The following is a 254,061-nucleotide window of genomic DNA, read 5'->3' as shown; positions in this document are numbered from 1 at the left end:
TCTCACGAAACCAGCGATCAGCTCAACAGACCCTCAGTTTACCTGCATGCATCCTCCTCCTCATCTGTCAGCTGTTTAACACCTGCTGCTAATTCAAGAAACACGCCTAGTTACCTGGTGATAGTCACAGTTTAACTGGGCAGCCGGTGCTCGATATAACGCAATGTCAGCGCATTTTTCTGCACAAGATAAGTAAATATAGTGTTTTCCCCGAGCGCAGAGCTGCTGGAGCTCGTTTCCTTACAGAGCACTTTATAGGCGAACAGCTTTATCAGCGGCTGATGTCCAATCACCGGCACACAGCTTTCAAACCTCAGCTGAGTTTTAGCTCTCAGTGGTTAAACGCTGGACTTCATTCACTCAGGTTCTGTCTGTCGGGTCACGTTTACTTCGCTGTTTTATTTACAACTGAGCAAATCGGTTTGGCTGAGGTTAAAGTTACGTTTCATAACTGCATAGTTTCACAGACGTTTAATGGTTCACTGGCACATGTGTTAGACTGAACTATCATCTAAATATCATCTGTTTTTTAATAGTTATTCAACTGTATTCTAAGCACCAGCTGTCTGTTAGAATGTGATTTTTTTTCTCTCTCTGTTGGCAGAGGTATAAAAATGCGCAGGAAAATCTGACATGCATGGCGAACTTCACCGACGATATTTAGGGAGGAATAAACACACATCAAACATAAATGAACCATTTGTCTGTCTCCATAATTGAGAGAATTTTCTCTTCTTATGTCAACACTCTCTCTCTTTTTTTTTTCTTTTTTTTTTCTTTTTCGGTCATGTTATGTTTACCTGTCAAAGGCTTGTTACAAACTATGAAACACATTGTGCAGACTTCTGGATGTTAGAAGAAAACTAATACTGCTCATGAATGAGACTAAAGGCAGGAAGGTGTCCTTTAAAACTAAACATGTTAATAGGACCTCCCTGTTTATATCATAGTTTATGATATAGCACGTGTATTTCAGTAATAGCCTGCTGAGGCCACTATACGTGCTGGCCTCATATCAAATGTGAAGGCAGACTGAGTCTATGTTTGACATTTGTTTATATCTAATCTTCCTTTTCAAACATTTAAACAGCAGCGAGTCTGCAGCTGAGGGAATACAAATTCAAATTGTCGGAACAGGTTTGCTCGTTTCTTGGATTCATTTGGTGATTTATTAAATGTATAACTGTTATTCTAATCTGCTGCTGAGTCTCTTACACTTTTCTTTATGCTGTATATTTTCACGTCTCTGGAATAGTTGGCAGTTAGATAGTCAGCTGGGAAACTTTGTGTTAACTCATGGAGCTGAGGATATCGTGGATATGCTGACCTCGCTGCGTGGTGTACAGAGCGAGGTCAGCATGATTAATATTCACAATAAAAATATTAGCCGAACATCATGAAGTCTGTATGTGTTTCATAGTGTCGAACAACCTTTGTACAGTTAAAGCCAGCAGTTACTACATGACGGAAACACCAACGTTATCTCTTTTATGCGTTTATACACAGGTCACGCTGATTACTGAACAAAAACCCAAAGATCAGATGTTAAACAGATTTATTTGCTCTCTCTCCTCCTTAAACATGTTTTTAATGTTAGTTATAATTCAGAATTGGCGACTGAAACACGTAGGACACATAAGAACATCAGGAAATAAAACATCGATAAATATAACCTCAGTACAAGAAGTCAGCGGGGGTTACTACAGCTGTGTACCGGGGCCTGCGCTTTGTCGGTGGGATTGCTTGCGAGGCGAGCGGGTCTATCCCACGCTTTGCCGTGAGACTGGGCAGACATCTCCGAAATCATCGAAACACTTTTGCAAAGAGGCTGTATCTTGACAAACTGACCAGACACAACCACTACATTCTCGGCTAAAAAAATATTAAAACGGTATTTGGTAACACACAAACAGGGTTTTTCAAAGCTCAGTTCTGTTAGCTTCCACATGCCGGTTGTTGTGTGCTAGAAACAATGGCCACCAGGCCAAAGCAATGGTTTTGACTCGATCAGCGTTAACCCCGCCCCCTGAGTTTGATGGGTGAGGCTGACAGATAAAATTATTTCATGATGAGAGATGCCAAAATGAAATAAATAAATATATCATTAAATAATTAATTAAATGTGTCAATAATTAATGAAATGTGTCAATAATTAATTAAAATGTGAAATACATAAATAATTAATTAAATGTGTCAATAATTAATTAATTACATGTGTCATAACTATTTATTTAATTAATTAATTCCAATTTTAATTAATTATTGCCACATTTAATTAATTATTTAATGGTGTATTTAATTAATTCATTATGGCAGTCCTGGCGTTCCATACACCCCCTCCCTCCTGTGCTGAATCAAAGAGCGAGCGAACGAATCACTCACTCACCCCCTCCCTCCTGGCGCACAGCTTCTTCTTCTTCTTCTTCTTGGTTGGCCACCAATGTTAAGGCGCATTACCGCCCCCTGCCTCACAGCGCAGTGGACATTTAGATGAGAAAATATATATTTGACACACTTAAGGAAAATACTAATAAAATACAAATAAACAAAATAAATGTTTATTAAGCAATTTTGATAGGAAGTTGCTTAATTTTAGAAATGTTTTTGCTCTTTTTTCTCTATAAAATCATTCATCTTAGCAGTGGGATTTACATGAAAAGGGAAACAAATTAAGTTTGAGTGAAAATGTAAAATTTTTGCACTCTCTGGTCAACTGACTCAGTGAATCAAATGACTAAAAAAATCAGATTCACTTTGGTGAGGGACTCATTAACACTCGATTCAGTAAAAAGAATCAAATTTACCATCACTAGAAAGAGCCGAATCTCTAAAAAGATCCGGAAATCCCATCACTACTACACAGTAGGGAAACCACAGAAGCAATCGCAGCAGCAGCAGCAATTATAATAATTTTTTTTTTACCAGTTTATGAAAGAATTTCCAAAACCAGATTTGTGGAAAGTGGCAAAATTTCCAGCTAACTCTGTCAAACGCTTTTTCTACATCTAGAGACAATATTGTGGTTTCAGTGCTTTTACTACATTAATAGTCTATTAAATTACGTAATCTACGTATTTTTGTTTATGAGTACCTCCCTTTCATGAAACCAGTTAGCTTAGGATGTATTATTTTTGTCTTCTCTTTGAGAGAACTTTGCGGATTATTTTGAAATCTACATTAATAATGAAATATAGGGTCTTTGCCTGGTCTTAGCAGGAGACTAATGTCAGCAAAATTCATATTTGGTGGTAGTTTGTCATTTTCTGCAACATTCTGTAGAATACTGGTGCCAGAATTGTCCTGAATTCTTTACAGAATTCTGCTGGAAATCCATCTGAACCTGGAGCCTTATAATTGGGCATACTTTTCAGCGCTTCCTGAAATCACTAGATGTTAGCGGTGAATCCAGTGCAATTGCTTGACTGTCTGGTAACTTTGGAAGGGTTACATTGTCAAGAAGTGGATCAGTTTCATTTTTAGATGTGTTTATGAATATAAAGGTGAATAGAACGTTTTATACACATCCCTAAAAATATTTTCTATTCTTTCAGGCTAATATACTGTGTGCCCGGATAAGTATTTAACATCACATAGAGTTCTTTCTTTATTTTTAACTGGTTAGGTAGAAGTCATTACCATGTTCAAAATTTTTTACTGAGAATTGTGTTGTTGTTTTTTTAATGAATAATTTCATTTAATTCTAGTTTTGTTTTATGTATTTTGCTACGTATTTCCTGTTCCTAGCCGGACACGTAGGCTTCTTCTAAGGATTTTGTGTTTTTTTCAAATTCCAGACTATTTTTGTGTTCTCCTTTCTTCTTATGGAATGAGAAATAAATTTTTTTATCTATCATCACAGCTTTCCCTGCTTACCAGAGAACAGATGCCGATGTTCGAAGCAGGTCATTATAGTCTAAATGTAAAGTCTACCCCTTTTTAAAAAAAAAAAAAAAAAAAATTAATAAATTCTTCGTCTTTGAGCAATGATGCATTAAATCTCCAGTTTTTACTTGGCGGAATGTTCTTCTTATGTATTAGTATTAAAGATACAGGAGCATGATAGCTGACAGCTGTAGGATGCATCTCAGTGTCTGAAATGTTATTCAACAGTGAGCTGCTGACTAGGAAATAAGTCCAAAGTTGAGGTCGCCCCCATGAACAAGTGAGCAATCTAGGTGTTCAGAGAGTGCAGTAAAAAAAAGTGTGGAAGAATGAGGGGTCATCAACATTATGGCCATATATACTTAAAATACATATTTTTTTTGTTAAGTATTGATAATTTAATGATTAGAAATTTACCCTCTGGATCTATAACTGTATTGAGTACTATTTACTATGTCTAGAGTTCTAGCAGGCTGAGAACACATTAGGAAATGTAGGTGTTTTAAGTTAATTTGTAGCTGTGACAGGTCTATGAGTCTCTTGTAATAAAATGGCATCTGCCTGTCGTTTTTTAAGCTGGTTAAATATTTTTAACCTCTTTTCTCTAGAGGCAGCTCTATGCCAGCTGATGTGCACCATATCAACCAGGATGACATCTCGGGAGCCTCCTTGGATGTGTAAACAAACTTATATCTTTAAAAGAACAATATGCTGTCCTCACTAAAGTTTGTTGCAGGCAACGTAATTTCAGCTAGCTTAACATTCTTTATTCCCAGCACTTCATCCTACAAGAACAAGAAACAGGCTGCTTGTTGTGTTTGGCAGGATTTAATGATGAAAATAAATTCTCTCTCTCTCTTTTTTGTAAAACTGTACAAAGAAAAGGAATATAAAATACACAATGAAGACATGTTCCATTACACTGGGAGACTATCATTGCTCTAGTGAAAGATACATGACCACAGATGAAGCATCTGCTGAAAAAATACAAGCATCTACCAGCCTTCATATGCTTTAACTCAAAATAGTGTCAAAACTTACTAATACACATTAAATGTATAGGAACTTATGGATGAAGTCGATATTGTGCCCATATGGAAAAGATATATATAAATCTTGTAAAGTTTGTATCTGTCTTGTGTGAAACTTGAAAAGCATATAAGAGTGAAAACAGATATAAGATCCCTTGAAAAATTATATAATGAAACTTGTATGTTTTGGATACTTACTAAAACAATGTATGAAAGTAATGAGAAAGTGGCCACTTTCATGAGTAAATCATGTAAGCCTTATATGATTTAGTAATCACATGTAAGTTTTTACTATTTCTTTTCCATATGGGTGGACTTTAACACCAGGATTGCAGAGATTGCCATCAGATTACAAATTTATGAAGGGGACGACTTGTGATGACAGTGGTGGCATAGCAACTGGTCACTGCGGATTTTATGTGAAAGCTGTAGATGTCCCAGTCATCCTGAGAAAAAACGACAGGCTTAACCAATCTCATTGACTGGTTTCAGTGGAATTTCATTGGTCTCACTGCAAAAACCTTCAAATTATTTTTCATCTAGTCTTCATGGCACACACGCAAAAGAGCATGACACTCACTTACATTTATTTGCTGAAGACCAACTTTTTATGCATCATAAGGGGAGTTATTAGAAACATCCAACACATGTTTCCATAGTTCAAACAACCAAACAAGCCAAATTTACTTTAACCAATCAACACCATCATCAAATAACAAGCCTGAACAATTAAAATGAGATCTGTGATTGTGGATGCACAGAAAGGATAATGAAGACATACAAACACATACAGTTAGAAATTCTTCACTTCATGGGACATTACATTATTTCATATTGCTTAGCAGAATACTTCATCTTACCCCAATCCTTCTTTTTATCTCCAAACTAATGCACAACTGCCAGTGTTAATGTGTCAGCTGACTTGTACACAAACACCACACATGAACAACATGATATAATCCTGAGAATAGTCATGAGAACCTTCAACCCCCACAGAGTTTGGTGTTGAACTGACAGAAAGATGCTGAGACGCAAAATATTCAATCACACACCTCAGATATCTCATTATTTGTGAAATATGAATTGCAGAGGTACATAAAAAGTTTGTTTTGTTTTCTTTTGTTTTTGGCTTTTAAACTATTTATTTAACTCTTTATATTTAATTTTTAATTATGGATCCTTAAAGTGGTGCTATGGCCATTTATGTATTTTGACCCTGTTTGGCAGTGTGGAAGCCAAAGCCAGCTGCAGCCCAATGAGAGTGAACTGCACCACAGTTCTCCCCATGATGCCTCCTAGCAGAGCACAAACACAGATGAAACTGTATTTTGAAGTCAAACAAGGACAAGATTATTGTGTACATAATTTTTTTTAACGGGCAAACTTTCTCTCCCTCTTCTTTCACCTCCCACCCACGCAAGATACTCCCCCAAAGCAGTTATTTACCAGAAATCCAGCAGTTTCGGTAAACTTTATTGTTGACACTGAGGGTCAAACCAGTGCACATCACAAGGACTTTGTTGCCACAAAGTCCTTGTGATGTGCACAGTTTTTTGTTGTTGTTGTTTTTTTTTCATAAAGAAAACATTTTCTTAAATAAAATAATTACAGTCCAATCTCAAACCAAATCAAATAATATCAAATAAGTAAATATATATATATATATATATATATATTGTGTTGTGACTATATATATCTTTGTTACGGTAAACTAGGGGACTCAAGCACGGGACTCCGTTGCTTAAAGAAAGAAAGAGGAATTCATTTACAAATGCCAGATGATATGTACAACAATGAATAAGGTGCTATGTACAATAGTGCAAGAGTTGGGTCTCCAGGGGATCCAAGGGACAGGAATGGGGAAAACACTCTCACTTCTGTTCTGTCACACACAACGTTTTGCGAGCCACTCTGCTCTCATTCACACTCAAGTATCCACAAGGAATAGGAACAGGTCCAGGGTGTCTAAACACAACGAGAAGGCAAATTAGAACAAATGCACAATCCAAGAGAGTGATGCAAGCAGTCTCAAAGCCGGGGTTTCACTGACACAAGTCAAACAATGATTCAGCAATGAGTAGCCTCGCTTCTTCCCTTTAAGTAGTGGCAGGTTAATGACACGCCGGTGTTTATCATCCTACAGGTGTGTAGGCCAAAGGCAGAAACCCATAATGAGTTCTGCCCAGGCGACAGTGGGAGAGAGAGAACGAAGGAGAGAGAACAAGAGAGAAAGCAAAACAACAACAAAGCCCATTTGCTGCTGAATATTCCTCAGGCTGGTCTGCCGGGCCGTGACAAGTATTCTGTCGAACATGATAAAGCCCAAATAGCAAAGAGAAATTAAAATGCATGCCACGAAAGAGTTCGGGTCTTAGGACATTAATTAACACAATATCTGAATTAATATGATCTGGTACACCCAGTGTCCTCCTTTAGACTCACCCCTGTTCCCTTCAGCAGTCTGGTATCAGACTAAGTTAACAGTTCATCTGAATATTTTAATACAACTTCTGGAGGCTTACTGAAGCTTTTTTGCTGTGTAAAAAAAACCAAAAAACAGCATTGGATGGAGTTCGCTTTCCATCATGTTGGAGTTTGTGGATCGGGTCCTTTGATGAAGAACTCCCAGCTTTAATGTGAATTTACATCAAAAAGTAAAAACCCATATTACAGGTGATATAGTCAAAACTTTCAAAGAGATAGTTGTAATTATAAGCCCAGTTAATAGTTTTACAACATTATATTGACTTTGACTGATGTATCATTTTATTCGAGTAAAAATGCATTACATGTACTTTTAGCACAAAATTAATAAAACCTAACAAACAACAATATTTTTCTGCAATTTTAAACCTCATTGTTTTAACTATTTACCGATACACTGTAAATAAAACACTGATTTACAGCAGTGTTTGACAATATTGATAGGTCATTTTACTGTTTTTATTCAGGTAAAGTCTGTCAAATCTGTTGTGTAATGTATCCTGTGGCTATAGAAATGGCTTTTAACGTTTGAAAAAAGTAACACTGATAATCTCAAAGATGATCATGCGTTGCATTATATGAAATGTAGGCATCTGTATTTCTTTCACATTTTAGAAATATATCATAAACTGAAGTTTGAAATACATGTCTTTATGTGTTTGACCCTGAAATCCTTTTAAAAATCCCTAAAGTGTATAAAGGACAAGTTTTAAAGAGTTTTGGTGAACTGACAAAAAAATCTTGTTAAACGTAAAGGTTTAACAAGATTTAAACTTTGGGAAATGAGGACACACAAACAGTATATAAATGCAACTGTTTGCTTAAGTTCACAAACTGCACTGATCAGTTTATTTAAGGGTGTTTTCTCAAGAAATATAAGTACTGTTTTGACTAAAACAGTCATACTTGTTGGACATCCTTGAATCAAGTATGCTTTAATATTTTGTATTTGCAGTATGAGGCAAACGATATGAGGCCAGCAGCTAATAAGTGTTGTAAGACGATTTCTCTGTTAATGATATTTAACCAAGATTTAAAATGATTTGAATTTGTGATTGATATGCAAACGTTCTACAGCAGAGGTGGGCAAACTACGGCCTGCAGGACACATCTGGCCTTTTGGTCTTTTTAGTCTGGCCTGCCAAAGATTGCTACAGAATTGCCCAAATCAAATAATATAATAATTATGACTACATTCATTTGACTGACATTCCACCAGGTGATGCATTAGGCAGAGTTGCAATTGGAACTGATTGATCTCCAATGTGACATTGCCTTAGGAGAAGTTCAACTTTCTTAAACTGGATGAGTTTTATACTTTATTAAGACCAACAAAATCTACAAAAATCCAGAAGCTGACACGGAGGATGCTGATGTTTTTGGCGCTACGTGTGTGTGTTTGTGAACAGTCTTTTAGTGTGATGAACACCAACAAAAGAACCCCACAGGTCCCATTTGAGTGATGAACACCTCCGATCTGTTCTGAGAATTGCCACAACAAAACTAACACCAGACTTTGATGCACTGGCAAAAAAGGTTGATCAACCACACTGTTACCACTAAAAGTAAATGTAAGTATTAACACTGAAATTCCTTTGTAAACAATGAATGGCGAACCCGACCACATTGTCATACTTTCCAGCACAGTGTAGCCCCTGAGTTTGCACAACCCTTTTCTACAGTATAACTCTCTTTCAGACAAATCACCCAGCAAAGCATATTTCATTTAACTAAAATAATCTAATTAGTTTTAACTTTCTGTTTAACAACAAAGTGTAGAATAAATGCCTAGTAATCTCTTAATAGTAATCTCTTAATCTCTAACCTCTTACTCTATCTATTGTCATTTAATAGATTTGGGTCAGATTAGAAACTTCACTGAAGTAACACAGTGGATTTTTTCTGTGTAATCGTTTCATTAGAATTCACATGGTTAGATGTATTATTTTGGCACCACAATCTCCAAATCCTTATTTCTTTATTTTCTTTCTTTCTTTAATAAAATTATGTAGTCATGAGCCATTTTGCAATCTGGGATACTTTATTTGTTCATTTGAACAGGTGGAAGGACATTTTCCACAGTAAGAAAATGTTTTCTCTACTTTTAAACCAAATATTTTCTAGTAATTCAGCATAGTTCACACTTAAAGTTGTGCCACGAAAAAACCTGCCAGTGGCCTCTGCAGGGCAGAATCAGCAGACATAAGCCAGCAGTTCTTTGTGACAGGAGGGTCGACGCTGTAGTCAGTAGCGTTGTCACTACAAAAGCAAAACAAGCTCATGTCTTGGTGGAATCTTAAACAGTTTTATGTTTTGAATGAATAAACTGTAAACATTACAAAAAATTTACCTTGTAACATCTATCTCTTGGTTTTTAATCTTTAGTTTTGTGACAGGAACTTGCTGCACCACCTCATACACTGCTGGCTTTACAGCTGGAAAAAGGGAGTAAAACAATGAAACAAGAACTGACACTGAAAACCAGATACTAAAACAGACACAGCAACAAGGTACTTTTACAGAAACCACTTATGCTCAGTGCAAACTTTGTTAATATTCTTAACATGACACTGACAAATTCATTTATTTCTTAAGCAATGAACAAAGTATGTGCATGCATGTCGTTTCACTCACCTAAAAGTCCTTCGATGTCGTTGGTTGAGGGTTGCTGTCTTAAAACAGGCCAAAGGAGTCTTTGGCCATTTTTCTCATGTTGTGAGATGACCAGGAGAATGTCATCAGATGCAATGTGAATTTCAGTGTCGCGCACAATCACTGTCACACTGGAAAAATATGGACTTTATATGAATATTTTAAAGCTCTTTGAAGATTTTAAAAACCTTCACAGATCATTTCACTAGTCTTGGCTGACTACTGTCCGACTGAGGGCTGTAATAGACATTTCACAATGTCACAACTCCATGTAATCCAACAAACTTGCTTCTACCTGGAAGGTACAACAAGGCAATGATACGGTAATAGAAACTTTTCTAAGCTTGACAAAAGCTAGTGTCATTGAAAATAAGTCAAGCCACTTTTTGTGGTTCACCATGAGTGTGCAGGGCCTTTGATTCAAGCATTGGTTGTAAAAAAAAAAATTCATGAAATTAATGAAAACTTTATAAATATTACAATCCCAAAATATCAGCACACACCTTTGGATTTCCTCCTACTCGATCGAAGATTGATAATCGTCACTTATGTATCTTCACTTGGGTGTTTCTGTATAGATCTGCATACATGCATGCATCCCTGACAGTGTTTTGATGATTGTCCTACAGGCCTGTCCTCCAAGCCTCTGGGAAATCTGCATGTGCATGTGCTCTAGTGCAGCTGCCAGGCATCTCGATACCTGGTGGTGTGTCAAGTTGTATCTTCTATGTGTCAGACTGGTATTACAAGCAATCAGTAGCTGTGTCCCAATACAGGGGCTGCATCCTTCGGAGGCCGCATTTGAAGGCCGATTATGTCCCAGCCAGGTGACGAAGGCTGTCCCAATTCGAGGGCTGCTCCAAATGCGGCCCACAAATGTGTCCTCCTATTCCCCCGATTTGAAGGATGGGTCAAGTGGTCAGGCCCAGCATATCCCAGGATTCATAGCACAGCGGTGGATAGTTTTTGTTTGTTTTTTTTGAAAAAAATGGCCAACGGCTGAAGGGGGGCAGCCGAAGAGTACATATTTAAAATTAAGTATTGAATTTTATATCACTTATTTATGTGGCAATGCAAATGTTTTAATTAGAGATGGCACGATACCACTTTTTTATGTCCGATACCGATACCGATATCATAAATTTGGATATCTGCCGATACCAATATGAATCCGATATAGTGTTTTTTAATCAACAAAACTGTTTTTTTAAATATCTTGCTGCATTTTGTATAAGTTCATACTCAAGTTTAAAACAACAACTACACTAAAGCTATTCTGTTATACCTGTATGCAAAAAAAAAATATTTCATAGTTCAGCAATACTGATCAATCTAATAAACTTAAACCTACACCATCCTCCCTATTCTGGCATTTTAAAGAGTACTTAGCGTAAATATTAAGCAACCTAACTAATAGGGTTCCAACTCCCAGCAACAACAAAAATAAATAAATAAAAAATGGGGAACCACCCCTCATGCTCCACCTCATGATGCTTAATCGACGTAATCAACCTTAATTTGATGCAGTGTGAAAAAAAATGCACAGAAATCAATTATTTTTCAAGAAATATTAAATAGATTCAGCATCTTTCTTCAACAGAATTGCAGACTGCACAGATGGTACCTTCCCAAAGGAAAAAGTACTATAGCTTACTAGGGTATATATATATATATATTAGACTTAATAGTTACTATATACAGTAATGGACTTCTATTCATTTTGCATCAAATTAAAACTTTGGGTGTCAGATAATTATTTATTAAAAGCTAGACATTTTAAATGAGAATAAGAAAGAAAAGTATGTCTTTGTGCCCCCTTTTCCCTGTTAATGCCCTATCGGCCCCCTGGCTAAACTTTGCTAGATCCGCCCCTGCACAGTTACCAGCCGTCAGCTACATAGAAAAAGATCCTCGAGTAGAAAGTAATATTAAATAAATTCTAACAACAGCTTATCAAGCTTAAACGTGCTGCTGTTGTTTATCCGCTGGTTTCCTCTTTCTGGTGCAAAGTGGGCCAAAAACAAACAAGAGAGACGGACTCACTCGCACAGAAAAGCCGATCAGCTGATCATTAAGCAGTTTCATGATTGAAGTAGCAGCAAGAAGAGGCAGTCGCTTGTTAAGCTTAACGCAGGAATGCTTTACATTCAGAGATGGACTTACACACTTTCTTTACTTCTCTCGGGGATAACTTTGTCGGAGATGAAATGCCGGGTTGCTAGCGAAGCTCCACATGCTATCCAGACCACCGACAGGTCCCGCATGCCACAGCCGCTCTATCACGTGATGCATACTGCTCCGACGTGCTAACGTTCTGAGGCGAGTTACGGCGTGTTGCAAGTTTTGTGAGGTGCTTTCGTGATATTTAATGGATCGGATTACATTTTTTATTTTTCTCCGATATCCGATCCAGTAATTTAGGTCAGTATCGGACCGATACCGATACGTAATATCGGATCGGTCCATCTCTAGTTTTAATAACAAAGAACATTAAAACATTACTGTTGGCCACATGGTGGCAACGTCACGTGACATTAGTGATGTTAGTGCCAACAGTTCACTTGTTAAGCTAAAAAAAAGGTGCTTTAATCATAGGAGCCAAACATGTGGCCAATGTACCGACTGGGCCGGCAGCCTTAACATGAAATTTCCCCTTGTGGGACTAATAAAGGTATCTTATCTTATTTAGTACTCCTTATATAACAAACAGAAAATACTCATTCTCTGTTGCTGTTTTTAGTAGTGTTTGCCACCTGAGACTTTCACCTTTCTGTCTGTCCTGCACTTTTCCCTTCTCTCTCTTTTTCTTTCTCTCTGATTGTTAAATAAAAGAATAAGCATAAGTTACAAGTGTGTTTGAATCCTACAGCTTATTGCACATTTGATTTCCATGTTTGAGAACTGCAAGTCGCCAGAGTGAGGACAGACTAAGGAACCCGCTGCTGCAGATCATCTGTGAGGTTTTGCACCCCTGATGACCCACCAGGACAAACTAAGCAGAGTCTGAGGAAGAGGTAAATGGTAAATGGCCTGTATTTGTATAGTTCTTTACTTAGTCCTTAAGGACCCCAAAGAGGAGGAGGAAGAGCCAGCACCAGCTGAGAGAGAGTGTTCCCTCTTTGTGAAGGACTGCTAGAAATGTTTAAAATAACCAATTGTCTGTCCTAATTATCAGTCTTATTAGGTAATGTTAAAATGAGTTTATCATTCAACTGTTTTTAGAGTCAGAAAAAGTATTCAAGGCCTTCAAGTTAAAAACTATGAAGGCAGTAAAACATGTTTATATTAGGGAATATTTAATATATTGGTCTACATTTTCATTTTTCATTTTATCACAAACAGACAGTTATCCCAGCTCATAGATTTTCTTTTTACCCATATATGTAAGCATTCAGACAAATTTAATAATGCCAACATATTTACAAAACAATATTTATCTCTCTTATATACAATACATCTATATTTACACTATAAAAGATGTACTGTGTTTGAGATGAAGATATAAAGTGATAGGAATAAATAAATGCAACTTGAATCTTTATTAAAGCTCAGTATTTGAAACACAGTTCAAGTTCAGTGCTGTATGTTTTTAATTTAATACAATAAATTTAATATTGACCATGTCATATTTACATGACCAAAATGAGATGGCACAAGTCTCATGAACAACATTAGTTGTTATTACTAATTGTTACTAATTGTTATTTATTACCTAATCTTAAAATTATTGTTTGGTATAGAAATGAAGCCCAACAATCATGTTTTTAAAGTCCTGTGGTCTCAGCCTCAGATACTTAACAAATAAAAAAAACCTCATGAAACAAGAAAAAGATGATTTTTTTTGCCTTCATTCTGTCAAACCATCCTCTATAAAACGTTTCTAGCGGCTAGAAGCATGGTTGCTGGGCAACCTGAGCAGTGCGACTAAGGCTAGACAATCCCATTTAACAGCCTCAGACTTCTGGCCTTCTCAGCCTTCGAAGGACTCGGCTTACGTAGACAGCGGAGGCTGAATCCTTCGAAAGATGCGATTCCTGAATTGGGACACAGCTAATACGTGCTTGAGACTGACTGGAACTGAACAGTGGGGACAGGATGGGACAGGTGATGGAAGGATATCATATGTTGTATGGCTAAAGAAGCTTATCCCATTTGTCTCCGCAGGCCATTTTAAGATGATGCTTCGATCAGTGGTTGTTGATCAATGGTCAGGACAATTTGCATATCAATGGCCAAGAAACTGACCTCACAGCCCATTGTTCATTCAGTGCTAGTTTCAGTCATTGTGCAAATGTACTGTTTATAAGGTTTGGGAAACTTGCAGTCAACTGAGACTGGAAAGGTCACTTGGATGAGTGACAAATTTCTGCCACTGAAAACGCTGATGATGAAAAGAATCTATTATTGCTGTATAAATTGAATTGAATTGGATGAACAGAATTAATTTTTTGGCCTTTCTGCAAGGTGTTCCTAGCTTTTCCCATCCAAAACCTTTTTTGTCCTGGTATATTTGCCTTACAATATTCCAATATTGAAGAGTTGCTGTTGCATCCAGAAATTATTTTGTTGGATTCTTTTTCTTTCATGTTACTAAAGAGTGAGACCTCTCACCACCATGTTCTTGGTTTCTCTGGGTATCTCAGCTTGAGAGCTTGTGTGTTGGATGGTTAAAGCAAATGACATAATTTGAGCCTTTTAAAAAATATAAAGTAAATATTGTGCTACGAAGCTTATACACTGCTACTGATGTGTTTGTAGTTGTGATAGAAATTAACCTTTTATTTTAATTTTATGGCAGACATGTTTAAATTAGTGAGATTTGGCCAAATCTCACAAAATACTCCGTACAAAAAAGTGTAGAATCAAAATAATAAACGGCCCAAACTGCCCTTTTAAGGTTTCATTTCCCAGCAAATGTTTTGTCATATATATAACTGACATCAGAGATGTATATACTGATTGCCTCATGTAAATCCTGGGAAAAGAACTGAATAAGGGCACACATCTGTAAACAATACTGTGAGAACATACGTTTTGACCATTACAGTGGGGCAAAAAAGTATTTAGTCAGCCACTGATTGTGCAAGTTCCCCCACCTAAAATGATGACAGAGGTCAGTAATTTGCACCAGAGGTACACTTCAACTGTGAGAGACAGAATGTGAAAAATAAATCCATGAATCCACATGGTAGGATTTGTAAAGAATTTATTCGTAAATCAGGGTGGAAAATAAGTATTTGGTCAATAACAAAAATACAACTCAATACTTTGTAACATAACCTTTGTTGGCAATAACAGAGGTCAAACGTTTACTATAGGTCTTTACCAGGTTTGCACACACAGTAGCTGGTATTTTGGCCCATTCCTCCATGCAGATCTTCTCGAGAGCAGTGATGTTTTGGGGCTGTCGCCGAGCAACACGGACTTTCAACTCCCGCCACAGATTTTCTATGGGGTTGAGGTCTGGAGACTGGCTAGGCCACTCCAGGACTTTCAAATGCTTCTTACGGAGCCACTCCTTTGTTGCCCGGGCGGTGTGTTTTGGATCATTGTCATGTTGGAAGACCCAGCCTCGTTTCATCTTCAAAGTTCTCACTGATGGAAGGAGGTTTTGGCTCAAAATCTCACGATACATGGCCCCATTCATTCTGTCCTTAACACGGATCAGTCGTCCTGTCCCCTTGGCAGAAAAACAGCCCCATAGCATGATGTTTCCACCCCCATGCTTCACAGTAGGTATGGTGTTCTTGGGATGCAACTCAGTATTCTTCGTCCTCCAAACACGACGAGTTGAGTTTATACCAAAAAGTTCTACTTTGGTTTCATCTGACCACATGACATTCTCCCAATCCTCTGCTGTATCATCCATGTGCTCTCTGGCAAACTTCAGACGGGCCTGGACATGCACTGGCTTCAGCAGCGGAACACGTCTGGCACTGCGGGATTTGATTCCCTGCCGTTGTAGTGTGTTACTGATGGTGACCTTTGTTACTTTGGTCCCAGCTCTCTGCAGGTCATTCACCAGGTCCCCCCGTGTGGTTCTGGGATCTTTGCTCACCGTTCTCATGATCATTTTGACCCCACGGGATGAGATCTTGCGTGGAGCCCCAGATCGAGGGAGATTATCAGTGGTCTTGTATGTCTTCCATTTTCTGATGATTGCTCCCACAGTTGATTTTTTCACACCAAGCTGCTTGCCTATTGTAGATTCACTCTTCTCAGTCTGGTGCAGGTCTACAATACTTTTCCTGGTGTCCTTCGAGAGCTCTTTGGTCTTGGCCATGGCGGAGTTTGGAGTCTGACTGTTTGAGGCTGTGGACAGGTGTCTTTTATACAGATGATGGGTTCAAACAGGTGCCATTCATACAGGTAACGAGTGGGGGACAGAAAAGCTTCTTACAGAAGACGTTACAGGTCTGTGAGAGCCAGAGATTTTCCTTGTTTGAGGTGACCAAATACTTATTTTCCACCCTGATTTACGGATAAATTCTTTACAAATCCTACCATGTGAATTCATGGATTTTTTTTTCACATTCTGTCTCTCACAGTTGAAGTGTACCTCTGGTGCAAATTACTGACCTCTGTCATCATTTTAAGTGGGGGAACTTGCACAATCGGTGGCTGACTAAATACTTTTTTGCCCCACTGTATACTGCAAAATCACCTGCCAACTGTTGAGGGATCCTGTCCAGCAGCTTGATATGTCACCGTCTGTCCATCTCGTACAGTGACTCTCTGTGATTCAGCATCAACCTCAACATGCTGATGAGTTTTGAGGTGTATAAAAATTTTGCTGAAACCTCCGGTTGCAATTGAATCTAGCTCACCATTAACAGACAGGTCTAGAACAAAAGAGAAATGCTGCTGTTTAACCACTAGGGGAGAAATATGAAAATACTCACGAGAAAGACTACTACTGACCTCTGCTGGGGTGGTGAAATAGTTTAAGGATTATAGCTCCACTGAAGTCAAAGCAAAGTGGAACAGTCTGATTCCCAGTTGAGTTGAGCAAAAACCTGTGGAGAAGAGGAGCTGGAGGTATAGAGACAAAAAGTTAGACTGGAATCTGAAAATAAAGACCTGTGCAATCAACACCTACTCAACTCTTTTAATGCATTGGGCATTTTTGAATTTTTTTTTCAGAGTTTTGGAAAAGTAAACATAAAACACTTCTTTAATTTTACATACTTTGTCTATTTCACAATTCTGAAAATGAATCAATTTTTATATTAAAAAAAAAAAAGTTTCCCATGCAGTCATAGAATGTTAGAAAACTTGCCTTAAGTTAAGAAAGTGTCATAGTGATATAGATTTTTTTAAATTTTCACCTATAAATACAAGTTTTCCAATAAAAGTGTAAGAGACTTTATCATGCATAGCACTAAAGACCATTTTATCCAAAAATTGTTTTTCCCCTTTTCTTTTTTTTTTGAGGATTTTTTTTTCCAAAGTCCCCTCTTTAAAGTCTTTGATTTTCTTAGAAAAAAAAAGTATTCCATCTATGCAATACAGTACCGTCAGTTACTTCAATTGGGACATGGGTAGCCTTTAAATAACCTGCAAATAATTTAAACAGCACTAGTTACATAGCAGAAAATTTCAGATCTCTGGTTGACATTGCATGACAATAAAAAATCTTTGACTGTCTTAGAACAAAAAAAGTATTCCATGTATGCAATACAGTACCTGCATCTTCATAGAGCACGTCATCGTAGGAGCTAAACCCATAATGTAAATCAGCAGCTGTAAAAAACATTTACACACATTACATAAAGTTAATATTGCTAGAGGCAATGCAGGGGACATAATAATAAATAAGGATAACTAATTCATTTATAATTGAGTTTAATTAATGCTTTTACTAACATCCATGCCCTGACACTAAAGTTCTTAACTAAATCTTTAAATAGCTCACTCACACACACACACACACACACACACACACACACACACACACACACACACACACACACACACCTTTAGTGGTGTCTCCCATGGGGATTTCTAATCCTATGCGGCAGGTGTTCCTGTACACTAACCTAGCCACTTGTACCACCCAATTTAAGCTGCCTCAGCTTGCATCTTACATCCTGCTTCTGTCTGACTCACATCTATTTGACTCAGTCTATTTCATACTCCCTTTCTTTCATTCACAGAACATCTCTGTACTGTAAGCAATCGTCTCCTCAGCTGAACTGATGAATGTTGTTGTATTGGTTTGATTTGCTCACCAGAATGAACCCACCCACTAGAACCCCCACTAGCAGGAGTAAAGTGTGCTAAATTGGGTTGACCTCCTGGCGACTGCCATCTCCGTGATGTTTCACCTTCCTTTGGTTTATGAAGCACATCTGTGTTTTCTCCTGGAGGCTTTGTGACCACCATGGATGTGAGAGGGGTCACAAAACTGTACTTCAGTGACAGCTCCATAGCTTCCTTCTTCACTTTCTCTTTCTCAGGTCCAGATAATTGAAGCCTGTGTGACAAAGTGTAAAATGGTTTTGTATGTAACTTCACACATTACAGGTTTTAAGCTGAATCCATGTCCTAAAATATGTATCTAAGAGATTTTCTTCACTGAAAGTCAATTCAGCAAAGTTCATAAAAAAACACACAATCTATTGTTTGTTACAGGCAAAATACAGTCTTGCCAAATCATAGAGATCCATTACCAGACCATAGACAGCTTTGCTGTCTATATTGTCCAAATCCTTAGCTTCTGAGAAACATACTTGTATGATTAAGTGTAAAAACTCTGCCTTTAAAAAGATGTGAAAAACGTTGTTTTTGAAATTTAAGGAGATGAGTGATGATGAACAAACATAATTGTACTAATATAATTTTATGTGGGAGATGTACATGACTATTTAATAGAAAGGTAAGAAATGGAGATGTTGATGTCAAACTATTCAACACTGAAGAGAACACAGTTTATTACTGCAGGCATATTATCTGATGTCCCTTTAACAGACTTCTACTTGGAATTTTGGGACTTAATTTCAACCTGCTGCCCTGATCTAACAAACTTAAAACATATTGTCTTACTGCAGTTCACCTGTCTTTCTGACACCTTGTATATTCAAATTTCATTCTATACATTCAAGTTTCAGTCTGTATGTTTACATTTAATTCTATATATTCAGACATCCATTCAATATATCCAGACTTTTCTTATAATGTATATATAATGTGATCCTAAACAGCATTCAATGATTATATATGCTTAAAATATCAGAAAAATAAACAAAGAAAAGTATAAAATAAATACAGTTTTATATATTTTTTTTATTTTATAGTGTTTTGAAGACACTGATGTAGAGGTAGAAATTTTAAAGACATAACAGCTGATAACACATTTCAGAGTCATACAAGGAAAGATGCTGTAAGTCAAACTCACTCTTTGTCCAGAAGCTGTTTAACTGTGAGGTACGCCCAAACCCTCTGGATACGGTCATCAGACACTGTTTGAGTGGATTCCACGGTTTCATTTGGATTAGAGAATATTATTCTTCTATTACTCTGTAATAATTTAAATGCAATGTAATGTCAGTCAACAGGGAAAACGGTTTAAGAAGAGTACTCCTGATGAGTCCTGTGGATTGATTCTTACCGAAATGGCCACAACTTGAGGGGTGAAGGTTTCAATATTATTATCTGTGATCTGTCCGGTCACCACAATCTCAGAACCATTATAATACTGACTGAACTTAGTCTGGGTTAGATTGGTCGCACCCACATAGATCATTGTCACATCTGTCAGTAGAGGTGTGGCCACCTCTTCATAGAAACCCTGTTGACATACAGTGTGGAAGTGATACAAATCATGCTCTTTTTTCTTTCAATTCTCAAGGGTTTCAAATCACATAAAAGAAGAGCATGCATAATTTAAATACCTTCAGCTGTAAATCAGCATCAGAGTCTTCATAAATCCGTCGTGCCACACCGTTATTTTGCAGCGACATTTTCTCAAGGAAATTGAAATTAACATCAAAACCGAAACCGAGACAGTACAGTGGGAATTTGCCTGCAATAGCCTGTCTTACATTTGACTGGATTTTCTCCAGATTTGTCACCCCTGAAAAGAGACGAGACATACCCAGTTCAGCTCAGAAACAATGTAGTCTCATAATTCATAATAAATCAGGACTTTTAACCACAATAAGCTCATAAAGATCTCGGTTTCATGAAATATTTGTGTACATTTGTTTACAGATGTGTTTTATTACAACCTGAGGTTGGGTCTCCATCTGTGAGAAGTATAAGGATAGATGCTGAACCTTCTCTGTTATGTGCATTCAGCATACGTGCTCCTTGCAGCACTGCTTCATTTATGTCTGTGGCTGAAATGCAACAACAACAAATGCTTTTTCAGTACTGCTATTCTCCTCCCAACTGTTGATATTCCAAAATGTGTATTTACTGCAACTTCTCACATCCTCTGTCTTGAATATTGCGTGCAAAGTTTTTGGCACTTTCCAGGTTTTTGCTGTTGGCCTGAACGAGTTCTCGCTTCCAGTAAGAAATTCTGTCATCAAAAGTGATCAGACCAAAGTGATCATCTTCTGCCAGATCATTCAGAATGTGGATTAATGCGGTCCTAGTCTGGTTAAGAAAACATAATTCATGGCTACATATTGTTTTTCTTTTCATTAAAAATGTAAAATAATATCAGAAACTGACCCTTCAAATACTTTACCTGCTCAATTTTTCTCCCCTCCATTGAGCCACTTTGATCAATAACAAAGACGACATTTTTTGGTATCCGTGGAAGATCAGATGGTGCAAAATGATGAACAAAGTACCCGTCAGATTTCTAAGGCGGCGTTATGAAAAAAAAACAAAAAACAAAACTTGATTGGTTATAGGATTATTCAAGAAGCTTTTTAGCCCAAGTCATACGGTTTGTGTTGCTAAAAGACCAGGGTTTACCTTGATGTGTCCCAGTCCATTATCCCTGTTAACGTCATAAACAATAACCAAATCTCCATTCATACCCTGATCTCCACAGCTGTCACACATTTTCTGTTGGTCGACTGTTGGATAGAAATACACCCACGCCTGGAAACAGAGTGAATCAGAGTTTAGGAACTTGGTAGAGAGAGATGTCAGTGATTTTATTTTCTGTTTTCCTTTTTGGGCTGATATTTGTATTGTTAAAAATCCTAAATGAAACATTGTCAGAATTACTAATTTGTCTCAAATTAACGCAACATGACTTTACATACAAAGAGTGTTGGAGAAGCCCAACCTTTAGAAGAAAATGGAATGAGAATGTATTCAAGGATCAAAACATTAAACCAGATGTCATTAACAGGTGGACCATGGTCCAGGTTTTGAAAAAGCATTGGATGTGAGTTTAGCCATCCCATTACTACTCAGCCAATCAACTCTGTGGATTCCAGGTGATAAACACTGGTCTCTACAGTGCCAATAGTTGAGATGTAGTAAGTTGAAAGGATAGTATAAGAAGAAAAGATACAACACATGCAGTTTTACCTGCGCTTTAGGCAATTATAAACTGCCTGAAAGAGCAGTTTGTAAGAACTGATCTTTCCACTCTCTGGATTCAAATGGTTCCTGGGACAACTTTTTCAGGTTTAAGGAAAGTAGCCTTATGTATCCTGACAATGTTTGGCTCCACACACAAAAGCAAGGCAGTTTTGTCCAAAGTGAACATAATCAAACTAATCATCAGTGTGCACCTCCACAGGTGTATGAGAATTTTAAGCAATGTTCAGTTCTATGCTGTGTGACCAATAATCATTTTGGAATTATTTTTCAAATTATTTGTCAAAAGGTTTTGCAATTGTACTGATTTCATTTGATTTGACAGTCTAAAATCGCAAACGAAATAATTTCACATTATGATAATCCGGATCTTTGCTTAAAGAAATGTTAGCTGAATACCCCTGCTTTCAACCCAATTCTTCTGTACAATGATGAGAAATGAGCTATAATTTTGGAAGAAATATCATCATTACCGTAATGGTTATTTGTGCATTTTGATCATTTTATAATCATACATTTTACACTCTGAGAATAAGCTGCGTCTTACTGCAAATTAATAATGATCTGTTAGTACCTCACACTGTCTATTAGAAAGCTGATAATTGTTTTACTGTTCTACAACAAAAAGATTTCAGTACCTGTTTATCTGCATGTGTTTTGGTGATGGCATTAGCGAGGGCGTTGGTGCTCAGGCCTCCTTTCACATCGATGAAACTGATGCCGGCTTCTTCGTGAATGTACACATCCACCTGGTAATAAATACAATAAAGTAAAATAAAAGATCTCATCATGTGTGCTGTTATCTCAGCATTTTCCACTAATAGATACCAAAAAGACAGTCACCTTGAAGTCTCTGACAGGCTGCATGGGTCGAGCATGAATTTGCAGCTCGTATTTGCCATGTGTGCGTTTCATCAGTTCCTCATATGTGAGTTCAAAAGTGACCTTTTTGTGAGCAGCCACAGTTACAGAGGTCTTAAATTCCTCCAGTGTCCTCCCTACAGAACTAAAGCAGAAACAATAATCATTTTACTAAATTGTAATTATGGCTGTAGTTTGAACTTGAAAAGGGAATAAGATTAACTCAAATTATGTTTTCCTATTCACAATTAACATTATTTTAGAAAAAGAAAGAAAGAAGAGAAACCAGAACAGAACAAGCTAATTTTGAATGACAGTTCCTTGATCATTAATATTAAATTGTCATGACCATTGATTAACAACCACTGATCAAAGTCCATGGATCAAAGACCACTGATCAATGGCCATGAGTACCATTCACAGAGAGTTGGGGAATGGCTGCAATTACACCATTGTAAGATGGCAAAAGATGTAACCTTAGCCCCCCAGGGAACTTGATCCTTGGGGTGGACCAATTTTTGGTGCAGCGTGCTTTGGGGTTTAAAAGCCACAAAGATGGGATGTTTAGAAAAAATGTGTTTTAACTATTCTGATACTCCTGACACACACGGGATCACCAACGGTTTTCACTTAGGCAGCAGTTGTCCTTCTCTCCTGGATCAGCTGGAGCTTTCTTTAGGCGCCTTCCCAGCTTTAGCAAATGTCCAGCTGGGATAGCCACATTTAATCAGGGCCTTCTTGATGTGATGCTCTTCTGCTTCCCTGGCTGCTGTATCTGTGGGGATAGTGTTTGCTCTGTGTTGTAGCATCCCGATAACACCCAGTTTGTGCTCCAGTGGATGATGAGAGTCAAACCTAGTGATTATAGTGTACACTGCTAAGTGCCATGAGGATTGCCATGATTTATACATCGGGGAAACTAAACAACTTCTGGCGAAGCGAATGGCACAAAGCAGAAGGTGAGGATGTAAAAATTCTGGACAAGGAGAAAAGCTGGTTTGAGCGAGGAGTCAAGGAGGCCATTCACGTGAAAAGGGAAAGACCATCTCTGAATTGAGGCGAGGGCCTAAGGGTACATCTTTCGCCATCTTACAATGCTGTGATTGCAGCCATTTCCCAACTCTCTGTGAATGGTACTCATGGGCCTTGATCAGTGGTTGTGGATCAATGGTCATGACAATTTGCATATTAATGATCAAGGAACTGACCTCACAGCCCATTGTTCATTCAGTGGGCTAGTTTTATTGTGCAAATGTACTGTTTATAAGATTGCGGATAAGTGACGAAATATTTCTCCCACTGAAAATGCTACGTCCAGATGAACAGAATCAACCTTTTGGGGGTATTTTGTGTCATGGTCCGGGTGTGTGCCACTGTGTCTCCCTCCGAGCCGGCATCTCCACCCCTGGGAGGGGCCTCAGTGTTCTGCTGATTGCTCACACCTGTGGGTAATTTAGCCGGGGACTTCTCAGCTAACCCTACCACACCAAGCTGCCAAACACTAATCTCTGCCGAAGAGCTCCAACCCAGACGCTGGACCACCTGACAGTCCCATGGGCTGTTCACCCGAACCACCTGCCTGCCTCCCTGCCTCTACACCAGGAATTTCGGACCACACACCCGGACCACTCACCCCTGCACGTCACCACCGACCACCCGCGGCAAGTACGCAGTACGAAGGAAGATTCAGAACGAACAGCTTATCCATATTTCTCCTGAACCATACCTGAACGTCTGTACTCTATTTACAGTGACTCTGACCCTTTCCCTGGACCCAGTGTGACTCTCCCTCCAGCCCAATCCCTGGAACGGCTGTTTCCACTGACCAAGACCAGATTGACCCCTTTGATTCAGTTGTGGCACTTCGCACTTGTTAACCTCACTTTCCAGTTTATGAACACTTACTGAGTAAATAAACGTCGTCTCTAAAACTACTTACGTGCTGTTCGGCGTCCAGCATTTGAGTCCTTTCACTTTTGAGGCAGCCTCGGCCGTGACAATTTTGCTTCTTTTTTATCCAAAAGAGCACTCAGTGTATTTGTACAATATGTATAATTTAATCATTTAGTTAATACCTGACAAGTCCAGCACTTTCACCACGGGACACAGCTTCAGTGTACTGCTGCTGAGCTTGCTCCTTAGCTTTCACAACACCATCATAAACCTGGCCATCAATAAACCTGAAGAGGACCAAGAAAAGATCTTGTGTGAATACACACTACTGAGTATCCTGTACTTTGTTCTTTAGTGTAGAATTCTTTATTTGCAAATGTCTCTGGATGGTTACAGATCCTTTTAACTTCACACACATTCGAAATTTACTGATGAAGGCATTCTTGGGAATCCGAACATGGAATTCAATTTCCTTTGACTCGTTCATACGATTGGCCACACGGCTTGTGATGACAGTGGTGGCATAACGACTGGTCACTGTGGAGTTGAAGTGAAAGCTGTAGATGTCCCAGTCATCCTGAGCAAACACAGGGGGCACATTTCACAGAAAACCTAACTCTCTCCAGGTCTTTCCAATGTCCAAATAACATGACAGTATTACAAGTTATAAAAAAAAACACATATATATGAATAAATCACTTAATCAAATAATCAGAAAGGCCAATTTATCCTTAACCTAGCACTGACCAACACCTTTATTAAATGCCAAGCTCTAAACATTAAAATAAATTAATAGACCACTTTTTACCCTGATCTCAGACAAAGGATAAAGTAAACGTGCACACAGTCAGTATTTCTTCACTTCAAAGGATATTACATTATCTTCTATTCTGTTCCCTTGAAGTGCTCTTTTGGTCCTTTGGGTCTACTGAACTTACCTTGTTTGGCAGCGTGGAAGCCAAAGCAAAAAGGAGTCCTATGAGTGTGATTTTCACCACAGTTCTCCCCATGATGCCTCTAACCAAAATACCAGCAAAGCAGCTGATACACTCTTTTAACCTTAAACAAGGACACTGTTATTATGCACAAAGTTTTTTTAAAGGGCAAACTCACTCGCTTACACAAACATCCCCTCACACAAACATTCCCCGTAAACAGTAATTTACTGCTTACCCAGCACTTTATTAGACCTTTAATGTTTACATTGAGGGTCAAACCTGTGCACTTGAGCCAAACGAGGCCAAACTTTGATCCCACAGCTGTCTTTTTCATTTGTGATAAGCAATAGCACTCTGACAAATCAAAGTGAAAGATATATAGTAACAATCTAGCTTTTCACTATTGGTGAATTTGAGTAATATTATTGTCTCAGAACAAAAAAAGTTTATTTGCAAGTATGAACAGTTTTTTTGAAACAGTATGAATGTGACAAGGACTGGAGTACGGAGCCACACAAGGGACAGAAAAAAAAATTAAGATGAACTTTTGCGAGTGCTCACAAAACTTCTGCAAGATCTCGCAAATGTTTTGGGCGCACCCTTCAGAGGCCACCGGCTCGTCGACCAGGAGGTCGAGGCACAATGTGCCGGGAGTGCGGTGTTCCCCCTGGTTGTAATGAGCCTAGCTTTTTTAAAATATGTGATGTCTTGATGAACCGAGCAGATTTTTTTTTTCTTTTGGGGGGGTATATATATATATATATATAAAAAAAAAACACCCAGCACGCCCCTGCGGGCGGTTTATCCTTCAAGCTCGGGTCCTCTACCAGAGGCCTGGGAGCTTGAGGGTCCTGCGCAGTATCTTAGCTGTTCCCAGGACTGCGCTCTTCTGGACAGAGATCTCCGATGTTATTCCCGGGATCTGCTGGAGCCACTCGCCTAGCTTGGGAGTCACCGCACCTAGTGCTCCGATTACCACGGGGACCACCGTTACCTTCACCCTCCACATCCTCTCGAGCTCTTCTCTGAGCCCTTGGTATTTCTCCAGCTTCTCGTGTTCCTTCTTCCTGATATTGCTGTCATTCGGAACCGCTACATCGATCACTACGGCCGTCTTCTTCTGTTTGTCTACCACCACTATGTCCGGTTGGTTAGCCACCACCATTTTGTCCGTCTGTATCTGGAAGTCCCACAGGATCTTAGCTCGGTCATTCTCCACCACCCTTGGGGGCATCTCCCATTTTGACCTCGGGACTTCCAGGTTATACTCGGCACAGATGTTCCTGTACACTATGCCGGCCACTTGGTTATGGCGTTCCATGTATGCCTTGCCTGCTAGCATCTTGCACCCTGCTGTTATGTGCTGGATTGTCTCTGGAGCATCTTTACACAGCCTGCACCTGGGGTCTTGCCTGGTGTGATAGACCCCAGCCTCTATGGATCTTGTGCTCAGAGCTTGTTCTTGTGCTGCCATGATTAGTGCCTCTGTGCTGTCTTTCAGTCCAGCTTTGTCCAGCCACTGGTAGGATTTCTGGATATCAGCCACCTCCTCTATCTGCCGGTGATACATACCGTGCAGGGGCCTGTCCTTCCATGATGGTTCCTCGTCTCCCTCCTCTTTCTTGGGTTTCTGCTGCCTGAGGTATTCACTGAGCACTCGGTCAGTTGGGGCCATCTTCCCAATGTATTCTTGGATGTTCGTTGTCTCATCCTGGACTGTGGTGCTGACACTCACCAGTCCCCGGCCCCCTTCCTTCCGCTTAGCGTACAGCCTCAGGGTGCTGGACTTTGGGTGAAACCCTCCATGCATGGTAAGGAGCTTTCTTGTCTTTATGTCAGTGGCTTCTATCTCCTCCTTTGGCCAGCCTATTACCCCAGCAGGGTACCTGATCACGGGCAGGGCGTAGGTGTTGATGGCCCGGATCTTGTTCTTACCATTCAGCTGACTCCTCAGGACTTGCCTGACCCTCTGCAGGTACTTGGTGGTTGCAGCTTTTCTAGCGGCCTCTTCATGGTTCCCATTCGCCTGCGGGATCCCCAGGTACTTGTAACTGTCCTCTATGTCTGCAATGTTGCCTTCTGGTAGTTCAATCCCCTCAGTTCTGACTACCTTCCCTCTCTTTGTTACCATCCGACTACACTTCTCCAGTCCGAATGACATTCCAATGTCATTGCTGTATAGCCTGGTAGTGTGGATCAGTGAATCGATGTCTCGTTCACTCTTGGCATACAGCTTGATGTCATCCATGTACAGGAGGTGGCTGACAACTGCTCCGTTCCGTAGTCGGTATCCGTAGCCAGTCTTGTTAATGATCTCACTGAGGGGGTTCAGGCCTATGCAGAACAGCAGTGGGGACAGAGCATCTCCTTGGTAGATCCCGCACTTGATGGTGACTTGTGCTATGGGCTTGGAGTTGGCCTCTAGTGTTGTACGCCACATCCCCATTGAGTTCCTGATGAAGGCTCTTAGGGTCCCATTGATCTTGTACAATTCTAGGCATTCCAGTATCCAGCTGTGGGGCATTGAGTCATAGGCCTTCTTGTAATCAATCCAGGCAGTGCACAGGTTGGTCAGTCTGGTCTTGCAGTCTCGGCTGCAAGACCAGACTGCACAGGTTGGTCAGTCTGGTCTTGCAGTCTCGGCTGATTGTTCTGTCTACCAGTAGCTGGTGTTTTGCGCCTCTGGTATTCTTGCCAATTCCTTTCTGTGTCCCGCTCATGTATTGACCCATGTGCCTGTTCATCTTAGCCGATATGATGCCTGACAGGAGCTTCCATGTAGAACTGAGGCAGGTTATTGGTCGGTAGTTGGAGGGGACCGGTCCCTTCTTGGGGTCCTTGGGGATCAGGACCGTCCGACCTTCGGTTAGCCATTCCGGGTGTCTCTCGTTAACTAGCAGCTGGTTCATTTGTGCTGCCAGACGCTCGTGGAGTGCAGTCAGCTTCTTTAGCCAGTAGGCGTGAACCATGTTGGGCCCTGGTGCTGTCCAACTCTTCATACTGGAGACCCTTTCTTGGATATCTGCCACTGTGATGGTTACTGGACCCTGTTCAGGGAGGTCGCTGTGGTCTGCCCTCAGATCCTCTAGCCACTGAGCATTGCCGTTATGGGTTGCGTCCTTCTCCCATATGCCCTTCCAGTATTGCTCCGTCTCCAGCCTTGGTGGTGCTGTTCTCTTATTGTTCCCTTGCCACTGAGAGTACACCTTTGCTGGTTCTGTGGAGAACAGCTGGTTTATTCTCCTGCCTTCTATCTCTCTGGTGTACCTCCTCAAGCGGCTGGCCAAGGCTGTGAGTCTTTGCTTGGCAGTTTCCAAGGCCTCAGGTATGGACAGCTTGCTGTATTTCTTATGCACCTTCTTTGTCGCACCTTTCTGCAACTCCGTTAGTTGGCTAACCTCCCTCCGTGCTACTTTGATCTTGTCCTCTAGCCTCCTTCTCCATGGAGGGTACTGCCCCTTGTGGCTGTTCAACTTGTAGCCAAGCATCTCACTGATCACTGCTGCCGTATATATATATATATATATATATATATATATATATATATATATATATACCCCCAAACTATTATGTCTCAACCAAGTGCTGTATGTTTTTTATATTTTCGGTAGTGTGTCACACAAACAGCAAATGTTGTCAAAAAAGTAAGAAATCTTTGGGGGTGCTTTGATTCATTTTGGGCTAAAGACGGCCCTGCCTGAAAATATAATAAAAGTTTATTTTGCGACCCAGAAAGAGTAATATTAAAACTAAGTAGCTGCCGCCATTGTTGGAAACTGGAACTGGCTGGGCCACGCTATGAATTCTGCGATATGGTTTTTCAATTTTGTTGTCCGGGTGGAAAATCGGGAGAAATTCGGGAGAATGGTGGCTCCGGGAGATTTTTGGGAGGAGCACTGAAATTCGGGATTCTCCCGGAAAAATCGGGAGGGCTGGCATGTATGTACTGGAGACGTCTGGGAAAGCATGAAAAAAAGAGAGATGTGATGTAAATTTTTGTCAAAAATGTCATTTATGACCGGCACCTACCAAGTGATTTGCTATGGGAGGTAATAAAATCTATTACAATTATAAATGTTATCACATTTAATTCAATTCAATCTTATTTATATAGCGCCAAATCACAACAACAGTTGCCTCAAGGCGCTTTATATTATACAGTAGATCCTACAATAATAGATACTGAGAAAACCCCAAAAATCATATGATAGGGGATCATAGTGGGAAGGAAAAACTCCCTTTTAACAGGAAGTTTTGGGCACACGTTATTTTCATAACTGCTTTTGTGTGTGTGTGTGTGTGTGTGTGTGTGTGTGTGTGTGTGTGTGTGTGTGTGTGTGTGTGTGTGTGTGTGTGTAAACAATATTTAACTTTTCACCATTGTGCCCATGAGGCCCTGCAACATTTTGCTGCTCAGCCAGACACCCAACACAAACAACAGGGCATTTACAATGGTACCAGTGCAGCTTTGGATATATGTTTGCAGAGTCCATAAAACAGCTGAAAAAACTCTGGAAGAACAATGGGCTTTAAATTCTGCCCCAGAACTGAAGCTCTACCGGTTAAAAGTCGTGAAGTTTCTAAACTGCTAACAACCAGAGTCACTTTGACAACCTCTGACTGGGCAGTATTGATTTTGACTGTCACCCCCAAGATTAATACGAGCCTGAGAGAGATGCATCAATAAGGAGCGGCCCAGACCAGAGATGAGCAGATAGATAAAAAAAAAAGACATCATCAAAAACTGTCAGTACCAGGCTCTAATCCAGAGTCCAAACTTTTTCTATCAGTGTCTTTGGAAAAAGTAATGGTTATTTCCTTGGTTTCTTTGGTTACTTTTCCTCGTAAAATAAAAAGACAAAGCTGCTTTTCAGGCAATATCCCCACTCTGGGCAGGTTGGTGTGAGGTCTATCAATAAATAGCCATGCGGTTCTTTGGTGGTGTCTTCAAAACTCTCCAAGAAGAAATGTTGGAGTCCAGGAAATATTTAACAAGCTAACGTATTAATCTGTTATTAAATGTGGAGGTTTTGAATAACAGTACGTAAGTACTGTTCATCCTGATGGTTTTGCTGTGTTTACCTTGCAAAAATACAAAACGACTGAGCATCATGACACTAATGTTTTTATGGTGTCTGTAATGTGTAAAAATACAGACCACCTTTGGTTGATTTAAGTTTGACAAATGACATTGCCCAAAAAACCAAAATGATCCTGGTGCGAGGGAAACAAACTTTCATCTTCAAACAAATTAGGCAAGCCTTTAATGAATTTAATCCTGGCCATCTTGGCCATGAAACGTGAACATGAAGAAACCATAGATGACCTGGACAGTGTTGGAGTCATCATCAAAGGTGTAAGTGCTTTACAACCTTGTTAGCATTGCACATGCCCTTACCATTTTATTTGGCCACATGTATTCATTGGACTTACCCAATGAATACATGTGGCCACAAATGTTTGTGGTTGAAGAAATTCTGGAACATTCCTGGATGGGATCTGGCCTTAACAAAGGCTCAAAACTAAACGAAAACAATTTGAGGGAATGTGTAGACAAGATATGGTAAGTAGACTGTGGAGGATTAAAGACCTTCTGTAAACCTTGTCATACAAACTCCCAGTCAGAATATCATGCAGGGACCACCAGAGTCCAGAATAAACCGGATAAGAGGTCAGTATCACCAAACCTTTATACAATTTTATGACTAAAAAGGATTTGCAATAAAATGTGACTATCACAGTGAAAGGCCACTAATGATTTACAGAGTACTTTTAATGGTGCAACCTGCCAGCAATGTAGCATCACCTAATAACTCAATCTAGCCAGCAGAAAAATTATGGGTGCTTTTCTTTAACCAAATCCACCCTAAATAAATGCGATCCCATGGGGACACTTATTACATCCACTAAGTGCTTTGCTAAGGAAATAATTGGTGGCACATTGCTGTGAGGTGTTTGGACATTTCTTAATTAATATTGCAGCAGGTCCAGTTTACATAAAGACAAAACCAAGGAAAAAAGAATCAGTTTTAAAATACGACCCTCACTCTAAAACAAACTAGAGAGAAGAAAAACAGTGGCACAATCACATGTGCAGCCCATCCTCCAACTGACTATGCTTGCTGCACAACATGATTAATGTCCTTTCACTCATTACTTGAATCATACTGAAGGGCAGTATTATCGCAAAGTGCTTGAATGACAACGCGATCTACTCAGCATGGACTTCAAAACATTGTAACATCCCAAAACCACAATTTTCAACGACTACACATCTAAACAGAAGAAGACACTTTCTGCTACTTCCTCTTTTATTACCTTCCTTTGATGCCCTGGGTCCTAAAGCCTTTCCCATTACATAGACATACATTCTGAGACCAACACTGAATAAGTTTCAAAATGCTCTTTTTTTAAACTGATACTTTTTATTTCTTCATGTTTGTAATTCAGCACAGTTCACACTTAATGTTGTGCCACGGAAAAATCTGCCAGTGGCCTCTGCAGGGCAGAGTCAGCAGACATAAGCCAGCAGTTCTTTGTGACAGGAGGGTCGATGCTGTAATCAGTAGCGTTGTCACTACAAAAGGAGAAAAAAAGATTATAGGTGGAATCTTAAACGGCTTTCTGTTTTGAATGAAGAAACTGAAAACATTACAAAAAACGTACCTTGTAACATCTATCTCTTGGTTTTTAATCTTTAGTTTTGTGACAGGAACTTGCTGCACCACCTCATACACTGCAGGCTTTACAGCTGGAAAAAGGGAGTAAAACAATAAAATAGGACCTGACATTTAGAATCAGATACTAAAACAGACCCAGCATCAAGATATTTTTACAGAAAACACCACTGCTGGTTGTAAACGGGTTTTTCTTAACTACTGTATATACACAATTTTCCAGCTCATGCAGTGAATATTCACACATACACAAAAACCTTCCACTCACCTAAAAGTCCTTCAGAGTCGTTGGCCGAGCGATGCTTTTTTAAAACTGGCCAAAGGAATTTGTTGCTATTCTTCTCATGAACTAAGATCACCAGGCGCATCTTTCCAGCTGTAACATGTATTTTCTTGTTGTGCACAACCACTGTCACACTGCAAGGATATGGAGTTTATTTGAACTTTTTAAAGCTCTGTAAAGTTTCTGAGCATTTCACATATTTTGGCAGATTTTTGTTCTGCACATAATACAATAATAATGAAACTTCTGTAATATGAGAGGGTGCACAGGCTGACTCTCATGCCTAAGAGCAAATTCATTTTGAAACTTGAAAGGTTTGCTAGTCTCACAAGATCCCTTTAGTTACACCAGTCAAGACATACTATAGGCCTATTTTTCCACAGGCAACACGTTCAAAGATGCACAGCATCCAACATCAGATGCTCTTTTGCGGGTAATGTGAAGTTGCTCTCCATTCATATTGGAATATCGTTGAATGAGGCAAGTTGTATAGTTTTGTGTGCTGCATTAGAGTAGAAAAGCGCTGTGTAAAAACTGGTCCATTTATCATTGGCTAATGAGTTATCAGTTAAAAGTAATTTGCCAGTAAGTGTGTGGTTTCCCAGTCAGGCCTACCCCTCCTTATCACATCTCATCTTTCCAACTAAATTCCAGGCTTTAAAACAAAATTTCAGAAATTAACAGGTGACATAATTTGATGCTATATCGCCAAAGAAAAAAATAGTTACTCTCAATCGTTTCATATTTATCATAACGTCCTAAATCATAATTTGCTTAGATAAGTAGTAATAGGAGTAATATATTTTTTAAAATTTACCATCTTTTTTAAATCTTTTTTTCTGCAATTAGCAGGCACTGCTGTGATGCCTGCCAAATGCTGCAGTGGGCTCCTGACAGCCTTGTGTTCAGATTACACTTCCAAAACTATTAAAGGCATTACAAAGGGCCACAATTTTATGGATTATAATGAAATGAAAGATTAAAATTGTTTCCCAAAACAAAGCTAAGGAGAAAGTGACCAAGATGTACAAACACGAACACCAACAAAGACGAATCTTGTAATTCTGAAGATGAGAAGAGTTTCTGTCACTGACAAAAAAAATTGTTCCACTTCTGTGGGTGTACAGAACCTTTAATGTAAGCATGAATTTTAAAAAGCATTATAAGAATAATGTTGTGCAGCCAATTTGCTCTGCATTTGTAAACTATTAACCTTGTTGAAGGGTCTGCTTACCAAACTAGATCTCACTAAAAACATTTCATATGTTTAATCGGTACAAATAAAAATCTGTGATAACTCCATTTGTTGCGTGTTTATTCTCTTGTTCAGTCTGAAACATGTAAGCTAATTTAGGATTCGTCATCTCCTATACTTCTTGGAAAAAGTGAAGTTACATATCTGTATACAATACTGAGAACATGAGTTTGTACCATTATATTGCAAGATTACCTCCCAGCTGTGATGGTATCCTGTCCAGTGTGATGTGCCACTGTCTGTCCTTGTACAGTCACGCCCCTGGAGTCAATCTCAACATGATGGTCAGTTTGGAAGTGTATAAAAATACTGTTGAAGCCTCCATTCACAACTGAATCAAGCTCACCATTCACAAACAGCTCTGGAACAAAAGAGAAATGCAGCTCTTAACACACTTCACAAATTGGGGATTATATTAAAATGCTAATGAGAAATTAGAATAGTAAGATTTTATTATGCATGAAAAGAAAAAATATATCAGGGTTCATTAAATTAGGAAAAGTTAACACTACTGACCCTCACTGGGATGGTGAAGTAGTTTAAGTTGTAGTGAGCCACTGACATCAAAGCACAATGGAACAGTCTGATTCTCAATGTTTATTAAAAACCTGTGAAGAAGAGGAACTAGATACACATAGACACACTGAGTCAGTATATAGAAACTCTGTTCCTCAAAATAAAAAGCTTAACATTCAACACCAACTTTACTGTTTTCACATATTAGTCACTTTACTTCTTTTGGGTAGTAAACATTGAAAAAACAAATTCAGGTTTTTTTAAACATGGAAATTAATTTTTATAAATCTATAAAAGAACAACACCTCATGCCACAGATACACAGTTTTAGAAAATAGACTAAATACAAATCATTTTCTTTGTTTAAGTAATCATGTGAGGAAGTATCTGGATGATATGTTTTTGTTTACATTTTAACCTGTAGATGCCATTTACAAAATCCTCTCTGAGGATCTATCTTTATACTATCAATAAAATACAATACCATCAGTTGCCTGTGGGACATTGGCAGCTATAGAGAAGAACGGGACCACATGGACACGGGGAGCAGGACCTACAAACAAATTTAGACAATAGTTACGCACAGTAATATTGCAAAGCTCTGATGGATATTGTATGACTTTGGACAAAACATGTATGTTCTTATATTAAACATCAAGCAATAAATACACACTTTGTTCTATGGCAAATATTTACATTAACAAAAACAATTTCCTTTGTTTAAGTCAGTGGTGTCCAAATCCAGGCCTCAAGGGCTGGTGTCTTGCAGGGTTTAGATGTGTCCTTGATCTGACACAGCTGATTTAAGTCCTCAACATGTCTTGAAGTTCAGGTGTGTAGACCCAGGGTGAGATCTAAAACCTGCAGGACACCGGCCCTCAAAGCCTGGAGTTGGCCAAGCCTGCTTTAAGTCATCAGTTGGGGAAGTATCATGAGTTTAACCTGGAGATGCCATGTATAAAATCCCCTGTAAAATCTTTAATTCTATCAAAAGAAAAAAGAAAGTATGCCATCCATGCAATACTATACCTTTAGGTGCCAGTGGAAAATGACTAGAAGTGTCTAGAAGTCCACTCCTGAGTGTAACTACAAAAAAATTCAGACAACATTAGTTACGCACAAGAATTTTGTAAAGCTCTGGTGAATTTTGTATAACTTCAGACATCACTGTTTTCATATTCAACCTCAAACAAAAAACACACTTAATGTGATTCTAATGATTTCTATTATTTGATAACATCTTGTAACTGCTCTATATAGCTGAAAATTAAGATGTGCACACACAAAAAAGAGAAATGAAAGAAGTAAGGAGTGGATTTTAATTGAAGGAGCCAGACATAGTTTGGACCTCTAAAACATAAAAAGGAAAAAAAGTCATACAAATCCTATTCATATGAAAGACACGTCTTGTATTTTCAGTATGTCATCCATGCAATACTATACCACGAGTGTTTTTCTTTAAAACACGAACAGGGGCCTGATGCCTGGGGGGTTTAACAGGAGCATGTTTGAACTTGACCATACCAGTACCTACAAAAAAATTCAGACAACATTAGTTACATACAAGAATATCACAAAAGTCTGGTGAATACTGTATGGCTTCAGACAATACATCACTAAAAGCTCAAAAGGAAAAATAATAATAATAAAAACCAAATCGTGTAAAAAAGAACAAAAAAAAAAACTTCTTGTATTTTCAATATACCATCCATGCAATACAATGTAAAAATACGCTTTATACCTTGAACAGGAACATGTTGGATCCTGGTCCTGCGGTTAACAGGAACTACAAAAAATTCAGACAAGAATATTGCAAAGTTCTGGCAAATATTGTATGATTTCAGGCAAGGCATCACTATTCTCATATTTAATCACCAACAAAACACTAAATAGAAACTTTACTTGTAATAATTTCTATTATTACAAGTAATAATAAAAATTAATAATTTATATTATTACATAACTGTTTAGTTTTCAATTTTTCTACATTTTCTAGTAGTTAAATTATAAATACTCAATGGTTCTCTTTTATGTGACAGAGAAACAACAAATAATTAAGTGAATTGATCCAAATTAAATACTTGAATTTTAATAATCTTTTAATAACCTCCAGTGAAATGCCTTCTCTGTGGTGTTTCACCTTCCTTGGGTTTATGAAGCACATCTGTGTTCTCTCCGGGAGGCTTTGTAACCACCATGGATGTGAGAGGGGTCACAAAACTGTACCTCAGTGACAGCTCCAAAGCCTCCTTCTTCACTTTCTCTTTCTCAGTTTCAGATAACTGAAGCCTGTGTCACAAAGGATTAAACGAATAAGGGGTTTGACACAGAAATCAAATGTAATTAAGTAATTAAAAAAAAATGTTTCCATGTCCAAAGATAATCCAGTGTTTTGAAAATATTGATATAGGGTTACAAACCTGAAAGGCTGTTTGAATTATGAACATGGATAAATTAATATACTACTTCCTTCAAGAAGGATTTGCAGCTGTATCGCAACAGCTGTGACACCCCAGAGTTAAAGAAATAAATTTACTTTGGAAACCAGCCTTTAGTCCAGAGTCAACCGGTTAAAAAGTACACAAATAAATTAAATAGAATATGGTGGTAAGATTGTTACCATCTCATATCACCATTAAAACTGGAAACTGTGCAGTATTTTCCTAACAAATATATAAAGGTGTGTAAAACAGAATCTTTTGGGCCTTGGACTGAACAAACCATTTCTTCTTCAGGCTCAGGTAAATTATGATGAGCCTTACCCGAAATCTCAGCTTTGCTGTGCCAATCAACAACTACCCTTTAAAATAAGCTCATCACCTGAAAAGAAAAAAAGTGGAAAGATGTTGTAAGTCAAACTCACTCTTTGTCCAGAAGCTGTTTAACTGTGAGGTACGCCCAAACCCTCTGGATACGGTCATCAGACACTGTTCCAGTGGATTCCACGGTTTCATTTGGGTTAGAGAACATTATTCTTCTATTACTCTGTAATAAATTAATTGTAACGTCAGTCTATCACAAAAAAGGTTTTGAGAAGAGTTCTGCTGATGAGTCCTGTGGATTGATTCTTACTGAAATAGCCACAACTTGAGGGGTGAAGGTTTCAATGTTATTATCTGTGATCTCACCGGCCACCACAATCTCAGAACCATTATAATACTGACTGAAGTTAGTCTGGGTTAGATTGGTCCCACCAACATAGATCATTGTCACATCTGTCAGTAGAGGTGTGGCCACCTCTTCATAGAAACCCTGTTGACATACAGTGTGGAAGTGATACAAATCATGCTCTTTTTTCTTTCAATTCTCAAGGGTTTCAAATCACATAAAAGAAGAGCATGCATAATTTAAATACCTTCAGCTGTAAATCAGCATCAGAGTCTTCATAAATCCGTCGTGCCACACCGTTATTTTGCAGCGACATTTTCTCAAGGAAATTAAAATCAACATCAAAACCGAAACCGAGACAGTACAGTGGGAATTTGCCTGCAATAGCCTGTCTTACATTTGACTGGATTTTCTCCAGATTTGTCACCCCTGAAAAAAGACAAGACATACCCAGTTCAGCTCAGAAACAATGTAGTCTCATAATTCATAATAAATCAGGACTTTTAACCACAATAAGCTCATAAAGATCTCGGTTTCATGAAATATTTGTGTACATTTGTTTACAGATGTGTTTTATTACAACCTGAGGTTGGGTCTCCATCTGTGAGAAGTATAAGGATAGATGCTGAACCTTCTCTGTTATGTGCATTCAGCATACGTGCTCCTTGCAGCACTGCTTCATTTATGTTTGTGGCTGAAATGCAACAACAACAAATGCATTTTCAGTACTGCTATTCTCCTCCCAACTGTTGATATTCCAAAATGTGTATTTACTGCAACTTCTCACATCCTCTAGCTTGTATATTGCTTGCAAAGTTTTTGGCACTTTCCAGGTTTTTGCTGTTGGCCTGAACGAGTTCTCGCTTCCAGTAAGAAATTCTGTCATCAAAAGTGATCAGACCAAAGTGATCATCTTCTGCCAGATCATTCAGAATGTGGATTAATGCGGTCCTAGTCTGGTTAAGAAAACATAATTCATGGCTACATATTGTTTTTCTTTTCATTAAAAATGTAAAAAAAAGAGAAAAATGTATAAAATCATATCAGAAACTGACCCTTCAAATACTTTACCTGCTCAATTTTTCTGCCCTCCATTGAGCCACTTTGATCAATAACAAAGACGACATTTTTTGGTATCCGTGGAAGATCAGATGGAGCAAAATGATGAACAAAGTACCCGTCAGATTTCTAAGGCGGCGTTATGAAAAAAAAACAAAAAACAAAACTTGATTGGTTATAGGATTATTCAAGAAGCTTTTTAGCCCAAGTCATACGGTTTGTGTTGCTAAAAGACCAGGGTTTACCTTGATGTGTCCCAGTCCATTATCCCTGTTAACGTCGTAAACTATAACCAGATCTCCATTCATACCCTGATCTCCACAGCTGTCACACATTTTCTGTTGGTCGACTGTTGGATAGAAATACACCCACGCCTGGAAACAGAGTGAATCACAGAGTTTAGGAACTTGAAAGAGAGAGATGTCAGTGATTTTATTTTCTGTATACATGGTCTGCTGAAAATGTAAATGCAAACAGAATTAAATGATTAGTAAACTACTGAAATTATGTTTTTGAATTGTGAATTTGTGAATTATAAGGACCCAAGATGCGGCAGCAGTGGTGCAAGTGACTTTATTTACCAACAGTGGATACAACAGAGATGGCGAGGGTGAAACATGAAACTAAGAAAACCTAAACTGGAAAAACTAACTGAAACTAACCGGAAAGAGATATGCAGGGAGGCACAGGAAAATACACAGGAAGACGGACGGAGAGAAGCAGACGACCCAGCAACGAGGACGAGGGAACACACACTTACACACACCAGTAATCAGGGGATGGGAAACAGGAGGGAAACACACTTGGGAGACATAACTGCTGACGAGGCAGGGGAAACGTAAACAGAACACACTGACATCAGACAGAGACCTTCTAAGTAAAACAGGAAACACACCGACTGAACACGACACACACCAACTAAACACAGACTGGAGGACACCGACATAGGAACATGAAATGTGAAACAGAAGAGTACAAAAACCCAAGATAACCAAAACCACAGAATAATAATAAACTTAACATAAACACGGAGTCACAGACTCTGGACCATGACAATATGTATTTGAACCACTGCATCGTGAATACTTCAGAAAACCAAAAACACTTCACTGCTGCAAAGACAAATGTGGGTTAAAACTTAGCCATGTACAGAAAAAAACATATTAAGAAGATTTAGAAACCAGCCTCTTTTCTAGTCTCTTTGGGCTGTTTTTTCTCTGCTTTGTGTTCATCTGTAAACACTAAAAGCAAGACTGTCTTCATCCGCAATATGATAGGGATCTGTGTTTGTGTGTGGGACTGTAGCCTCAGGTTTCTGTTGTTTTCTGGTAATTATGTAACTGTTTCAGGTCATTTTATGGAGTGATGATAACGTAATTTAACAAGTAATGTAACAAGTAATGTAACAAATTACCTTCTCCTGCAAGTAAGAAAGTAATGTTCTACATTACTGTTTTTTTGTTAAGTATTGTGTGATAGTTGATTTTTCTTGAGTAATGACCCAAACACTGGTGCTGACAGCATTTTTCTAGTCCAATCATTTTCTTCCAAACCTTTTATGAGCCAATCAGACTTTGTTTGGTGTGTTTTAAAATCTCAGTTCTCTTCTGCCATTCATTCATCCAGCCTGTCTCATCACCATGTCCACCTCCGACTGATCATTCAGAGGCGCATCCATGTCTCCATCTTCACCTTCACCTTCACTGGCATCTAGAATCCATGGGGATCCTGCCCTTATGCCTATCATTGCTGGGACCTCATTATACTATGATGGTTCATCAGAATCTAATCGCCAAATAATTATTAATCCAATTCTGTATCTCATGTAAATTCTGTAAATCATGTTCAGTTCTTCCAAGTGATCTCTAGTTAATAAACTGCTGTAGGATTTTTACGATTTGGAAGCACGATGTGCTGCCATCTACATTACGCCAGACATCAGAACTTTGCTAGCATTTGTGTTGTGTACAAGGATGAGAAATGAGCCATAATGTTGGAAGAAATATCATTGTTACCATAATGGTTATTTGTGCATTTTACTCATTTTATAGTCATTCATTTTACACTGAGATCAAGCTCCCTCTTACTGCAAATGAATAACAACCTGTTAGTACCTCAAACTGTCTCTTGTTAGAAAGCTCGTGTTTTTTTTACTGTTCTGCAACAAAAAAGATTTCAGTACCTGTTTATCTGCATGTGTTTTGGTGATGGCATTAGCGAGGGCATTGGTGCTCAGGCCTCCTTTCACATTGATGAAACTGATGCCAGCTTCCTCGTGAATGTACACATCCACCTGGTAATAAATACAATATAATAAAAATAAAAGATCTCATCATGTGTGATGTTATCTCAGCATTTTCCACTAATAGATACCAATAAGACAGTCACCTTGAAGTCACTGACAGGCTGTGTGGGTCGAGCATGAATTTGCAGCTCGTACTTGCCATGTGTTCGTTTCATTAATTCCTCATATGTGAGTTCAAAAGTGACCTTTTTGTGAGCAGCCACAGTTACAGAGGTCTTAAATTCCTCCAGTGTCCTCCCTACAGAACTAAAGCAGAAAAAAATGATCTCACTAAATTGCGATTATGGCTGTAGTTTGGACCTGAGCAGAGAATAAGATTAACTAAATATATTTTCCTATTCGCATTAACATTATTTTAGAGAAATGAAGAAAGAAGAGAAAACACAAGAACAGACCAAACTAATTTTGAATGACAGAAATATTTTCTTTTTCTTCTTCTTTATCCAAAGGAACACTCAGTGTATTTGTACAATACCTATCATTTAATCATTTAGTTAATACCTGACAAGTCCAGCACTTTCACCACGGGACACAGCTTCAGTGTACTGCTGCTGAGCTTGCTCCTTAGCTTTCACAACACCATCATAAACCTGGCCATCGATAAACCTGAAAAGGACCAAGAAAAGCCCTTGTGTAAATGCACATACTACTGAGTATCCTGTCATTTATTCTTCACTGTAGAATTCATTATTTGCAAATATCTCTGGATGGTTACACATTATTTTAACTTCACACACATTCGAAATTTACTGATGAAGGCATTCTTGGGAATCTGAACATGAAATTCAATTTCCTTTGACTCGTTCATACGATTGGCCACACGGCTTGTGATGACAGTGGTGGCATAACGACTGGTCACTGTGGAGTTGATGTGAAAGCTGTAGATGTCCCAGTCATCCTGAGCAAACACAGGGGGCACATTTCACCGAAAACATAATGGTTAACTGAGCTTAGCAGCTGACCAAAGGTCAAATTTAGCAGAAAAATAATTTGTTTTTGGATGATATCATCGCCATGAGGGAAATAGATACACATCCACACCATAAATGTGACTGGTTATGTGCTGAAAAACATCAACACATGGAAATAAATGAATTAATAGAATCACCAGCTGACACACTGCAGCTGCTGGGTGCAATAAATTATCAAATATTTATTGCAACCTGATAAATGCCAACAGTTCACCAGGATGCAGTAAATACATGGAAACAGAGTTTTACACTGTGCTATGTGTTGATTTTTGTTTTGTTTTGTTTTGTTTTGTTTTTGTGGATGATGATAAATCGCTTAATCTAGCACTAACCATCACTGTTATTAAATGTATATCTTTAAACATTAAAATGAGCTAATAGACTACTTTATACTCTGACTCTAGACAAAGGATACAGTAAACATGCACACATTCAGGATTTCTTCACTTCAGGTGATTACATTATCTTCTATCTGTTACTTAAAGGCTTAAGCTTATTCCAGTCCTTATGTTAAATTATTATCATGTAATAGGACCAACATGAAGTAACCCTGGAGGAAGAAGTCAAAAGGACCTTCACCCTGCAAAGTTCAGTGTATTTCACCTGACTGAAAGACGCCAAGAGAGATAAAAATCAATGTACCTCATAAATCTCTTGTTATCTGTGAAGTAGCACTTTTTAAGGATTTTGTTACATTGAAATACTGTTGCTGCCCTTTATGTGTACTGAACTTACCTTGTTTGGCTGTGTGGAAGCCAAAACCAGCAGGAATATGATGAAGGTGATTTGCACCACGGTTCTCCCCATGACGCCTCCAACCAAAATGCCAGCAAAACAGCCAAAACACTCTTTTGAACTCAAACAAGGACAGCGTTATTGTGTACCTATTTTTTTAAAGTTCAAACTCTGTTTTCCCTATCTCCAGTTTCAACAACTGTCTGTGACAAAAACACCCACTCGCATAAGTAAATCAGTAATTTACCAGAAGTCCAGCAGTTTCTGTGGGAGTTCATGTTTACATTGAGGGTCAAACCTTTGCACTTTACCAGGACTTTGGTCCCACGGCTGTCTTTTCATTAGTGACAGGAAATTCTGTTTCCTGTCTTGGCAATAATTTGTCTTTCCATTACTAGTGACTGTAACTAATAATGTTTTGTTTAGGGCAAAAAAAATATTTATGACTTAAAGTATGTAGTTGAGACTGTGCCATTCTGAAACCATCTGAAAGGTGCTGGGAAAAACAGCCTTGAAGGTTTCATTGCAAGCATTAGATAAAGCATTCATCACTGGCATGAATATCATGGTTATTTGGGGCTTTTAATGATTTACTTGAAAAGTTCTTTTTCCAAGGTTGAATACAGCATTCATCTTTAACGACTTTAAAAAGCATGAATTGGATTATTTTTTAAATTTATTTTAAATTTTATCTAATCCACACAGTGTCAAATCTATACATACACCATCATTAATATTTGGTTTAAAGTCGTTTCGCAAATTGAACCCAAGCCAAATGCTTTTGGTAGCAATTAACAAGCTTCTGGCATAATTTGGCTGGATATTTAACCACTCTTCTTGGCATAATTGGCATAACTGAGTTCATTTAAATTAGTTTCTTTGCATAGAGCCAGCTTTTAAGTGTTGTCCACATAGGATTAAGGCTGAAGCTTTGGCCATTGCAGATGTTTGCTTTCTTTATCCAAAACTGTAATTGGCGTGTGCTTCAGATTAGCATTCTGTTGGAACACCCAGCTGTGTCCAAATCACCTCCAAGTCAACATATGTGGAGTCCTCCTGCTCCTGCTTCATTATTTCATCCACCTTGTGCAGTGTTGCAGTACCACTAGCAACAAAACAGCTCCAGACCACGACACTACCACCACCATGCTTGACTGCGGGTACAGAGTTTTCAGGTTTCTTAGCCTCACCTTTACTCCTCCAAACATACCTCTTGTCATTGTGGCCAAGTAGCTCAATCTTTTCTCCATCTGTCCAAAACATTTTTTCTAGAAGCCAGTTTGCTTGCCCATGTGGGCAGCTGCAGGTTTCAATCAATATTAAATCTGTGGAATTTGGAGCAGGGGTTTCTTTCTTGGTCAACATGTCTTGGTCGATGATGAAACCAGTTTCCAGTTGGTAGCGTACTTGAACATTGGTAGATCCAGTGTTGTTCCTGAACATCACTAATTTCCTCACATCTGAGGGTGGCTGCTGGCCTTCTTTAAGACCTTGGCAATGTGGTGACACATCCAGATTGACTTGTGTATATACACAACTGTTTAAACTAGCAATCTTGGAATCTCCAGTTATTTAGAAATGCTTCCAAGACACCTTGACAATTTGTGTAATTCTGGAGTTCTACTTTTTAGATTTCCTTGGACAATAATAATAATAATGGATTGCATTTATATAGCGCTTTTTGGGGCCCTCAAAGCGCTTTACAATTCCATTATTCATTCACACACTGGTGGAGGCAAGCTACAGTTGTAGCCACAGCTGCCTTGGGGCAGACTGACAGAGGCGGTAGGTGAAGTGTCTTGCCCAAGGACACAACGACTGAGACTGTCCGAGCCGGGGCTCAAACCGGCAACCTTCCGGTTACAAGACGAACTGCCAACTCTTTGAGCCACAATCAAGATCAGGATGATCTTCAAACTGCAGTGTCAAGTGTATTATGCCTGACAGAAAGATACTAATACACAAAAACTTTAAGTAAACACCTCAGAAATCTCCTATTATCAGTGAAATACAAATACCAGTGGTGAAATGTGGATTTTAACATAGATTTTAGCCTCTGTTTGGTGAAATATAGAGTGATAACTTTCCCAGAACTGCATTTGCAAAACTGTCTTTTCATTTGTAATAAGCAATACTGTTTTGGCGAATCAGAGTGGAGAAGAGTAAAGATCCAGAGACAATTTGGCTTGTGACTACTAATGAAAGCAGTATGTGACTAATATTGTGTGGTGTCAAGCAAAAATGAATTTATTTATGTCTTCAAGTATGTACAGCTTTTTTTTGAGAAGGTATCAATCTGACAAGGTCAGGAAACTGCTGGGAAAACAGGTGATATAGCAGGCAAAAGCAATCATACATCTAGCTGTCATTGCAAGCATTAGATTTAAAGACAGAAGTTACAGTGGAAAGCACAAAGAAAACTACTGCATAGGAGATTAAAAAAAATATCTAGGTCATTATTAAAGATCTACCTTATAGACAAATAATCCATTTTCAATTACTCTCTAATGTGCAAAAGTGAAACAATTTTAAAGGGTCATGCCAATGATTTTACATTTAAGGTTCAGTTTATGATGTGTTATACTCAGTCTGCGTAATGTGTTTTGTGAATTTGAAATTATTTTTTTAAATGTTGAAAGATAACAACCCTGATGATGTAAAGATGCTAGCGTGTTGCATTATGGGAAATCTAGCGTCCTCTAATTCTGCAAATATAGAACATTTCTGTTTTGGTTCCCCAAAAGTGTTTATTGTGCCTTTACAGAACTGCTTGGCTTACCATACTGACTGTGTAGTTTTACACGGGGAAACAAGGGACCACATTTATAAAAGCAAGTGTTTTCTTAAGATGACTGTGCCATTTGTACTCAAAAAGACACAAAATGACTTATGCAACCCCAGAACTCTTGTAAGGGAGTAAATGATTTATGCAAGAGATGTATTAAAGTATTGTTTTTGACTAAAATAGTGAAAGCACTATATTTTTTGGAAATCCTTGAATCATTTTAGCCTTAATACGTATAAGCATGAGCTAAAAGGCCAGCATCTAATATACAATTTTGAAAACCTATGCCTATTACGCAAACATCAAACAGTTGTGGCTTTTCGGTAATTCACATTCATCATATGCCCCCCTAATATTATTACATCAACAGCATTTATCAAACGAAAACCATCCACGCAGTAATCTCTTAAAAACCACAAGGCAACAATATGTAAAGCTACAGATTGCATTAGTAGAGGTATGGGATGATTATGATTTTGACTCGTGTGTTGAGTCCTTCAGCCCTCCTTATGTATGATTTCAATCGCTTTCTCTGAACAACATCCACTCTAAACACAGAACACCACTCAGTGGGGATTCAGAGAACATCCGTGTGGTCATGCAGGCTGCTGTGCAGGTGCTAAAGCAATCCCACAAGAACATGACTTCAGTGAACAAGGAAACTTACACAAGTATATGCTAACCTAATGCAGCTTTGGATATTCATTAATCTTTTTACAATCTCTGATATTTAATGTACCGCAACACCGGATTGTAGTGTTTAGCTGTGTTTTGTTGCTAAATTAAACATGTTTTAATCCACATTCATTATTCAAATCACATAATTTACCTGTGAAGGTGAAAGCTTATATAGAATATATCTAGAGTATGCTTTGAATCTAAATTCTTTTCTTCAAAAAACAGAAACTGCATTTCAAGGCACTCTCACAGGTGTTTTTTTTTTCCACCTGAAGATAAAGTTCAAGTTCATTCAAATCTCTTAAGGATGTTTCAAGCGCTTGTGCTGGAAGCATTTCATCGATGAAGAATGAAACCTATCCTTGGACTGAGAGAGAGTAAAGCGACTGGCCTTAGTGACCAGGATGTCAAGTCTTCACAGTGATGGCATGATGGTGGCAAATAAGGTGTTGCATTAAGACACGTAACTGCAGCACCAACCTACAGATTATCTAATGGTAACTGTACAAACACAGGAGCTATTTACAGACTGACGATAATTCATATATACACTCGGCAGCTTATATATATATGAGTGAGATGAGCAACACAAACATCAGCTGTTTAACTGAAAACACAATATGAATGAGAAATACAGTATGTACATTCAATGCACATACAGAAAAAGAAATCTGCACTTTAATGCACGATTCAGCTAATTACAAGTGGACTGCACTCAAGGATTATGCATTGTAATACGGACATGAGGTATGTTGATGCAAAATGACACAAATAACAAAAAGACTAAGGATGAGTATGTACATATGATTACATACGTGCTGGTTATATATATTTACACTATTATGTACAGATTGACTAGAACTACAATGAGATATATTTTTGGTAACGGAGTTGGAAGACACAATGCTACAGAGATTAGAGAGTCCTCGCCTTGGGGTCAGTTGGCTGATATGATGGTGCTGGAATGGAGCTGTGGGTATCCTGAGCTGAGGCCACAGCAGGAAAGGCAAAGACTCCTGGAGGAAGGGGAAAGAAAAACCCAGGCCACTGGCTAATAGAGAGAGGTGAGGGCAAGGCCCTGAATGGAGCAGGAGAGTGATGCTGATAAGAGGGATGTGCCCCCGCCGGCGGGGTAGCGATCATTGTTGACCCAGGGGCATCAGGCCAGGACAGTGGCAGACTACAGGCCTCTGGTCCTGAAGCTGTCCATGGCGATAACTAAAAGGGTTACATAGTTAAAAGCAAATAGTAAACATAGCACTTTTGCATATTAAAACAATAATAGCTACACTAACATGTAGACATGCAGGATACAGTACTGCAATACTAGCATGGCAATAACCTCTAGTAATCTTAACGAATGCCCCAGCATGCATTAGGAAATGAAATACAATAATCAAGTCAGAGTGCAAGTCATGATAAAATGAAAGCGTATTACTGTATTCTGTAATGAACTCTTCTAATTAATGAGTCCCTACAACATTAAGGCATTTTGAAGTTATAGCCATTAGAGTAGTTTTATACACTTCAGGCCTCATGATCTAAACACTGTATATTTGCAATATCTCTTTTATAGAATAGATAATAACCATAGCACTCACATCTGAAGCCCTAGCAAGCTGTTCACTTGTTTGAAGTGGATCCTGATCCCAAAGCTGGGGTCGAGTTATACTCAAAGAGTTAGTGCGAGGCCGGTGGGTGACAATCAGAACCTCCTGGGCCCAGTCATCCATTAGTCGTTGTAAGTCTTCAGGCAGGTTGCTATCATGGGCACTCGCAGATGTGCTACTGTATGTGCCTGTTTTGTTGTTGCTGTTATTGGCTTGAGCTTGGGCCAATCCTATCACCGGCTGATGTGGAGGAGGTGTGACACCCCCAGGCAGCTGCTGTGACTGATTGGAAGCCCCTGCTGAAGCTCCAGACCCTAAAAAAGACACACACACATATAAACACCTGGTTTAATACCCTGATTACAACATGAAACAAACAACTTGACTTATAGAAAAACAAATTCTTAATGAGACTGTAATTTTACATACTGCTACCACGCTCTTTACCAAGACAAAGTCGCTTCAGTGTCGCCCCTACAGAACAAAAAAAGATTAATGCAAATCGCTGCTTTCATCAGCAGGTTATAATGGTCAATAACGGGGAACGGTGCAAAACAAAGCTACAGAGCACTGCAAAACAAGGGAATAAAGTCACACTAACAAATGGATAAACAAGGCAATCATTCCCCTTAAATGAGACAATCCGTATAGTTAGCAAATCATGCAGATGACCCATGTTTAAGGCATTACAAAGTGCAGGATATCAAAGTGACAGATAACAAACAGGTAATACAGGGTTAGAAAGAAGCATGACGAGAAAATCTATTGTAGTTTGGGATGCATGAGACATGCAAGAGTCTATTTCCTAGGAATACAAAGTTGATAAGTGCTTATTGCACACAGACAGAGAGCAGAAGAATTAGTGAGACACGTGAAACGTGAGGTAAAACTCAATACTTATAAAAATATGTTGAATAATAAATAAATAAAAACAGTTTTTAAACATGACTGATAGCTATTGGGTAAAATTCTCAGCTTCTCTTTCAGGGAATTTGTGTAAACTGCTGAATAAAATAAAATCATCTCTGAAATGAAATAATACAATAAAATACCAACTAATAACAATGAGGCAGGGAAAAAAATAGCACATAAAAAACCCTGTGAACTAAAAGGAGTTTTACTGAAAATATGGAAACCAGAAAATATGAAGCTATGCAGGAAGAGAAGAGATACAAACAGATAGATAAAGACACAGGCCCACTGAGAAATCTAGCTCGTGGCTTGCTACTCGATTTATAGGTCACTCTCTCAGATGGTTGAGGGTAATTAGACCAGCCTGTAGAGGAGCATAATCAAGGGGAAAAGACAACAGGGTAAGAAGAATAAACACTCCATTGCCAACATTATTAAACAAAGCAACAACACAAATAATGGTTTTATTAATACTCTTTTATTAATACTGTTGAATCAGGGTGTGTGGTACCTTGCCCCGGTGGCACTTGTGTGCCAGTTCCATCTCCGTGTAGTCCAGCATAAATATTATCAGAAGATAAAGAGCCTTTAAGGGAGCAGGGCTGCTGAGTCTGCACAGGCTCCGAGGTTGAGCTGGGAAGGTGGCTGGTGCATGACCGGGCCCTGCTGTGAGTGGGGAAAGACCCTTTAGCTGGAGACCCATTTAAACTAACTGTGTTGTCACCCGTACCTGCAGCAGCACCTAAAGACACACAAATGCAAGAGGATAACATCGATAAATAGTCTTTCAGTACATATTCTTAACTTTTAGTACTTGGATTTCTGCAAAGCCACTCACTGGATCTGCTAGAGTCACCAGTTTTGGTTGTGACATTTCTAAACTGTTGAACCAGAGGGCTGAGAAGTTTGCCTGGCTTCAGCCTGTGCTTGCTGGACCTCTTTCTACGGCTGGCATGTGGTGCAGCAACTCCCAGGCCAGGAGGAGGAACTTTACCAAGTCTTCGATACAGGAGCTCCACTTCCCCTCGCTGATGGGCCTGCAGCTCAGAGATTTCCTTCAGATGTCTGAGGAAACCCAGGAGAGAAAAATAATAATGACTTACAAGCTAAATGACAAAATATCTTCATATACAAACATGCTGCATGACAGAAAGCAAACCAAAAGCGATGCTTACTTCTCCCTGAGTCTTTGTAGTTCTCTCTTTATGTCTGAATCCTCCATCTCGGAGTCATTATCGCTGCTGCCATAGGCAGAGCCGTGCACCCCACCATGCCTGCTCGGTGAGTCAGAGCTCTGCACGCTGCTGCTGCGACCAGAACGACGGAGAAAGGCCACTGCCCTTTTCATGAGGTCACTTCCTCTGCGCTCAGAGCGGGAGTGTTGCAACGGGGTGGCAGGAGTCAGCTTTGCAGGGCTGCTCTCTGCCCCTGAATCTGAGGAGAGGAAGCGAGCGTGGACCGTGACATCCACAGGGACGGATGTCATTGCACGAGGTAAAGAGCCCCGCTTGGCGTTAGAAGGAGGCGTGTCCAGATAGAAATCAGGCGGTGCAGAGTAACGGCTACAACGTGTCCTCTGTGTAATGTCATCTTCAGTGCTCACCACAGAGAAACGGCCAATTGTGGTGGAGGTAGCCATGGCATCAAACTGACCATGGTCCCTAATGTATCCCACAGGGTGCGCCGGTGAGGCAGCGCTGCTCCAGCTCCTTTGCTTCACATCTCGTCTGTTGGCCACTTCAGGGGCAACAGGAGTGATCTGCCAAAAGCACAGAAGAAGAATTCGTATGACATCATGAATGGTGTGAAAGAAGAAAATGGTGCTGAATACACAGCTCTACCTTCACTTTAAATGTGTGAACATACTCTAGAACATACCTTAAATCGACCTCTTGCTCCAGAGCATGAAGCAGAGTGAGGAACGTGTCTTCTTGACAGGGATGCTGGAAGGAAAATATCCACAATACTAAAACTGTAGCACTGCAGGAATTAACTCGCATCTCATTTTACTTAGGAGATAATGATGCCGATTATGTTGCGATGTTTGACGTACCACACACAGCTGAATCACTCAGTGCGCTCAAACTGTCCATTCTCTCTGGAATTTGAGGCTTATAGAGGGCAGAGGATACAAACTATTACTCGTTGTCCTTTAAAATACTTGATGAGGAACAGCTAAATAATATTTGTCATTCTCTCTTAGATCAGTTTAGCTGTGCTCCTTTTCTTGAACTCCATTAAAACACTAAAATATATTAAACAGTTAAATTAATATTATTTGGATACAGTACAACACAGTACAAAACATACTTACCAGCTGTTCACCTCCTCTGTAGCGTCCCTCCCCTATTGGCCCTGGGGTGCTGTTTCCTGAGCCTCCTGTGGCGCTGTCTGGACCAGGAGGAGACTGGATGTACTCTGTGCCAGACCCTGGTGTCTCTGCAGCGCTGCCTGATGGATACATGGGAGCATACTCCTGGTAGAGCAAATTCCGTAGTTTCTCATCCAGGGTTTTAATGGTGCTGTCCACAAAGCCGCTACGAGCCAGTCTTCCTTCACCATCGGACTCACTGGGACCTGCACCATGCTGGGATGGTGCTGGACTCTGTGGTAGTGAGGACACTTTGGTCCCTCCAACAGTGGCAAAAGGCTGATGCAGCACCACAGGTTGCTGTGGTCGCTCGCTCCGTGCAGCAGGGGCGTAGGAGACAGCCGGTGCCTCTTTGACTGATCCTGGCTCCTGGAGCGGAAGAGTAAGCGGAGATCCAACCTGTGAAGTGCTCACATCGAGAGAGAGGGGCATGACCAGAGGGCAGCAGGGCACGTCGTCAGCAATAGAAACCGGGCATGTCATATCAGGCAACTTCTGAGATGCATGGATTGGTGAGATGGAGCCGAGAGGGGATCCCTGCGAATCTTCCACAGGGAAAGCAGCATGCGGGGATGATGTTTGTGTTCTGGCTGTCTGGGCTTGCATGCTGTGTTGCATTGAACTGCCTGCTGGCTCCACTGATGGCACTGACTGGAGAGTCGGAGGTGCAGACACAGGAGGTGACAGGGTGGCCAGGAGGAGCGGGTCTGTGTTGGACATTATTGGAGGACTGCAGAATCCGTACACGTCGTAAGAGAAACCTCCACTTCCCCCAGACATTGTGGAAGATGAACCCTCTTCTGCAAAAGGTTTTTAAAAAGGTAGAATCAAAATTACACAGAATTGTGATATTTATTTATTTATTTTAAAAAAAGGTCTACTTTATTTATTGTGAAATCAGTTTTTGCCCATCTGAGCTGCAGGATGCCTGTCATTGTACTGCCACAAGGTGGTGCTCTTGCTCCTTGAAGCTGCTGGATATTATTGGAAAATTTGCAGTCACCTCTGGAGGGCTTTGCAGTGGTGCTGTCAGCAGGGTGCATAGCGGCTGAGCTCCCAGGTGACTGCGTAGTTGTCCCGTCAGAGGGGGTCTCCTGACTGGATGTAGGTATCTCCTCTACAGGGCAGATTATGAACCATCTCTTTCCTGTATGAAGAACTGGGAAGAATTTAAAAAAAAAAAAAAAAAAAGTTATAGTGACGAGGAAAAAGGATTTACCAGACATGCATATGGGTAAATGTTTTTCTAAGAAAAGTGTTATACCATTTTGCTGATAGACTGGTTGAGATCCTCCAGGCTGCTGACTCTACAAAGAAATGTACAGATGAAAGCTAAGTCAGTCTGCTAATTGCTAATTTCAAGCAATGAGTGTATTTGTTTCTTACCTCTCCTACTAATGCTTCAAATGGCTGGACTTGTAAAGGACTGCAACTCAAAGCTGTGTCCCTTTCACCCTCCATGTCTTCATTCAGCATGTCTTCAGCTTTATCCACAATATCCTTCAGCTGGTCAATAAAGATTTCCTTCTCTAACATCAAGATGAAGCCATTCTCTACCTGTAGATATGCAGTTGTTAAGATGTTAAACAATAATGTAAATATTAAGAAATGATTAAACACAAAGTCTAGATTGTACAAGTCTGGATTAACCATGTAAGTAGCGATTTCCTCGGGAGCGTCTCCATCCAGATCAAATTTAAATGTCACCATTTTGTGGTTGTGAGTCTCCAGCTGGCATTCGACCATTTTATCACCAGTGTTGCAAACCTGTGGGAGCAGTGCTTACACTTTACAAACTGAAAAATAAAAGATTTCAAGAAACTGTACATTCTGACACCACGAATGTCACCAAGACTCACATTGAGCATGCTCAGCTTTGGTTTGCTGGTCTTTTCCTGCCTGGAACGGGTGCGGGCAGACTTGCGGTGATGTTTCCTCGGTTTCCCATCTCCCTTTCCCACACTAGCAAAGCTTTCATAGCCATCACTTGTTTCCTTACCAGATGGTATATCAGACTTGAGACTAAAACGAAAAAGAACATTTTAAGACAGTTTAGCAATTCACGGCCAAGTGGCACATTTTCCTCACACAAAATTGTAAAAACTACAGAATCTGAAAAGACATAAAATATATTTTTTTTAAAAAATAACAGATACACACCTGTCAAATTCATAACTGGGTAAAGATATTGGTTTTTCCTGAAGCACCTCCTGAAAATAGAAAAATGGGAGTGTAAGAGGACCTCGATGAAGGACCTATAATGGATCACTGGGGGACTAAGCCTTACTGTGGTTAATGTATAATGTAATATGGTTAATGTGTGTTGTTACTTCTCAGCATGTTAAACTAAGATTCAGAAGCTGGTGTCATGATGGGACTGATGTATAAAATTTATGTTAATGTAAATGGCATTGGCGCGGATGATGCCGTCATTCACCTCCTACATTGTTCCCTCGCTCACCTGGAGACCGCTGGAAGCACTGTGAGAATCATGTTCTTTGATTTCTCCAGTGCCTTCAACACTATTCTTCCCTCGGTTCTGAAGGACAAGCTGGAGAACTCTGGAGTGGACCATCACCTCACTACCTGGATTTTGGACTACCTCACCGACCGACCACAGTATGTGAGGACTCAGGGCTGTGTGTCGGACAGGGTCGTCTGCAGTACGGGGGCCCCACAGGGAACGGTTCTGGCTCCGTTCCTCTTCACCATCTACACTGCAGACTTCTCCCACAATTCCACCCAGTGCTTCCTGCAGAAGTTCTCTGATGACTCTGCAATAGTCGGCCTCATCACTGATGGGGACGACAAGGAGTACAGAGGACTGACTCAAGACTTTGTGGACTGGTGCCAGCTGAACTACCTCCAGATCAACGCCAGTAAAACCAAGGAGCTGGTGGTAGACTTCCGCAGGCACAAGCATTCTCCACTGCAACCACTGAACATCCAAGGTATGGACATTGAGGCTGTGGACAGCTACAGGTACCTTGGTGTTCATCTGAACAATAGACTGGACTGGACTCATAACTCAGACGCCCTCTACAGGAAAGGGCAGAGCAGGCTGTACCTGCTGCGGAGACTCAGGTCGTTTGGGGTGGAGGGCCCACTCCTGAAGACCTTCTATGACTCTGTGGTGGCTTCTGCTATCTTTTATGGTGTGGTCTGCTGGGGCGGCAGCATCTCTGCTGGGGACAGGAAGAGACTGAACAGGGTGATCCGAAGGGCCAGCTCTGTTCTAGGATGCCCTCTGGACCCAGTGGAGGTGGTGAGTGACAGGAGAACGGCGGCTAAGCTGTCATCCCTGTTGGACAACGTCTCCCACCCCATGCAGCAGACTGTGACAGCACTGAGCAGCTCCTTCAGTGGGAGACTGCGGCACCCACGGTGTGGGACGGAGAGATTTCGCAGGTCTTTCCTCCCCACTGCTGTCAGACTCCACAACAAAGACTTTAACTGAACAAACACACACATCCACACATGTGCAATAACACTAAGTGCAATAATCTTTTCTGGCATCGTTGTATTTTTACTCAGTTGTATATAGCATTCGTATTCTATTTTTATCTTATTGTATATTTTTATTCTATTTTATTCTACTGTATATAGTATATTATTTTATTCTATTCTGTACAGCTGTGTACTGTATTTATTCTTATTGTATTCTAATTTTTGCGTCATAACTTTTGCACTGTCCACTTCCTGCTGTGACAAAACAAATTTCCCACGTGTGGGACTAATAAAGGTTATCTTATCTTATCTTATTTGAAATGAATCCTGCAGTTTGAACGTTCTTTCTGACCAGCGGATACTTTAATACAGTCATGTGAAAAAGAAAGTTTTTACAGAGCTACAGTATGAGCCATCATTTGTGGAAGTAGTAATAATGTGAAGTAATTGGTTTCTGTATCCCTTGCTGAGGTTTGCTGGCATTCATTTATGCACGGCTCTCTTCAGGTCCTGCCACAGCATTTCAGTCAGGTTGAGGTCTGCACTTTGGACCAGTGACACATCTTGTCTCTTTCAGCCATTCTGTTGTAGAATTGCTGCTGCATTTGGGATCAATTTCAGCCAGTCTTGAGCTGTCAGGCATATGGCCTCAAATGTGACTCTAGATTACTTTAATATACAGTGGAGTCCGTGGTCAACTCAATGAATGCTCTGGTTTTGTAGCTGCAAAACAAGCACAAATAATCACCCTCCTCAACCATGCTTGACACAGCTGCTATGAATTGCACTGATGTGCTGGCGTATTGTAATCTAAACGAACCTAAGCTGTGGAGCCATGTTCTTTCATGAACTTTAACACCTGACATGGTTAATAAAGCCTCTGGAGTCTGAGAAGCGTTTTTTTCCCCCCCACAGTTTCTTGGAGCATCGTAAGGTCTGATCTTGGGCTGAATTTTCAGAGACGTTAAAAACTGGTAAGACTGTGGCGTTGAGTTACCCCCACACCTAACTGCCTAAACCTCTGCTTTCACAAGTGCTGATGATCAGTTAATCAAGTTTTCTTTAGAAGCACCTGGCTGGTGTACTTACTTTTTCATGGATCTCCAAAGAGTTCTGTGAAGAACTTTCTTTTTCACATGACTTTATTTGTCATTTGCAGAGACAATTTTAATCAAGCACAGGTAAAGCTTATAGAATTTACATAAGTGTATAAACTGGTATTGTTCTCAAATATTCACAGACATTGGATTCATCACTACCTCTGCACAGGGCTCTTGATGAGGGGTGCTGGATGCAGATGCCATGTCTGCAGTTTGCTGAGTTGCAGGCAGGCTGGAACACTCGGGTATTGAGACTGTTGTCTGGGTGCCAGGAGGCTGCAGAACTGGAGCTGGGACTGAAGTTGTGACAGAAGCTGGAGCGGGAACAGGAGCTGCAGACTGAACTGGTGCTGGCAGGGTGTTTGGGCCTGAAACCAAGCCTGGGACTGACATTTCGGGTTTGGATGAAAGTATGCTCACAGAGGAGACTTCTGTTTGCTCCAAAATGGGACCCGATGCTGATACTAGTGGTTGAGCTGGGGCTGAGACTGCAGCTTGAATTGCTGTTGGAACTTGTATTGGGATTGAAGTGGGAGATTTAAGAAGGGTTGTGGTTTGAGGCATAGCTGCGGCCTGAGCTGATACTGGGACTTGAAGTTGGTTTTGTGCTCCCACCACAGCCAGAATTTGTGCTGGAGGTTGAGTAACAACATTAGCTGGAATTGGGATTGACGCTGGGGCTGGGACTGGGGCTGAAATTGTAGAAGCTCCTGCTAAGTCAAGGCCAGCTCCACTAGTTTCTGAATCTGTTCCCCTTCCCCAGAGAGAAGTCTGAACAGTAGGCAAAACTGAGTGAACCGCACCCAAATGCTGAAAGTCTCCCAGAGTGCCATGCGGAGTGAGTGACTGTATCTGAAAGAAAACAAGCACATTTAAAGAATTGTTCATCAGTTAGTTCAAGTACTCTGTGTCTTCGAGTCGCTAAACCCATGCCCAGCAAGCATCACACCCATTCCACCTTAGCATTACAGATTTCCTATGATCCAACCAACCATTACAGTGAGAACTGAGTGAAATATTCACCTGGACAGGCTGCTCAGCCAGACCGTGCTCAGGATTGGGGGCAGGGTATGGGGTGGGTTGTACCTGAGAGAGAGGTAAGGGATGGGTGGAATGGAAACTTAGGTTTGGTTGAGATGTGGAGGGGCTGCCCTGCTGCTGTGGCACTGCTGAGGACACGGCCATGGCAAAAAATGGGAGGGGGAATGCCACACTGGCTACATGCTGAGGTGTGGACAGAGGAGTGCCAAGAGTAGACATAGATGGCATGGCAGAATGAGGAATCAGAGGCAGAGAGGGACGGTGGGGTGAACGTGAGTAATAGGTGCTAGACATAGTGGATTCACTGCTGCTGTAGACAGATGGCAGAGGAGCTGGCGAGACGGGGGAAGGCTTGTGGCCCCCTGTTTGAATAACTGCATATGGTGAGGAAAACTGGGAAAGAAAAAGGGAAAATGATATAAAATGAACAAAGATAACTAATAGAAATAACATTCACACAGGCCCCTTATTTATTACTCTACCCTGCCACCTATTATATCATTTTATAGGAAGATTTGTTGTTGTCTTCTCTAACACAACACACCTGCATGCTGATCTGCAGGGGTAGAAGTGGGGAAGGAGCACTGGAGACTAACTGTGGAAAACTGGTAGCGGTGTCAGGATGACTCAGGTGGGAAGCAGGCTGCTCTGCAGATAACAGCTAAGGAAGGAAATGACATGTTTGGGGTTTTGTCTTTCTTCTTTTCTTTTTTTACTTATTTAGTTTTTTTTACAGTATGAATCTGAAACTGAGAATTCAAACTAATAATTAAACAGTTTAACAGCTTCACTTTATTACAAGTGAGCTGCAGGGCGGGCAGACTTGTGATTCAGTTATTCTGCATGCTGCTCTACCTTTGGCAGGATAGCAGCTGGTTGGAGATGGTACTACAGTGAGGAGAGATAAATGTGAAGGAGACACAAACCACATGAACAGCTATTCACATCACACACATAAACACAGATATACAGTACAGTGCACATTGGCTATTAAAGGGAAAATCAGATACACTTTTCACCCACCTCACACACAGCACTAGACCTACTTGACTTAAAATGGCCAGCACCACTAAATCAAATGGCAGATTAACTTCCATTATATTGCATGTTTCAGTTTATGATTTAAAAGTTGAAATTGTATTTTTTATATTACATGTCAAATGACGAGACCCTGCGAGTCAAGCACGCTAGGACAGGCAGCTGGGTGGGCTCCAATGAGCGACTTTCAAACCGTCGCTTCATAATTCAGATTTTTGGGTCTCACTACAGATGTTGCCAGGGTATTTTAGAGTCAGATGTATGCAGTACCTGCTCCTGGTTGGGCTGGGCAGTGTTCTGTGTCTGTAGAGTTGGGCCTGCAGCTGGAAAGCACTGTCTGCTCTGGTTAGCAGCAGTGGCTGGCGTAGCTGGAGCAGGAGCTGTCTGTCAGAAACACATAATGGGAGACCTTCTTTAGGGATAGTAGAACTGTATAATATGTGCTTGTATTTAATACAACAAATGTGGCTCACACTTTAGTTTGTCAAAGCATTTGTGGTCACTTGCAAGAAAATGGAGAGGGGTGTTTTTTAGCAGCTGGAATTGTTCATCAAGGGCAGTTAAAATGGAAATGGGAAGCGGCAGCATTTATCTATCATTGCCCATCCAACATGTTAAGAGAAGCACTTTGAGCGAGTAATTCAGCACTTAATGTTGATTAAGCAGGAGCAAAAACAGGCTGCTAACATACTGGCCAGGGGAGAGAGGCAACTTGCAGGATCAGGAAAGATACAGCAGGCTGCTGCTATGGCATTTCAGGCTATGCAAAGTCTTCTTCTCTAACCCACCAGAGAATTGGCTCTGTCTTTGCTGTGATGTGATGATAACTGCAGGTTCCTAACCACATTTGGAGAACAGTAGAACGGAGCATCCAGGCTCTGGCTCTTGTCTTTATGCTCACGTACTGAAGAACAACAAACCCCAGTTTGGTTGTGTAGTGGATGATTAACACCTCTATCAGAGAGGGTGGGGGAGCTGGTCCTGCGACTGACAATGTGATGGAGACAGTAGTTGAGGAGCGTGAGATCTCCACCTTCATACAAACTCCGTGGGAACACATTTTGTGAAGGTGGAGAAAGATGTGAAGGAGAAGCTGCCACGACGGGCTGACAATTTGATGATGTGGTAGTGGGCAGAGAGGGAGGAGACCTTGGCTGATGAAGAGATGTGGGCGAGCTTGGCTTGGAGACTGGAGCAAACTGGGTGGATGTGGTGTCAGTGCGTTTGTGTGTGTATCCCAGTGATCCACCTCCTTTTGTCCTGTCCTTGCAGAGGAGAGACATGCAAGCTTTGCAGTGATGGTGAGGCCCTGGGCTGCGTGGGACACATGGAGGCAGCTCTGCAGGAGGTTGTAAATTAAGGGGAAGGTGAGGTGAATCGAAATGACTTGCTGAGTCATGATGAGAGTGTTGATGGGGGAGCAAGAAAGGCGATAACAATGACGGCTTCTGGGCAGAGTTAGCATACAGGCAGTTTGTATCGTGCACTCGACTCTCTGTGCTATTTGCCGGAGACACTTCCTGTAACGGACACAAGCAGGGGAGTGGAGTTGTCTTAGTTAGCGATTGCATCCTACACTGTACCATCTCAACCATTGAGGCACTGCCACGCCTAAGACACATAGTACTTTCAGTGATGAGCAGGTTCTCATGGCAAACAAAGGGATCACTGTAGTGACGCTGATGACGTATCATTCCGAAAAAGAAAATAACATTTTCGTTATTTCAGAAAAATATCATTAAGGATATCAGAAAGAGAAAATGAAAATAACATGAAATGCTTTTACTCACTGTTTGACACTGATAAGGCCCCTGGTGCAGTTGTGATGCAGGTTGTTGAAAGGTCCCAGGGTGCAGCTGGCCTGCGGTTTGCTGGTACGCTCCTTGGTGTAACTGCACGGACTGTGCAGTGGACTGCTGGTAAGGCCCCTGGTGCAGCTGAGGGTCAGTCTGTGCAGGAGGACTGTAGATAATCTGAGTTGTGGTAACAGGTTCTTGAAACGTTGGGTAGGGGCCATTCTGCTGATTGTTTTGCTCATCTAATTGCATGGTGGAGCTCACTCCACTGCCAGCTGTAATAAGAGAGCATGTAAAAGATTATGATTCACCGTGATGCTTTTTGTCCATATGCAGGAAGGACAGACACTCAAAAAGAGAGATGGGGTGTGGGAGACAGTGGAGTAGAATCTTAATAAAATTCAAATGCTAAATGATGTCACGTAATTTGGCATCACTCAGACACTGCAGCAGCCATATGTCTGATTCTCGCTTAGGTTCACTGAAACTATTTTAGCAACAGTCTGTGTCGTGTGTTTTAACCAGTGTTTGATTCTGTTGACCAAGATGATAACAAATGCACAAGGAGAAAAACTATCATGACATGTGTTGATACTTTTGTCAGCACATTTCATATGAGCGAGATGAAGACGTTCTGGAAATACGAGATCCAAACAGAGCTAATTACGTTGTGTAGATAGGTAGGATCCAATCAGAAGTAATCTCCTTGTGCAGTAAGGTTAGATACACACATTTAATCTGAAAAACACGCAGGGAGGGCAGGCTCAGCTATGCTTTCTCACGATAACACAACAAAATATCTCTTAGCAGGAAAAGCAGCAGCATTTCATATTTGATGTCATGGAAAATAAAATGCTTTGTAAACCACGTGGAGCAACTCTCACTGGTAAAAACATGACAAACTTTTACACTTTATATTTTAGTGAACTGAATCACTTCAGATTTAGTTTGTGATGCTCTTGCGATATTGAATCAACTAAAACTAAAAGAGCTTAGATGTTTAAATTCTTAATAAAATTAAAACTGGTCAAAATTGGCTCTTAAAATCAACACTGGTTTTAACTTCAGGTTTTGTGTTAATGCACACATTCACATAATATTCTAATTCCAGTTTCTTACATGTGGTAGATGTGGCAGCGGGGACGGTGCAGATCAGAGTCTGCTGCTCTGACTCTTGGTCTTCATAATCTGTAGTAGCTAATGCAGCTCCCTGTGGCATCCCTGTACTGGGAACCTGTAGGAGGTTCTGCTGAGTTTTCTTCACGGGTGTCTCGCTGTTTCCATTTGGTGAGACAGTCCGCTCCCTCCTCCATTTGATTAGAGCTACACGATCTCTGATGGACTTCCCAACGATCTTCACATCACAATCCAGAAAGAAACCTGAATCCACCTATGGAGGCACAGGCAAGATACTCACTGCAGCTCAGAACTACCCATCCTGCATTAACAGAAGTTTGCATGAAGAGCGAAAGGTCAAGTGATCAGTTGCCCTAGTTCAGGAGCGTCAAACTCACTTTTTACACCAAGTGCATGTAAAGACTTTTAACTAAACAATTAATAATTACTGTTATGTAATATAAATGCCCAGATGGAGCTCTTTACCAACAGGAAAAACTCTAAAATTGATTAAAATACAATTGAAAATCGAAAATATATGCCCTCCTTTTCCCAAAGCTCTCTAGTGGGCCCGACTGTCTTTGCCGAGCTGATTCTTTCCCCCGTGCCTTATGTTTGACACCCCTGCTCTAGTGTCTATGTAGACATAGTCCTGTGGTATCTGAAGCACTTCGCAGTACTGCAAACCAGTAACGCACTCCTTACATCAGACCTACATCAGAAGATGTGTTCCAATGTAATGACTTCCATAACATTATTAGACACTTTGTATATCATTATGCTGATAGCCCAACTACCTCATAACAGGAAATAACAGAAACTGAATTGAAATAGCAAACCACAAAAAAAACAAAAAAAACAAAACTACTTTTGTTATGGTTAGAGTTTAAATTCATTTCCCCTCTATCAGTCCATAAACCTAATCTCACTGACTGGCTGTAGGAAGAAGCCAGAGTACCCAGACACAGGGAGAACATACAAACTCTAGACAGAAAGGCTCCGGCCAGATGATGGATTCAAACCCAGGTGTTTGTTGCGAGGCAACATTTTAACAGACACCAATAAGAAACATGAACTGGCAAAGCACTGAGAAACAGTGCTTTTTGAAAAAAAATTTCCTTACCATTTCTTGGGCAACAACTTCTGGGACCTCATGCACCAAATCAAAGGTAAACTCAATGGCACCAGTGTCTTTGTATTTTCCCTTCAGTTTTTTAGGATCTTCGACCCACAGCTTTAGAGCGATGGATGCTTTTTTCCCATCATCTTCTTCATTGAGCTCCACCCTCACACCCGTGTCCTCTGCAAAGAAGGCGTGATTCAGGAGGTCCTTGATGGAGTACCTGCAAGAAATACACAAACACTACAGACCTGCACTACATGTCACTGGCACAGTAAAACACAGAGGAGCACAAACTATGTCAGAGTCAAATAGTGGTATTGACGTCTCTTTGCAGGAGGAGAAACAAAACAACGCAGTGCTAATATAAGAGTCAATCTCTACCCACACAACAATGCGTCATAAGCTAGAGATAGAGGTTCTGGTCCAATTACCTTTCTTCCCATCTGTGACAGATGCACTCCCCGATTATTTCCTTAATTTCTGGGTCGCGGACTTTGCTGTAGCTGGCAGGTTTCACCCCCTAAAAAAATGTAATCCATGTCTTAGCTTACCAAATGACAGGTTTTAAACAGAAGTACTTGGAGAAATAACAGAAGAAACTTCTGTCTGCATTGTATAAAATCATTAAATACAGAGTCTGTTAAACACATTGTCTTTCAGACATATGAGCCCTGGGAATAAAGGTTTTCAAAAGAAATAGGACAGTTCTCATCTGCCAAATTAAAAGTGTCAGCATTAGCTACATTAGGTAGATACTGTTGTCTGTTATAACAGTAATTTAACTAAATTAGTCCGAGGTTTGCCCATGCTCTCAGGGTCCTGTGTTCCAAGCGCTGCAGAACCAGCTAGATGCTTTATTTTTTTCTTCCAAGTTTGACCTGGAACACCACAAGAATACAACAGTGCATCTGTGCAGGCAAAAAAACTCCAACAAAATAAGCAAACCTACATGTAAATTTGACTGTCTTTTGATCACTGCAAATGTGCAGAACAAATCGGATATTGTGGCAGGCTTATAATGAACCCTTCATTCTAAATAAGAACCAAAAAATTGAGATATAGCTTGGCTTTGTTGTAATCATAGATTGAAAGTTATTATAGCAGTGGCAGGATTTGAACGTGAACTCACGCTGGTCACTTTGCGGTAGATCTGAGCAGCATTTTGACATTCAGAGTAGGGATATTCAGATGTTGCCATCTCCAGCATACACATCCCAAAGGCGTAGACATCCACGGCCTCGTCATAGTGCTCCTCATACATCTCTGGAGCCATGAACTCTGGAGTGCCTGGAAAATTAATGCAAGAGAAGATGATAAATTGCAAACTTACTGATGGTTTAATTGAACTCCAGTGGCATCAACAGCAGAAACTGATCAGGCCTGATAAATCATGAAGAATTTTCTAAACATGACAGTAAAATATAGCAACTTTAAGGTGGTCAAAAAGCTAATAATAAGCCCAAACAGTCTCGGTAACTCTACACCAAGTAGGGTTAATGTTTTTTTAAAAGTGGCCAATGATTCAAAACACTCATTGTGTCACAGCTGGTCGGATCCAGTGACACATAGATGTTGAGCTTTTAATGTAATTCTACACTTCACAGAATTTTTTGTTTTGTTACATAAAAAACATAACAGGCACAAAATCCCACACTTAGAAGGAACAAGTTCCCTTATTTTGGTTATGCAGTACACAGATTTACTGTTTTCGTTTACTCCCACAGTGATCGTCAGTGTCATTTTTGGTACTGAACACTACCTGCAGCAACAAATAACCCGCTGACACATTTTAGTGTGGGATTGGTGAGTGCAGTGAAATATTTTGCCAAAGATAAAAACAGAGCCAAGAATTAAAAGCAAAACTAGAGCGAATGTTTGACTTTGATGCATCAGGTAAAATAATCTCGACCTCTAACGGTGTCTAACAGTGTCTGCACTGCGTTTAGTTTCTTTCTGCACTGTGAAAATTCCCAAATCATTAAAACAGCATTTTTTCCAACTGCATGGTAACTAACCAATAACACTTTTAGCAAAAGAGGCTCTCTTTAGAGTCGCCAGGCCCAGGTCTCCGATTTTGACAGAGCCCGTAGGACCAGTGATGAAGATGTTGTCACACTTAAGGTCTCTGTGGATGATCGGAGGAGTTCTAGTGTGGAGGAAGTGGAGGCCTTTGAGAATTTGTCTGCACCAGCTTCTAAGAACTTTAGGCTTCATGACCTTAAAGCGCTTCAGATACCTGTTGGAAGATAAAGAATGTATATATTATTGTGGTGATAGAGAATTTCCAGTTGACAACAAGTAAAAACTGGCTTTTCAAACATGCTGAATGATAGTTGCTGAAATCACATTTAGAGATCTATCCCCAAGTAACCTCTGCATTTATAAAATATATCCAGTTAGCTGTTCTTCTCTTGCTAATTTTTATAGCCTTCTCTAATGATTATTCTTTTCTCAAACCAATTTCCTAATTGTGACTGCCTGAAAATCTTTTTCTATTCTGTCCTACCCTCTATTTGGTATTCATTTATTTTGCTAATTACTCTTTACGAAGAAAATCCACCCCCTTATTCACATAAATATATCTTTCAGCTTTTGGTTGGATTTCAGCCGTAGAATGACTAAAATTATGCCATTCAACAGCTTTGGGGAGCAAATTAAAATATAGCAAAAAAGACAAACAAAGGTTATGACAGGAAATATTTTTCTTTTGCCGCTCACGTTTTTAGTGTTCCTGAGGTCATCAGCTCTGTCACCAGAACAATACACTTTTTCCCTTTGACAGGTGATTCCCAGAAGTCATAAAATCGCACAATGTTGGGATGCTGGAGAGCCTTTAGCATTTCTGCTTCCTCTTTGAATCTCTGTCTCTCTGCTTTGGACAGTTTCCGTTCCTGGAAAAATGAAGAAAGAAAATGTTTTTTTGTTTTTTTTTACTATTATTTATGCATCTACTTCTATAGAGTATAAAGAAACAGTATTAGTCTCTCTGTGTTTCTCTACCCACCTCATTTCTTTATATTTTGCTTCCAACAAGCCAGACTTCTATCTTTTCAAAGTGGTCTCAAATAATAGTTCTCCACGTTTTCTGAGGGATTTTCAGCCCAGTCCTTTTTTCATAGGAATGTTTGCTTGTTTGTTTGTTAAGCCATGTAACACTGACCTATGAAGCATTTAATCATAAAAAGGCAACTCAGGGGACTAACTGGTAATGGGTCTACACATAGAAGACAACTTAGCAAAAAAACAATTTTAACTCGTGTCTTTAGGCACTTTACTAGCAGCCTGGGACTGAAATACCTATTTTGGGCCCATTTCTTTAGTCAAATCTACAAAATAAATAACTAAAAAGATTGCCAAAGGTAACACAGTTTGACAGACAAAAAATAGTATCTTTTCTATTAGGTGAAAACTTTGCGTATCTCAGCATGTTGTGCAGTGTTTTCTTTACTTTACTTCACTGACAAGTGGAGAATAAAAGAAGTTGCAGGTCTCAAAACCTATCTGCAACAGATGAACAATGTCTGAAAGTCCTGTCTTTAAGAAATGGGAAAAAAGGCAGCAAAGACCTGACACAGGCCCTGAGAGATGCATCTTCATTTGATTCATGGACTGTTCACAGATTCCTGAGCAAAAATGGCCTCAGTGGAAGGCCAGGAAATGGAGAGGAGAGGCCAGGAGAAAAGGCTGAGGTATGCCAAATTACACAAGAACTGATGAATGATGATGAAGAAGGAGAGCCATCTGTGAAACACAGTGGAGGCTCTGTTATGGTTTGGGGCTGCATTTCAGCCAGTGGGGTTGGCGATCCTGTCAAAACTGATGGAATTTCTGTACCATCAGATTTTCTCCATCATGCAATATCACCTGGAATGCATCTGATTAGAAACAGCTTTAGTTTCAACATGACAACTATTTCTTTGAAAGCAAACACATATATAGAAATGCATATATTGAAGCAGTGTGGGATCGTGTTGACAGAACAGAACAAAAGGCAGAAACATCCAAAGAAGAGCTTTGAATGTCCTTCAAGAAGCCTGGAGAGCTATACCTGAAGACTGCTTAAAGAAAATACAAGAACACTTGCCTAATATAGTTCAGACAGTGCTGCAGAATAAAGGTGAACATACCAAACACTGACTTTCAAGCTCATTAGTTTTGTACAGCCTCTGTGTTTGCCTTCTATAATGTATTTCCACTTCTGTTTGCAAATGTTTCAATAAGTCGCTGCACCTGTTTCTCATTTAGGACAGATATGCATTCTTCTCAGTTAGAGATGGTAATGGAACAAATATGATTCCTTTGAATATTCCCATTGCTTTATGATGGGACTCTGCTGCCTGTGGCTCATGTTTATAGTGAAAGCAGCTTTGGCATTTTGAGTGGGTATACATGGGGGTCTGAACCAATTACTCTCTTTATTACCACTGTGTAGAAAACACAAAGCACTACAGCATTCGTGAAATCACATTTTCAAAAGACAGATGAGTAGAAGTCTTGTTTAATCTGTTGCTGTGATACAGAGACAGACACATCTGTCATGGCAGATAAACGTGAGCTTTAATCACATTTTTAATCATAAATGTCAAACATGCCTCTGGTAAATAATGGAACAAAAAAAAATTCCATTAAGACTTTATAACAGCGAGCTAGGATTTCTTTTTATTTTCCTTTCAATCACAAAGCCACAAAGCATAATGAAAATCCTTGATTTAGGAATTAAATTGCACAAATTTTGAATTCTACATCTTTACTTATACAAGCCTGAGTGGGTTTGTGTATAATGGATCAATATTTTGTCCCCTTTCTTCCCTGAACTGTTGTATAAATAGTAAAACAGCTGACAGCAAACACCCTCCGCATTTCAGTTTCTCTCTTGTCAGCACAACACATCCAACTCAAAGACTATGACAACGCCAAAAACTGCATGACCTCCAGGGTTTCTTTAGAGCCGTCTCCATAGACACGTTTCAGCAGAAACCATTCGGGTGCAGTTGATGTTTCAAAGGCCAGGGAGTCCACAATAACCTGATGTACATTTCATGCTATTGATTATCGACAAATACCTGAGAATCAGATTTCCTGCAAAGCTCATAGTGATCTATACAGTGCTCAGTCTGAGGTGTCTTATATTACATGCAACACTGTGAAGGATACAGATCCGACTTTCTTTCATAACTCTGATTCTTATGGTGTACAAATATATTACAGTTTGCCTCATCCCCATATCTTCATTGTCCTTTTTTAAAAGCAATTTTCATACAAATTATTAGAAGACGCTTTGAGGGATAAGATCTCAGCAGGGTGTGGCACCAGGATTGTCTTTACTGAGACATAATTGTGCACAATGAAAAACTAAATAATAAATAATATTAGAAATAAAATAGAATGTTGTGGACACAAATCTGGAAATAATATAAACATACAGAACTCTTGGTTTACTGTGTATCAAATACTTCGTATACTATAAACTGTCCTTAGATGAACCCAGCCTTTCCCGTTTCTACTCTCATGGTGCAGAAGGCTGCATCAGCAAGACTCACTCTCCAGACACATCTGTGTGGTAACAGCACAAGGGTATAAATCGCTGTTTGATATTTATTACTAAGCCATCAGACAAAATGTACAACTGTGAGACACTTCTCAGTGTGGTAAAGTGCTTTGGCATTTTACTAAATTGTGTTAGGCGATTTGCTAATTTCGGGTAAACAACTCAGTCAGCAAACGTTTGATCGCATTTTTGCAGGCAAGTAAGTAGCAAAACTGGCAGCCTGGTTTGCTCAACACCAGGAAAAAAGCTCCACTTCAAATACAATTCATTTCTGATTTCTATGAGCATCTATGTTTTCTGCTGTCTCATTCTTAGTTCTACCTCCGTACGCACACAGTGTACAAACCACACAGGGCATCTGAGTTACAGCAGCTTTTTTTGTGAGTGAGTTACACAGACAAGAGACACTCCGAAGGGCAAGGCCTCATCTCGAGGGACAGAATGGTTGAATCATCACTAGATCTCCCCTAAGAACCTGCTCAGACACCACGCAGATGCAAACACACACGCATAATGCACAAATACACTTACTGTAGAGCTCATCAAACGTGACACACATTCAAAAAGCACACTCTGCTGTGAAATACAGTTAATTATGTGTTTAAGTGCTTAAAAATATGCCCAGTGGTTGGATTCTCTTCTAACAGACAAGAATGAGCACTGAAGATATGGATAGGTGTACTGATGAGGATCAGAAAACCAAATGCAATAAAGTAATAAAGTTAATCTTAAACAGTAGTGACGCATTGTGGTACAGCCTTGGACAATCGCCGTTCTCACTCTTCAAATGAGATGAAGACACGCTGAATGGGCTACATCAGAACTTCATTTTCATCTACTGAATGCAAATAGAAGCACAATGTAACTACCACTTAATTCTATGAACCTTACAGAGCTAGGCTGTGATTTTTTCATTAGGGAGAAATTCAGTGATTTGTTGGGCCAGACTTGCTGAGATGCCTTCCTACACTTTCTGCAAGAGTATGAGGTGAAATGTTTTTCATCTTATATGAAATAATTGTAATTATGATCAGTTAAAGCACACGAAAGGTTTCTAAGATTACGATGAGATGGTGACTCATCATTTTGTGCACTGGCCCCAACGTCTAAGTCCGCGTGTAACGTGAAAGCCAATTCAGTGACTAAGCATACACCAAGAAGTAGTAGCTATTTAAGTTTAATGAAAAAGATCTGCTGGGAAAAACAAAGACGCTTCTGCTTGTGTTTTGATGCAGAATGTCTTAATACTTAATTTTTTAAATTCTATTCTTATGCCTGCTCATAAATCTGCAGACTGAAAAAGCTTAGCACAATTTGAGCCCTTAAAGGGCAGCCACTGTCTACAGGTCTGTCTGCAGACTAATCTGTATATCACATGGGCAGCATCTAAACTAATCATTAGATTACCACATACACAGATTAGCGATACAGCAAGCTGTCACTCATATGAAACACTGCATCACCCCTTGCTAAAATATAGCCTATAAGCAAATCTGACTAATTAAAGTGCCATTTCAGTTCATCTGCTGACATGGCTGAGTAGGTACAGATGAAATTCAATTCACTTAAGAGTCAATAATGTGCGCAGGGGACAAGGAGGATGCAGATTTCCTTTAAATGACATCTTTGTAATCTACTGAATCAGAAATGTGCTGTTACTTCAACTTGGTTTGGAAATAGCAACATCTAGGCTAAGAATTATAAAAATAAAAGCTTGTAAACTGATTGCTGAATTTTAAAAAAAAGTGAAAAAGTGAAGTTTCTTGTAATACATATATATGTGTGCGTGTGTTCACACATAAATCCTGTCATATGTATTGTAAATGCTTGTAACTTCAGCTTGTTTAATCAATCCCAGCTATATACAGAACCATGGCTGTGACCTGGCTGAGCTAATGAGGGAAAGAACCAAAGGCAACAATGTAACACAGCATCCACTGACCCTGCCTGAGAGTTTGGTACATGACTGGCATGTATATGGGTATTTATGTGTAATATAAAGATCTTTATTATTGTCTTGCTTTTTATTTTTAACCTTCAAATGAGCGAATGAAAAACAATCAATGATGCTGTAGAGCTCTTGTAGTCAGCTAATTTGTGTTGGCTGATTGATGTTGGACCTCAGTGATTAGCGAACCCACCTGAAGCTCACACCAGGCCACTTCGACCCAGGTGTCGGTGTCGAGACCTTTATAGACAGTTTTGAAAGACCCTCTCCCCAGCTCGATGTCAAACTTGAGGAAGCGCCCTCCGGGCGAGGTGGCCACAGCCTTCATTCCGGGCTCCTCTTCGTTTTCGTCACTTCCTGCTTTACCTGTGACATCGGAGGGCACGACCTCTGCCTTGGGCTCGCTTTCGCTCCTGCCTCCCTTCTCCTCGTCCGCGTTCACGCTCTCTGTGGCCATGTCTTTCAGGCCCACCTGGCTCTCCGTGCTCGAGGTCTCCTGGAGGCGGGTCGCGTGCAGAACCCGCGCCCGACTCCTGTCAACGATGGTTCGCAGGTCGATGTTGAGTGCCGGGCTGCTGTTGGCGAACTCCGGTGTGTCCACCGGCGGCTCTTCGGAGTCTGACAACCACTGGCTCCGCCGAATAAACCTGTGGCGGACCGGCACCTGGTAGTCTGTGGAGGGGTATGAGCTGGGGTCACTTGCTCCACGCAGGGCTGTGTTTTGTATGTTGACATTGTGGTCTGTACCATTCTCATACACAGGCCTGCAAGCATTTGCATTAATGTCCGAGTCCAGATTAGGTGCTGAGGAAAACGTGGATCCCAGTGGCGGATCTTTGCTTGAATCCACCGAATCCATCCCGGTTACGCTGTTAAACACTCACCGGCGACATTGTTTCTGGAGGATGATGAGCCGCTCTCTCGTAGCGGTGGAAGAGTTCGCTGCTTACCTGCAACACTCCAACACGGTGACGCAGTTCGCCAGTTTAGGGTGTATGGCCTTGGGTTTTTTGTTTGTTCGGGACACAAAACATCCCCCAAAAAATGTCCAGCGGGGAGGATGCGTGCATTGCTCCTTGCCACCTCACGCCCCGGTGGTCCACCTTGCTGCAGTACAGCACAGAGCAAGGCGACCTAAGCCTGGTGTCGCTGTCAGTTTAACCTATGAGCTCACGAAATCCGTTTCGACCACATTGCATAAGATCCTGCGCCTACTATAAAACTGTGATTTGTTCCGCAGACAAATAGCTGTTCTATAGGCCTACAGTGGACAGGCGGGGATGTTTAGACCGTGGCACGCACCGGCTCCTCCAAAGACACATCACGGGACAAGCAAGTGCGCGTCAGTCATCGAGACGGACTCCGGTGGATGCAAATATACAGCAGGTGTTCCGGGTGAAAGTGTGAATCAGCTCCGAGAAGTGTGACCTCAGCATAATTCCATCTATCCTCACACTCCGCATATACTTTTTCCTCTCCTGCGTCGTCCTGAAGCCGAGTGCAGGATGGACACAAGCGCTTATCAGATTATGCTCACTGCGGCACAGCTTGCCCCACGTCGTCGGAGCACACAGCTCTCAGCGCATCTGTCGTTCCAGATGATAATGCTGTTTTCTTCTTCAATTTCATCTCTTTCAGGTTTGGGGAAACTAGAACATTTCACGGCACAACCCACGCCCCTAGCAACAACACGTATCCAATAACTCGGCACGCTTTTAGGCGGCACCTTTACCCTCCCCGGACACAGGCTGTGTGGTCCACACTAGTGATGGGTCGTTCGCGAACGAAATGGCTCTTAGAGCCGACTCTTTGACGTGAACGACGCGAGCCGGCGGGTTTTTTTTTTTTTCTTTCTCTCAGCCTCTCTCTCGCACTTTTTTTCCGCTTCACTCTGCACGCGAGCCTTGTGCTTTACGCTGGGCTGAGGGTGGAGGGGCGGTAGTTACACTCAGTAGCACAGGAACAGAGCCAGAGAGAGAGAAAGAGAGGCAGGGACAACAACATTAGAAAGGTATAGTAATCATCCACAACTATTTTCGGTTGCAGATGATAAAGGATTGAGAAAGTTTATTCATGCAGGTCCATATGACAGAGAATATGCATGTTCTTTTAGTTTTCATATTATAATTTATATTTAATTGTGTTGTGGTTTGCAGTGTTTTGTGTTCTTTTCACTTTAAATTTGTGAAAGGAAAAAGCTGAAAATTTAAATAGTTAAAACTTGAAATGTGAATAGTTGATTTTTGTATTATATGATTTATTTATTACATTTTATGTGGAGTGAATAAATAAAAGTATATTTACGGTGGCCCCTAGAGACAAAGCACATACAAACTTCAAATCACGTACGAACTCTGAAGCATGTACAAACTCCAAAACACGTAAAAACACGTACAAACTCCAAAACACGTAAAAACTCCAAAAACACGTAAAAACACGTACAAACTCCGAAGCACGTAAAAACTCAGAAGCATATAAAAACTCAGAAGCACATAAAAACTCAAAACACGTACAAAAGACAACAGAAGTGCTCCAGGATGCTGGGCGCAGTGTTGAGCCTTTGTTATCTTGTGGCTACACAAGCCAGCAAGTACCAACGACCGGATTTGGTGTGTGGTAATAACAGGTAAATGAACTTTTTTTTAAATTATTTGAATATATATATGAGTGCCTGTCAGTGGCGGCTCCTGAAAAAAATCTCAGGGGGGGCAATTTTTATGATATCGACTAAAATGACCCATTTAATGAGTACATCAAACAACACAATTTTAATTTAAATTTAAAATGAACAACCATATTCTGGCCATTTGTATAGATTTGTAAAAATGAACATGAACAGATTTTTTTTTTTTTTTTGAATGAATGAAAAATAACTATTGAAAACAACAACTGTACTCACAACTCACTTTTGAACAGTATGCACGGGAAACAAAAAAGTGCATTAGCTGTTCCACAGCCTGTCAGCCACGACTTGCGCTGGAACCAACTCCGACAAAAAGTCCTGTTGTATGCTTTTGACTTCTCCTTCGTTGCCTGGGTTAGTTGAATTTCGGGCTTGTCAGGTCCCAACTCTTTAACTTGCAGTTTTTCTGCCATTGTCCTTCTGGCAAAAGGGTAGGTTAGAAGCGATCTAACCGAATTTGGGGGAGGCTGTGCCTCAACCGTTAACAATACCGCTGCCATCGTCTCTCTCTGACCTTATAGCTCACTTAGGCTACTGACTGAGGTAAAATTCTAGAACAGCAAATCTTCGCGCGTTTTCTGCAGGGGCGCAATTTTAAGCGCCCCCAAACCATTTAATTCAGCGACGCTGATAGGTCAAATATTTATTATTTTCCCCTGGCAACCATTTAATGATAGGCTATTTCGCTGCATATCAAGGGCGCTTTGACGAGCGCCCCAGAAGAAGAAAAACACCGTTTGTTGGTTGAACTTTAATGAGTCAGCTGGTGAAAATGTTAAAATACGCCTGGCTGTATATGGGCACACACATAGTAAAACTATCATTGATGAATTTTTTAAAAATATATATTTTTACTCCTCCACATTTGGGGGGGCGGAGCCCGAGCGCCCCCTATGGGCCAGCCGCCACTGGTGCCTGTGTATAAATATACAAACAATACACACATGCTTTCAATTGTGTAATTTAAGTGATCTAGTAGCTCTGCTTTGGAAGTTCAGTTCATGCTAGAAATGTGTTTTGGAGTTTGTACGTGTTTTGTCTCTAGGGGCCACCGCATATATTTATATATAAACATATATAAATAAAACCACTTGTTTTTACGTTAGTAATTCCTTTTGTGCATAATTTTATATTATTGTTAATAATAAATTAATTAAAGCAACAAAACAACCTGAAGAGCCGGTTCGGAGCCGAAAGAGCCGGCTCTTTTTAGTGAGCCGAACCGAAAGAGCCGGATCTCTAAAAAGAGCCGGAAATCCCATCACTAGTCCACACCGCTGTCCGCCCTCATCGTGACGCGCTAAGCCTCCAATGGGAAGATGACTGAAAGCCTACCAACCAAGAGGCACGCTGTGGGTTACCGGATAACACGCACCGGACCCTGTCTTAACAGTAGACTCATCCGGATGGATGACGTGCAGACAGACCGACACATGAGAACATCTGGTGTATTTCTCGAAGAGCTATCATAGGTTTTAGTCCCCTTAGACATTTTATTTGTGCTTACAGGATTTATTAAACATTTATTAAACAGGGTTAAACGGGGTCTTTGTATCCATATCGTAAAACAAAAACAAACAAATTATAAAAATTAAGTTGGAATTAAGTCAGAAAGGTAGTATATATTAATACATATTTAACATATTTTCATATTATCTCTGTGACAAATATTATTTTCATTATATTAATAAACTACGAAGATCTGATAACAGTCTACATCACATATCTTTAAAGTATTTAAACACTTTTTATGGTGATCTGAAAGATGTACGAAATATGTTATTATCTTTATTTTAAAAATAATATAATATATTTATAATTTTAATCAGGGCATTTGGTATCAGCAAAATTAGTGGAAAAAATGTTGTCAGCACCTGGGGTACTGACTTTTTGTTTTATACTTTGTGAAGCACTTTGTGATCTTTTTATCTAGAAATGTGCTATATAAATAAAATTTTACTTACTTACTTACCAGAAGCTCAAAACAGAAGTCAGTATTGGATAAGCTGTTTGGCATTGGCAGGGAAGATTTGACAAGTTTATAAGGGCCCAGCCCACACACTCAACTCGCTGCTCAATCCACAAATGCATTTTCCTTACAAGTGTGGCACCATTTAAGGGGAAATAAACAGGCTTTCTAACACTATGAGATTTATTTCCAAAAAGCATTGTTACAACAAAGAAATAATTGACCAAAATAAAACAAGTGGAAGCTCAGAGGAGGACATAACCAGTTTTTGAGACACCTGATCTGGGGCAAAATGATGACCCCAATATCAATTATGGATACCAAGTATTGTGTAAGGCAGGGCTCTGAAGACGTGGAGCTCTGAGGTTTGGTTTCTCAACTGCTATCTTTTCCCCCTCATTTGTTTCTGTGATGGACTAATCTTGAAGAATCTGTCCTGATTTATTGGTTTGGCAATAACTAGGAACCACTAAATATGGATCTAATGTTATCCGAGTCATGCTGTGAACACAGATATGCTGATGAATGTTTGCAGTTTTAAGGCCATATTCGGAGATGAAGCACCTCCGTTTGGCTTGTGACATTTTTTCTACTCTAAAATCTGGTTTCCTATTTTCTGTGTGATGTAATCAGAGGACCAACTGTCTTGGTGTATGTGGGCAGCATTGTCATTTTTTCACCCAATTTCTGTATCATCTAAATTGAATTGATAAAGACAGGAAAGGTACGGTGTAATGCACTTTTAGAATAAATACTATAAATACTAATACTGTCAAACTTTAAGCTGATGCTTGTGCTTCTCATCTCCTGACAGCTCTAGGTCTGACTCCTTGTCCACGATTGTGAGGAAAATCGTTTCTGCCTCAGGCTGCCCTCTGCTTCCTATAATTTGAACACAAAATGCGAGGTCCCTACAAAGGACACTGATTAAAAGTAAAGAGGTAAAAAATAAATAAATAAATAAATAACTAAAAAGGTAAAATTGACATACATCTCTTAAATCCTAAAGCTAGGAGTCTCAAACTGAAGAAAACAATTTGATTTTAAGCAACAGAATCAAAATATTTGCAATATTATCACTTACCCTCCCTTTTGGCCATAAAATGTGGAAACTGCCATTCCCCTCATTTAGAGCCCAACAATCTAGCACACAGTATAGTATCAAGGTTTCTTTCTTTCTTTCTTTCTTTCTTTCTTTCTTTCTTTCTTTCTTTCTTTCTTTCTTTCTTTCTTTCTAAGACTATACTGTGAAAGTATTTTTACATTCTCCACACCTGTCAACAGGAAAGTTGAGTTTAACATTTTCTTTTTTTCTTTTCTTTTCTTTATATGTATATATATATATATATATATATATATATATATATATATATATATATATATATATCTTTTTCTTTTTTTTTAACTTTGGTCGACTACAGGTAAAGTTATATCTAAGACAGTGTAGCACATTCAAAAACCAAAAAATAAAAATAGTTCACATGTCAAACGCTAATTTTTTAAATAAATTCTTTGTCTCTTTTCCTTATATAATCATATGAATTCAACTTGTTGTGCTCCACATATACGACTGGTCTCTCACAGGTTCTGTGCCCCACAGACTGACAGCCCAGGTATACAATGCTCTCCAACACCTCAAACTATTGTACCAGATTACGTTATTTATCCTTACATTTTATTGGCAGTTTGCACATCATTTACACTTTTTTACTTTTGTTTTGGTTCAAAAGAGAGTGAGCTCCTCTCAGTGGACAGCCTTGGATATAAATACAATGTGAGTGCAAAAAAGAGTCAGTTCATTTATTCCAATTCTGGTTTTTGTTTTAAGGGCAATACAGTGTTACCACACTAGATGGCAGTAAAGTCATTCTTCAACCGTCTGTCAGCGAATAAGTGTGACAATTATCCAAATAAAATTCCATTTATGTGTATTTGTTACTATAAGTGTGTCGTACTAACCCCATATATATAGTATAGTGATACCCAGCCCTCCTCGCAGTTCTGCTATCAGTCCCCCGCTTTTCTGAGGACTCATGTTTTAGGGGCGGTAGTCTGAAGCTATTCGTCCTTCTTCCTCACATATTCATTGTACAAGCCTGTAAGGACCGACTACAGCCGCGGCTTCCCAGAGACCCACGGCGGAGCTACATGAACATCCTCTTCGACAAACATTGACAATAATGGCTACTGAAAACTTCGAACTGACCGGCGATGCGGACAAAAACGGCGAGGCAGAGGTAAGGACTGCCAACAAATTCTTGTTTAGCAATATTAAGCCCCCACTAACATCCTGCTCAGGCTCAGCCAAGCGCACATTCCCACAGAAATAATTCCCAGTTTGTGGCAGTGTGGGATATTCCCGGTTTACACGGGGTTTTTTCCCCCATTTCTCTCATCTGTTCACTCCTCCTCATAATGTCGCTTGATGTAGACCAGAGTGACTGAACTTGTGTCATTCAAAGTATTAGACATGTAGTGAGCTAACTGTAGCCAGTTAGCTGGGGTTTGCTTTAATTTGCCTCAAATTCCAAGGCTAATTTGAACATTTTCTGACATTTTCCACTTGGTTTTGTGGTGTGAGAGAGAGCTCATCTGCTGTTGTCCAAAGACTCAGTTTACTTCAGATGATACATGAGGACGGAGTTTAAGCATTGTTCTGTGGAGGATCAGGTGGAGCAGGTGGACCAGCTCACCCAAAATCAGTGATAACATGTAACTAAGTGGTTTGTTCAAATAGTACACCTTTGACATGCCTTTGTGTCCGTAGTCTGAGATCAGTAGGAGCTTTATTTATATGAGATGTTTAGAGTTATCTATGACATTAAAGTAACAATGACATTCTGTGTTTTATCAAAACGTCCAAGGTGTCACTTGCATGAGAATACACTGCATGCTGACCTTAGCAGATGAGTGCAGTGGAAAGCTACAATAAAGTGTTGTGGGGTACACTGCTTATTCTGCGATAGTAGTCCACAGGAAAGACTCTGAAGTATGCAATGGGTAATCCAAACCCAAGGCAGAGAAACCCAGTCATTAATGATTGACAGGCTCATTTGAGTTGTATCAAAATTATTAGGTTACTTGATTAAGTGAATCTTATAATCAGTTTGTTACTACCACTATTAAATAGCTATTAGTTATGAATTTGATTAGTCATAATTTGAGTCGCATTAGTTGCATTCCCGATATGTCAGTAATAATTAAAAGTAATAATGATCAAGTCAGTGTGAGAGACATACACCAAGTTCTCACCTCAGAGTTCCTGTGCTCCTTAGACTGCGTAGTACATTCAGCTTGATTTAATATTAACCACAGACATTATATAAAACAGGAATGGCAGCCAAAGGTCACTCATTCCCATAGTAGTTTGGGTTATGGTGGCCTTTGGTTAGCTACACAATGAAAACCACATCACACATGAGCAACAGTCAAAGACTAAACGCAGTATTACAAGCTGATCATCCAGATTGCCCCATTAATGTTAGTGTTATGATTTCTAATCTTTACTAGTAATAGGCTTTCTTTTGATATGTAAAATAAAATAATACTGCTGATAGATGATGTGATCACATAAATAATGCAGCCCTGAGTCCAAAAAATTGAAACAGAGGAATTTTTTTTGCTCATTCTGTTTACCACTGTGTTGTCATAGCTCTTGTTGCAGCACAGTTGTTGGTAGATGTTGATAGAAAACCAAAAGCCAATTCAGAAGTACCTCAAAAAATTCTATCTGAAGATGGTTAAAGCTGTGGTTGTAAAAACACTTCCTGTCCTATAGAAACAGCTCTCTCTCTCTTGACCTCTGTAAAGACTTCCCTGCTGAGTTTGTGAGGTCAGTCCCTCGAGTTGGGTCAGAATGAGTTAAAAAGGTTGCTCATTGGCTAATGAGTTGTTAATCAGAAGTCATCACTCACCAGCCAGCGAGCATATATTGGATTTTTACATCACTATATATCAGTATTGATCTTAAAAATTGTAAATTGGTGTGGCCTTACTCTCTGACAATGTTTGAATCGAGGAAATCAGTTGTTGCACTAGAAAGCAAAGTATGTTCCCATTGCCCTTTTTACCCAACAGTTTGTTGTTTGACTCTTTTTGTTTTTTTGAGTAATGTGGGGTCAGGACATAATTCCTTTACTATAAACCCACGCTGCTGGAATGTGTTTGAAATTAGCAAGAATGCTGCTAGTGCAGTTTCATCTGAAGATCAGGGCCATTCAACTGTTTGTCAGATAGTACTGCAAGTGTCAAACAGAGACTAAAATATGCAGATGCTTTGATGATATTAATAACAATAATGGATTGCATTTATATAGCGCTTTTCGAGACCCTCAAAGCGCTTTACAATTCCACTATTCATTCACACACTGGTGGAGGTAAGCTACAGTTGTAGCCACAGCTGCCTTGGGGCAGACTGACAGAAGTGAGGCTGCCAAATCACACCATCTGGCCAACACCAGTAGGTGAAGTGTCTTGCCCAAGGACACAACGACCAAGACAGACAGAGCAAGGGATCAAACCGGTAACCTTCCGGTTACAAGATGAGCTTCCCGACCCCCTGAACCACGGTCGGCCGTAACCGTGGTTTCATCCATTAATGATATTTAATGGATGGAATCCCCAAAAGTTCTTTGCAGTTTTATATTTACGATAGGTGTTCTAACCGTTTTGGAAATAGGACTGTAATTAGTTGCCAGCCTACTTGTATCCCTTGAAGGAAGATGATTATCACATGTGGTGAACTATCTAGAAAACTTCAGCTAAAAATAGCAAAGACTAAACAAAGAAAAAGTAGCTCAGAGAGAGAGAGCACCAGTTAGGAGTTTAAGTATATAGTGAGTGAAAGCTGGTGACTCTCAATTCTACCTCATAAGTATCTTTTTCTCCCTCTGTGGCCTGGCAGGCTTTCATGGCTGCAGTCAGAGTCAGACCTCAGCCTATAATGTTGCCAACCGGTGCACACGGTTGGTGTTGTTGGGCAATTAAACCTCCACCCAGCTGAAACTTTGAGCAATTTGTATGAGAATCTCAATAGGAGAAACTGGGGTTTCACCAGTGACCATAGTTTCCTGTGACGAAAAGTTTTAATTTTTTTTTTTTTTGTTAGTTCCAGTTAACTTGGAATAGAAACTGAAGATAACTACTACTTTTTTTTTCTCTTTTAGTGCTTTCTGTTCAGTATTGAATAAATAATCTTGAGTATGTCGCAGTAATCAAACATGTAACCCTGATAGTGGGATAAGTGTGGTGATTTCACCCTGTATGATGTCAAATGTATGCTCTAACAAATACTTATTCATGAGATGTTAATAAGCGTCTTCACTCACTTTCCCCTGTGTTTGGATAGAGATCATTTTGGGGGTTTTGTGACCTGGTCACTTGGGAAAAAAAAGAAATAAGAGGATGTGTGTTATTTATGACATTTGGCCCAAATCCAACTCCTTCTCCTTCTACTTGATGAGAGTTGCTGTTCAGTTTAAAAAAATACTTTCACTTCCATTAATATCGTCCACATCGCTTCTCAGGTTCAGCATGTGACATGTTGAAACAACACCCAGACATGGACAATGCACCATATTGCTAAAGACATTCAGTGAGATTTGAGAAGTCATGTGTTGACTAAAGCAGGCGATAAACAAACTCTGGGCTGTTTGTCTTACGTGAAGCTTAGTCAAAAAATATCCTGTTTCTGCTGCATTATTTTTGTCATTTATAGTTCGGAGCCGACGAAAGCTGAATACAAAAGAAAGTCATTCTTAATCATGACATGTTGTTCTAGGGAAACCAAAACTGTAAAGTGAGCCAGTTACATTTTGAAATAAATTCCATTATGATGGCAGCAGCAGAGGACTTCTCCCTCTTCTGTATATTAAAGTAACCTTGTAAATACCCCAGTTTATGCAACAGAACAAGATCGCTGTGCTTTTTAGTTAAATTGTGCAAAACAAGTACTACATTCAAGTGTGTTTATTGTGATTTAATTTAATAATTACTAAACCGGTAACTTACCTGAATGTATTAATGTTTTGAGCTTTATCGAGAGTAGAGCTGTTAAATGTGATTGTGTGTAATATTCACTGTCTTTGTTATACTTATGTTGGGGTTTGTGTTTGTGTTCAGACCCCGCGGTGGGGCCATGAGAGGCGGCTACAGAGATCCCTGAATATGAACCACTATGCCAATAAGAAGAGTGCAGCAGAAAGCATGTTGGATGTAGCTCTGCTCATGGCTAATGCCTCCCAGCTGAAGGCAGTGATGCAGCAAGGACCAAGCTTCACCTTTTACGTGCCCCTCATTATTCTCATTAGCATCTCTCTCACTCTGCAAATCCTAGTCGGAGTTCTGCTCATTTTCATAGGTAAGTCTGGAGGTTGTTGCCAGATTTCCATTTGCTTAACTTTGTTACAGTTTTCTTGGTATTTTTGGCTTGAAACCTTTAAAAAAATCAAAACATGAGCCTATAGAATTTTTTTTAATTCAGTGTAAACCATAATGTTATTATCTTTACTACTTTAATTTATAAAGTGATAAATAGGTATTATTCATAAATGTGTTCATAAATGCAATTTAAAAGTTGTTTTTTTCTAGTCGCTGTCTAGGGATGGGTATTGATAAGATTTTCACGATTCCGATTCCAGTTTCGATTCTGTTTAACGAGTCGATTCTTTATCGATTCTCTTATCGATTGCAAAAATGGCAAATATTCATTGTCAGCTATGTGAAGTCTAAGTTTAAAGCATGTACTATAACGTGAAGGAAGATTGTTAAGCCTTTTAACCAAAATTCTCAGCAAAATTCTCAACTTTAAAAGTAAGCAAAAGAATTTTAAAATTAATACGATATTTGACAGGAAGCCAGCGTAAATTTGCTAAAACTGGAGTGATGTGTTCATTCATTTTAACACCTGTTAAAAGACGGGCAGCAGCATTTTGGACTAACTGCAAGCGATGGAGAGATGAGTGTTGAAGACCCAAATAGAGAGAATTGCAGTAGTCTGTTGCGGACACTTGCTTCTCTAATTTAAAAGAGCTACCTGAAAACACTCCGAGATTCCTTACAGTTTGAGAAAGATGAGAAGCAAGAGGACCAAGGGTAGTTAGCTTAGTCAGTTAGCTTATCAAAAGGGACATGACTTCCAAAAACCATAACTTCAGTCTTATTTTCATTTAGTGTGAGAAAATTCTGAGTTAACCAGTCTTTAACATCATGTAGACAGTTTAGCAAAGCCTGCAGGGGGACAGAGACATCCAGATTCAAGGGAAAGTAAATTTGGATGTCATCAGCATAACAATGAAAGGAGATGTTGTATTTCCTAAAAATAGACCCCATGTATAGGGAGAACAGAATTGGACCCAAAACAGACCCCTGTGGCACACCACAACACAACGCAGAGGAAGAGGAGTATTGCCCAATAGTAACAGAAAAAGAACAACAACGTGTTCAAGTCTTGATAAAAGAATTTTATCATCAACTGTGTCAAAGGTGGCAGTCAAATCTAAAAGGACAAAAACAATAGAACAACCTGAGTCGACTGTTAAAAGATCATTAAAAACTCTTAAAAGCGCACTCTCAGTACAGTAATGTAAAAACAAAGAATTACCCGATTTTTTTTTTTTACCTGATTTTTGTTTCTAAGAAAAATGAGAGCCACATATGAGGATATTCGTTTAAAGAAGAATTTCGATAGAACAGTAGCAGTATAATGTCCTCGTAAGTGGATATCAGGCCCTTGTAGAGAAAAATTGAGTATTTTGGTCTAAATAACCCAAAATGTGATGTCCCCATATGTGGACGCCAGGTCCTAGGAGGCTAACGCAGAAAAATTCACTGGCTCAAACTGCTGAAAAACAGCTGAGCATTTAGAAAGTGAATCTAGGTCTAACACTGCCTGTGAATGCAGGGACCTTAAAGCAGAGATTTTTTCAGTGAAATGTTTCAAAAAGTTTTCACAGTGCAAAGGAAGCTACACTAGGAACAGTGGCACAGGGGTTAACCACAGAATAAAAATATTAAAAAGAAATCTGGGCTTGTGACTACTGGTAGAAATTACACTGGATAGGAAAGCAGATTTTGCAGCTTTATCAGTTTTCTGATATTTTGTTAAGCGGTCATGCAGGATGCTTTTTCCATTTTCTCTCTGCACGTCGTGTCTGAGAGCACGGGTGGTTTCATTCAGCCAAGGTTGACGTGAAGATTTGGTGCATTTAGATAGCATGTATCACTTGATTATAAACAGACCCATAAACATTGCCTTGTTATGTAGTGTCTCACTGAAGGAAAGAACTAATTATACATCTGAGGGCAGCAGCTGTCGGCTAATTCATATCTTATCTTTCAGTATTGATGTGACAGAAAACGGTATTGCCCCCATGTGAGGAAATGAGGTAGTTCCTAGTGACTGTGCACAAACAGTAATAATGACTAATGTTTCCATTCCTCTATACTCACGATTATGTTTTTCTTCTTCTGTTTAGTTAAGTGGAATCTAAATGATGAAAGAAATCACTACAGATTGGACATCTTGGAGAATGTGACCACAGCTTTCGTCTTTATCATAGTGGTTATCAACGTCTTCATTACGGCCTTCGGTGTCCAGCAGCCCAGCTCGAGCGGTTGATTGTGTTTTAAATAGTTTTCAATCCCTACTGATCAATTTAGTAAAGGCAGGACATCCAGACAGGGAGAGACAAGATATTTATTCACCAAACTGGCTGGCATGCAGGTGTATTTGCTTTTCTGTAATTCAACCTATCAGGTCTCAGGAGAACCAGTGAACTCAGAGAATCAAGTTACATTATATTGTCTCCTGTGTGTGTGTGTTTCTGAGTAAAAGGAGTTCCTCAGACCATGGCCAGTCATGTAGGGGAGACCGGGGACAGTTGTAACATTTTTGACATTTCTGTCTGTAAATTGGAGCTCGTTGAAGGTAGTGGATTCAAAATGTAATGCAAAGTATTTACATGTCTCTGCTATTAAATAGTGCAGCTATTTTCTCTGCAGCACAATTACCCATTGCATGGTATGGCTTCAAACACGAAGAGTGAAATGTTACAATTAACCCCATAGTCTGGGTTAGTTGTAACATATCCTGGGGTAAAATGTAACACAATGAAATAAGGGTACTAACAAAACATTAACATGTAATCTTTGTTTATTCAACACATGAATGCACTTAGAGCCATTTATGTAGCTGTGTGTGTGTGACAGAATGCAGAAATCTAGCTTTTGAACATATTCCAACCCCCCAAAAAAGACAAATTATGGAATTTTCTGCAACTGAATATTTCATTCATTTTGGTTGGTCTTCCTTGAGTTTGGCCTCATTGGCTCAGTGGGCATTATAACCTACAACTCTTGCACCAATTTTGAACATAACAATGAAGCTGAAAAAATGTAGTTGTTCACCAGCATCGCAATTCCATTACTTTTTATCATACCTTGGTGTGGTTTGCAAAGTGCTTCAGAAAGATGAGGAAATCTGTTTCTTGCACCCATCCTGACTTATTTCCACTACCAGTACTTCCTACTGGTCCATCTCTGACACAGAGGTCTGCATAATGTATGTGTTGGAACACAAACAGTGGAGGAATTGTGTTGCCAATGGCATTAACCGCATATACTAAAGCGACCAGTGAACCTCTCTCTGCTGATGTCGTTGCCCCAACTTGTTTAATATAAGTTAAAGTAATAGTGTGGTAAGTTGTAACATCTGCATTATTGTTACAACTAACCCAGACTGTTGCTGTTACAACTGACCCAGACTCCTATAGCCATGAACTAGCTAACATTACAGCCAATGGCTAAAACATTAGCACTAAAGACCTACACAGAATATATCCCCATAGACATACAAATAACATAATTTAAGTTTGATGAGTTTAACTGCAAAGCAGATAATGCTATTACAAATTGAAATAAAATAGAAAAACTTACTTTTTGGCATACAAATTACTTTTTTTCATGTTAAACTGTCTGTGTTTGACAAAATGTGCTGATTTTTCACATGTGATAGCAGAACTGAATTGGGCATGCACAGGATGTGTCATGGCTACTGAACGGACCCACGCGCAGACAGTTCTTTCAAGGAAACAAAAGGGGATTTATTTACAATAGGGATCACCTTAGTGCAAAATATATGTACAGTGAGTTGGGAGGGGGTCCAGGGCTCCAGGGAGAGAAGGGGGGGGGGAATCCACACACACGCTTCCTCTTCCACTCAGTCACCGCCACCGCTCCTCCGCACACACGCACTCCTCTTCAGCCGCACTTGCTCCAACACTCCACACACTGCCCCACTTGGACAGGTCCGGTGATTCGGTCCAGAATTCAGGTGGTTCGACGTTCCAGCGGTGAGCTGCTCTGTGCCACTGCCTTAAATAGCAGCTGGGGAAATCAGCCAGATCAGCCGCAGGTGGACACCATCCACAGGGGTGCGTGGGCCAAGAGTGAGAGCCCGTAATGAGCTCCACCCAGGCAGAGAGGAAGAGGAGAGACAAAAAACTAAAACTAACAACAACAAAACCTGTAGCCAGCGTGGGCCAACCAGAGAGACACGGGGACCGTGACAGGATGAGTCACATCATTTGAAACTTAGCCCTGATTGGAGAAATTGGAAGTGTTACAACTGACCCACATTACAACTATCCCCAGTCTCCCCTACATGTGTTGATCAGTTCTTATTTCATGTGGCTATTAACTAGTCTGTTACCTCAGATCTTATAATGCTCAGGTTACTGATGCAAATAAGTAATTGTCTGTATGCAGAAAACAAACATCAGGAGCAATAGTCACAATCACTGTGAAGGTTTCCCAAACAACAGCTAAAGAAGACCACCTGCTTTTATTTTGAAGTTCTGAAACAGGGTAGTATGCCACAGTTACTACCACAGAATCCAAAGAAAATTAACAATGGTGAGTGCATCATGATTCATTCTGTCTTGCTGCTGTAAGAGGTGTTATATGTGTAACAGCTTTACCATTCTAATAATGTTTACAGTGGGCCTTAACTGCTTTATTTTTTAAAGAGCTATGCAAAATCTGTCTAAAGAAAATTTCAACCTCCTAGCATACACCAGCTCATTGTTGACCCACCTATGGTTAAGAGTTTTTGGTTTGGTTAATGTCCACCACGTTTCTTGGTCGTGGCTCAAAAGTTGGGAGGTCGCCTTGCAATCGGAAGGTTGCTGGTTCGAGCCCCGGCTTGGACAGTCTCAGTCGTTGTGTCCTTGGGGACGACACTTCACCCGTTGCCTACTGGTGGTGGTCAGAGGGCCCGGTGGCGCCAGTGTCCGGCAGCCTCGCCTCTGTCAGTGCGCCCCAGTGGTGGCTGTGGCTACAATGTAGCTTGCCATCACCAGTGTGTGAATGGGTGGGTGACTGGATGTGTAAAGCGCTTTGGGGTCCTTAAGGACTAGTAAAGCGCTATACAAATACAGGCCATTTACCATTTTTATAGAATTTTCACCTGAATGGGAAACCCCAAATGAACCAAAAAGAAATGTATTACACCTCATCAACGGTGGTTGAAATAAAACCAAACCCTAACTCATGATGGATTACCGGTGACCTGGTGGATGTTAACAGGTTAAACTTTTTTCCTTGCTTTACGAATTAGTTTGTTTTTCTGTTTGTTTGTTGTGAATTATATGGTTACTTTTAGACTTTTTTAAATGCATTTTTAAGGATCACTGTCTTTATCCTTTAATAATCTCCTGTTACACACTGCCTATTTTTAAACAATTTGTTATACAAAATAAAACTACATAACCATCAAGTTGAGTGTTTTTTTGTTGTTACTGGTTTATTGTGCGAAGACAAGTCAGTTTTACAAAATAGCATCCCCACATGTAAGGCACAGGACACACAAATCATGACAAACTGGCTTTATGTTAACTAATTTTCACCACAAGTCAAATTTTTATGTTTAGAGGTTGTTGATTACAAGGCACAAACACAAAAATAATTTAAACTACAATTTGCCACAATATTAGCATCTGACATCCTGAGAATTAACCTTCAAACCATGAAGAAGGTTTAAGCACCATTACTAGTATATCTTGTGTGCGTTTTTACAGAAAATACTATGAAGTTGTATTTGTTTCAACATTTGGTGCAAGTTAATTTATTGCTAGACAGTATTTAAAATAGGCAGGAGAGGCACAGTATGAACAACAAGACAAAAATATCCATACTATATGATACAATATGGATTTATAACTGTAGCAAACTAAATGTAACTACTTCAGTGAGAAGTTTGACGCCGGGTTTTCAGTGCATTCAGTGGTAAGCCAAACGAGGACATTAACAAACATTAACGTCCTGCTCGAAACAGCGGAAGCAAAGAGTATGATAGATTTCCGTTCTTCAGCTGCTCGGTGGAAAAACAGGGCGCGGTAAGTGACACAGAGTCAGCTAAACAGTAACGGGGAAGGTCAAGGAACGGTTAAAAACAATTTAAAAAAAAAACATGGTTAGAGATGCCACGAAGTAGGTGGCAATGCCTTAACCGTATGTGTGTTGCAGGCCACTAGGGCCAATTCCATCCTTGTCAAGGGGAGTGCTAACCTTCTCTCCTTTCATACAACACAACCTCCCTAAAGCAGGACGTCGTCATATATACCCGCGAGGACACAGCTTGGTTTCACTCACGGTGTCACTTCCAAACTTTAGTCTAATTGAAAAGGTCGAATATTTGTGGTTTTCTTCAAACGAGTGGTTCACTATTTATGTCTTCTCTGTTTTCAGTTACATTCGATATTTATGTTTTCAATTGGTTGCAACTCTACCCACACTGCACTGCGGTAGGAAGCCGTCCCCGCATTGGTAGATGCAGTCACGTGATTGTAACATTCGCTATAAAGACATTTAAAGCATTACTTTTATGGATTTGGCTTGCCCCATGTGGCACTGGATTGTTCACACGTTTAATATCCTTTTTGTATTGTGAGAGGCGGAATTTGGGGAAGTTCTTATGAAACAGACGTAAATTTAGTGATGTAGCTCCTCTTTTAACCACAAGATGGCAGCCAGGGGCTGTTCTTGACCTAACTGAAGAGCTTAAAACTAGTTCTTAAAAAAAAAAAAAAAAAAAAAAATTGTTCTTAACAAATCATAGATTAAAGTCAAGAACCACCCCATTATTTAGTTTTCAAATTTCTCAGTTTGAAAAAAGTAATAAAGTTGGATGTTAGGGAAAAAAAGTTTTAAACTAGTTTTGTGGAAGCATTCCACAGCACAAATCCTCCATTTCATTTCCCTACACCAGTTTTAACCTCAACTGTATTAATCCCTCAAAACCATTTAAATGGGATACTTTCAATTGCGAAGTACCAAATGCAAACAAGCAAAATAAGCGTATATATCATTTGCACTGTGTACATGATTACCTTAAAACCCTTGAAAATATATAGTGTGTTGTGCTTTGGTAAAAGCAGCAAGAGCAGAACAACTGAAGAAGACTCCCTTTACTTTATGAGGCTTTCCTCAGTGTACCATATAAGAACTTCTTGAGCTTTTCTTTTCAGTCCAAGAGCAGCCATCCCAAGTGCCCGGCTTCCTCCAGTCACTTTAGCTTCTACACAATAAGAAAGAAATAAAAATTACCTCTGGAAAAGTGAAAATTGTTTTCACACTATTAAAATGAGCATTTATATAATCCTGACAATATAAAATGAAGTCATGTGAAAAATTTGGGAGAAAAAAGTTTACCACTGTAGTAATAGAAGAAAGCCATTCCCACTACAAAAGTGAAACAGCCCATAAAGAAGAGGGGACCTGCAAAACAGGAAGCACATAAAAAATTAGGCATCATGTCAGTGCTAAATAATTAGATACAAGTTTTGCCTTGAATAGTTTTGTCACAGTTTTGAAAGTTATTTTTTAAACATGTGTAAAGCCCTCATAGCTTAAAAGCAGCATCACTGTTTATGTTTTATAGTTTTGTTTCTTAGTTATATACATAAATAAATTACACTGTATATTACATGGCACACATGCTGGCACTAATTCTTTACTCTCCCTCCAAATCTTACCTCTGTCATTCAAAGCATGTCTCTGTTTGATGACCTGTGGAAGTTTGAGCGGATCCAAGGAATCTGGAAGCAGGATGGAATAAAATGTAAAATATGCCTACATATATAACCACAATTACTCCCCATAACCTCCAAAAAAACTGATATGTATGAAAGTGGTATGATATGAGTATAAGCCATTTCAGAGACGAACCTCTGAGGTGAAGCCTTGTAGGCAAACTGTAGTAGACCTCCTCAACATGCAAGTGAAGCGCCCTGTAAAATTCCCTGCATGCTTCCTCTCCTTTCCCTTGTAGGTGTGTCAAGAGCTCACCCAGTCGAACACTTGTGGGTACATCCAAGTTTCGGAACTGGACAACAGTTAACAACAGATATTATTTGTTAATCTTACACTGAAATCATTCACTATGGTGTTTTAACCTCAAGATTTTCAGAACCGTGAATGCTTTCCAGGTGTCTGTATAGGAATATTTTCACTTGAAGCGATGGGACATAAATAAATACATTTATTACTGGAATTTAAACTAGTTTATGTAAGCGTGCCTGCTGAAATACAATGTTAAAGGCACCTGACGATGCTTGAGCATTTTAATTTTATGCAGCTTCACGCTTTTCTTTCTTTACTCCTGCTATCCTGTTGACTATGGTTCCATTTTCAGAATGAGGTTCTGAAAATCTGCAATCACTACAATTATAACAACTCTCCAAACCCCCTTTCTTTCTTCTTCTTCTTCTTCTTTTTAAACCACAGACCTGACAACTTTTTTATAACTGAGCATGAACAAAAAACATCCGTTATTGTGATGTATTTCCAATCAGCGCACACTTTAATGATCTTTGAACACAGCAGCTTTAACCAGACATTAACACCTCCACGTATATATCACAGTAAGGAAAGATGAAACTGTGATACAGGTATGCAGATGTTTCAATAGTGGTTTTGGTCTGGGTTTCTAGATTGCTACACCCCTAGCAACCACTGCATAAACCATAGCAGCTACCATAAACAGCTATAGCGAAACCAAATGCTGCATGCAAGTGATCAAACTAGTAATAACAGCATAGTTTATACAGCTTGTGAGCTCATGGCCATTCTGTTGCTGTTTGACTGGTTTTATTATGCACTTGCAACTACACTAATAAACACCGCAGTGTATTTCTAGAGCAGTACAACTTCGATTTTTTTAACATTGTTTTACTTGAATGTTATTCCGTTGCACCACTGTCAGTATGCGACAGAGACAGTAAAAGGCTGCTGAGGAGGACTCACTTTGGTTGCCTCCTTGTCAGTGAGGATCTGCGGGTAGATTCTGTTGAGCTGCAGGATGAGTTTATCCACGACTTCTGTGTCCAGTCTCGGGTCATGTTTGAGGAAGGTGCTGTCCTCTGTGAGCTGCTCACAAAAACTGTCTGTCGGTGTAAACGGAGGCGTTAAACCCATTCGTTATATGGGCAGTTGTTTGTCAACAGGCTAGCATTTTTCTTTGGAAGGGTACGTAAGTAGGCAGTGGTTTACTCATAGAAAAGAAACGTTAAAGCCAGTTATTTTTTCTCTCTCGAAACTTTAGCAAGAGTGGAGTATGAGGCGTGGCGAAGTTAAGAAACTTCAAAGTCCCGAACATGACTTGGAATGAGACGTTACATTATCTTTGGCAAAGCGCAAACTTCAGCTTGCCACTGCTGTCGTAATATTGGTCACTCCAAGCTAATCGGGTCATATTATAGCAAAACTGAGGGCTAGATAATGTAGAATAAGCGTTATTTGTTATTTTAGGTAAAGAAATACACAAACCTCCCATTGCAGAGTCCCCCTGTGCCCTCTGTTGGACACGCCCGCTGACGTCATGCCGCCGGCAGGGATGGGCTTACGTCAACGTCTCCCATTAAGGAAAAAGAACCTTTTTCAGCGCAAAGACTTTATACAATGCAGCTTTTGCTGTAACTAATTAGAACTGTAACAACTTTATTTAGATCTATTTGTATCATAATTGATGTATATTTTTTATGTCTATACACATAAGTGCAAAATGAGAGCTCTATGTAAAACCACCTAGTTTCACTTAATGTTAATAGCGTAAATAATGTTGCTAATGTTAGATGTGATATAGTCCATCACTGACCAATGAGTCATTCAAGCATAAAATGGGTATCCGAACTCAAGGGAGGAAGCAGCATTGTGTTTACACTAACATGTCAAATAACCAATTTTAAATAGTATTTTCAGGTACTTTGCTACTAGCTGGAAAAACACGTTTTTTTTTCCATTTCTTTTAATAAATATAAGAAAAATGCAGAAGATAACATAGTTTGACAACCACAAAATACCATTTTGCACCAACATGTGATTCCCACAGAGCTATTAGCTTATTAAATCTGAGGAAGCTGGGCAAAGTGAGGAAAAACTATTTACAGCAGATGAACAGTATCTTGAAGTCATGTCCTTAGGAATTTGGGAAAAATCCAGCAGAGACCTGACACAGGACCTGAGAGCTACACCTGGCCCTTCAGTTTATTCTTCTGCTGTTCACTGAAGCCTCAATTGCATGAGAGCTCATTTTGCCTTATATACTTATATTTACATGTATGTTTGCAGATGTTTCCTTGAAAAATATAAAGACATGAGTTAAAAAGATAAAAATAAAAAACCATCAGAATTGTAAAAGTTAGATTTATTTCTTCACCAGACATACTGTAGCAGGAAGCAGTGACAGGATCTTACAATTAGGATTTTTGCTTGTGTTTTTTTTTTTTCCATTTCAGTACTTTTTTTAAGCCTCAACCTGCCAGCTAAATGCACACTCCCTTATGAAATAAAAAGGATTTCAAATCCTGTAGTCTGAATGAACTGAGACAAATAAATACAATTACAGTTATAGTAAAAACTGCAATCAATTAGGACCAATAATGTGAGCAACAAGATGTAAAATATTATTATATAGCACAAACACTTAGGGTTCTCTTTTGTTGTCATGTCTGAATGTGGCACTTGTATAAAGAAAAAAAAACACACAATGGCACTGCAGACTTATTTGAAAAGCTTTACAAAAAAAATTGTATTAAAACAGTAACTTTAAAAATTCTTTATCATGAATAGAGTTTATGAATACTATACATCTGACCTTAACTTATAAATCCTTAAATAAGATTTGCATTTTTATTCTTTTTCCAGACATAACGAGCATACTTTTAATTTGTAACCGCTCTGCTTTATCTGTTAGGAACATAGTGATACACAATGTAGTTAAGATCCCGTATTTGAAGCTTCATATTTCCAGGATCATAGAGTTATGACAATACAGCACGACAGAAGACACGGTTGTCAAGAATTCTGGCTGTCAGTATGTGTCAAATACTAAATCTAAGGCCAACAGACATCAAAATCAGAGACTTACTTCTGGCTTTAAAAGCAATCTGTGACTTTGTTGCTATGAAATAAATAAGGTTAAAGGTATGTTGGAAGACAAGCATGCACACAGAGTACAAACATTACACAATACTTGAAACAGTTAGCATCATTTTAGAAAGTGGAATAAGCTTGGAGCAAATACGTGAAACAGAAAAGTGCTAAGTCAGTCAGGCGTTAAGTAACCAACCAAACACCCATTGTGACTATTCCACCGGTTGAGTAATCATAGTGGTTCATATTTTGGAAGACTGATGGACTGCACCGGGTAGCTGGTGTGTTATTTTCTGCAGTTTTCATAGAATTTGATGCCATTTTAAATAGCTGTTCTGGCACTCTAAAACAAGGCTCTTGGCTAATACTGTTTGATATATTCTCGTCTTAGTAGTGACACGATATGGCGTGTGATTGAGAGTGGAGAAACCAGGAGAGCAGACAACTGGCCACCGACGTGCATAACCTGACGGAGCTCGTTAAGGACACTTGGCTTCATGAGTTTACTGCAAAGACAAAAGAGAAAAAAATGAAATTAATTTCAGTTTCTCCTGCATTAAGTGAGATGCACAACAAAGGTGTTGGGTGTGCTTTGCATGCAGGGTTCAGACATGAATCACCAATAGACTTTTAGGCTACTACAGGGGACAAGTTCTTCCTCTTTCCACATTACACCTGCCTATACTTCGTCAAAACAAACAAATAACTCAATGCTGAATATCGAGACCTACCAGTAAAAGAAAGAGTTATTCTGACCCAAATTATTATTTTTTTTACATTTTGAAAACATCTAGAAGAGCTGGCCTTCACTGAAATTTTGTGCCTTAGAGGTCGTTCTGCATTACAGCTCGTGACTTACACTGCGGCTGGAAGAGGCTCCCTTGCCCTTCGTTTTGGCCTTGCCTCCCACTGTTGTGGCGCTGTTGCGGCGTGCTTGTTCGTGGTCAAACTCCAAATCCTCTAGGCGCTGAGTTAATGCGAGTTTTTGCTGAATGGCCATACGTAACAAAGAGTTCAGCGTCTTCTTTTCATCCTCAGCAGCAGCCAGCTGCCTCTGCATGTCATCCAGCTGTGTAACATACTCATCACACCTGAGAGGAGAGGAGAGGAGAGGAGAGGAGAGGAGAAGAGAAGAGAAGAGAAGAGAAGAGAAGAGAAGAGAAGAGAAGAGAAGAGAAGAGAAGAGAAGAGAAGAGAAGAGAAGAGGGGGTAAACTTTACTGCCAGCAGGTGGAGCAATTTGCCTCAAACTACTGCGGCTGTCATGATTCCCCAGACTGCATTTTCCAGATGGGAGGATGATTACCACGCTAACTGACTGCACAAGTATTACATCAGACTGCTCCCACAATGCTTTGCATCTTTCTCAGAGAAATACACAGAAACGCAAAATATTTTCTCTCGAGTGAAAAAGCAGAAATATTACAAATCTATATCAATGTTCTTTTTAATGTCTCCTGTAACCGAGAAGGATTCGTTTGGTCTGAGCCACCTGATTTATTTATTTATTTTTAAATTATATTTGCCCAATTTATGTACATAATGGCTGATTTACATTGAAAGTATGTGTCGTACCTTGTAGCAAACATGGCCCGGAGAGATGAGAACGTAGCTGCGTCCTCTTTCAAAGCCTTGAGCTCATTACGGAGCTTCATCATAGTCTCGGTCACCATGGTCTTCTCACTGTCATACTTACTCTTGAGGTTGGCCAGAGCAACCTCAGCTGTCTGAAGGGAACAACATAAAAAGATTAATGTAAAGTTCTGCAGTTTTTAAATTCTGTGGTTTTTGCATCGCTATTCTATTCTATGTGTGCATTAATAAACATCGTTCCCCTGACACATACACAAACCATCCTCCCACCTGTTTGTTGGCCTTGAGAACAGCTCTGAGAGTGGCAATCTGCTCCCTTTTGGTACTAAGCAGGGATTTCAGTTTGAGAATCTCCTCCATGCACGCTTCTTTGTCTTTGTCAGCCACTGCGCTCAGCTCCAGGTTGGCAAGTCTCTGACGTGACAGCTCTGTGGTGCGGTCCACCGCTTGCTGCAGGTGGCGGATCTGGTCCCTGATAATAGCAACAAGGTTATAGATGTTCATGGGTTCCGGCCGGTGCTCGTGTGCTGGAGCTGCAGTAACTGCTGCGCTGCCGGAGTCTGACTTTCCAGATTCAGTCTCACCGATTAACCCGTTAGTGAGAAGTACTGACTGGTGATCCTTTGCTTCTTGCCCCTTTCTTACGATGGCCTTACCTTCCTTGTAATAGTCGAGCATGACGCGGTTAGGGGTTTCATTGTTGCACATGCACACGTGGTTGTAGAGATTGGCCAGCTCTTCACTGAAGGCTACGAGCTCATCCTGCGCCACATTAAGGCTGCCAAGCGACTCTCCTGCAGCTTCGCTGGCCAGACGGAGCTCCCTCTCCAGACGTGACATCGCTGCTTTATCTGCTTGGCTAATTTTCTCCAAGGACGACAGCTTTGACCTCAAGTCCTGGACGTCGCTCTCCAGCCGCGCTCGCTCATCTTCATATTGGGTTCGACACTCCTCGTATTGCGCCCTTAGTGTTTTCAGCTCTTGCCTCAGTTCTCCAGCTTCAGACACTGCAACGGTGTATTTACACTGCAGAATCTCAGGCCCGTTAATGTCCAGTTCATAGTAGTCTCCGTCGTCATGGCTGTCCCTGTCTTTCTCACTGTCGAGGGCAGACTGCCGCTCCTTACTGGCCTGAAGTTTCCTCATTGCACTTAGATTTTCAGTCAACCTGTTGACCGTTTCCTTTTGCTCGGACACAGTCCCATAGGCCTGTTCCAGCTGCTTCTGGCTCTCCTGCAGAGAGTTGATCAGGGCAACTTTTTCCCTCTCAACCTACAGAAATACAGACAAAGAGTTCATTAGTCAGCTAGGCAACTTTATAGAAAAAAAAAGAGAAAGAACAAAACAGGAACGGCCTTTTTGGCCAGGTGACAGAGTGCAATTAAAGTTTCTTAACAACCTTTCAGGAACTTTTGAGTGACTCAGTTAAAGGTGTACCCAATAATACCTATCTCAGTGTGACCTGCCAATCCTGATGATTACTAGTAATTTAGTATCACTACATTACAGATTTAGTTCAGCTACTTAGTTAGTTCTCTAATTTTCTAGTACATTTGTATAAACCCCACACAGTTTGTGGTGTTCTGTGGTATACAAACTGAGTTACTGCACACATGGGTGACATTTGTCCATGCTGGTTTAGCCCAGTTTCCCTTTTTACGCTCTAGATCCACAGAATACACAGCGACAGATAAAGTTAGGGATGCATTAGACTGACAGCATTTCCTGTTTTCTCAAAACTCCTGTGATAAGATCTTAAATTCTTTTGGCCACGATAATCATCTAGCGAAAATAGCATGGCAGCCTTTCTATGACATCTACAGTAGAACTTGAGCTTTTTACTGAATGTGAAATCATGGCATCAGGTATGCTGCAGTCAGATAATGATGGCTCTTGATCCAAGTGCATCTGATGGATCTCATACCTGCACCAGCTGTTGTTTCAGTTTCTGTATCTCTGATATGTTGAGCTCACTCAGCAGGTCGTCCACCAAGCTAGGGACTGGTTTGAAGCCCTCTCCTCTCTTGTTCACTGCAGTTCTATTGTCTTCATCACTTTCACTCAATTTAACCAAGCCGTTCTCAAAGCCTCTTATTAGATCATCATTGTCCGGTTCATTGATGGCCGAAGGATCCTCGTGGAGTTTGGGGTTATCGATGGAAATATTGAAAGAGCTACTGTACACAGAGCCGCCGATGGTCATATAGTGGGAAAGCTCTTTGCGCAGCGAGGCCTTCTGCTCACGCTCTGTCTTGATGGTCTCTAAAGCTTCCGTCAGCTGCCGCTCGGCAATTTCTCTCAGGCGCATTGCTTCCTCCAGCTGGCTGTGCAGACACTGGCTGTCTTCCTCCAGGCGGCGGATCTCATGCTTTAGACCTTCAAATTCCACCTGTAGAGACAGCCAAAAATATAAATAACACAGCTAATACTTTTACACCAGTAGGCAGCATTTGTTATAATTTGTGAAACAGGCATGAGTGCATCGTGGTTGGCCAAAATATTATACACAGACCCATTTTTTGAATGTAAAATTTGGTGCGTGCTCATATTTTTAAATTGTAAGGAAATGACATAATGACTGTGTAGTGATATTAGAACCAAAATGATAATATGGTTAGTCTGACTCATAAAAACATGAACAACACAGCTATTTCTGAATGATTTCCACCCACTACAAAACTTGAGTTTTATGGCCAGTCTCACCTGGTTCTGTTTCAACACAGACACTTGTTTCTGAAGTGAGATGTTCTCCTCCTCCAACTCACTGTAGTCCTGCAGCAGTCGAGCCTCCCGAACCTTGTACTCTCTGATGTCGTCTCGCAGCTGACTGCGCTGCAGCTCTGCCAGCTCTGAATTCTGCACACAAGAACGGGGACAACGGGAGAATAACTGGATGACCTTTCATTTAAACCTATGTTCACCATTAGCAAATGCAGTGTAAACCACAAACTACACGCTTGCAATAGTTCAGCAAATAAGTTAAAATAAGGGCAAGAGTGCTTCACATGCCACAAGTCTTTGGCAGCCATGTGCAATGACGGAAGGAGGACATGGTCCACTTACCAATTCATTCTACAGAGAGCCGCGGTGGAGGACATCCTTTGTGTCACTCACTGCGGACCATTACATCATCTTTCCTGCTGGGCTCAGTGCAAACTGGCCCTCCCGCATGATAAGAAGCAGCTCTCTCACAACCAACACTGGCAACTTTTCGTAGTCTACAAGTCAACTTCGGTTAGCATTACAAGCTTTCATTGATTTCCCGATCGTGCTGCAAATAGCAGATCTCCGATGATGACACATAAAAGACGCCGATTCAAACTTTGGCCGACCATATACTATGATAAGAAAATGCTCAACAGGAGTTAAAGTGAGCATTTGAGTGTAAATTGTGAGAAGAAATTCATATTGCAGCACTCTCAATACCTACCTCTCTCATTTCCAGGGCAATGGATGACAGGCGGTCATTTTCAGCTTGTGCACTGGCGAGGGAAGCTTTGGACTGTCGGAGCTCATTCTGTAACTCCAGGACCTTCTGCTGGTAGAGAGCCTCCTTACTGGCAGACTCCAGTATCAAAGACTCTTCCCTGCTCTCCCCATCTGCTGCCACCTTTCTGTGGGTTGAGTAAGCATGTCCAAAGGCCTAAAGACAGACAGAAAAAACAATAGAACAAACATGTTTGATTAAGGATTTGTTACAAACCTGCTTTAAGACACATGCACACAACCACGAGCATGGCCAACATAACTAGTTAGAGACTTCAGTTAAATAAAGATCTACCATTTCAGAAAATATCACAAATGTGTGTGTATGGGGTACTGGACAGCTCTTTCTAATAACAATGACCTAAGTAAAATTCTCCATCTCAAGAGAGGAAATGAAACCACAGATAAGGAAATATACACGAGTATCAGTTCTTAGTCATCACTCTAAATAAAATTGTAGTTAAATTGGCGATGCATTTTTACATGCTACATTCACTGCGTTTATTTCTTTGGTTTTTATGAAGAGTTTTGCTGCAAACACAGATTACATTTGAAACTTATTCATACAACAATTTTGGCCAAACTGATTTTTTAATGATAAAATGTTTCCTAACATGAATTTATTTCTCTATTTAATGACGATGATGTCAGCGCCTTTATGGATGTAGACATTCATTAGCACAAAAAACATCAAACATGATACTGAAACTAGCAGAGACAACAATTATACTGTAACAGAACAGTACAATCTGCATAATAATCACAAAGATAGACTAAAAAAAAGTGGATGTGACAATAATTAAAGCACATAGGCCATAAACAAAAAACTAACTGCCTTCAAGTATATTTGTAAATGCTTGAAGCCCAGTAATACATGAAACCATGACTAATAAAAATAGAGCACTGCAGCATATCTGTCATAAATAAATGATAGAATATTATTTTAAAATATAGAATCTTAAAAAAAGTATCCAGTATAAAATAAAATACTCTGGCTTCATACATGACTCCCACTTGGTAAAACAGTTCAGTCCCTTGAGGATTACAGAAGAACTCAAATGTAAATTTCAAAATGTGTCAGAAATTTTAATTTTATTGACATTTTGACAGGTCAGTGTTTTTCTGCAATTAAAAAAAAACACTGTTCAAATAATCATCAAACACAAATCTGTATAGATATTGCTTTGATATTATAAAATAAATATTTATCTACTTTAAAACAGATTGGATAAATGGCTAGCAATATTCCCAAAGCTGCAGCATGTGTTTTACTTTCAATGTTTAACCAGCTACTAGGAACAGTCTTTTTGCAAAATGTCAGTTGAATGGTTTTACTAAGCAGGTGAACTAATTTTCAGAATAGCAGTAAATTGATGAATAATTTGATGCCATATCTGCACAGTTACGAACTAAACAGCTAAACACACATTAAGTCAACAGTTACTAAGTGGGGATGTGAGAGCAAATGGACCTCACTGTAGAGCTAGATGTCTTTTTCTGGCCAATTCTCAGTCAGACAAACAGATCTGTGTAACTAGGATCATAGTCATGGTCAGTCATGATGATGTGAATCAATAGGAGGCTGATAGAGGACGAGGATGGATGATTCCTTTACCTTACATCACTCTCAGCGATGTACTGTAGTAAGGAGAAACTGTCACAATCATGAGATACTAAGTAAATGACCACAACAATTAGTCACTTCGTGATGCAACTATAATCTATAAACCAGAAAATTACTGGTAGTGGCAAAAATCTCACATCCTCCTTTTTAATTTACATTTCATGATATTAGACTAGATTTCCAGTATAAAGGTATTAATAAGACTGCGACCCATTTAAGCCCAGCCTACACACAATGACCTATCGCCATTTCATGTGAACACAACCACTGAAGGACACTAATAATAGAAATTGGACATTTAGACATACAGCTGACAGACAGCAATGTGGAAATGCTTTAGGATGCACTTCCTCTACTGACTGATAGACTGGATGTGACAACAGTCTTAAGACTGAACTGAAGGGAAGTTCCCGACCACCCCCAACACACACACACTTCTTTATTCTCTAATGAAATACAGACAGATTTTCCCACATGTTAGGATCTCAGTGGCTGGCGGTGCATCTCATGAGTTGCTGTGAAAAAGTGTTGCCAAGTTATCTTTGTTCAGCTTAATGTTTACTAGATTGATAGATGCCTTCACCTGTCATATTTAGCTGTAGAGGTTATTCCTCTACTGTGAGACTGAAGGGCCTTGGGGTTGGCTGACACTGTGGGTTAATAATGTCTCAACAGACAAGCTATTAGGAGATGAAAAGAAACACAGATATTCAGGGCTGTTAACTTTTTTTTTATGATTTCACCACTGGAAAAACTTATTTTTAAACAGGTTAACAGCAAATTGGCCAAACAGGCTTAAATGTGACATAAGCCACTGCAGCTACAGTCTGATTTCAAGGCCTCAGCCTTTGGAGCAAGTAATCAAAACTAATGACAGTTTTCATCCTTTAAGGCGAGGCAACATTAGGTAACACTGCAATATTTCTGCTTGGAGGTGGTTATGCATATTTCAAACTTCATATAATATTTGAGGAGGCAGGAGGGATATAAATAGACATGGCTGGGGCTCAGGGGAAGCAAACCCCACTACCGACTGCTTCTAGTTTGATCCCCGATGTCACTCTAAATTCCCACCGTGCTGCTATTATAACATGCACTAAGTTGCTCTCCTCGCCTTCACATACTGACTGATGCCAGGACTTATATCTGGCTGCGTGGCGGTGACCTCGGGTTACCTCCTTCAGCTGATCCAGTTCCTGTCGGACCGTCTCGTAGTCCGTCTCCAACTCATCAAATCGCTGCTTGAGCTGCTGTTTCTCCTCCAGCACCGCCAGCCCATACTCAGCCGCCTGGATCTTCTCCTGGGTCGTTTCGCGAAGCTCCCGGGTCAGACGCTCCACTTCGACTTGGAGCCACTGCGGCCCGGCTTCTGTCACCAGTACCGCCTCAGGATATTCCTGCTCCTCCATAGACATCTTGGCGAGCCGCCGACTCCCAACCGTAACGGGACCCAGCCCTAACTAGCGGGAGCAGCGGAGCAAACCACCAAGACCGCAAATCACTGCCTTCTTTGTTTGGGGCGCATTGTTGGGCTTAAACTGTGTTTAGCTTCCCGGCCTTTCACTCACTGCGGACCTCGACGGAGCTCAAACTGGACAACAGTTTGCTCATTCTCGATATTTTTCTGCCTCTTCTTGAAGCTGACAGAGGAAACTTCAGTTGAGCTCATCGATTAGAAAAAAACGCTCCCCCTACACGGCATTCAAATCAGCGTGACTACGAAGGGAAATGTAGTTTTCAGTGAGGCGCGCTACCTCAAGGACTCCTTGCTTCTGAAGCCGCGTTGACTTCAAGTACCAGAATGCATTGCGTCTGCCGAGACATGACCCCACAGTTTATTGAAACGCCATCTAGAGAATCAACTGTGAAACTGCAACTATAATTACATTGCATATTTATTAGGATCTTTATTAGAGTTTATGGGTATTTTTTGTTATAGTCACTTGTCGAATGAACACTAGATTAGTTAATTATAGAAATATGATCTTCAGTCACTTTATTTATTAGGTACACCTGTTCAACTGCTCGTAAGCGCAAATATCAAATCAGCCAATCACATGGCAGCAATTTAATGCATCCAGGCATGTAGACATGGCCAATATTATCTGCTGAAGTTCAAACTGAGCATCAGAATGTGGAAGAAAGGTGAGTTAGGTGACTTTCATTTAAGTTTTATGATTGATGGTGTCAGGCAGGCTGGTTTGAGTATTTTACTGCTGCTCGACTGAGATTATTGCAGACAACCATCTTTAGGATTTACAGAGAAAATATCCTGTGAGCATGGTTGATGTCTGCTTCAAGCTCATAGGAAGGCAACAGTAACTCAAATGGCAATTCACCACAACTAAGATGTGCAGAACAGCATCTCTAAATGCACAACTCGTGCAACGTTGAAGAACATTAGCTACAGTATCAGAAGACCACAGCGGGTTCCATACAAGTGGCAGCTAAGAACAGGAAATTGGACAATAGACGATTGTGGGGGAAAAAAACATTGCATGATCTGATAAGTCTTAATTTCTGCTGAAACATTCTGATGGTAGGGACAGAATTTGTTATAAGATGAAAGCATGGATCCATCTTGCCTTGTATCAGCTGCTCATGCTAATGCTGATGGCACAATGGTGTGAGAGATATTTTCTTTGGAACACTTTGGGGTTCTTAGTACTAACTGAGCATCATTTAAATGCCACAGTCTACCTGAATTCTGCTGTTAGCCATGTCCATCTGTTTACACTGTGGCTATCTTCTATTGACTGTTTCCAGCTGGATAACTGTCTTCAAATGATCTCAAACTGGTTTCTTGTACATGTTCACTGTACTCAAATGACCTCCACAGTCATCAGATATCAATCCAATAGAGCACCCTTGGGATGTGATACAATGGGAGATTTGGGTCATGGATGTGCAGCTGACAAATCTGCAACTATCTGTAACTAAAAAAGGGGGCTAATGAATATAAATATATTTTAAAAAATCACAAAAAATATTTAATATTTTGTTTATGTTCTTCTTTATTAGAGAATGGAAAACGTTTATTATAAAAGTAGCTGGCAATTAAGTACTTTTAGAAGTCTTGTTAAATGGTCAAAAGGTATCTGTCATAAATCTGCTCATGAACTACGTTGACTGACACCAAGTTGTGGTCATGTGATCAAAGAGTGCAAAGAGTGTCGGTTTTTTTGTGTAAAAATTTGAATGCCAAACAACTGAGGACCTGATTCAAATCTAGTACTTCACAAGGTGACAGAGCACTGTCTTATTGTTTTTAACCTTTGACACACGTGAATGTGAAAGAAAAACTGTGTCAGCGGGACTTCCATTCAGTGGTAATTCTTGGTACTGACAGTCCTTGGCAGCAGTTTGAGGAAGTTGTCTACTGAATGCTGTTTGTTTTGTTCAGCTACACCTGCCTGGGGACTTCAGGAGCAGCTGAGCTGAAATGGTGTGTACACCTGCGTTTCTGCCTTTCGCTGAGGTTTTCTATCTACGATTGTAGCTCTTGCTCTGTGTAGACACATTGTGTTATAAATATAACAATGTGTCTACACAGTGTGTCTATTGCTGCTTTCACTTTCTCTCACATGCTTTTTTTTCTTATTTCCTATCAAGCAGCAGTATGTTGTATTTTTTATCCATCAAGCTACTGATCATTTCTTTTTCAGGAGTACAAAAGGAATTTAATTTTTGACTTTTATCAACACTGTATGTATATCTATTATGTTTATTTATTATCAGCAGATTTGGCAGAAATGTTCCTTTATGTAGAATATTCATTTGAAACCTATTATTCTGAACATTTCAGATAAATATTACCATTTCTATTCAATCTGCTTTGGACTGGGATGTGGAATGGCTTTCTATAGGCCATTTCGAAGTAAGTTACACTTTTTAAGCCGCTGTTCAAAGTAATTAACCCCTGGCTGAGCCAAGATTGATTAACGACCCATTTATTATTTTTGCTTTCACTTTCAGCACTCTCAGTTCCAGTATGTCTTGGTATATTTTGCACCATAGCGTTTGAGATTCTGGGCATGTTTACTGGTAAGTAGAATTTTTTTATAAAATTCACAAAAAAATTTTAAGCGAAATTTTTTTTCCAAAAAGAAAAATGTAATTTTACATAATGCACTGCAGGTTTTGCTTGTCACAATGTCTGTGTTGACTTTTCTACCCTGCTCAGGCCTGCCTGCCCATACTAAAAGATGTAAAGGTGCGCCCTACAACAAAGGAGGTACTTCCTGCTGCTATATCAAAGTCAGAATCCTAATTTTACATCCATATTTAGGTTTTGTATAAAAGCTAAACATTACCATCAAACTCTCCTTAGATACCTACTGGGGATTTGCTGTTGCACTATTTGTTGCTTTGTTGCACCTCCACTCATATCATGGTAAGACCACAATACTTTAAATATAAGACTTTATAGAATACATGGAATATTCAGATACTCAGGGGATATACTGTTTTAACTGTGGTTAAATATTGTGTATTTCAGTTTACACACTATCGTATGGATGTGGAATCATAACGTTTGCTCTTAGAGGAGCAAAACGGAAATACAGCTCTCTGAGGTTTGTCCTCTTTACAAACTATTTTTGCACATTCCTGTAGAACACAGACTGTATAAAGAGCAGTGCTTATCAAAGTTTAGGGTGAAGAGTGTAGAAGGCCAGTGGGAAATATGGAGAGGAAATATGTTCAGGCAAAATGCTCGATCTACAAGCAAACACGGGTTTTCTTATATTATGGCACTGATCTTCATTTAACTAAACTTTAAACTCTTTTTCTTAATCGATTATGACTGATATGAATTGTGTGGTGGTGGATGTCATTATTTCTTTTTCTTTATTCGCTCCTGTAGGGGGCATGCTAGTACAAGTTTTAGGAGCACTTCTTCAGAATTCATTCAATGTTTTAAAATATTTCTGAAAGTTGGGATTTGTATGACCCAAAAAATGCATTTGTTTGTTTTGACAGTTGACAGGCTAACAAACCCTCCTGTGTCAGTGGCAGCTGAACTTCATTCGACCATGGCCTGCAATGACTTTGCCAAATTCTTCACTGAAAAAATCCAAAAAATTAGACAAGCAATTGGTACATCAACAGCAGATCCAGGATATGTACTGTGTCCACCAAAAAACTGTTTAAACACCATGAAACAGTTTCAACCTATTAACAGCAAAGACCTGGAGGACATCTTAGGTCAACTGAACTCCTCCTCCTGCTGTTTAGATGTCCTGCCAACAAGTTTTTTCAAAAAGGTCTCAAAGACTTTAGAGTCAGACCTGTTACAGATCGTCAACTTTTCTTTATTATCAGGTGTGTTTCCAGAATCACTAAAAACTGCTGTAATCAAACCTATACTGAAAAAGGACAATCTTGACAAGACACAAATGAACAACTACAGGCCGATCTCAAATCTCCCGTTTTTAAGTAAGATCATTGAAAAAGCAGTTTCCCAACAGCTCAGTTACTTCTTAAAACAGAATAATTGCTACGATGCCTTCCAGTCAGGTTTTAGACAGAACCACAGCACTGAAACCGCTCTGACCAAAGTGTTTAATGACATATGTCTGAATACAGACAGTGGAAAAATGTCAGTCCTAGTTTTACTGGATCTCAGTGCAGCATTTGATACAGTTGACCACAACATATTACTCAAATGACTGGAGAACTGGACAGGTCTTTCAGGAACTGTACTAAACTGGTTCAAAACATACGTAGAAAACAGGAAATACTTTGTATCAATAGGTAACTTCACATCTGAGCAGACAAGTATCACATGTGGAGTTCCCCAAGGTTCCATCTTGGGACCCCTTCTGTTTAACATCTACATGCTCCCACTGGCACAGATTATAAACAACAACAAAATAAACTATCACAGCTATGCAGATGACACACAAATATATATCACAATGTCACCAGGAGACCGAGGCCCTGTACAGGCTCTTGGTAAATGCATTGAGGAAATCAATGACTGGTTGTGCCACAATTTTCTCCAGCTAAACAAAAACAAAACTGAGGTAATAGTCTTTGGCGCCAAAGAAAAACGATTACAGGTCACCAGAGAACTTCAATCTATACATCTAAAAACCACAAACCAGGCGAGAAATTTGGGTGTAGTGATGGATGCAGACCTAAACTTAGAAAAACACATTAAGACAATAACAAAGTCAGCTTACTATCACCTCAAGAATATATCAAGGATAAAGGATCTGATGTCTCAACAGGACCTGGAAAAACTAGTCCATGCATTCATCTTTAGTAGGCTTGATTACTGTAACAGCATCTTTACAGGTCTACCTAAAAAATCAGTCAGACAACTACAGCTCATTCAGAACTCTGCTGCTCGAGTCCTCACTAAGACCAAAAAAGTGGACCACATCAGTCCAGCTCTGAGGTCCTTACACTGGCTGCCTGTCCGTCAGAGGATAGACTTTAAAGTTCTGATGCTGGCCTATAAAGCTCTGAATGGTTTAGGACCAAAATACATCAATGACCTCCTGACCCAGTATGAACCATCCAGATCCCTCAGGTCATCTGGATCCGGTCTTTTATCAGTTCCCAGAGTCAGAACCAGACACGGAGAAGCTGCATTCAGCTTTTATGCTCCTTATATCTGGAACAAACTCCCAGAAAGCCTCAGATCAGCTGAAACACTCAGTTTATTTAAATCCAGGTTGAAGACTCACCTGTTCTCAGCTGCATTTGAATAAAGCACCAAATCCACACTTTAAGCTTAAATTTCAAAACTTACATTTAACTACTGATTTTATCTACTGTTCTGATTTTATCTGTTTTGATTTTATATACTGTTGTTTGTTTGTTTGTTAATTAGTTAGTTAGTTTATTTGCTTGTTTTATTCAATTTTAAATCATGCTTTTTATTTGTTCTTGTTTCTAATGTCTCTGTAAAGCACTTTGAATCACCTTGTTGTTGAATTGTGCTATACAAATAAACTTGCCTTGCCTTGCCTTGCCTTGCCTTGAACAGGAAGCTGAGAGAGAGAACGAGAACCTGGTGGTAGTGATTTTAAAATTACAGTGGGGGGATTTACAGGAAGCTATTTAAGTGGTATTTAAGATGACGAGATGGCGACGTTTTATGTCACTGTAGAAACAAACACTGTAGTTTCCTCTTTTTTTCCACTATAAATGTCTCTGCAATCTTGTGAATGTATGTTATACCAATACACTGAAGTTCATCTGACTTTCATAAGATGGGCCTGTCTCATACCAATGCATGCTGAAGCTGATGGCTGTTCATAAATTTCATAGATACTTTCCCATTATAGTTGCAGATTGCTGTTTATGAGCAGTGCTTAAATAACACGTCAACACAGAGGCGAATAGAAACTATTGTAAATGGTCAAAGTCAAATGCAGAGGGCTTTATTACATGAAAGTATGGTACATACAAAATTTCAAGTAACAAAGAAAGTGTTCTTAGGCTGACACGCTGGACGTAACTAGCTATTCAACATCACAGCCCACTATACCCCCTATCAGCACCGGGTGGCTCTTCTTTGCTCGACGTTGTGTAAAGATTACACTGCTGTTGAGGTCCAAAAGCAGTGCTAGAGCACAAATGAACACTGAGGTGTGTTGGTTTACGGTAACTGAAATTTCAATAACAAAAGACAATGGTGAATAGAAATAAATTTAAGAACTACAAAAATGAAAGTGAAATCATCTGAATGTTTAAATTCTGGCTCTGCATGACTGCTCTTTATGACGTGTACACATTTCTTTCACTTTATTTCCTATTGTCTTTCACAACAACAACTCACTAAGTTTCTGTCTGACACACACACTCTATGATAAACACCGACTTGAAAACTATGCCCCACTCAGTATTACAAGCTATAGCAAAACAATATAAAACCACTGTCAGTTGAATGAATCCAAGAGCATTAAGAACACATTAGAGCATCACACAGCAGACATGTAATACCGGATTATTATTATTATTTTTTAATAGTGAGCATCCACCAATGAAAATGTCAGTTATGTCCACATCTCTGTCATTGAAATGGGTCTATAACAACGCTGGTATTATCAGTGAGGATATGCATGTTGCATGAATTTGTGTGTCTCAGTTTTTGGTGATAAATACACAAAAAGGAAGGCAAACGTGGAACTCTACTTTAATGTGTACAGCACAAAATCACATTACTTTAGTAGCCTACACACTTAGGGGTATTCACTGTGAACAAAATCAAAGAGTTGGGTGCCATGTGAATCGAAAACATACTTGACTACTAGCCTTATCTTCAGGGGTGTAATTGGATAGGTAGGTGGTTGCAGGGAGAAAGTTACTTGGCATTGGTAGAGCTGCTGACCATCTTGCGAATGGCCTGAGAAATAGCATCACGGTCGATACCGTAGATCTTCAGCAGCTCGTGGGGTTTTCCACTGCGAGGAATGTGGGACACAGCGAGACGGTGCAGACTGAAGCCAGACTCATTGACCATTGCTGAAGACACTGCTTCGCCAAGACCACCTGTGGAAAAACAGCAAAGGAATATATAAAAGACAAATGTGAAAGACAAATCCACTTAAATGCATTTTTAACTGTCTGGTTAATGTGATGTCTTAAGGATGGGACATTTCTAACATGGTCATCTCAGGCTGTGTGTGTAAAGTCCTAAATTCAGAAGTAAATAAAAAAATGAAATAAAGGTAGCTATATAGAAAAATTATGCCTTTGAATGATATTGTTTTACATTATTTCTTATAGATGTAATAATGTAGCAAGTACTGTATTTGTAATTTTGAAGTACTGCCCAATTGTGTCCAAGAATAAAAACATGGAGCGGGAAGTTCAAGCATATTTGGCTCCCATTACAGTATCCAAAAACACTGAGCCTCTGTGCACACATTACATAAAGGGATAACAAAAAAATCATTACAGCTAAGTGTAAAAATGATCCCCTTGAACGTTGCACCACAACTGTTCCAGATGTACAATGAATGAGATGCACAACATCAGACAAATTACAGTTGTTAGATTTCCTTTGTCCAGCCTCATCCATGCCATCACCCATCCCCTTTCTCTTAGTAGGCACAGGCCAGAGCTGTCTGTGTTATCTAGGTCACAGTCAGCCCCATGGGCACCCGCTTAGCTAAGGAAATCTGACAGCACTCTGCCTCCATGGCTGTCGCACTTACAAAATGCACCACAGTACCAATACCTTGCCTGCAATGAAGGCACGCGACAGGCGGTCTCAGCCCTCAGCCAATAAGCAATTGCCAGCACAACCCGTCTACATCAGTGAACCAATGGAAACATGCCACCACAACACTCCCAAGGATATGCGCCAATGACGAGGCGCAGCCGCATTATGCTACTGAGCTTGTTGCTGCTTGGTTGGCGATAGGCATGCAATATGCAAAATCCAAGCAACTTCTATATAAACCTACCTTCGTAGTAGTGGTCCTCGACAGTGAGGATCCTTCCCCTGGTAGCACGTGTGTGGTCGATGATCGTTTTGACATCCAAAGGTTTGAGTGTGAAGGGATCAATCACTCGGACAGAGATCCTCTCTGGAAGATGAAAAATACAATGCATAAAGATACATCATACGGTTAACCGAACCACAGCGATTGAATATAGGATAATATAGCAGTTCTGCCAACCTGATAAAGAAAGCATAGTTTGTGCAAGAAACACAAAAACTAAGATCAGGCTAACATTTAAATGACAAACTGAACACAGAACCATTCAAAACCTATTCTAAGGAACAGCAATGGTCTAACAGATACATTCTAAAAAAAAATAGAGATATAAATCTGACCAGCTAGCAGCGGATTACAATGTTTTTCTTGTAATTGTTCTGGATGTGTCAGCACATATCTTGCGGACCTTTCTTTAGATGTTCAGCTGCAGCAAGGGCCTCGTGCAAAGTCACTCCAGCTGCCACCACAGTGACCTGGTCGTCCTTGCTTTGGTACACCACCTGTCAAAGAGAAGGAAATGTACCCTCTATAAGCTGTAGTGTTTCGAGTGATTATTTTGGAACAATAATCTGCCATTTCTGCCTCATGTGTTTATCTCTCACTGTCTTAAGAGAAGCACAAATAGTGTCTCACCTTTGCCTGTCCAACATGGAAGTCCTCATTGCTGTTGTAGATGATAGCACAGTCTTGGCGGCTGGTTCGGATGTAGCAAACACCCTAAATGAAAAGGAAAATGAAAAGATCATTACTGCAATAGATGATCATGTAGGGGAGCTGTAACGCTGCCATTTTTGTTTAAGTACCTTTGTGGTTGCAGCCAGTTCCACAGCCTTCTCTGTAGACACACCATCACAGGGATAGAAAATGGTTGCTGTGGGAAGGGCCCTGAACATAGCTACGTCCTCCAGACCCATCAGGGCAGGGCCCTCCTCTCCTGCAACATACACATTTATAGTTGATTTTATGCATTCAACACTGAGGAAATCTTCAAAAGTTATCTACTTGTTAGGTGAGCTGAAGCATGCAGGTGCACAAGCATAAAGTTCGGCTGCATGCAGTGTACCTGCACTAACAGAGGGACACTTGGTTCCCTGTTGACAGCTTCCAGGGCAGACACGAAAGGAGAAAAGGGGGAAGTTTGAGTAATAGCTGTAAGGTCAAGGAGGGTAAATGGCAAGGAAAACACAGCATTAGAGGGGAAAAATAGAAAGGATTGAAACAACTCACAAACTGACACAGACTTCTTTGTATACACTTGTGCATTTATTAAGGAGGCTGTGGATATATTCTGAGGAACTGGGTGCTCTGAAGTGGTTGGATTCAGTGTAAGAGGGGATGAGGGTGAATTTGTGAAGGTGTGAGTTTGGTGACATGTATGAGAAGGGTTTTTATGTGAATTGCTCATTGGCAGCAGTCTACTGACCGGTGGACAGACCGCAGTGAGAGCCGCACAGATTGATGTTGCTTTCTGAGATCGCTGCCATACGAAGCTGGTCATAGGCGCGAGTGAAAAAGGAAGCAAGAGTGCTGGCAAATACCACATTCCTCTCTCGGGCAGCACATCCCATCGCAACGCTGACCTGGGAAATGAAATCATTATTTCTTAGTACCTTTGCGAGCGAGGAAACCTTCATGTGCCAAACTAAAGAGACACAGGCTGCAAGAACGTCACCACAAAAAGATCACCCAGAGGGTAAAATATCTGTAGTGCAAACCATATTTGAAAGCCTCTTTGAACTAAAGACCACAGTAAGCAGAAAGTTTTGCAAAAATCTCTGAAGCTTATTTTACCATATGGACAGGATCAGTGGCATACCTCCTCTTACAAATAATTTCCTTTGTCCTGTCTCCAAACCTTTCCACAGTCCCACATCTTCTCTTCTTTCTCAAAAGTAACATCTGACGCTACATAAATGAATTCAACGAAACTCCATTTGTTTTTGTTTGTAACTAATTAAGTTTTTGTACACTGAAAAACAGAACATGTTGGATTTACTTAATTCAATTGTGGACATTGGTTGCACACAATTGTTTTGCTTTGGCAGACAATTAAACAACTGAGTTAAAAGACGTAACAGTGCTAACCACCACACCACAAAGCTGTCCTTCCAGGCTTAACAAAAGTAGGAAAGCTATGATTACAAGGCTTGAAACAGAATTTTCTGTTTGTCCTTGACATGTCATCTCAACAAGAACAAATGAAGTTGTTGAATTTCAAACAGATCCAACATGTTTTAATTACATTCACCATAGAAACATGAAATTATTTTGCTCAAATTACAAGTTAGACTTTTGTAAATGCAACAACCAACCAATTTCCTTTTTTTCAGTGTAGGTGAGTCTTGCATATTTTTTTAATTTCATCTCGATTGTACCCTTGAACTTTTGACTTTTCTCATGCATTCAGCCAGATGGTCCCACCCTCTGTAGTGATTAATATTTTACTTCTGAATACACTTGTCATAACTGCTTATCATCATGGAAATGCCTGACCTACATTGAAGCAGGCTGCTGCTGGGGACATGAAAAGACAAGAAATTAGAATTCGATTGCCTCTCTTCAAATTAGGATCTGATAAAATGTTGACCGAAGCAAAATAAAGGGGTTTTCTAACCACTGGTGTCAGCAGCTGCCACATTGATGTAAAAGGAGGAACTTGAGTTTTTTATGTGACTATCCTTATATTACAGGGCAGGTACAGACAAGCCATCTATAATTTAATAACATAAGCTCAGCTCAGCAGCTATGGCAAGCTAGGTTGTGCAGACAGCAAACGAAGAGCAGTTTACGGAGAAGAATCGCTATTAAAAAGCAACTCTGTTACATCTAAAATGAAATGATAGCATTAAACTAAAAGTGACAGAATGATAGGATTCACATCTGTTTTTGAAGAAATATTTTTTATCAAGAAAAAGGCGTAAATTTGACCAAAGATCATACCATGTTTTGCTGAGCAATGTAGCACTCAACAAAACGGTTGGGATGCTCATTCTTAAAGATCTCTGAGTAGGTGAGGTTATTGGTATCTCCATCAAGGGCCACAACACGTTCATTGTAGCGTCCCAGCTTGGCCAGTGCCATTCCGTATGCCTTCCGTGTGGCAATCTGCAGAGAAAAGGAGGCCAAATTCATCAATCTTTTTACAACCTGCAAAGGTTGGATGCTGCAAAAGGAAAAACAGAACACAATGATTTACAAATCCTTTAAACGCCTGTGGTGATCAGGCCTAAACTCCTCTTTAGTTGTACTGAACTGTACTGTTGTACTGAATTCAATTAAAAGTATTCCGATCAACAATTTTTAATAACTGAATTCATGTTAATGTATTAACTGTGAAAATTGTGATAGTTAATTTGTGACAATTTGTTTTACTTGTTTTTTTTCCCTTTATTTTAATATATATCCCAAATTGGCTCTTTACTTCTGTGGAGTGTTTTGCATGCCTAAGTGATCCCAGGAGCTATGTTTTCGAGGCATTTTGCCCTGGTTGGGTCTTCCAAGGCAGTTTAGTTCTGGGTGATGGACCAGATCAAGAGCACCTCTGTGTAGAAAAATCTAGGCACAGATGAGCCCCGTTCCCCAAAAGCCAGGCTTGCCGAGCACCTGGTTCCCAGGCCTTAGTCCATGGGGCCTGGATCAGCCACATGGGTCCACCCTCCTGTGGGCAGACCACCTGCAGAAGGGGCTGCAGGAAACCTGTGCTTTGTATATTGGGAGGCAGTTGAAACCACAAGCTTTTGAAGGGGGTGTGAATAATATGGACTTTAGGCAACACTGTTTAAAACCAGGACTCTCAATGATGAACACAAACCACATTTTACTGTTCTTATATGAACAAAAGTTGGTTTGGTTAACATTGTCTATGCTTTCATTTTTAATGAATCAGGCTTTCGCTTTTGTGAAAAATCTATTGTGTTTGCTTTGAGTAAATGCAAATTCAAAACATTTGCTACAATCAAACATGATATATTTATATACCAATTGGTTTTAATTGCTACTTCATAGACGCACAAGTTCAAGTATGATTGCTTTTGAATTCTTGTCTTGATCATACATATCTTACACATATTTATTCTTTTATTTATACTTAAATTTATGCTCTAACATATCCTTTTGCTTATGTAGATTCCCACAGAGTGGTGATCATGTCTAACCTCCCCTTTTGTTGTCCCTGCACTGAATTAGTTTCCATAATTAAATGTTAAATGGACTGATTCTTATATAGTGCTTTACTACTCTCCCAGAGCCCTCAAAGCACTTTATAAGACATGCTTTAGTCACACCTATCATACAAGCACCTTTTTCTATGCTTAAGTGCTTTCCATCTAACATTCCTACTCTGATGGATGCATCGGTTAGTATCTTGCCCAAGGATATTTGGCATGCAGACTGGAGCATGCAGGGATCAAACCACCAATCTTCCGATTAGTAGATGGCCTGCTCTACTTCCTGAGCTACAGCCACCCCATACTTGGCTCAAACTTCACAGTTTCTGTGCATTTCTTTGTAATATTTTCAGTTAACCACAGAGTTTGTATGATTTGCAAATGTCTGATCTAAACTTATTTACATTTCATACAACATTCCAACTTTTTTGTAGACACGGTTGTTTGGGATTCATTCATTCATTCATTGCTACCTGGAGAATAAAGTATTTGTATTCATGTCCACTTTACAGACCTTTTCTCCAGCCTTGTAGCTGGGTGCGCTTGGCATCCTGATGTTTCTTAGGCTGACAGGTGGGGAGTCCTCAATAGGAGCAGGTGGGTACAGGTGCTTGCTGCTACTCATGATACGGCTCTGCAGATCCTTCATGACCATGTCAGCCATGTCTTTGGGCAGAGTTTTGGCGTGCCAACCCAGCTTATCCTCTGCAGCTGAAAACACAAAAAAATGCTCTTATGTTCATTTAATTCATATGCACACATACATTACTCGGTAGGTGCCATTCAAACTGCAAAACTGCAGTGTACTTTTGAATATCATTTATTTTAAAATGAGTGCAAAGGGTGCAAAGATGAAAGACAATATTTACCTGGAATGCCTTTGCCCTTAATGGTTTTGGCTATGATGGCAGTGGGTTGGTGGCATGGCTGGCTCAGAGCCTTGCAAAGCTCCTCTACGCTGTGTCCGTCGACAATGATAGCATGCCAGCTATAGACACACACATGAAAAGGCTTTCGGTATGTCTCACACATATTTATGTGAAATATAGGAAATAAGAAATACGTAAATATGTGAAATACAGAAAATATAGGAAAATACAGTCTTCCTTCAGAGCTTATACCATAAACGGATGCTAACCAGCCTCTAAATCAGTATGGATTTCTCATATGCAATTTTACCCAAAGGCTTCACAACGCTTCTGATATTTTTCTACGTGATGCTGCAAGGGTGCAGGGTCACTCTGGCCAAGACGGTTGATGTCCATAATGGCCACCAGGTTGTCAAGCTGGTAGTAGGAGGCAAATGACATGGCCTCCCAGACAGCCCCCTCTGACATCTCACCATCCCCCAGCAGACAGAAGACACGGTAACTGGAGAACAAGCCAAGATTACATGATTATACTGTGCATACTGTATTTGTGTTTTATGTTTGTGTAGATGAGGGTGATGTGTTGTGGATGTGAGAAAAAAAAAGTCATATCTGAGGAAAACGCCTTTCCAGTCAGGCTTGTTTTATCGCCATTATCGGACACCTGGATGGGTAATCAGCTGTGACGTGTTTAAGCTTCCTGAGGGCTGAGATGTGACTACTTAATTTCACACCTACCTTTGTAACTTACTTTGCCATAAGAGCCAAATAGTGTTTAACTAAGACCATTTTTTGTACTGTTATTCACCTATTAATCACACACGGTCTGAAATATTAGCAGATGAATCAAATGTCATCAAAGTAGCTGCTTATACAAAGGAATATTAAAATATGACAGCGTTCCACTTTTGTGGCAACTTAAAACAAATAAACAGTCTACGGCATAATATCTGGATTTTACTCCAAAATGAAATCTGCTTGGGTGGTAAAAATATCTCAGGCGTGACTGCTGCGCCTGTGATTATTAGAGCAGAAGAATTGTTAGAGCAGATCATGTAGCTGCAGTATACACCCACAGAATGAAAGAAAATCCTAATTCAAAGCACTACAAAAAAAATACGATGCAACGCTGTGTCAATAATTTAAACAACTGAGTTGATATTTTCATGTAAAGCTGCAAAAACACCTTTTTTTCCCATAGGTGTTTTGTGTATTGCGTGTGGACAAGGAATTACCTGGATTTGTCAAAATATTTCCCAGTGTAAGCCATTCCACAGGCCACACCAAGACCCTGCCCCAGTGATCCAGTGGCGACATCCACAAATTGTTGTTTCTGAAATGTACACAGATCAAATAAATCAATAAACTCTGAGTAGAGTTTGTGCTCTTTGAGTCCTGAGGTGTGTTATAGGTACAGTATGTGGCGGCTTACGGGGGTTGGGTGCCCCTCCAGGGTAGAGTCAACCTGGCATAAACTGAGCAATTCGCTCTCCTTGAGAAAACCTGTTTCAACCCATATGGAGTACAACGCAGGAGCAGCATGACCCTGAGATAGACATGAAAAGAAGCAAGGCATTACAATTACAAAAGGAACAGAGGCTCTCATATTCAGACCAGCGGAGCTTACTGACTCTCACCTTAGACAGGATAAAGCGGTCGTTGTTGAAGTTTCTTGGGTCTTCAGGGCGGTACTTCATAGTGTGGAAGAAAAGCACAGACATGATTTCTGCCACACTGCAGCATGACGTGGGATATCTGCACAGTGTATGAGAGGGTGCTATTAAAATGAATCCAAATAAACAGCAAACTCAAAAACACAGAAAATACAGGTTAAACTTTAATATGTTTATTATTAGTAGCCTCCTGTATTTGCATAAAATCCACTATAGCTATACATTTATGGTACTGTCCCAAAAGGCTGCAGTATCACTCTAGGTAAAGCTATCACAAAGCACACTTAATTAGCTAAAATTTCAGCTTGAGATGCCAAATGAAGATTCTATTCAAAAGAGTGCAACACAAAAAAGTCAAAAACACCACTTCAAAAAAAACAAAACAAAAACAAAAAAAAACCAAAAAAAAAACACCACTTCAAATTGCTTTTGCAAAGACAATCACACAGAGACCCGTAAACTGTTAGTATATGCTGCCCAAAATTAATTGTAGCATTAAAATATGTTGCATCTATAAATAATTGGCATTAATGCATTATATTAAACCGCCAACTTCTGTCACAAAGAAATCACAAATTCCAGCTCCATGGAGTCTGAAGGCAAGTATTTTGCTGTGTTCAGCTCGTTGCTATCCTTTCCATCTTTCCAAGCATTCGAGATCAATAAGTCATTAATTCTAATAAGTCTTGGAATATTTTAAGTCAAGTAATATTTCTCGGTGCTCAGTGTTTTTCTTTTCATATCACTGTAGGCTTAACACTGCAGAATTGTGCAATGTGGAGTTAGGCTCCGATAAAATAATTTTCTTGCTATTCAAAATTAGACATTCATAATCAATAAGAGCTCGAAGGAGAAATTATATTAAAGATTACAGGCAGCTTTTCATTGAAATTTCCATTGAAGAGGATCGCATGATTGCAGCGGCCACACAGTACTCGAGTCTATTGCTACGTACAGTTCACCCACCATTATACTATACAGGGTAGTCTGCTCTGTTGAATTGTTCATAGGGGTATATCTAGTAAAATAGATGATTATAGACAATTATTATCTTGTAACCAAAGTAAATGTAAAAAAAAATCAAATAACCTAAATTCTGTTGATGTCACCCTGATCTGTTCATGTTTTTCATTCATTTCTGCTTGCACATCAAAGATTTGGAATTTTTTTTAAACAATTGTGTATCTCTAATATGCTATAAATAAAGTATAATTACACGGAAATAACACAATGTAGATATTTACATTTTCTGAAATAAAATGCTAAAATTATTTCAGCCAAATCTAAATTTGTCAAAGGAGGAGAACAAAAGCAGAACACATTGTTCCTTACATCCTAATCTGTTCATGCATAGTTCATTGGGTGTGACTATTTCTGTTGATGAGTGCACGATGCAAAGGAAAACTAGGTTTTGCATTATGTTATGCACACATTTCTTATGTTTATATGTGCAGTTCATTTACAATCTTACAGCAAAGCTCGTGTGCAAGAATCAGTAAATGCAACTTACCCGCTGCCCGCTCCAGTTGTTGCCTTGATCGAGTTGATTCGGAGGCGGTTGGCGATGTTCCTCAGTGCTTGCACTGTCTGCTGGTCAGGTTTGTGGTAATCCTCCATGAAGGCGATATATTGAGTTTTAAAGCACCAGAAAAATGGACCAACTACAATCCTCTGTTGAATTTGTGTGGTTTTAATATGTGTGTGTGCGTGTGTGTGTGTGTGTGTGTTGCCAAAGAGCAAAGCTAGTGTGAGTGTGTGAGTTATAGAGGCAGGCAGAAAGAGAGACAGAAACGAGGAGAAACTGGATTTAACCTACCAGGCATGTACACACATGGATGCACAGGGACACACACACATACACACACACACACGCTGACAGACACAAAGGAGGAGGAACCCAGTGACGTGCACTGGGCGTTACTGCTAAAATACAACGGCATACACCAAAACTATATACCTTTTACCAGACTATGTTTTGACAGCTAAGGTCACAAAAGGTTGTGAAAGATCCCAGAGGGTAATTTTAAAAAAATGTGTCTGTGTTACAGTTCAATTCTATCCCTCCTACAAATCATAGAGCTGTGTTTAACCACATGTCCTGCCTATTTAGTTATGGGTGAGTGCATGCAGTCTATCAGTGTGATAAGGTTAAGAAAAACAAAACAAAAAACTCTTGTCTTAGAGTGTGAATAAATACATTAACAAGGAAGAGGAGCGCCTAAAAATCAAAATGATGCCTTCCTCGTCCTTGGTTTGTGACACGACTGATGATGTACTGAGAAACTTTACCTCGGGAAGGCTGTGATATTTCTCTGCCATATCTAGTTGCTACCAACAGAGTCTCTTCTAGATGAGTGGTGCTCAGAGTCTTGTCCAATGAGTGGAAGATGGGGAAACATGTCCAAGGGGGATTCTGTCTGTACCTGGTGGGTGAGACTCTGGGAAGAGGTCTTTTGTGATTGGGTAGTGTTAAAACTTACCTCATTTGGAGTGGTTAAGCGATTTGTGGATAAAGAAAAAGAGGACATAACTGTGTCTGTTAACATCCGAGATTGTGTACCTTCACTAGCAACTTAGAGCTCTTTGGAAGGAAGATGGCAGGGATAGCTCAGTAGGTAGAGTGATCAGAAGAATCCACTGAACGGCTACCCTGAGGTACCCCTGAGCAAGGTACCGTCCCTACACACTGCTCCCCGGGCGCTGGATTGGTGCCTGCCCACTGCTTCACTGAGTGAATTGGTTAAATGCAGAGAAGTAATTTCCCTACGCAGATTAATAAAGTATACATTACATTCATAGTGCTAAAAATGTTTCTTATTTTATATTCAAAAACACTTCCCCAGGCCGATGGCTTCCATCCAAGCCAAAGATGTGAGTCTGTCGAGGAGACTGCCTCAGAGTACTTTGCTCTGGAGTGTTTCATCAGACTGCAAGGTGTTCAAGACTATGTTAATCATGCTGGTGGATGCTTGAGTCAGGAAGGTGGAGGAAGTTGGTGGAAATATCACTTCACTCTTCTAAAGATGTCACAATTGAAATTAGACAGTAATGGTGACAAAACATTTTTTTCCTACAGAATCATCATCAGTGTTGGTCAAGTTACTTGAAAAAAGTAATCAGTAACTAATTACTGATTACTTCCCCAAAAAAGTAATCCCATTACTTTACTGATTACTTATTTTCAAAAGTAATTAATTACTTAGTTACTTAGTTACTTTTTAAAAACACGATTTACAACCTTAAGAAGTGATAAAGTGATAGATCTTTCAGCCCAATTCTACTTTTTCTACATAATCCATCATACAAAATGTAATCAAATGGAAAAGTCTCTTTTTTTAACTTGTTTTATCAGTTTTAATCTTTTAACTTTATGCATCAAGCAAAAATGTAATTATATGCAACAGTCTCTGACTTGAATAAATTAGTTTAACATTTAAACCTATTTTCTGCACATTCCAGGACATAAAATAAAATATTTTTTGTGTTTACACTCACTCTTTCAAATAGATGCAAGTAAAACACAGCAGAAAATAAATAAAGTCAAAGACTAGCGGTCCAGTTGCTCTATTTTCACCTGTAAAGCAGGAGTGGGGTAGGCGGAGGTTTACCCTGGTGCAGGTGTGCCGCGGTCAGTTGAAGAATCCGCGAGTTTCTCTGTGAGTTTCCCATTACGTCGTTGCGCACTCGGTGCTTGCTTGGAAGTTTAGGGGTTTTTTCGCTGTAAAAAGCAGTTTTCTTCCCACGATGGACACTAATGTTTTTGTCACTTTTTATGGAATCAAACTCAAAGTAAGGTCAGTACTTCCACGCTTTAAACGCTGCATGCTCATACGCTCTCCCACAATCGATATGATCTGCACACAGCTGTTGTCACTAACGGCGCACTCGCTTACGTCACTGTCGTGAAACATTCTCGCAAAAAATCACGGTTTTAGTAACGCAGTAACGCAGCGTTCCTACGGGAAAGTAACGGTAATCTAATTACCGTTTTTGCAATAGTAATCCCTTACTTTACTCGTTACTTGAAAAAAGTAATCAGATTACAGTAACGCGTTACCATCTCTGATCATCATACATCTTCAGCACCTGCTAAAGCATTAATAAGGAAACATCTTTGAAGGTGGTTACATCAAGACAGAAGCTTACACCTTTTCACTTTCCAGCTAGCCATCCAGATATTAATGATGCTGAAAAGAATGATGGGGATTAACTGTATCATCTGCAGGAAAACTCTGATAGACCACTGGAGGAACTGCGGGGAGCCAGCTAAATTTTCATCTGCAAATTCTGACACCTCCCTCCAGCCCTACAGCTTCATTCTCAAACTCTATCCACCCAAAAGCAATTTAACCTTACCGTTATTCCTCTCCACCTCTGCCAGACTCTGATAATACAATGGAGGACTCTCAGCTACCTTCAGGTCAAGGTTCCTCACCTCTGTTTACAGATCTACCAGCTCATCCACTTCATCGTTTTTATTTTACTGTGGTAAAAGAGGAAGATCCCTGTAGCTCCACAGTGTAGAGATTTACATATTTCTCTTACAGTTTGTTCCTGGGAGGAGGCACCAATTCATTTGGAGTTGTGAGAAGGGAATCCAGTGTAAAAACTCTCGTGGAGCTACATGGTGTGGTGACCCATTGTGAAAACTACAAATCCCTTTTTCTTCTTGAAGAGGAAGATCCTGCTGAAGGATTTACTGGAGGTTTTGATACTTTGTGCACTGTATAAAGGCTGCATGTGGTGATAAAAAAACAAAAACAAGATCAAAACTCTTGAAGCATTAAACCAAACATTTGTATTATTATAACAACCTGACTTATCGTGTTGTTCAGAAAGCTAATTTTGGGAAAAGAGGAAGACCAAAGAGAAGATTCATGGATGTGGTGAAGAAGGGTTATAGAGTTGGTGTGACAAAAGAGGAGGCTAGGGATAGGGTGGTAGTACCACAGTTCCTCTCTTGGTCTTCTATCAAATGCTTTCTCTAGATCCACAAAGACCTTCTCTGTACTTCTCCATCAACACTCAAAGCAAACATCACCTATGTAATGCTCTTAAAGCCACTCTGCTGCTTGCTGATTGTCACCTCTTTTCTTAACTTACCTTCAACAGCTCTTTCCCACAATTTATGGTATGCCTAATCAGCTCTATCCTCCTGTAGTTACTAACGTTCTGCACATCACCCTCGTTCTTGAAAATCAGTATACTTGTTCTCCATTCCTCTCACTCCCCAAAACTGTGCTAAACCTGGTCAAAAAGTCCTCTTTCTTAAACTTGTTCAACAGGTCTTATGCCTCTTTCTTTGAACACTTTCCTGTACTTCTTCATTCCACCACCAAGTCCTTGTTCTCCTGTCCACAGGATGTAACACTTACTTGGAAGTTTCCCACAACTGTACTACAGGCAAGATAAACTTTACTCGTCACGATGAGACTTCTTCCCCTTCTCTGTCAGTCCCTGCATCCTGACATGTCTCCAGTTGTCCCAAGTTCCCTCTGACTGTCTCCTTGGTGCATTTAAACCCCTGTTCCTCCCTGTCCCTGAGATTCACTTTTAATGTGTATGTATAATACAATACAGATAAATGAAAATAGAGTCCTTGAAATGTACAAAATATTGATAAAAACAATTATCAAAATGGAGGCAACTTAGCCTGTGGTACAATGTATACTATGTATGAAAAGACCTTTACTACAGATACTACTATGGCTCTGCAGATTTTTTATTTTATTTTAACCTGTGTCGCCTCACCTTGAGGTTGGCAAATCTGTCTATCACTTTTTGGTGATCAACTCTCTCAAGCAGTTTAACAGTTTCTGTTGTGCCTGTCACTGTTCCCTGTCTGTTTTCTTACCTGGTTCTTCCTGACCTTGTACTTTCTCCTCACGTTCCCCTCTTTCCTCTCTCCTTCTTTGGACTGACAATCATACACATATAGATTGTATTCAATTAGATGAAAAAATTACATCAATATGAAAAAAATATATTATTAAGATCACTAATAAAAAAAAAAAAGTCCTCTCTCAGTGTACTTTCAACCAAAAGGCAAATAACCAAACCACATGTACATCTCATAAAAGATATAAATATTGAAACACTGATCCAACATTATTCTTGATTGATGGATCATTTGCTCTTACAGTTTTACCTGAATGTTGTTCCTGGGTTTAATATGGGCACATGCACATATGACAAAATAACCAACTTCTCTCATTCCATTTCAAACAGGACAGTATCAACAACAGTAAGCTACAGACAATTTAAAGTTTTAGATTTTAAATAGGCTGTATAAATTTCGATGGGAGCAACATGTCGACGGTCAAATGTGGCTGATTTTACTACAGAGCAGGACGGACTGTAGGGTAGCAAACATTGTTGGAAAACACGTTTCCAACACTGCAGGGTACCTGGTGTAATGTTTTTCAGCTAAAAAGAAACATGGTCTGACTCCTACCTAACTATATAAAGAGTAACTGAAGGTTAAATGCAGCTAATATGTCCTGTTTTAAGCCAGGCTCCGCTGTCTCAGCCACCAAAGGGCGCTGGAGCCAGAGTAGGGGAGAGGCGAGCTGGAACAAACCATTTTGGGAGGGGGGGGGGGGGGGGGGGATATCTATACTTTTGTTATTAAAATGTTACGTCACAACCAAGTACTGAATGCTTTTTTATATTTTTAGTAGTGTGTCACACAAACAGCAAATATTGTAAAAAAAAAAAAAAAAAGAGTAAGAAATCTTTGGGGGTGCTTTGATTCTTTGATTCATACCCCCCAAAATGGGCTAAAATCGCCCCTGATCTACAGTCTTTGCGAACAGCATCTGACAGACCTGTAATTATGGGGAGGGTTGTCCTGCCATCTAGAGGAAAATCTTTGATATCACATTGGTCTATTTCTACATGGGTACGTGCTGTATCTGATGTATGAACCAATAGCATCTTGGAGACAAATCAATACTCGGTGCACTCTTTTGTCTGCGACATTTTGGTAGGGGGACCTGAAGTTCAGGTGTAGGGGGCAGGGTGCAGGGGGTAGACCAACAACATTTTACAACATATAAGCCCATGTTACATTTGCTATTAAGACTGGAACTTAATATAACTATTATTATTAGATATTAACAACACGGTAAGCTTAAATTCAAAAGGATGACTCCTTCTAGAAGAAAATCATTTTACTTAGCATCCATATCAAAACATATGTCGGCACTTATAATAAATTATAATTAATTTGAAGCGTTTTCTAAATTAACTTTCATTTCAAACGTCAAATGGACCCTGATACAGACTGTCTAAATGTTTGCTCGCTTTGCACAGAAATAAGATTAAAAAGCATCTCTCCTGGTAGCTACAGTTTCACCATCTTTCTCTCATAAATGTCACTTCAGAATTGAGAGCCACGTCTCTCTGTTATGTCTCTCCCAGTATTATCATTTATCATTATCATAAATTTGCTTTTGTAAAATGTTTTAGAATATTTATCAAGCAGAAAACTTCAGCAACACATTACACATACAGATATAATAAACAAATGCAAAATAAACAGCCTATGTAAGCTTTCAATTTCTGTTTTGATCAAATGACACTTACTGAGCAGTCTTTACCTTAAAAATTCCTTGGAAATGCAATCACTGTACCCTAAGCTAGCACGGAAGTGCGGGTCATACTATACAGAAACAGTTTGTCATATGCTGATCTGTAAAAACAGCTCAGATTTAGAAATGATGGCTCCCAATGCATCTGAGTAACTTCGAAAGAGAAACAGTGTAACTGCCAATACAGTAATTTCTAAAGTTACTCAGATTACGCTCACCCCATCTCTGCAGCGCTGGCTAACGTCACGTCTGAACCGTGAACGCACCACAGGGATGAGACAGGAAAATGACGCATGCATGCGGGATCATGTGGTCATTTAACGGTCTCTGTGGCATCAGCTGAAAGAACCACCGGACAGCAGCTCATAAAAGCTGAAATCACTCGACAGGATTTTGTATTAAACTGCCAATCAGACTTCATTACTCATTAACTGAGTTTCACTTTGAACCCGTTTGTATATTGGATCATGCAGTATTACAAAAAGGATAGAAATATGGAAAGACTGTCCATCTTTATTTCTGAATGTTTTCGTGTGTACAGTATGCAATATGCAGATATCAGAAACTAAGTTTATAATTAACACAATATCTTGAGCAATTTTATTTAATTTTCTTAGTTGAAAATGTGTGTGTATGTGTGTGTAGGCATCAGCAAGGCATAGTGTGACAAATGCTATATGAACAGTCATTATTTTCCAGTACTCCATTTTGAAAGTCCTTTCGTCACAGCCAAGAGTATTCTAAACATTAGACACCAGAGGACACTGTCTCCCCATAAATGTTGTATGAATGTAACCAAAAAAAATGTTCCTCTATACTATTGTTATACTATAACAGCCAGGGGTGTTATAGTGGGGGAATCATTAGAAGAATAACATATTTATTCAAAGATGAATTATTTGGTCACTTCGCAGAGAAACCAAACAAGTATTTAGTAACTCCAACAAGATCCAAACAAACTGAAGTGTGAGCTGAGAGTGTAACTACTACAATTGATCAGCCCCTCGACTGTCCCTGTTTCAGTTTTCACTTGATCTTTACAGTCATCAGATGATCTCTATGGATTCCTTCGCTCTTCTGTAGCTTCGGAGTCAGGTCTCAGCACCTGTGCATTCATAGCCAAGCTGATGCCATCAGTTGAGCCTCCTACTGCTATCCTGGTTCCACCGACGTTGTCCTTCTCTCAGTTTCCAGCAACTCCTCTGGGCTCCTGGGTCCTGTCAGAAAAGCTTTGCTTCACAGGGCCCCACAGGTGCCAGCCAATGGTGGCATGGGAAGACAACACCACGTGGTGATGTTCAGCCAATGTCTGACACCCACAGTTGCACTCTTCCTGGAGGGAAAGTACATTCAGAGATCATAAATGTTTCTATTTTTAATCTCTCTGGCAGAAAAAGAGGAGCAAAGCCACCACTTTTGAAACAATGCCTTTAAATAACACACAACATGTGTGTGGTTGCACGAGCACAAAGCAAAAAAAGAGATTCATCATCGTTGGCTTTGAATGCTTAATGGCATAGACAGAAGACACAGATGTACACACGTATACAGCCCAACATAATGTGCATATGTACTCAGGCATGCTGACATATGAACATGAGTACACTTGCACACAAATTATTCTCACATTCATATATATATATATATATATATATATGTACACATATTGCGCACACAAAATGTTGGTGCTTCTCTTTAATACCAGTCGTTCCTTCAGGCTTGAGCCTTTTCCACTCTGCTCTTATCACTCCATTTCCTTAAAACATTCTGCAGTCACCATGATGACATGGTGCTTGCCCTTCTATCAGAATGCTGCCTGTCACTCAAAGGTCCCACCCACTGACAGTGCATGATACAAAAGCATGGCATTTGCGATTGAATTATCAACAGAGCACTCAGTCATTCAAATGCTCAGGACAGGATTTGGTGACCACCCTGTGAGTGCAGGTCTGGGTTGGGCTGAGATTATATATGCTAAAAAAAAAGGTGGAAATCAAAGAGATGTCAAAGTATATCCATATCACATTGGTGCTATAGTTTATTGAGACAGCTGAAGCAAATAGTATTCAGTGAGCAATTTAAAGAAATATAAAGGTTTGAGTGAAGAGCTTTAGCTAAGCAGACAAAGTGGATGAAGAAAAAAGAACAAAGAGGGACGAAGATTCATAGAGGAGAGTGTGTGAGCAGGGGTTAAGGCTGAGGGTGTGTTGTGGGCTCAGCAGCGAATTTGACGATGCACTGGGAGAACAGCTGCGCTGCAGGGCTTTCAGGCTCCATCACTACTGCTCTCCTTCAAGCAGCTCCACCAACACACTCCCTCTCTTACACACAAATGTGCACACAGCGCTCATAAACATCACAAAAGCACTGATTGTTGCATCAGTGCACATGAACGTGCTGTAGCAATCGCCAGGTTTTCAGACGTATGTGGTGAAATTTAAAATACTTTCAAAATTCCCAAATTTTCTTTTACTGGGAATTTTTACTGTGGCCAGGATTAAACTGGAACAGAAAGAAAATACCAATAAGGCAGCTTATGAGCACTAGCAAAGGCCACCTTAAGGTATATATGGTATAACTAATTTAAGTAATTCAATGCGAGACATAAAAGACAGAGTAAAAGCTAAGTGCATTGAAATTTAAATAGAAAAATAAGAGCTTTTACACCATGAATTGCAATTGAAAAACTACCTTCAGAGATCGCCCATACACTACATATTCAGTCCAGCAACAATGAGAACATGAGGCATGTTCTGCAGGTAATTTTATTTTGCTGCTTTTCCTGTACATGGATGAAACACTAAAGACAAAACATCTCAGCAGGGACCTGTTGAAAAAATATCGACAGGGAGATTAAAACGTCACTGTCCCTTTGTCTGGCAGTGTAATAAAAAATGGTTGAAGTTAAACTAATTTTCTCGCGTGACGCATGGAAAGTATTAAAGGCGTAAAATCTTTTAAAAGTTCATTTTGGTTGGGAAAGTTTGGTGGTGCAGTGGTCCATGGGGGCCACTGCAACCTCCGTCTGTGTTTTTATTCCATTTTCAGTGATTTTGAAGGAGACAAATTTGAACACAGTCTCACTAAAAACATGGACATGCTGTTACATGCTCAGTGCTTTTCCAGGTGAGTGAACCCTACAACATTTAACTATTATTTCCACTATCTTCACTACCATACGGTCGTCTCTGCAGCGAAGCCAGGTTCTGGACATGAGGCGAAAAAGAAGAAGAATGCTTTGTATGGGTAGAGTTTGGTTAGTACTAAATCATTACACAAATAAAGTCAAATAAAGCCCCCACTGCCAGCTGTTAACATACAATGTTGTAAACCACTGATTGTTATTTTTGTTAAAACATGGGAAGCAGTTAGTGTCATGATTCGGCTGTATGCAGGCAGGAATTGGACCCAAACGCAAACTCACTGGAAACAGGACTGAACTCAAAATGGCAGCTTTTATTGCTGAACACAAAACTCCACAAAACCTAAACTGGGAAGAATTTAACAAAACACACACAGCTTGAGGGAGATCACGACACTGACACAGAGAAACACAGGGCTTAAATACACTGGGAAATAACGAGGGGACTGACAGAGCTGGGAGAAATCGGACATAACGAGACCCAAGGGAAGCGAAACTCAATACATTCACGTAGGACACAGACCTTCAAAGTAAAACAGGAAATGTAACATAGACGCAGACTTGACTAGGGGAGACAGAGCAACTAAGAAACACAGAGAACAATAACAAGGAGACACAGAGGGCAGCTACTAAATACTCAGAAAACTAGAGAGAATACAAGAAAGCCAAACTAAGACACTAGACTAAAGAATAAACTGGGGCAACAAAGAGAACTAAGATCATAACACAAAAACTCAGAGACACAAGAAACTCAAAACACTGGGTCACCGACCCACGACCGTGACAGTTAGTCTGTGTGAGCTTTGCACACAGACTAATTTCTCACAAATGAAAAACTTAACTCGTGAGAAACAAATACAACCCCACTTTTTTAATCAGTACAAAAAAGCAGAATATAAATATGACACATTGTTTTACAGATTGCTATTTCTTGGCTGGATGCAGCGATTCCTTGAAGTCTTTTCACTATACTTCACAATGATACATTTATGTAATAAACAAACAAGATATAATGTTGATTAGTCAGCATTTCAAATAGACGTTGGCTTCTATCCAAGCAATTCCCCTGCCAGTCTCTGTTTTTTATGCTAAGGTAAGCTGTTCTTTCCAACTTCTTTTTTAAAGTATAGATAAGAGAAAGGTATAAATATTATTATCTAACTCACAGCAAGAAGAAAAAAAGCATAGTATTATTATATTTTCCAAATTTTCACATGCCTAAATACCAGTTAATGATCTTTTTGTCTATAAATTGGAGTAAACCAACTGTATCATCCCCTTCAATGGAACTTTTTTCCTTTAATGTGTCACATATTTGTCCATACTATGATTACATTATCAACAATGTATGATGAATAAAGTGACTTTTAAACAAACATTTGTCCTCAGAACAGTTTTGGATTTAATTACCAACACACACACACACACACACACACACACACACACACACACACACACACACACACACACACACACACACACACACACACACACACACACACACACACTACTCTTCTATATGTAAATAATTCAAGATGATTCTAGAAGGAACCATTATCCTTAGCAGACAGGTAAGCTGATACAGTACCCCGTCCCTGCCTCCTCACCCAGGTGTATTTTACCCCTCACCAACTGCTGCTGCAGTTAACTCACTGACTACTCCAGCGGGGACGAAGAGGGGCTTTTTCTGCTCTTTGTTGTCCACTGGAACATGTAGGTGAGACGGAGGCCTCCCTCAGCTGTTAGCAGGTAGGACTTTGTAATACCATACTGAGCTGTTTGTGCAAATAACAACAAGGGAATGTAGGAATTATTTCAGACTCCATTTTCATGTTGTCTGTGGGATGTTACTGAAGGAAATTTGGTGAACAGTGAATGTGGTTGAACTGAGATACCTACACTTTTATATTACATTACCACTACCATGTCTCATTTTACTTATTCATAGCTACTGCAAAGGAACCTGTATATAGTCTCTGAAATTAAAATGAAGACAAAAGTTGTTAAATGGTCTTCTATGTATAACAGATACAAGTGTTTTGTGATACTGTTGTGTATGCCAGATGCAGTCTTTACTTAACGATTTTAATGATGATAGTAGACCTGTATAGGAGGTATATATCTTTTTTTACAAAACAACAGAAGGTAGTGAATTGGACTCATAATGCATAACGGAAAGAATCTTGCTAATGTCAGTAACAATATTTTTAAGTAATGCATTTGCTCAAATGTTTCTGATAACGATTTTTAATCTCACTCAGAGAAAAAAATCTGTAGCAAAGCAAAATAAGGTATGACTCATCCCCTTGTTACATAGCACACATGGCTGAAAGGAAAGTGTTTTGTATGTTTGCATACATCTGGAACATTCGGTTATTTGCTCAACAGCTGTAATGGGAGAGAGGTAGGTGTTACAACTAGATCAGGCTAGGTGGTGTTGACTTACTTTCTCATCATGAAAACATGCAACATACTGTCAATGAAAAGGAATCACACTCGCTGACAGGAGGTCTGTGAAAACAAATAACAGCAATCATTTATATTTGTATAGACGGTATACACCACAGAAAATATTTTTAAATCAAATAGTGAGCATCGCTTTGAATGATTACCTTATATAAGTAGATGCAGTTCATTAAATTTAATTGGCACCCTCCATAACAAACCCCCTATGGTTGCCAGAGTAAACATTCCCTTTGAAATATTATATAGCAGCACGTTAACAGTGCAGTATGTATTTATATATGCAACTAAGGTACATTTGTTATAAGGCTATTCCATGTGAGCTATATCACATTCATCACATCTGTGAAGTGATAAATGCAAACCTTTTGGTTTTGGGAGATGAAGGGATCACAGATTTTATCAAAGAATGTAAATCATTGAGATCCTGCTTAACACCCACTTCTGAGCAAGAACTGACCCCCTTTGTGTCCCACTGCTATGCTTTTAGTGCTGGATTGTTTTAGAAGCCACGATAGGGTGCTTTGTGGTTACAAAGCAAGCAGGTTAATTAGTTCTGTGCTTAAATAACTATGGAAACAAATCACAGAGGATGGTTAAAGGCCTGAATGTTTATGATAATGAATAGTTATTATAATTTAAGTGATGATGGAAAAAATGAATTATTGCAACATTATACAAAAAAGTTGTTTTCCACTGTTTTACTTCACTTCTTCTTTTAATAAGATGCGATAAGCATGAACTTCAGTCACCAGTAACTGTTATTTTTATATATATGTTTAATTTTTTTATTCTGAAACACACACACATAATTAAAACACCCAAAATCTGATGCCAGCAACTTGTTTCCCAAAAAAGGGGGGATGTTGTGTTGCATTAGCTGTTCTTTCACACTGTGAGCTGTTGGAACAGCTGCTTTAGTTTTAAAAGCAAAATGTTTTGCAGTTCTTGATTAATATAGGATTTTTGCTTCTTATCATTTCAGACCCCCCTTTGTCATATCTTAATGAACTGATGGACTAGAGATTTCACTCTCAACCTATGTATGGAATCACACTGTTCTAATACAGTGGCTTGCAAAAGTATTCGGCCCCCTTGAACTTTCCCACATTTTGTCACATTACAGCCACAAACATGAATCAATTTTATTGCAATTCCACGTGAAAGACCAATACAAAGTGGTGTATACGTGAGAAGTGGAATGAAAATCATACATGATTCCAAACATTTTTTACAAATAAATAACTGCAAAGTGGGGTGTGCGTAATTATTCAGCCCCCTTTGGTCTGAGTGCAGTCAGTTGCCCATAGACATTGCCTGATGAGTGCTAATGACTAAATAGAGTGCACCTGTGTGTAATCTAATGTCAGTACAAATACAGCTGCTCTGTGACGGCCTCAGAGGTTGTCTAAGAGAATATTGGGAGCAACAACACCATGAAGTCCAAAGAACACACCAGACAGGTCAGGGATAAAGTTATTGAGAAATTTAAAGCAGGCTTAGGCTACAAAAAGATTTCCTAAGCCTTGAACATCCCACAGAGCACTGTTCAAGCGATCATTCAGAAATGGAAGGAGTATGGCACAACTGTAAACCTACCAAGACAAGGCTGTCCACCTAAACTCACAGGCCGAACAAGGATCAGAAATGCAGCCAAGGATCAGAAATGCAGCCAAGAGGCCCATGGTGACTCTGGACGAGCTGCAGAGATCTACAGCTCAGGTGGGGGAATCTGTCCATAGGACAACTATTAGTCGTGCACTGCACAAAGTTGGCCTTTATGGAAGAGTGGCAAGAAGAAAGCCATTGTTAAAAGAGAACCATAAGAAGTCCCGTTTGCAGTTTGCCACAAGCCATGTGGGGGACACAGCAAACATGTGGAAGAAGGTGCTCTGGTCAGATGAGACCAAAATGGAACTTTTTGGCCAAAATGCAAAACGCTATGTGTGGAAAACTAACACTGCACATCACTCTGAACACACCATCCTCACTGTCGAATATGGTGGTGGCAGCATCATGCTCTGGGGGTGCTTCTCTTCAGCAGGGACAGGGAAGCTGGTCAGAGTTGATGGATGGAGCCAAATACAGGGCAATCTTGGAAGAAAACCTCTTGGAGTCTGCAAAAGACTTGAGACTGGGGTGGAGGTTCACCTTCCAGCAGGACAACGACCCTAAACATAAAGCCAGGGCGACAATGGAATGGTTTAAAACAAAACATATCCATGTGTTAGAATGGCCCAGTCAAAGTCCAGATCTAAATCCAATCGAGAATCTGTGGCAAGATCTGAAAACTGCTGTTCACAAACGCTGTCCATCTAATCTGACTGAGCTGGAGCTGTTTTGCAAAGAAGAATGGGCAAGAAGTTCAGTCTCTAGATGTGCAAAGCTGGCAGAGACATACCCTGAAAGACTGGCAGCTGTAATTGCAGCAAAAGGTGGTTCTACAAAGTATTGACTCAGGGGGCTGAATAATTATGCACCACCCCACTTTGCAGTTATTTATTTGTAAAAAATGTTTGGAATCATGTATGATTTTCGTTCCACTTCTCACGTGTACGCCACTTTGTGTTGGTCTTTCACGTGGAATTGCAATAAAATTGATTCATGTTTGTGGCTGTAATGTGACAAAATGTGGGAAAGTTCATGGGGGGCCGAATACTTTTGAATACTGTATGTGCAGAATCTAGTTCAGCATTGCTTTGCTGATATAGGCAAGACCTTTCCTGCTAAAAATGGCAGCATAAACTTGTATAAGTAGTTCAGCATTGATAGAGTCATTAAGCATGTGCAAGTTTTCTCTGCCATGTACACTAACACAGCCATGTATCTGCTTAAATACTGGCTTATAGAAACTCAAGTGAGACTTGTTTTCAAAAAGGAATTTCACATTTTTGGTTTGTCAGCTCAGAGGAAAGTTTTTCCGCCTCGCCTCAGTCCATCTTAAATGTAAAGGTGGTAGAATTTATGAATGTTGTTTATATTTGCCACTTTTTTTTTTCTTTTTTTTCTTTTTTTTTTTTTTTTAGCATGGTAGAGTTTAAACTTCCATTGTTGATGGAACAGTAAGCTATGTTTCTGGCAGTGGTTTTCAAATTTCCTGAGCCCATGCACTGCTTTTCACTGCAGAATCTTGTCTATACAAAGCTGACTTTCCGATTTGATTATAATATATTTTAGGGACGGCATTTTAAAGTTTCAGGTTTAATATGCTTTATTTTTTTATATGAGCGTAGCGCTTAAATATTCGGAAGTCAAGTCATTTTTCAATTGGATCTCAACTCTTGAAAGGGGAGTATACATACATGGGGTGGGAGTTTATTGAGCACCAGCAAGTTCTAATCGAGTAAATTATATGACTGACCCAGTTTATGACTGATGTCCTGCTATTTATTTATTCATTTTAATTTTCGGGGTTTCAAATGGATTTTAGACATATTTGGTGGTACATTCTCATAAGACAGCCTTCCGAGGGAGTTAACAGGTTGTAATTAGTTTAAAGATAAGTTTATGTTCTGCAACAATATCCGGAAGGAAAACTGAAAGGTGTCGCTTTGTTATTTATTTATTATTTATTAAAGAGGCGCTGTCACTGGATAGCCCGCTTGACCCAGCAACGATCTGTAGTGTGCAGAACCATGAGTCGGAAGCAGGAGGAGGAGAGCTCGCTCTCAGCTGGACACTGGTTTCACTGTTGACTGGCTCCGTGACGATAAGCAGGCAGCAGACGAGGATGCTCTGTTGTCTGGTGCGCACTCTCCTGTCTCCAGCTCTCCACAATCACCATGGAAGAGCCTAATTAATGCACAGCCTCTCCGTGTCTCTCCCACTCCCGGAGCTGATGAATTTTAGAGCGCCGTTAGAGACGGGACCTGCGTTTTTCGCCCTCCGAAGCTCCGGACTCGGCTATCCATCGGAGAGGACCGCGACTGAATTATAAAGTCTTCAGAAAAGGTAGCTCACAGCGTGGTGCGGGTTCTGCTCCACAAACTGAAGTTAGCCTCTTAGCATAGCCGCGTTTTCCTGCATGCAGGCAATGATGTTTTTTTTTTTAATGTATATTTTATTATTGTCAGAGGACAGCAGATATTAAAGGCCACTTTCCTCTCGATGCTGTCCTGTTCTGTAGATTCACAGATCTGTCGCCTTGTCATAAACAATAGCGGCCACTGGTAAATTGACATGAATAGAGCTCTCCAGGGCTGATACCAGGCTGATACCTTTTCTGGTCATGTGGACCGTCCACTGTATTAGCCCCGAGTGTGAGAGCACCGCTGATTGAGGTTTGTTGTAATAACGTTGCCAGCTGTTTCTGATGGGCAGCGGGGACCATCTGACGGCTGTGCGCTGCTCAATTTTCACTATGAGCGCCCGGAGTCCAGCCTGTCATTTCACATCGCTGTGTTTTTTTTTTGTTTTTTTTTGTTTTTTGGGGGGGCGGGGGGTGACCATGTCTTACCTTGGTGGTGTCCAAGGAGAAACACGAGGACGCTCGATGATGGTTATTTTGTCACGAATTGCTCATGGAAATGTCAGTATCTGTTTCCATCACGGTCGCACGGTCGACGACGTCGATGCAGCAGTGAAATTAATATCTAGAAAAATTATGCACTTAATACGCATTGTTCTCATTTTGAGCTTGCACACTAGCCTTGGCTACATGATGGCAGGAGCGTAGTGCAAAAAGAGACGTAAAGCAGCCAGTCTCGCTGCAGCGAGGTGTAGAGCCATGCATTACAATAATACACATATCACATTTTGTGTGTGTGTGTGTGTGCAATAAGAAGATTAGTTCTTCTTGGAGCATCACTGCAGTGTGACCTTTTTGTGTTTCTTCCTCTGCGGGCCTGCTCGCAGTTCAAGGACTTACACAGCTGATGTGACCAAGTGATGCCTGAGAGTGGCAGCTCTGAATTGTGGCATGTTGCTTTTATTCCCCCCCCCCCCCCCCCCCCTTGTGAAATATGGTTATTTTTAGACAATTTGGGGCAATTTACTAATCCCAGACTTTGATCGTTACATCAAAGCCAATCAAAGCCTGCTATATTTGTTGAAGGTGATCAGGTAATTTCTCTGTTTGAGTTACTCACAGGACTGTGGAACCAGGATTGCTTATCAGAGAGGAAAATAAAAAATGGGTTAGAGTTTCACTGAGAATGTGCTTTGGTATCTCTGTTAGATTAATTATCATTCCTATCATAAATTATAAGACCTTATAATGTTGCAAACATTAATTATAGGCATGTATCGATATGGTTAATGCTCTTTTTTTTTTTACATCATTAAACTCCAATTGTTTGCAATTCCATTGGGAGCACCTCCTGTGTTGTATATATGTTTAGTACACAGCAGATGACAGGGAAAGAACTGTATGCTGATTTAGCACTATTATTAGTCGGAAAGATTAGAGGTTATTCCTAACTGTCAGTACTGAATATAAACAAAGTTAAGGCATGGCAAAGCCAGTTTTATTTACACAGCAGGGAAAATTAGAGAAATGAAGACGAGAACAACATAAAAATAGTAGAATTAATGGAAATGCTATCGATCAATAATGTTTTAAAACAATAGCAACAAAAAAAAATAATTCACAACATTCAGAAATAAATCATTCACTTTGTCCAGGGTGTATTCAAGCATCTAGGGTCCAATGTAATGGAGCTTTGAATGTATGTTGAACAGACTGTCAGGACTCCAGGTCCCAGGGCGAACATGGATATGAGGAAGTAAAGCCATTCACAGTTTTGTATCCAGAAAAAGAACCTTAAAATCTTTACTTGTTCATACTGGATGCCTTTGCAGCAATTGAGGTAGGTTCAGTGTAATGAGCTTTGTGTTGTTACAAAAAACAAACTGTCTTTCTCACATTTTTTTCAGAGGCAAATTATGCCAGCAGCATCAGAGTCGGACACCCTGGTGACTTGCCACCTCATTGGTCAGACTACTCTGCCCTCCTATAGTCTCCCGGTCTACCCTGGCAGATCCATGCTGCTGGATGCTCCTCACAGAGCCACGCCCGCACCATGAGCGCCAACGGGCCTGCCCCAGACCCAGCCCCTACCGCCCCAGAAGCCCCTCCCACCTCAACGACCGCCCCTGCTCCGGGTCCAGCCCCGGCCTCAGCCCCAGCACCGGCTCCCACGGCACCACCTGCTCCCCCCGCTCCACCTGCCCCAACATCCTCTACCATCCCGGTAGGTGCGTTGGCACAGAAGAAGCGGCAGCAGTATGCCAAAAGCAAGAAACAGGGCAGTAACGCCAACAGTAGGCCACCGAGGGCTCTGTTCTGTCTTAACCTCAACAACCCTATACGCAGGGCCTGCATCAGCCTGGTGGAGTGGAAGTATCCTTTAAAATGGTGCATGTGCATGCTTGTGTTTAGATTGGACAAAAGATAAAGGCTGATAAAAGAGTAGATATGGGCAAAGGAGGAAACTGTGAAATTTTGGTGTTTAGAGCTTTATGTAACACATGTAATTACGTATTACATCGAGTTATCTAATAGCCATTAATAATTGGATGTATCATTCAGAACTCTAAATAATTTGATGATCATTGAAATTGTAAAATAACATCTCAGATAGAAGCAGTATGGCTGCAAAGTAGCAAAGTCTTTGTTTCTCTTCATATGAACAGGATAGTGCAGGATTTTGGGTCACTGTAGCACAGAAACACAAAAATGTTTGAAAATATGTTTGTATGTGTGAGAAACTGCGACAGGCAGCTTTAAATTTTTTATGACCCTTGATAGGGAAACAAATTTCTGCTGATCTTTTTCCTGATCAATGAAAACTGATCATTTTTGGTGTCTACAACTCTTGGATCTTAGCTACGATAATTAAGTAATGATTATTGATGACTGCCACTAAATGTAGACTTAGGTTAACTAAATGGTAAACAGATTAAATTTCTCATGGTTTACATATTGTCTGCTTATTTTGGAGCATTTTTGTGTTTAGTAAAGCTTTGAATTCAGTTTTTCTAGTTTATTGATTCTGATGGAAAACGAATACACTTAAAGTCACAGGAAAAGAAGTTTCTATATTATCTTAAATGCTGATAAATATATATATATATATGTATTTTAGGTAGGCGCAATGTAGCTTATGTGCTATTTGAAGCATGTCTCTCCAATAAAGACAGAGTGAACATTACCATGTCATTACGGGTGAGCTTTATAGACGAAGCAACTGAACCCTGGCACAGCACAGCTGTGGTGGTGTTTTTGCTGGAACAGATGCTTCTATCACAAAAGCCGTCAGATGTTATAAAGTAGATTGCTCAACATGAATCACAGAGATATATTCATAAGCCCTCTTTTCATGTTTGTTGAAAAAAAAGTCTCTGGGGATTGACTACCAGTACACTTTAGGAAATGCAGCTGTAGCCATATCAGGTGTCCCAAATTGCTCTGCATGGACTACGTGCAACAGCACGGCACAAATGGCATTTCTTTCTCAAATGTTGTTGGAATAGGGTCGTTTTTCCTTTTTTATTACATTTTTGAATGACAAGAAGCTTAAATTTAACCTTTCAGGATTTGAAAATGAAAATGGAAAGCTAGAGTAAAATATGTCAGTGCTTACTGTAATGGAGGACATAATGGAGGTGAATGCTTTTCCCACTGTTTTAAAAATTTTAGTCATAAAAATCTGGCACGGTTCAGCATTTCATTAGATCAGTGTAGCTTGTCATAAACCCTCTGTTGGGATTGCAGTTGTTTTTTAGATGCAAGTGTTTTTCTTTCTTTTCCATTATTTTCCATCATAGATATTTTTACCAGTTTTTTCAACTTTTTTGCCTTTTTCAGTCACGTTATATGCATGTGTACGCATGTGTGGCGTCATCAGTGCAAATTATATAAACTTGAAAAAGGGGTAAAATTTGCATTATTATAAAAACCAAATCAAAACATTAAATGACAAATACATAAAAACAAATAAAAATAAATGAGAGCTAAGATTCATGAAACAAAGCTCTGTATTCTACTGTATAAGTGAAGTATTTCAGTAAGTATTTTGTTAGATACACGATTTCAAAAAAATACAGAAGTTCAAATGTGCAGTTTTTATCCATATAATTTATTGCTTCATCTCTCTGTCATCATTTTCCTTAACTTCCTCTCTCAGGCCATTTGATATCTTTATATTAATTGCTATTTTTGCCAACTGTATGGCCTTAGCTGTTTATATCCCTTTCCCTGAAGACGATTCCAACTCCACTAACCATGACCTGGTGAGTAGTTTGTATCTGTTGGTGTCTGCTACATACACATTGCTCCACATAGTAACAATATCAACTAAGAATGTCAACTTCTTACTGTCTTCTTAATGATTGGATAATTAGTAAGGAATATAAAAAATATTATTTTTGCTGTATTTGTGATGAAACTGAAGGAAGATTGTCGAGTGCAGTGTATGCTGTACTCTTCTTGTCTGGTTAGCTTTCATCAGATTATATTATCATTAAGCTGTTTCACGACACATTATCAAACGTGTTGTTGCTTTATAATCCTCTTTAAGTATATAGATTGATAATATCATTCTTCTGAGATGAAGATACCAGAGGTTTTGCAGTAACAGCAGGACACTGCATAGAGACAGTGTTTTCTGTGTATACAGTAGCTTTATTATTTAGCATCTGCCGTGCTTAGGAGAGAAATACTTAGACACCCATTCTCACGGTGCTTTATCATGTCATCGTTTTCAGGTTTTATTCAGCGTTCTATTTTTAGAATTTTATCGTCATTGCACCACTCTTTGCACCTTGTGCATTTATGTCTGTATGATGAATTATGGGGGGCGTAGTTGTTGTAAGCATTGTTCCACAGCTGAGGATAAGTGGATTCTTCAAAGGCCAAACAGATGCATAGAATCTGCGATGCTCGCATGAACAGAGTTTGATAGTGTTTAGTGTGTTTTGAGTGGCGTGTCGAGTGAGTATGAAGACATGAAAGGATTTGAAAGCTCTATTTATGAGCAGAAACATGTGAGTGAAAGGTTATTGGCTTGCTCTAAATGACTCCTCTGACTGTTATGTTGCTGAACGTGCTGTGAAAGATAAGCTACAGCTCTGGTTAAAAGTGAGTTGGTCTACTTTAGAAAGGTGTGCTGCGTCCCAGTTTGACCTCCTGGAGGGTGACCTCGGGGTGTTTGTTTACACAGCACTGCTACATCAGAGAAAAGTGGGCCATCTGGGACGTTACAGTGCCTGATACAGTATTATCTACCATATGCTGTCAAGTTCAGCTTGGAGTGAAATCCAAAAGTGGTCTATTAGAATCGTAATGGTGACAACTAGATGAAACTGTTGTAAAAGAAAATACAGAAAAAGAGTCTAGAAATAAGTAATACTTAGTTCCTCTTCTCTGAATATGAAAACATATTTTATTTGAAAACTATTGTCATTCTTTTGCATTGTGAATAATGATACAAAAGGCTTTTTGTGATTTAATTTGTGTGTGTTTGTCTGCCTTTATATCATAGAATATCTGTAGTAGGAAAATGCTTTAATGACAGACCATACATTTGAGTTTTATTTGAGCATTGAGATAAACTACATGCAAATGAATGAGAGCTTCATTGTGCATTAGATGGCTGTTGAACCAAACAGCTTTCAGGGACAGATGCCACTTACTAATATGTGTCTAGCTTCAAACTGTTAATGGACTGTGTGGCTGCTTGCTTATTTTGTACCAGTAACTTTGTATAGTGTCTATAGCTTAGATCTTTTTACAAATGCACCTTAATGCACTGTGAGCATCATGGTGGCATTTTAATCAGTTCAAAGTGTCTGAATTTACATATATGTCTGTTCAGATATGAATTAGTTTGGCAGCAAAGTCTGGGAACCTTTTAAATGTTGAGTTAAATGGTTACCAAATACCTTCACTTATTAGGAGGGATACTATTTGCCACATAGCAGTTATTGTATGTGTCTTACTTCTTTATGTTTGTTGTCTGAACTTGCTCACCGTCTTCTAGTGGTTTACATAGGAGTGTCAAATTGGATTTATGAATGCACCCATTAAGAATTAACGAAAAACCTCAGTGCCTGTCAGGATCCAGGACTGAATAGTACATTTATGTGGCTCTCATGCTTCATGAACAAGGCCATTAAGCAGAGATGAGACGATGGGCTGATGAGTAGATATGAATAGATTTATCATGTATTGGTGTGCTTTCAGTAATATATACAGTTAGAGCTTTAACTTTTTAGACGTATAACTCTAACCTACTCTGTATTGAATTCATACAGAGGCTTTTTTAGTACACTATATAGGTTTTTTTTTTTGCTTACAGCGGTTACACTGATTATTGCCCAGTGCTACACACAGCTTCCTCTTGCTTGCACAGGCTTTTGGTTTAATTCTGCAGAGGCAGCATATAATCAAATACTAGAGGGCAAATAATGCAATCTTTTCCTTTTCAGCATCGCTCGAACAATAGAAATCTTTATAGGGCAGGTGTGCCAGCTTGGCCTTGGTTGTTCTACAGAACTCACGCTGTAGTCACAGGAGGAGCACTAGAGAGAAAAACGCTGAGCTGGTTTTGTTGTAGCAGCCAGCAGGTAAGGCTGGAGTGAAGATTGCCATTTCACACTACTCTGCTCTGCAGCCTCACAGGTGGACTGATATGAAACCTGAGTTGCTGTGCTCAGAGGCTGATGTGTAAAGCACGGAACAAATGATATCCGAAAGCTGCGATAGCATGCAGGTTTTAATTCACTTACAAAGCACAGAGACACTAAAACCAGCATGCAATACGCTGCTGTGTGGATGTGTAAACTATATTCAGGACAGTCCCTGCATGTTCTGTTGAAATCACAAGATAAAATACTCAGTCTGTGCATTTTACACTGTGTGCACAGTATGTAGGTGCTGCAGAGCTGCTTGACTTGGAACATTACATTGCTGCAAAGTCACAGAGGCCTTTATAGCCTGAGTCTGCCCATCTTGTTAGTAAGGCTTGGTTAAATGCAGCAGCTCATTATAAATAGAAAGCAATTTTCTCCTCAGGCGGAACAGAGGGCATAAGATTGGGGTCTAGCTACCACCAGGAGGCACAAGTGAGTAACAGGATGTAGCCAGCACACAAATACACACATGCACCGTGAGACCACAAACCCTTGTCAGGACCTTATAGTCATATTTTCATTAATCTCTTGCTTAGTTTGCTCTCTGACTGCTCTTCTTTGTTTAGTCATTTCACTTCAGTAATAAGAAATGTACACGTAACCCACCCTACACGTGACTGCGTCTCCTCCACACCCACCTTGTCCAAGGGACAGACAAATAGTCTGTGACCCTCCTGCCTTTGCTTTAAGGTCATTTCTGACTTATCTATCTGAGTCTCAACACCACAGGCAGCTCCTGCTGAAGGTAGCTGAGCAAAACAATGACCTTTTCACGGTGAATATGATTCATACATCTTATCCTTTGTCAGGCAACATGCAGTGAATTGCGTCTGGTATCAGGTAGTGTCTGTGCCCATATCCCTGTAATTGCGTAACTCTGGAGCTGCAGAGCTATTTATTTTACTGGGGACAAAAGGACACTAACATGTAAAGAGTCAGTCTTCAACCAACAACGAGGTCATTTGGATGCCAGCAGAGAATGATCAATTCTGACCAGTTTCCCTTTGGATGCTGTTACAATTTACTGTGCCACAATTTTTAAAATACAAATAAATGGTATAAGTTTGATATGGTATAATGGTAATGGTATAAACTGATGCCATATATGGCTTCAAATATACTACAGAATAACTAATCACACAAATCCACCACCATGTATCCCCCTAAGCTTACATTCAGTCAGTTACAACACAGTGCAATGCCAACTCTACTAAAATCACATAGATATGTCACACAATGAGCAACATGTTTACAGGAACTAAAAGAAGAGAGGCTATTACATGTGAAGTTAACATGCATGGGACTCTGTCCTAGGCATGAAATGTGCCTATTGTGTACTAGAAAATGAGCAACTATCAGCGTCATCATCAGTTCTGATGTAAATACGTACCAACAACTATCAAGGTGCCAAACTTGTGACCCAAAGCCAAATGCCTGCTGACTGATCACAATCATCAAGTTTTTCAGAGTGACAACGAACCACTGAGAGGCATTCAGTGCTTCCTGTCAAATCTGAGGCACAGCACAGCAAAGTTTTCACAACTAATTATAATTTGAACATGTCTGGATTATTGTCAGTCTCACTTTTAAAAATGTTTTTACACGGCTGGAGATTTTAGAGATAATGTTTTGAATATTTTACACCAACACTTTCATTAGTGTGTTGAACATAATCATTGCACTTAGGTTCAAACTCCACTTCAGTAGTACTGGTGGTTTATGATGTGTACAGCTTGCCTTTGTTATTATCAGCAAAAATATACAATATACACTATTTCCACTTTATATACGCAGTGGTCTTTATGGTATGTCTCAGCAAAAGAATGAAGTGGCCAATTTAAAAAAAAAGTTATGGTCACCATGTGTCTTTATAGACCATATGCTGTTCACAATTATAATTTAACACAAAAAGTGCCAACGTGGGCTTGGAGGTGTAAAAGGTCCCACTATCCCTAAGCTTTTGGAGGGAGCTGAGGGAGCAGATGACAAGTATTGTATAGGAAGTGCTGCCAAGGTTCACATGTCAGTGCTTTAGTGGCATGTTGTGTTATAGAAGAGTGTAAATGTAAATGAAGCAGTTGGCTTTCTCTCTTTGTGTGCGTATGTGTGTGTGTGTAATGGCTGGCACAAGCAGTAACGCCTGGACCGTGGACTCCCATAGAGATGATTGTAGAAGTATGTGTTTAGTCACTTAACGTAGCTGCTCATTTGTGGCTCACACTAGCTCTGTCCCTGCTTGTTATCTTGAATGTGTAGTTTTGCACATGTGCCTAAGTGCGAGAGTGTGTTTGTCTGTGTGTGTGTTTGTGTGTGTGTAATTGAGGTAGAGATGGAGAGAGGCAGAGCTATGCTAGCTTTGTGCAAATGCTGTGTGACTGTGCAGCCATGATAATGTACAACAGCCGAGCATGTGCAAAGGCTGTGCATCAAACAGGCCTTCTTAAAGGGGAAAACTGTTTTAGGAAGAAATTCTGTTTTTTTTTCTATAGACGCGGAATCATTTCTTATAAAAATATTTTCATCAAGATTGCATGAGGAAAAAGAGAAGTTGCCATTTTTTGTTTGCTGTCCTAAGCGTTTGTTGATTTGCTGTTGATGATAGATGATGATTAGAAATATAATGTGATGTATTTGAATTTCTATTTGCATGTTACACTGACAAACTTTATACCAACCCTTCATAAGATTCATGAGATCCAAGAAAACCTTCATGACCTCTCTGTTGAAAATGAGTGTTTGTGGTTTTATTTCAGTTAAAACAACATTTTCATATAAAATATGTTGTCGTCCCTGGATTTTGTCGTAAAAATTTTACATGTATGTTTGTCAGTTTTGGACTCTTTATATTTGGTTGTTCTAATATATGAAGTTTAGATTTTGGTGATGATTTTTGTGAATGTTGGATTCCTGTTTTGGGGCCTTGTCTATAGTATAATGTAAGTCTTAGTTCTGGTTTCCATTTGCATTATCCTTTGTCTTATTTCCTTGTTCATGTCTTGGTTTCTCTGTGTTCACTTGTTATGTGTCAGTAGTTTATGTGCCATGTCTTTTGGCATTTTTTCTGTTTTATTTTGAAAGATAGTTTTCCTTCCTCTGATGTGTTAGTTTTGCTTCCTGTCTGACCTCCCCTGATTGTGTCCACCTGTTGTTGATTACTTTGACCTGGGTCTCATTCAGTGAGTGCTATAGTTCTGGCAGTGTATACACTGTATATGCATCTGTGTACCTCTTTGTCAAGTTTGCATCTCCCATGTTTTCCTAGGTTGTTTTGTGTTGTTTCCTGTCAGAAGCATTGTTGCTCTGTACAGGTCATGTGGTATTGTAGATAACTGCTGTAGTGTAAAAACTCAATCCTGTTTTTTCCCCTCCACTGAGCTGTAACTGTGGCGAGACAAACTACCTGATCTCTGACAACAGCAGCATTTTCAGCATTATTTATTTATTTATAAGTGACTTATGTATGTATGTATGTATATATATGTATATATTGTACTATTCTTAGTTAGCGTATTGTCTGTCTTGTCTTAATGTTGGTTTAAAATGGAGCACTGTAACAAAAAATAATTTCCCCCAGGGATCAATAAAGTATTCTGATTCTGATTCTGATTTTCAAATGAGGAAATGACAACAGTTTTATTCAGCAGCTACATCGCTGCTCAGCTGTGTGTCGACTATGTAGCTTTAGGGAAAAGCTATCACTTATCTCTTATGCAACAAATATGTGTATATATTATTATGTTTCCTTTTTTTCTTTGTTGAGACATTCATTTTAGCAGTGTGGGTAAGATGACCTGTACAGTAGTGTTTTCCTTGGCTGAGTGACATCCACATCTCACACGCAACTCCTGCCCGCCCCCACAGTACTTCAGATACGCACACATAAGCTACACAAAAAGACACATTTATGTGCTGTACATACAAACACATGAACAAATACAAAAGAGAGCACAGGGCAGATGCGCAGTGCATTATGGTATTTCTTAGAGTAGTTGCCAGATTTCAATTTGTTGCATTCCTGCTTTTGTTATTCTTGTATTTGTAATCAGTAGTTAAGAATTACTGAAAATGCTACAATATCTGAGAAAAGTATATGAATACCATATTACAAATATTCCAGTTTACTAAACATATGACTAACCGGTAATCTGATTACTGTCTTATTAAAAGATGTACCTGATAAACACTTGAACAGCCATCCCAATATAGACTGCACAGTCAAGCACAGATATTTACTGTGAAAACCTGCAGGAGTAGGCGGTGAAAAAGCACTAAATATTGGCTGCCCTCACCCCCCCCTGGCTTGGCTGGATGGCACTGACTGATCTATACAGACAGGGGAAGGAAAGAGAGATGTAGAGGGCGTGGGGGAGGGCGATAGCGGGAGAGTGAGAGTGTATGTCTACTCAGTGCAGAATCAGATCCGTAATGACACTGTAATGTTTCTTTAAGATTCGAGAGATATCTGCTCTCAAACTGTCCCATAGCTGGTAACTGTGGAATTTATATTTGGACGGAGTGTGTATACCCTATATTGTTCTACATATGACATACACTCAAACATGGACTCAAACATGCATATTTATACTCTGATTTCCATCTGTGGGCTCGCTGTCTCATACTCAGATATTCCTACAGGTACGTATACAGTAGAGACAATCAGGTACTTATGAAAACAGAGCAAACAGCAAATTAAATGTGCACTGCACATGTTATGTCAGAGGAACCTGCACATATTTTCAGTCTAATTGTGACCATTTTCAACACATCTAGAGGTTTAAAGTTTAATGCAATAAAAAAGTTTAACCCTGGTTTATGTCATCATCTTTGTGGAGATTCCTGATTTATTTTTGATATATTTTTATTCCAGTCTTATGTTCCTGACTCCTAACTTATTAGCCTTCGTCTTGATGATGTGGTTTGTGTGTTCCTCCTCAGCGGTCTTGACTCTCCTGCCGAACGCTGCAGTATGAAGCCAATGGGGTGGTGTTGGCAAACATTTTAGAAGAAAAGTAAAACTGCAGCATTACAACAATATCAAGCAGTTAAACACATAATACAGTCTAACACCAATGAGGTTGAAGAATATCAGTGCGTTAGAATAAAGGTATTAAAAGCTCTGTATAAATGTGTGAGCACTTTAAGTGCTTTGGTCAGTAAGACTGTAAAAGACTATAATAAAAAAATCTAGTCTATTTAAAGTCGGGACAGAAAACTGGCAAAAATGCTGACTGTGTAAGTGGGCAGACTTCTTAGTATAACAGCTCTATGATTAAGACATAGGGGAATCTGATGAATTGCGATTCTTATTTCATTTAGTTAATATTTAGATGCGGGTAAAACATTTTCAGCTTTTATTTTTCAGTTTAAGAATCTGAATAACTGATCAGTTAGTAGGCTGAGATTTTGTGCCTGTTCATCTCTAACCTGCTCCAGAGTAGGTTAGGTCTGCACCAGAAGTTGCTGTGGTCATGTAGTGCATTAAGAAATTAACTGTCTTCTGGTCAAACCCAAGATTAACCATGAGGTCTCAGGTTGTGACAATAGGTACTTAAGTATTTTCCATAATGTTTATAATGTCACCAGATAACAGGACAATAACTGTTTTCTGTGTTTCGGTCATCTCTGTAATTTTTCCTTTAATTGTTTTGATCTGTTGCTCATACCAAGGCTCATACTGAGGCTGCTGGCCCGTGCCTGGCTAGCTCTGAACTCTGGATCACTTTAGCTGCTTGTCCTTTGTTAGCTTCTTTAAATGTTCATGTTAAGCTAGGTAGGTGAAGTGTAACAGTCTGATCTGATTTGTTGTTATGAATATTTTTGTGGTGGTCTCCGTGTACTTTACTTTAGTGAAGTTTGTGTTGTTACTCACGGTGAAGGGTTCCAAGCTCAAAACATGTTACTGTGTGGCTGCGCGTGAGTCAGCGTGCAATTTTTTTTTTTGTCTGTGCTGCTGCGCTGTGTTGTGTTGTGGACAGAGATGGGCAGTAACGTGAAACGCGTTACTGTAATCTGATTACCTTTTTCAAGTAATGAGTAATGTAAGGGATTACTATTGCAAAAATGGTAATTAGATTACCATTACTTTCCCGTAGGAACGCTGCGTTACTGCGTTACTAAAACCGTGATTTTTTTTGCGAGAATGTCTCATGACAGTGACGTAAGCGAGTGCGACGTTCGTGACAACAGCTGTGTGCAGATCAACAATGGATAATATATCGAGTGGGGAGAGAGTATGAGCGTGCAGCGTTTAAAGCGTGGAAGTACTGACCTTACTTTGAGTTTGATTCCATAAAAAGTGACAAAAACATTAGTGTCCGTTGTGCGTGGGAAGAAAACTGCTTTTTACAGCAAAAAAACCCCCTAAACTTCCAAGCAAGCACCGAGTAGCTACGACGTAATGGGAAATTCACAGAGAAACTCGCGGATTCTTCAACTGACCGCTGCGGCACACCTGCACCAGGGTAAACCTCCGCCTACCCCACTCCTGCTTTACAGGTGAAAATAGAGCAACTGGACCGCTAGTCTTTGACTTTATTTATTTTCTGCTGTGTTTTACTTGCATCTATTTGAAAGAGTGTAAACACAAAAAAATATTTTATTTTATGTGCTGGAATGTGCAGAAAATAGGTTTAAATGTTAAACTAATTTCTTCCAGTCAGAGAATGTTGCATATAATTAAGTTTTTGCTTGATGCATAAAGTTAAAAGATTTAAAGTTTAAAGTTTTAAAAAGAGACGTTTCCATTTGATTACATTTTGTATGATGGATTATGTAGAAAAAGTAGACTTAGGCTGAAAGATCTATCGCTTTATCACCTATTCAGGCTGTAAATCGTGTTTTTAAAAAGTAACCATGTAACTAAGTAACTAAGTAATCAATTACTTTTGAAAATAAGTAATCAGTGAAGTAACGGGATTACTTTTTGTAGGAAGTAATCAGTAATTAGTTACTGATTACTTTTTTAAGTAACTTGACCAACACTGGTTGTGGATGCATGAAACGGACCAGCTCATAATGAGACTTATGTGAGATCGACCAGTTGAACGGACATGCTGAAAAAGGGCTGAGCGATTGGTGTATCTTTTAGCTTGACATTCTGTAATTACCTTTTTTGTGGTGGTTATACCTATTTTTGAAGGAACATCAGGAAACATCAACAACAGGAAAGATTTTGTGAACGAGAAAGTTTATATTTTTAATGAGAGTAAGAGATTGGTACTTATCTGCATATTAAAGATAAATTAAAACATTTCTGAACTGCTCACATGGCATGATATGTAAGTTGAAAATTGATAAGCTAACAAACTTGGCTTTTATTTATCACGATATAGATTTGAAAATTTGCGATAACGATATAACTGACGATATAATTGACACTAGACAAAATACTTTACAACTCCACAATTTTATTATTGCAAAAAAAAAAAAACCCATCAATGTATTTTCACTTAAACAAGCTCAAAGTTGTATAAAAACGTAACAGTGCAAATGCAAATTCCTTGCTGACAGTTTAACCAAAAGGCATTTCCAGTGGAAATTGGCTGACATATCCTCAGCATAACCATGTATAATATCCACAAAACTTAAAAAGAGCTTATACACACACAGTATGGTAATATTACGTTGAAGCACCGTATGTATCACTCCGCGAGGCTCCTGCCTACGATAGCCGTAATGCTCCGACAATCCATCAAGCGGTGCGGCTTCGTAGCTTAGCAAAGTCGTACTAAAACATTTTCGAGCGCCGTGTACATAAAATCGTTTCGAGGTCAGTAAACACAACCAGAATCCAAACATAAGGCACACGGGATTATAAGGGGCACTGTCGATTTTCAGAAAAATCAAAGGTTTGATTTTAAGTGTGCCGTATTTACCAAAAAACACGGTAATAATGACGGCCCGCTAGCATGCTCTACCAAAAATAGTGCTTTGTTGTGTATCTGACGGACGAAAGCTAAACCAGTTCTACACCACTGAAGTTGCAGCATTTTTACAAACCAATTCTGGTTCATCCGTTTCATTCAACGATTCGCTTTCGCCCTTGTCATTCTCCGTCACCGCCGTGCCTTTTTCGCCATGTGCGTATGAAAACAAAGCCACTGGGCATGCGCGTTTTACCCATATTCTATCGCAATATTTCATTTTCTTGTCGTTGGCCAACATTATACCGGTATTACCATGAACGGTATGATATGGCCCAGCCCTACTTTTAGGGGTAGTATGGCAGGTTTCTAGGGTATATAAAGATTACTGTTATTAATATTTCACCTTCTGTGCAGTCTCGAAACCAAGCTAATGGTCTATAAGCTCTGTCTGTTTAAACCAGAGACAGAAGTTAGAGGGGTATTTCTATCTATCTTCTTGCAAAATGATGCATGTTGATTGGTTGCTAGGCTGCTTTGTTAAAACTATGTATTCATTCAAGAGCAATTTCAGATTTAAATATTAAGCCACAGTGTTTTAACAGCATAGACAAAATTACACAACAAGCTTTATGTCTTTAATTTTGTAAATCTAGAATTTTGTCATTTCTGTGTGAAGTCTAGAGAAAGCTAAATTGCAGCTCATGAGCATTGCGGACAGGCCAATCTGAACTGTTAATAGGTTCACATTACTGCTGTCCGCCTGGCTCAGTCATATGGCGTGTTATGTAGAAGAATGCATGGTTCAGTGGGTTAGCATCATATGTCATATGGTGAAGTGAGCTCTGTGAGATGAAGTGAGCTGTGCCTGTAGACACGAACACTTACCCTGTGGCAGAGAAAGGCCAGTTGGGGTTGTTGCTGTGGGGCTTGAGGAGGAACTTGTGTTATATCGTGTAGTATCCTACTCTAAGTTTATTGCTTTTGCCGTTACGGTGCATTTTTGAGTCTAAATATGCAAAGTAAGCATGTGTAAGCACATGTGCTTTATGTGTCGTGATATACCTAAGAGGATGGCAGTGATGTAAACTATTAACTACATATATCGTTCATAAACTGTATTAGACGAGGAAACATGCTACAGTAAGTGTCTTTACAGCACAATAAGATGAGTCAGAGATATTTATGGTCATCCCCAAAGGCCTCTTTCCTTGCTCTTTCTCTTATTGTCTCTCTCCCTCTTTCTATTTCTGCCACCGTTGCTGATGAATGAATAAATTGCTGGTTAATTGAAAGGGAACGGTTATCATTTGCTATTATATTTAACATGCTTTCACAAACCAGGAAGTGGTAATTTTCACACACTTACTGTGGCCCTGAAAGCTCAAATAATTCCGATAATGTTAATAATGGGTGTTTTTAATATACAGTCATTGCTAAATTGCTAGTGATCTATCTATAGATATATCTATATCTATCCATATATATATATATATATATATATATATATATATATATATATATATATATATATATATATATACATATGTACACACACACACACACATATATGCATAAGTGTGTTGGCTGCTTTAAAGCATATGATTTGACTTTTATTTATATGTTTTTGCTAACCAACAACAGAAAAATGCAAGAGACCGCCTCTCTGTTTGCTGCCTCTAAAATTGTTCAGTTGTCTCTCTGTCACTTTCCTTCCATCCTCACATGAATCGTTCTGTTCTCTCTGCTCCCTGTGGCCTCAGCGTGCTCTGTCATAGAGGCAGCGGCCGTAAGCTTAACTCAACCTTTTACTTCAGTAACAAAGACACCCATGTCTCTTATTCTGGGCTAAGTGCTTCTCACAATCTGCAGTAAACTGTTGGGAAAACGAGCCCTGCAGCCCACAGTACCCCTGCATTTATCGTGAAAAGGAGCACAGAAAAGGGATTAAAGACTCCCTCAGGCAGACGAGGTTATTATGTATATTACAGTATGTGTGCATGCATGCATTTTTCCGCAGTGTGTTTAAGGTTAAATTCCTGCCTGTGATACATTTAGTGCTTGCTGTACTGATTGGCAGATATTTTGAATGCCAGCCTTTGTGCAGTTTATGCTGACCTGCCAAGCTTGAAAAATGCAAAGAGCTTCTTTCTGATTTCACATCTTAGCAAAAGGTGCGAGGACTCTTCTAAATGGTGCTATGTCACCTTTTAGTGTGTTCACCCCCATTTTCACAAACATCTCACTGTCTTAAATGCACATACTACCTTTGCCCGCCTCTGTTGTCAGATCCACTCCCAGTTGACCTCAACCTGATGGCTTAATGTTCCTGTGTTCTCTCTGCCTTTGAAACAACCGGAGAAAGGCGCACTGCTGAGTTACATCACTCGTTCTAATCTGTATATACCCTCTAAAAACACAGATTTTGTTCAGAGAGTGTTTGTCCCTTTTTTTAACCTCTATAGCTCTCTGATACATTCATGCCTTTCATTCCAAACTAGTCAATTGGTTTTAACCATTTTAGCATGGCTCTTACTGGCTCTTTTGTAGATTTGCCCTTTTTTAGTGGTACACAGTGGTCACAATTTTATTTTAATTTTGCATATTCAAAGATACATTCCAGGCACTGAAATGTTTTCAGGATTATAGGTGAAGCTTACACAGGAGATGCCATTTCCATGGGATTTATGTTGATTCCACATACAAAAGTTGTCCAAGTTGTTACAAGAAAAGTTAATCACTGTGTTTGGTCACTGAATGGCTGTGAACAGGCAGCCACACAATGTCCACTTCATACACTGACTAGTATTACCAACACTTAGAAGCTGTGAAACTTGATGTCTACATATCTATGTTGCAGGCAAATCAGGAGTTTCAGTTTCCCTTTGGAGGTCACTTTTTCTTGGCTTTCTGACTCTTCTCTCTCTGATATTTTTCTAATAGCTGTTGTTGTACACAAAGTTCCCTTTAATAGGAAGTCCATCAAAGACATTCAGGCAGTGTTGAGGAAGGTTGTCCTGCAGGCAATGACACACTCTGTCATCGAGCGTTGAAATGTTTGCAAACCAGTAATCAAAATTTAGAAGATACATCTAAAAAGAAAAAAGACAATTTACACTAACATTGATGTCCTTATCTTTCGTTTCTGTCTTTTCTTGTGCACCGTGTCAGTATTTCTGATCTTAGGGTGGAACATCATTGTTCAGTGCTTTGGAAGTACGCTATGAATGAGTGTTTACCTTTTTTGGCCTTTTGCTTTTTAAATGTCAGTAAAATCAATGTGGGGTTGTGACAAACTGCACAGCAATCTGGTCTGTTTGTATATTGTTTCCTATAGTGTAACTGTATTGTGTATTGTCATTTCTGCAAACCTGGGTTATTTTTGTGTCCTGATGTATCAGTTCAGTGCCTACTGATCAATGAAAGTTGACGAGAATATTGCTTTGGAGGCACATTGTTCTTGTAAATTATAGATTTACTGTATTTTTAAGTAGTTAAAACAACTTAATTTTTTACATTTAATTGTAAAATATTTATAAATATTTTTGCTTCGACAAAAAGTCGTTTTCTTGTTGCTCACCAGTAAAATAGAGCTTAATTTATCCTTTCATAGGCACTGTGTCTTTAGTACCTATTCCTGTACCTGTGTGTGTTGAATCTCCAAAACACTGTCTGTATTAATACCTTGCTCATGTTTTCGTTTTTTTTTTTTCTTTCTTTGCCTTTTTGTGTATCTGCAGGAAACAGTTGAGTATGCCTTCCTCATCATTTTCACAATTGAGACCTTTCTGAAGATTATCGCTTATGGCTTGGTGATGCACCAGAATGCGTATGTGAGAAACGGTTGGAACATGCTGGATTTCGTCATTGTGGTGATTGGGTAAGTTTTCAAGTTAAATGATAAATGCTCTGTATGTAAATGGTAAAAGGACAATGGTGGATTCTTTGCTAAACCTTGACAGAATGCTGGCACTACCATAATGAGATCCTCTGCAAGCGATGTAGTTGATGCAGTCCATCAGGATATCAGGACAAAGCGTGTAATAGGCATGCTGGTCCACCCTGTCCATGGGTGGACTGGGAGCCAACTAGTTTAATCAGTTCCGGAAATTAAAAACTCTGGAATATACTTTATGTTTTTTACTCACTACCGACTTTTAACTTTAAATATATTATCTGCCCGTGCTGGTACTGCAATTTCTGCATGCAGTAATGCAGCTTCTGCATGTGTGTCTATTTCACGTTTGGTACGACTATGGTTGTTATGAAAATATTTCAGTTTGTAAGTCATTGATTGAAAGGGAAATGATCATAACCAAAATTCACACCAGGAGAATTGGTTGGCTGACAGTTTTTAACAGAAATGTTACCACTTAGTTTTTGTCAACCAGATACCAAAACTGTTATTTATGTTAGTTCTAGTTTACTATAATTATTATTTTGCAACCCACTACCTGAACTTTGGCCAGATGGTGGGGTTTGAAATCTAAAATCTTAGGTTCAGTTTTTTTTTTTTGTTATTTCATTTATTGACACAACTAGTTGCGATTGTTAAATTTGTTAATATTTATGTATTATATTTGCTCGTTCTATGTGCTGGTTTGCAGGCCAGGTCACAAGGTTTAGCTATTTTTAGTCTCCTTTTAGGATTTTTTTTGACTTGTGACATTTGCAGTTTACAGTGTTTGTAAGAGGAGAAGTCAGTATTAAAGCTAAAGTTGCTTAAGCCTCTGCTCCAAGTGGCTAACAGAGACCCTCATACACCCACAGTATATGACCCAGAAAAGACAGAGAGAATAAATCAGAGCTTTACCACCACTGGAGTGAGTCACCATCTCTCCATACTTCATCTCTTCTCCAACACTCCCTCCCATCTTTCCCTCTCCTCTCACTGACTGTCTTTCTCTCACGCTGCTCTCCTTTGTCTCTGCAGCTTGTTCTTATTACTGCCCCCTTCCATTTTCATATCTCAAATGGTTCATGCTTTACACCTCCCCACCTCTCTCTGCCCTCATTCCTATCTCTTGCACACTCTCCCCGTGTTATCTTCATCCTTATCTCAGCCTTATCTCTTTTTTTCTCCTCTCTCCTCCCTCTTTCTCTCCTCTAATACACACAGTCCAGTGGGTAGCTGGGTCAGATCGCTGTCTGTATGCTGCATGCAGGGTTGATCTGCCATCCACTCAAATGCAAAGACGGCTGTCCCAACTATTAAATGTGACTGCAGCTTCTAAAATTTGAAATGACATATTTGAAATAATTTTGCGAGGATCTGATGAAAATCGTCACAGTTCAGTCATCAGGATGTTTGTGTGTCCACTATTTATTCTATAGTAGTGTGTAGGGACTTCATGACAGGCAAACACACTCCCCATAGAGAAAAAAATAATCCAAAAATAGTGTTTTGTTTTAACTTGAAGAACTATATTGTTGGGTTTAAACCTACATTTTAACATTTATTTTACCAGGAAGTCAGACTTTTTTGCAAGTGTACTATGGTACACAAGCTTGAACCCAGGACTTGCTTGCTATGAGGGAACAGTGCAAACCACTGAGCCATTGTACTGTCTTGAAATCTACAAAATGGATTTCTAAAGATGCACTGATCAGAATTTTAGATTACATTGGATAAAGTCTTGGATGGGAAGGAATCATTAATGGTAACTAAGCTGTAGAAAATGATCACATGACAGTTTTTAATCGCTAATGAATGTCTTTCTTTTACTTTTCCATTTTGGTTTCATGTACCACAGCTTTTTTTTTACACATACTAAACCAAGGTTTGTCTTATGAACATACTGGCTCAGATAAGGTAAATATTTCTTACACTATATGCAGTCAATCTTAAATAATACATTAATATAAATACATTTTTTGTGCAGTTTAAAAGCCAAAGAGAAAACTCAGAAAGTTGCATAAGCTACAGAAGTCCTTGTGATTTATTATGCATTAAAGCAAAGTTTTTACTATGTTGCAAAGAGTGGACACATTTTTGGCAACATATTTAATATACTACACTGATATTCTTGCTGTAAAATATCTACTGCAGTGTTGGGATGTGCATTATTAAACATTTTTAGAGATATTTCTCTTCACTGGCTGTACTTGGATAAGGTTTTGAAAAGATTGTGGTCTGGTTTATTAAAAGGTCCGCCGTGCTTGAAGCTTTGAGCCAACTCTGACCGAGTTCATAAGTGTTTCAGTGAATTTGTTAAAAACATTTTTATAATCTAGCCAGTGATTGTGCTGGACTTAAACATAACTGGAAAACTATTTTGCAAAGGAACACGTTTCTAGGAGGAAGAGTTAAACTGTGATTTGGTGCAAATAGGCTTAAACCTGTAAACCTATTGGAGTGACCCTTTGAATATTGACTGGAGACACTGTGAAAACACCTGCTTCAAATAATCTGATGTTCAAAATCCTTCTGATTTACTTTATGAAATATGTTTCGCAAAAAGGTGTCAATATGTGAAGGAGGGTTTTCTTTTAAGCATGACTGGATGACTAATAAACCCCCCAGTGGCAGGCGGTCAGTCTTACAGCTGTGACTCAGTATAACATAAGCCGGAGCAGACTGTGCTTAAAGGCCATCAGAACTCCTTCCAGCGCCTATCGGCAGCTCTATTCCCTGCTTTTAGTCCGCAGCTTTGATGTAATGTGTTGAGATGATTTTCCCTCTTGGCTAGATGAGGAATGTCTATCTGAGTGTAATGAAGGGTCCTCTTTCTTGGGGAGGGATTTGTTCACTGCTGATTTTACTTTACGACCACGGAAGGGGCCACTTCCTATGGTACAGTTATCTCTTGTATACAGATCCACCGTGCACCAGATGTCAGTGGATGTTATATTCTGGGCTTAATCTGGCTGGCCAGACATGACCTTTAAAAAAATGTCCCTTTATGCCTAAATTTGGGAAAAGTGAAAGTTCAGACATTAATATTTTATTGTGAAATGGAGTAGGGACCACAGCAACTTAGCCACAAAGTGTGAGACCACATAAAGCATGGTAGAGAGCATGTGAAGGCATATGTGTAAAGGTCACCAATGATCTGCTGACTCAGGAACTGCAGAGCTCCAAACCTCCTCTGCCATTAACATCAGCACAAAAACTGTGTACTGGGATCTTCATACCATGGGTTAGGATGTCCCAGGAAGTGTCATATACAGATGGCCCAGTACTTTTGTCCATAAAGTGTATTTTATAAATATCCATCTTTAAATCTAGTGATATCTGATCTATTTAGTAAAACAAAATACCTCTGCATGTAAATAATATTGCACATTTTTCTATAAGTCTTAGTATTTGTGAAAGTTACAGAACTTTGTTCATATATTTATTTGGTTCCGTTGCTCAACAAAGACAGAAAAACTTTTGTTTCTCTGAAAATCTGTAATTTGATCTTTGGTGGCGGGTAGATTAAAAAATAATACGTTAAATACATATCTTTGTATGCTGGCTTTTTAGCTTGCAGACGTTGTGGATATGTGCTTGTGTAATGTTTGCTGTTTGCAAGATGCGAGCATTTCTGCCCAGACCACGCATACAGTAAGGAGGGGCCAAATCTTTTGGAGATCCACATTTGTTCCATGGACCTTGACTGTGACACATGCTGGGAACATATGTAAATAGCCTACTTTCACTTTTTAACAAAATCCAAATTAGTATGACGAAGTCGTCTTTTCACCAAATTTTTGCTGGGTGGGTAGGTTTTGTTGGTACACTCAAACTGGGCACTGACAGGTTACAATGCTGTCATATTATCCTGCTCTTTCAACATATCCACTGGCTTTTCTTTTTTTTTCTTTTGAAGCGCTGCATGTAGGGCAAGAAATATCTGGGAGTTTTTTTTTTCTAGTCTTAAAATTGTTTTTGATTGGATCATTATCAGTACGGTGTTTACTAACCATTTTGATGCAGTCTAAAATGATATTTACAGCGGATTGTGGTTAATAAAGGTTTCAGACTGCTTTTTATCAAATTGTATCCTGGAGATTTCAGTATGGCTTGTGGGTGGCTGTAAAGTAAACTGATGCCACTACATAATAGTTTCACAGCTAAATGATACTTTGAGGGAATAACGGCAAAGTGAAAAGCTTTCAGCCAGGCAAAATTTTTAATGTCAAAAGTGTTTGTTGGAGACCTTAAATTGACTTAGTGACATTACTGATGTGAATAGGAGCTTATGAACTATGAGAAAGTAAGACTTTTAATATATTCTCACATTTTGTCAGAATCTGAAGGTTTATTAACCCCATTTTAGCGCCTCGTACATTCAACAACATACTTGTTACATCTTAGTTTTACTCATGCTCGTGAAGGTTTGTTTCTTAATTACAATAAATTATTGACGAGTGAAAATAGTAGAATTGAATGAAAACTGGCTACTCTGTGCTCAAGTAGAAAAATGCTATATAAGAATCAGCACATCTAATGCTGCTTAATCTGTTCTTTATTTCCTACATTAATTATTGAACTGTCAAAGGTTTGCCATGCTTTTTCTCGAAAATGATCTTTAATCTTTATCTACTATTTGTTAAAGATTGTCAGCACTGTTCATTATGTACCTCAAATGCAGAGGTGACTAATGTAAGGATTTTTCTTTGTTTTCCAACAGACTCTTTAGTGTTGCATTGGAGTTTTTGACCAAAGAAGAAAAGGGAGAAGTTGAAGGAGATAACCATGCATCAATGCATGGGCACGGGGGTAAGCCAGGTGGATTTGATGTTAAAGCCCTTCGAGCCTTCCGTGTGCTGCGCCCCCTGCGGCTGGTCTCAGGAGTACCCAGTAAGAGAACTTTTAAGCTCCGCACGTTGGCAACCCATATTTATTAAATGTACATAATTTTTGCATCTGTCGTACAATAAAATGAGTCTTTTTTTAATAGAAAAATGCAGGGCTAAGGGTTAAACACGGCAAGTCCAGATGGTCCATGTGCAGTCCCTGAGGACTATTTTCTTTAAGCATCTACATCAGCAACCAAGGGCCATGTGCTCTCAGTTCCATAATAATAAACAAACTTACAGAAAAAAACACGACATGCTTATGAAATATACGAGGCAAAGATGTTCTGAAATACAGTGGGGCAAAAAAGTATTTAGTCAGCCACCGATTGTGCAAGTTCCCCCACCTAAAATGATGACAGAGGTCAGTAATTTGCACCAGAGGTACACTTCAACTGTGAGAGACAGAATGTGAAAAATAAATCCATGAATCCACATGGTAGGATTTGTAAAGAATTTATTCGTAAATCAGGGTGGAAAATAAGTATTTGGTCAATAACAAAAATACAACTCAATACTTTGTAACATAACCTTTGTTGGCAATAACAGAGGTCAAATGTTTACTATAGGTCTTTACCAGGTTTGCACACACAGTAGCTGGTATTTTGGCCCATTCCTCCATGCAGATCTTCTCGAGAGCAGTGATGTTTTGGGGCTGTCGCCGAGCAACACAGACTTCCAACTCCCGCCACAGATTTTCTATGGGGTTGAGGTCTGGAGACTGGCTAGGCCACTCCAGGACTTTCAAATGCTTCTTACGGAGCCACTCCTTTGTTGCCCGGGCGGTGTGTTTTGGATCATTGTCATGTTGGAAGACCCAGCCTCGTTTCATCTTCAAAGTTCTCACTGATGGAAGGAGGTTTTGGCTCAAAATCTCACGATACATGGCCCCATTCATTCTGTCCTTAACACGGATCAGTCGTCCTGTCCCCTTGGCAGAAAAACAGCCCCATAGCATGATGTTTCCACCCCCATGCTTCACAGTAGGTATGGTGTTCTTGGGATGCAACTCAGTATTCTTCTTCCTCCAAACACGACGAGTTGAGTTTATACCAAAAAGTTCTACTTTGGTTTCATCTGACCACATGACATTCTCCCAATCCTCTGCTGTATCATCCATGTGCTCTCTGGCAAACTTCAGACGGGCCTGGACATGCACTGGCTTCAGCAGCGGAACACGTCTGGCACTGCGGGATTTGATTCCCTGCCGTTGTAGTGTGTTACTGATGGTGACCTTTGTTACTTTGGTCCCAGCTCTCTGCAGGTCATTCACCAGGTCCCCCCGTGTGGTTCTGGGATCTTTGCTCACCGTTCTCATGATCATTTTGACCCCACGGGATGAGATCTTGCGTGGAGCCCCAGATCGAACGATCCTCGTATCCGTACAACATTAAAAAGTTTTTGCATCTCTGTGTGTGGAGTGAAGCTGTGGAACAGACTAAGTAAAGATATGAAGCAATGTCCAAGCATGGCGCAGTTTAAAAAGCGGTTTAAGGATATGGTTTTTACAGGGTACAGGGAAAAGGTAGAGATTTGATAGGGTGTTCTTGTCTAATATTTTCATGTGTGTGTGCATGCACGGGTTTGTTGGTATGGATATATATATATAATTGTAGTCTGTGTATCCTTGAGGTGTTAATGGGGTTATTGAAAATGTGTATATGTGCGTATGTGTGTATATACGTATGTATGGATAGATAGAAACATATATGTGTATATATTAAAAATAAATAAATAAATAAATAAAAAAAAAATTACACATAACATATAATGTAATTGCAAGGAGGTATTTCTGTAGTCTATTGATACTAGATAGTGGAAAAGGGGTGGGATTAAATAAGCTTATGCTTCTTCCTGCTCCTTTTTGAACATGGACGTTATTTGGAGTTGTGGTTGCTCGTTTTCCTTTTGTTTGCTTTGTTCATTTGTCTCTTTTAATTCTATTTTTTTTAATACTTTTTCAACATGTTCAAAATAAAGATTCAATCAATCAATCAATCAATCGAGGGAGATTATCAGTGGTCTTGTATGTCTTCCATTTTCTGATGATTGCTCCCACAGTTGATTTTTTCACACCAAGCTGCTTGCCTATTGTAGATTCACTCTTCCCAGTCTGGTGCAGGTCTACAATACTTTTCCTGGTGTCCTTCGAAAGCTCTTTGGTCTTGGCCATGGCGGAGTTTGGAGTCTGACTGTTTGAGGCTGTGGACAGGTGTCTTTTATACAGATGATGAGTTCAAACAGGTGCCATTCATACAGGTAACGAGTGGGGGACAGAAAAGCTTCTTACAGAAGACGTTACAGGTCTGTGAGAGCCAGAGATTTTCCTTGTTTGAGGTGACCAAATACTTATTTTCCACCCTAATTTACGAATAAATTCTTTACAAATCCTACCATGTGGATTCATGGATTTTTTTTTCACATTCTGTCTCTCACAGTTGAAGTGTACCTCTGGTGCAAATTACTGACCTCTGTCATCATTTTAAGTGGGGGAACTTGCACAATCGGTGGCTGACTAAATACTTTTTTGCCCCACTGTATATACTGAAAGGAGTATCTACATTCTTTCTACATTGTTATTTATATTTATATACTTGAAAACCATAAATACTTCCGTTTGTTTATGTTAGCAGTCTGTGAAATGATTATACAGTTGTGATTACGTTTTATGTATTTATGCAATTTAAGCTAAGTAAGATCAAGAGCAAACAGAATTAGCCACTTCACCATCTGGAGCCAGGAATCTAATTTTTGTGTTAAGAACAGGTACAAAGACTGGTAGAATTTGTAGTTTGTGTTTTCCATTTGGTACTACAAAGTACGGCCGGGCTTTGTGTAAAGTGTTTGTTTTTCTTTGCTTAGGTTTACAGGTGGTGTTGAACTCCATCATTAAAGCCATGGTCCCTCTCCTGCACATTGCCCTCCTGGTCTTGTTTGTCATTATCATCTATGCTATTATCGGCCTGGAGCTGTTCATTGGTAAAATGCATGCAACCTGCTATTTCCCCAGTACAGGTGAGCACTTTGACTTTTATATATAAAATCAAATTGTTTTTTTTAAATAAAGTAACAAGGAGTTGAGGTTATTGTATGTCAGCTGTGATTTTCCATTAACAACAACAGATTAAAGGTATAATCAGGATAATGCTTAGTCTGGTGATTTGCTTACCCAGACAAATGAGTACAAGGGATTTTTATCAGGACAGGTAATAGCTTTATCAGATACAGTAATAGTTTCTGTGCTTTAATTACTTATTGGGTGTGGTCATAATCTTCTTTGCCTCTGTCAGTGACTATCAAAAACCATACCTGACCTCCCTTCTTGCTCTGTGTCAAACTGACACAACTTTCATGCTGAAGAGAGCAGGGTCTGTTGCTATGATGCAGACATCACGCAGCAGTTTTCAGTAAAACAGTCTACAGTGTCCAAGCCTCAAGGCGGCACATTGGTCAGGAACGTGTGCGCCATTTTTTCGTCATTCACGGGGTTGTGCACTGTCAATTTGTCCCCCCTGGGCCAGACTGCCAACCCAGAGTTCTACTGTAGCATCCTGAGGTGTCTCAGAGCGAGGCAGCTGAAACGACCTGAACTGTGGTGCACGTCATTGTGTGCCAGCGCACAGCTTGTTTTTTAGTCACATTTAGCTCAGCGCTGCTTCATACTGTTCGAGTTTAAAGTTCAGGATTTTGACACACTGGAGAAAATTCAGCATTCATTGCGGACGCAAAGTACAAGTAGTTATAATGGATCTTAGGTAGCAATCGACCTATAGAAGCATTCCTCAAACAGTTCCTGCGCTGGTCAGGGAAGACTGGCCAAGATTAAAGGTGATATAGTAAGCTAGTTTGATTGTTTTTATGGGTATCGTTAGAGAAGTTTATGATTATGCCTCATATTTGACAAAATGAAGCAGACAAAGATGAGTCCCAGACATGCTTTTTCCAGTTAGAACTCAAATTATGTTATTTATTTCATATAACCTCTAATGGCAAACAAAACAATATGTAGTGCTCTATGAACACTGACACAGTTAGCTCTGAGAGGGATGATGAATTTTCATAAATTAATGTGGCAAGTCAAATCAAATCAGGCATGCCAAACTCAATCTCGACTGGCTTGTTTTCTCCTTAAACTGAAATATAACTCTTAACTTAGACAAAAACATAAAAGTATGTACTGCATGACTGATATATTGGATTACGTGACAGAAGTTATTCTCTAAGTAGTTTACTTCAAACGTCAGGAATTTCCCAAGGGGAACAAGTCCATGTGAGGGGTTGTGAGATGGAGCAATATTTCACAGAAATATAATCATTTTAATAGTTTGTGAACTAAATCTTCAGAGATGGAAATACCTCTTTGATGGAACTCACTGAAACATAAAACCTAACCACAAATGTTAGTTAATCGTTCCAATAATGTTTTGTATAATATGTTTGTATATTGTGAAACTGTAAATTGAAAAGTGGTTCGTCTCTAAGATATATAGATATGTTATTGTCAAAGTTATTTAAAAGTCTAAAGTAGACTTTTCTACTGCTGAACAACTGTAAATGAGAAGAATAAGACAGCTGCTAAAGAGAGTATTTGGTATAAGATGCAGTGAATCAGAGTGCTCTTAGTCATAACACTGTTTATAGTAGGAAATCCTGCAGTTAAGACTAGGCAGTCTAAAAAGCAACTTTATTTGCAGCACTTATGTTAAGTGTCAGATTATTTAAAACTCTCTTTCTGTAGATATGATAGCAGAAGAGGAGCCAGCTCCATGTGCGATCTCAGGGCATGGGCGCCAGTGCCCCATCAACGGCACGGAGTGCAGGGAAGGCTGGCAAGGTCCCAACGGTGGCATCACCAACTTTGACAACTTTCTGTTTGCCATGCTGACGGTGTTTCAGTGTATCACCATGGAGGGCTGGACTGATGTGCTGTACTGGGTGAGTCTCTCGCTCTGTGCACCCAGTTCAATAACCTGTGACTGTCACATTCTTTCAGCTTTAATGTCTGCTCAAATCAAACACACAACACCAATGCGACTGACAGTCTGATGATGAAGCTGCTGATAATTTCCTGGGGCGGCTCTTACCACTCTGATATGATTGATTGGCTAAATGATTGAATTCAATCAACAACTCATCAAATAAAACGATACTGTCCTGACAGTCATCAGCACTCCTAAGACTTGCTCTCTCTTCCTCCTTTCTAACAGTTTAACACCCTTTTTCTGTCTGTGCATCCTTCCTTCCTTTTCCCCCTGCTCTCCTTTCTCTGCGGTGACCGATCCACTCCTGCAGATGAACGATGCCATGGGCTTTGAACTTCCATGGGTGTACTTTGTCAGTCTTGTGATCTTCGGCTCCTTTTTCGTTCTTAACCTGGTTTTGGGTGTGTTGAGCGGGTAAGCACCATCTTCTCTTTCAAAACAGAGACTTTCTGCTCCTTTGAGGCAGAAGGTTTCTGTCTTTGTATGTGTCCATGTTTGTTGACGGGCTACTTTTGGCTTCTGTAGGTCAATGACGCCATTGGATGGGAAACACCGTGGATTTATTTTGTCAGTCTGATTATACTGGGATCCTTTTTCGTGTTAAACCTTGTATTAGGTGTGCTAAGTGGGTAAGAGGCAACTTTTGCGGTGGGTTTGGTCTGTAGTGTGCAAAGTGCATGCACTTTGGGTTTGCTGTGCTCCTTGACACTCGCAACATCATCCCCAGGTGATTGCAGCAGATGGCTGCTCCTCCCTGATCCTGGAGGTTTCTTCCTGTTAAGTGGAAGTTTTTCTTTCCCACTGTCACCTAGTGCTTGCTCAAAGAGGGCCGTTGATTATTGGGGTTTTCACTTTATTACCTATAAACATATAAGGCACCTTGACGCAACTGGTGCTGTGATTTGGCGCTACATAAATAAAATAGAGTTGACTTGAAATTGAATTAGTATGTGTATTTGGGAAATTGTGCGCCAGAAATGCAAAAATCATTACAAGTAATAAAGCAGTAAGTGGCCAGTCTACATTAGAGTCTATTTTGTTTCTTAAGCGCTCCTCTCTGACCTCTGTTGATGTCAAACTATTACATCCTTTCCACGGCAACTGCAAAGTGAGCGTTTCTTCCCCCACCCCCTCGACAGCTCACCCAACCTCCTGTGAAAGAAATTAATCTTATTCCTCGCCCTTCACTCCCTCTGCACGCCTAAGCTCTCTCAAACCCCAGTTTGCTTTCCCTGCTCTGTGGAGTGGGGGGTGGGGTATTACAGTACAACTAACTCTGGCTGGTTGACCAGCGAAGAAAACCTGTGTTTTTTTTTTTAAAGAAAACAAGATTAACATGACAATCGAGTCAAGCATTCCTACAGTGCATGTTGGCGTCTTTAGACTGGCATGACCTGTCAGCACCAGTTACCTTGATACAGCTTTACCTGTTGCTGGCTTCTTGACACTGGACGTCTTCACTTTTTTGTCACACATGTGACTTTTTCATTCATCTTAATTTTTTAGTATACCAGCTTAAATACAGGTTATTCTAATAAGACTATCTCACAATGCACTGTGGGTAGATACAGTCGAATCTCGTTGTTTTCAAGTTCATTGTCTTATATAAACTATAAGTTTGGATACTGTGCAAATGCTGCAGTTCTCTTGAAACAATCTGTCTACCTGAATTGCCTTTTCTGTAAGATGAAGATGCCCACCTGACAGATACACCACTGTACTGCCGGGCTCTAAATATAGCTCTGTGTCGTCTCTTAAAGGCGTACATCTCCCTCCAGTGGCTACATTTCTGAAAAACACACAAGAAATTAAAAGGCTGTGACTAAAGAATGTAGAAAAGAGGATATACAGAAACTCATACACAGAATGTCTTTATTTTGTCGGGAAAATGATCTAGAACAGAACAACATGTTTGTTGCTTTCCATTTTGTGTGAAACAATTTGTTTCTTGTTTGCTGTGAAACGTCCCATGTTTGTCTTTAATTCGTGCATTACTGTGTATTTGTTGGTGTTTCTGTTTGTTTGTTTTTTTTTGTTTGTTTTGTTTTGTTTTGGGGGTTCTTTCTCCAAATACAGAGAGTTCTCCAAGGAGAGGGAAAAGGCCAAAGCTCGCGGAGACTTCCAGAAGCTGCGTGAAAAGCAACAGCTGGAGGAGGATCTGAAGGGTTACCTGGACTGGATCACTCAGGCTGAGGACATTGACCCTGACAATGAGGACGAGGCAGATGAGGAGAGCAAGCGTAACCGTAAGCGCCGTCTGACCCGCTTCCTTTTTCCGGCTGTTAACGCTACGCTACCATCACAAGAGAGCTTCAATGCAAATAACTGGTTGAAGCTACTCTTGCCATGTCAAGGATAAATATCAAGTAGTGTACATCATTACTGGTTTGAGAGAGTTTCTTTTTTCTTGGTTAAAAGCAGTATCTTCAAACCAAAAATCACTCTGGAGAAAGAACGTAACATTGCTTAAATCAGAATTGGTGCTGTGTCCTGACTTATTGGGTCTAAAGTGCTCCATTTTTCATATTGCCCCAGATAACTGGTCAATTACGCTGAGACATATTGAGAACAGATAGAGGGGGTATTAATTAGAAAAAAATCTTAATAATCTAACACATCATTTAAGTCCTCTTTGCTTTTAGCCCAATAATTCTGCTTGAATCAAGCAGGAAGAGGGCCACCAGAGATTTGAAACCAGCATCATGGAAATCTTAATTAGGTCTGATTGAGCCCTGAAATATTCAGTTTTCTCATGCAAATTTGCAAAAATGGATGCTATAATGGAGCTAGACAAGGCAAGTTGATCAATTGTGCCAGCTGATCACCACAGTTAAAGAAAAACAAAACAAAACAGGACTATAGTGATTTCAGAAGGACTCCTGGGATTTAGTGATGATCCACTGTGCTTCTGAATAGTCTACCTTTTGGTTATAGAGAAGCAGAGTACACATACTGACAAATGCGTAGATGCACAAATATCGACACAGAGGCCAGTATTGACATCCATATGTGGATATGTGAAAGGTGTTTGAAACGAAATGATCAGACTAGTTTTGTTTCCAGCCTCCATGTATGTCGGTGATGGAAGTGGAGCACTCTGTAAGCACCAGTGAAAGGAAGGAAAGGAAGGAAAGGAAAGGAAAAAAAAAGAAACATGTTACTCAAGCAGTAGAAAAAAAGTGATCCAAATCCTCTTTATATAAGCGGCACACATGATACAGAAAAGAAAACCTGCAACTGCTTCATCCTAGAGTTTGAGCTTGGGTTTTCTATTTTTTGCCTTTTGTCAACTCATTATGATTTCCCCACGTCTGTTATGTACTCCTTGTGTATATTCCTGCCTCTTCCACCAGTCTATTGCTCCAATTTTTCAGAACAGCGGTGCTCTGTAAGTTTACCAGAAAGCAGGAAAATCGCCGTTAATTGTGCCGTGTTAGAAGAAGGGAGTCCATACTGCTTTTCTAAAACATCCATGCTGGCTTTATAGTGTGTGTCCACGAAACATGAACCCCTACTAACATGTTCAAAGGTAAATGCTTTAATTCGCATGGTCACATGTTAGTACAGGGCGCTGCCACCTCCAGACGCTTCCTTTGACTAACAGCTCTCTGTGTCGTTCTTCTGCCCTCCTCAGTGTCTGCGGTGTGGCTCCTGCTGCTCTTGTCGTGGTTGAATATTGATATTTTGAAAACTGTTGTTGTCCTGTGGTGCTTGTCTGCTCTGACCCATTTTGATAGCAGCCCATTCTCGCCCCCCTCCCCTCCATGTCCCTCTGCTGTGCCGTTGTGTCTGAATGCATTGGCTTGCATGCATTACACATGAAGGGGTGACTCTGGCTGACCTTACTGAGAAGAAGAAAGGAAGGTTTGGGTGGTTCAGCCAGTCGTCCGACACTCATGGTAAATCCTGTGGTTTCCCTCCAGTGTTCTTTAGCTTTTGTGTGTGTGTGTGTGTGTGTGTGTGTGTGTGTGTGTGTGTGTTAGTGTTTTAAGATCAAACTGATCTGATACAGAAAATTTAGCTCATATTTTCTCAAACTATTAAGACTAGACTGAAATGTACATTGTCATTACTGCAATATTACCAGTCAGTGTCATATTACTGACCAGGATAGATTAATAAGTCTGTTGCTTTGTGGGTGTGTGTGTGAAACCTGACAAAATATACCATCACATTGTGCTTTACAATTGTTTTTTACCTGTTGTGTCCAAACATCACAGCCTTCTTACGTTTCTCCTTATGTCCTCGTCCTGAATAAAAACCCCTTGTCTCTTACCTATTAAACTAGTCCGATATGGAAGAGCCGTACAGCTGTGCTTGATAGCAACCACACCCTGTTTCCCTCCCGTGTTCCACTTCAAATGCAGGAGCTCAGTATGAATGTAGGAAACAGGGTTAAACCCAGATGACTACTCCAGCAGTCAGCACTATTTTCAGAGCTGAGAGCTGTCCGACCACTTAGGAATCAAAGCCGGCACGTCTGCGTAAGCTAAGCAGGAGAGCACACCACGCTCGCTCACATGAGTTAAAGCACCGAGACATTTCACACAGTTAATCATCATCAGTCTGCACACACACAGTCTTTCCAAAGTGCTGGCAGTAGTTTGAGTGTAGCATTTCAGAGACAGTTTAAAGAGCTCTGTCTTCCTCTCTCGGCTCCCGTCTTCTCTCCGCTCCTCGTTGTCTGCATCAGACAGCTCTCACGTAGCAGCTGTCCACTCGCCTGACCCACGTCAGCTCACTCTCAGCACTTGGTAAATGATACTGATGATGACAGTGATGCAGAGCTGTGGAACTTAGCACGTTCCTTTCATTGAGGTAGCTTTGTGATTGCACTGTGGCTTTGGAGATTAAAATCACTGTCATACAGTTCTTGTTCACCTGAAAAGAGTTTCTGAATTCTCTTTGTTTATATGTTTCTTGTGCATCTACGTTCTTGTTGATACAATGGGAACATTCTTTACACTTGCTCCTGATGGGAAGCATGCGTTGTGCCTTTCTGAAGAATCTTCTACCATTGCAAAGTGCATAGATTTTGTTTATATATATATTTTAAATATGCTCCCTTATTTGATGCCACAGCAAGCGTTCCAGCCAGTGAAACAGAGTCTGTGAACACCGAGAATCAGAACGGGGAGGATGAAAAGACGCCATGCTGTGGACCTCTGTGGTGAGAACTTTGCACCATGAACCTGTACACAGGATTTCTTTCGGTGTCACTAATTTCAGTCAGCACAGCCATTTTGCTGTGTCAGTGCCTGCTTTATCTCGTCATATGTGTTTAAAAAAACTGGTAAACTTCATGCTGCAAACATTGCAGCTGCACTTTTTTGGGGTTGATGTCAGTTAACTACATGCTAACAACTCATTTCTGTTACAAGATGCATTCATCAACTTTCACTTGTTCTTCTTTTCAGTCAAAAGATTTCAAAGTCAAAGTTCAGGTCAGTATATTTGTAGGTAGGCGTGTCTACATAGTGCATGTAGCTGTTAATATATGGTTTTTGCCTGCATTCAATTACACTGATTTTTATTTTGCTTGGCTTCTTTTTTACTGTATTTTTAATGAGATGTTACAGGGAATGATAAATCAACAACTTTTATATAGTCAGCATGTGCTATAAGGTATTTTTAGAGAATAGGCTTACACAGTACTTTTCAGCTCATTTACTGTACTGTATGACTTGCAGAAACGCATTGATGCAGTCCCCTGTGGGCATTCACCCATACTTCACTGCGTTCTTCTTATTACACACACTTTCGAGGCACACACTTTCGAGATTTTCTTAAAAACACTGCAGTGATGAGTTTGTTCCATTGTTTTGACTTCATAATCTGTGTGACTGCGTCTTGTGTTCTTTATGTGCAAACTGAGCCTCTATGTGCTGAAAGTGTCCTTTGCCATTGCAGTCGGCGCTGGCGCCGATGGAACAGATTCTGCCGCAGGAAGTGCCGTTTGGCTGTCAAGTCAGTGCCTTTCTATTGGCTGGTCATCATCCTTGTGTTCCTCAACACCCTGACCATATCATCAGAACATTACAACCAGCCTTTGTGGCTGACACAGGTGCAAGGTACGAATTACAAACGTCTCATTTTGAAATAAAATGAATGAATTTGTTTAAATGGGTTATCTTCTATTAATTAGTGTTTTTTAAAGGATTACTTAATGTAACATGTTGTCATGATGTTCTCATGAAATATCAGAATATTTTTACTAATTTGATTTTTTTCCCATCTTCTCTATTACTGTATGTATTTTGTGGATGACTAAGGCTAAATTGTTTTAAATGTCATGATTTTTATGCAAATAATGTGTTTCATTAATGTGAATTGTGTAGATTCATAGCAAGATTTTGTCTAACTGTGATAAAAAAATAAAGAAATAGAAATAAAAAATAGAAATGAGGTTGAAGTAAAAAAGAGTAATAATTAAATGAAGTGCACACAAAGAAAAAGCTACAAGAAGCTGCAAGAAGGTGTAATATAAAATATTTGTGCAACCAGAGGTTTGATCTACTATATGTTGCATTAAAAGACAGAAAACCCCTCCAATACATAATGCATCACTCTCTTTCACTATTTATTCATCTGATTTAATATCTTTTCCTCTGCTTTTCAGATGTGGCCAACAAGGTGCTGCTGGCCCTGTTCACATGTGAAATGTTGGTAAAGATGTACAGTCTTGGGCTGCAGGCTTATTTTGTGTCACTCTTCAACCGCTTTGACTGCTTTGTTGTGTGCGGAGGAATCACTGAAACCATTCTGGTGGAGCTGGAAATCATGTCTCCACTCGGTATCTCTGTGTTCCGCTGCGTGCGCCTGCTGAGGATTTTCAAGGTCACACGGTAAGACTGTCAACATGCTGTGCGTTCGTGCTCGTGTGTTCACAGTCTCGTGCCTGTGGAGTTCGATTAAAATCCCGTCCGTCCTCCTCTCTCTTGGTCGACCTTCTGTTTAGACACTGGCAGTCTCTGAGTAACCTGGTGGCATCGCTGCTCAACTCCATGAAGTCCATTGCTTCCCTGCTTCTGCTGCTCTTCCTCTTCATCATCATCTTCTCCCTGCTCGGCATGCAGGTGTTTGGTGGAAAATTCAACTTTGACGAAACCCAGACAAAAAGGAGCACCTTCGACAACTTTCCCCAGGCCCTCCTCACTGTGTTTCAGGTATTAACAGAGTTCAGATAATGTCATACAGTAAAATCTGACTGTTAAATACAAATACGCAGCAAGTGAAATAGGCTGAAAATGTAAATAAAATTGGTGAAGGGTGTGTTTCATACAGATGTAGAAGAATTTGTGGCAGACTAAACAGATTCTGTGAACAAGCCATTATATGAGTCAGTATTTGCCCATTTTAGAGATTTTGGTGTATATGTCAGTTCAGAAGTAACAAGAAGTTGTAGAACAGATTTATAAAAACAACTAAACATTCAAGGATCGTGAGTGTGCCTGAAGGCTGAACTCTTGAGAGAAGTTTTTCAAAAGAACATTTTGATCTCTTTATATGGCATGGTTTGTGAGCGGCAGGCTGAAAGGTTGTGGCAGATTGAGCACAGCGGACTAAAGTGAGACACTGTAGACGGGAGAATTGTACCACAGATGAATGAGCAGACAGACACCACACATGAGGAGACACAGGTTAGCAAAAACACAGAATTGAAGTGCTGCTAGTAAACCTCTGGAGAGAGGTGATGTACAACCAGGGCATACATGCAGGAGGGGCTGGACTGGAGATTGGATTTTAGTCAGGAAAAGCACAGCCTGAAATATTACTACTATTACTACTTTTAGGTAGCCACTATTAGGAATACATGTTCAACTGCTGGTTAATACAAATATGTAATCATGTGGCAACAACTCACGACATTAGGGTAAGTAGGCGTGATCAAGACAACCTGCTGAAACTCAAACTGAACCATCAGAATGGAGAAGAAAGGTGATTTAAGTGACTTTGAATGTGGCATAGTGGTTGGTTCCAGATAGGATGCTCTGAGTATTTCAGAAAGTGCTGATCTGCCGGGATTTTACAACACAACCATCTTTATTATTTACAGAGAATGGTCTGAACAGAAGAAGTTATCCAGTCACCAGCAGTTCTCTGGCAAAAATGCCTTGTTGATATCAAAGGTCAAATGAGCAGATGAGCTACAGCAGCTAAGAATAGGAAACAGAGGCAGTTCACACTGGGTCACCAAAATTGAATAATAGAAGACTGGGAAAATGTTGCCTGATCTCATTAGTCTTGAATTCTGCTGTGAAATTCAGATGATGGGGTCTGAATTTGGCATTTGGCAGATCTGAATCCAGTTTAACACCTGGGATGTGGTGGAATGGGAGATTTACATCATGCAGCCGATCAATCAGCAGCAACGCTGTGATGCTGTCATGTCAGTATGGCACCAAATCTCTGAGGACTATTTGTGGCACCGTGTTGAACCTGTGTCATGAAGAATTAAAGCAGTTCTGAAGGCTAAGGGAAATACCAAGGTGTACCTAAAAAAGTGGCCGTGAGTGTCAATTCCTAAAACAATTCGGCATAAGACCACAACGTCAAAATGCATATGAATGCCAGTAAACTTGTTTCAACATCCACATCATACCCACAATCACTGCAAATTTACTGCAGCTCTAACATGTTCATTGTAGCCACCCTGCATTGTATAAAGCAGCTGCCACTTATTATGCTTGATGTTTTTCAGTTGTTGTGTTTCTCACATAATAAATATTGTGAACTATTCAGATTCTGACTGGAGAAGACTGGAATGCTGTAATGTATGATGGGATCATGGCGTATGGTGGCCCGTCCTCCTCTGGAATGATTGTGTGCTTTTACTTCATCATCCTATTCATCTGTGGAAACTGTATCCTCGCTCACACTGACAAAGGTGTAGCTGTTACAAAGAAAACAATAATTCTTTGTATCCACTGCAGACATGTGTTATTGATTAGTCACTAGAATTTTACTTTATTCGTAGTGGGAGAGTTGTTCTCGACTTAACACTTTACTCAGATATCCTCTTGAATGTCTTCTTGGCTATCGCTGTGGACAACTTGGCAGATGCAGAATCTCTCAACACAGATGAAGGAGACAAAAAAGGGTGACCGTCCAATATGTCTCTCTCTGACAACGAATTACTTCAAATATTTGCTTGGATAATTGGTCAAACTCCAGTCTGCATTTATAAAAATATCTGTGTTCATTACAGGGACAAAAAAGATGATGATAAAGATGACAAGGTATTCTTTTTTTAATTTTATTAAGTCAGAAAACATGTTTACAGTTTGAAAAGTTACGCGTGTTACACATTACATATTTCCTGCTTTCGTTTAAGGAGGAGGAGGAGGACAATGACGACACTGCAGCGGAGGAGGAGGATCCTGAAGTCCCATCGGGGCCTCGGCCGGTCATCTCCGACCTGGTAAAGAAGGAGAAGATCACTCCTATCCCAGAGGGAAGTGCCTTCTTCATCTTCAGCAACACAAACCCGTAAGCTGAAATTATGTTTGTGCAGACACAAACAGGTCGCTATTCATATCACACTGATGTCTGCTGTGTTTTTGTTGTTGTTTTTCTTCAGGGTTCGTGTGTTTTGCCACAGACTCATTAATCATCACATTTTCACCAACCTCATCCTGGTGTTCATCATGCTCAGCTCCGTCTCCCTCGCTGCTGAGGATCCAATCCGAAACTTCTCAGCTCGCAATATTGTAAGTTTATAAACCCTGTCATAAAATTTTTGAACTTCAAATGAACAGATTAATAAAGTCACATAAATGAAGTAAAATAATTTAAAAATAACTTTTCTCATGTTTGCCTTTGCGTAACAGTTTGTGATGCTTCTATAAATGACCGTACTCTTGGTTTTGCATGTTTTAGCCCATTTATTGTAATTACTACAATCAGGGATCTCAGACTCTTTTTACATTGTGGGCCACATAGGAAGTCTGTCAGCACAACTCTTTGGGCTTAAATTAGTCAAAATTGACATGTACAGATAAAGTTCTGGGAGCTCATGGCCTGTTCTGCAATCATGAAAAAAGGTTTTTGGTCATTCCCAGAAAATGTAATTTTTTCCAATTTGTTAAGACTGTGGACCCACTATAAAAAATGCACAATTCTATAGATAGTGAAAAACAAGAATTTTTCTGTTTATCTATTACTTGACTTAAGTGCAGTATGAATGGCGGTAGGTGAGCTTTTTATCAGTAGAAAAAGCTGTAAAACCTTTGAAAATACGGTTAGAAATTCGAAATTTGTGTCCCCCAGTGAGCTGGATTGGAGTCTTTGTCACCTGAGCCTTGTGCTTGGCATCCCTGCTATAGCTGATCTTTGTACTTTATATGGATGATTTTGCAAAGCATACTCTACATGAGTTTATACACTTTTGTAAAAACATAAAAAAGTAACAAAACAAAAGATGCATTTTACTTTTAATATAAATCACTTATTTTCCATAGTAATCAGTAATAGGATGACATTCAATACTCTTTTTACTGCAGTGAAAATGGTATGTATTAAATTCATGTCTGTTATTTCTGCACTTCACAATTTCTTTATCTTGAGCCATGTGATTTATTCTCTCTTTAACCTAGAGAAGAAAGCATTAGATACAGTTTATTTTCTAAAACATATATTCAGTGTAATTGTCCTGTCAGGACACCGGGATAAGTACTTGAAAATCTAGTGTCTATATTGAAAGCGGACATCTGATCGCTCTGTTCCTTCTGGTCCTTTCCAAGATATAGAGATCAAGTCCTTAATGGCAGCCTTTTAAATCTAAGACACTTCAAGTTCACATTGTCCTTTTATAGTATTGTTTGTCTTTTATTGTTTTGCATGTGATTGCAGTACATTTAGTAGAGCTTTTGATTAATTAGTTGGGCATGCATGTGCTTTACAAGAAAATAAGAAACACAGTAGTCCATCAGACTAGTTCCTGGTTTCTGTTCCTCGATTTGCACTTCCATTTAAAAGCAGATTGAAGCTCCTTGTCTGCTTCAAGGTGCAGACTCGTTTTTTATGAGCTAAAACAGGCAAAAACAGCTGTAAGGTCAGTAAGTAACTTTGCTGTGAGTTCTTCACTCTAACAAATCCTTTCCAGAAAATGCTTTCATTTTTTTCCCCTTTCATCTTGTTAACATGTAATGTATGACGCTGCACAATGAACTGTCTTTGTTAAACATCTACGTTGCTTCTTACAGATACTTGGTTACTTTGACTATGCTTTCACGGCTATCTTTACTGTTGAGATCGTTTTGAAGGTAAATTCCCTGTGTCCCCTGTGCGTGCTGTAACTAACCACACCCCATTAACATTCCAAACGTCTCGTTGCCTTCCAGGTCCTAGGCTATGCAGATTATGTCTTCACTAGTATGTTTACATTTGAGATCGTATTGAAGGTAACCCCTTAAATGACAACGAGAGCCTTGCTGCATTCTCTCCTTGTGTGTCACCCGCCACTCAGTACAACCTGGCTTGTTTGTTTCCTTTCTCTTATTTACTTTTTTCTTCATGGCACCTCTTTTAAAAAGCAAAAAAAAAACAGCAAAAAAAAAAAAGAAGAAGAAGATGAAGCGAATTTAGGAATTGTTAGTCACTATTTTGAACACACGAACACAAACACAAGATTTGCTCAAATTGCACTGATGAAAGAACTGTTAGGGGAAGGAAACATCATGAACATTTACATTATACTCACATGGGTGTCACTTCATTCGGGCAGTCATTGCTGAAATGATTTTGATGATGCAGATATGTAATACGTAATGCAACCCCCTCCCGTGCGATGCAACACAATTTTTTAACGGGCTGCTCAGACATATCAGAGCATTGGCTGAAGTTGAGTTTGAGGTCATCTTCAGAGTGGCGGTGATTGAAAGTCGAAAATCAACTCCAGTCAAAGCTAACTCCATGCCTCTCGTACTGACTGCTCCTCAGATTACCCATAAAAGAGGGGGCAAAATCAACCATGCTCCTGCCGAGCATGGTTCAGTCTGCTTTCCCCGACTGAGTGCATAGAAATGTGGAGTTTTCTCTGCAGCTTTTTTCTTTCTTTTTTCAGTGGGAGTGGGCAAACACTTGCCAACCCAGTGCTGTTTGACTCTAAATCGTCCACTGCTCTTAGTGAGCAACTTCATCCAGTCCTTGTCTGCAGGTCTCCACATTTACATGCACTCTTGGAAGGAATCCTTTACTTTTATTATTTGAAGAAGAGTTATTTTGGCTGGTTTTTCTTCTCTGCCTGCTGATCTCTGGAGTTTTAATTGGGAGCTGCTTCCCCTTACGCTGAACTATTAAAGAACATAATGGAATGTGCTTTAAGCCGACGGTCCACATGAATGTGACAGTAAGGCCATTTCTATTTTCCAATCTCTATAACTAGAGCTCTTGCAGGTAGTAAATATCCCTGACGTCATGGCAACAAAATGCATGTTTTATTGCCTCCCATAGTAGATTGCGAAATGAATGACTTACTACTACATTCATGTAGCTAAGGGCCGTGGGGGTGGCGATGGTAGATTTTAGCCTCCTGTTTCACTGCTCTGAACTCGCCACCCCGAATCAGAGTGATCTATAAGAGTGTGGAGACGTGTGCGGGCGTGTGTGTTTGACTGTGAGATAATGGGAATGAGTGCTGAGAATGAGTTTTTCCTATTTAAACTGTTAGCTCAGTGTGTTTGTTTGTTTCTGTTGGAGTGTGAGGAGTGCAACACTGTATTTGTTTCTGGATGCTACATGTTTTTTTGTTTTTTTTGGTCATTTGCTCTTTTAACTTCCTCTGTCCTCTCCTTAGATGACGACATATGGAGCTTTTCTTCATAAAGGAGCATTCTGCAGGAATTACTTCAACCTTCTGGACCTGCTGGTGGTGGGAGTCTCCCTCGTTTCCTTTGGCATTCAGTGAGTACAGAAAAACCAGAACATATTTGCATTAAGCTTTTTGCACAAACAAAAAGGTTTCATTCATAAGAAAAATAGTTAAAGGAAGAAAGTTAGGAAATAAACTAAAATCCCCTTTGAGCAATAATATAGAGGTGAAAAGAAGTTCAATCATCTGAGCACTTTATGTCATTTTTGATCTTTTGGTTGAAGCAGGCCATACAAGCAGAGTGCAGCAGTTACTCCTCCTGAAGTGGTTCTTGACCCCTAAAAAAGCTCATATTTCTCTGATTCTTCTTTTTTACAAACTGTTATTATTATTTGTTTACACTCAGGTCTTCTGCCATCTCTGTGGTGAAGATTCTCAGGGTCCTTCGAGTACTTCGACCCCTGAGGGCCATCAATAGAGCCAAAGGCCTGAAGGTGGGTGCTACTCGAGACCTTTTCTAGCATGTCTACAATAGCCACTATCTGAAACCTTAGCTTTAAACATTTTTATCTGTGTCTTACAGCACGTTGTGCAGTGTGTGTTTGTGGCCATCAGAACTATCGGTAACATCATGATCGTCACCACGCTGCTTCAGTTCATGTTTGCCTGTATAGGCGTGCAGCTGTTCAAGGTGAGCATCTCTGAGTTTGAAAAACATCAATAATACACGTCAATCCAAAGAAGTTCAAAATGTGTAATAACAGCAAAAACGTTTCCTTTTCCTTTTTCCAGGGAAAATTCTATCGCTGCACAGATGAAGCTAAGTCCAGCCCAGAAGAGTGCAAGTGAGTTTCATCCCATCTTGCTCCTGAACTGCAGATGTCCTGGTTTAACATCACATGTTGGACTTAAACCTCCATGCAACATGTTTTGTCACAGGGGCACCTACATCCTGTACAAAGATGGAGACGTGAACCAGCCAACTGTCCACAAACGGGTGTGGCACAACAGTGACTTTAACTTTGACAACGTCCTCATGGCCATGATGGCTCTGTTCACTGTGTCCACCTTTGAAGGCTGGCCTGCGTAAGATTGAAAGATATCATCACTGAGCTGATTACGTTTTAGATAATGTACGGAGAAAGCCTGAATTTGTGAATCTGAATCACGTGTTGGCTTGTTCTCATCTTTCTTTAGGTTATTGTACAAGGCCATTGACTCCAACAGGGAAAACCTTGGTCCCATTTACAACTACCGCGTGGAGATTTCCATCTTCTTCATCATCTACATCATCATCATCGCCTTTTTCATGATGAACATCTTTGTAGGTTTTGTGATCGTCACATTTCAGGAACAGGGAGAGAAGGAGTATAAAAACTGTGAACTCGACAAGAACCAGGTCAGAGTCATTAGAAGCACAAAACATTATGTGTAAAGTATGACGATTAGTTTTGAAGGCTTTTCTCTGGGGTTCCTCTCACTTTGTGTCAAGAAAAACAAAACATCAACAAAGTAGCAAGACAGATGACGTTCTAATGCTGATGACCTCCTTTACATTTTTAATATTGTGTCTCATTTAAAAGGGAACGTTAAGATTGTTCTTAAATGATGATGTTAAATATTTTGTGTATTTGTGTGCAGCGTCAGTGCGTGGAATACGCTCTTAAAGCCCGTCCTCTGAGGAGATACATCCCAAAGAACCCATACCAGTACAAGTTCTGGTATGTGGTGAACTCCACTGGGTTTGAGTACATCATGTTTGTGCTCATCATGCTCAACACACTCTGCCTGGCTGTACAGGTAAGAAGTCAAGTATTTACCTGCCAGACAACCAGTCATCAAAGAGTCTTTGAAGTTATGGATTTTTCTACTTGGAGAAACTTTTGTTGAAGCATACACTTGTGCCACATGAGTGACCTCGGTTTGAATTTTCTGGGACGTCTGTTAAAGATTGTGGCATTGCGTTAACACACACCTGAATGCTTCAAACCGGCAAACTGCCAAAGCCTCTGTTATTTTATAGAGGTACTTGCTGATAATCATTTAACCAACTCCAGAACATGGCTGCTCCTTACCCTCTGAATGCTAATGGAAGCAATAAAGGTGTTTTTAGTTTTTTCCCACTACTGCATGGAGTCCACAAGACTGTAAATGTGCAGACTTAAATCATTAGAGTATCTCGTAAGTTGCTGTAAGTCTTTTCATTAGTATGGATGTGTCAGCCTGTAAAATGTCATTTTCAGTTGCTCAGGCTTTGCTATTTTTTCTTGACAGAATTATAAGAAGCAATGTGGTGAACATAAGTGCATGCAAAAGTACTAGAGTCACAGAAAAACATAAAAAATGCAAACAGACTGTTTGTTCAGACACATCGCATTACTTTCCCATTGTATATTGAATACATTGAATCTTTATGTTAACCGAACATCTCCATCTCTGTCTGCAGCACTACGGCCAGTCTGCACTCTTTAACTACGTGATGGATATTCTCAATATGGTCTTCACTGCTGTATTCACTGTGGAAATGGTTCTCAAACTCATCGCTTTCAAACCCAGGGTGAGCTGACATGAAGCATCAAATTAAGTCCAGCTATTAAACGGATGCATTTGCTGTGAAATGCTTTTGCTTATTAGAGTAACTTTTCAACATTATGAGATGAGTTAGAAGGACAATACCGCTCAGATGTATATACACTAACTAGTAGTCAGTTAGCTTAGCTAATCATAAAAAATATGAAGGGGGCAAAATGTGCCATACACAACTGGCAAACCCAAGAGCTGACTTTGAATGGTAGGTCAGTCCCCTTAGACACCTCAGTTCACATGTCCAGCCTTACAGCAGAAATAAACATGTTTGCAGCCTGCTATAGAAAGAGATTTGGTGGTAGCATCCAGAATACTAAACCATTACTTTACAGAACATCACAAACCCGTTCATAATGATGGTTATCCAGCTTTTATGTACAGTCTATGGTTATATTCAGTTTCTTTATACACTCAAAAAAATCTGTTGTTCGATGAACACAATTTAATCACAGCACCTTTTTCCACGTGATTTAACCAAGTACAATAACCCATTTTTGACCATGTCAAACCAACACATTTGGCATTTGATGGTTTAATGTAATCTGATTACTCTGGATCAACGTAGTATACTTACATTGACTTGAAGTGATTCATTTAAGTATGTAAAGTGAAATTTGTTTTAATTCTTTTTACACAAGTTAAAAACTTTAGGAAAAAATAATGAAATCTTGTTGTTTGAACAACTACTTTGTTAATCAAGGCAGTTACTGCTAGTCTTTCTTAATGAACCAATATGGGGGTTGATTATTTCATAGAGACAAACAACCATTTGCACTTACATTCATGGGTAATCTAGAATCACCAATTAACTTAACCCTAATTACACACTGCAAACCAGCCAGATTGTGGATTTGAACCCAGGCCCTTCTTGCTGTGAGGCAACAGCACTAACCATCACACTATGCTGTCAATCCAGGCTTAACAAAACTAGGAAAGCTATGATTACAAGGCTTGATGCAGAATTTTCTGTATGTTTTTGTCCTTGACAGGTTAAACCACAATAAATAGCTATAGCATACACGTGGTGTGGGTGTAGTTGTCTGCCTCTTAAAACTCCAGCGATTTCCCTGCAGTTTGACATTTAATGCGATCTTGTGAATTTCGTGAGTCCAGGCAACTAACCACTCTTACTAGATTGTATCATGTCATCTCAACAAGAACAAATTAAGTTGCTGAATTTCATGCAGATGCTACATGATTTAATTACGTTCACCATAGAAACATGAAATTATTTAGTGCAAATTACAAGTTTGAATCTTGTACATGTAACAACCACCCAATTTCATTTTTTTGAGTGTACGAGCTTGCAGAAAATAACATTTCAGTATGACTGTTAGGTAAAGCAACGAGTGGTATCCATCTCTTCAGCATGTTTCTAAAACTGCGATTTGTAAAATGTTCAGTTATGTTTATTAAAGAAGCAGCATGTGGACATGTAAATATTTGTTTCCATTTCCCCTTTGGCGTCCCTGCCTGCTGACAGCTCTGTGTTGAGAAGAAGGACAGGATGCTAGTAAGACAAACACGTGTGGGGTGCCGTGCTTCCATTTTTAAGCTAAAAATAATCTTTTTTTTTTAACCAATTTTTTAGTCACAGAGTGTTCATGTGTAATTTTATTGTTAGCATGGAATTTGTGCAAATTTAGTGTTCTGCAATCAGTCACAGTCTGTATAATCACGAGCCCTTCAGGTTAAGTAGCTAGCAGGGGTTTCCGTGTGTCCTTAAATAAGCAGTTTGTTGATTTAAATTTCAGTGTGAGAGTAAAGCCTTCTTGTTCTTGTGCTGATATCACATTTGACTCGCCCCACCACACGCTCAACCTCACTCAGGGATATTTTGGGGATGCCTGGAATGTGTTCGACGCCCTGGTTGTGATTGGCAGCATAGTAGACATTGTTCTCAGTGAGATTGATGTAAGTAAGCTCAGCTTGAAGCACCCCGCTGCTCTTTGACTTCTTTCCTTTCAGACCACCTCCACAGCAGGTTTTAGGGGCAGGACTCTGATTTCTGCTGCTTTGTCTAACTTTTTCCTCCTTTCTTTCTCTCTCCAACCCTTCTATTTCATTACAACGACTTCCTTTAAATTTCCACTCTTGTCTGATTGTCTTCCCCTATCCCTTCCCTTGGTCTCTCACTTTCATCCCCATCATTTCCCCTTACATGTACCTTCGTGCACTAACAGCACTATTTTGCTGATGCTTGGAACACATTTGATGCCTTAATTGTTGTCGGTAGTGTCGTCGATATCGCTATCACAGAAGTTAACGTAAGTACTTCTTCTTTCTGATTTGTAAGTTGAACTGAAGCCTTATAAGAAAGCCACCTGGCAAGTTTTAGTGTTATTAGCTTAAATTTACTGTGAATCTTATCTAGCTTCCGTTATAAAATATAATAGAAATGTTGAAAATGCATCCCTAATAAAAGAATTTAAAAAGTATGATTTAAAGCTGGCTGTTGGCTTTGTTTGTAAAACTTCAGTTTGATTTTCATGAAGCTTTTCTTTCATGCTAAATTGACCTAACTCAGATCTCTCCTGTTGGAGTTCTGCTTCTGTCTGTGCTGCTGTAACTTTTGTTGCAGTTTTTGACAGGACATCGCGACAAACTTGTTGATGAACGTGTTGATTATTCTGTTTATTCTTGGACATAGCAATGTCAAAACCTCACATTTCTTTGTGAACTGTGGCCAGAATTTGGTCCAGAGCAGGATGGTTTCTGATGTAGTTGTCTAACTCTTACTCTTGTTTATTTTGTTTCCATAGAAACTTGTAGAGGCAAGTATGGCAATGAAAAAATGTTGTTTGTGTGTAACCTTTTGTTGATGACAACTTTATCTTTGGGACCCCTTTGCTATGGACTAATGACAAAGACAAAGAGATTTTTGTAATTTCGCAGTACTTTAAAAAATTAATATCGAAGCTCATTAAAATAGTAGATGATTGCTTCTCTTTATAGCTTTCCCTTGATAAAAGAAACGTCTAAAAACAAAGACTGGACGTCTGCTTTTGTGCTTTTTTTGCTTTGAGCTTAGCTAGGACAAAAATAGTAAAAGAAAGTTCCAACAAACACCCAAATGTTGCATTTCCAGATAATAACTATGGTGAATATGGTGCTTACTATAGGGGTAGCATACCAAAGGCTTATCACCCAAACTGACCCTCCTCCTGCCTCCTGAGTGCTCTCATGTCTGAGCTGCAGTGCTGTTTTTCTGGAGTAATTTTTCATGTCTTCTTAGTTTGTGTTCCAAAATGTGTGTCTGCATGAGTGCACAACAAAACATTAACTTTGTTTGAAGCATAAGACACAGTGGTGTGTTTTCAGGTTTTTTATTGTTATGCATGTGTGTTTAATGTGTGTTCAGCGTGTGCTTTCGGTTGTATGTGCGAGTGTATGCAGAGGAGTGTGTTAGTGTGTGTGTGTTGGAGACGTGATGTTTATTTCACATTGTGGTTCTATGACATGCTTTTTCATGGCATTTCTTTCTTATTTGCACTGCATGTAAATGTTCAGATATTCTAGTTTTGCATTTATTCATAACAGGAGATCTGTTATGAGGATGTGTTTTGAGTCAGTAATATTTTTTTTTCTACTTGCTTGCTGTGTCAGTCATGACTCGTGTCATTGCTCAGATTCTTACCAGACTACCGTGACCTCTCCAAATGCATGCTGGGGTGTCAGACACTCACCTCATCCCCCTAACATCCTTTCCATGTCCCGCCTCTCGCAGATGGCGCTTGGCCACCCGCTCCATTCCCCTCCGGTCAGTTTTTTCCATAGAGCCTTGTGCAGTTTGTCCTTGTTCGCTTGCTACACTCCTCTTTACTTCCAGACAGAATGGCCCTGGTGCTCAGAGCTTGGAAATTCTACACAACATTAAGGGCAATAATGTTGGGAATTAAACCGATGAACCTATGAAGCTCAGCGTGTTTGGGAATTCCTAACAAAGGTTTACTTGTGTTTCCTAATGTCACCATTTAATGTCCTTAAAGTTGTGTAGAGGCCACTGTGGCTTCACATGTAGCTGCTGTAATGCATCAATCAGGGAACAGATCAAGTCACAGAGTGACCTAAAAGGAAACGATACTAAAAGTTAGGCCTCAGTTGTAGTGTTCACATCAAAGTAAAAATTCAGGTAAGGTCTGAAAATTTCCCAGGAGTTCAGTAGGCACGAATTTAGTGTGATTTTGTACACTTACAATGATGGTGGTTTAATGCAGCTGAGTCTGAGGTTCTTTGATGATCTTGTGTTTGTGTCTCTGTGAGTGATTGTCTCTGTGTTTTGTTCTGTCTTCCTGTAGTGAGCTCTTAAAGCTCAGAATGGAGCTCATATGTAGCGCAGGTGTGTAGACTCCAGTCAGGTGCATGAACACTCCCACAGCAACTCTCTACTTTTTCCTTCTTTCTACCTTTCTGCCTTTCTTCTTCTTCTCCCTGTTTCAGTATGGCTCAGTCTCTCTGGTTTTCTTTTCTGTCCCAGTCTTGGTCTCTATTGCTGTTTCCCTCCTCCTGCCTCTTTGTCTGTGTCTTTCTCTCTCTCTCTTTTCCTTCTCTGATGTTTATTCATATCCTTCTGCACCGGACTGTGAGAGCGCCCTGCTATGGCAGTTTTGTTGCAGGGCACTACTGACATGCATGAGTTGCTGCATTGCTATGAGTTCACATCATTCAAAGGTCTTGCGTGTGCGTGCAGTGCTTCCCCAGCAACGTGGCAATGCTGAACGCATGCTCCATCGGCGCTGTGGCCAGGATTACCTAAAGAACCTCCTCAGGCTAATTCTATTTTTTTTAATCATTTCTGCTCATGCTGCACCTCATAACGACAGTTTGCAAAATATTGACTCAAGCCACATCTGTCTGATTATCTTATGTTGTCAGTGCTGAGCCTTTCTGATATTTTCCACATGGAGCTAAATGCTTTTTTTTGCTGTAAAATCACATTATCATGATACAGGCTCAGCCTAACCACCATCACTATGACTGATGTTTCTTTTCTTTTTTTAAAAGTTTTGCATCTGGATTTTGTTTGGGGATAAATGCTCGCTGATTACAGCTGATGATATCAAATGATTTATTTGTCAATTGACATGAATTGCAAACAAAAGTTGTGTATGGGTATGAATCTGTGCGAGCGACTGTGTGTACATAATTGATCATACTCAAGCTCTTTTGGTCAGCAAATTTTCAGTCACTTAAAATGACAAACTATTGGATTGTGAACATCCTACTTGTACTCTCTTGTGTCTATTTGTGCCATAGATAATGCTTCAAGCACACAATATATGATTTTTGTGCAGTCATATGTTGATGTGTACCTGTCTGAATCTGAAGCCTGCAGGGTATATGTCGAGATACAGCAGGACTCTGTAAGAACAGCACATGATGCTTTTATAGCAACATCGATTCATTGCATTTGTCAGTTAGACGTAACAACTCATTAACATCGTCTAAGAGGATCTCATCATCATTTAGTCTCATCAATAAAAACCATTACACCGGGGGAGTGATAAAGTTGTGTGTCAGTCTTAAATGTTGATTCGTATTTAAGTAATTTTATGTTGTATGTCAGTCAACCCCACATAGAAATGTTAAGTAATGTGAACTTGTTGTTTGGCAGTCTTTTAAAGTGTTAAGATAAGATTTAATGGTAAATACATGTGTGTCTTTGTCACAGTGAAACTATAAGACAGTTTGTCCTGTCAGTGAGAAGAGTAGTGACTGTGTTCTGTCTGCGTCTTTGCTGACGTGTGCTGGTGTCGTGTGATTTTAAAAACAAAACAAAACAAAAACTATCAAATGTGTTGTTCCACGTTTTTGGCCCATTGTGTGTTAGACCTGTGGCCTCTGTACAAGTCATTAATACAGGTCTTTGATTTTAAAGCCAACGGAGACTCCTCAGTTGGATGAGATGGGGGTAAGATGCTCCACCCCCCACACCTTTAACTCTGTCAGGGCCATGCCATGTTTGGATTTGCATTTCTCTGTTTAGTCTTCTGTTGTCAGTTACACTTTCTATGATCTGTTGCTTATTTCAAGTCCATGTTATGTACTATTACGTTTTCACGTTCAGGTTTCCTTTCTCGTTATATTTCTTTTCTTCTTTTCCTCATTTTGCTTTTGTTAGCGCCTTCGCATAAATCCTCAAAACATTTGCTTTTAATTTTTCCTTTTGTTTGGAGTTATTTCGAAGGAGAGTGTGTCTCTCAAACGTGACGTTTGTATCCTGTTAGGTGGGAGCGGTTTTTAAGCCGCTCTTCACGTTTGTATTGTTGACACTGCTACATGGTCTCTGCCACCATTCTTGGGTGGGGTAGTGACCCATGGATGACCCCTGGGATCAGGTCACCCAGCTCTGACCTGTGAACCTCCTGGCCGACCCGTTCGGGTTGGTCCCACTGTGACTCCGCATGCAGTGACTCTGGACTGAGGGTGCCATGCTTGTGCAGATGTGTCCTGTCAAGTATGGCAAGGTTTTCTCCAGCATGCTTGCCTCCTTGCTTCCTTCCCTGTAGGTCTTTACAGTGACAGGGAACCTGACAGTGCTTTATACACAGGCAGAAACAGACACATATCAGCTGCCGCAGACTGCCTAACAGACTTCTCTAGATTGTGTTTTTTGAAGTCTTTACATTTGTTTTTGAGAGCTGCAATCATATCTGAAAGGCATAGCGGTCAAACCAGAAAATCTCTGCTCAAATAAAAGCAAAACTCTGCTTTGATTTAAAGATCCAGTTTCAGTTTTTCACTATGAAAAGATGCAGTGCTGCTTTCTCAGCTCATATGTAGCTGGTACAGACGTCTTGGATAAGACTTCGTCATCCCATAAAGCACAGCCGGGTGCTCTGTGTTCACTATAAACGTGCTCTGTTGCTCTTCTGCTGCATAACACTGAACGTTTCCTCCACAGAACACAGAGGACAGCGCTCGAATCTCCATCACTTTTTTTCGTCTGTTTCGAGTCATGCGGCTGGTCAAACTTCTCAGCAGAGGAGAGGGTATTCGCACCCTGCTTTGGACTTTTATTAAATCCTTTCAGGTGAGATGCAGCACAAATGTTTAATCAATGTCTAAGGGAAAAATGGAAGTTGCTCATATGAATCTTTTTCTACTTTTCCCCTGTTTTTTGCCTTAAGGCTCTGCCATATGTTGCTCTTCTGATAGCCATGCTGTTCTTCATCTACGCTGTCATTGGCATGCAGGTTGGTAAACTGGACAGAAAATACTTTTTCCACAAATTTTTAACCACAACAGTAAGAGTGCAGTTGTATTCATTTGGCAATGTTTCTCTAACAGGTGTTTGGAAAGATTGCAATGGTTGATGGCACTCACATTAACAGAAACAACAACTTCCAGACCTTCCCACAGGCCGTGCTGCTTCTCTTCAGGTCTGTGGATAACTGATGTCAGGCCATCAGGAAAATCAAATTTGTTTTCTAGGTGATTAATTTGTGTGCGCCATGCCTGCGTTTTCTCCAGGTGTGCCACAGGTGAAGCGTGGCAAGAGATCATGTTGGCCTGTATGCCAGGGAAACTGTGCGACCCAGAGTCTGACTACAACCCCGGGGAGGAGATGACGTGTGGCAGTGGATTTGCAATAGTTTACTTCATCACTTTCTACATGCTCTGTGCTTTCTTGGTACACAAAAATGAAACTGTGTTTATCTAAGGATTCATTTCTTATCAGTTATACTTGCGTGGTGTGTATTGCACTACCTTATCATTTGCAGCATCAGTAGTGGGAGTTCTGTTTCTTAAAGATATCAGTTTTCACATCGCAGGTTTAATATGTGTAACATATTACTATACATATAACATTTGATCATTCTTACACCTAGAGCTAATATGAAATGGGGCAAAAATGAATAATCTTTAAAATCATCATAACATAAAACAACAGGTCCAAGTTATGTGCATCATAGCACAATAGTGTCAAAATAAAAATGTCCTTTCTATAAAATACAATGTGTTCCTAGAACCCTATGTATACTGTATGTCTGTTATTTTGAAAAAAATACTTTGTAAATATATTAAGACCTTTTTCTTTTATTTTCGTAGATTATTAATTTGTTTGTGGCCGTCATTATGGACAACTTTGACTATCTGACACGTGATTGGTCCATTCTTGGTCCTCACCACCTTGATGAATTCAAAAGAATTTGGTCAGAGTATGACCCTGAGGCAAAGTATGTGCTTTATTCCTCATCTGAATATTCATGTTCATGTTCATTTTTTAACTATGTCCATTACTTTCTATGTATTTTTCTCATATAGAGGCAGAATTAAACATCTGGATGTTGTAACCCTTCTTCGTCGCATCCAGCCTCCACTGGGTTTTGGCAAGCTGTGTCCTCACAGAGTGGCTTGCAAGGTCTCCTCTCCTCTCCTCTCCTCTCCTCTCCTCTTCTCTTCTCTTCTCTTCTCTCCTGTCATTTTGATTAATAATTTCAGGTAGAAATGATGATTATTTTACAACAATATTAAAGGCTTGTTCTCTTCTTTCAGAGGCTGGTAGCCATGAACATGCCTCTGAACAGTGATGGTACTGTTATGTTTAATGCCACTTTGTTTGCACTGGTGCGGACAGCCCTAAAGATAAAAACAGAAGGTATAAATCAAACATGAATGACATTTCATTAAATTGCTGCTAAGAGAACAAAGAAAAATATTCCCCCAAAATTCAGCTCACGCACACACTGCATTAATTGTTCTCAACTTCAGTTTAAATGACTGTAAAGTGGAGGGCTGGGTTCTCAGGGATGCTTGTTTCCCTGTGGTGCAGGTAATCTAGAGCAGGCCAATGAAGAGCTGCGAGCTGTCATCAAGAAAATTTGGAAGAGAACCAGCATGAAGCTGCTGGATCAAGTGGTGCCTCCTGCTGGTGGTTAGTGGAATTAACATCACAGACACCTTCATGTCCTCTGTTTGACACACAAATCAGCCTAAAGCAGCCTGCAGAAAACACACACACACAAACCATATGCTTCCATGCTGTTCACATATAATTACTCCAAACAGGTATTTTGTAACCAAGTCCTTAAATAAACCTAACACTCACGCTCACACTGAGACAGTGTCACATATAAATAAGGCTATATTGTGCTGTTTCTGCTTTGTTCATCTTCTCCCTGTTGTCCCCTCAGCAGTATGTCTTTTTTAGTCTGTGTGTATTCAGTACACACTGCTCCCTCCCGCCTGCCCTGGATGCTGATGGAGGCCACTGACTATCTGCTGGGCTTTGGGCTTGCATGGCCTTATAGACCACTGTGCAAGAGCATGCTTCGTCTTTCTCTCCAACATCTCTGTCCTTCCTTCTTTATCTGTTTCTTGTCTCTACTCTCTCTCTTCTGTCTTTTTTTTTTTTTTACTGCCTGAGCTTTTTTTCTTCTCATACTTTTGTATCTCTGTGTCCAAAACTTTGAAAACACTTCAGAATATTCTGAAGCAGTTCTGTTTTAGGGTGGTGGCATGGAACTAGTGTTGCCTCTCTCTCTGATCTCTGTCCCCAGCGTGCTTGTTCAAAGTGATTCAGACCCCTGCTTCAGAATGATTCTCACACACTCGTACATGCTTTTTAAATTCAAAAAATGGCAGAATATACATGCAAGAACACAAGCTTTGAGTACAGTATTTAGAAAAAAAAGCATACATAATATTATGTAGGGGCATACATGAGCACAAGCATATGAAATTACACACCGACATGTATGATGCATACTGTAGTTTTGCTTGCTTGCATGTGCTAAAGCAGTTAAAAAAACATTCAATAGCATCCTTTGACATCCAAGAAAGATTTAGAAAAGAAAATTTAAGAAAAATTTGAACAAATTAATCAAGTGGCCTAAATGGAAAAATTGTTTTTGATACACATTTAAAAATTGAAAAGCCTTTCTGTTTTCCTGTCATGATTAACTGAACAGAATTAAAATTGTTCATTAATTTCCAATGAGCTCAAATGCTCTTGTTGATCTTCTCTTGAAGAAAAAAAGACTTTCTGCAGAGCAATAGTAATCATTTAAAGTTTTATCAGTCCTTTTAATGTTGCAGGTGTTTGAACACAAATTCCTCCAATTAAATCATCCACAAGTCAGACATACTTACATACATGTAATCTCACAGAAATACACACATGAAGACATGTTGGGATATGTTCATTCTCTGTCCTTTCTGATACACAGCAAATGATCCTATTTGGTACATAATGAGGTAAAGTATATACACCATCAAAATGGATTTATAACATTTGGTTAGAAATCATTTGGTTGGTGGAGGTTAAAAAGTGCCTCGCTATTCTTAAGTTCTAAGGTGGTGAACCCCCACCACCCATAGACGAGGGAAGAGAAGAGTCTTTCCCTCTCTCTCCCAGGGTACTGTGTGTTGCTGACATAGGAAGCATTTGTGTGGTCTGTTCACTCAGATGATGAGGTAACCGTGGGGAAGTTCTATGCCACCTTCCTGATACAGGACTACTTTAGGAAATTCAAGAAACGTAAAGAGGAAGGCCTGGTGGGTGCACACCCTTCCCAGAACAACACAGCCATTGCTTTACAGGTGAGTCTTACGACACTCAAGTGTGTTTCTGACAACGTGAGACGGGCTGTTGAGACCTTTGTTAAAATGGATGAATGAATGAACTTTGTTAAATCTGATATACATCTCTGTGCATTTCATTCAAAACTCATCAAGAGTGCTGATGTTATGGTTTGTGATCCAGCAGGACGTTCATGATCTTGGTGTACAGTATGATTCTGTGATTTATGTTTCTCTTGTGTGAATTTAGTACTTGTGTCTTCTGTGTCTCAAAAAAATAGCTAGATGTTGATGTTAAGTGCACATCACTGTCTTCAGCCACCATTGCATGTATTTTCTGTGCATCACAGTCCACGACTCATGAATTTCACATGCAAAGCTTGTTGCAGTTTCTGTTACCTTATATCGTATGATATATGGCGTCAGTATAGTCCCATATATCACTGTCAGACAAAAACATGACCAACTAGTTTCTTTATATTTAACTTTTTCTATGTATTCTGCTATTATATAGATCTACAAAGAAAAGAGTGAGAAGAAAATTATATTTTTACATTATTTACATTTTATTTTTTTCATCCAACTAGTGGAAAATATTTCAGAGGGAAAAAAAGGGACTGAAAGGGCTACAAAACAACATCAGCAAAAGTAAAAGCGAAATATACGAATAAATACTTTTTTGGAGTAATGTTAAGTAATTTGGAAGTGTAAAAGTAAAGTAAAGTAGTGCAGTAATGAGTACATACAAAAATGATTTAATTTAAAGAAAAAACATAAAAATGGGAAGGTAAGTTAATAGCAGAATAAAAATGAAGATAAATAAAAAAGTAAAACGAATCAATTATATAATTACATGCAATGCTTTCACCTGAAATGTAAATTGCTCTCTTTTTCCAAATTAATAAGATGTTTAAGAAATTGGAATCCAGTCATTTTAGGCACCACACAGTCAACATAATCTCCCGTTCTTGGTGATAGGAAGGCAACTGCAGCAATCAAATTCTTTGAGTTGTTGATTTCTCTTTCTGTCAAGTTTTATTTGACAAATTGCAATCATTGCAGTGAAAATCGAATACTAAACACAACATATGGGTGATTGAACATACATTTTTCTATATTTAACTCAAGAAATAGCCATGAATCACATTTTTTTATTCATATTAAATTACTTCCTGCAGTACTCAAAGTATTCCCAGTATGTGACAGAAGCATATCTGGAATCTACCGAAGGCTACATTCAGGAGAGCACATCTGCCTGTCTCTGTGTTCTCATCTCTCACAGTCTGAAAGTACTGTAAGTGTCAGGTGTTGTACAGCACAGGTGCGTGTATGTTCAGTATGTGTGGTGGTTGTGCCTGTATGATGTCAGAGTTCGCACTGTGAGTTTTAAGATGAAGGTCACAACCATAGCTCTTAGCCTTGTTGTTGTCATGGTTCCAGGCTGGCCTTCGTACGCTGCATGATATTGGGCCTGAAATTCGCCGGGCGATATCATGTGATCTGCAGGATGACGAACTAATAGACTTTATTCCAGAGGAAGACGAGGAAATTTATAGGGTAACTGATTCAAATTTACACAAAGGGAAATGTTTGTGCTTGTAAATATTAATTCTTGTTCATGGAAAGGTACGTGTGAAAAAGCTAGCTGTAGATGGAAATGGAGTAGGAAGCATTTAGCAGCTAAATCTGTAGCAGAAGCATTAGCTTCAGATTTTATATCTGCAATATGTAAGTTTTTTTTCTTCTAATGAGTTCATTTTGCTTTATTATGTTTCTTCTCCATTTCAGTTCCAACAATCTAAACAGTGTTTTGTTTTGCTCGCACATCATGCCATGTACCAGCTTCCTAACTTACTTTTGCACATATATTTTTCTTAAACAATATCAGCCCTCAGACTTAACATCAATAGCATTTGTCTTGTAAGAAGGAGAAATGCTGGTGGTTTTACTGTGAGTGTTCCTTCACAGCGTAATGGTGGACTCTTTGGTAACCATCTCATGAATGGTGGTCATCGGCGATCCAATGGGCATCAAACCAATGCCACTCAGCGCCCTCTGCAAGTGCAGCCTCCACCTCACTACGCCCACATGGAGCAGCCAGTAGGACGCCTGTCTAGAGCCAATGCAATGTCCCATCCCAACCACCATCATCACCACCACCACCATCATCACCACCGCCACCACAACTCCTACGGAAAGTCTCCCAAATCTACCAACATAAACCTCAACAATGCCAACGTGTCCAGTCTTCCCAACGGAGGACACCATCGCTACTACGAACACGCACCTCCCAATGGCTATCCAGGTCTACGCAGCTCCTATTATGATTACGACAAGCCACGGACACCCCAGGGTCAAAGGTATCCACACAGTGATCATTATGTCATGTTGCAGAATTAGATCAAACAATATAGAGTGAAAGTGGATTTATATAAATTTATATAAACCTGAAGCTCCATTCACACCCTGTTGTTGTATCCTTTGTCTCTGGCACATTTTATTTGGCAGTGTGTACTTACTCCCATTACGCGTCAAATGTTGCAATTACATGTGGACTAAACATGTAAAATATTACGTCACATCAAGACGTGCTCAACATGGACTGTTGCAGCAGGAATTTCAATACTGTCTGAACTAACTCATCTGTAAGAAAATCTTTGTAGAAAAGTCAGATACCACGTTTGTATGAATGTAATTACAAGTGTATGTTACAATGAATTTGATAATTATGGAAGAACATATAGCACTAACACATATTAAGAGGTGTCCTTGTCTTCATTTCTGCCCAGTGATAGTCACGAAGAGACTTCTTATGGTGTACAACAACACATAAGAGGATTTATTTTTAAAAACATCACTGTGGTTATTCACTGTGTGAGTGCTTGCTGTTGTCAGACATCGGTGGACAATACTGCTACTGTGTTTTTCCACAGGCAGATTCTTATCAGACTTTTCCATTACATTAGCCTCTACTGGAAACTTCATTCCACCATGCATCAAAAGCCTACTCTTGTACTGACACTTAATTTGTGACCAGTAGCACATTTTTCTTCTGATTTCCCATCTTCTGTTTAAACTACATTCTCCAGTATTGGGCCTGTTTTTCCTTAGTGCCCAAGAAGTTTGGGGGACAATTTCATTGCTTCCTCTTTATGAAAAAGAAATGATTCTCAGATTGTTTCTTATCTTAAAGATAGATAATGGAATTGTCAGCCGACAGTGGAGTCATCGCCGTCACTCTCTGTTCTCCTTGTACATATATATGAGAATGCTGTATATGCTTCATATACTGTATGATATATATGTCACACTTTCTTCACCCAGTTTCCTGTGTTCTCTCCTTCTCCCTTTCTCCTTCCTAACTAAATTCTTTCTCTTGGCCATCCCTGTGCTTTCTTGGACAGAAGGCGCTACTATGAGACCTATGTTAGGTATGTTGTTTTTCTAGGTTTGGTTCCAGCAATGTGTCTCAACAGCAAAAGAAGGACTTTTGTTTCATTTTGACTTGGTTTTGGAAATTGTTGCATCCTTGCTAAGTCAGTGTTTCACATTACATGCTGGCCAGTCATTTTGCTTTCCTAGTTGTTATGGCACAGTTGTGTTTATGCATTGTTGGATAAATAATAGAGAAATGAATGTGAGTGGTCAGCATTGTGCTGAGAGCAGCCCTGCTTAATGCATGTGTAAAAGTGATGCGCTTGCTTTAAAGGACTACCCAGATGCTTGAAGACAGGGGAGTGTATGAGAATGTTTGAAATGAAGTGAGTGAAAATCACTACTTGTGTCCACTTCTTCTGTTTAGTGCACATTTCCCGCAACACTGCATATAGTTAACGTCATGACTTACTAGAAAGAGATGTGTTTTAATTAAAGTAGTGAATGTCAAAGTGGATGGGGTGTTTACATGGCAGAGATAACCCACGACTTCTGTTTGTCTTGGTTTGGTTGTAAAAGGGTGGTCTCTTGAATTGCTGCCCCCTGTAGGCTTGTGTCTGCATGGCAGTGCATGGCAGTATAGCAGTAACCCCCATAACGACAGTAACAGTGTGCACGCTCTAACCCCTCTGCCCTGGCTCTTTCACAGGTCCCACAGAGGGGATGGTCGCCATCCCACCATCCGAAGGGAGGAGGAGTTTGATGAAGACCATTTCTCCGGGGAGTATTACAGCGGGGAGGAGTTTTATGAAGATGACAGTATGCTGTCAGGGGACAGGTAACAGTCTTTTCACAGTTTTGCAGTTTGCAGTTGCAATTTCATTCTGACTTGGCTAGAAATTTATTCCAAAGGTGTTTTGGATAATGGATCCCATAATGTAATGTTCACCAGGTATCAGAACAGCGACACGGAGTATGAGACTCCCAAAGGCTACCATCATCCTGACAGTTACTACGATGATGATGAGCAGCCTCTCTACCGCGACTCACGGAGGTCACCAAAGAGAAGATTGCTTCCTGCAACACCTCAAGGTATATTATGACCATCATTTATATATAAAAGATAGACATGGCTTTCTTCTCTGAAAGTGGAGGCTGATATTTGAATGCATTCTTTCTAATGGCCAGTAGGGGGCAAAAAGGAGTCAATTAGAAAAATAAGCATTATGCTCAAAAAAATCTTTCTCAATCAGTCTACACTCTCAGTAATGACTTTATTTAACACGGCCTGATGTTCATTTAGTCAGTTATGGTTTGATATAGAGTAAGCAGACAGGAAAGAAGGGTATGCTTTAGGGTATTCTTATTGTGTGATTGTCGCTACAGTAATAGTGTCCTTGGTTTTTGGTCAGATCCTTCCCTTTCATGTGGGCTCTGGTTCCAAAAAAGTAAGGTGGCTAAAATATTAAAATTGTTCATCCTATAAAAACAGCCTGTGATTGTCGTCCTCCTTGACCTGGTGCCATGTGTCAATGTTAAATATTGTAGAAAGCTTTTACGTGAGGCACACCCCTCTTTGCTTTTCATTTCTTCATAGCTTGTTATTACATTGTACATTAGTACATTGATCAGAGCATAGATTTTCTTAATATCTGAAATTATTAAAGTGGCAAATGTTAATCCTCTATCCAGTTAAGGTGATTTTAATAGATGAGCAACATAAAATAGCTGTGTGGGGGTTTTTGTGTGCTTGTGGACAAACCTCACAAAGCTGTAGTTTTCTTTTAAAGGTTGTACATGTACACAAACTTTGCTTTTTGTTCGTTTTATTGTGTTGTATTACTCGTATGTTTGAATTTCTCTCATTGTTTCTAAGTTAATGCTCACTGCTCTACTCTGGATTAATTCAGGTAATAGAAGGCCATCCTTCAACTTTGAGTGTCTGCGCAGACAAAGTAGCCATGATGAGCTTCCACATCAGCGTACTGCTCTACCACTGCACCTTATGCAGCACCAGGTAACACAGACATTCTTTAAGTTACATTTTTGGCCTTGGGTGGAGTGACATTTGTTAGTAAGTTGCAGATTGCATCAGCTTTCTTAAATGAATTGCTAAATATCACAGAAAACTGTTGAATCGAGATACTACACAGCTATGAAATAGCAGCAAACAGAACTGCTTCCCAAGTGGGTGGCACAGTTTAACTATACTTCAAGTCACTTTTGTGTTCCACCGTCAAAATCCTCCTTCTTCACCCATCAGGTTATGGCTGTAGCAGGGCTGGACTCTAGCAGAGCCCATCGCCTCTCCCCAACCCGCTCCACCCGTTCTTGGGCCACACCCCCTGCCACACCGGCCAGTAAAGACCAGTCACCATACTACACCCCTCTCATACGTGTGGAACACCCACACAGGGAGAGTGTTGTTGGTAGCCAAGTGTCTGTGCGCAAGAGCTCCTGGTACACAGACGATCCCGAGTTCTCCCAGAGAACGTACTCACCTGTGCACCTGCAGGTTCCTCCGGAGTACCATAACCAGTACCACCAGAAAAGAGGCAGTGCAACAAGCCTTGTGGAAGCGGTGAGTTTAAGGCTGTTTGGTGGAATAGTTACTGGAAATTTTGCATGACCTGGGCTTTGATCTCACAAGCACATTTTCAGATTTATTGTGTCATCTGAACAAAACACAAAACACAGTCCTAAAAAAAATCCACACTGAGATATTTTTCTTCAAATTCCTCCGAACAGGTTTTGATATCAGAAGGACTTGGGAGATATGCCAAGGATCCCAAGTTTGTCGCTGCCACAAAGCACGAGATAGCAGATGCATGTGAGATGACGATAGATGAGATGGAGAGTGCAGCCAGCCACCTGCTGAATGGAGGAATGTCCCCGGGTATCAATGGGGTAAATGTGTTTCCCCTTCTGACTCCAAGGGATTATGAACTGCCGGACACCGCAGCCAGCTACAGTGATGAAGAGCCAGAGACAGAACCCAGAGGTCCTTACGAGGAGGACCTGGCAGACGAGATGATCTGCATCACAACTTTATAGCAGAGGCTGAAGGATTCTGCACATTAGGACCCTTATAGATTTGCGAAAATTTAAAAGAAATGCATCTGTTGGCTCTGACCCAAAGAAGTGCCTTTAAAGTGAAGAGAAAAGGCATAGGGATGAGAGACACACAAGTCCTGTTCGTTTAATTGTTCTCCACCTGCCAGCCGTGGAGGTCACAGCACAGAGCCAGTTACCATTCCTGTTGAGCACAGAGGGACAGACTGGATCTTCCTTCCAAAGGCTTTGACCTGATGGTAATATACAGGTTCTGCCTGCAGCCAGTCAAAGACAATAACGCTGATGCCAGTGAAAGAGATGGACCAACTGGCAAAGGTGTGAGATGCTCTAGAGGGTGGGTCTCTAAGGGTGATGACAATCAGATGTTCGATGTCATTACCTCAGTCACTTTTTTAAGGTTTGGCATATCATGCAAGTTTTCAATGCAAGCATAGAAAGGCATATCTCCTCACATAGTTTTTAGAATAACTCGACCCCTTCGTCGTTAGCGCAGATCGTTTAAAGATCGCTAGAGCTGAGTGAAATAGTGAGATAGAGAGCTGAGTTGCACCAGATTATGCAGGAACTAACAGTCCTACTTATAGCATCATTCAACTTGAGATATGTACTTTTCAAGCAACTAAAGCATTTGTGATAAATGCACTAGCAGGCAGGTTATTTTAACACTTTAGAATAGCCTGATTAATATTTCATAGTTGATATGCTGTAAATTGTATTATATAACAAAAGAAACTTTGTAAAGAGATATTCTATATTTTGTAATTATGTATCATTTAAAAGATCAGCAATATGGACCCTTGTGACTCATGTTATACTATAAAAGCAGACTTGCATTATTTTATTAGGTAAACTGTTCGGATATTTATTTGCTTTTTTTTTTTTTGCCAATATGCACCTTTTATTTTGCCTATGACGACAGCATTCTTTAGAGGTTCTGCTTATGTGGCGACACTACCGCACAAGATATGCTTTGTTTCCTTAGCATAGGAGTACACTTGTTACTTCATCAAACCGACAATGGAGCATTTTTAGAAGGCAAGCCTCAAGGATCCAGTGCTGAAATTTCTCACAGATGTGACGAACACATTTGTTTGCATATTTTGTGCACAGTATTTTAAAATGCGTAGTGCATTAACAATGCTGCTTTTTTCAGTTGGCTTCGGAGTCAAACCTAGGTTTTTGTCAGCCCCTACTGAAATGCCTTTTTGCTGCTGAAAGAACGAAAACTGATAGATGGTAATAACAGGGATAAATTAACACTTTCAAAGCTCATGCTGGGAATTTCACTCTTTGTTGGTCATGGCAGGGTTTCGTTAGACCTTTGTACCGAATCTTAGCTATCACATCTTAGCCTTCATGCTGTATGTGGAGAGGGCTTAGGTGGCAGAAGACACATGCACACATCCAAGGGCCGGAAACAGCCCCAACATGTGTTCTAGGTGAAAGTACTGAGGGTGTCCTGGTGTCAGGATGCTGCAGAGAGGCAAAGCAATACTAACCCCCACACCCCCAACCTTTCTTTCTCAGCCTCCCTGGTTCCTGCGTATAGTATACCTCGTTAGGCATTGGTGAAGACATATCATTGTCACAGCTTATCTGTTTGTCCCAGTATCCCACAGTGGATTCGTTGAGATTAACTAGGGCTGAACGTGGATTTTAGTGTGACTGTATGAAAATGAATGGCAAACCCCACACTGGGTACGTTTAAATAAAGGAGTAGCTGGAGCCCACAAGTTTAAAAACGCAAGGCAACAAAATATCTTTTAACCATTCATCATCCGTTTTTCTCTTGCATAAAGATACTGGACTAAATAAATTGAGGTGGGCTATTTCAGGCGTTACCATAGAGCGTTTAAGGGTTAATGTGACCTGCTGTTGTAGGCGAGTGCATACTGTACTCTAATTCAACCGAATACTGTCATGAAAATGTAGGTTTTCCATTTTGTGTGCACATTGAAAGGGCTCTTTGAATTGTTTGTGAGTAAAAAAAAAAAAAAGTGTTGTAGTCCTTTTGTTGATAACTGTCATAAAAAGGACCAATGCACATAAAAGGCACATTGTACTATTCGTAGCAATTACAGTACTGATGAACTGAAGATATGCATTATTTTGTAAACACTTTTAAAAGTTGTGTTAAACTAAAGATTAAAAGAACTTACTTTTACCTCATGTCAGGGATTCCTGAAAAAAGAAAAAAAGAATATAATGATTTGGTTCAGTCTACCAATGGTATTTAAATATTAGCACATAGCTGTTTGTCTTTGCACAAGTAACTGTATAGTGCTTTTTGTTTCTCCCTTTTCTAAACAGATTTGTGTATTAAGGTGAGACAATTTTGTACTTTTTGTGACTGTGTGTATGGTTTAGTGGAATCTATATTTGTCATTTACACCTCACCTCATAATGCTGGGAATGAAAGAGTATTAAAAACATTTTTCAAGGTGCACTGTTCCTCTGTTTTGCAGGTAGGAGAAAAAATAAAATAAAATGATCAAGTACCAGTTTACAGAGAAACACATGTTGATTTGAACGTTTCTATTAGTTTTCTTCATCTTGTTATGATTATAATTACTATTACTACTATTAATGTTCAGAAAGCTGTATTAAAATAGAAGATAATGTAATATATGTACAATATGGAAAGACCCATGGTAATGTTCTCTACTTGAAAGTCTTGATATCTGCTCCTTAATGTTTTTATTGAGTAAACATCTTTTCTCTTAGTAGCAAATGCTTTACTATAACCCTCTAGGTTTTGTATCAATACATTTTTTGTATTTTTTATTTTATTTTATTTTGGCCTTGATTTTCTTTGAATCGATACTGATATTTTATTTTCTATTGATCATCATTGAATAAACTTATGCTGAAATGCTGTTCTAATCTCTTTGCATTCTACACTTTTTAGCAGACAGACAGTTGCTGTGAGTGTCGCCTCGCAAATCAAAACAAATAATTCAAACGCATAACTTCACTGACGTTTGTGTAATGTGACAGAAGACGTCTGCAAAATGAATTTTTACAAGCATGTTGCATTTGCACATTTCAGGAAGGAGACACTTTGTTTATCTCCACAGTTGTTGTCGCCTCCGATGCCTCATCGTCCTCCCATGGCTCTTTCCCACACATCAGGAAGGGTACAGCGTATTTACGGAACTAAAGGAAACATATATCACAGTCTATTATTGTAAGTCAATAATAACATTTCTGATTTATCAGCATATACAGTAGAAACTATGTACATTAGATAGGCTTTTAGATTGTAGGTTATATCATATACAACAAAACAAACACTAACAGTGATATTAAAGTGTGACAAAATAAAAATAACTTTTAAAATGTAACTCATTGCCAACCCTACACATATGCTTTAAAAAGAGAGTATAAACATATAATAAGGCTTTTGTAAGCACAGAAATATGCTTTTTTTTTTTTTTTTTTTGGCCTGTCCCGTTTGGCTCTTTTGCCATCAGAATTGTTGTCTAAAGGCAAAGAAAGATGCCCAACGGATTTACTTTACCAAACTGACCATTCCAGCCTTGCCGTAATGGTCCATTTGATTCACCTTTTATTGTTTATTTTATTTTCACTTACTGAATACGGGACAGACTTGACTGGGGGAAAGAAGGGGAGAAAGAAAGAGGGAAAGAGAAACAGCTGAGAAGAGGGACGGGGGAGAAGGGCAAAAGACAAAAACCAACAGAACGGGCAGAGAAAAAAAATGCATATATCAATCACCTGGATCACCTGCTGAGAAAGAAAAAAGAAAGCAAGCAGAAGAGAACAAGAGTAATAGAATAAACAACATCACAATGATATATGGGAATATGACAGTAAATACTAAATGTTAAACATTATTGTGCAGCACATAAGATCAGCAGAACACAGTGTGCTTTGAGGTAGGAGCCAAAAAGGGTGTAGTTTGTGGGTGTGATCACCCGTGTGTACACCTGTGAGCATGGACGCGCTTGTTTTTTGTTTTTTAAAAGGTTCCTTCATGTAATAATCTGCTAGAGGGTGTGGGGGGGCCACAGCCCCGTCCTCCAGGGCGTGAAGCAGGTGTGGAGGAGATCAAAACTCCAGACATCCAGAGGCCCCCAGAACACAAGAGACCAAGGAAGACCAACAGAGGGGCAGCTGCGCCACTGTCCCGGAAAGAGCTGAGGAGAGTCCCAGATGAGGGCTCACTCAGCAGCCGCGGAGCAGAAGCCAGGGGGAGTTGCAGTGACGCGCCCGTGAGCTCCGCCGGCAGCCAGCTGTGCCTGAGTGACCGAGCCCCAGGCCGAGAGGCCGGGGGCACCCCACCTCCGAAGTGGCCCGAGCGAGCCCCAGGCTCCAGGCCCCGATAAGGGGCCGCCAAGGAGTGAGCCGGTGTGTACCTGGACGCCCATCCCCGGACACAAAGAACCACCAACGCACCAATGTCTGAGGGGGTCCGCCACTGGCAGGGGAAGTGGTGGTAGGGGGAGATAGGCCTCCAAACCTTGGAGGGCCTGAGATGTCCCCAGAGAGGTGGCGTCTGATACCCAACCTGACATATAGACACAGACATACAGGCACACACAGATACAAACATCCATTCCCACCCTCATGCTCTCATATGCACTTACTCCACACTCAACCAACGTGGAGACAGACATAAAGAGACGCTGTACACACGATCACACTCCCCAAGCGTACTCTACAAACCGGGTCTAGGTGCCCTCGCCCCTGGAGGGGGGAACTGCACCCAGACCCAGGTGGTGTTTCCCTTTTCCCTGCGGTGGGGGGAGGCAGACCGCCCCGACTCCGCAGCAGCAGGAAGGCTCCACACTCCAGACCGCAGTCGGACGGCCAACTCCTCCTCCTAGCCCCCCTGCTCCAGCAGGTCGCAGAGAACGGGGGTGAGAGAAGACTCCAAACCTCCCTCCACCCGCTCATTGTAATGTTGATGCATGTGTGTTCTAAGGTGCATTTAAAACCCAGGAGGGCATGGAGCTACCTGCCAGAGAGCAGCAGGTAAGCGCATGGTCCCTCCTGCTAGCCCTCAATGTCTACGTGTATTTAAAATTGAGAGGTGGGCAACGATGCCAGGGGTGGGGTGTACACCCTGATGGTACTTTGGACTCCGTGTATCGTGCCCACCCCCAAGATCCTATATGTATGTGTAATGAGAGTGTGAGTAATGTGAATGTCTAAGTTGTGGGATAAAATTGAGGCAGAGGCAGCCAGAAGGGGACAGAGGGGGGGTAGCCTCCTCTGCACCCTGGTGACATACCCCTACTCCAAGGCCCTGCATGTGTGGGTGGTTGTGGTGGAGCGGGAAGAGGGAGGCAGCTGGAGATGGGGAGGGAAGGAAGGGAGGGGCAAGTGACCCCTCCCTGGGGCCAGCTCCCCCGCTGACCCCAGTAGGCACCCCCATACTCCGCGACCCGCCAGGGAAAGGGGGCCCAGGCCCATCCAGACCGGGCCCAGTGCAGCAGCGCCGCCCGGCCCCACAGAGCCCGGGACAGTCCACCCAACCCCACCACAGAGAAAACTGCACCCACCCCACCATCCACTCATCTTCCAGACTACATAAGACAATAAACACCCAGGCTGAGATCTTCCTCCACCTCTCCTGTATCTCCCCCTCCTGCAGAGGGAGCTCCTGAGGAGAGGAAAGCTCCTGCAAGATGTGACAATCTCCCCCACCAGTTGAAGAGCCCCCCAGGTGGCTCGACGCACCGGCGGCACCCTGCTCCAGGGCTGGGCCCCCATGCACCCACCCGCCCACAACCCCGGCAACACACCAACCAGGACAGAAATATGCATTTAAGAAAAACATACATGTCTGTAACTACAACCCCTCCTGTGTGTCTATTGTGTCTATTGAAAATATGTTTTACTGGCTTTATGGGAGAATTGATCATATGTGAAGGTAACTGTAAAATTAAAAATAAACAAAAATAGACTCTAAACCCTTTGCTCGTTTTAAACTGGGGTGAAATGGTTTATTTACTGTAGACAAATTTAAAATTTTCTCATTAAAACTGGAATATTCAACGTAAAATATATCAAATCTGTAAGTTATATAATACCAACAGAAACAGTGTTGTATTTATTCCTGTATTTCCTGAATAGCTGTGTAATACATTTTATCCCCACTGGGTGGTGCTCATGTGACGGAAAAAAGTTGATTCACTAGTTCCCCTCAATGTGTTTACCATATCTGGCTGAATACAATTATTACCTGCTTATTGAGGTAGATATAGATGATGGGATTGTACACAGTGCTGCTCTTGGCCAGATAAACAGGCACTGTGCCCACCAGAGGATGAATCTTCACATCTGGGTTGTACACCACAAGCATGGCCAGGGTGGCATACGGCATCCAGCTGATCAGAAATGTCAGGACCATCAGGATCACCATGGACGCCACCTTCATCTCCCCTTTAGCCACTGCGCCACCTTCCACACAAGCCATCTTTGATACCTGTAAAATGGTGTGTTACTGATAGGGTCACTAAAGACATTTAGAGAGGAAACATCTCTGCAGTAAGATTCAAGACTGAACTGAAAGTGACAAGAAGCCCCAGCTAGACACTAAACACTTTACTGAACAGGATTAGAATTTTAAAAAAGCTGGTAAGAACTGATTTAACCTTTAAAAAACAGAAAAATAAAACACAGTATCATAAAGTTTACACACTTCTTATAGTATATTGTCTTTATTGTGAGTAGTATGTGTAGCCTAAAGCTGTCAGTTAAATATGATAAATTTAAAAATAAGAGATTTTACTAGTGATCAGAGTTATAATGTAAATTCAAACACATACTTCCATTGCGCTACAAATCCCGCAGATGACTTTAACACCATAACTTAAAAGTATGTGTGTTATTTTTTCAACGCTATAATAGCTCACCCGGTGTAACGTCCACATTAGCTTGGTGTAGGATACCAGGATGATGGCAAAAGGAACAGCAAAGCACACCGCAAAGTAAACCACGATGTAGGAGACATTTTGAGGGTCTCTGTTGTGCCAGTCTGGCGCACAGGATGTCCCAACACCCTCCAACTCATACCTTCCCCATCCAAACAATGGAGGCAGGTTCCATGTCAGGGACCACAGCCAAGATAATATAACACCTCCAACTGCATGCTTCTTTTGGAAGGTAATTTGTCCCAGTGGCTTACACACCACAAACATCCTCTCCACTGCGATCAGAGCAACGGTGCACAGAGATGTGATACCTAAAATAAATAAATAAGTAAATAAAATAAAATTTGAATTTTCACGAACGCTAGTGGAGGTGAAAGTACTTTTAATGACACTGTACTCCATGTGGTATTCTTTGAACTTACCAAACAAGGACACAGCAAAACCTTCCATCACACAGCCTGTTCTGCCCAGGGAAAAGTACCCTTGGGCGTTGTTGACCACAGAAAGCACTCCTCCGGTCATGGCTGTGCCCAGATCAGCCACAGCCATGTTCATTAGAGCATAGTTGAGCGGCTGCCTCAGCTGCTTGTACATGAGGGACACAATAATCACTGTAGCGTTGAGGGTGATGGCCGGACCAGTAAAAATGGCCATAATGATGGACAGAATGATGAAGCCAGCCCGTGGAAGAGAGGGTTCCCCCTGCGGACCCAGGTAAAAAGAAGCATTTTGCAAAGATCCAGAGTGCTGCATGGATGCAAAACTATAGGAAAAAAAGTGGTATGGTCGTCTTTTCTTCCCTGGAGGTGCTCAGAGTTCAATATCTCACTACTCGAGTGTGACAGTGGAGATTAGACGACTCGAGTCTAAGAATAAATCCTCCAGATCTGGACTTACCAAAGAGTAATTCCTCCAAAATGATGGTCCTTGATCCCCCACCCTTTTCTTAATTGTAAAAGGATTTAAACAGGCAGTGCTTGTTGCTGCGCTCAACCCACTGAGCAAGTACAGAAGAAAAGCAAGACAATACAACAAAAATAAAAATACAATAATATAAGATTATTTGTGACTGCTCCCCCTCACAGAGGACAACTAAATCAGACTGCTGATTTAGTTGTCTGTGAAATGCTTAGAGAGAGGTGTTTCACAACATGTGCTAACTACTGTAATTAAGACTGTGTGCCCCAAAAAGTTGATTCTGTTCATCTAGACGTTGCGTTTTCTGTGGGAGAAACATTTTCTCACTCATCCTAGTGACTTCTTGAGATGAGGACATATATATATTTTTAAAAAAATCAAACTGTAACTTTTTCAAATATGCATCTTTTAGTGCTACTGCTCTGTATAGAAAAAGCATAGGCATAATTAAACTCTCTAAGTTGCTAATTTTGAATACAGCAGCGTAAGAAACATGATCATCTTTCTTGGAAATTATTTTTTAGATCAATAAAATGACAGTAATAGTGTAACAAATTAGTTCAAATGTGATTAAATTATCTTTTTTTCTTCAAGAGTAGTTTTATCTTTAGGATTTGAGTGAGTTGGGGAAGGAAGGGTTATACAAAATGGTCCGAGGATTTAAAATATTTTTCTCTTGAATGTTGGCATAAAAATGTCTTCAACAAACTTAATTTTGAAACTATATTACTAATAACAGATTTCTGTCAGAAAGCAAAACATATATATTGAGTATTTTTATAGTCTATATGAATAAAATATTTACTTCAGGGTGACAAAGCCATGAAGTGCTTGTTGTGTAGGATAATGACAATGGTAAATATATCATTGCATTAATTATATTATGTGGAATTAGTTTGATGTGAACAATTTTGTCTCTCTGTGTGCAACAAAGTTTATTCTGAAGGCTGGCTTAAGACTAGTTCTTAAAGAGAGATTCGATTAAACAAGCGATGAAGTAACCGGTTACGTTTTAGCTACAAACTCATGTAACAGGCTGTTTGGACTCAGGATTACGGTGATGTGCTATTAATAACTCTGTATTAAAGTTCCACCTAAACCCAGAACTCAGACAAACAACAACAAGATGCAAACACTTTAACAAGTGCAAAGGTTAGGTTTGAACCTAATCATCAAGTAAAAATAAATATTTTTATTTGATCTATATTTATTTATAACAACACGTTACAAGTGTAATATTACTATTATATTACTATTTCACTGCTAGCTGGATTACTAATTAATGTGTTACACAAATTCACAGCAGTGATTAAAAAGTAAAGAAAAAAACACAACCAATTTTTGATGATGAAATGTGATCTGTATTTATATGTTAGACTTAATAACATATGGCACAGCAAGCCAGAACAGTTCACTCAGTCATGGCCTTTGCTGAATACATAAGACTGAATGACCATTGGAAGTGGCCTGAATTAAGTTATCCGCAGCTGCTGGGGTTGCAAGGTGAGGTTAATCCTCAAGATTATCAGGAGAACAGGTGTCCGATGTTTAACCCTTTAAGAGGCTTATTTTCAATCAAGTCAAGACACAGATTACAACTGTTTGGGTCGTGGGTTCCAGAGCACTGATGAAAAGATTTTTTTTTCTTTTTTTAATTCAGATGATAGCACTTCTCTTTCATTTTGAAACAAAATCTTACCTAAGTGGTAAAAAAAGAAGCCCATCCCACTATCAGAGGCCGTACTGTTGTCGGTTAACATTTACTTGAATTCTTGGAAATTGTCTCATCCAGGAAAACTTTACTTTTCATACCTTCATGAGAATGTTAAAACTGTTTTCAGATCACTGAAAGCACTTTGATATTGAAATGTTGTTGTTCCAAATTACTTCCCCAAAATATTTTTGACAGATTTGAACACATCCAGAACATCTCCTGGGTAAATCTATCTGCTCATAAAGACCGTGTTGTTGTTGACAGCTCTTGTTGTTGACAGCTCTTAGGAAAGCTATTGTACTAATCTTACTTGTGTAACTAGAGAGCACTTTGTGCTACACAGTGTGTTACTGTGTCACTACTCCTCACTCCATGTTCCTTCAGTGCCCTTGTTTGACTTTTCTGACTTTTCTGTTTTTACCTTGATGCTATTGTTACCCTGCTAATAAAGTATGCACACAGTAAAATTAACAGCTGTTATTTAGCTTGCATGTAATATTGTATTTATGCATGGTATAACATGACTTTGGTGGGTAGATCTGTGTTTAACAAAACAATGTACGATAAATAAATATATATATTATAAATTCTGCGAAATAAATTTGGAAATATTTACTTTTAGTTGAGGACAGTAAATACAGATACTCACACTGCTTTCAGTTAACCATTTACTCTATGTTCATTTTCAGAGGCACAACGGTAATTTGATGATCTAACTTAATTTCAAAGATAATATTTGTAATATTTAATTTTAATACTTTGATGTCAGTTGCTGTGTTTCCTCTCTTGAGATGCTTTGCCAGATCTTTACTGCAGCCACGTTTAGTTGCTGCTTGTTATCTGAGATAATAAGCAGCTGAGATCAGGTGACTTACTTTGCTAATAAAGAACATCCCATTTTTTTGTCTTAAGAAACTCACTATCCAAGTGCTGTCTGGTCTGTTTAACATTATTTGGCTGAATCTAAACAGAGTATAGGCCTGCACACTTCAGCCTCTGTACTTGTATCTCAAGTCACATCATCAACAAACACTAATAGCTTAGTTCCACTGGTAGCCGTACATGCCTGTGTGATAACATGGTCTCCATCATGTTCATCAGATATTTGGCATGCTTTAGATAGCTGATTCTCTCCTTTTCCTTAATTTTCTCTTCCCATCTTTCTGGTGCCAGTCAATCATGGTATCATATCTCCAAACAGAATTGTGGACTTGAGGATTATTTTAGATGTTTGTTTGTTTGTTTGTTTGTTTGTTTGTTTTTTACAGAGTCTAACCTGGCCTTTTTGTTCTTGAGTGTATTCAGTGTTTGCAGCCCTCTGTTTTTCCCCATTCATGAAGGTGTCTCAACCATTACTTTCTTAATGGTTATCATTCAGCCCAGTTCAACATTTACACACCTACCTAAAAGTAATGCATATAAACACCAACTGCCCTAACAAGCATGTAGTCTCAGGTATACCTTTAGCTCAAGGCTGGACAGTAAATGAACAGACTTCAGAAGAGCCCAGACAGTCCAAGAGGTCAACAAAGCACAAATACTCCAGGGTCTTTTCAACTACAGAAGAATCAAGTTCAAGCCACTCTAAACTAAACTAAGTCTGTTTAAAAAAAAAAACAAGAACAAAAAAACAAGCCTGCATTTAGGCAACTTGTTCAGATATCAGGCAACATAGATCCATATCATGACAATAGAGGTCAAAGGGCATGGACCAAATCCATCCCCCTCACAATATTATTATGACTACACCTTGACTACGTTTTACTGCTTGGAAGTCTGTCTTTTGGTGAACGTTTTCTGGGGTGGGACCAGAGGGTCCATGAGGACCAATATAGACTGGAAGTAAAAGCAATCAAGCTGGAGTTCAGGAGGAAAAGTGTCAGGGATCAGAGAATGATCAAGGAAATAGATTGCTTTCCCCTAGAATCACGTTTTTTTCTGATACACTATAAACAGAGTTGCTTAGACAAACCTCGATCATATTTGATCTCATGCTGCTGTAAATCAAACTCAGCACCTGATTAGCTGAATTATGACTTAAGCTAATCAGACTCTACTTTCAGCTGATAGGGGCAGTAAAATTTACAGATCAGTAAATAAATTTTTACCTGAAAACACAGATTTATGCTTAAAAAGAGACCCTGGAATAACTCGGGTTCTCTATAGGCTGCTTTACATAAAACACTGCAGCGACGAGAACAAGATATATTGAAATATACCCAAGCTGCATTCTGTGGGTGGAGATCATAAGAAATGTAGTCAATGAACTCTGTATCCTAATACATGAAAACCTCAAACCATGCCACTGCTTGCACAAGGACAGCACACCTTGAGCTACAGTAAGCGTCTTGAACTAGCTCGATAAAAGCAAAGGACCTTAAGGATAATAAGAGCGAGTTGCTTTTATTTACTTAATTAAAGCTTTCTGGGAGCCGCTGAACAGAGCGGGCGGTCAGAGAGAAGACATTGGATGATACTGTCCGTCATCCAACATGCGGGCGCCTTATCGACACGTCGCAGGCAGCAGAGGCTCCTCACAACTTTGATGTATGATGCAATTACTAAACTAATAAAAGCTTCAAGTCGAAACAGGATTCCCGGTGAGGTGATGGTGGCACGGAGGAGGAGGGGAGGCGTGCTGCATCAACCCGCCTGCTGCCTTGACATCATTATCGCCTCCTAATCAGCCTTTAAGGTGCAGGACGATGGGGACATCTTTCGGCCTGACTGAATACCAGAGAGTGAAAACTGCGCACAATCCAACACTTTTATTGCAAGCCATTTAGTTGCACCTTCACTGTTTCCACAAGAGAGGAGCTTATTCACAACTCCCCAAATAATTCGCGGGACTGACGTTTTTAAAATAAAGTTGCACTGAGTGACCATGATTGATTCATTCGGCAGGATTTCATCCAATCATAGACGAGCTTCTTTCCCCCCCTCCACGGTTACCCATTAGTGTTTCTTCTCTTTCATTCTGGTTGACTACCCGCATCTTCGCTAAACCAAATAACTGAATGTTTTCTTCTTCCTTTGTTGTGCAGCCAGTGCGGAAGCTTTCATCACATCTGCAGTCTCATTATTACCCGCAGAGCCACAATTTATGTGAACAATGCCCCCTTCAAACGCCAAGCAGAATTCATATTTAACCATTTATATGTGTTTAAAAAGAGGAAGTACGTTTTGCACCACCTGATTACCTTTATACCGGCAAAAGATTGGACACTGGAGGCAGCACGGTCCAGCGGCCGTGTACAGTTATACTGCTGCGTCAGCGTTAATGCTACAACTTTAGGACAATTCAGTGCCAGTTTCCTTCGACCTGACAGAAGACAAGTACAGAAGTAAAGCATTGTGCTTCTGCAGCTCAGAGTCTCATACACCTGTGTGCTGCTCTGCTGAGGTGGAAATGAAAACGCATGAAGTCTTGCTAGATATAAGTGATCTCCTGCCTCTCCGAGCTTTTCAGGCTTTCTCACACACAGAAATCGCGATTCCTGCACCGGAGAGCCGAGTAAGGGCTTTCCCCCCATTTTCAGATAAGGCAATGGAGCAGAGAGGTTGGAGAGACAAGCTGGAGTGTAATACTCTCTCTCTCTCTCTCTCTCTCTCTCTCTCCCTCTCTCTCTCTCTCTCTCTCTCTCTCGTCCATACAGCGGTGTACAGTAGGATACGTGCTGGCAGAAGCGCGGGTTTGAGAAGGTGCACTGGGGTCGAGCGGTCCAGCACGGTGCCGGGACTGGATTTTACTGTACCCACATTTTATAAAGAGAGTTGGAGATGGAGGGAAACTGGAGGATCCTGTTCTCCCACGTGTGCAGCACCAGCTTTCTTCTGCTCTGGATCTTCGTCGGCTTGAATGTGGTAGAGGTGGTAGGGTCCCAGCAAGGGATCCCTCTGTCAGTGTGAGTGAGAAACTGCTGTGCAACTTTGATTCGCATTGAACGTGTCGATTTGTGACTTACAGATAATTAAACTACCACAACGTCCGCGTTTCAAATCATGCATTATGTTCTAGATTTAAATAAATGTATCTAGTAACAAACGTATTTTGCATCTCATAAAATACCGCTTGCCTCTTGGATGTATGTCAAAAAACGTTGTAAAAATTAAAATAAGGTTGAGGAATTTAGATATATCTGGAAACTAAACTGCAGACCTAAACGTTCTTTGCAGTGAATGCTACCTGTTTATCTACAGTTATACCTGCATTTGCTGTCATAAATGTAAGCATGACGCTCCTATTCATTTTTCATAAAACAAGACATTTTAATATGATGGACTACAGCATCTTTTTCTTAAAGGGAAATTTTTTTTATCATTTTATTTTTTAAGAGTTGCAATAAAGAAGACACACTCTTCATTATAATAACACACATAAGTGTGAAGTGTTATAGCTGGAATCCCCACCCAGTCCTATACAAGTGTAATCTAATAATTTAATGCCCACATAACTGTTTAGCTGCAAGTGATTTACATTTTCTTTGTTATAACTATTTGTAGGCCTATTTGTAGCAGATTGTAGACACCTATTTCAATGCTGTATAATTTAATGAAATAAGTTTTTACCAAGCTTCATTTGTTCTGAAAATGTCTAAATGAAAGACTGTAAAATCTAAAATAATGTGTAAGGTGTAAATAAATCTAGTTTCCACTGCAGTTAACGCTCACTTATATGGAAGTTAGTGCTGTGCATCTATCTGTAAAATATTTTAAAAATACTTTTTTTCTCCTAGCAAGTTCATTTAAGGTGCAATTTAATGTGAAATGGACAGATTTTGAAAACAAATAAAAACTGTGCAAAGGAAAAAAAAATCTCCCCCTTTGGATATTTGAGAAACCATTTGGGAAGCGCTAGAAGGATTATCTTTTTACCAAAGTTTGTTTTGCACATGGAGACAGTTGACCTGCAACACATTATTTTTGAAAACATGTATTCAGTGTTTCATGGGCTTTTTAAAATTAGCATATCATTAAATAAATCTACTTCCCATTTAGGAATAAAAAGGCAAGTTTGTCAGCTGAAATGATGTTAATTTAATATTCACAGTGCAAAATTTTGATGCCACGTAGATGTTATTTACAGTTTAATATAAGAGGGTTCAATAACTGTAGTTTAGATCATCAGATTATAAACTTTTATCAGGAAAGTGAAGGTTTATGATAATCTTCTTCAATAATCTCACTGATCATTTCATAAAGGAAGCTTAAAATGATAGATCAAAAGGATTTTATATTTTAAATACTCAAAATACTCTCTACTCTATTGTCTTGTCTTGTTAAATTTTGCTTCTTCTCTTTTATGTAGAGAACTGTTGGATAAATTGCCTTGTCGTTTTCTGTCTTTTTTCTTAGCGTAAAGCTTTGGGCCTCTGCATTTGGGGGAGAAATTAAATCAATATCTGCTAAATATTCTGGTTCCCAGCTACTGCAAAAGGTAGATTTCCTTTATGTTATTTTTTAACATGGATGGATTTTTCCTTTGTCTGAATGCCATGCAGTTACATCCATTGTATGCTGTAGTGCTATCTAATGACTGCAGAGACATTTCCGTGTCTCAGCTGAATGCTGATGCGTTATTCTGGAGGAGACTCAGGTGTGCTTGGTAGAGCACTCTGTGTATATGTGTGTGCATGTGTTTTTGTGCGCATGCACACATTTGTGTGTGTGTGTGTGTGTATTTGTTCATGATACGGCCCATTAACCATGGCTCTGATTCCTCTCTCATCTCATGTCTCCAGTTAACTCTCTGGAGTCAAGAGTTTCAACCTCTGGATATGATTGTGACAAGGGGACAAATTAAATAAGTGTGGTGGAGTTTGATAGAGGGTGTAGGGGAGTGACAAGATGAACAAGTGAAACCTCGGGAGAATGAGCGACGGTCCAATGCAGTAGATTTAACTTTCTGACCACATGATGGCAGAGGTGTGCGCTGTAGTCACAGGCCTGAGGTGTAAAAAGGTGGTCAGTGTTCATTCGGGATGAATGGTAAACTGCAGGTTTCCCTCAAAAGTGACCAAACCAGGGACTGCAAAGCAAACAGCTGTAGGAGCTGTGCATGAATACAGAATAGCTGTGCAGGCTTATAGCACTGTGTGCAAAGACTTCGAATTATTATTTTTTTACAGGGTTCAGGTAAAAAGATTTAAAAGAAAAAAACACCAAATTATTTGCAGTAACCCAAGTGAGGGTTTTTCAATTGTATTTATAAAGCACCAAATTACAACAGTCACCAAGTGCTTTATGATGTTAGGTAAAGACCCTGCATGAATGTTAGGATGACAGTTATGAATCCCAGCGTTTGGGAAAATAACATGCAGTCATGTTTTATTGCTGCTAACAAGTCAAAGTGGACATTCTCTGTTTTAATGGCTGTGTCTCTGGAAATCTTGTAGATTCTCCCACGTATTTAGTCTAACTTCAAACTGCGGAATCATCTAATTTTGAAGTGAAAAAAGTTTAAAAAAAACTTTGTATGTTGAAAGGTTGTACAAGCAATTTCAGCTTAGCTTGAAGAGATGAATGCTGTAAGCATGCCGCGTGTCTCTAAACTGAAAAGCAACTTTTACTGAGTAAGTTTTTGAGTGTGCATACTCCTTCTCCTGACCTTCTCACTTAAGTGTGATGTAATGCGGTGCAGTGCAGGAGCTCGGCAGTGCTGTATAGCTACAGTTAAATATTCAGGTTCTTTTTCACTGTATCGTAAAGCTGTTCTTTGTGGTGGTGTCATATTCGAGTTATCCTTTCATATGTGTGGCAATAAAAATAGGGAAATCTTTAAATTTATGTGAGGCTTTAATTACAAAACTGGTATAGAGGACTGTATTACAGTGTTTCCATTTTTCTTGTCAGAACACTGTCATCTTCCCTGTCTGCTGTTTATAACCTTTACTTTCCTCTTGTTAAGTACATGAATCTGTGCATGACTCTTGCTAATACTAATGCATTGAGCCACATTGCTATTTTAGGAGCTGTGGGCAATCACAGCGCCACGTCCAGGTGTCAACTCCAGCTCTGAGGGCACCACCTCAGTCAAGGGCAGCAGCAGGATTAAGAATCCCGCCTGTCTTGGAGGGTGGGAAGAAGGCGGACTTCCCAGAGGAAGTCCACGCAAGCATGGAGAGAGTGTTCAAACTGCAATTAGAAGACGTCTTCAGGGTCCCAGCCTAGGATCTTCTTGTTCTGAGGTGACTTCTTTTGAATTTAAGCTAAGATGTGTGGTTGAAAGTGAAACACAGCTGTATATAAAGCTCCCCTTCTATTTTTCTTTTTATCAAATTGGAACAAAAAAGACTTTTTCATGATGCCCTGCAAATATATACTTTTTTTTCTTTGTCTGTATGTAAGCACTTTGCTTATGTTGCGGTTCATGGAGGTATATCTGGAGAGAGCTGTACTGAACCAGTCAGCACAAAGCAGTGAGCTGTGAGGGAACTGACGGGTCGTTAGGGGCTGGTCATTAAGGCTGATCATTAGATGCTTTTTATGGTGATTTACCCGATTTCACAAAGAAGGGGGAAAAGACTGGCTCTTCCGGCTCCCAGCACTCAAGCATTGGTCATTACTCTAATCAATAATAGTGATGAGTGTTTTTGATGGATGGGGCTTAACCTCCACTTGATGACTTGGAGGGGTGGGAGGTAGGAAGGTGGGGGTCTGGGGTGGGACTGGGGACTCAGGGTGCTGGGGCGAGGAGGACAGGCGTGAAATGAACTGTTCTGCTCCACTGAAAGTCCACACTCTTCCTTTCAGTAGGTAATTTGTCGCCTCATGTACTGGTTTGTGTGTGTTTTTTGTATATCCTGTCCCCGTAACATGTAATATTGGACGTGCTACGAGCCTTTAGTGGCTTGTGTTTATTTTTAGATACAATTGCTGGATGTGTGCATGAAGTGGCTGACTGGAGAGTGTGGGAGGATCAAGCTTTTTGTTTTTACTTGGCATGTGTGTGTGTGTGTGTGTGTGTGTGTGTGTGTGTGTGTGTGTGTGTGTGTGTGTGTGTGTGTGTGTGTGTGTGTGTGTGGCAGGCAGGTGTGGGATTATGTAATGCTATATTCCTTCGAGCTGTGACGGCTTTGTTCTGTATCACTGGAGGTCCTGTGCATCCAGCAGAATCAGCATTATGTGAGGTGTAGTTCATTACCCAGAGTCGCCCAAGCTTGACACGTTATTATCTTTCTTCTGTGCTTTGACTCCATTTCAATTACCCTCTTGCCATGCATAGCCTTCAGATCCAGCTCCACCCCCTCCCCGGCCACCCAACATGGCCTTCTCCAGCCAATCAGCGAGGAAGATGCGGCATGTGCAGCCAGTAACTGAGACCAGATAAAGACCATCAGTCATTTTGTGTCCCAGCATGGATTTTATGTTCACCTGAGACTAGCTGCATGCAGCCCGTCAGCCAACCTGTGAAAGCTTTTAAACCTTGTTTAACAATTTACTCATTTCTATAGTGGATACAGTGAAACAATAAGGCTTAAATATGCATACAAATATACACACAGAAGATGTTAATTATCTGTTTCTTTCCCTGTCATGCTGAGTAAGATCTAAGGAATGGGTTAATCAGTCTTGAGATCTCATTACGTTTAAACTATGCTCTCCATGTTACAGGACACACAGCTGTTGACCCTGTCAGCACCACACTTTATGATTCTTCTGGTTATTTTCAGAAATATAAAGAATTCGAAAAGTCAGTCAGAGTGGAAGAGATTGATGGTATGAAAGTGGTCAAGAACTTGGCTGTGAAGATGGAGGAAATGTTCCGGAGAAAAGCCGAAGCAACAAGGGTAGGCCGTGTTACTGAATTTTTATTTATCAGAAAAATACATTTATAGTACAATATATTCATTTCAATTTGTCAGGGTAAGGGCATGTATGGGATAGGGGTGAAATCAGTCTTTTTCCTTTCCTTTTTTTTTTTTGCTGAAATAAGGTTTTTGGGTTTTTTTGTTTTTTGTTTTTTTTCAAATTCTTCCCTTCTCATTTACTTAACTTGAGCTTCAATGTTTAATGTTTTCTGACGCACCTGACAATTAAAAGCAGCTCTAACTGTGTCAGTGCGAGTTTAGCTTTGAGAAACAATCTGGAGTCTGATCAAGTCAACAATTTATGCTTATTTTGTTTCTCATAAAGGGAGTATGAAAATTTGCAGGAGTTATCCTCAGTAACAGTGACCACAATGACTTTTGCTGGCTTTGCTTTTTTTATGTGCATTTTTTTTTGGTAACAATAATACGTAACTTCGTGAATACCAGGAAGAAAATAAAAAGAGTAGTCACCGATCTGAGAAACTTTGAGAGATTACGTGGATCTGAAGTGTAGTCGTGAATGTAGTCTGTTACAGTCTGGGCCTGAGGTGAAGTCAAGCCTCACAGCAGCAGCCTGTCTGCGACCTCAGCGCACAGGAGCTTGTAACCATTTTAATGCTACGCCTCGCACGAACTGCTGGGAAATGATAACGTTTATCTCCCTGCGCCTTGTCCCATGTGCGCGATAATTCATGGCAACTCGGGCCACAAATGACACCGGATAAACAGATTTAATTTAATAAAAAACCCCGGCTGGAATCAGTTTGAAGTGCGGCTGAATAATACACATTAAATATATAAATAAACGGACACGTGCAAAAACAAAATCAGTTTCAGGTTTATCTCAGTCTGACTGCGTCGTCGCTTTGCTCCAAATTGAAAATCGACGCTGTTCTCAAGTGTTAAGGGTGAAAAAAAGACATTCATACACAAGCCTACCACAAAAAATAAAAAAATAAAAAAATAAAATAGATTTAACCTATTTCCTGCTGCTTTTATTCGACAACTGCTGACACCACTAGAACTCGCTTTGGGGTCAATTGAATTTATCCTCAGGAGTCGGCGGAAAAAGCCGCAGTTGTGTTTATATAGCAGTTTGTTTTGACACGCGTGACAGATGTTAATTACCTGCTTACCTGCGGTTTCCCGGGAAACCCGGAGTCAAGCATATTTCTCTGAATCAATCTATTCCAGAAGTTAGCTCTGCTTTGGTGAAAGGCATCGAAATCCCGTTCCAACCTGCCTCCATCAATCATTCCGCTCCTGCTCTCTGCAGCAGTTGCCTATATTTTATGTACATTTTCCCCTTTAAAATGCTGCGAGGACAGTCAAGAATTAATCGACTGAATTTTGAGAACATATCATTTTCGTAAGTTCTGGAGAGCGCTGACAGAAATCTTCACATGCTGCCGATTTCATTCTAAGATTTAATTTAAAGCAGTGCTACGGTCCTCGATCACGTTCCTCTTTGGTGAAATGTCATTCGCTGCGCTTTGGAAATTATCGAGGAGCAGAGCAATGTCCAAACAGCAAGTCTGAGAAACAGAAAAAAAAGCAGCAGAGTGTTAACGCCTCGGGGGAAATTTGTGGGAGTCTCGAAGCTACGCCAAGTTTTACGCAGTGTCTTAACAGTTTCTGTACAGTCACCATGTATGAACGGAAGAGTTTGTATATTTTAAACATGCATTTTTTTTTTTTTTAAAGTTTTGCTCTTATTAAGCAACACTTCTCTCCTCTCAGCGACTCGTGGAGGCGGCCGAAGAAGCGCATCATCAGCATGAGGAAAATCCCGACCTGCAGGTGAGGCTGCAAAAGAAAAGGAAAGGAAAGACGTGATTTTTTTTAAAGTGGCGTGTCACTGTCATAGATCACGATGAATCATCTTTTAGTTGGTGAGGGGAGGAGCGGCTGCAAGGTGAGAGAAGGGTAATAGGCCCTAAAAGTCTTTAATTGCGTTGGCAGCGCCCTTCACTCTGACGTCCTGCCAGCGGTTTGATACATAATGTTTCTTTGATAAGTCAAGCCTCACACAGTGAAGGCTGCGGCGCCAATACTGCCATAACTCATAACCATGTTTTTTTTTTTTTTTTAATTAGGCTGCAGAGCCTTTAAGCTTTTACATACTGTAATTAACACTAACTAGAACACAGTGGAGATTAAGATCTATCTCACCCTCTGCGAGCACAAGTATGGGCTTCGGGTTGTTGTGCATGGTATTATATTTTGTAGAACCACCAATTTTCCCCCTCAGGTAAGGTAGTCTATTAGAGGGCGGTCTGTAGGTTAACCAGAAAGAAAAGGGAAGGGAGACAAGTCATTCTAAATTTAATTATACTTCACAGGATCTGCTCATGCGCTCGGGCTTTGTTGGGGACATTATTTAGCGGCTCTCATTGCAGATTTCCAGTGCGCGCTGAGAGCTTCCCTGGTCTCTGCAGAGGGAATGCAGTATTTCTGGCGTTTGTTACCGCTCTCCCTCGCTCTCTCTCCGTCCACTGGACAGAGATAAATGAAACTCTTTTGCGTGGCGCATTGTTTCACTTCCATGGCTGCAGATTGGAAAACCACTCGAGCAACAAAACACTGAAATAACTGGAGCACTTTACAGTTAATAGAAGCATTTACATCATATGAATACATTCTGTCACCTTGTTCTCCTGTCCATTTCTTTGCTGTTCACATCCACAGAACAAGAGGGACAAGAGGGAGAGATGCTACCTTAAAAGAAATATATGACCAGTGAAATAAAGAAGTATTTTTGTCTTTAACCTATTTGAAACGGTTTGGCTTATACTTAAATACCCCCAACCTCCTCTATTTTATATTTAAGAAATAAGATCTGTAGGAAATGTGAAGATTTATCAGACTCAAAGCAATAATCCACAAACCAAACTATATCTTTTATGCATTTATGTATTTATGAGTCCCTTCAAAGAAACACAAATATTACATTCTTTATATTTTTGTCAAAAACATTATTTCCTGAAATATCTGAAGATCTTATTTCATTTTTTTGTTTTTTATTTTTCAGTTTTTCGTGATCCTCCCGTGGCTGCATTGGTACACATAAATTGTTGCACACTCTTAGATAAGAAAAGTTCTCATCCAAGCCCTTGACAGTTATCACACAGGCCTATCACACAGCCATTTCAGCTTAAAGGCCATAAAAAATAATAAGGAAAATTCAATATCCACCTGCGGTAATGATGTGATGTCATTATAGTACTCCTCTTGGCATCATTCAGCCAACCTCGCCTCCTCTGACACCACACATTTTTCACGCACCATTTCACTGACCACAGTGAGATAAGCTGGCTGCTCTTATCTCAGCTGCTTTGTCTCAGGACACTCGGATGTTTTGTGCTGACCTGAGTGCAATTCAAGGGTGTGTGGATCCAGTCTGATGGTGTAAACGAAACATTTGTACAGTAGAGCCTTATTTAGTTTCTTTTTTTTTTTTTGGGGGGGGGTCAGTGTTCCTTTCAGTAGGCCTAAAAGAAAGTATTAAATATTAAAATATGAGCAATATAAAGTTGTTGTTCATAAGATCATTCCTTTAGAATTATTCTGTCTCCTAATACAAATGCATAACAAGACACATCAATAAAATTGTTTCATACAGGCTCTAAATTTCTCTAAACATTAAAACAACATAAAGTCTGACTTTGTGCATGTTTTTAAAAATACTTTTAAGGCTTTGTGAGAATTCCTTTATTTCTACTTCAGATGTTTTAAAAAACTGGTTTAAAAAACTATGTTTGAATCTGAATCACTTCATTTAAACAACAACAACAACAAAGGTCTTTATAGACACCACAAAGATTTAAGTTTGTATAATCACACTCATATACAATTATGCTAATTCTCTAGTCATACTTTTGTTTTTCTGTTCTGGCATTTCATTGTGAACCATTTTGTGATGTGTATCTCTAAAGATGCTATACTATAAATACTTACTATAAATGAATTTATCACAGTGTTTCATTGTTTGACTTCATGTTGTAAGCAGCACTTCCCCCATGAACAATCTGACTCATCACATCACACAAAGCAAAAGCTTTGAAACTAACAAGTTTTAACTTTGATATGATAAGATAGTGTGGAGATTAAGGGCTGTTAAATCCAGCAAAGTTTAGTGAGACCTGATAGCTGCAGCTGTCGAGCCTGCTTATACAGTAAGGCCTAGCTGTTTGTAATGGAGGGCAGATCTCTGCAGTAAGGCCTACAGCTAACTGCAGTGGTGTAAGAGTCAGCGGGCTGTCTCGGAGAGCTGCAGTGTCCCATGGCCTGCTCTACAGTAATAACCCTGGTGGTTAACGTGCCTCTCTACAGCACTCAATTCTGCTGAGGATGCACGTTTCTCTCCTCCTCCACAGCCGCCCCGCCTCCTCCCGCCCCACCACCACCACAGCTCGTCAGAGAGCTGCTCAGGCGTGGTATGAGCTGTCAGAGGCTGCTTGATGACGATGCCCACTTGCTCCCCCTCTTCCTAGGAGGGATGGTTGAGAGTCCATCACCCATCTCACCTCCCTCCCTGCCTCCCCCATCTCTCACACTCTCTTTCTTAGTGCAGACAATGAGGACTAGAGGCCACAGAGAGGCCGCTCACACGGGATGAGGTAGTCTTTCTACTGCAGCAGCAGGCAGTGAAGGACAGGACAGAAAAATTGTTGGGTTTCACTTTCTACTCATAGTCCTTGTTTGCACATCCAGTGCCAATTTTTTTGACAAACTGAGAAATATATATAAAGAAAAAAACAACAACTGTGCTAACTGTAATCTGCTTTAGAAAGGTCTGTTTTTGATGCCATTTGTGTCCATTGTTTATTTTTTCTTTTGGTTTCATGGTTTGGAACCTGCAGATGTAGACAGAGCACACATGAGTGTTAACATTTGTAAAGGTCATTTTGGTTGGGGTTTAGGGTCTAAGATGCCTAATTTTTCTGGATAAGATGCTGGAAGACCCATCCGTGATTCAGTGTTTTGGCTAAAAGAGTTCTCATTCAAGATATTATCCGTTGGTCCGTCAGTTTGGTACCCTTAGCAGAAAATAGATCCAAAGCATTTCTCTTTCCTCCAAACATGGCAGGTTGAGTTGATGCCAAAGAGCTAGATTTGGATTTCATCAGATTCTTACTCTGGATGGCATAACACTGGCCTCCAGTAACACTGTGAGGAATCCTGGAGTCGTTCTTGACCAGGATATATCCTTCAATGTACATATGAAACAAATATGTAGGACTGCTTTCTTCCATTTGCGCAACATCTCTAAAATTAGAAACATTCTGTCTCAGAGTGACGCTAAAAAAACTACTTTGTGCATCTATTACGTCTAGGTTGGATGACTGTAATTCATTATTATCAGGATGTCCTAAAAACCCCTGGAAAAGCCTTCAATTAATCCAAAATGCTGGAGCAAGAGTGCTGACAGGGACTAGAAAGAGAGATCAGATTTCTCCTGTATTGGCTTCCCTTCATTGGCTCCCTGTTAAATCCAGAATTCAAAATCCTGCTCCTCACATACAAGGTCTTAAATAATCAGCCCCCATCTTATCTTAATGACCTTATGGTACCATATTCTTCCATTAGAGCACTTCGCTCTCACACTGCAGGCCTACTTGTTGTTCCTAGAATTTTTAAAAGTAGAATGGGAGGGAGAGCCTTCAGTTTTCAGGCCTCTCTTCTATAGAATCATCTTTCAGTTTGGATTCAGGACACAGACACCCTCTCTAATTTTAAGATTAGGCTTAAAACTTTCCTTTTTGCTAAAGCATATAGTTAGGGCTGGACCAGGTGATCCTGAATCCTGTGTATATACACCTTTCTGCATTTAGTCAGTAGTTATTATTAAACTCTGGTTCTCTTCCACAGCATGTCTTTTGTCCTGTCTGCCTCCCCTCACCCCCAACCGGTCGCAGCAGATGGCCCCGCCCCACCCTGAGCCTGGTTCTGCTGGAGGTTTCTTCCTGTTAAAAGGGAGTTTTTCCTTCCTACTGTCACCAAAGCACTTGCTCATAGGGTGTTATATGATTGTTGGGATTTTCTGTTTTCTATTGCAGCATTTCCACCTTACATTATAAAGTGTCTTGAGGTGACTGTTGTTGTGATTAGGCGCTGTATAAATAAAACTAAACTGAATTAAGCCGAATCTGATCATAGCTTTTTCTCCCAAGTCTTCTCTGACACAAATTAAGTGTCCACTGGCAAACTTAATATGGGCCTGAACATTTTTTTTTTTTTGAGCAGGAAAACCTTACAGGTGATGCAAGATTTTGATCCATTACTTCCTAGTGTGCTAGCAATTGTGTTCTTGGTAAATGTGGTCTCATTTACCTTCAGGTCATTAATGAGCTCCTTGCAGTTTGGGCTGATCCACCATCTTTCTCATGATCATCCTCACCCCATGAGGCAAAATCTTACATGGTGCACAAGACAGAAGGCGATTTATGGTCATGTTAGATCTTTTCCATTTCTAAATAATCACACCAGCTGCTGTCACCTTCTCACCAAGTTTTTTGCTGATAGTCTTGTAGCTAGTTTGTAGAGGTCTACAAGCTTGTCTCTGACATCCTTTGACAGCTCTTTGGTCTTGCCCATAGTGGTCAAGAGGTTGAAATTCTGTGTACAAGTTTGCTTTATATACATAATGAGTTGAGATCAGGTGTATCTGTAATTGGTTGATTGTAATCTGTGTGCCACATGGGCAAATAGCTAATCGGTGTCAGCCAAATTTCTGATTGGCTCGACGGGGATCAGGTACGTATTTAACTAAATGACATGCAAATCAAATTCTAACTTTTATACAATGCATTTTTTCTGGATTTGTGGTTGATTTTCTGTCTCTCATGATTAAAATGAAACTACCATAAAACTTCTAGACTCTTCATTACTTTGTGAACAAACTTACAAATTCAGCAGTGGATAAAATAATTATTTCCCCCACTACATATTTTAAATATGAACATAAATATTGTTATTATTGTCATGTGTGTGCAGTAACTGTTCTGTCTTTGTTTTTGCGGGCTTTGGTTAACATATCTGTATGTCTAATATCTGTTGTGTCTGCTCTTTTTGCAGTATGAATACTTCAATGCTGTGCTGATCAATGAAGTGGATGAGGAGGGCAATAATGTGGAGCTAGGAGGAGAGTTCCTCCTGGAGCCCAATTACCATTTCAATAACCTCTCAGTCAACCTCAGCCTCAGTGTTGTCCAGGTGCCCACCAACATGTACAACAAAGGTGTGTATTCCTCTTCTCTGCGGCTGCCTTAAATTCAGGATTATGTGAGTGATATTCACCTACAGGAAGCTGATGAATGGGGAGGAGAGAGGGAGGGAGGAAAGTAAGTGGTGAAAGTGAGAAATGGTAGCTGAAGCTGTATCAGTGTGACAGGCTGGGCGAAGTGGAGATAGGTGATCGATATGAGCCCAGACATAACAAGAAAGCAGCAGCAGTCTGCTCTGGAAAGATGCTGCCCATATGGTAGCTGCTCTGTCGCTTCTTGTTCTCACCTCTTCCCGTGTATTGCCTGTGTGGCTTTTGTTCAGCATTAATGGACTCCCCATAACTCTCTGTTTACAGCACAAAAGGGGAGTCACCCAGCAGGAGGAAGGGAGGGATGATTTAGTCACAGGCATTGTATCTCTTTCAGGGGGGTCAATAAGGGACAAAGGTCAACCATGCACTCGGTAATGGTGACCAGAATGGTTACCATTATCACCATTTAATTTACTTTTCTCTCTTTTTCTCCTTTCTTTCACCATGCCTGTGTGTGTGTCCCTGTGGCCGCCATTTGCAGATCCTGATATAGTGAACGGGGTTTACTGGTCTGAGGCCCTGAATAAAGTGTTTGTAGATAATTATGAAAGAGATCCAACGCTTATCTGGCAGTACTTTGGGAGTGCCAAAGGTTTCTTCAGACAGTACCCTGGTGAGTGCTGCCAATCTGTCTGTCAGTCTGCATGTGTGTGTGTGTGTGTGTGTGTGTGTGTGTGTGTGTGTGTGTGTGTGTGTGTGTGTGAGAGAGAGAGAGAGAGAGAGAGAGAGAGAGAGAGAGAGAGAGAGAGAGAGAGCATCCCATGGGAGCTCTCAACTGTCAGTGAAAAAAAAACTGATCAGAACAAATGATTTTGAATTACTAAAGGGGTAATTTGGCTAATGTTGTAATTTTACAGACCATCAGAGAGGATGCATATATACAGACTGCAATTAATCTGAATTTGCCAGAGTTGGTCTGCAGCCACACTCAGTAACATCTCTTAGATCCAGACGATGTTATTCAGACGGTTACGCTGATGTAAAACAGGCTGCCTGTTCACTGTAGAGAAGCTGCAGTGATGAGAAATGGCTTTTGAGATTGTTAACAGATGTAGGCTTTATGTGATTAATGTATAACGGGGAATCTTTAAAGGCCAAATGTTTCTCATCAGTCTTTTGCTAATATATGTATTCATGTTTTTATTACTCACTCCACAATACTGCTCTTTGTTTTGGGAACACGTTGCATTAAATGAGGAAAGAAATTTACATAAACAGATATTAACTTTTAATATTTTCAGCCTGATTGTTCATTTTTTGTTGTGTTTTTGGTTTCTGTTAAAGAAACTAACTGAGAAGACAAATATATTTGTGTGTGGCCGTTGTTCATGGCCAAACATCTGTGTGTTTTTCATGTCTTTTCATATCTTCACAAATTAAAATTTAATTAATTCAGACCCAGATATCCTTTTAGAGCTTTCAGTTTTTGCAGAGATGTCGAGTCTTTTAGTGTCATTGGTTTTTCAAGCACTGCAGCTTTTAAACTTTAAATAAATAGGTCTCAACAGCTATTTTGTGGTGAGTGTTTTTATCCTTAGATTAAACCAGATTTGATGAGCCTCGTGAGTCTACTGCATCAGGATGGTTAATGTGGGACTGACTCGAGATAAGCCACACTGAGTGTGTTCATCATAACGAGGGAACATGTTGCCCACTGCAACAATGCGGCTTGTAATGTCTTTTTAATAGTTTTTTGGCAACAGTAGCACTCAGTGGCTCAGAGAAATTCACCCACAGGCTAAATTTGATAGTGGGAGAGCTTTGTTTTTTTTCCCCCCACAAATCTGGTGGCTTTAAAAATATAGTGCATTATCAGTCTTTTATGTAGATTCATGCAAGGTGAACACCGTATTTAACAAACCTCCCAATATGTAGCTTATTACCCAGCGCACTATAGTGTGACTCTTTATGATCTGTAACTGGAACAATGTAGTATGCTGTGTCTTACTGAAGGGCTTGACAGATGAAGAACTTATATTTTGATTACTGTTACATGTTAATATATCTTGTCAGTGTGCTTGTGTTTGCTCTCTGTGAAGCAATGTTATTTTATTACTTTAAAATTCTGCCAATTCTGATTTGTCTGAATCTGCCCCCCAGGAGTTAAGTGGCATCCAGATGAGCATGGCGTCATTGGCTTCGACTGCAGAAATCGGAAGTGGTAAGCCTGCATGTACCTGAGAAGTTTTGTACATCACACAGCTTCTAGATTCTAGAAGTCATTAGTCTATTTGTCCAAGGAAGTGTGTAAGTCATCTTATATATATTCCTACTATCCCTGGTGTGAGGAGGTCAAAATTACATAAACAAAGGAAGACATTTCAAAAGTTAATTTTTAGATCTTGGCATCATCTGAAAGGTTTTTTTAGCTGCAATTACATGTGAAGGTTTTGTGCCTTTGTAGCTCAACCGCTATTATTTGTAATGCACAATGAATGCAATTACAGCAGACGGACTAGATGTGGGAAATCGAAGACACTAATTGCATTCAATTTTTAAAGACACTCACACTCACAACTGACACTTTTCCAAAATGTACCTTTACTTTTTTTTGCACTAAAAAGAAAAAAAAGACACTTTGTTTATAATAGATGGTTTTTCCTAGTCCCTTTGGATTAAATTGAACTAGACAAGATCCATAAATTAAAATATTTGACGCCCCTGCTTTAAGTGAACTCTGTCTCACAGGTACATTCAGGCCGCTACGTCTCCCAAGGATGTTGTGATCTTAGTTGATGTTAGTGGAAGTATGAAGGGGCTGAGGCTTACCATTGCCAGACAGACTGTTTCCTCCATATTAGACACACTGGGAGATGATGACTTCTTCAACATAATTGCTGTAAGTTAAAGTCGAAACAAAGTATTTACTCCTTTAAATTAATGATTCTCACATTCCTGCGTAATCTCAGGCCCTCTCTGTTACTTTAATGAACACATTTTTAGATGTTTCTACAATGTTCTTGTATTCGGCATAACTGGAGCGCAGTCATCCATGAAAAACAAAGATTGGTTATTTAAATCTCTTCTGTTTAAATGGTTGTTATACTCCCACAGTATAATCAGGAGATCCACTATGTGGAGCCTTGTTTGAATGGTACGCTGGTCCGGGCCGACAGAACCAATAAAGACGTGAGTCCCTATTAAAACTAATGAATATATGTCTCGCAGCAGGTCGAATTCACGCAGCTAAAGTTGAAAAACTTCTTCTTCCACTTTTGTGGTTATGTGTCAGCATTTCCGTGAACATCTGGACAAGCTGTTTGCCAAAGGGATCGGACTGCTTGGTGAAGCTCTGACTGAAGCTTTCATGATCCTGAGTGATGTAAGTTCCAGTAAAAAAAAAACTGTGACTGACATTTAATGACAAATCTTTCAAACATCCTCTCAGTCTATACTCTAATAAATTAACTTATTACAAAGGAGGTGAAACAGCTTCTGATTTTCTGATTGCATTTTAATGTTGGATTATTAGCATTTGTAATTTTATTATAAAAAGTTTAATTCATTTATTGATTAATTTGACATAAAAATAATGAATTTTTGCACGTGCCCACATAAGACAAATGCTTCTTCGTTCTCATTTAATTCAAGTGCTCCATTTGACCCGAACACAAGGGAAACTTTCATTTTCCAAGCCACATTTGTTTTCACTGTCAGAATGTGCTCCAAGTACAACACAGAGCTAATCATAAAAAGTAGCACACTCTAGTCAAATATATTCGAGCATTTGGGAGGTGTGCCGCCCATCGAAATGCTCCATTGCAATCCCCGTTCCACCCTCCAAACACAGACACATCTATTCTGAACTGTGATTAATGGCTCTAATTAACGTCAATGATTAATAACGTGTGATTGGAACACAAAGAAGATAAGGCCAGGAGCCACGCCGCACTGCTTTTATCTCCCTGTTTTCAGGCAAGCTTTGGCAGTGCTGCTGAAGCTGAGGGAGCGCAGCTTTTACCTCTGCATTTGTCAGATTAATTAAAGCTCTGCAATGAATATGGTAATCAGGTAGCCCGTAGCTTACCATCGAAATTCACTGTTACACCGCTGCACAGTGAATAAAGTCACAATGCATCCTATCATAGACCGAATCACAGAGAAACTCTTTGCACTTGACAAGCTCTGCAGCATTTAAACCGAGGCCTGGTGAGATGGATGAGAGTAAAGCTGAGAAGCACACACACAAACTGCTTTACAAAGCTAGTGATATAAAAGTACCATAAAACAGCAAACACAAAAAACATTCTGCCAATACTAATTTATAATATATTTTCTGAAAAAAATAATATGGATTTAACTCTTTAACAGCAAGAGTTTAGAATTTATAAGAAAGAATGGATGCTTGTCAGAAAACAAGAGCAAGTCAACAGCCTGAAATGAGGAACAACCACAGCTGGAAAGGCATCCCGCAACATCTCAACTGAGCTTTCTGCTGGCATTTGTCAGAAAAGGCACAGGTCTAACTAATCAAAGTAAAAAATTGGTGTTCCTGATAATGTTTATACTGATTCACTGTCGCCACTCTCATGTTTTACTTTTGACAGTTTAAAAGATCTCCTGTCAGCAAAACACACGATGAACTAAAACCATTTTTTAACATTCAGATGTGGTGGATGATCACATTAGTCACTGCTTTCATTCTTTCCGTTTTCTAATATTAGATGAAACCTTACCCAAAGTTACCCAATCAGAAGAGTTTGCTGTATGTTTCTAACTAATTTTTAATACCTGCACCTGCCAAGGGTTTCATCCTTTTCCTTGTTTTTCCTGACACTGAGTCATGCTGACCTCACACATACAGCCACAGTCTCTGTTTGTTGTCCTCCAATGACAACAGAAATGAAAAGATGCATATTATATGTTAAGAACAGGTGTGCTCAGCAGGATTTGTCCTGTGATCTTGTCTCTTCACACTCCTGTGGTTCTTCACATTTACACTGCTACAAGTCAATAAGCCACTTAATTACTGCACTGCATCTTCTTGCATCTGAGTCAAGTGTGCCACATTTTTCAGGTTTATTTACTTCAACATAATGCTAGTTCTATTTATTTCATGTGTAAATAACATCATAGATATTGTTTGATTTTTCTGTTATGCTATGTTACTCTCATGCATTTTCCCCCTTGTACTTTAGTTCAATCAGACTGGTCGTGGCAGCGTGTGCAGTCAGGCCATAATGCTCGTCACTGATGGGGCAACTGAGATGTATGACGATGTTTTTGAAAAATACAACTGGCCAGAAAGAAAAGTGAGTCTTAACCGCTGTCTCTCTCCCCTTCTATTTTTCTCCATCACACTGTCTTTTCTGTCTAATTTTAAATTGTAAGCATCACAGTTTTTTGCTTGCACTGCAGTTTTCTTGCATCAAATGTACATTTTACATTATCCCAGCCGGAGCTCCGGTCTGATGTTTTGAGGAATTGGTTTCTTAATTCATTATCACTCGTGTAAAAATCGTTGTCAATATGATGTTTTTCAGTGTGTTGATGAATTACAGCTCAGGGAATAAAGCATGGGAAATTAATTATTTTCAAGGGCACTGCATGTACAAGCAGCTCAGGCTCAAAGGACTCTTACCCCTCTGCTGTGCTCTCCCCACACTTCTTCGTGGATTCAATACTGGGTTTAAAATCTTTTGTTGGTCTTTCTCAGTAAGACCTAAATGCAGTTAAAATGAAATGAACTGCTGTGCAGCTCACAGAGCCATAAAAACAACAGCTAAAGGGCTTTTGTTCAGTCCTGTGAAGCATATGTGTGGGGCTTTTGGCAGAGCACCGGGCAGTGTTTGGCAGGGCACCCCCCCTTCATCCTACCCACCCACCCCGCAAATACACCCTGAGGGCTGCTATATGGCAGCTTTTCAGTGTTTTCTATATGCTTTCTGCTTAGCAAAGCATCTGGAGCCAATGAGCCGTACAGGTCTGGCAAAGTGTCACGCAGCGTTCTTCAGAAGGACAGTTGTACATGCCCCCATGCCCAAACAATAACAAAGGAAAATTAATTTAATTTGAATACATAAACTCAAAAAAAGATGAAAAAAGTAAAATAAACTAAAAAGGATTGGCCTAAAAAAGAAAAGTGCAAAGACACACTTTCCTCCTGAGAATTTAAAAGAACATATAGCTTCCTCCTTCTCCAGAACCAGATAGAATCAGGACAGGAAGATGAAGCACTGAGGAGATACATCACTTTGCATGTTTTTTAATCCTTCTTTCTCAAAAACTCTTGTCATCTATGTGTCCTTTAAACAGGTCCGGTTATTCCCTTACCTGATTGGACGAGAGTCTGCATTTGCTGATAACCTTAAATGGATGGCTTGTGCCAACAAAGGTTGGAGACCTTTTGATAAACACTTTCCAAGACAGCTTCGTATCAGAGTGTCAAACAGGGTCTGATGCTGCACTTGTGTGCAATAATATGATAGATTAAGGATTTTTGGGGTCTGTGTGGTTTGGACATGTATGTGTAGCTTTGTGTGTTTTGTGTGTGTGTGCACGCATATGCATGTGCTTGCTCAGACTCTTTCTGCCAAGAGGCAATGAAGTGGCACTCGGGAGGGTCAGAGGTCAATTTGCTCTAATCCCTCTTCCTGTCAGTGTCTTCCTCTTGGCTGCTCACTACTGATGGCTCCCTCGCGTCAACGCTCCAGATGAGTGCCCTCTGGAAGGGAAAGTCACAGCCAGGAAAACAGATCACAGAGGGATTGTGGAATGACAAGCCACAAACCTCCTTCCCATACAGGCCACTGCTGCGTTATAACCCAACATGTCTGATATAAAACATTGTCAGCAACAGCAGGAGGTGACACTCAGTTTAAACAGAAACACTGGCTCTGTGCAATCCAGCAGAGACATCAGCAGGAGGGCAGTAGTGTACTTTAACACAGTTTTGAGGTACTTTCTTTTGGTTTGGAACCATATTTGAATTAAAAGCTATTTTAGACTTAATTTTAATATAATCAGTAGAAGTTTTAAAACACACCAATAATAGTCAAATAACATGGAATATATACACAAAATATTTGAGAGATACTGTTTTGTGCAATCTTATACTTTGCTGACATTTCTGTTGACATCAGTGAAGACAGTGAGTTCAAAGCTGGGTCATTTTTCCTGGAAATGTTGAAATGTGACAGCTGGGTTCAGCCTCCCCATGACCCTGAATTTTATAAGTAGCTATTGAAATAATGGATGGATTGATGGATATATGTTGGGTTGTTAAGTCATTAAAAACTACACACGGTGGGTATTGTGAGCTGATTTAAATGTGCAGCATGTTGAAATTGTATTAGCTTTAGGATTCAGAATTCTTTTTTTTTAGTGCACCACATCACCTTAATAAATCTAATAGAATTTATTAATTGTGTGAATAAAAACATGCAAAAACATATAATAGTTTAAAAAGTTTTAATGTAAAGTTTAAATTTAAAATATTATTTTTTGCATTCATAAATGGACTTAGACTGAAGACCATCCCCAGTGGTGTCCTTACATTTGATTTGTCTAAGGATGCTGAGGAGTTTACACACCAGCGATCTGTAATATCTTTTAAACTTATCTCTCCTCTTACCTAGATCATGTTAGCAAAGGTTGGATTTAGCCTCACACTAAAAGAGTAGGGCTAAATTGTTAGAAATTAAACGAATGGTAAAGGGTTGACAAACAAAGCCAAACACGCTGTGTGGGAGGAATGTGTTGCTGCTGCAGTGAATGAAGTGGGGCAGAGGGAAAAACTGCAAAGTTTATCTCAGGCTTGGACGCACATATAACTCAAACACTCCCACATAACCATCAGGAAACTCGGTACCACTTTCTATCACAGCTCGGTAATAAAGGGGAAATAGTAGGGTAACAAAGCGGAAACAAGAGCGTAATAATATAGTAATTTCTAAGTTATTACTATGCAATTACTAAAGTAATAACTACATAATATCCAAGTACCAGCATGGTAGCAACAGTGGTTAGAGTTGAGTAATAGTACTCTGAAATTTATGTAACAGGATAATAAGGGCCCCAAAACTGGGGTAACAATGTGGACATATAGCTCTGTGATAAAGTGGTAATTGTAGGGTAACAAGAAAGAGATAAGGTGGTCATTTCTAAGTTATAACCACTCAATTAGCCAGGGTAGTTTCTGTGTAATAAGCAGGAAACAGAGCTGCAAAATGCAAAACTGCCTGTTTCTATTTAATAACATACGAATATCCCATTAAAGCAAACTTGTGTGTTTGTGAGGCTATTACCTGGAAATATCTTGGGTAGTTTCTGCATAATAAGCAGAAAACATAGCTGTAAAATGCAAACCAGCTTGTTTCTACTTAATAACATATTAATAGCCAGGTAATAGACTTTTAAAACACACTTAAAGAATAGTAATGACTACCAGGAAACACCTGTGGTGGTTTCTGTGTAATAAGCAGGAATTTAATACTATGGTCATGATAGTTGATTAAAAAAAGCATCAGGAAGTCTCTAATGCACTTATGCAAAATGTTAATAATTAAGTTTAAAAGAATAACACATATGAATACATTAGATACGGGAGTGTGAAGGACCCTCCCTAACGGCATAGTTTACACATAGATGCTCCGCTTAGTAAGCTGTGATTTTCTACATCGTTTTGTCTGTACTTAAGATGAAAATTCCTGTAGATCCATTTTATGAATGATTGTTCATTGATGCGTTTGGCGAACTTGGAGTTTTCACTTGTATTTTTTTTTTAACTTTACCTCAGTAAAGGAACTGTTGTTCCAACCACTAGATGTAAATTTTGCGTTTGATGTGTTAAATACTCCACATGTTGGGCTGTTCTTTAATGAGTTTATGGATCACATCCTTCCTCTTGCAGAAGTGTGTTTGCTGTGATTGTGGGTTAATGTGTGTGTGTGTGTGTGTGTGTGTGTGTGTGTGTGTGTGTGTGTGTGTGTGTGTGTGTGTGTGTGTGTGTGTCATTGCAGGATATTTTAGTCAGATCTCAACCTTAGCTGATGTTCAGGAGAACGTCATGAGATATCTTCATGTCATGAGCCGCCCAAAGGTTATCGATCATGAGCACGACACAGTGTGGACTGAGGCTTACGTGGACAGTGCTGTAAGTATATCTTAAGTATTGTACATTAATTAATATTACTGGTTCATTATTCAAGTATACAATAGTTTTCTGGTGTGAAAGCGTTGTTCATAAAATACCTGAGCATCAGAAATAAAGCAACAGATTTGTCGAACTGTCTGTTTCAGAGACATTTAAATGCTGTATCCTGTTGCTGTTCTACATGATATGAGGTTTTCATGCTGTGTTGTCCATCTCTTGTACTGTACAATGAGTATTCACATGTGTGGGTCTGCTCTCTCATCATTACTCCTCATGCTGCTGGAATGATTCCTCATTATGAGCTTCATTAATCTGCATGGATTTTTCCCCCCAGTGTGCATCTGTGTCCACAAAGTCGATGCAGAATATGCAGATTTTATTTCACTGATGATTCAATCCTTGTGTATCTCTTCTTCCCCATCAGCTTTCCCTGGCCCACAAGGTACGTCAGCAAAGTTTTCGTTTTCTTGTGCAAGAACTGGCCTTGTGCTGTGGATCTGGTTCTGAAGTAGGACCAGAAAAGGCATCATGGGCAGGATATAAAAAAATTTTTTATTCAGTATCAGCCAGTACAAGTCATATTATATGAAGCAGAAGTGACTTGAGAGGTTAAATACCTGCCCATTGTTTCTCGCCTTTCGACATCATGCTTCAGTCGGGGGGTTGCTCTGAGGGGCACAAACAGCAGAGGAGCATTTATTGTCTTTCTTTCCAATATGGAGGCAATAAGCATGCACACACTAAAACACACACACTCTCCCTCTCACACGCACATATACATTTACACACACATACAGAAAGGGTTGGGAGATTGTCCTCTGCAGTGTGTGCTCTTGTATCTCAGCCTCAGACACACCATTCATCATTCTGTGGATCATTGCACTTTATCTCCTAAAGCCCATAATAAAACTGACACTGGAGGAGAGACCAAGAAAGAAGGAAAGAAGGAAAGAAGGTAGAGAGCGAGAGCGATGGAGGTGTCCATTGCTGTACCTGTGTGCGTATGGTTGTAAGGACTAAAGCAGGCCAGTTTTCTCTTCCATTGTGTGCTGTGATGAATTTAAGGAGCCTCCATTCTTCATTTTGTCAAGCCAGCTTGTACACACAGCAGTTCACAGCTCGTTGGCTTCATATATACACGCACACACACACACACACACACACACACACACACACACACACACACACACACACACACACACACACACACACACACACACACACACACACACAACCTGAACATCAACCACGCTCATGCACAAACACGGACACAGGCATGCTCAGCTGTACCATTTCACAATGTGAGGGAAAGGCAGACCTATTTTAATGGTGCTCATGCGCTGATGTCAGCCTTCATCCTCCTGAGCACATGAGCCGCACATGGTTCAGGTCTGACAAGTTAAAGGCTTTAACCAGTCTCAGTTCATTTTACATGTAATTCTTCAGGACCGTTTGGATGCTACAGTTATATATTATGTGAAGGGAATAAATTCCGCCCCTGCCTTTCACATCAGTCTTGTGTTATGGGATCAATTTTTACACATTTAATAAATACATTAATAACACACTTATATGTAACTTAGGCTGTATCGTTATTACCAATTAACTACTTTATTGGGTGGTTCAGATTTATTGTTTTTACATAATCTATATCATTAATATAATTTTGCAGGACTTTAGGTACTGATGATAAACAAAATGTGTCAACATAAACATAGGCAGCATGCTTTGTATGTAACTTGTCTTAAAATGTATCAAATGTGATGGTGAAGAAAGTTTAATGAAAGTTTTATGTTCTGTGGATGAATGCATTGTTGGCTCCTGTCAGTTTCAGAGCTTTTAATTAAAAAACAAAAAGTTATTTTAATTATGTTTGATTATCAGAGCCTATCTAGGGGAGAGAGTGTTTTTTTCAATAAAATTTTTCTTCCCTTGCTTTATTATTATAAATAATAAAGTCCTCTTTTGCTTTTTTCTGTGTCTTTTTTTTTTTTTCAGTTGAACGACAAATCGGGCCCAACTTTGACAACTACAGTGGCCATGCCTGTCTTCAGCACAAAGAATGAAACTGTGAGTCAATTATAGCATTTATTAGCTAGTTACTAGGTGTTTTGATGATTAAATTTCACATAACGGCTGTGTGTCGCGTCTCTGTGGGTGAGATCAATCACTATATGTGGATGTGGGCGCAAAAACTCCCCTGATGTTCAAATCTTCTTTTTTAAAGAACAGCCAGTCAGAAGAAAGTTGTTTTAAAAATGATCAAGGGGTGCTCAAACTGCTTGTTTTAGGGTCATGGATAAACTTATAGGCTTTGTAAAGCTCTGGTATTGATAACTAAAGATTGTTTTTAATATGGAAATTTTGAAAAAGCTATTCTAATTGGTTTCAGGCATATAAATGTAGGGCTGATGAACATAATAGGTCCACTTTAAATCTATATGAATACAAGAAATTTGTCAAACTATGGCTTCTTTGGTGTAAAAATTCTGACAAAAAGACACTTTTGTATCTAAACTTTTGAAAAAAATGAACAATAAAGAGAAATTGAAATCAGAGTGCGAGCACCAGACCTTAGTATTTTTCTTTCTGACTTTATCTTCTGTATATACCTTAAAAACACCCCTGGTGGACTGAATTACCAAACTGACAAGGTGAAATGCCCCTTCTCTTTCATTTAAATTATGCAAAGCAAAGACTAAACTTACTTTTTCATACTTTAAACACCTTTTACTAGAGCAATGATATCCTCCCACTGCTGGGTGACTGAATATTAAACGCCGTTTTTATCTAAAGTTGTGTATGTGTTTTGAATCTTTTCATGCAGAAGAACCAGGGTATTCTGTTGGGGGTGGTAGGAACAGACATCCCTCTGCAGGAGCTGATGAAGCTCATCCCCAAACATATGGTACAATCAGCTGTCTTGGGCTAGATTAATGTATTCATATGCATATTTTCATTCTGCCTTAAGTATCTCATTTTCTGTCTCTAGTTAGGGATCCATGGATATGTATTTGCCATCACAAACAATGGCTACATCCTGATACATCCGGACCTCAGGCCTTTGGTAACTCACTTTCTTAGCATTATTTTTACACCTGAACATTCTCACAGCATTCCCTGACTTGACCCTATTTTTCCTTTTTTTCTTTTGTCCATGCTATTGTATGCATAACCAAAAATATGAACCTCCCACGAGGGTACGCAGAGACAAATGTGTTATCTGGTTAGGAGGCTACATGGGCTCGTATAGTCTGTAATCCCCACCTTTTCCTTTGATGTATGCATGCAGGGATAAAGGCCATTCATAGGGCTGGCTGGCCTGAGATTTCCCAGAGGTAACTTAACACTCGCTGGCAGAGATCACAGCCGCTCGCCCTGGCACCGTTGGTTCCTCGGGAGCTATGGCTGTGCTAGTGGATCTGTGTGTGCCAGTGTTAGTGCTATTCCTCTCTGTGCAACTGTGTGTGCGTGTGTGTGTGTGTGTTGGTCTGTGTTGGTTCTTTGTGTCTCTTTGTGGCTAAAACTGTGCTGTGGTCGTAGTCATTGACTTGTTGTTTCATGTGGATCGGGACTACATTCAGTAGCAAAGTTTGACATGTTAAAGTTTAATGCATCGATGTAGAGTTGTTTGAGCGTGGATTTTCTATCAATCATATTAATTATTTTTAATTTACCTGACAGTGTTCATTTCACAGTCGATTTGTTAAATAATTACTCAGCAAAACCTCAATAACTGCACTTGATAAATAAGAGTAGGTCTTAATTCTGAAAGTGCAACATGAAAGACAGATTACAGTGAAAAATAATGATTTCTAAATTGATCTATTTCCTTAATATCTGGCTCATGCATTTGAAAATTATGTCTTATGTGTATGTTTAACAGATGAATAAGGCTAGATAAGATGACATGTTTGAACCTAAGTTAAGCTATTAGTTCAAATAAAATAATATTACACTAAAAAGGTCACTAAGTTGTGCATGCTGTGTTCCTCTATGCAGTATCAGGAGGGTCAGAAGAGGAGGAAGCCCAACTACAGCAGTGTGGATCTCTCGGAGGTGGAATGGGAAGACAAAGATGGCATAGTATGTGCCAAAATTCATATCGTTTTAAGCCTTTATGTTTAGTAGAATATGAACCACTAAATGTGTTTGGATCTGCAATATTAAGCAAATCAGTGACTTCATTACACACTGTAATTACACATTTATTACTTTGTTCGGTAATGGCAAAGGCTTCTATTAGATCAAATTAGCATACGAATTGCCATGGTGGGATTGCTCAGTTTTCTGCAACACAGTGCAATTGCATTGAAATCCGGCTGGTAGTATGATCAGTGACCCAGCCTTGCCCTCTCTGCTTTATCTTCTAGTTACGCAATGCTATGGTGAACAGGAGGACAGGGACCTTCTCTATGGAGGTGAAGAAGACTGTGGATAGAGGGGTGAGGCTGCAGATAAAGACGCTTAGTGTCTCCATAACAAATGAGAATGTTCTCTTTGTTGTCTCTGAACTGAGGGAATGAATCTGTTATTCTTTCAGAGGCGTGTGCTAAAGATGCACAATGATTATTACTACACTGACATCAAAGGAACTCCATTCAGGTGGAAGAAAAGTTTTATTACATTCATAATAAACTGACTTTCCGTCAGTTTATGTCTCACTTCTACTCAAACGTTGACTGACTCAGGCTAATGTTCTTCTCGGTGCGTGCCTCTAGTGTCGGAGTAGCTCTCTCAAGAGGTCACGGAAAGTACTTCTTCAGAGGAAATGTGTCGCTCGAAGCAGGTACTCCACTCTTTGATTTACACTTTTAAGTCTGAATACTTCACAAATACATGAAGAAATGGCTTGTGAGGAAGATCTTACTTGGTTAGTATCCTGTAGTGAGTATCCTGAGAATGTGGCATTTACAGGAAATATATAAAACCTGGTTATTTATATCCATTTATACATGAGTTTTTGTACCAACACAACAAAGTAAGACGTTTACATCAGGAACACATAACCAAATTTCTCTAATGATAAAAATCCTTGCACATGTAAATTTACTCTGTGTTTCAGTCATTGCAGACCGGCATTGCTGAAGCGTTACTGACTTGTGTTTTTCAGGGCTCCGTGATCTGGAACAGCCAGATGTCGCCCTGGCAGACGAATGGTAACACAGGGGTTATGGGAGTGGGCATTCATGCGTTATGTAGGTTACCCCTTTGTGATCACCAGGGATCCTGAGGCCTGTGGTCTGACAGTGTGGCTCTTTTGGATGCAGGACCTACTGCAACATAGAGGAGGAGCATGAACATCGTCACCTGACCCAGATTCAAGCTATTAAACTCTTCATGACGGGCCGCAGACCGCACCTCAAATGTAAGACATAAAGTGACACATAAGCAAGTCATAGTACAAGCAGCCTATAATTTCTGAAATGTAATTATCCTATCAAGTGTGATCAAGACAAAAACATGTTGAATGAGATGGATATACAGTTAATCAGACCCATGTTATCCTCTGATGTTACAGGTGACAGAGAGCTGATCCAGGAGGTTTTATTTGATGCTGTGGTCACTGCTCCGCTCGAGGCCTATTGGACTGGATTGGCTCTCAACAAGTCAGAGTAAGAAACTTTAGGTACCTATTCCTGAGATATAGTTGTGAATAAAGCATTAATAATATGATTATCATTATATACCAAACTATCACAAGATTGCTTGTAATTCATCTGCACTCTTAAATGTCACTGTAAATGAAGGGTGAAGGGTTCCTACAGAAGCCCAGCAGGTTTGCTGGGTAAATACTGACATCTTTTGTTTTGTTTATTTATTAGGAAGGCACAGATTGTCTTCCTGGGGTCTGCTTTTAAAAACATAGATTAAAAAAAACATTGCATTCCACATAATTGAATACATTTAAACACATAAAGATTATGCTCAACACACATGTTGAATAAAAGAACATTAAAATAAGATTAGATTGTAGAAGTTAAAAAAAGCCCCCCCAAACCTCAAAAATATGATATGCAATATGTTTCTTTTTTTTTAAATTATAAAACAATATGATTTATTTGATTTTAGTGTTCATTTAATCAGTCACAGGGGTATATATTACTGTGCATTTAAGAAAATTTGTGGTTGCCTCAGGGAGTTAAAAACAGCCATCTGGTGGCATGTGTACACGACGCTAAATTAAGTTTTAATTGACTATGCTGATATGATGGATTGCAAAACTTTCCATGTTGCAAGTAGGAGTGCAGCAATTATCCAGTCGCCATCTTTTACCAGCAAAGTCAGAAGTGCTGTTTGTGTTAGTGCCATATGCACAGAGGTGCTTCAATGTAGCTGAGGTTTGATCACTTTAATACTTTAGAAGCATTTACCCAAATATGAAGTTAATTATTACTAGTATTTATAAATCTCTGACACATTATGAAATTATTTAATTCTAAATAACATCTTTTGTTCAAATTATACATACCTTAAAAAGATATGCCTTGTAAGACTCAAATTAATACATCTGTATAATTCAGTTTTTGGCTGATATAGCTGAAGCTAATTCTTCATCAACTATTACACTGTTACAGGATATGATGCAACACTTTGAATTCTGGAATAATGTGTAAGATGTGTATGCATGTTTGCAACTGATGATAATTTCCTTTTGATAAAGCTGCTGAATATTTTTTGTCACAAATAAATAATTTTGCCAATAAAATATCAAACTAAGTGCATCAGAAGTCATATGTGAATAATTACATGGATAACTAAAAAGCAATCAAGTATGAACTTAATAAGAACATCCGTGTTAAGTTAACTCTTATGTAAAAATACCCAGTTTGTCAAATACTGTGTTCAAAGAGAAATTTAAATTACATGCTGCATTAAATCAATCACAAATGTTCAGGGAAAGTGTGTAAAATCAAAGCGCAGGTATATTTTTGTGGCATACACTCACTGCTTTAAAATCGATCAACAGAAACTCAGACAAAGGAGTGGAGATTGCTTTTCTGGGAACACGTACGGGTCTTTCCAGAACCAACCTGTTTGTACCCGTTGATCAGCTCTCCAACAGGTGAGTGCCACCGCTCAACATTTCTCTAACCATTCAGCGTGAGGTGAGGCTGTGATTGTACTTGATGAATCTAATCCTTTGCTCTTCACCTCAGTTTCACTCTGCATGCTTCCTCAGAGATTTCCTGACAGCAGAGGACAAGGAGGGTGTGTTTAATGCTGATCACTTCCCTCTGTGGTACAAGAGAGCAGCAGAGCAGGTTCCCGGCACATTTGTCTACTCCATCCCCTTCAGCACAGGTATGCAGAACATTATGGAGTGTGAAATATCAGCTCTATGAGCCTGTACAAAAATGTACAAAACATGAATTTATCTCCACAATGCTGGTAAATTTTCCTGTATCTTCTAATATACAAGTTCATCTCAATGCAGCATTGCACACTGTACATTTTGCAAATTCATTTGGTTGCTGTAGGCATTAACTTGTCTTTCTACGTCTCTCTCTCTGTTATGGACTGTGGTTTTTACTGGTGGGATGCTCATCTCCCTCACAGCTTTCCTGCCGTTAATGTGGCTCACGTGCTGTCTACTATCTGGAGGGTAGAGATCTCAGTTTCCTTCTCCGGGACATTTGCCCCCCTTTCCCCTGTTAATAATGACTGCATCCAGCCAGGCTTTGCCATCATAACCTGAAATGTTCTGTCACAGAACCCATTTCCAAATTATTATAGTCATCTGGCTGCAAAAAAGACCAGACTGAACTCCATTACTAGGTTTATTGTGCGGTTGCCGGGTAAAGGGTGCCATCTAGTGAACAGAAACTATAACTTGAGCTGTATTTATCTCCTTTTCTCCTCCAGCTTTAGAAAATAAAAGTGTGGTTTTGGCCAGCACAGCAATTCAGCTCCTCGATGACAGGAAATCTCCAATTGTTGCTGGTAATGACTTTGAATATTCTGTCATATCTTTAGTTTCTAGCTGCACTTATGTCCAAGCTCACTTTTGCTTGGTCTTGCTCTCAGCTGTAGGGATCCAAATGAAGCTTGAATACTTTCAGAAGAAGTTCTGGACTGCCTGCAGACAGGTAACAACACACCAAGTGTCACAACAGTTTTTCATACAAAAGTGAGCCTCATGATTATGCATGAAACTAACCTGTCCTTTATATGCTCAGTGTACAGCTCTGGATGGAAAATGTAGCATTAGCTGCGATAATGAGGTAAGAAAGCTTCTTTATTCTGACTTGAGGAGTGCTGAAAGGTATTAGAAGAAAATATGACTATGATCTTTATATCCACATTTCAAACAGGACATCAACTGTTATCTCATTGACAACAATGGATTTATTCTTGTTACAGAAGAACAGTCTCAGGTACTGTGTGCAACTAAACTACATCAAAGGACCAGTTTTGCCTTGAAGAATGTGTTTCTTTTTAATAAAATACTCATCTTTTTAGATTTTGACCTTCCTTTGTCCAGGGTTAACATTTCTGTGAAAAGCACAAATTTAGATATAAATTTAAAAAACTAGCAACTTTTTCTATTACATATTTAGGCATAGAAATTTTCTTTATGATATTTATTCATTCAGTTCTTCCTTTAACGGCTTTCCATTGAGTCTTGAAATGCATTAGTGTCAAAAGGAAATATCAAAGTGGAAGAGTGAACTATGCATTTACCACTTTAGAAAATCCCAAAGACATTAAGTAACATCTGGTAATATAAGTGCTCTACATTGTGTGCATCAGAGCATTCACATAACCTTCAACTGCAGACCAAGAACAAATAGCTCCGGCTACACAACATTTAGCTGACCAGGTCTCAGTGGTTACCACCTCACTGTGGTAGACGCTATTTACATGCTGATGCCCTAAAAAGCCAGCTTGCATCTCATGTTTCTTTGTGAATGCTTAATGCTGCTTAAATAAAACTCAATTAAACAAATTAAAATCCTTTTTTTCATGCTTTCTGGTGTGCTTTGACATAATTTCTCTCTCAGACAGGGCTTTTCTTTGGAGAGGTGGAAGGTGCTGTTATGAACAAACTGCTACAAATGGGATCCTTCAAAAGGTTTGAGACACAGTTAAACAACTGGTTGAGCTTTAACCTAATAAATTAAACTCAAAGGCTAAAAAGCATGTTGTTATATATGAGAATAAGGCACATCTTGACTTTAAGCAGCTATCCCCTTCAACACGCCACACCAGTTTTGAACTCTGTTCGTGCGAACTGGGCCACTCTCCTTCACTGTTGTGAACGTCTATCAGAGAACAGCAAAGGCTGCCAAACACTCCTATTTTTCTCAACTTATTGCTGCCAGCTCGCATAACCCTCGTGTATTCTATAACACTATAAATTGTGTACTTAATACAGAAGGCTATGTTCTTTTGCACTCTTCTCAGGTTATGTGCAATAAGTTTCTTAATTATTTTGTGGACAAGGTTGCTATGTTGAGACTATTGCTGATCTGGCATGCATGGTTCTTGCTTTTCTACCAATTGTTTTACCTGTTTTAGTGAAACTGTGTTGAAATCTAAGCCGTGTGGCTCTCCAAATGATGTTGTTCCTCCCCGCTTTTTCAAAAAGGTATTTCCTACCATCGGACCACACATTCTGAACATACTAGTATACTATACAATACTAGTATTTTGTCTGGTCAAGTACCTTACGAATTTAAGCATGCAGTCATACATCCTTTACTTAAGAAACCAGGGTTAGACAGCTCAGTCATGTCAAATTTTAGACCCATCTCTAAGCTTCCCTTTCTGAGTAAGATCCTGGAAAGGATTGCTTATACTCAGTTGATGGACTATTTGAATGACTCTCAATTGTGTGAAATCTTTCAGTCCGGCTGTAAGCCCTTTTACAGTATGGAGGCAGCCCACGTAAAAGTTATGAATGACATTCTGATAACGACAGAGCGTGGTAAATATGCAGTGCTTGTCTTGTTGGACAAGACCGCTGCATACGTCACAGTGGATCACGATTTGCTGATCTCCCGCTTACAGCACTGTGCGGGAATTTCTGGTTCGGCACTTTTGTGGTTAAAATCTTATCTCTCAAACTGGACTTTTTGTGTTGTCTGTTTTGTTGAAGCCCCATGTCCCCATTTGTTCGCTTCGGTCAGCTGAGCAGCTGTTGCTTTCAGTCCCTAAGTCACGGCTGAAACTTAGAGGAGCCTGTGCGTTCTCTATTTCGGCTTTGATGCTTTGAAAAACTCTTCCTTTCCATATTAGACAGGCTACATCAGTGCCAGTTTTTAAGTCCAGATTAAAAAAAAACTATTTTTACTCCCTGGCTTTTAACTCTGTGGGTAACTGACATTTTTATTAATTTTATTGCTATGTTTGGTTTTTGCTATTTTATTACTATATTTATATTTTTATTGTACAGCACTTTGGTCTACCAGGTGTGTTTTCGAAGTGCTATATAAATAAACGATGATGATGATGATGAGATCGGATGTTTATTAAGACCTTCACTGTGCTGTGTGTGTTTCAGGATCACTCTTTATGACTACCAGGCCCTTTGCAGAGAGTATGCTGGGAGCAGTGACAGTGCACGCACTTTGTCAGATGTAAGTGTGCAACAGACAGCGTTTAGAGGAAGAGAAGTCAAAGGATATTTATAATCTGTGGTTCACAACATCTACAGCTGCATATGTCCTCAAACTAAACCACTGGCCATCGAACATATTTCAGTTTGTGGTTATCATTTGCATGTGGCTGATGCATGTTGAACAAGTGGAAAATGAACTACAGCATTTACAACAATCAATACAAAACAAAGCAAATAAAAAAGCTGACCTTATCTTTTCTTTGTCTTTTAGCCATTTTCTGTAGTTAAATGGCTTCTGACTGAACTTGTCATGTAAGAATTTTTAATAAAATATTTGTTTAGTATGGTTTACTCTGTTCTTATAACTTTCATCACAAACACTGATTATGTTTTATGTTTCTGCTTTTCTCTTAGTTTCCTGCTAGAATTTAACCTGTACAGCTGGTGGAATATTGATCTCTCAGTTAAAGGTAACCATAACTTCGTGATGATTTATAGGCATTTGAGATCTGAGAGAGGGAGAATATTTGGAAAGTATGAGCGGCAGAAAGAAAACCTCTTCTGCTTAATGCTGATTTTGTAAAGCCTCTGTGTTTCAGTTAAACCTGCTCTGTTTCACGTTCAGCTCAGAGATCTCGGGGTAAAACCATGATGGTACCATGTGATACAGAATACCCCGCATTCGTGTCTGAACGGACCATCAAAGAAACAACCGGAAACATTGAGTGCGACGGCTGCATCAGGTGCTGCAAAGTGAACTGTCTATTAATCATGAAATAATAATCTAATAGTATCATTTGATTACATTTAACCAACATTAAACTTTTTTTTAAAATTAGACTTTGTGTTTGTGCTGCAGATCTTTTGTCATACAGCAGATTCCCAGCAGCAACCTGTTCATGGTTGTTGTGGATAATAAGTGTGACTGCAGCAGTGCTCCTCCAGTGACAATGGATCCCATTGAGATCATATATATCCTTTCTGTATGAAGCAGAGACATTTCATGAACTGAAACAAAATAGCTGAAAGGTTTGTTTGTTTTTTAAACAAAAATTGTTTCCTAAATATGTTTAGCTGGCTGTGAGAAAAAGTGATCATTATGAATTTCATCTTGAGGGGTTTACTATTGAGATGATTACACTTAGGGTTAAATTTGAAGTTGTGGTTTAGGGTAAGTGAGGTTTAATGCATGCTAGTTGGGTTTCAAACTTAGAACCATATCTTGTTGATTTATTCTTACACCCTTGACTCCTTTGAACACAACGAGTCACTAAAATGTGAGAGACTGAAGTATCAGAAGGACAGAAAAAAGCCTGAATCATGTCATCCTTTCCACCCTGAGGTATGTGAAAGTGCTGATCTGCACACACTATCTGTATGTATCCGGGTCAACATCGATACAGTGAAAGCTGACAGTAAAGGAAACACAAATAAGGTTATGTGCTACTCTATGAAAATGTGATAATGGTAATATAATTCCATATAACATCACTGAAACTGTTTTCTTTCTGTAAGAATAACATAATATTGTTATAATAATATAATAGTAAGTTATCTTTAGAGATAGTAGTTAAAGTGGTCGTAGTAATAGGGAGCTGGTACTTGATTTTTAACCCACTGGCTTGCTTCTTTTAAGATGTGGGCTACAGTAGTACCGGTATATGAAAGGCCAGTCCAAACACAATGTGGAGTGATGATGGCATATCCTCTTCTAGCATTAAATGTCTAAAAACTAATCTGTTAATAAAAATGTACATATTTAAAATCTTATATTTAAAATTTTCAGCTATGAATTGTTAACTCATCCCACAATTTTAGAGGGTTGGTTTCTTTGGGTTTTTTTTAAATCCTGATTGTCCACATCTGTATTTTTCACTTGTACATTGCAATTCCAAGGGGGATCGTTCTCATCCATGTCACTGAATAGTTATTTCACTTTGTTTTTACATATAAATAACATTATATGGGTCAAGTTAACATTATTAAAAAAGTTATCTAAAGTTATATTCAGTACTCTCATAGCCAAATACAGCTGGTAAGTTTACTAAAGAGCATGTGTACTGCAATATGACAATTGATTGTGTACCTTACAGGAAAATGCCATGGAGTGCGGTTCAGCAACACGCTTCTCCGGTCCCCTAGCAGCAGCTCTGCTGCCTCTGATAACAGCGACCATCAGCAGGTGACCAATAGCAGCTGCAGTGGAAATCAGTAAGGACTAATTCAATGAGAAGAAGCTTATAGACACATAAAAACATGAATTTGCTCATACCTCTAATACAGGCAGTACTCTGCAAAGACAAAATCTTTAGCACTGAGACACATCCATTAATGCAGAGAACAAAAGAAAATGAGAATAACAGGAGTGCTTGGTGACTTTGATCAGCGCACAGCAGAGCATACCAAATAGAGTTTGCAAAATTGCTCTACATATGTGCTGAATTTATTAGAAGAAAGAAACGTAGAATGCCTCTCAACAAGTGAGAGTGCTTTACTCAAAGTCTAAGACAAGCCTTTGTGCACAGGAAGACATTAAATGTTTGATTATTTGTTGTGTCAGGAAAAATATGAAAGCTATTGTCTGCAGAATGTAAAATGCACTTTTGTGAAATGAGAAAAGAATGCAGAGTGGTCTTTGTTTTAGGCAGTAAATCATTACAAACAGTAATGATTTGTTAAAACAATTTATTTAGTAAAATTTATTTGTTTTACTAAATTTGCTTTGATGTCTGTAATGGATCATGTAAAATAGTAGTGAGACATTGGAAAATATTAAATGGCTTTATTCTGTTTTTTTAAGCAAATTATATTTAAGAAAAGTACAAGGTGCATGAAAAAGAGCAGTGTGTTTGAAGAATGTGGCATTGATGTGTTCAGCCATTTGTCAAGGTGACCACATACTCGTAACTACATGTTTAGGAAAGCTGATGAATAAATGCAAATAAATATTTTCCATCATTTACACATTAAGATACTTTTTTGTGTGGGTGAGTTTGTGTAGCTGAATTGCAGACATTGAATATAAATGTGATGCTATTTACTGTATATACAGTCCTGGAGGAAAAACAAAATATATCAAAAAATAAAACATTACAAAAAATGTGTTAAGCATAAAATAGACACATTAGAAAACAATACTTTTTAAAAACATTTTAATTTAATCAGGAATTTAACATTTAGGCTATCAAACTGTTTTAATGCAGTTAAGTTAAAACAATTTTCATTTGCAGTTTACACGGAGTTCACAGAGGTGTACATAGGGTTCACAGTGCTATACACCATACTCTTCAGGGCTGATGTAGCTGGCTCCTTGGGGATGGTTGAGTACAAATGGTATATGTCAGACTGGGGGGGGAGAAAATAAACTGTATTATCTATTAACTTATATGACCAGCAGATTTAATGTTACCCTTGTGACTAGAGGTGGGAAGTAACAAAGTACAAATACTTGTAAGGTATCTGTATTTTACTTAAGCATTTATTTTTCTAACATCTTTTCACTTTTACTCCTAACATTTTAACACAACTAACACTTTCTGCTTCTTACATTTTCAAAACAGGCTTGTTACTTTTGTTTTAGGACATTTGAGGGGAGTTATTATTTCACATTACTACATTTACTGTATTTTTGCATTATTTATAGCGCCATAGGAATTAAAGTGGGCCAGTGCTTTTTATGGCAAAACACCGGGACAAGTGCAGATGGGCACAAATTGTGATCATGGTACTTCAGCATCTAGCTAGCTATAGAAGAGGAGTGAGGATAAGGGTATAATATTTTTATGAGGCAGATAATTTCAAATGTACAGAGCCTTGCAAGGGACATGGGAGAAAAAAAGAAAAAGATGTACTTTTGCAAGATCCTGCAAAAGTTTTGCGAGAGATTGAGAAATGCTTCCCCCTCCTGCATTTATTGTACTTGATATTGGAGCTTCAAAGTACTTCAGGTGGTAGTTAATGAACAGTGTTGGGTAAGTTACTTTAAATTAGTAACTTAGTTACATTACTAGTTACTTCTATCAAAAGTAACTCAGTTACTTCAAGTTACTCGTTACTTTCAGAGTAACTAGTTACTAGGGAAAGTAACTTTGGTTTAACTCAGAATTCTCTTGTTAATGTGTTCCTTCTGTAACTGGATACCCAGCAAGAGTGCCAGTCTTCTAGCTTGCTTACTTGCCACAAGTGCACTGTGCCACCTACCAATAGAAAGGAAAAAATAATGTGCACATTTCCACAAGAGAAATCCCACACCTGGACCGTCATTGACTGCTGCCATGATTCTAGCCTACGTCACAGCGTCATGTGCGCCTTTTACATCCAACACAAAAACTGCAGTCGTGGTGCTTTCGATTGTACTCAGAACTTGGAAATTCTGCCTTCTGAATAGGAAGATGTAGGCAACACCAGACTGCAGATGAGCTGCATACAGAGCTGGACTGGGACAAAAAAATCGTCCTGGGCATTTTGACTAGAGACCGGCCCACCATTATAGGAAAACTCATAAAGCCTTTGAATGAAAATAAACGCTGTTGTGACAGCGATGTACACTGTTCTGATGGTATATATGTATAAATCTATCAATTGTTTGTTGCAAGACTCAGATAATTCTTTTTTTTAAAAGTGAGACATTTTAAATGAGAAAAAGAAAGTGTTTCCTTGTGCCCCCCCTTTCCCTTTTACTGCCCTACATGGACCCCTGGCAACACTTTGCTAGACCCGCCCCTGCACAGCTGTCAGCTACTTAGAAAAGGATCCTGGTCGCTCAGAAACAGTTCATAACTTCCCTTCGACTCATTCATGTCACCTAAAAGGTAAACCTGTTTCTCCATCACAGCTCTGATGATTCAGTAAGGACATCTCCTGGTTTCATCTTCATGTTTCCCTCTCACCACATATTCAAACCGATATCATGGCCAGCAGCTTTACAGCTGTGGCTCCAGCAAACATCAGCTGATACTAGAAATTAATATTAAATAAATTCTAACAACAGCTGATCAAGCTTAAAAGTGCTGCTGTTGTTTACCGCGACATCCGCTGGTTTCCTCTTTCTGGCGCAAAGTGGGCGATAAACAAGCAAGAGAGAAAAGCCGATCAGCTGATCATTGATCAGTTTCATGATTGAAGTAGAAACAGGAGAGGGAGGGGAGAGGATGAGAGAAGAAGAGGCAGCTGTGCAGCGTAAACACAGAATAACTCCAGCTTTGTGCCTTTTTCATTGTAGCTGAAGTCCGGGACAAACTGTTCCTTTTCATCTCAATACGAAACGCGTAATATTTTCTCTGAATACGAGACGATTCCATTTTGTACAGGACGGTTGGCAGCTCTAATAATTAACCTTATGAACAAAATAAAGTTCAACATCAGTAACATAGCACCACCCAGCTGTATAGAAACTTCGTCATGCTAGCTAGCACGCAGTACGAAAAAGTCGGCATAACGAAAATAAACTCCACCTAAACTTGGTTCATATCTGACCCAGATGGACTGCAGGTCATAACTTCTTACCTGAAGTTCAGTTCACCTGACACTCGGACCAGCGGCCGCTTTGGGTCTCTCCTCCTCTTGCCTCCCTTTTCCTTCATCCACTTGCTGGCTTCCACCACTTGCTAATGTTATTGAATCTGTGGAAGCTCCGCGACAGCCACCACACGAAGTAACGAATAACGAGCCTATCTAAATCCCAGTAACGAGTAACGCGTTCCCGGTTTTGGCATAATAACTAGTTACCGTGCTCGTTACCACAATAATAACGTAGTTACTGTAACGCGTTACTTAATAACGCGTTAGTCCCAACACTGTTAATGAATTCAACCAAAACTGCCAGGTCAGTATACTCCTTGTGACGACTCTGCCTGCTTACACTAAGAACCCGCAAGTGTTTGTCTTCCATCGCTATGGTTGATTCCAAGGTCTCAGTACTGACCTGGAAGTGCATGGACTTGTGGGACCTCACAGAGGTAACACGAGATCTCACAAAATTTTTACAAATGTACATCTTGTTTTCTTTTTTTTCTCCACTGTCTCCAATGTTAATTTCTTTAACACTTCTGCTTAAGAATGTCCATACTTTTGCTATCTCTGCTTGTGACAGACTTACTTCATTTTTTTGAAGTTGCTGTCCATCTTCTTGAGTAGAATCTGCAACTGAAAAGGAAAATCTTTAATGCAAAGCATGTTATAGAAAAAGGTTTTTGAGGTTTTATAGAATTGCCATTAAATTGTATCGTTTACATTCTTACAAATAAGGATACAAAGAAGCTCACCTGGATCAGCAGCAGGTACTGAGGTGAATATCGTTAGCTTCATAGCATAATTGCCTAAGTCATTTGACTAAGTCAATGACTTAGGCACTTATGCTATGAAGCTAACGATATAGAGTATGATTGCTCGTTTCCTGGAGGGGACTAGTTTGAAAAACAAAATAAGGCAGAAGTGAGAGGATAATTATTGAAGAGATGATGGGAAAATTGGAATTGTGAAAAAAATTATTTGTAACAATACATTTAACCCGATACCCTTATAATACACATACTGGAAATTGGCCCCATAAAGAATTTGGACACTTCAACACCAAACTTCCTGTGATGTTTCATATGAAACTTAATGAAATTCTCCCGGCTGGAGATTTTAACTGGTTGCCTTCTGTTCCTCAGAGAGTTTAAGTCTATGTCTACAAAACTAATTGTTGAGTCTGTGTTTCCACAGGCCCCACTAGTTTAGAGACTTATTCCTCATGAAGAACGAAAAACAAGACAGAACATCTTCAACCGGTCTTTTACTCGCTAGCGAGGAAAGGCTTGGTCAGAACCAGGCTGTGAAACTAAATGCTCCTCACCTGTCTCCAGATCAACTCCTTCCAAGAGCAGCTCTCCTCGTAGCCTTTTATTCCCATGACAGTTACAGTTTACACGGTAAAACACAAGCACCTCCCACCGAAAACCCCCCCTCCAATGGTTCTAAGACAAGGCACTGTGTATATGTGTGTGTGTGTATGTGTGTCTATGTGCGTGTGTGTGTGCGTGCGTGTGTGTGTCCTCTTGATCACAACATCCTTGGTCATAAGGGGGTAATCTCCCCACACCCAATATATGGTTCAATTCCTGTATTGGTACACCATACACAACACAGGTGAAGACATAAAAGGGCAGGAAGTTTACCAAACAACAGACAGAATCTTCACATGGGATGTGTCTGTGATAAAACACTACAGCCTCCTCCCAGAACCTCGAGAGGCTGGGGAGGGGTCAGACAAAGGAATGCCTTTGATCCTATAGTTTGAACTAAGACTTTACAAATTTAAGAAACACAATGACAACATTCAACAATTTGACTTAACACTAATTTACAGCTAAAACTCACCCAAATCTTAAATGCCCAGAAAATTATTTATTTTTAACTCTGGTTTGGAAATGATATCAGTGGCCACTGTGTGGTAGCTGCAGTTAGACAATTGAAGCTCCAAAATCAAGACCACAAACAGTGTTTAACTGAACTTTTAACCATTTCTGTGATCAAGCTTTCTCTCGTGATTTATGGAACTATAACTGGAATAGAATCACCTCCACATCACTGTTGTAGAGCTGGTATGGAAATTATTATATGATGCGTTTATCAAAATTATAAATAAACATGTGCCCATCTGACTGCCAAAACAGTCCTACCACACATGTGCCGTACAAGGTTCATCCTACCTGACACATTGACATGCAGAATATATTTCCCTCATAACATCTTATACAAATCAAACATGTAACATAATAACCCAAACAATGCCAAAAATGATCTTCTATGGATTGACTCTAATAATTACTGAGTATACATCGCTGATCTCTGTTTGTGCATACTGGAGGTATTTCCCCTCCTTGTTATGATTAGTGCTGGGGTCATGACTCAAAAAACCAAAACAAAACTATTACACTGAACAGTTTTCTTAAAAGCAATGCTGTACTTTTTTAACTACTCCAAGGAGAGAACAATTAATTAAACTATTCTTTACATCCCCTCTGCGAATCGCTATCTTATCGTGGTGGAGGGGTTTGTGTGTCCCAGGGATCCCAGGGGCTATGTTGTCTGGGGGCTTTTGCCCCCTGGTAGGGTTTCCCATGGGAAATTGGTCCTGGGTGAGGGACCAGACAAAGAGCGATTCAGAAGACCCCTATGAACAGTTCACCCTGCCCGGGATAGGGTTACCGGGGCCCCGCCCTGGAGCCAGGTCTGGGAAGGGTGCCTGAGGGCGAGCATCTGGTGGCCGGGCCTTAGTCCATGGGGCCCGGCCGGGCACAGCCCAAAAAAGGGACATGGGCCCATCTTCCTGCAGGCCCACCACCCGCAGGAGGCACCGTAGGGGTCGGGTGCAATGTGAGCCGGGCGGCGGCGAAGGACCTGGCACACCGATCCCCGGCTACCAAGACTAGCAATTGGGACATGGAATGTCACCTATCTGGTGGGGAAGGAGCCTGAGCTAGTCCGTGAGGTTGAGAGGTACCGGCTAGATATAGTCAGGCTCACCTCAACGCATGGCCTGGGCTCTGGAACCAGTCTCCTGGAAAGGGGCTGGACTCTGTCTCAGTCTGGAGTTGCCCCTGGTGAGAGGCGGTGGGCTGGGGTGGGTATCTTGGTATCCCCTTGGCTTGGTGCTGGTATGATGGGGTTTCTCCTAGAGGAGGAGAGAGTTTGTTCCCTTTGCCTTCGGGTCAGGGAAGGTAACATTTATGCCAAGCGGCAGTTTAGAGTACCCAGCCTTCTTGGAGTCCCTAGGTGTGGCACTGGAGGGTGCTCCTCCTGGGGACTCTGTTGTCCTACTGGGAGACCTGGAAGGGCGTGATTGGGAGGGATGGCCTCCCGGATCTGAACCCGAGCGGTGTTTTGTTATTGGGCTTTTGTGCAAACAACAGTTTGGCCATAATGAACACCATGTCAAAACATAAGAGTAGGGCTGCACGATTTTGCATAAAATGAGAATCACGATTTTTTTGCTTAGAATTGAGATCACGATTCTCTCACGATTTTCTTTTCCAGTATAAATATTTATTGCACTTATTAAATGCACATCAACTTCGTAACAGTTGAGACTGAACATAAAAACAATAAACAAACATAAAAACAACAAATGTCTCACGTTTTGTTGTTGCCGCAAAATGTTGTACTGCTTGAAATTCCGTCTCCACCGTTGCTCGACACTGCGTGTATAGAGCAGGTAGTGCAACAATAGAAAAATAGTTGCGGGACAGCACTGTGTAGCGTTTGTCTAGGGTGTTGATCATTTTCCTAAATCCCTCGTTTTGCACAGTGTTGATGGGAGCCATATCTTTGGTCAGGTGATAAGTGATAGCCTCCGTAATTTCTTTGTGCCTGCGGGAGTTCGACGGGTATAGGGAAGCGCTGTATAAGGTTCCCGTTATTGATGTTTGGGTGGTTGACCGGAACGGATTTTCTCCTGTCACTTTCTCGTCATCCCTGACGTGCTCTCCGTTGTTTTTTCCCTGCTAATTTTAGCATCACACGGCACAGCTTCTGTATCACGTGGTATAAGGCTCCGCCCTTGTCATTTGTTGAGCAGGAAGAGTGAGTGCTTGTTTTCATGCAGATTACATCCCGAATCAAAATGCGGTACAATCGTCGTCGTCTTTTTTTTTTTTTTTAATCGTTGTCATTTGGAAATAAGATTGCACATAAGTATGAATCGAGATCGCGATTTTCTAACGATTAATCGTGCAGCCCTACATAAGAGTGTCCATAAGTGCACGCGGCACCAGGACACTCTAGGCCACAGGTCGATGATCGATTTTGTAATCGTATCAACAGGCCTTAGGCCATATGTTTTGGACACTCGGGTAAAGAGAGGGGCTGAGCGGTCGACTGATCACCACCTGGTGCACAACAAAATCTCCAGTGTTAAATTAACACTAGAGAGTGTCTATATGGGTCCACACCTCTCAGTGTTAAATACAACACTGTTGAGTGTTAAATTAACACTTTTGACAGTGTTATATGTTTAAAAGTAACCTAGTCAGTTTTGAAGATTAACAATGGCTAACCCTGAGCAGTGCTGATTTTCTAACACTGGAAAATAACTCAAAATGTTAGAAATATTCCAGTGTTAGAAAATCAGCACTGCTCAGGGTTAGTCTTTGTTAATCTTCAAAACTGACTAGGTTACTTTTAAACATATAACACTGTCAAAAGTGTTAATTTAACACTCAACAGTGTTGTATTTAACACTCAGAGGTGTGGACCCATATAGACACTCTCTAGTGTTTTAATTTAACACTGGAGATTTTGCTGTGTGGTGAGTTGGATCAGGTGGCGAGGGAGGACACTGGACAGACCAAATTTTGATAGAACAGTAGCAGTATAATGTCCTTGTAAGTGGATATCAGGCCCTTGTAGAGCAAAATTGAGTATTTTGGTCTAAATAACCCAAAATGTGATGTCCACATATGTGGACGCCAGGTCCTAGGAGGTTAATGAATCGGTATGAACGCAACACTGCTGACAACACAAAACCCAGCACAAAGAGACTTCAGCAGTGATTCTCCTTTAGAAACATGAACAGGTGGTAGAAATGATGTCCAGCCTTACTGTTCATCATTGCTTTTTTTACCTGTTGAAGTTCAGGGTCTCACTGCTGCTGCACTTGGCATCCACTCAGATTTAATGTCACTATGGATTCTTGGCTAGCTTATCATTAGCATACTTGCAAAGAGCCGAAGTTCTATTTGCACTATAATGCAGTTGTTTCTATTCTTGATGGAGTATGCATTTTACCATCGCACCCTTGTCCATTTGTTCAGCAAAAATAAAAGTAAGGTCCAAATCTGAATTGTAGACTTTGTCACTATCGTCCACCTCTGACACATGGACTGAAATCAGCTGATTATAGTATAAGTGGCACCTTTAATCAAATTTACAGGCAAGCAGAGTAACAATTCAAAGGTACAACCAGTTCTCTGCAAGAAGTGATTCCCATCCCTACTCATAAATGTTATCTGAAAATACATGTGACTGCTCACAGTTTAAAATTTCTCTAGCCACAAAGCCTATTAATAGTGCAAACATGTCATTCCATTGACACTACGTGAATTTCAGTATTTTGAAAGGGGTTAAAGGATTTTTTTTTTAAAATTACTTCAAAAAGTACCCATCTGCCACAGCTCGAAGTGTCCAGATACTTTTCAGAGCCACTAACTCAGAATGTTTCTCAGAGCTTTTGTTTTTAATTACCACTTCTCCAAGATGCGTTGTGTTCATTAAGCCATCTACAATTGAAAGTAAAAAAAAAATAGTATAAACATATACATAGTATATACTATAGATAAGAATTGCAAAGAGCTCAAAGTCACTTAGCGTTTACAATACCAGTGCAGTGGGCTTGTGAGCTACAAGAAAAAACAACCAGACAGTGATTTTCATGGACATAATACAGAAACCATTGGAAACAGTTGCAGAAAAGGTTAAAGCATGTCTTACCTGCTGGTAACAGAATTTACTGGAACTATTAAAAAAAAAAGAAAACATAAAAGTAATTGCTGATCAAACAACTTTCATGATCCATAAGGAAATATTGGAGAAAAGAAATACTAAAGTAAAACTAAACAAGCCAGTTCTGATCAGTAGACACAGAAGCTTAAGTTTTAAGTCACATGACATGAGATGTAATTTAGGCTTGAGATATTTACTTTGGAATTATAATGCTACAACACGCAAAACTATGAGCTTCCATGCCCAATCCAATTTTCCATCTGACTCGACTGCACATGATATCATAGCTATATTAAATTGAGAAAATAAATGAAGCAGATAAAATGCTCACATATATTTATTTATTTATTTATTATTTCTATGCAAATGTCTATGCAAATCCTGAAAATGAACTAGAATTTTTTTTGTAAAAATAAAAGTGGAAAAACCTTGATACAATTTGCATTTAAAATAATTTTGTCTAATTCTCAATTTAAATAAAAAGTGTATTTGAAGATCATTAAAAGATAAATAAAAATTTACAGCATTTCTCACCAGTTCTTTTCAGATTCCTCACAAGTACACATCCCAGTAAGACAACACCCACAGCAACTCCACAACCAGTTGAAACCACCAGTTTCCATATCAGTAAATCTGTTTTGCAGCACAAGAGGTCATAAACAAGAAAATCTTACTTTTTCAGTTGCACAAAACTAAGACTGAGACAGTGAAACCAACCATTAACAAATTGTTTACCATAGATAATGGAGTAACCATTTCTAAGATGATAATTTAAAATGTTGGTTACATTTTGAGATTTGTTTTTTCAAAATAACATACCATCACATAGAGATGTATTTTTATTTGTAAATTTGGAGTTTGAAAACAAAGATAGACTTATACCTGTTATTTTTATGAGATTATATAACATGTATCCTATGCAGTGGTGGGCAAGTTACTTTGAAAAGTAATTAATTATAGTTACTAGTTACTTCTTCAAAAAAGTAACTGAGTTACAATATTCTAAAAGTAATTAATTACTTGAAAAGTAACTATTGCTTTACTTTAAAAAAAATGTTTAACCCTCTGGGGTCCAGGGTATACTTGGCCATTTTTAACTACTTTTGATTTGAACTCTACATTTCACCTTTAAAAACTATTTGGTCTCATTCTTTTCAGCACAACCTCACGTGTCTAAATTTACAGTCATGTTTTCATTTTGACATACTGTATTAACACAATTGATCTAAAATCAGACACAAAACATAAAATCAGAGTAGAAAAATTATATTTTTAACTGTAGCAACCACACATATGTTTAATGAATCATATTTCATAACTTGTCAATTTTAAAATCCTATGCACAAGTTTTGCAAACAATAAAGTTATTTGCATCCATTTACCTTTTACCTTGATTTTTTAAAATAACCATTTCAAACTATTTACAGAACAATCAGCTGTTCTGCATTCAATAAGATGCCACACAAATTATTTGTGCCACTCCAAAACAATAATTTCTGTCCACTATAAAGGAGAACATCACAGCCTGATACCTGCAGGTCTGACAGCAGCAGGTGTATCACTCCTTTTTCTACCTGGAGACAGCAGTCGCCTCATTGTTCTGACACACAACACAAAACACTACACACTAACTACACAAGACAACACATTAATTACACACTCCAAACACGCTAAACGTTACAAATCTCTCACATCTCAAAACTCGTTTTCTCTCTCTATCTGCTCTTTCCTGCTCTCTCTCTCTCTCTCTCTCTAGCCGTCACTCCTAAAACACTCCTAAAACGCCCTCTGTTTGTTTGTTTGTTTTGCTCATAAGCAGAGAGTGCTTGCTAGCGCTGTCCTTAGACAGTAAACGTGATGAAACTATTGAGGAAAAAACGCTGCCTATATAATGTTTATCATGACTCTGGTTTTACATGGCCTAAATCTAAACTAAATCTTTGCATTTAGTTTTTATCTAAAGCTTACGCAGCATTATAACTTTTTTGGATTCTGAGTCATAAAACAAAGATAAATTCAGATCTGTCACTGTTTTGTAATTAGATAACATTTATGTGGCACCAGTATTTTAAAAACAGAGTAGTGGACAAACTTGAAACAAACAAAAAAAACCAACAACAACAAAGATAACAAAAATACCAAAAAAAAAAAGAAAAAAGAAATGTCACGCTGTCCCAGTAAAATATTTTAATGAAGGATACCTTTATCAACTGTCTCCCCAGATGATAGTGTACCAGGATTGAAGGTTGTGAAATCTGTGGTTCTTTTATCCTTGAGATTTGCTCCTAAATAAACATTTAAAAGTGAAATGTTATAGCACAAAATATCTGTGATGAGGATACTGCATAAATGTATAAATGAAAGAAAAGAAAGTCATTCACTTTGTACTGTATTCATTTGGTTGTGAATAAAATACAGGTGGATAAGATTAAAAAAAATCATTGCATTCTGGATTTATTTATATTTTTTTGTAAATTTGAAAACAGATAGGTTTATACCTGTTATTTTATGTGATTACATAACATGTGGAACAGTAGTGGACAAACTAGAAAATGATATTGCAGGCACACTGTAACAATGACATATGTTCATGATAGATACGTGTGTGAACTTTGTGCCCAGGTGTTTTTTTTACCAGGTCTGACAGTGGTTAAATCTGTGGTTCTTCCATCCTTTGAAGTTGTCCCTAAACACAATTTAAGACTGGAATATTACAGCAGGAAACATCTGTGATTAGCATACTGTGAATGAGGTGGAATAGAAAGTCCATTTCTACATCCTTGCATTTTCTTTTTATTTACATCTTGATACAGAATCAGAACTTCTGTAAATTTGGTTTTGTAAAACAAAGATTTAATTAGAACAGTTACTGTTGTGTAATTAAATAATATTTACTGTATGTGACACTAATGTTTTTTAAATTAGAATAGTGGACAAACTTAAAACACATTATGTTTTATGATGATGATGTTTTATCAGGAATGATGGTTGTTAAATCTGTCGTGCTTGCATCCTTTGGATTTTCCACTGAAGTCACATTTAAAACTGAAATGTTACGATACACAACATCTGCTGTTATGATATTGTATGAATATTTCAATTCCAATTTTATTTATAGAGCACCAAATTACAAAAACAGTTGCCTTAAGGCACTTTATATTTTAAGGTAGACCCTAAAATTATACAATATATAATGTGTTGTATATTGTATTATATAATGTATTATTGTATATGTCCAATATATAATAGGGTAGAATAGAAAATCACTTACTTTGTACTTTAATGGTGGACATGTTACTGTATGGAGATGTTAACTCTACAGACCGTGCAGTGTAAGAACATTTCAGTTTAATTTCAGCAGGTGATCTGAGATGTGCCAACTCCAGCAGTTTGGTTGCTGTCAGTGTCGTTAGACAGGAAAACCTGTTGACTATTCCTCCACTCAAAGTGTAGAAATCACATTCAGGCACAGAAACAGATGGGGGAGTCTCACAGTTGAGTGTGACTGAGTCTGTCTCTGTGATCACCAGTGGATTAACGATGAGTTTAGGTGGAAGAGGAGCTGAAGAATTGAAGCATTAATTAACATTAGGATTATATCTGTGAACATGAGCAACATGCTAAAAGTATGTGTTACTTGTGTTGAGGCTGCATTAAGATGCCATCAGTAATCAGTGCTAAAGCCACTGACTTTGAATGATGATGCTGGAAAAGTTACTGTATGGAGAGTTTGGTGCTCCAGGCTGCGTTGTGTAAAAACAGTTCAGTTTAACAGTAGCAGGTGATTTGAGATTTGCCATCTTCAGCAGTTCGGTTGCTGTCAGTGTCGTTAAGCAGGGCAATTCTTTAACAGTTGCTCCAGTGGAAGAGTAGAAAGAACACTGAGACATAGGAACAGAGGATGGAGCCTCGCATTTCAGTGTGACTGAATCTGTTTCTGTGATCTCTGATCTGCTCACTGTCAGTTTAGGTTCAGGAAGAGCTGTAAAGTAAGAGAATAACATACATTTAGGCCCATTTATATTTGGACACAATCGTTGATTTTTACCAGTTTATTCCAATTTAGTTATATAATGGGCATAGAGCTGAGTCTGCACAAAATCTGTAGGTGTGTTGGGTATTTGAGGATATGCAGATTCCAAAAGGATGAAGCATTTCAGAGTTTCAGCTCCTTAACATGTGCCACCCTCTTTTTAAAGAAACTAAAAGTAACCGGACAATTGACTCAAAGGCTATTTCATGGGCAGGTGTGGGTAATTCCCCCGTTATGTCCTTATCAACTAAATAGATAAAAGGCCTGCAGTTGATTTGAGGTGTGGTGCTTGCATTTGGAAGATTTTGCTGTGAACAGACAAAATGCGGTTAAAGCAGCTCACCATGTGGGTAAAACAAGCCATCCTTAAGCTGTGCAGGAAAAAAAAACCCATCTGAGAAATTGCTACATTATTGTGAGTTGTAAAATTTAGTTTAGTACATCCCAAGAAAGTGAGAAAGCACTGGTAAACTCAGCAACACAAAAAGACCTGGCTATTCATGGAGGACAACGGTGGTAGATGATCACAGAAAAATTTCCATGGTGATGAGAAATCCCTTCACAACAGCCAACCAAGTGAAAAAACACTCTCCAGGAGGAAGGTGTATCGATGTCCAAGTCTAACATAAAGAGAAGAATGTATGAAAATAAATAGAGAGAAGTTCACTGTAAGGCGCCAGCCGCTAACAAGCTTCAAGAATAGGAAGGCTAGCTCATGATCCAAAGCATATCATATCATCTGTAAAAGACAGGCAGAGGCAGTGGGTTGGCTTGGCGTGCATGGCTGCAAGTGGAACTGAGACACTAGTGTTTATTGACGATGTGACACAGGACAGAAGCAGCAGATGATTTCTGGGGTGTTCAGAGACATAATGTCTGCTTAAATCCAGCTATATGCAGTAAAATTAATTGGGCGGCATTTCATAATACAGATGGACAATAACATACACCCAGAGCAACCCAGGAGTTTATTAAAGCACAGAAGTGGATTATTCTTGAATGGCCGAGTCAGTCACCTGACCTTTGTCCAACTGAGAATGCATTTCACTTGCTGGAGACTAAACTTTGGACAGAAAGACCCACAAACGAACAACAACTGAAGGCTGCTGCAAAAAAGGCCTGGCAGAGCATTAAAAAGGAGGAAACCCAGTATCTGCTGATGTCCATGAGTTCGACTACAGGCCGTTATGGACAGCAAAGAGTACCAAGTATTAGAAATTAACATCTTATTTTGAGTTATTAATTTAAATTGTTGTCCAATTGCTTTTGAGCCCCTGTTGTCTCTGCGCACCTATTTCTGGAGCGAACTGTATGTGTATGAATTATGTTAAATATCGATAAAAGTGACTGTCAAAAGCAATATCAAATTCATAGACTGACCTTTGATCTCACAGAAAGAATCTGTTGGAGAAACAATTAGTTAATAAATTAAATAGTTCCAATAGTAATATTACATTAGAAAGATTAAAAATTCAACTTTACATTTCTATTAAGTGTAAGTAGCAGTATTCACATTTAAACAATATATATGAGAGAAAGTTTAACTTACAGAGAAGGATGACAAAAGTTCACAACTGAACTGGCAGAAATGCCTCCAGAGACTACATCTACCTGACTTTAACAAACACTCGTCTTTGACACGTCACACACATGTCAGGAAACCAAAGCAGCATCAATATAAAATAACAGCTTCTGACTGGCCACAGAAACACATTCACATAGTCCTCTATAAACCCACAGCATGTTGTATTTTTAGATTGCATTTCATCAGTGCAGAC

At 39.7% G+C, this 254,061-nt stretch overlaps 9 protein-coding genes and 1 pseudogene across 16 annotated transcripts; 3 read left to right on the top strand and 7 right to left on the bottom strand.

Annotated features, from left to right (window-relative positions):
• Nucleotides 1-9,541: 9,541 nt before the first annotated feature.
• On the bottom strand, nt 9,542-25,321 carry LOC308402048 (inter-alpha-trypsin inhibitor heavy chain H3-like; annotated as a pseudogene). The gene is made up of 18 exons: nt 25,250-25,321; nt 24,728-24,888; nt 24,494-24,598; nt 22,401-22,563; nt 22,196-22,306; nt 20,979-21,107; nt 20,746-20,862; nt 20,483-20,651; nt 20,279-20,389; nt 19,943-20,124; nt 19,660-19,839; nt 19,447-19,568; nt 18,295-18,525; nt 16,971-17,129; nt 16,714-16,891; nt 10,032-10,180; nt 9,748-9,832; nt 9,542-9,656 (listed from the first exon to the last, which is right to left on the bottom strand). The product of its transcript is annotated as an inter-alpha-trypsin inhibitor heavy chain H3-like (transcript).
• Nucleotides 25,322-31,684: 6,363 nt separating this feature from the next.
• LOC308402046 (inter-alpha-trypsin inhibitor heavy chain H3-like) lies at nt 31,685-42,320 on the bottom strand. Its single transcript, XM_080890619.1, has 22 exons — nt 42,159-42,320; nt 41,190-41,350; nt 40,954-41,058; nt 40,536-40,698; nt 40,330-40,440; nt 38,393-38,521; nt 38,160-38,276; nt 37,876-38,044; nt 37,672-37,782; nt 37,336-37,517; nt 37,053-37,232; nt 36,844-36,965; nt 36,121-36,269; nt 35,722-35,766; nt 35,424-35,510; nt 35,010-35,066; nt 34,465-34,533; nt 33,981-34,088; nt 33,660-33,825; nt 32,195-32,343; nt 31,916-32,000; nt 31,685-31,826 (listed from the first exon to the last, which is right to left on the bottom strand). Exons 1-22 carry the CDS (start codon nt 42,228-42,230, stop codon nt 31,712-31,714), a joined length of 2,652 nt encoding a protein of 883 aa, XP_080746745.1. The 5' UTR covers nt 42,231-42,320; the 3' UTR covers nt 31,685-31,711.
• A 2,073-nt stretch (nt 42,321-44,393) lies between these two features.
• Nucleotides 44,394-70,418, bottom strand: wnk2 (WNK lysine deficient protein kinase 2). Of its 4 annotated transcripts, none has more exons than XM_080891351.1 (28): nt 68,865-70,418; nt 63,894-64,066; nt 63,191-63,411; nt 62,305-62,462; nt 61,607-61,695; nt 61,176-61,395; nt 60,056-60,326; nt 58,931-59,211; nt 57,411-57,524; nt 56,647-56,763; nt 56,085-56,495; nt 55,221-55,913; nt 52,675-52,724; nt 52,374-52,536; nt 52,165-52,281; nt 51,901-52,071; nt 51,779-51,821; nt 51,518-51,673; nt 50,458-51,314; nt 50,197-50,254; nt 50,022-50,086; nt 49,319-49,902; nt 48,982-49,208; nt 48,655-48,885; nt 48,409-48,507; nt 47,661-47,705; nt 47,223-47,545; nt 44,394-46,839 (listed from the first exon to the last, which is right to left on the bottom strand). In XM_080891351.1, the coding sequence occupies exons 1-28, from the start codon at nt 69,528-69,530 to the stop codon at nt 46,537-46,539; spliced, it is 6,906 nt and encodes a 2,301-aa protein (XP_080747477.1). In that variant the 5' UTR covers nt 69,531-70,418; the 3' UTR covers nt 44,394-46,536. The 4 variants fall into 4 exon arrangements, with proteins under 4 accessions (XP_080747477.1, XP_080747478.1, XP_080747479.1 ...); XM_080891352.1 differs by having other exon boundaries at nt 48,433-48,507; XM_080891353.1 differs by lacking the exon at nt 56,647-56,763.
• A 4,787-nt stretch (nt 70,419-75,205) lies between these two features.
• Nucleotides 75,206-86,422, top strand: ninj1 (ninjurin 1). Its single transcript, XM_080892565.1, has 3 exons — nt 75,206-75,560; nt 79,444-79,681; nt 81,798-86,422. The coding sequence occupies exons 1-3, from the start codon at nt 75,504-75,506 to the stop codon at nt 81,938-81,940; spliced, it is 438 nt and encodes a 145-aa protein (XP_080748691.1). The 5' UTR covers nt 75,206-75,503; the 3' UTR covers nt 81,941-86,422.
• On the bottom strand, nt 85,787-89,189 carry card19 (caspase recruitment domain family, member 19). Its single transcript, XM_080892564.1, has 6 exons — nt 89,146-89,189; nt 88,624-88,763; nt 87,547-87,703; nt 87,354-87,416; nt 87,031-87,096; nt 85,787-86,896 (listed from the first exon to the last, which is right to left on the bottom strand). Exons 1-6 carry the CDS (start codon nt 89,150-89,152, stop codon nt 86,787-86,789), a joined length of 543 nt encoding a protein of 180 aa, XP_080748690.1. The 5' UTR covers nt 89,153-89,189; the 3' UTR covers nt 85,787-86,786.
• Nucleotides 89,190-90,001: 812 nt separating this feature from the next.
• LOC308401939 (protein bicaudal D homolog 2-like) lies at nt 90,002-99,126 on the bottom strand. Its single transcript, XM_080890412.1, has 8 exons — nt 98,628-99,126; nt 95,773-95,985; nt 95,046-95,198; nt 94,267-94,731; nt 92,613-93,614; nt 92,325-92,476; nt 91,610-91,841; nt 90,002-91,256 (listed from the first exon to the last, which is right to left on the bottom strand). The coding sequence occupies exons 1-8, from the start codon at nt 98,865-98,867 to the stop codon at nt 91,254-91,256; spliced, it is 2,460 nt and encodes an 819-aa protein (XP_080746538.1). The 5' UTR covers nt 98,868-99,126; the 3' UTR covers nt 90,002-91,253.
• Nucleotides 99,127-104,901: 5,775 nt separating this feature from the next.
• On the bottom strand, nt 104,902-115,381 carry LOC308402523 (transketolase-like). The gene is made up of 14 exons (XM_080891434.1): nt 115,132-115,381; nt 113,586-113,703; nt 113,381-113,494; nt 113,184-113,281; nt 112,259-112,450; nt 111,949-112,067; nt 111,594-111,790; nt 109,854-110,018; nt 108,337-108,493; nt 107,717-107,847; nt 107,547-107,630; nt 107,320-107,413; nt 106,878-107,000; nt 104,902-105,957 (listed from the first exon to the last, which is right to left on the bottom strand). Exons 1-14 carry the CDS (start codon nt 115,236-115,238, stop codon nt 105,770-105,772), a joined length of 1,887 nt encoding a protein of 628 aa, XP_080747560.1. The 5' UTR covers nt 115,239-115,381; the 3' UTR covers nt 104,902-105,769.
• Nucleotides 115,382-130,599: 15,218 nt separating this feature from the next.
• Nucleotides 130,600-194,293, top strand: LOC308403007 (voltage-dependent L-type calcium channel subunit alpha-1D-like). Its single transcript, XM_080892219.1, is given in 50 exon segments — nt 130,600-130,769; nt 132,693-133,158; nt 134,945-135,050; nt 149,053-149,192; nt 153,931-154,100; nt 156,959-157,111; nt 158,835-159,031; nt 159,389-159,492; nt 161,155-161,324; nt 162,903-162,977; nt 164,161-164,248; nt 164,496-164,522; nt 164,989-165,149; nt 165,698-165,923; nt 166,037-166,244; nt 167,821-167,941; nt 168,091-168,178; nt 168,287-168,317; nt 168,413-168,567; nt 168,659-168,788; nt 170,283-170,366; nt 170,369-170,395; nt 170,397-170,480; nt 171,875-171,981; nt 172,296-172,383; nt 172,473-172,580; nt 172,682-172,734; nt 172,829-172,975; nt 173,087-173,288; nt 173,531-173,689; nt 174,336-174,446; nt 176,659-176,742; nt 180,354-180,386; nt 181,380-181,508; nt 181,606-181,671; nt 181,766-181,857; nt 181,949-182,108; nt 182,528-182,655; nt 182,744-182,840; nt 182,975-183,077; nt 183,252-183,353; nt 184,887-185,020; nt 186,440-186,556; nt 186,968-187,359; nt 188,404-188,430; nt 189,084-189,212; nt 189,327-189,466; nt 190,285-190,391; nt 190,638-190,955; nt 191,123-194,293. Coding segments are annotated over 49 exon segments (6,504 nt in total). The 5' UTR covers nt 130,600-130,769; nt 132,693-132,838; the 3' UTR covers nt 191,429-194,293.
• A 175-nt stretch (nt 194,294-194,468) lies between these two features.
• LOC308403008 (parapinopsin-like) lies at nt 194,469-199,172 on the bottom strand. Of its 2 annotated transcripts, XM_080892220.1 has the most exons (5): nt 198,774-199,172; nt 198,334-198,662; nt 197,661-197,903; nt 195,188-195,199; nt 194,469-194,605 (listed from the first exon to the last, which is right to left on the bottom strand). In XM_080892220.1, the coding sequence occupies exons 1-5, from the start codon at nt 199,102-199,104 to the stop codon at nt 194,495-194,497; spliced, it is 1,026 nt and encodes a 341-aa protein (XP_080748346.1). In that variant the 5' UTR covers nt 199,105-199,172; the 3' UTR covers nt 194,469-194,494. The 2 variants fall into 2 exon arrangements, with proteins under 2 accessions (XP_080748346.1, XP_080748347.1); XM_080892221.1 differs by lacking the exon at nt 195,188-195,199.
• A 5,463-nt stretch (nt 199,173-204,635) lies between these two features.
• On the top strand, nt 204,636-239,785 carry LOC308402810 (voltage-dependent calcium channel subunit alpha-2/delta-3-like). 3 transcript variants are annotated; one of them, XM_080891904.1, is made up of 39 exons: nt 204,636-204,888; nt 206,339-206,420; nt 207,952-208,170; nt 209,656-209,772; nt 211,534-211,593; nt 216,871-217,033; nt 217,593-217,724; nt 219,212-219,272; nt 219,800-219,950; nt 220,166-220,240; nt 220,344-220,433; nt 222,250-222,363; nt 223,367-223,445; nt 226,072-226,205; nt 226,630-226,647; nt 228,204-228,275; nt 229,033-229,113; nt 229,198-229,272; nt 230,208-230,291; nt 230,579-230,650; nt 230,749-230,810; nt 230,927-230,994; nt 231,319-231,364; nt 231,476-231,573; nt 231,727-231,820; nt 233,176-233,271; nt 233,389-233,510; nt 234,072-234,149; nt 234,234-234,295; nt 234,386-234,430; nt 234,521-234,583; nt 235,211-235,281; nt 236,713-236,788; nt 237,041-237,081; nt 237,184-237,239; nt 237,395-237,512; nt 237,629-237,742; nt 238,030-238,111; nt 238,863-239,784. In XM_080891904.1, exons 1-39 carry the CDS (start codon nt 204,764-204,766, stop codon nt 238,953-238,955), a joined length of 3,489 nt encoding a protein of 1,162 aa, XP_080748030.1. In that variant the 5' UTR covers nt 204,636-204,763; the 3' UTR covers nt 238,956-239,784. The 3 variants fall into 3 exon arrangements, with proteins under 3 accessions (XP_080748030.1, XP_080748031.1, XP_080748032.1); XM_080891905.1 differs by lacking the exon at nt 217,593-217,724 and having other exon boundaries at nt 238,863-239,785; XM_080891906.1 differs by lacking the exons at nt 237,041-237,081; nt 237,629-237,742; nt 238,030-238,111; nt 238,863-239,784.
• The last annotated feature ends 14,276 nt before the right edge of the window (nt 239,786-254,061 follow it).

This window comes from Rhamphochromis sp. 'chilingali' (genome assembly GCF_963969265.1).
Source record: "Rhamphochromis sp. 'chilingali' genome assembly, chromosome: 9".
Taxonomy (NCBI): domain Eukaryota; kingdom Metazoa; phylum Chordata; class Actinopteri; order Cichliformes; family Cichlidae; genus Rhamphochromis; species Rhamphochromis sp. 'chilingali'.
Note: the sequence above shows the minus strand (reverse complement) of the source record. Positions and strands in the feature narration are given on the sequence as shown.

Bases quoted from the DNA above. Each gene is read 5' to 3' on its own strand.
- LOC308402046 (XM_080890619.1), bottom strand. From the start codon at position 42,230: ATGGGGAGAACCGTGGTGCAAATCACCTTCATCATATTCCTGCTGGTT. The intron at 41,351-42,158 runs GTAAGTTCAGTA...GTGTTTGCTCAG, and splicing joins CTTCCACACAGCCAAACAAG to GATGACTGGGACATCTACAG. The intron at 31,827-31,915 runs GTACGTTTTTTG...CTCCTTTTGTAG, and splicing joins CAAGAGATAGATGTTACAAG to TGACAACGCTACTGATTACA.
- wnk2 (XM_080891351.1), bottom strand. From the start codon at position 69,530: ATGGATTCGGTGGATTCAAGCAAAGATCCGCCACTGGGATCCACGTTT. The intron at 62,463-63,190 runs GTTAGTTACCAT...TTAATTTTCCAG, and splicing joins TTTTGCTAAAAGTGTTATTG to GCACTCCAGAGTTCATGGCT. The intron at 61,396-61,606 runs GTAATTGGACCA...TATTTCTTGCAG, and splicing joins TGTCACAGATGGGAAGAAAG to GTACTCCATCAAGGACCTCC.
- ninj1 (XM_080892565.1), top strand. From the start codon at position 75,504: ATGGCTACTGAAAACTTCGAACTGACCGGCGATGCGGACAAAAACGGC. The intron at 75,561-79,443 runs GTAAGGACTGCC...GTTTGTGTTCAG, and splicing joins ACAAAAACGGCGAGGCAGAG to ACCCCGCGGTGGGGCCATGA. The intron at 79,682-81,797 runs GTAAGTCTGGAG...TCTTCTGTTTAG, and splicing joins AGTTCTGCTCATTTTCATAG to TTAAGTGGAATCTAAATGAT.
- card19 (XM_080892564.1), bottom strand. The intron at 87,704-88,623 runs GTGAGTCCTCCT...ACTGTTGTCCAG, and splicing joins CTGACAAGGAGGCAACCAAA to TTCCGAAACTTGGATGTACC. The intron at 86,897-87,030 runs GTAAACTTTTTT...CTTATTGTGTAG, and splicing joins TTTCTTCTATTACTACAGTG to AAGCTAAAGTGACTGGAGGA.
- LOC308401939 (XM_080890412.1), bottom strand. From the start codon at position 98,867: ATGTCTATGGAGGAGCAGGAATATCCTGAGGCGGTACTGGTGACAGAA. The intron at 95,199-95,772 runs GTAGGTATTGAG...TCTTGTGTGCAG, and splicing joins TTGCCCTGGAAATGAGAGAG to AATTCAGAGCTGGCAGAGCT. The intron at 94,732-95,045 runs GTGAGACTGGCC...CTGTCTCTACAG, and splicing joins CTGTGTTGAAACAGAACCAG to GTGGAATTTGAAGGTCTAAA.
- LOC308402523 (XM_080891434.1), bottom strand. From the start codon at position 115,238: ATGGAGGATTACCACAAACCTGACCAGCAGACAGTGCAAGCACTGAGG. The intron at 112,451-113,183 runs GTAATTCCTTGT...CTTGTTCTCCAG, and splicing joins AAATATTTTGACAAATCCAG to TTACCGTGTCTTCTGTCTGC. The intron at 105,958-106,877 runs GTAGGTTTATAT...GTTTTTCCACAG, and splicing joins CGAGGACCACTACTACGAAG to GTGGTCTTGGCGAAGCAGTG.
- LOC308403008 (XM_080892220.1), bottom strand. From the start codon at position 199,104: ATGCAGCACTCTGGATCTTTGCAAAATGCTTCTTTTTACCTGGGTCCG. The intron at 198,663-198,773 runs GTAAGTTCAAAG...TATTTATTTTAG, and splicing joins TTTTGCTGTGTCCTTGTTTG to GTATCACATCTCTGTGCACC. The intron at 197,904-198,333 runs GTGAGCTATTAT...ACCATTTTACAG, and splicing joins TAATGTGGACGTTACACCGG to GTATCAAAGATGGCTTGTGT.
- LOC308402810 (XM_080891904.1), top strand. From the start codon at position 204,764: ATGGAGGGAAACTGGAGGATCCTGTTCTCCCACGTGTGCAGCACCAGC. The intron at 230,292-230,578 runs GTATGTGCCAAA...TTTATCTTCTAG, and splicing joins GGGAAGACAAAGATGGCATA to TTACGCAATGCTATGGTGAA. The intron at 230,651-230,748 runs GTGAGGCTGCAG...TTATTCTTTCAG, and splicing joins AGAAGACTGTGGATAGAGGG to AGGCGTGTGCTAAAGATGCA.